A 270,158-nucleotide genomic window follows, 5' to 3' on the forward strand; every position below is an offset into this window, starting at 1 on the left:
TATACACAGTGGAGTACTATACAGCCATAAAAAAATGAGATCTTGTCATCTGCAACAACATGGATGGAACTGGAGATCATTATGTTAAGCAAAATAAGCCAGGCACAGAAAGACAAATTTCACATGTTCTTACTTATTTGTGAGAGCTAAAAATGGAAACAATTGAAGTCATGGAGATAGAGAATAGAAGTACCAGAGGCTAGGAAGTGTGGAGAAGGGGGGGAAGGGGGGAATGGTTAATGGGTACAAAAATATAGTTAGATAGAATGAATAAGATCTAGTATTTAGACAGCACAACAAGGTGACTACAGTCAGCCATAATTTATTGGTACATTTTTAAATAACTCAGAGGGCCGGGCACAGTGGTTCACACCTGTAATCCCAGCACTTTGGGAGGCTTAGGCAGGTGGATCACCTGAGGTCAGAGTTCAAGACCAGCCTGGCCAACATGGTAAAACCCCATCTCTACTAAAAATACAAAAAAATTAGCCGGATGTGGTGGTGTGGGCCTGTAATCCCAGCTACTCAGGAGGCTGAGGCAGGAGAATCACCTGAATCCAGGAGGTGGAGGTTGCAGTGAGCTGAGATCATGCCACTACACTCCAACCTGGGTGACAGAGTGAGAGTCTGTCTCAAAAAAATAAAATAATTCAAAGAGTATAACTGGATTATTTATAACTCAAAGAAAAGATAAATGCTTGAGGTGATGGATATCCTATTTATTCTGATGTGATTATCATACATTATCAAAAGATCTCATGTACATCATAAATACATCCACCTACTCTGTATCCACAAAAATTAAAAATTAAATAAATAAATAAGAACAGGGGGCTTGCTCTGCAGACACTGCATCCACACAAGTCCCCCATCCCACCACATCACACCCCCTTCCAAAGGGATAGCTTCCACTCCCATTTTTGCCTTCTTCATTTATCCCACCCCTGCCTAAGCCCATCCCTGTATCTCAGAAGGCTGCCCCAGTAGGAACCTGGACTCTGACACCTTCTTTGCTGGATGACCTTGGTCAACCAAGGTTTTCTCTCTGCCTTATTCTCAACTTGGTAATAGCAATCATACTACCTGCTTTAAAGAGAGATGGTGACTAAGCCAGAAAATGTAATAAATGACTTGGCGCTAGGTAGGAACTCAATCAATTATTAAAAAAATAAAAATAAATATCAGTGACCATCTTGGGATTTCAGACAAGAAGCCCTCGGCTGACCTGAAAGTGGAAAAGCTCGACTCGAGCGTCTCCTGTGTGCCAGGCTTTCTCACACACACAATCCGTAAGAGAGAGGTTATTCTTCCTATTTGACAGCTGAGGCTCAGGGAGGTTGACTGGCCCAAGGTCACACAGCTGGTCAGGGGTAACGCCAGGACCTAAACTTCCCCATCACAGAGTTTGGGTTTAGGCAAGCTCTGCTCAGGGGATAGGAGCTAAAGTCCCTCTGGGGAGAAGGGAGGAATGTACAGGAAATGGGAAGTTATTGAGCAGTGCCCTCGCATCACTTGGCCTCGGTCTCAGCTCTAGCAGGACCCTCCAGGCCCAGACAGCTGAGGCCATGCTGTGCCAGCCAGAGGCATCTGTCAAGGTCCTGGCTGGGCCAGAGAGCAGAGTCCTCTTTGGCTGAACCCTGAGAGACAGTCTGCAACAGTGTGGCCCTGAGCAGGGAGCGGGTTCAGCCAGCACACCTTATGGGATTCCACAGCATTGGCCAGACCCAGAGCTGTCCCCGTGCTGTTCACACACATTTCCTTCCATCAGCAGTGGCAGCTGTCTCCAAAGCAAATCACTGCAGGGTCATTTGTGTGCCTGCTTCACCCACAGGGGTAAGGCCCCAGGGAGCAGGGCCCCCTCACCCTCGAATCTTCCCATCTGACCCCCGACTGATGCCAGCAACAGAAGTAGGCCTTTCTTTCGGGTTCTAACACAAAGAAAAGGCAAAAGGCACAGATATACAGGTTTCCCCAAAGGTCTGTTCTTTGGACCTTGCACTCCCTCCTCAGGAGCCAAAGTCTCAGAGGCAGAAAAATCCTCGGTACCCCAGGATCCCTTTGGGAAGTGGTTAACAGCACAGGCTTTGAAGCCAGGCCTCACTGAGTTTGGGTCTTTTCTTCACCAACTCCCCCAGCTGTGTTACTAGGGAATGGGGCTTAACCTCTCTGAGCCTCAGTTCTCCCAATAGTTGTAACTACTAGGCAGGGTTACTGTGATATTTAAAACATGTAAAGTGGTTGGCATATACTAAGCACTCAACAACTATTGGTGAAACAAAAAGGAGAAAATCTTATCCTCAATAATCTTCCCAGGAAGAGAGCAGGTTTGGGGATGACCAGCAGCTTGGGAAGGGAACAAGACTTGCTAGAGAAGCCCTAAGTGGGTAAGCAAGCTGAAGGCAAATACTGACTTGCTCTGGGTCACAATGGGCATGTTTTTTAAAAAAGACACTGTGTGGAAGAAAGGAAGAGGAGATATGAGATACACACAAAGGAGAAGACCACTGGGGGTACAGGAGAAATAGGGGGGTTTACTAAGTTTCTGCTGTGAGTTGTGTGAATTACACCTTTTCTAGCTCTCTGTAAAGAGCTCAGTAAAGCTTTCATTTTTTTAAACCAATGGACTGAGAGTTAGCTGTTTTAGAGGATGCAAGGAGATGTTGTGTTTGACCTTAAGTGGCCTCAAGGGTATAGAGCAACCAGGCCATCCGTGGGAGTTACCCTTCTGCATTATGTTACTGTGGTGAGGGTGATCTTGGACCAAAACTTAAGTGGGCAAGAAGAAGAATGTTATTTAATTTCTGTATCAAGCCCCCATCCCACTAGACTGGCAGAAAACATTAGCCTTGGGCCTTCTTGGATTTCCTTCCCCACCTCCCCAGTTATGTGGTGCCAAGAGACTGGGGAGAGTTCGTCTTGCTCCTGCCTTACCCTCGCCATTCAAGTATGGCTGAGGGTCCCCTGCCTCTGATGTCTAGAGGCCCTGCCCTGGGACAAGAAGACCTTTCTTCAAAACAGCCCTTGTATGTGAGCCAGGCACAGTGGCTCACACCTGTAATCCCAACACTTTGAGAGGCCAAGGTGGGGGGGGCGGGGGGGATCCCTTGACGCCAGGAGTTTGAGACCAGCCTGGGCAAAACAGTAATACCCCCATCTCTACAGAAAAAAAAAAAAAAAATCTTAAAAACCTAAAAAGCCCTTGTATGGATTTTCTAACACAGTCTACACACAGCCTGCCCTTTCTGGGTGGCTGTCCCCCAGCCACCCCTACAACAGACAGGCAGGGAGGCTGGGCACAGGCTCCCTCTCAAAAGAACTTCTCTCTCTACTTCCCTCCTCCTGACATGGGGCAGGATGGAGATGAGACAGGAGATCACTTATCCCTCCCAGGTTCCAGTTAAGACATTTTGTCTCTATATCAGTCCTCTCTTTTACTAGTTCTACAGTCTTCCAAGTTCCCCTGTGGATACAGGCTTTGAGCACCTGAAGGAGACAGAAAAGGACACATCTTTCCCAGTCAGTGAGGTTCGCCGGAACTTAGGCTCTGTACTTGTTCTCCACTATTCCATAGTATAGATCACACCATGAGTTTTGCTTTTGTCTGTTTTTAACCAGCCCACTGTTGATTGTGGTTATTGAAAGGGTTTATTTCTTAAACTATAACCCCACTCCATTATGTCACCATTGTCATTGTAATGACCCTCTCTGCCATGGTCACTGGAACACTGGCACTCCTAGTCAGCCAGATAGAGACAAAGGCACTAAGGCCAGAACAACATCAGAGCTGGAAGGGACTTTTTTTTTTTGAGACAGGGTCTCTCTCTGTCGCCCAGGCTGGAGTGCAGTGGCCCGATCACGGCTCACCACAGCCTTAACCTCCCCGGCTCAAGGGATCTGGAAAGGACTTTTCTGAAGCTCTGAGCCAGCCCCTTTACTACACCCTGCCTGAGGCCACACCCACCCAGTAGCCAGTGAGTATGAGAATCCAATCTCGGAAATCCAGCCCTAGTTTTCATTTTGCCAGGAGAATGGCTGGGAATTCTCAGAGCGGGGTACCCTTGCTTGAAGCAAGCTCTCAGAGTCTGACCTTCTTCCAGGCCCTAGCAAGAGAAACAGGAGGCAGCACTTGAGGTGGGGAAGCACCAGACACCCAGCACCTCCCCCACAGAGGCAGACGTAGCCCTGTTACAGACATAAATGATTTTGTATGCCGCACACTGCTCTGCGTCTGTGTCTTGGACATCTTCCCCTGCCAGTAAGCATAACTCTATTCTCTGCGCTTGCTCCACAGTATCCCACAGTACAGATAATATCTGTTTTTTGTCTGTTTGGGTTTTGTCTGTTTGAACCAGCCCCATACTGATGAGCATTTGGGTTGATTCCAGGATTACAATCCATATACTACAAAGGAAGTCCTTTCATGCCTCCGTGCGCACCTGACTCCACACTTTTCAAAGTAATTTTCCCACCCGCATGGTGGGCAGTGTGGTGCATGTCCTCAGTGTAGACCTAGGTGCAGGGAAAGGTGGAATTTGTCCACAGTCACACAGTAGGTTTGTGCTAGAGATGGCAAACACGAGTCCCCAAGACTCCAGACTTAACACTCTCTTAGTCCCAGGTGATGCTCCCTTAATACCAGACTTTTTGTTTGTTTTAAATGACCCAGAATAGGCAAGTGTGAGGGTTGCGCCAGGCAATGTGGGGTGAGGGAGAGACCATTAAATAACCCTGATTGATCAAGGGGCTGCCGTGTGTGGTCACCCAGGGGATGAAGTAGCTTGGACAATCTCCCCAACTTGCAAAGCACATTCATACCCATGATCTCATCTTAATCCTCTGGGTTCCATATTATTATCTTTTCCATTTAGAAATAAGGAAACTGAAGTGCAGAACGGTAACTTGCCCCCAAATCACACAACTAGTAGTGGTAGAGCCAGGACTAGGAACCCTGTTCTTTAAAAGTAAATATATTATTACTGCTAAAAAGAAAGATAGCACTGCTGAAAGTGTGAAAAACTGAAATTGTATCTACAAAACAAAATAACAACATTGCAGAAAATATGAAAAAAACCTTGAAAGCAAGAAAAATAAACTAAAAGAAAAAATCTTACTGGGTGACCATGGACCTGTCATCTCATCTCTCTGAACCTCAGTTGTCTCATTTTCAAAGAAAGGGAATGATGATAAGCACAGCGACGGCAGCTAATACATACCGAGCACCGCCTTACCACATTTCCAAGTCTGAACTTTCCCTGCAGGCTTCATGCAAGCATACATATTTCATACGGCTATAATCATTGGAAGCACAATTTTGTTTGCCGTTTTTCACCTGACACTGTCTTGTAAACTTTTTCTATTGACTACACAGACTCAGCTAGCACCGTTCCCAGCAGTTGCATTTTTCCAGGTTAATTAACCCCTGTCCCTGGTGCTGGATATTTACTGCCACCGAGTTTTCACTATTTTGGCTGATGCTGCAAGAAACATCTTTTGGCTTCAGAGTAATTCTCCAAAGTCAGAGACTGAGGCTTTCAGACCCCGAACTCCTGCTTTCCCAGGACTTTTCACCCAACCCCATCTGCCCTCTGCCTCAGGGCCTGGGCAGAGCCTCGGCCTTGCTGACAGCATGCTGGAGAGGCTCACCAGGCTCAGCAGCCTCAGGGCAGGCTCAGTGAAGCTTGTAGGCAAAGGGGCTGAAGGGATCTTCCCTTTTATGTTTCCCTGACCCTTCCTGAGAACATGTGCATTTATGCTTCATACCCTAACTAGGAAAGTTCTTAAATCTAACCCCCAAATCCCATTTTCTGTTCTTTCTACATACGATATAAACTTCTTTGGGCCACAGTCTTGTGAGACTCTCTCCAGAACGTATAGGAAGGCATAATGTTATCTTTACAATTTCACGGTGTCCTCCAACTGTTAAACCTGTCCCAGGTCAGGTTAAGAATTTCAGTCGCTCTCCACTGCCTCGCATCCGTCTGGCCAGATGCGTTTCTTAAACTCCTCTTTTTCAGCCTGGGGCTATCACCCATTCTACCCATTGGTCTGCCAGTCGCTGTAGGGCTGTCATGTACCAGAGGCATGAGTACAAAAGATGGGGGTGAGGACGGGGGACCTGAGGAGCTGGGTTCAAGCTATGCTTCCCTGCTTGCTGGCACTGAGACCTTGGGGTAGTCATGTTACCGGCCTCCCTTCAGCTCCCTCGCAGCTTGGGTTTCCCCATCAGAAAATTGGAAGCGATTAGAACCTGTACTTAGCAAGAGTGCTGGGAGATCCCTTGTGTGAAAGTGCCAGATACGCTGTAAAGCAGTACCTAGGAGTGACCCACCTGGGACCACTTTTGAAAATGTCCAAGCCCCACCCCCACCCCCCACCACCACCACAAGGTAACGTTCTGCCCCACTTTTCTCATCCATGTTGGGTGGAGACTTGCGCCATCCCTCGGCTCACTACATCCATCCGCACCACGCCCAGGTGAACTCACACTCGGGACCCTGAACCCCCCACTCCAGGCCTTGTGGGCCCTTCTCTCCTCTTCTGCACGCCCCACCCTCCTTTCCCACCCAGACTCCAGTGTGCCCACACCCCACTCCCCATCTCAGCCTGCCTTTCCCCTCGCCCCCAGCGTACGCGTGCATCAGGGCACTCACGAAGCGACCCTGGCAACATCTGGGAGCACGCGCCTCCACATCTGGAAGGTGGGCGCAAGCGTGGCAGGGCCAGTCGGATTCCTCGCCGCCCCCCGGCCCCGCAGGTGGTGGAGCAGGGCGGGGTGAGGGAGGGGGAGGCCGGCGGGGCTGGGCGGGGCCCGGGGGGGCGGGGGCCTGACGGCTGGGCCGGGCGGCGGAGCTGCGAGGGACAGAGGCGCGGCAGGCGCGCGGAGCCAGCGGAGCCAGCTGAGCTCGAGCCCAGCCCGCGCCCGCGCCGCCATGCCCCTGGCCTTCTGCGGCAGCGAGAACCACTCGGCCGCCTACCGGGTGGACCAGGGCGTCCTCAACAACGGCTGCTTTGTGGACGCGCTCAACGTGGTGCCGCACGTCTTCCTACTCTTCATCACCTTCCCCATCCTCTTCATTGGTGAGTGCGCGCAGCGAGCCGCGGAGGAGGGGACGGGAGAGCAGGGAGGGAGGAGGAGGCGCTGCACGCCGCACCGCTCGGCGTCCCCTTCCGGCCCGCGACCGCCGTCCGCCTAGTTCCCGGGGTCCCCTGTCCTGTGTCCTGCCCGCCGGTCCCCGCACTCGCACACCAGCTCATCCCTTCATTCCCCCGGTGCCCCCGATCCCGCGCCAAACACAGCGGACCTTTGTGACCCATGGGATCACCAAGTTTTGCTTCTGCAGGGCCGAGAGCTGGGATGGGGAAAAGGGAAAGAGGAGGTCTCAGCACGCGGTGGGGAAGTGGAGAGGGGTCGGGCCTCACCCTCCGTGGCGCAGCTTAGGGAGCCGGGTCACCCCTCCCCCAAGGCAGCCTCCCTGTCAGCCGCAGCTGGGCCTAGGGATGAGGGAAGCCTGTGCTTTGGAGTCTGGGATGGAGGCCCAGCTAACCCCTATGCTTTCACCGGGCTGAGCCGCGCAGTGGTCCGTGATCTCTGACAGTCCCGGGCCCGCGCCCTGGGCGAGGAGAGGCGAGAGCTAGGGACTTGGATTCCCTTCCCCCGCCACCCCACCCGGGCACGTGTCTCCAGAGCGCAACTTCTCAGGCTCTGCGCAAAGTAGCTCCGACTCGCCGACGCAGCGACCCCGGCGCCCTTGCTTGCAAAGTTGGGCGCCACGGCTGGGACAATCGTGCGTGCCTCTCCACTGAGGTCCCCCCCATCTCTCTCCAAGACCTTGACTCTTCCAGACCAGTCAAGTCTATCAACTCATAGAGTGTCCCCTGCATCCCCAAAACGTGTTCATTCACTTTAAGAAAACAAGCAAATCTTAAAATTCATATACAGCTTTGGGGAAGAAAGGAAAGATTGTCACAAAATTAGATTTACAAGAGGTTGCTGCAGAAGCAGAGTTGCTAGTTATTAACAAAGACAATTAGAAATAGAAATAAAACATACAAAATATGTGCTCATATGTGCGTCAAAAATAAAAAAAGAACAGCATTTACCCCTCTGTTCTCAGCCAAACGGTTTATTAACCTGATGACTTGTCACACAAGAAGTTAGTGTGTATAATGGGGTACCTTGGCAGGGCACAGTGGCTCACGTCTGTAATCTCAGCACTTTGGTGGGCTGTGACAGGGAAGATTGCTTGAGTCCAGGAGTTCAAGACCAGCCTGGGCAACATAGTGAGACCCCCCCCCCCTCTTTCTACAAAAAAATTAAAAATTAGCTGGGCATGGTGATGTGCCCCTGTAGTCCCAGCTACTCAGGAGGCTGAGGCGGCAGGATCACTGGAGCCTAGGAGACCAAGGCTGCAATGAGCCATGATCATGGCACTGCACTCCGGCAGAGGCAACAGAGCAAGACCTTGTCTCAGTAAAAAGGTGTGGTGGGGGAGGTACCAGCATAGGACCAGGCTGAATGAGTTGGACGTTTAGTTTGTGTGTACCAGCCTTGGGGATCCTCATGTGTAGGTGTCACCCTCACCATGGACCCAATGCCCAAGCACCTTTCTGGGGTTCATGCACCCTCCTCCTCCTCCTCCTCCAAGTAGGCAGGCATCCTGCCTCTGACTGTCTCTCCCTGCAGGATGGGGAAGTCAGAGCTCCAAGGTGCACATCCACCACAGCACATGGCTTCATTTCCCTGGGCACAACCTGCGGTGGATCCTGACCTTCATGCTGCTCTTCGTCCTGGTGTGTGAGATTGCGGAGGGCATCCTGTCTGATGGGTGAGTGACTGTCTGAGGACTCAGGAAAGTGAATCTGCTCCAGGGTACTTCCTGAAAGTCCCAAGGAGATCCTAGCTCACCTGCATTCCACAAGCCCATGTCTTTTGTTACTACATCCAGCAGCTCAGTGTCTTCTATCTGCCAACCTCTCTGAGCTGGGCACTGGACACAAGTGAGTCCCAGGCCCTGCCATCAGTCCAGGAGAGTAGAGGGAACACGGATCTGCATGCCAAGTCCCAGTGAAATAATGCTAGAGCCTATTAGAGTGCCACAACTCCAGTGAAAAATGTCAGGCCTCTTCTACAACCTGCCAGAGTTACCTTCTTGGGAAACAAAAAAAAAAATCTAACCATGCCACCCACTCTTGCATAAGACCTTTCCTTGGTTCTCAGCTGTTTCGAAGATGTGGTCTCAGATCCTCAACCCACCATTCAAGGTCTTCACAGTCAGCCCCACCTATCTCTGGCCCCATTCCCCATGCCCAGCTTCCCTTTGGGCCTCACAGCACACTCCTCACACCTCTGCTACAGCACAGATCATACTGTATGTTAAAGTTTATGTCTATTTGCAAAACTGTCTTCAGAGTCAGAAAGGCCTAAGAGTTAGAATCTGAGTCTTGTTCATCTTTGTGTTCACAGTGCAAGGCATGTGATAAACATAAACATTATTCAGTCCATAAACATTTATTGGGTCCTTAGGAGAATGAATGAAACCATGTTACAAATAAGTACTCTGGGAGGCGAGAGGAAGGCAGAGTTGGGCAAGCTCCATGGTTGAGAGGGCTTTGGAGCGGAGTCTGGAAGGGTGACTAGGCTTCTGACACACAGAGGAGGAAGGAGAGAGAGAACTGGTGGTGCCTGAGGGAAGGGAAAAGGCACCAAAGAGAAAAGCAGGCAGGGCTAGGGAGCAGCGCAGGGGCTGGAGCATTAAACACAGGCTGGGGGGCGATGGAGGCTGAGGCTGGGAACCCAGGTTGGGGCATCTCAGGAGGACTGTGAATCCCAGACTGCATGTTTGGGTTGGATTTTGTCAGCAGTTTGGAACAGAAGAGAGATGTCATCAGCACAACACTTTTAGGTGAGAACCTGAGGAGGTGTTCAGCACAGGCTGGAGGCAGGGAGAAGCTAGAGGTATAATAGAAGCAGGACTTAGCATTGACTGCAGTAGTCTAGGTGAGCGATAACTGCAGACAGAAATGGTGTGTCAGCAGTCAGGGACAGAAGAGGAGCTGGAGCAGCCATCTCACTGACGAAGAATCCAGTAACCAGCAAGGATGAGAGACTGCCAGGAGAGGGAGTGGTGGAGGAGAGGGATATTTGGCTTGAGTATCTGAGGTCCAGCGCCCCCTGAGCTGGAATCAGACTATACCCAGACTGCACTCCTGCAGCGCTGCCTGGCTCCTGTAGTTGGATGGCAGGGGATAGGCTCCCTCATCCTCCCTCCCATTCCCCACCTTCCCTTCCCCAATGTCCCTGCATCCTGGCTTCAGCAGTGATCTCTAAAATACCTGCTTGCCTTGGAGGCAGCAGCTCTCTCTGCTTATTAAAGTCCCTAGACCAGCAAGAACACCAGAAGGCATACTGCTACACAAGCAGGTGACAAGTCTGCCTCCACCCCCACCCCTACACCCCATCCAAAGTAGCACAAATGCCACAGCGAGCCCTCAGATGGGAAATACTCACCAGATGGTGACAGAGAAAGACACCCCGCCCTTGGAGAAGGAAGACCTGGGTCTTCAGTGAGCACTGCTGCTGTGTACCAGCTATGGGACTTTGCACAAGTCATTCAGGCTTTCTGGGCCTCATAAGCATTTATAAACATACGATAAAACATTTTAGTTGCCAACTTAAAAATGTGTGAGAAAGTGTAAGGTGTTTCAAAATTATTTCAAGGAGTAAAGAGGCAAGAGTTTTGAAGATCCCTGGGCAGGGTGTTGGCTGCTCCCAGTGTGGCCATTCATGACTGCTCTCTGACCTTGTGAAACGAGCATCATAGTCTCTGGCTTGCCTGCTTCATGGGGCTGTGGAGGATGAAATTCGAGCACGGACAGGGTGCAGAGCCCGGAGTGGCAGAGCACTGGGCAGACTGTGTATTCCCAGAATGTGGGAAACTAACTGGAATCAGTCCAGGGACGCCCTCCTGCTGGCTGTCAGCAGCCCCTCCTGTGTGTGGCTGCACTGCTTCAGCTCAGTGCAAAGGGCCATCTCCTCCCCAGGGCACAGATCAGCTCAAGCTGAGTAATTGTCATCTGCTCTTTGTGAGCTCCTACCCCCAAGCCTGAGTGAGGGGCAAGAAAAGAGCAGACAGGAGAAGTCACAGACCCTTGTGATACCCCCAGTCTAATCCAGCCTGGGTTTTCAGAGCTGTCTGGAAATTTAGGGGGCAGGTGGGAGTGGGGGCTGATTAAGGCAGCCCTGATTTTATTTAGAGTGAGCCTCATTTAGTGACTAATTAAGCCATCTTAAACCTGTAGGGCTTCCCCTCTTCCTTTGGGTATTATTTCTGTGTGTGATGTTCTGAATTCAGAACAATCAAAGCAGGATAAGTTAGTGAAGAAGATATTTTTTAATAACTACAATATTTTCCCAGACCACCATACACTGGATAAAGCCTGTACAAAAACTTTACCTAATTTCTTAACTGAGTGTGTATTATTTAACAAAGCAGCTAAAAACTATTCTATGAAGTCATGTCATGAAATATTTAGTTCAATTATGGTTAATCCTCATCTTATTTCATCTTATAAAATTTTAACATTTCTACCTCCTATTGCAAAAAAAAAGCATTCATATCAGCATATAATAAAACATGTTTAGATGTCAGCTTAAAAACGTGTGAGAGAGTAGAGGGTGTTTCAAAATTATTTCAAGGAGTAAAGAGGCAAGAGTTTTGAAGATCCCCGGGAAGGGTGTTGGCTGTGCCCAGTGTTGCCATTCATGACTGGTCTCTGGCCTTGTCTCTCTTGTACCTTCTATATTAGTTTGAAGACCTTTTTTGGAGAATATCCACTAAAGAATATCAATATTTACCATTTCATTAAGAAAGAAATGTGGAGTTTGCCTTTTCAAGTTGGTTTGGTGCTCATTGATGTTTTCAGGGACCCAGCCTCTTCCCATCTTTCCATACCATCCTCTGTGTGTGTCAGCCTATCTTCCCCATGGTCACAAGGTGGCTGCCTAGCTCCGGGTATTGCTTAGCATGAGCAGAGAGGGCGTCCTCCCGACATGCCTTTCCTTTATGACGGAGATCATTCTTTTCTTGACATCTCACTGGCCAGAATATGTGGACCAACACTGGCAAAGGAGTATGGAATTGCATGGCTGCTTAAACCAATCACCATCCATTCCCTGTGGCTGGGTACATTGCTGCTGGAGCAAACCTGTGGTCCTCCTGGCACAGAATGAGGGGAAGATACTCTTTGATGGACAGCCCACATTGCCTCTACAGTTGCACCTCAGTCCCACCAGACCCACTGAGGTCACAGGATGGCTCTCCTCATGTCCTTCCTCCTTCTCTGTTGAACTCTTTTGTATCCGTCAAAGTCCGGCCTGGTGCCACCTCCTCTGGGAAGCTGTCCTTGGTTGCCCACCCCCTTCTTTGTGCTCTCTCAGTCTCTGTCCATCGGCAGTATCACTTCCCTAGCCTGCTGACTCCAACAGTTAGCTCTGAGCATGGCAGCCCCCTCCATACCATCAGCTTCTCAAGGGCAGGGACCCTTGGCACACTGGATAGAAGTAGCCTGGTGGGCAACAGCAGCACTGAGGCAGCAGGCTGTAGCAGGCCATCTGGGAATGGAGTGGGTACCACAGGACTGGAGCAGAAAGGGCAGGCTGGGCAGCTCTGGTAAAGTGGCTGGAGGCCACATAGCCTGGGCCTTTCGTTCCAGGCTGAGCAGAGTGGGTTTTGCTGTCTGCAGGAGGGAGCTGTGGAAGGGCATGATCACGACCAACTAAGGTGACCCTCCTCACCAGGCCCAGGGAAGACGGAGGCCTGGGAGGAGGCTCTGGCTGCCTCTGGGTCTTACCCCCAGGCCACAGTCCACCCACCTAGAGGCCTCTGTGAGTTAAGGTGAAGAGACTATGAGCTGGTATTGACTGTCCCATTCCCCATCCCGAGAGAGGAGACAAAATCAGTGACCTTGGAAATGCCTCTTCGTGCCTCAGTTTCCTCAACCATAAAATGGGAGACTAAGAGTACCCACTTGATGGGGTTTAATGAAGATTAAATGGGTTAACATATATCGCATGCTTAGAACAGTGCCTGGCACAGAGTAAATGCTCCATAAATATTGACTCTCATCAGTTTGTTATCACAGCCTCTGGGGAGGGTGCCAGTGCTGACTTATGCTGTTCATGTTAAATGGGGCTGTCACTGGGTGAGTTGTGGCATACAGGCCCCTGCACTGTTCAAGAGACCCCAGCAACCCTTGTGCTTAGGGCTCAGCACATAGTAAGGCCTCCAGATCATATACCCAGCTCTACTCCATGTACTGGCAGCTCTGCCCAGCCCATATCCCAAATATGCCCATTAACTAAAGGGCCCTGCAGCCTATAAAGTGATGCTATAAAGGTTCAGTGTTCAGCCTTTGGAATTCAAGGCCTGGGCTGCTCTATTGCAGTACTTAGCACGTCCCCATTCTGTCTGTTTCTCTCTCCCATCTCAGGGTGACCGAATCCCGCCACCTCCACCTGTACATGCCAGCCGGGATGGCGTTCATGGCTGCTGTCACCTCCGTGGTCTACTATCACAACATCGAGACTTCCAACTTCCCCAAGCTGCTAATTGGTAGGTGAGGTGTAGGAGGGAGGGGCAGTACCTTCATTCATTTCTTCAGATAATGTTTACTGAGGACTCACTATGTGCCAGGTATTGCTCTAGACAGTAGAGATTCGGAATAGAAAAAGAAAAAAATCCCTGCCTTCATGGAGCTTACAGTCTGGTGAAGGAGGATAGACAGGCAAAGACAGTGAATAAACAAACAAACAAATAGGTGGTGGGGATGCTATGAAGAAAATCAAGCTGAGTAAGGGGTAGGGGCAATGACAATGTTGCTATCTACACAGGATGGTCAGGGAAGGGCTCTGGTAACTGTGGGCATGCAGATATTTGGGGGAAGGTGTTCCCTGCAAGGGGAGTGACAAGTGCAAAGGCCTCTGATAGGGACAGATTTGGCAAAGATGTCACTGTGGGCAAAGCCAAATGAGCAAGGGGAAAAGTGGGAGGTGAGGGCAGGCGTCAGGAGAGGAGCGAGCAAGAGTCTCAGGCTCTGGGCCTGAGAGCCTGGGTGAACTGTGGCATCAATAACTGATGTGATGGAGGAGGGAGAGGTGGGCTGTGGTGGGGATCAAGTTTTCTACTGGGGGCATATCAAGTTTGAGATGTCACAGAGACAGCCAACTCAAGTGTCAAGTTGGGCTTTCATGGGGAGGTCAGGATAGGAGCTACACTTTCAGGAGGTGGGCCTTGTAGATGACATCTAAAGCTTGAGCCTGGGGCCGGCTGCCGTGGCTCACACCTGTAATCCCAGCACTTTGGGAGGCTGAGGCAGGCGGATCACCCGAGGTCAGGAGTTTGAGGCCAGCCTGGCCAACATGGAGAAACCCCCACCTCTACTAAAAATACAAAAATTAACTGGGCGTGGTGGCACGCACTGGTGGTCCCAGGTACTCAGGAGGCTGAGGCAGGCGAATCGCTTGAACCCAGGAGGCAGAGATTGTAGTGAGCTGAGATCGCGCCACTGCAGTCCAGCCTGGGTGACAGAGCAAGACTCCATCTAGAAGGAAGGAAGGGAGGGAGGAGAAAGCTTGAGCCTGGATGAGGTCACCTGGGGAGAGAAGAGAAAGGCTCTGGGACCAGAGCTTGAGGTTTGCTAACATTTAGAGAGACTTGGGAAGGAGTGCCCACTTAGAGCTTCTGAAATGTTAAATACTGCAGGACTGGGGTCCCAGGCAGAAACAACAGGATGATGGTTGGTGTTTACTGAGCATGTGCCATGGGGCAGGCTCCATGCCATGTTCCTTACATTCATTGTCTCACAGGCTAATTCCCCCAGCCTCCTTATTGGTATTGTTAATATCCCCATTTTCCAGTGTGGACCCTGAAACTGAGAGGTTAAAAATATTAACGGTAAATACTCACTTTGTACTTACTGTATGCCAGACTCCATCCTACCTATGTGATATATATTAACTCATTTAATCCTTGCAACAACTCTATGAGGTAGGTACCATTATTATTTTCCCTTTACATATCAGAAAACTGAGGCTCAGAGGTCAAATAACTGGCACTAGTCTAGCTCACCAAGGGGCACAGCCGGGAGTCTAGCATCCGTGCAATCTCCTAATCATTTCTGCGACTGCGTGTCTAAGGGCCCTCAGACTTCGTCCTTGGGGCAAAGGTATCAATCCGCAGTTCTGCCTCGGTGTTGGGGTTCAGCCTATGTGTCTAAGGCTGGGGCTGTACATCTGGCAGTTAAACTGTGTTCACACTATGTCATTAAGTCAGACTGATTTTTAGGTATCACAGCATCGAATTGACATTTGGAGTCTGGCACACTCTGTGCTAAGCCAGTGACATCGTGGTGTTGTCAGGGAGTACAGGGTGTTTCTTGCACTAATCACAGGTCTGCCTTTCTGTAGAAGGTGGGATCTGAGCTCCATTAGGATTATCCAGGTGATCCCCCTACCCCTAGCCCAGGGGTCCCCACGTGAGTATGAATGGGAGCTGGGGGAAGCAGGTTGAGAGGGGAGATGTTAAATACAGGCTTCAGAGATCCACCTTGCTTCCATTTCTGAAGCAGCTCCTTGTCTGTAGAGAACCCTTCATTAACCACCAGGGCCTGGCTGACCAGTGTCCTCTGGAAACACCCTGTCTGGACATCTGAGGAGTTCATTTTCTCATTCTCCAGCAAACACATAGTGTTCTTTCTTTAAAGCACAAGTTATCACCCATGGATGGATTTGTCCTTTTCTAACTAACAAAGACTAACTCCCTCCATTCCCCTTGTTGGAGTTATCTCCCCTTGAAAGGAGGCTCCACAGAGCCAGAAATTGTAGAACAGGGGAAAGTGGAGGGAACGCGCCTGTGAGCTGCAGGGACACAGGGCAATGGGTATTGGGAGAATGGCCGGCCCTCCGGGGAGGCTGATGTCTGGCCTGGGGATGGAGTCCCACAGAAAGGAGACCTATGATGCAGCTTAGATTGTCCCATGAAGGAACCATGATCCTGGAACCCAGATGAGGCCAAGGAAATGTTCTCTGAAAAAGTCATATTTGAGCTGAGAACTGAAGGAACTAACTGGGAGAAGGGAGCAAAGAGTGCTTCAGGCAGAGGGAACAGCATGTGCAAAGGCCCCAAGGCAGAAGGAACAAAACACATTAGAAAATTCAGAAGAAGAAGAAGAGTGGCGTGGCTGCAAAGTGGAGGGGAGCTGGACTTTGGATTTTGTTTGCTTGTGCCCAGGCTGGAGTGCAGTGGCACCACCTTGGGTCACTACAACCTCCGCCTCCTGGGTTCAAGCGGATTCTCGTGCCTCAGCCTGCTGAGTAGCTGGGAATACAGGCGTGTACCACCACACTCGGATAATTTTTTGTATTTTTAGAAGAGTTGGGATTTCACCCTGTTGACCAGGCTGGTCTTGAACTCCTGGCCTTAAGTGATCAAGTCTCAACTTCCCAAAGTGTTGAGATTACAGCCGTAAGCCACCGCATGCAGCTGGAAGGTCATATCACAGATGTTGGCCTTCATCCCAACAGCAATGGGAAGTTGTGTGTGTGTGTGTGTGTGTGTGTTTGTTTGTGTGTGTGTCGTTTAACATGTTTAACATAAAATTTATCATCTTAACCGTTTTTAAGTATAGTGTTCTGTGGCATTAAGTATATTCACAGCCGGGCATGGTGGCTCATGCCTGAAATCCCAGCACCTTGGGAGGCCAAGGCAGTTGAATTGCTTGAGCTCAGAAGTTCGAGACCAGCCTGGCCAACATGGCAAAACCCCGTCTCTACAAAAAACATAAAAATTAGCTGGGCGTGCTAATGTACACCTGTAGTCCCAGCTACTTGGGTGGCTGAGGTGGGAGGATCATCAAAGGCTGAGGAGAGAGGATCAGTTGAGCCTGGGAAGTGGAGGCTACAGTGAGCCAAGATTGTGCCACTGCACTCCAGCCTGGACAACAGAGTGAGACCCTGTCTCAAAAAAAGAAAAAAAAGTATATTCACAGTGCCGTGTATCCATCACCACTATCCATCTCCAGAACTTTTTCATCTTCTCAAGTTGAAACTCTGTACTCATTAAATGATAACTCCCCATTTCTCCCTCCTTACAGTCCCTGGCAACCACCATTCTACCTTCTGTCTATGAATCTGAGCACTCTAGGTACCTCATCTAAGCAGCATCATACACTATTTGTCTTTTTTTTTTTTTTTTTTTTTTTTTTTGAGATGTAGTCTCACTCTGTTGCACAGGTTGGAGTGCAGTGGCACGATCTCGGCTCACTGAAACCTCTGCTTCTCTGGTTCAAGCGATTCTTCTGCCTCAGCCTCCTGAGTAGCTGGGACTATAGGTGCCTGCCACCATGCCTGGCTAATTTTTGTATTTTTAGTAGAGACGGGGTTTCACCATATTGGCTAGGCTGGTCTCAAACTCCTGATCTTGTGATCCGCCCACCTCGGCCTCCCAAAGTGCTCGGATTACAGGCGAGAGCCACCATGCCCGGCCTATTTGTCTTTTTATGACTTGCTTATTTCACTGAGCATAGTGTCCTCAAGGTTCATCCATGTTGTAGTGTGTATTGAAATTTCCTTCCTTTTTAAGGCTAATATTCCACTGTATGGATATGCCACATTTTGTTTATCTCTTCGTCTGTCAGTGGGTTGCTTCTGCCTCTTGACTCTTGTAAATAGCACTGCTATGAACATGGGTGCATTGAGGGGTTTTCAACATAATCATAATAATTGCTTTATGGAGACCAGCTTGGAGGAGAACAAGATGGGGAGGAAGTGCAGAAACCAATGAGAAAGCTCTCAGGGTATAGCGGGAATACAGAGGACACATGATGATGCCTGGACTTAGGTGGTACCACAGGGATGGAGAGAAGTAGATAGATTCAAGCTATTTAGGAGGTGAAATAGACAGCATTTGTTAATGGGAGAGGTGTGGAGCGAGGGAGAAGAATGGAGGGAGAAGGAGGAGTAATAGGAGCTCACCAGCAGCCCCCATGTTATGCCTCTTTCCTTCCTTTTCCCTCTTCTCTCATCAGGCATTCAGCTTTTGCTGAGTACTTCTGTGTCTGACAATAGGCTGAGCACTCAGCACTGCAGGACAGGACTATGCAAAAAACCTCTGGGCCTAGTCCTGGGTCCACCGCTAATTCCTTGTGTGACCTTGCACAAGACATCTAAGCTCTCTGAGCCTCCGATTCCCCACCTGGGCAGGAAGAGTAAGTCCCTGCCTAAGTCGTAGGGTTGTAATGAAGAGCAAATCAGACCATATCTGTTAAGTGTTAGGGACAAGACAAGCATGAGGCATATTTTCAAGTCTCGGCTCCTGTAGGCAGCTCTCACTAAGGGCTAAAGGGCTTCTGATGCCTGGGATAGAATCTGTCCGGCAGAGTGGAGTGGAGGCAGGGGGACAGCCTTCAGCTGTGGAATTCCTCCAGACCTAGAGACCAGCCTGAGCTGGGGGACATTATTCCAGTCCTGAGGCGTGAGACCAGAAGGCAGATGCTTCTGCCCTCCATCCTAATGTCCTCGTGCAGGGACCCAAGGTGGATGGCATTGATCCCCCTGGGTGAGCTCAGCCCTGGGCGCATGGTGGGGCCCAACATCTCAACCTGTTTCCTAACCCTGAGCCAGGCAGGGCAGATTCCAGATTTGTCCCCAAGAGATGCTCTGGCATCCATGCCCAGGCGCACATAGGGATAGAGGGCAGGGTGAAAGTCTCTCTCCCTCCCTCGGGTCCTCTGGAGAGGGGCTCTGTGGCATGAGGCTGACCTTATCCGCATCTGGTCTAGGAAGGAGGAGGGAAGGAGCTGCCAGTGCTAAAATCTCCCCCACCCTCAAAGGGGGACTTCACAGGTTATTGCTGGTTTTGGTTGTTGGAAGCTGACAGTGATTTATTGGCAGATTGAAGTGGGTGTGTGTGTGAGAATTTAGGATAGAATCTACTGATAGCTTCTGAGGTTTACCTTCCCCAGGTCTTAAATCTGGAGATAACAAAAATATAACAGCTAATGTCCAAAGAGCACCCGCTGTGTGCGAGGCTCACTGCACTAAATGCTTTCCATACGTTTCTCACAAGAACCTTCTAGGTAGCACTATTATGATTCCCACTTAATGGATGAGGAAACTAAGCTCTAGAGGGCTAAGTGACTAATCCAAGGTCACACAGCTATTATGTCACAGGCTCTGAGCCCAGGTGTATCTGGCTGCGGAGCCACCACAACTAACCCCTGTATAACGCTGCCTCACGGAACTGTGGCTGGCTCTTTCTGTATGCCCCATGCCCCTGCTCCATCATCGTGCTGTGGTGGGCTCTGAACTGTGAGGACAGGGACCCGGGCTTTCACCCTCTCTCTGTCCCTAGCTGCCAGTGCACTTGGGCAAGGTCACATCCTATTTCTGGGCCTCAGTTTCCTCATCTGTAAAATGAAAGGCTGGATTGATTGACCTTTAAGATTTCCCTCACTTGGAAATTCCACAAGGAAGTCATTATAGCATGGAGCTTGCATGCATGGGCTCCAGCGTCAGGCCAGCCCAGCTCTGCCAGTTAATGGGTGTGTGGCCTTGGCTCTGTTACCTAACCTTTCTGAGCCTCATTTCCTTTGTCTGAGAAATTGGGGGTGACGGCAGTGTACTTTCTTTGAAAAGTTATGGTGAGGAATAGATGAGATCATGTGTTTAAAGTGCTTACTTGGCACAGTGCCTGTAACTTAGTTAAATTCAATAAATAAATTTCCTGTTCTTCCCATGATCATTTATTTTTAAGGGACATTTGTCTGACCAGTTTGATTTATGAGATTATTGGTGTTTTTCATGAATGTTAAGACGTATGTGCGTCATCTTAGAGTCACGCACTCTGATATATTCACACGTGCAAATCCCCTTACTCAGAAATGTACACACCCAGGCACGCTTATTCTGTCTCCTTCTCTGCCACATACTTGCACACATTATGTGAGTGTACACACATGATGCACACACATCTCTGTGATCTTCCATCTCTCCTCGGCAGCCCTGCTGGTGTATTGGACCCTGGCCTTCATCACCAAGACCATCAAGTTTGTCAAGTTCTTGGACCACGCCATCGGCTTCTCGCAGCTACGCTTCTGCCTCACAGGGCTGCTGGTGATCCTCTATGGGATGCTGCTCCTCGTGGAGGTCAATGTCATCAGGGTGAGGGTAAGCAGGCCACCTGGGCCAGGGTGGGGTGGGGAGCAGAGGCTCTGGCCTCTGTCCTGCCCCAGGTTCAGGCCCCCACCCTGCTTCTCAGCCAAACTGAGAAGGGATCAGCTTGTTTTACCTGCCGCCGTAAAGGGGAGTGGGGCCGTGGGGGAAGTTTCAGGATAGACACTGCATCTGGCCCACATGCACTCTACCCCAGGCTCCCAGAGGGAGAGGGGAGTGACGGGTGTGTTCGCTGAGGTTGGCGGATGACTTTCCATAGAAAGGGAAGATAAGCCTCAGGCACTGGCCTCTCCTACTTTCTTTCTTCGGGGGTGGGGGACTTTGCTTTAATGTATTCATATCGTCACACACGTAAATGAATGAATAAGTGTTTTGTTTTCCTTTCTGTTTGCTCCTGCCTCCCTCTCTCTTCCTCACCTCAGACTCCAACCTTCCCCTTCCCCTGCCCCTACCTCCCCAGGCACCCCAGACTAATGAACTCGTTTGTCTTTCCCATGCTTTGTTTTTATTAGTATAATACCATATGCATCTATCTAAATAAATACCTATTCAGGTTTTTTCCTCTCAGCACAAGTGAATATGTAGGTTTCCCCCTAGGTATTTATCTTGTAAGAATGGGATCATATTATGCACTGTTTTCTGCATTGTGCTTTTCCCACCCAACAAATGTCTCTTGGGACTCCCTCCAAGCCATCCGATATGGCTAATTCCATTTTCTTAATGGCTGCATAATATTCCATCATATGGATGAGCCATAATGTATTCAGCTATTTCTCTATGGATGGGCATTTACTTTGTTGCCAAGTTCTTGCCTTCATGAATAATGGTGTGTTGAGCACACTTATATATTTATGTATTGCTGCTTTTATTTCTATGGGAGAGAGTCCAAGGAATGGCGTTGCTGGGTCAAAGGGTCTGTGTATTTTAAATTTTGATCAATGTTACATATTGCCTTCCAGAAAGACTGTAATCTGGCAGCAATGAGTGAGAAAACCCTTTCCCTGCCTTCCAACCAGCAGTGAGGGCTACAGCCCTTTCAAACTTGGACTGCCTGCATTTCTCTGACTCTTCTGCTTTTAGTTGGTGATCTGCAGGGCACAAAGCTCCTTATGTGTCCCCCGCCTCCAGTGACCCTCACAGGAACCCTGTGATGCAAGCACCATCCCCTTTATAGACGAGGAAACATTTTAGATGAGGCTTGTCCAAAAACACCTTGCTAGTAAGTGGAGGAGGCAGGATTCAAAACCAGATCTGCATGACTTGGAGTTCTGTGAACTGTATATGAAACATGGTGGCATCCTTAGATCTGTGGAGAAGATAGTATATGAGAGATTCCTGCTCCTCCCCAACCCAACCTAAACCCAACCCAGCCTAGCCATGGGGGGTTCAAAGTCGACCTCAATGAGCAGTTACAAAGTCAGGATGCCCTGACATTGGTGGCCAAGAAGTGTTGGGGAATCCTTTTCCTGGTAATAATTACAGGTGAAAGATGGCCCCACATGTTAGAGATCAAGTGTGGAATATCACAACCCCAGATCCTTGCTGGGGCAAGGTAGGGAGTGGTGAGAAGTTGGACTTACCCATCCCCCGTGGCCCATGTACCCCACAGAGATACATCTTCTTCAAGACACCGAGGGAGGTGAAGCCGCCCGAGGACCTGCAAGACCTGGGGGTGCGCTTCCTGCAGCCCTTCGTGAATCTGCTGTCCAAAGGCACCTACTGGTGGATGAACGCCTTCATCAAGACTGCCCACAAGAAGCCCATCGACTTGCGAGCCATCGGGAAGCTGCCCATCGCCATGAGGGCCCTCACCAACTACCAACGGCTCTGCGAGGCCTTTGACGCCCAGGTGGTCAGTGGGGGCACAGCCACACCATCTATTCCCTGCCTTCTGGTTTAGGGTCACAGAGAGGGACCTCAAAGGGCATTAGGTCAAAATCCTGGTGGGACAAGGGGGGAAACTGAGGCTGGCGAGGGGAAGAAGCTTGCCTTAAGTCACACAGTGAACCAGGGACAGGTGCAGGGCTGAGGATTCATAGGACAGGCACAGTTGGAATGACCCTTACTGTTTAGGTCATCTAGTCCAACGTCCTTATCCAGATGAGGAAACTGAGGCTCTGAGAAGGGAAGAGACCCCACTGGACTCTCACATCCCTGTGCTCTTTCCTCTGGAGCTTACTGACTATAAAGGTTGGAGTGTTCACTTGATTTGGAGAGCAGGGATGTTAGTGGCCTGATCCTTATGGTAACTCTATGAGTTGAGCCGGGCAGGAATCTCGCCATACCACTGAGGAGCAAATTGAGGCCCTGAGAAAGGCTGTGACCTGCCCAGAGCTGGCCACAGCTGGCAGGCAGCAGAGCCAGTCTCCTGACTCCCAGTCCAGTGCTCCTTCACTGCCTCTGCCCTCGCACCAGGGCAGTTGCTGAGGCAGGTACAGTGGCAGGTGGTAATGAGTGAGTGTGGCACATGGCCACTTCCTCATTCCAATGCTGTGCTCATCACATAGTCTCTGACCAGCTGTGTGACCTTGAGCAATCATCTGGCCTCAGTTTCCCCATCTAGACCATGTTGGCGTTGATAGGGCCCTCCCAATTGAGCACTTGGTGATTCCATGATCTCTTCCTGGAGTTCACCTATTTGCAGAGGATGTGACCACTGGGTTTCCCCAGACAACAGGAGCTAGGGGCTTCCTGGGAGGCTAGGCCCAGCCGTGAACGAGCCCTCAGCCACTCTGACCTGGCCATGGTCTCTCTGGGCAGCGGAAGGATGTTCAGGGCACTCAAGGTGCCCGGGCCATCTGGCAGGCACTCAGCCATGCCTTCGGGAGGCGCCTGGTCCTCAGCAGCACTTTCCGCATCTTGGCCGACCTGCTAGGCTTCGCTGGGCCACTGTGCATCTTCGGGATTGTGGACCACCTTGGGAAGGAGAACGACGTCTTCCAGCCCAAGGTAGGCAGCCCCAGGGGTAGGGTAAGGCACCCTCTAGATGGTTTTCAGTTGTTTCTGAGAGTGCAACAGGCCAATGTGTGTGAGCCATGGCCACACTGGAGTGGCTCCTCACACATGCGCAAAGCCCATAGCAGTATCCCCACCACAGAATACTCCGCATCTGGTCAACAGAAATGCCAGGGGGCGAGCCTATGCCCCAAGGGTGTCCTACTCTCCTCTCACCATCACTACCATAATACCTCTCCCGGTAGTTAGGTCAGTCCGAAAACTGCAGGGGGTGCTTTTGTTTGTCCAGTGTCTAGAGCTTCTGTGACTTGGATTTGTTTGCTTTCAGTTCATGTCATCTTAGTAAACTCTTTAAAAGTTTTCAAGATATGTCTTCTTCAGTCCTGTAAATGCTGGCACTTGAGCTTTCTGCAGGGGCATCTTGGGAGCTGCTGTCAGAGGAGAGAGAAGTGGGAAACCCTCATGAGTGGAGCTTTGTCTCTCCCCACTCCAAATTTCATTCAAAGCTGCCCGTAGTTTTATTAATATGTTGGACTTTTTCCATTAAAATTTCTTTTATAAGAAAAGTTTCCATGGCTTAAAAAACACTGGAAACTTATTAGACTAGATTATATCCAATGGCCTTTGCAGTTGTAATGATTCTACAAACTGAAATTTGTTGGAGCTAGAAAACCTTTCCCCAGGGTTATTTTCCCTGCGTGGGGCCGTAGCATCCACTTCGGGGGCTGGGCAGACTGTGCTCTGTTGTCTGTTTCCTTGCATCCATTTAGGTTTAAATGGCCACAAAATGAAAACCTCTTCACCCCTAATAAGTTTCAGAGTTTTAGTTTCCAAGTGAGGATGTCATTATAACATTTTAACCACAGACAGTCTGAAAATAATGCAGAGAATGGGGAATTAGGGTTTTTAATAATTTATGACACCCTTTGAGTAACATTTGTTCATCTCATGAGCTCCAAAATCGCAGCTAGCAGTTAATCCTCAGGAGGTTTATGTTCATTTTTCTGGAGATATAATTAATCAGCTGAACAGTTTTGGCCACAGATATGAGATACGTCAAGTCTGATTTATGCAGCAAAATTTTATTGAACACTGCTGTGTGCCAGGCCTGGGTTGGGCTGTGGGAATATGAAAGCAATAGTTACGACGAGGATGATTAACAATTTTAACAGCCACTTATTGACCACATAATACCTACCTGGCTGTGTGCATGAGTTATCCATGTGTTATTTAATCCCTAAAACTATCCTTTGGTGTGAATATATTTTGCAACATCTTTACTGTGATATACCTCAAATACTGTACAGTTTATGAGATGATAGGTATTCTTATCCCCATTTTACAGATGAGAAAGTTGAGGCTCAGAAAGTTCAAGTAATTTTCCCCAGGGTCTCTCAGCTAGTTAGTAACAGAGGCAGAATTTGAATACAAGACTCTCACTCCGCAGTCTGGGCGTTTACAACCAGGAAGCTAAATTGACTATTATTATCAAGCCATCACCTCTGGCTCCAAGGATTATGAAATCCAATGGTGAGGAGAGAAATCAAAATAAAATACTTTTATGCTATGTGTTACATATGACTCTTAGGAGGTATATTCAGGGAATTGTAGGAAAAGATAGTGATTAACTTAGCCAGTGGTCATGAACAGCTTCATAGAGGAAGGGATGTTTGAAAGGGGTCTTGACGGATGAGTGGGAATTTGCCAGGCTGCCATGGGAAGATTTCTTGCTCAACCAAGAATTCAAGGACCACTTTTGCTTATTTAAATTTTGATGGCTTTTGAAGCCATATCTGGCTTTTTGAGCCCCTCTACTTTACCTGGCCCATAAAAGAGAGGGGAAGCGGCTGCTTCTCTTGTCTACAGGAGTGTCACCTTCAGCTCTAGCCTGACCATAGGCTACCCCAGAATACCCCCCATTGGCGATCCTGAAGCAGCATGGAGCCAGTTAATATTAGGGGGAAGTGACACAGGCCAGAGCCTTTATCAGAGTGTCCACACCACTCTCTTCTTCCTGTGTTTCCCAAAACCCTTGTGGGATTCTGCTAAGGAGAGAGCTCTGAGGCAGGACGTGCCAAAGAGATGGCGAGAGCACTTAGAATTTTAGTTCATCTGAACGTTATCATTGCCATTTCTTTCTCTTTGTTTATACACAAACCCTGGGGTTTATTACCATCTCATTGGAATGCTCTTGTCCCAGTTACTTAGCACACAAATCCCTGAGACAGATGGCCCTGCCTCAGTGGCAGTGGGCCTTATCAGATTTAATATTTGTTCCCTGCGGCCCAAACACAATCAGAAAATTTCCGACACAGAAACAAGAGTTGAAAGTAAATATAGTCTCCAGTGTCCGCAACAAAGAACTCTCCATCATGTGGTTGCCTGGGATGTGGCTTAATTCTCATGTGGACTTCTGAACTCAGAAAATGGGGGAAAGGGATCATTTACTGAGATCATTTGGTTCCTCTCCCAGCCCCCAAGCCATTCTAATCCAGAGAGAACCGAGTGCTATTCTGGTCTTTATGAATGGCAAAGAAGGAAGCTCCCTAGCTACATGTTGCAGTGTTTCACAGTCTGGGAGAGGAAGCCCTTTTTTCTGCCCAGCCTGAATCCATCCTGCAGCAGTTGGCACAGCGAGGCACCTATGGTTTATTCATCATCACTCTTCCTTCCTAAGATACTCAGAGTTGGCAAGAAACATATCATCCTTGGTATCCGCAAGGATGAACATTTCTGATGTCCTCTTTAGTTACTGAAAGTGTCTGTGACTTGCCAGATCTTTGATACTCCTGTCACCCTGCTGCCACTCCCCAGGGAAAGCTGGGACCCAGGTTGGGCTCTGCCTATGATCTATAGCTCTTTCCAGCCTCCTCTCCAGCCCAACCCCTACTCCCAATCTGTCACCTGCCATGGATGCCACTGATCTGGCTGAAGGACAAGAGAATTGGATTCATAATGAGCTGCTGGTGTCTGAAACCTGCCAGCTCTGCCCTGGGCTATCAGTTGAGCCAAAGGAAGAAGGAACAGTCTGGGTTTGATCGAAGGGCTAAAGCTTCAAACAGCCTGTAAGTCTCAGTAGGAAAATGTGTAGGTTTGGGAGGGCATATGTGTTTCTGAATGAGTTCCCCTAAGAACTGCTTATGGTTCTATATGTGTGTTCTGTTTGTCCCTATGTCTTTTGATGTGTCTTTTTCTGCGTGTGTGTGTGCATGTGTGTGTGTCTATGCCCCCTTTTTGATGGCCATATTTGTGGCTATCATTATGAGTGACTTAATGAGTGTATATGCCTGGGTGTTTCTGTGACTTTCTGGTTTTGGTGCATGGGCTAGCCTCTTCATAACCATGTCCATGCAGCTGGTCTGGCCTGGAGTACCTGCCTTCAATTCACTAGCTCCTTCTTGGCCATCAAGATTCTGCTCAAATGTCACCTGCTCCAGGGAGCCTTCACCTGGTTGAGTTAGATGCCCCTTATCTGTGCTCACATAACATCCTATCAAAGCGCCCTGTTTCTTTCCCTGACTTGATCCTTTGTCCTCTATTGCCTGACCTCTGTGTGCCCAGCACTCAGCCCCTGCCTGACACCCAGGAGATGCAGGGGAATTGGTTCTGCAAAGAAGGAATAATGCAGCAATTACTATATATTGAGTGCTTACACTTACTTTTCATAACATTGACTTCTCATAACAACTCTCTGAAGTCCCTTCATAGCCTCATCTTACAGATGAGGAAACTGAAGCTAAGAGGTTGAGGAACTTACCTAAGGACACAGTGGCTAATATATGATGAATCAGGACCTCTAAGTCCAGGCTCTTAACCACCATGTCAACAGTCTTGGATGAATGGGTAGGTGTGTTGGTCTCTGGGTGGCCAAAGATAGTTTTATTCTTTACCCAGGGCCTCCCGGGGCTGGGACCTATGGACAACTCACATTTTGGCACCTGCCAAAATAGGAAGCAAGAGCCCAAGTGATCCCCTCTCCTTTAAGCACCAGAGAACATGTGAAGGGGACCTTTCCAGTCACACCTCTGGCCTGGCAGAGACAATGGGGCTCCAAACTGTAGAGTCGGGAGTGCTGGGTTCTAGTCCTACCTCTGCAGCTAACTCTTTATCTTCCTCAGCAGTCACATTCTGCAAGCCTCAACTGCAAAATGTGTAATAACTTCTGTAGAAAGTACATGGGGGCATGAAGATCATTGGCTTGATTACTTTTAAAAAATGGGTATTGAGCACTACTGGGGAAATCCCTGGAAACAAACACAATTCTTCCCTGAGAGCTTGTGAAAATGCAAGACTAGGGCCTATGATTTTCCAAAGCATTTTCTTCCACCGTCAGGTTGTAGGTCCTTGGTCTTTTCTCTCTTGCCATGGTACCTGCAGGATGCTGGCCAGTGCTATCATATCCACTCCCCGTTTCCTAGGACCCTCTTCTCGGTAGACTCCACCAGGGCTTGCCTTCCTTGGGCAGCACGGCAGGCCTCTTGGCTAGTCTAGTACCCACTTCTTTTTTTTTTTGGATGGGTCTCACTGTGTCTCCCAGGTTGGAGTGCATTGGCGCAATCTTAGCTCACTGCAACCTCTGCCTCCTGGGTTCAAGCAATTCTCCTGGCCCAGCCTCCCAAGTAGCTGGGATTACAGGCATGCATCACCATGCCCGGCTATTTTTTTGTATTTTTAGTAGAAACAGGGTTTCAGCATGTTGGCCACGCTGGTCTCAAACTCCTGACCTCAGGTGATCTGCCTACTTCAGCCTCCCAAAGTGCTGGAATTACAGGCATGACCCACCACGCCTAGCCAGGTACCCACTTCTTAACTGAAACTTAGCTATTCCAAGTTCCATCCCTTTTAAACCAACTCTTTGAAGAGAGATCTAATAATGACCCAATGACTTATAGCTGCAGTGAGATTTTTATTTTAACAGGTCACAAAATTCTCAATCCACAAAAGTAGATTTCTGACCCTAGGGTATGTTTGTTGTGGGGGAGAGAGGAAGTAAAAGTTTTGCCTTTAGAGCTGCAAAACCAGAATTTGTTGTTTTGTTAAAAATGCACAAATACTGACGAGTATATTTAAGTAACACCCATAGTCTAATGAACAAACATGATCAGTTGGCTTTTGCAGCCCTCATTCTCCAGCCTGTGTGTTTTCTGCTCATTATAACACAGCGTGTGTGTGGCAGTCCATGTTTCTCCAGAGCTTTCATGAGAATCAGTGGTCTTGGATGCATAGTGTTCCCATGTGTACCTTAATTAGCTAACCATTCCCTGTGGTTGGACATTTATATGGGTTTTTGCATTCTCCTCCTGCTCTGGCCCCAAAATAAATGTCTGTGTTCATACAGCCATTACCTTATGTGAAATTATTTTCTTTGGGATAAATTCTTGTGATGTGTTGTTGCTTTAAAATAGTGGACTCCAGTCTCCAGAGCTGCGTCTCTGCAGAGGACAGTGAGACAGAAGAATCCCAGGGCATGTTAAACAGGACCCGGTCTTCCTAAACCCACATGCCTATATTTCTGACCCAGTACCAGCCAGGGGGGCATGTTTCCATCCCCCACAAGTCACAAGCCTGTAACTGACACTAGGACGCTTAAGGTCAAAGGCCTGGACGAGGCCTAGACAGTGGGTCTGGGGTAGTGTTTTTGACATCACTCAGGTTCATGTTCACATGTTGTCCCCTTACCAGCATGTGACCTTGGGCCAGCCACTAACCCTACTGAAACTCCTTTTTTCATGTATGAAATGGGGCTAATAATGGTACCCTCCTCATTAGGGTATTGTGAGGATAGAGTTTTGTACCTGATAAATATTGTCTCCTGCCCCTTCCTCCCCTGGAAGTTCAGATCTCTCCCTGCAGCCTAATTTTAAGGCCCATTTTTCTGCTTCCAGCCCACCCCTGCCCTTCTACCTTCAACCTCCTCCCTCTGCCTTTCCCTCTGGTACACTGGCAAGTGGGACAGAGAGCCTCGGTAGGGCCTTCCTCTTAGAGTCTTGCATGCATCCCTCAGTGGTCTCCCTGTGGCTGCTTCCTGCTGCCCCCAACAGATACGGACCCGTGTCGCACAGAGCATGGGAGAGACAGTGGTGAGCAGGACCAGACAGCTCCAGGGAGCAGTGAGGGCTGGCTTAGAGAACCTCTGTTAAACTGAGAGGCCACCCTCAGGAAGCTCCGATCCAAGATCCAGGAATCCCTGACTCTAGGGAAAGGCCTTCAGTGAGAGCCTGGGCCCTCTCTGCCTGATTCTGATTGTGGATGTGCCCTCAAACTCCTTCTCATCACTTTGTTCCATCCCTCTTTACCCTGCAGCAGCTCCCACACCCTGCCAAACAGGATGCACAGTCCAGGGCAGTGTCTGAGAAAGAGCAGAGATCTGTCTTCATGGAAATATTGATGTGTCTCTGCTGGGGAACAATGGATTTATCAAGATCAAAGTTTTCCTGGGAGTTATTGATGCTTAATTTGGAAATAGACACATTGTTGTTCCCTGGTATCTTTAGCAACAAAGTTGAAATGTTTGTTTTTCTTCACTGGTTGCCATCTGAGATCTTGCTGGAAGTACACAAGAGAACCTTAAATTTAACAGGAGGCCCTGGGAGCCCATGAGGCTGGCGGGCTTGGGTCTGAAATCTTTTCAGTCTCTTGTAAGTGATGAGCTCTCATTCTCTCCCGAGAGCTCTACGGTGCCATGTTTTCCACTGGCCTTTTCTGCTCAGTAATTGCTACATTACAGGCTGTTGGTGAGTTTGGAACAAGGGAGCTGCTGATTGCATTTCTGTAGCAGAGAACATGCACCGTGAGACTCGTTGTACCAGTTCAGGTTTTAGCAGCTCTATTTATTCTTGCCCCATTCAGAATGCTCTCCCCTGGGTCTGTGGCCACAATGCTAAGGGTCATATTTATTGGCCTGCGGTTGTAATTGGGCCCCATTCTGTTCCCCCAAGTGGAAAGATGAACAGGGTGTAAGCAACCTTCCCTGTAGTTAGAAGAATGTTTAGTTGGATTTATCAGTCTGATTTTTCACTCATAAACAGTTGCACAAGCCTTTGCAAGCCCGGAGGGTCTTGTAATAATCATGGCCGTGGTCCATTATGGCACAGTGATGTGTTCTACGGTGGTCATTTTGCTGGCAATGACAGTCACCTTGGAACTTCTCTTTCCAACAGACACAATTTCTCGGGGTTTACTTTGTCTCATCCCAAGAGTTCCTTGCCAATGCCTACGTCTTAGCCGTGCTTCTGTTCCTTGCCCTCCTACTGCAAAGGACATTTCTGCAAGCATCCTACTATGTGGCCATTGAAACTGGAATTAACTTGAGAGGAGCAATACAGGTACTTGGATGATTATTTTTTCACTTCTCCACAAGAACCATTATTAGGAATAATGTCCACGAGTGTTATTCATCCTCATGGACACTCAAGAATAATTCTGCTGTAAATTTATTTTTTGTTGCCCATTAACGATGTTTTAAAACAGTAACCATTGACAAGGCAGTGTGGGATAGTGGAAAATATCTTGGGCTGAACTTGGGAGACAGAGTAGCTCTGGCTCTGGTTCTGCCTTGGACTAGGTCTGAAAAGCCAGCTGCTCAGCCCTTGGCTTGAAAGTGGTAGACATCACTAATTGATCACAGCACTCTTTCTGACCAAGGGTAAATGCAACCTTGGAATCCTCTCTACATGGCTGTTCCAGAGTTCTGCTACCAGACAGTCTTCTTTGGGTGTGAAAAAAGGAACGTGCTTGACATACAAGGTCTAGATAGCCTCTAAGACAGGGTCCCCTCTAAGATGGGGTATTGGTCCACGGCCTGTTAGAAACTGAGCCACACATCAGGAGGTAAGCAGTGGGAGCAAGCATTACTACCTGAGCTCTGCCTCCTGTCAGATCAGCAGCTACATTAGACTCTCATAGGAGTGCGAACCCTATTGTGAACTGTGCAGGCAAGGGTCTAGGTTGTGTGTTCCTTATGAGAATCTAATGCCTGATGATCTGAAGTGGAACAGTTTCATCCTGAAACCATCCCTCTCCCCCAGGTCCATGGAAAAATTGTCTTCCACGAAACCAGTCGCTGGTGCCAAAAAGGTTGAGGACCACTGCTCTAAGTTCTATTTGAACTCTTAAGTCTTGCTCACTAATGAGGGTGACCTATTTGGTCTGTTGGGTCACTTAAGTCTAGGCTGTTGGTCCTGCCTTCTGTGATTTCCTTCTTAGAGTTTCTTGGAAAGATGATCAAAGCCAGGGAGTATTCAGGGCCCCTTTGAAGAAGGTGATGATGAGAGTTGTCCAAGTCCCAGAGTCTTCACTAGGATTTTGGTTCAGCTATCAGACTAGAGAGACATCCTGTTTGAGAGTAGTTTAAATGGGATAGAAGTTTGTTTATTCTTCAGATACAGTCAGGGCTGACACAGGAGCTACTCAATGATCAGAGACCTGGCTTCTTCTGTCATGTTGCTCTGCCAGCCTTCTTTTGTGACTTTTGTCTCAATAGCCATGGTGGCTATTGAAACTGCCACCATATTTACATTTAAACTAGCCAGAAGAAGGGACAAGAGGAGGGAACGCATTTTCCTCTTAAAATTGTAATACCTAATTTGCACATACCCTCTCACATCTCATTGGTGAGAAATCGGCCAAATGGCCATGTCTAGAGAGTCTAGAAAGAGCTTGGTCTTTATTCTTGACAGCTATATATGCACTGCTAGAAATTCTCTGTGCAAAGAGGAGAATGGGCGTTGGGAATAACTAGATGCAGGTATGCCTAGTGATGTCCATGAAGTTGTGGTAAAATCCTGAAGCTGCCTTGTTCTTCGGAAATGTTCCTCAGAATCACTAACATTGGTCTTGTGGGAGCCAGGATAAGAAGCTCTGCAGAAAACGGACCGAGAGAACAAGGATATAGCTTGGGCTGGGGACGATGTCAGAGTCCATACTCTGGCTATCTTGGAATAGTCTGTGTGAACGGTGCCCTCCCAAGTTGTGCAGTGGACAACCTGTGCAGCTATATATGGCAACCCTGCCCATCCCCAGTGGTTTCTCACTGGGAAAGCAGAGTATTTCCTCAGGGATGTCATTATGTGACAATAGTAGAAAGAGCCCAGGAAAATCTAAGACCTTCTAAGACTCATGGGGGCCCAGAGCTGGGAGGAACCAACCTGTTGCTCAGTTCAGAAAACCTCTCTAGAAATCCTAGCCTCTCCTCAGACCCCTCCAGTGACAGGCAGACTTGCACCACCACAAACAACAGCCACTTTTGTGGTTGGACAGTTTCGTAATTAAATATACTTATTGTGTGTATGTCATAAATTACATTTTCCAATTACACCAAAAGAGCCAAAAATGGTTTTTTAATGTGTTAGCATATAATCGTTTTTATCAAATTGTTTGAATCTTTCTTGTTAATAGGAGAGATTCATTACTATGCCACAAAAAGGAAATACTGGCATTAATTATAGAAACAAATTAGGGGGGCAGAGTGCAATGGCTCATGACTGTAATCCCAGCACTTTGGGAGGCCGAGATGGGTGGATCACAAGGTCAGGAGTTTGAGACCAGCCTGACCAACATAGTGAAACCCCATCTCTACTAAAAATATAAAAATTAGCCAGGCATGTTGGCGTGCACCTGTAGTCCCAGCTACTCAGGAGGCTGAGGCAGGAGAATCGCTTGAACCCAGCAGGTGGAGGTTGCAGTGAGCCAGGATCGTGCCACTGTACTCCAGCTTGGGCGACAGAGTGAGACTTCATCTCAAAAAAAAAAAAGTGGCTCATGCCTGTAATCCCAGCACTTTGGGAGGCTGAGGCGGGCAGATCACGAGGTCAGGAGATCGAGACCATCCTGGCTAACATGGTGAAACCCCGTCTCTACTGAAAATACAAAAAAAAATTAGCCGGGCGTGGTGGCGGGTGCCTGTAGTCCCAGCTACTCGGGAGGCTGAGGCAGGAGAATGGCGTGAACCCAGGAGGAGGAGCTTGCAGTGAGCCGAGATGGTGCCACTGCACTCCAGCCTGGGCGACAGAGCAAGACTGTCAAAAAAAAAAAAAAAAAAGAAAGGAAGGAAGGGGGGAAGGGGAGGGGAGGGGAGGGGGAGGGGGAGGGGGGAGGGGGAGGGGAGGGGAGGGGGAGGGGGAGGGGAGGGGAGGGGGAGGGGGAGGGGAGGGGAGGGGAGGGGAGGGAAGGGAAGGAAAGGAAGGAAGAAAGATGAGTTAGGGAGGAAAAAAAACCTTTCTTTCTTTCTTTTGGAGATTTCCAGAAAATGTACCCTTACAGATGAGAGCCTGTGTCTTCATGGGTTAGAGAATAACACTTTGTGCATAAAAAGTTATTAAGCACAATTCCTGAATTATACACAATTACTAGCTATCAGTCAGTTGTGCATTTCTGTGTATGCTGGTCTTCACTTAATAAGGCTTTATTTCACAGATCACTTGGTGTCCCTACTTCACTGAAACTAGGTGATTATCTTTTAAAGTCTCATTTCACATAACCTAGGAGGTATATAGATTTGTTTAAAAATTTCATTGCCATTATTTTAAACCTTACCCATGGCATATATAAACTCACAGAAAGACAGAATAGTTTCATTATTTTAAACCTTGCCCATGGTGTACATTAGCTCACAGAAAGACATAGAATAGGTTCCTGCCTTAAGAAAACCTGACCCACAAAAAAGCCTGGGTTTACACAAAAGAGGAATTAAGGGCGGGGAGCCCACCTTACAACAGAATGAATAATAGAATTTTATCCAAGAGCAGGCATCCTGAGGATATTTAAGACCCAGATGCATTTTTCCTTGTTCAAGACCACACATCCAAAAATTGCAGTCTTTCTGGGAGTCATGATCACTCTGCACATAAAGCGTTTAGTTTCAGAGCTCAGGGAGGCCGTTACCACGGCTGCTCTCCATCTGCCCTGTGAGGGTCCTTGTGGTGGCTGCACTCTGGGGATGGTGCTGGGGCTGTCTGACTCACGCGGTCGTGTAACACATCAGACCTTCCAAAGTCAAACCCTTGTTTTGTTTCAAGGCTCAATTCTGACAGGACTTGGTCTCAGAGCAGATCCCCTCCCTAGGCTGGAGAAGGCCACTTTAAAACAGATGGCCTGCCCCACTTCATCATTTTTATGGCTCTGATCTGTGTTCTCCACTGGCCTCTGGTATATCAAGAATACAACTGGACATGAAGATCTGCTTTAAAAAATAAAGAACAGACCGGGTGCGGTGGCTCATGCCTGTAATCTCAGCATTTGGGAGGCCGAGGTGGGTGGATCTCCTGAGGTCAGGAGTTTGAGACCAGCCTGGCCAACATGGCAAAACCCCGTCTCTACTAAAAGTATAAAAATTAGCTGGGCATGGTAGGCACGTGCCTATAATTCCAGCTACTCCAGAGGCTGAGGCACGAGAATTGCTTGAACCCGGAAGGTGGAGGCTGCAGTGAGTTGAGATCATGCCATTGCACTCCAGCCTGGGCAGCAGAGCGAGACTCTGTCTCTAAATAAATAAGTAAAAGAATTAAATTAAATAAAAATAAAGAACCAATTAAGTTCTGTCTACAGGAGAAGGCCTTACTTGCTGGAGAAGTAGCTTGCTGTGCTGGAGTAGACTTGTAAGTTGGAATGGTGATACAGTACCACCTTACAGAGCTGCTCTAGGGCACCATGGGGACTGTCTGAGAAGCCCCTGGCACACTGTAACAGGTGGCATCTAGTGTGGTGATGATGATGAGAATGATGATGAATGTGAAACACTCTGCTCTCATTTCTAGACCAAGATTTACAATAAAATTATGCACCTGTCCACCTCCAACCTGTCCATGGGAGAAATGACTGCTGGGCAGATCTGTAATCTGGTTGCCATCGACACCAATCAGCTCATGTGGTTTTTCTTCTTGTGCCCAAACCTCTGGGCTATGCCAGTACAGGTACTAGATGGGCTGAGGGGAAGGGAGGGGGGCAGCATGACACACAACCAGAATCTGCTGGTCCATGGCCAGTGACTAGGAGCACACCGTCTTCCACTCCATGCGTGCCTGTACCTTTCACACACTTGGCTATACCACAGGCTGTACCTCTGGGTCCCTCCTGTCCCATACTCTGCAGGCACTGACCATCTCTCTTAATGGCCAGAGAAGGCAGTATCATTAAGACTTTAAAAATGGAGCCAACTTTATAAACTATAGAAAAATCAAGCCAGGTGCAGTGGCTCACACCTGTAATCCCAGCACTTTGGGGGGCTGAGACAGGAAGATCACATGAGCACAGGAGTTCAAGACTGGCCTGGGCAACACAGTGAGACCCCACCTATGCAGAAAAAAAAAAGAAGAAAGAAAAGAAAATTCGTATGTGGAATGCTCACAGATCTTAAAAGCTATGTTGTAGCAAAATATTTAATTACATCAAAAAGTGTTAGTGATTATTTTTAAGCAAAAAGAGTAAGTTACAAATAGCATATGTTGTAGGCTTACTACTAAACTGGAATATATGTTATGTATACATTTGTACAGATTCACACATGAAAAAGAATTTGAAAACCACATGGTGGGATTATAAGTGATTTTTATTTTCTTTATGTGTTTCTAAATTCTCTAATAAGCATGTATAAGTTTTGGAAATCAACAACATGATATTTTTAGCCTAGGCAACAAAGTGAGACCCTGTCTGTACAAAAAATTAACTGGGGGTGGTGGCTTACAACTATAGCCCCAGCTACTCGGAGGCTGAGGTCGGAAGATTACCTAAAGTCCAGGAGGCAGAGGTTGCAGTGAGCTACAGTCACACCACTACACTCCAGCCTGGGTGACAGAGTGACACCTTGTCTCAAAAACAAACAAAACCTGGTGTTTTTTAGCCAGATGTGGTGGTGTGCCCCTTTAGTCCCAGCTACCTGGGAGTCTGAGATGGAAGGATTGCTTGACCCCAGGAGTTCAAGGCTGCAGTGAGCAATGATCACGCCCCTGCACTTCAGCCTGGACAACAGAGAGACTCCCGTCTCTTAAAAAATAAAAATAAAAACGTTAAAACATGGTATTTTTTTAAAGCAAGACAACCTTTGGTGCTGGCTCAGGAAGAGGTACATTACACCCCAATAATCAGAGGAGAATCGTCAGCGTGGTTGATCTGATCTCGGGCTTCATATGCCCCATGTCCCATCCAGAGCTCTTCCACCACAGAGTCTGATCCTGTCCTATGCCTGGGACTAAATCTTCACCCTGGTGTTCAGGCCAGAAACTGAAATCCCAGACCCATTCCCAGAGGGCGGGAAGATTCCACCGGGAGAGCTTGATGTAGCAGAAAGTGACTTGGGTGAGACAGGCTGATTCAAATACTTAACCTCTCTGAGTCTTTGTTTCTTTATCTATGAAATGGGGAGGATGCCTACCCTTTGGAGTTGCTATGGCAATTCAGTTAGATAGTGTAACACCAGGCAGAGTGCCCCCCAGAGTCTTCACTCCGTAAATATCTGATCCCTCTAACTTGCACGTGTTTGATGTGAGTGAGGTGTTACCAATCCAGAATCCATTGCTTCTTGGGATAAAGATTCCATAAACCTTCATCTCCAGTGATTTGTATTGGTCCTCCTTACTTGTAAAGCTTAGAGTTAAAAAATATTAAAAGAATAAAAGGGGACAGGCTCCCACAGGGACACAGCTAGACAAGATGGGATGCAGGGAATCTGATGTTCTTTTTTATGGGAACAGTCATATATGCCATCCCCCATTACCACCTACCCATGCCCAGACTGCCCCCGCTCCATTCTGCCAAGACAGATCAATGACTATAAAAGCTACAAAAGGGCCTGGAGATCTCATCTAGTTCAGTTACCAACCAACCTTTTATGCACAAGACTTTCTAAGCTGGGTGTGGTGGCTCATGCCTGTAGTCTCAGCTGCTCAAAAGGCTGAGTGAGGTAGGAGGATGGCTTGAGCCCAAGAGTTCTAGTCCAGCCTGGGCAACATAGAGAGACCTCATCTCTAACACAATTTTTTTTTTTTTGAAACATGAAAAATGAAGATTTCTGACCATGCTTCTCTCATTAGTTAACACTTTGGCCTGTGAGGGCCTGGTGCAGAGAGACACAGCCTGGGAGGATCCTAACATGTACACAGCATTCAAAAGGCTACAGGACACTTTCTGTTGTGTCCCCTTGAACAAGCAGTTTGTAAGATTTTGTTGGCCAGGTGCGGTGGCTCACGCCTGTAATCCCAGCACTTTGGGAGGCCAAGGCTGATGGTTCACCTGAGGTCAGGCGTTCAAGACCAGCCTGACGAATATGGTGAAACCCCGTCTCTACTAAAAATACAAAAATTAGCCGGGCACGATGGCGTGTGCCTGTAGTCTCAGCTACTCCGGAGGCTGAGACAGGAGAATTGCTTGAGCCCAGGAGGCGGAGGTTGCGGTGAGCTGAGATCGCGTCACTGCATTCCAGCTTGGGTAACAGAGCGAGACTCAGTCTAAAAAAAAGAAAAGAAATCAGGTTTTGTCTACTAAACCTGCTGCATGGTTACCATTACTAGTACTTACAGTGTTTGTTGCACATGCATCATTGCTAATAGTGCTAACTAATATTAACAGCCCTTGCCCTATGCCTGGCCCTGTCCCAGCCCCTCTCCCTTATATAATTTAACCCTTGCACTGGGGGTAGAGATTTTTATCTCTACTGATTTCTTACCTTTGCTCATTTATCATGAAGTATCCTTTGGTTTTCTGTTTTTGTATATACTTTTACCACTTATAGATTTGACCAGCACTCAAGAACCAGTGTTACTCCTGGGAGTTGATACAATCCCAGCCCCATGGCAAAGAAACTCATGTGGTTAGGATTCTGTGTGCAGCCTGGTTAGCCACAGGGCACACAAGGCTTTTTATAATATTGACATGAGTGCAGAAGCCCCGTTCCCGTGTAAGCGCCGAGGGCTCTTGTTGTTTCGTAATCTTTTTTTGGTCACATGCACACAGCTTTATTGAGATATAACTCACTCATTTAAAGCGTACAGCTCAGTGGGTTTTAGTGTCCTATATTCACAGAGCTGTGCAGCCATCATCACAAATGTGGACGTTTTCATTTCCCCAAAAAGAAACCTGTACCCATTGGCAGTCACTCCTCATCTTCGCCCCCAGCCCTTGGCCACCGTTAATCTACACATACTTTTGAAAGGCTAGTGAAACTTTCTCAGAAAAATAAATGCTTGCTCAAACATTTGGGCTATAATTTCAGGGGCTTCATGGGTGCCCCCCTGACATTCATCAAGAACACCAGGTTAAGGAATTTAGCTATAATGGAGGCCTCTGTGTTTCCCAGGCTCCTGGGTATCAGAGGCCCAGAGAGGGCAGGTGCCTTACCCTGGGCCACGCAGTGAACCAGTGGCAGAACCATACTCACACATCTCCTTTCTGCAGTTCCCCTGTGACAGAGTTCTCATGAAGCTTTTTCATTTATTTTCTGAGAGGAGGGTAAGCCACCTTGTATTGATCTCCAACTATATGCCAGCCACAATTCTAGGTGCTTATCATAAAGGTTCATTTAATCTTCACAATAGTCCTGCAGAGTGGACAGAGTCCTTCAGAGTGGGCATTATAATTACCATTTTAAAGATGAAGAAGCTGAAAACCAGAGAGGTTAAGTAACTCACCCAAGACTGCACAGCAAAGGGCTGGGGCCTTCAAACTCAGGGCCACAGACTCCAAAGACTATGTCCTCCCCACTACACTAGATTGTTTTCCTAACCTGTGAATAGGAGACAAAATAGTCCTTTTATTTCTCACAGTTGCTTTGCACACTCAGAATCCATGATTTCCTCCGCATGAGGGCCATTCAGACCTGTGCAGAAGAGAGGAATGGACCAAGGAGTCTGGGGAGCACCTAGGAGGAGGGGATGGGGAGCATGAGGAAGAGCCAGGGAACAGCAGCAGCTGCAGCACCAGCTCCCACCCCAGCCGCTGCCAGTCCCTTGGAGGTGGTGTGGGTGCAGACACTGGCTCACAAGGTGCCCTGTTAGTGAGCTTGGGGTGCCATGGGAGCCTTCTTGTTGTCAGGCCCAACCCAAGCTGGCTGAAGAACACCCTGATGGCCTCTGTTTGAGCACAACTAATGAAGGACTGGACGCCAGAGATAAGTCCAGGAGGGTGATGCTGCAGGGCAGTCCGGGAAAGAGGGTACTTCATCTCTATCATGGTCCTCTGCCCATCCATGCCAGCATCTAACACCTGTTAAACACTGGGAGGCAGGTGGTGAAGGGGCCACTTCCCAGCCTCTAAGGTACCTGCTAAGCCAGGAGGCATTCTGTGATTAAATTACAGGGCCTCCCACTTACTCCTTTATCCTTGAGGCGGTGCTGGGAGCTTAATGCCAATCTGGTGTAGGGCTCTGGGACTACGGGACCAAGGCAAGCAGTCTTTTCTCTCTCTCTCTCTCTTTGTAGCTAAGGAAGCCAGCACATCTGTTCTTTGAGAAAAAGCCCTGTATTTAGAGGTGTCTGCCTTTGAAGGCAACCTGAGAAACAGTCATCTTGGCGCTTTGGGGACTGGCAATTTACACTTCTCATAAATATTCAGAAGTAGGCAGTCATTTACATAAAGCTAGATGCAGAAGGAATTCTCTTTTCAGAGAATACCTGGCAGATTCATTAAAAAAATTAAAGAAACCAAGAGCATAAGAATGAAAAGCGAATTCTCAGACCCCAGGCTGGTTTTGTCTGGCATGGGTGCAGCAACTTTGCCTCTTTGCTCAGTTATCACTTTTTTCCAATGACAGTAACCATAAGCCCTGAGAGCCAGCAAACATAACAAAAGGTGCTGTCACAAACATTGTGCAATCCCAGCTCTGAGATTTCCATCTGGAAAATAGACTGGAGAGAGTTAAGGCTTCAACCAGCCTTGCAGATAAATGCAGTTAGTTACCAGCCCAGCAACCCTCTGCTTGTGTGAGAGCCCATTATGCTAACCTCCTTTTGAAATTGCTTTGTTTCTCCTCCTTCCCTGCACCCCACTCCCCAAGACAATTTGGAAACCTGGGCACCAAGGCTTGTCCCACTCTAGGGGACTGGGGAAACAGGGATTTTGCCAGCACCCCCTGGCAGGGCAACCATCAGGTCAAAGGGACCTGACCTATGACCCCTTCCTCAGATCATTGTGGGTGTGATTCTCCTCTACTACATCCTCGGAGTCAGTGCCTTAATTGGAGCAGCTGTCATCATTCTACTGGCTCCTGTCCAGTACTTCGTGGCCACCAAGCTGTCTCAGGCTCAGCGGAGCACACTGGTGAGTGCCCAAAGGTGTGTTTTGTCCCTCTTCCCCTCCTTCCCCCGACAGCAGCAGGTCTCCTCCCACACACCCACACTGTCATTGACTTTGACTTTGAGTAGGCCACTTCACCTGTCCAGGCGTCAGCTTCTTTGTCTGGGAAATGGAGTTAATGGGGGAGGAGGCTGCCTCCCGGTGGGGACAGGAGCCGGGCATGGCAGTGACAGTATTGACACTCAGGCCTTCCTCTCGGGTGGGGGACGGAGCAGAAGCCTCTCCCCTCTGACTCGGGGACCCCTGCAGGAGTATTCCAATGAGCGGCTGAAGCAGACCAACGAGATGCTCCGCGGCATCAAGCTGCTGAAGCTGTACGCCTGGGAGAACATCTTCCGCACGCGGGTGGAGACGACCCGCAGGAAGGAGATGACCAGCCTCAGGGCCTTTGCCATCTATACCTCCATCTCAAGTGAGTTCACCCCACGCAGCCAGCCCTGGGTGCTGCTGCCTACATGCAAGGAGAGGGTGTCACAGCTCGGGTGAGAGGGGGTGCAGGGACAGAAGCAAGAGGCCTTGAGATTATCCGACTCAGTAGGGGAGCCTCAAACTGGCTCTGATAGCTAAGCTCCCAGAAATCAAAGTACTCTTCATTCATTTATCCAACAAACATGCATGGAAAGCCTGCTATGTGCTGGACACTGTGCTGGCCCTCAGGATACAGTGATGAGGAAGAGAGATGAAGTCACATTCCTCATGGAACTGATACGTTATTGATAGACATCAGCAAGTAAGTAAATGACCACAGTTTTGAACTCTCCTAAGAATGAAGACTTTTTAGTGAGTCAGACTGAGTTGTCATTGCCCTGGGGAAGCTACAAGAAAGCTTCCATCCACTTGGGGCCATGCAAAAGAAAAAGACTAGTTATCCTTAAATATCAGAAGCCCGAGCTGAAGGTACTCACAGGTGTAGGGACTGAATTTATATTAACCAAGTAGTTTGGGAACCCCAAGCCAAGGAAGAAGAAAAAGACCAAAACTGGTAAAAGTCCTAGAGTCCCATACACTTGAAACCATTTTACTGAGAATGTAAAATTTTTTTTCTTTTTTTGAGATGGAGTCTCGCTCCATCACCCAGGCTGGAGTGCAGTGGCAAAATCTCGGCTCACTGCAACCTCCACATCCCAGGTTCAAGCGATTCTCCTGCCTCAGCCTCCCAAGTAGCTGGGACTACAGGCACACGCCACCACACCCAACTAATTTTTGTATTTTTAGTAGAGACAGGGTTTCACCATATTGGCCAGGCTGGTCTTGAACTCCTGACCTCGTGATCCACCCACCTCAGCCTCCCAAAGTGCTGGAATTACATGCATGAGCCACTGTGCCCAGCCCAAAAGATTTTTTAGAAATTGAAATTTTAGTTATGGAAATTAATTCAGTGAACAATGGTCCCCTGGCCAGAGTGAGGGCTTATGGAGGTCAGGTGACCCATGGAGTCCTGGCCCAAGTTTATCTCGCAGTTGGTCTCGTGGCTCCATGGACCCATCCCATGGTGGTTACTTCCCAAGTGCGTAATTGGGATGTAGATATTTAGCAACCAGCTGACTTCACACTAGTTCCCTGACCTGTCCAGTCTAAGAGTCATTATGGCCAAGTGGAAGCCCCTGGAAAGAAGAAAACAAAAAAGAAACCAAAACTTACTCAGTGCACAGGTTACATGAATGAGTATAGCTGAAGAGAGAATTTTTGAATTAGAAGACAGATGAGTGGGGATTACGCAGAACGTGGCAAGGAAAGTAAGTTGGTAGAACCATTTTACAGATGGGAAATTAAGGCCAGAGGGGAGTGTGTTCCTGAGATCCCTCCTGAGGTTAGTAGCATGGCTCGGACTAGATCCTCCAAAGTCTCTTAACTCCTGGCTTCAGGCTATTTTCCACAAAGAGCTGGGGGCCTCTGTGGGGTGAAGAAGACTTAAGACACCATGGGGCACCATTATGAGGCCATTTTCTCTTAGGAGAAAAAAATCTCTGGGCTCTGAAAGGAGTAGAATTAGGGTAGGAAATTAAGAGAGGCTACTGACCACCTCCTCCAACTAAAATTGGTTCTTTTGGTGCCAGGAGGAGACACACCTGGTGGGGGAGGGAAGGTGGTAATGGAGGGGGTGCTGGTAGTGTCTCCCAGATAGACCCATACAACAAGTCTCATGGAGAATGAGACGGTCACTCAGGTCATCTGCGTATTCTTGGCATTCTTGCTGCCTAGAGAGAGGGTCTGATGGAGCTAGGTGGCCACCAAGCTGTCCCATTCCCCAAGACAATTTGGAAACATGGGCACCAAGGCATGTCCCTGTCTAGGGAACTGGGGAAATATCCCACAGCAGTGTTCTCACGGGATGGGGCTGGCCATGAATACCCCAGGAGTCCAACCTCCCTGTGTCCAGCCAGACCATGGTGTCCTATGCCTCAGGCAAGGAACGTGGTCCAGTCATCAGTGGCTAGGCCCTCTGCCATACATGGCGCAAGCCATGGCGTTTTATGCAGAAAGTCCTGCTAGCATTTGATTTTCTCAGAATGGAGCTGTGAGCATGGCAGGCAACCACTGTTTCCTGGATTCTTCACCAAGACACCCCAAGTTCCTGGTCTCTCCCCGTTATCCTCATCCCTGACCCTGTGGTTCTCAGAGCCTCCAAACACACTCAGGCTAAGCACTCCATAGACAGGGGAAATTTGGAAGGAACATCTAGGGAGCTCAGAAAAGCCAATGTCCCCAGCCCCAGGCCCACTTCAACCTTCTCTCTGTCAGTCCTGCCTGCCCCTGGGGGCTGGTTATATGAAGAGTAACCCCCTGCTTGTGTATAGCCCCCCAGTTTTGTACAGGTTTAGAGATAGTTCCCAGCAGTAGGAACAGCTGCCGAGGTGGGAGAGGGCTTCTCCCGACAGCCGGGGGACTTCCTCTCCCAGCAACAACAGGGTGGGGTAGAGCAGGCTTGTCGTTGCTGAGATAGAGAGAGGGAAGGGAAACAACAAGGAAAGTGGGGGCACTGGGTCCCCAAGGTTCCTGGCACAGCAAGCAGCGAAGTTGGGGCAGCCTCAGGTCATGTAGTGGGGGCAGGTGACATCTGCTTTGACTGCTCCTAAGAGATATGTACTTATTTCCTGGATTCCAAACTGCAGCCTGGGACATGTTTTCTTACATAAACAGCATCAAAAGATGTCTGAGTTCCCAGGCTAGCCCACTGAACCCTACCTAGTGGGTGCTCATCGTCCCCCAGGGCCCCCAGAAGACAAGCCGTGGCTTTGTGATGGGCCTGGGGCCAGGAGGACCTAGGGATATGTTGTCAAGAGCTGAGATGACGCTGGAAAAAAGTAAGGGGCTCTGGAGCCAAGCAGGAGCCTCCCCAAGGACTCCTCACCTGTCCAAGTCACCTAGGGAGAGAAACAGAGCAGCCCAGGTTGGTCCCTGGAAGAGAGCAGCGGAGGAGGGGAAAGGGGAGAGCCCTTGGGGAGAGCTTTGAAAGTCAAGTGCTGTTTGCTCAGTGTGTTTGCCTTTCTGAGGATGTGTTTTTTTTTTCCCTCCGTTAGTCAGCAGTGGGAGGGGGAGAGAGACGGGTAGTAGGGTGCAGGGTACCTCCTGGCTGCAGGCATATGCTTTGAGTGCATGTTCATTTACCTCCTCTGGACTTCCTGCCTTCTGTTACCAGGGATCAAGACACAGGTCATTAGGCGTGAGGTAATGGGGCATCTCTTGTTCTGACCCCTGGCGCCAGTCTTGGAGTCCCGGCGCTGCAGAGGAGCCCCAGAGTCACATTTCCTGTTGGGGCCCATCCTGCTCATATGTGGCACCGTCAGACTTCTGGGCAGGCAAGATTACCTGTGACTCTGTCTGATGGTCTTGCCAATCAATATCACTGAGAGTAGCTGTGTATGGAGTCCCGAACTGGTACAGGATAAAACAGGGGGCTGAAAAGGGAATGAATGGGCACAGTTTCTCTGGCATCAAAAGTCACATCCAGAATTGATATTTCCTGTTGAATAAAAATAGAAATGTAAGTTGCTCAGTGGATGTTGAGTGAGCCCTATTCGTGTGCCCCACTCTGTGCCAAGCACCAGGAAGGAGGGAAGGGAAAAACGATAAGATGTGCTCCCTGTTCTCCAGGAGTTTATGCTCCACTGAGAAGTCAGAGCTAACATGCACAGAACAGTGTGGCAGCGAGAGCAGAACCATGTGGCCAGCTCCATGCTTGCCGCCTAGCAAGCATGATTGCATTTCATCCTCATAACAATTTGGTGAGGTGTGTTGCTCTATTGTCCCATTTTACAGCAAAGAGGACTGAGTCTCAGTGAATTGTAATGTCTCAGTGAGGTCTTCCACAGCAAAAGGCGAAGCACAGAGAAGGAAGTCCATGTGGGCTGGGAGTTCACCCAGAGATTCATGTAGGGGCAATGTGGGCTGTACCTTTCAAGACGGTGGGATTTCAATGAGAAGATGAAGTGGGAGGAAGCTGGAGACAAGGGCTGTGGTCTCTTCCTTTAGAAGTCAGTTCAATCTTTTTTTCCTTGCGGAAGCAGCATAACTCTAGGTGGTTCCTCTGTATCTGAGGACAAGCTTTGTAGAGGTGACAAAGGGGTCCTAGGTCCTGTCAGGCAAGCACTCGATATGCTGCCAGTTCATTCTGTCCATTGTGAGGCACCCATTCCAGAGCCCTTCCTCTGTACCAGGCTCTACAGAGGTCCTGGATGTTAAAGAGGAAGCAGGCATGGCCCTGGCCCTCCCAGTCTTGTGGGAGATTGATCATGCCCATGAATAGTGGCTGTGCATGTGGTCAGAGCCACAGGGTCAGTTCCAAATGCCCCTGTTTCTCTTTTGTGTTACTCACCCGACCCTGGGTCTTTCAATTCTTCCATTCATTTTTTTAAACAAATATTTCCTGCGCACCTTCTATGTGCCAGGCCTGGGGATGCCGTGGGAGAAGCCTCTGACCTCCTCAGTGGAGGTGCTCACTCAGAACAGGCAGCGGAGAAAAACAACATGACCTGGAGACCTGGTGCCCCTTCCTTCTCCAGCATGTCTGAAATTCTTTTGATTGTTGTTGTTTTGAGACCGAGTCTCACTCTGTTGTCAGGCTGGAGTGCAGTGGCGTGATCTCAACTCACTGCAACCTCTGCCTCCCAGGTTCAAGTAATTCTCCCTGCCTCAGCCTCCCAGGTAGCTGGGATTACAGGTGCCCTCTACCATGCCCAGCTAAATTTTTTTGTAGTTTTAGTAGAGACAGGGTTTCGCCATGTTGGCCAGCCTGGTCTCAAACTCCCGACCTCAGGTGATCCACCTGCCTTGGCCTCCCAAAATGCTGGGATTACAAGCATGAGCCACCGTGCCTGGCCTGAAATTCTTCAATATCTACCTGCCCTTCTGCCAGCTGGTGCAGCCACAGTGGGCTGCTTATGCATATCCTGGCCTGGCTTGGTGGGGAGCATGGCTGAGGGAGAGCCGGGGTGCCCATCAATTAAGGAGGTAAAGATCAGTCTGACTGAGATGCCTCCCGCCACACTTCCTCAGCTGCCAGCAACTGACACCATTAACCTGATTTCCTTCCCCCTCTGTTGACTGCACTGACTATTGGACTGAATGGGAAATAGCCCCGTGCACTTCAAAATACATTTCCCCTCCTGCAGATGCGTCTTGCAATTAGGCCCAAGCTGTGAGCCTGCATGCTCCTCCCCTGGCCCTGCACAGGCAACAAAGCTGAAGTTAATCAGAGGTACAAATGGCTGGCTATGCCTCTCTGACACATAACTTCTGGAACATGTATCAATGCTTTGGAAATGAAAAACTCCTGGTATTGCAATGCCAGGCTGGTGCCCATAAGGGCCAGAAAACATTCCTTGGGCAAAGCCAGGGGGAGTGGGTGATCTGATCCCAGCTCTGGTTTGTTGATTTGTTGTTTTGTTCGTTTTGTTTTGTATGGGGCAAGGGTTGAGGGTATGAAAAACTTACACAATTATTTACTACTGTAGCCCCCAGAATCCAGCACAAGGCCTGGAACAGGGAGACCTTTTTTGAATGAATAAGTCTTTTTTTTTTTTTTTTTTTTTGACACAGAGTTTCACTCTTGTTGCCCGGGCTGGAGTGCAGTGGCGCGATCTCGGCTCACTGCAACCTCCGCCTCCTGGGTTCAAGCGATTCTCCTGCCTCAGCCTCCCGAGTAGCTGGGATTACAGGTATGCGCCACCACGCCTGGCTAATATTTTGGTATTTTTAGTAGAGATGTGGTTTCACCATGTTGGCCAGGCTGGTCTCGAACTCCTGACCTCAGGTGATCCACCCGCCTTGGCCTCCCAGAGCGCTGGGATTATAGGCGTGAGCCACTGTGCTCAGCCTTGAATGGATAAGTCTTAAGGGATATTTTTGGAAAGGATATTCTAAAAAATACCCATGTCTCTACACTATTGCAGAAGGGCTTTCAGTTTTGATGGCAGCCTTTCAGGCCAGCCTACACGCAACTAAACTTTTCCATAACAGCATCACACTTACACAAGAAGAAGGTTTTATAATCCTGTTTCACTTGCCATTATTTAACATAGTTCTTCCTCCTTAACATTCAAGATCTGAGCACTATCGTGTTCTTCTTTTTGTTTTTGTTTTTTTCTAAATCAAATTAAGGTGAGTCACCTCACCTTGGGCCTGAGTTGGACAGAAATCTATTCTTGGCTATATTCCCCACCCCTCCACCACCTTGGAACCTTATAGAACTTTATGTGGTTCAGGAAAATGAGGGCAAGGCCTCAGATCTTCAACCCATGACAGCTGTATGCCCAGCTCCCTGCCTTCCTGTCTCACCCTCAGCTAGGGCACAGGACCGACTATTGTGCTCAGAGAGGTGCCAGAGCCCGTAACAACCCCAGACTTCTCAGGTCCAGCCACATCCACCCCAGAGCCCCAAAAGATGATCTTCAGAGAGACCTTTAAAACACAAGCAGCTGGTCACTTCCATCCAGACCGGAACCCAAGATGGCTGCGCTCTTGCTGAGACATGTTGGTTGTCATTGCCTCCGAGCCCACTTTAGCCCTCAGCTCTGTACCAGAAACGCTTGTTCCTTTGGGAATCACAGCCAAAGAAGAGATGGAGCGGTTCTGGAATAAGAACACAGGTTCAAACTCTCCCATTATCTCCCCACATCACTATCTACAGTTGGTCTCTTCCTATGGCCATGTCCATCTGCCACCATGGCACTGCTATTGCTTCGAGTGCAGGGGTCTCTCTTTTTGGCATGTCGGCCTTGTTACTCCCTGGGAACTTTGAGTCTTATTTGGAATGCGTGAAGTCCCTGTGTCTGGGGCCAGCACTGATCCACACAGCTAAGTTTGCACTCATCTTCCCTCTCATGTATCATACCTGGAATGGGGTCTGACACTTGATGTGGGACCTAGGAAAAGGCCTGAAGATTCCCCAGCTATACCAGTCTGGAGTGGTTGTCCTGGTTCTTACTGTATTGTCCTCTGTAGGGCTGGCAGCCATGTGAAGAACAGAGGTTCCCAGCATCATCTTCCTACACATTATTACATTCACCCATCTTTCTGTTTCTCACTCTTATCTCCAGCCTGGGAAAAGTTCTCCTTATTTGTTTAAATCCTGTTGTGCTTTTAGATCCCCTTGGAGCAGTAGAGTGCCTTGTAGACCATAAGAGTGGAAAAGGGTCTAGTTTTCCCCTTGTTTCTAAAGATGGGGTGGCTGAAAAAACTCCCCTTTTTTGCCCACAACTTGCCTACTCTGGGCCTAGAAGCAGTTATTCTCTCTCCATATTGGCCTTTGATTTGTGCTGAGGGTCAGCTTTTGGCTCCTTCTTCCTCAGACAGTGGAAACAATGCCAGCTCTGTGGCTTCTGCCCTGGGGGCTGGGGATGAGGCTTTGGGTGCCACTGCCTGTGGGTTGCTGGCTTAAATGACAATTCTGTTCATTGGTGAGAGCCCAGGCCATTAACACCTACGCAGTGTTATTGAAAGAAGAGAGGTGGGGGTGGAGGGGAATTAGTCTATCCCAGCTAGAGGGAGGTAAAGAAGGCTAGTTAGTTCTTGGAGCAGCTGCTTTGAGGAGAAAATGCATAGCTTTTGACACAAGAGGAAGATCCAGAAAATTATCATTGAACATATTAAAGGTTATTTCTTTTTCTTGTAAACACACACACACACGCATACACACACACACGCGTGTGCGCGCGCACACACACACACACACGCAGCTGATGATTCTACTCTCCCAGCCCCGGCCCTGAAGGGGAACCAGAACTCCCTGCACAAAGGCCGTCCATCAAGGGGAGGGTGAAAGAAGTGGAAAATCACATTTGCATTCTTTAGCGTCTCCATACAACAGCCAGAACTGGGCAGAAGCTAATTATATCAGAAGCATACTCCATGTTGCTACATCAGCTTTGGGATGTTCATTTTTAAATTTATTTATAGCTTGTCTCATTCCTCAAAGGAGTTCAGGCAGCTACAAAAATAAAGACAATAAAATTGAAAAAAATTAAATTAAAAAAACCATGACCAGGGAAAATGTGCAGTAGAATGAAGTGTCAATTATCACATTTTCTGACTGCAAAATCTCCCCCACAGCTGATGCACCATCATTTACTAAAACAGCCCCTCTTGTTGGACGTTTCCAGTGTATTTCGTTTGGGATGGTTTGTTGCTGTTGCTGTGGTTGTGGTTTTGTTTTATTGAATTTTGTGTTAGCTGCAGCTAATACCATCTTGCTGATGGCTTTGTGCTGCTCTTGAATGATTACTCAGGATAAATTCCCTGGAGACGGATTATAGGATCAGAAGGTCTGAACTTCTGTGTGGCTCTAGCTACAAAGCACCAGATTGCTTTCCAAGAGCGTTGTAGCAATTCATAATCCAACACTCAGCCTATTTTTTGGCTGGGAGTCAAGCCCCAGAATGTGAACGAGAGGTCTTGGCCTGGAGCGGGGGCTGAGGGATGGGTGCACAGGACCCCTCCTTATTGGTTATTTATGGGGATGGGCCAGGAGGAGCAGAAGAGAGGCCCCTGCCCTCCCAGTTGCTCCTTGGAGTGACTGGCCCCATAGGGGAGGGGCAAGGCTACCTCACATTTAGAACTATGTAGTTGGTGATGGTCAAGGTCCTAGGTCTGATGGGCATCCTCCTGCCTCTCCTCCTCAGCCAGTAATGGCTGCACTATGTCCTGTGTCCCAGATCTGGGTCCCTCATGCTGTGGGAACACCAATAATATGCTGTTTCCTGCTGGAAACGGTGCGAGAGGGCTGTGGCATGGTAGTGGGCCCTGGAAACCATCCAGCCTTCATGAGGAAGAGCAGTTAAAGCACAGGCATGTATGATGTTGGTATTCATTAAAAGCCTCATGGGCAGAGAAATTCGCCATCTGCCAGGGCCCAGCCATACAAGGGCTCCAGCCATACATCCTCCAGGAGACTGGGACCTCTCCAACTGCAGGAGCCTTACCTTCCCCATCAGATTAGGAATTCCCCAAGGATGGGGACAATGTCCTTCCCATCTGCTTGAGAACTTCTAAGGGGCATGTACTCTGTCTCCCCATTGTATCTGGAACTTCCTGGGAGCATAGCTCCTGTCTCCATCCTCAGACTGGGAATCCCCTAAGGGCAGAGGCCATATCCTTCCACCCACTTGGGATTCCCTGAAGTTGGGGACCACATCTCTGATGTACAAGGCTTTGTATGTACTGACTGCTGCAGGATTCTTGGAGTAAATGGGCAGTCAACTTCTTGGAATGGTATTGACCATCTGGACTTCATCAGAGTGTCCAAGACTTCGCCATTCATTAGACAGGGGCCATGTGCACAGGCAGAGCCCTGGCCTCTGGCTTCTGGCTCCTGACTCCTGGTCCCTCTGCTTTAATTTGTCTAATGGCAGAACCAGACTCCTTTCTGGGCTGCCCTGGAAGAGGATCCTTGAATGAAAGAGGATAGGATGAGAAGGTGGCAGCTGGCATGGTTACCTCTTATGCCATGGGGGGGCTGCTCTCTCTGGAAGTTTAGGCCTAGGGTCAGGGCACTGTTGAGCATTTTATACCCTAGGCCAGAGGAGGGGTGACGAGTGGAGCAGGGCTAAGCTAGTAGCCCATGAGGTATGATGTGTAGGCAGCACCTGGGGCTCATGGAGCCTGTTACCCATGTTATCTCCTCTGACCTTGGAAGGAGCTGGGGTGTATGAACAAGTATTTATAAGTTTACAAAAATCAGATGAGGAAACTGAGGCACAGGGAAGGTAAATGACATGCCCTAGGTTACACAGCTTATAAGTAACAGGGATTCTGCCCTTCTGTCACACCAAGTCCCACTCTCTTTTCTTCCTGAAGTCCCTGTGACTTATCTAAAGGCCACACATTTAACAGAATAAGGAGGAGGCCTCTGTTGCAGCAAACCAGCTACCCCACCTGCACACAGACTCTAAGGGACATCCTGCTTTAAGCTGTCCTTAGTTACTAATACCTCAGTGAGAATGAGTTTGAAATTTTCTCAAGAGCCATCGGAGATTAGGAAGCCTCTAAGCTTCATAGAGAGCCTGGCTTGGGGGGACACAGGAGCCAAAGGCAGAGGAAGAAGTGGCAGCTTGATGCCCCCAGAAACACGTGTTCCTGGCCTCACAGTTGGCCACAGACAGCCAACTCTCCCATCCTTCTCCCACCACTTTCCCGTGGGGCTAACTTCACCCTGTCCACACGGAGTGACTTAACAGCTTAAGCCCCAGAGTCGGGGGCCAGGGTACCTGGGACAAGAGTCCTGAGGGAAATGGGGTGAGGAACTGGAGGTGCCACAGGGCTAGAGTTCTGCCCCTAGCCTACTGGAGCTGTGCCCCACAAGCTGGCCCCACTGGGCTGCACTGCCTCCAGCCACCCTGGGCATCTCCATGTGTAGCTGTCACGCTCCTCCCACTAAACTCCTCCCTGTGCTTCCTCTGCAGTTTTCATGAACACGGCCATCCCCATTGCAGCTGTCCTCATAGTAAGTGGATCCTTTCTCCATCTCTTGGGGGTAGGGTGGAGGGGGAGGGCGTCTGCAGTGACAGGCTGCCCAGGTTTGGCCTTTCTGCACAGGGGCCTCAGAAGACAGGCTCCACAGCCAGACTGAAAATAGGATCGAAAGTTTATAGAAGGTGCGGCCCCTCCCCAACTCCAGCCGAACAGGGGCCTCTGCCTCCAGGCCTGGAAGATCGGAGGCTTAGTATTTAGAGAAATTAAACTTTCTTTTAAAAAATAGCTACCAAATTTTTAATTTTTAAAGTGAAACATGTGTATTGTAGAAGTGATAGGAAATCCAGAACAGAAAGCGCAAAGAGAATTAAAATCACCCATAATCCCACTGGTAACATTTTTAATGTGTTTCTTTCCAGTCTTTTTTAAGGCCTATGATATGTCATTTTCTACAAAAATAGGAATGTGCTGTGCATGCAGTTTTGCAACCTGCTCTTTTAAATTTAAGAATATGCCACACACAATTCTCCATGCCATTAAATATTACGATGGTGGCTTTCTAAAGCAATTTTGATAAAAGCTGTGTGTGAGCTGAGCCATGGGGTCAGGCAGCGTGCTCCTACAGAAAGGCCTGGGCCCCTAAGAGCCTGCAGCCCCCTCACCCAGCCTCCCATCCCCGTCTTCTGTGATGGCTGCAGTTCCTTAAAAAGATCTACTTATTTCCCCCGGGGCCAGTGTCCCTGAGCTGTGTAGAGTTCACAGCCTGTCGGATACGCTTGGGAATTCACTTCCAATGTGATTTATTGAGCTGGTTCCTGGCCTGGCTCCTGGGGGAACTGTGGGTAACAGAGGCCACTGAGCCAGCCAGGTGGCTGGGGCAAAGCACTGCGCAGCTTCGTAATCACTCTGTTTACGTTATCCCAATGAGGACTGGGGAGATGAGCACCCCGCCTGCTGTCTGCGGAGGGGGCCGTGCTGACCTAACCCGAGGTCTCCTCCCTGCTTATTCCCAGCCAAGGCTGGGCAGGACAGGGAGTCTTGGCCAGGACAGGGAGGGAGCAGCCCCTGCTCTCCAGCTTGAAGTCCTGAACTCGTTGGGGACGTTTCCATGAGATGACTGTGGGGATGATGAAGGTGTCTCCAACTGAAAGATCCTCTTAGGAGCCCGCTCCCTGCCAGCCCTCTCATTTCCCTTCCAGTGCTGAGCGTTTCCAGTGTGGGAGGGACCCACACCCTGGGCCACCCTGGCCTCACTTGTGCCTCTGTCCACAGACCTTCGTGGGCCATGTCAGCTTCTTCAAAGAGGCCGACTTCTCGCCCTCCGTGGCCTTTGCCTCCCTCTCCCTCTTCCATATCTTGGTCACACCGCTGTTCCTGCTGTCCAGTGTGGTCCGATCTACCGTCAAAGCTCTAGTGAGGTGAGGGGAGGGTCCGGGCGAGGGCACTGGGCAGGCAGGTCCTGTGTCAGCCTCAGGGCTTGCTCGAGTGACAGCCAAACCACAGCCGTTTGGTCCCGGAACACACCCCCATTGCTGGGCCTCGCTGTAGCTGGTCCTGGTTGGTCAGAGGGACATTGGCCTGTATGGTTTCCCAGCTCGCCATCCCTGAGCAAAGACTTGCTTACATACCTCCCAGGAGAGGGGACTCACTGTCACTTTCACGACAACTTAAGAAAAAAAATCAGTGTTGAGCCCAATGTGGAATCCTCCTAAATTCTACCCACTGGTCCTAACTTCACCCTCCAGAGCCACCAAGAATGAGGCCATCCCTTCCCCACGTGGCAGCCCCACAGATATCAGAAGGCATCCACTGTGTCTATCTTTCCCAGGCCAAGTATCCCCTACCCTTTCCACAGCCCCTGAGCCCTCACAGCCTCAGCCAGTGAAACAGCTTCCCCCAAGCACTGGGTCCTGCTCTGATTGGCCCACAGCTCTTGGAGGCTCCCGCTTCCAGGCTCTAGAGCCTCATGGGGACTCTGCCACTGTCCCAGAGGCATTGCCCTCTTGGGAATGAAAGCCTGAAGGTAGAAGGCTGAGGCTTTGGCTGGGAAATGCCCTATCCGGAGTGAGAAGATGTCCTCGGGCCTCTGAAGTAGCTCTGGCTCCTTGAAAGCAAGAGCCTGTCATGCCTCTATGGAGGGCTGGCTTGTCCTTACCCATGGCCAGAGAACCAGTCAGTAACAAATGTCCTCTGTGTCTTCAGCCTTGAGGAAGGTGACACCCCTGTCTTATGGGACCCTGGCAGGTCCTGGGAAGCTGGAAGGAAGGAGTAGCTGTTGGAGTGAAGTAGCTGATAGAGAGGGTAGCTTGCAAGGGGAGGCTCTAGCATGGGTTCAAAGATGGAATGGGGCATAACTCAGCAAAATTATGCTCTAAGGAGTATCTGACCGGGGAGTAGCTGGTTAAACAGGGATTAGCTCCCATTTCCACAGTCAGCTGTGCTGACTCAGTTTCTTGGCCAGGGTGTTGTGGGGTGTGATGATCACCCCTCTTCCCACCACCCACTCTCCAGCCCTATGATTCTGTGTAGAAACCACAGATTTAAGAACGCTGCACCTGCCTGAAAACTGTTGCACTGATCCCAAAGCATTCATATTTTCAAACACTCTGGATCCCACTGTTTCCAGGAATGGAACACCAGAGTAGCAGAGGCCTTTTCAGTGAGGCAACTCAGGCTCTGGCTGAAGGTGGGCGCAGGACACTACCTGAAGCTTCACCCCAAGAGATGAGGGCCAGCTCCACTCTTCCCAGTCACCGCCTGCAGGGGAGAGAGGCTGGACAGGGGATGAAGGCAGAGCCTGGCGGTCTGCCCCTCCCATCTAGGAGGTGGCACACAGAAAGGGTGACTCCAGGCCACAGCTCACTTACACCCCAGAATAACCTTGCCTTGAGGGTGGGATGGCTTGTCTGCCCCAGGCCTGTTGGACATTTAGCAAAAGAGAAGAAAGGGGAATACAAACAATCCTGAGCTTCCCAGAAAGCTTTCACACCTCCAGGATGGGAGAGAATGAACTGGAAGAGTGAAGCTTCCAGTGCTTCCACAGGGAAGTCTGGACAGGGGAGAGGGTAGGAATAGCCGCCTCCCCCATGAGTAATGACACCTCCCCCAGCAGGCTGTTATGGGGATCCGATTACATAATGCTACAAAACAGTTAACACGGTGTCTGGCATATAGTGTATGCTCACAAAATACTAGCTATTCTTTACCAATCCTAGTCCTAACTAACCTTAACCCCGACCAATCCAACACCAACCATCCTTCAGTCTAATAACCCAGACTAACTAACTTCAACATTAACCCTAAAACTAACCAATCTCACCTCCAATCCAGACCCCAGCCTATTCCAGCTGACTGGTCAACCCTAGCAAACCCTGGTAACACCAATTGCCTGCCCCCATGCCCACTGGTCTGCCCCCTTCAGTGTGGGCTTTGTGGGACTATACTTCAGCCCTGAGATCCTTCTCAGAGCTCTCTATCAGGCTGCGCCCTCTCCCCTCCCCTCTGCCCCTGGCAGGGGTGAGGGGTGTCTCTGTGCTTCCCAAGCAGCGTGCAAAAGCTGAGCGAGTTCCTGTCCAGTGCAGAAATCCGTGAGGAACAGTGTGCCCCCCATGAGCCCACACCTCAGGGCCCAGCCAGCAAGTACCAGGCGGTGGTGAGTGCCCGGCATCCCCTTGCTACTCCCAGCATGGTCCTCTAAGGCCCAAAACTTGGGCCTGCTGTGTCGGACTTCTGCCTTTTTTCCCAGGAAGAGGGGCTCCCTTCCCTACACAGCTCCCAGCCCAGTGGGTCCTCACCTCCAAACCACCCCCAGCCCCTCAAGGTGGTAAACCGCAAGCGTCCAGCCCGGGAGGATTGTCGGGGCCTCACCAGCCCACTGCAGAGCCTGGTCCCCAGTGCAGATGGCGATGCTGACAACTGCTGTGTCCAGGTGAGTCCTGCTGCCCCATGCCCGGCCACCCAGCACCAACTCCCAGAGGAAGCTCAGCAACTGGAAAGCCAGAAAGCTGCATGCTTAGTCCTCTGCAGAGGTCACCCTGCCCACCTATATGGTCCATAGGAGTCCAGAAACCAGGGACCACCAAGTGGGGGGACCCCCAGCCTTAGGCAGGGGTCAGCATGAGAAGGCCAGTCTCCCACTCCCCTGCTCTGGAAGTGATCCAGGGGCTGGAATCAGTGTCTTTTGGCTTTCATGGAGGAGGGGAAGCCGGAGACTATTCACACCGGGAAAGGGCTGCCTTTCTGTTCTCTCTTGGGCGGTGGGACGCACCTAATGAAGATTGTGGGAGGCTACTTCACGTGGACCCCGGATGGAATCCCCACACTGTCCAACATCACCATTCGTATCCCCCGAGGTATGGCCCAGTCCACCCCTCCAGCATGCCCCTCCCCATGTCCCACTGAATAACACGGAGATAAAAAGACAAAGCTGCATTTATTGAGTACCTACTCTCTGCTCATTCTTGGTGGATGCCCTGGGTATATTAGAGAAGGGGAAGGCTACATTCTAGAGGCTTCTGTGTGCTGGGTGGGAGTGAAGCACTAAGGACAGGGTAAAATTGCCAGCCTTAGTGTCAAACCATCCATTGCAGACAGTATAGGTAATGCACAAAAAGATCAGAAGTGGGTAGCCAAGGAACGCAAGTGGAAGAGGTGGGGTTTCTGAGAATGGACAAAGTCCCTGAGGCCATGAGGCAGGAGGATTTTCTGGCAGAGGCAGCCTTGAGCAAAGTATGGAGGTGGGTTGGAGGTGGGACCCAGGATGGCGTTTCTTGGGACCACAAGGAGCCTGGGCTCATACTAGGAGCATGGGAAAGGAGAAGCGAGTGCTTAGGAAGGGTGGCGGGGCAGGAAATCAGAGAGGGGGAAGGACCTGGGGAGCCAGAGGAGGATGTTGATTTCCAGAAGGAAAGGATTAAAGAGGGAGAGGACTTGTTGGGGATTCAAGGTAGGAAGAAAGAAAACAGGGGCCCCAGGGTTGGGTGCATCTGTCTGTCTGTCTTTCTGGGTAATGGTTGTTCAGACTCCCCCGGCCCCACTCACATCTGCCACCCTCCCTCCCTGCAGGCCAGCTGACTATGATCGTGGGGCAGGTGGGCTGTGGCAAGTCCTCGCTCCTTCTAGCCGCACTGGGGGAGATGCAGAAGGTCTCAGGGTCTGTCTTCTGGAGCAGGTAATACATGTATCCTCAGGGCTCAGTGGAGGGGAAATCTTTCGACCATCCTCCTCAGTTGAGGATGCACACACATTTATTGGAGGGCCCACTCTGTTCAGTGAGGACTCAATAAATGCTGCTAATTGATATTCTCATCATCATTGCTAGTACGTATTCAACGCTTACTATGTGCAGGTTCTTTGCTAAGTCCTTTGCATGCATTATTTCATTTAATTTTTATGATAACTAGCAAGGTCCATACTGTTCTCAATTCTCATTTATAGAGGAAGGTTAAACTATTTGTCCTAATTCACACAGCTAATAAGTGGCAGAGCTGGAATTGAAACTCAGTTCTGTCAGACTCTGAATCCCATGGTTACTCAGATGCACGGCAGTAATTTCCCAGTGCGGGAAATTGCAACACCAACATTCGTTTCCAGCTTGGTCCTGAGCTGCACTGACATACACACCATAAGTGGGTGTTCTGAAGAGCCAGATGTAACCAATAAATGTTGGTTTCTGGGCAAAGATCACTGTCTTAATTAAAGAGCCAGAACCCCAGGCTGAGTCAATCATGAATCTATTATTTATACCCACCTACTTCCAAGAAGCACTTGAAACTAGTTGATAAAAGATTCATGTAAAAATCAAAACCACAATGAGATACCATCTCACACCAGTTAGAATGGTGATCATTAAAAAGTCAGGAAACAACAGATGCTGGAGAGGATGTGGAGAAATAGGAACACTTTTACACTGTTGGTGGGAGTGTAAATTAGTTCAACCATTGTGGAAGACAGTGCGGTGATTCCTCAAGGATCTAGAACCAGAAATACCATTTGACCCAGCAATCCCATTACTGGGTATATACCCAAAGGATTATAAATCATTCTACTATAAAGACACATGCAGACATATGTTTATTGCAGCACTATTCACAATAGCAAAGACTTGGAACCAACCCAAATGCCCATCAATGATAGACTGGATAAAGAAAATGTGGCACATATACACCATGGACTACTATGCAGACATAAAAAAGGTTGAGTTCGTGTCCTTTGCAGGGACATGGATGAAGCTGGAAACTATCATCCTCAGCAAACTCACACAGGAACAGAAAAGCAAATACTGCATGTTCTCACTCATAAGTGGGAGTTGAAAAATGAGAACACATGGACACAGGGAGGGGAACATCACACACTGGGGCCTGTCTGGGGGTGGGGGGCAAGGGGAGGGATAGCATTAGGAGAAATACCTAATGTAGATGAAGGGTTGGGTGATGGGTGCAGCAAACCACCATGGCACGTGTATACCTATGTAACAAACCTGCACGTTCTGCACATATATCCCAGAACTTAAAAGTATAATAAAAGAAAGATGCATGTAAAATAAAACCCTTTAAAAAGGTAAGAAAATAGGAGCTGAGAAATGAAGAGGGTAAAAAGATGTTCAGCAACCCGGGCAGAGGACAACTACAGCCATCAACATAAAACCTGGCTCTGTGCCTTCTGGTAGCCAAGGGAAAAAGGGATCTCTGGGCTTTGGAGTACTCATTTAGGAATAAAAGTTGCAGCCAGTCAGCAGAAGGGCAAGCTTTCCCTACCAATCATTTCTAGGGGAAAATTATTCAAGGTGTCAGGTTTTTCATAAGCATGAGTACAGAACTGAGCAGGGAGAAAGACTTTAGGCCCAATGTCTGAATATCAACATGCACCCCTGTTTCCTGCATTTCCAAGATGTCCCTGAATGGTGTATCCAAAAGATGGCAAATTTCCCTCCTCAGTGGGGTCCTGGGCTAGCAGATGAGCCCCTTGGGTTTCCCATCACCTTCCATCAGGGACTGTGATGTCTTTGGGGGTGGAGGGGTCTTTGCCTCCATTCGCCATTTTATTTGGGAGATTTTTCAACATAGCCTGACTGGGAAGGCCCAGGTATTCGGTTTGAGATCATATTGCCTTATTCCGACTGCCTCTCCAGCCTTTGGAGGGAGGAGCCCTTTTCTGCTGTCCAGCTGCATGTCTGCAGCAAGAAGACAAGAGTCCCCAGTGCACTGTGAGCTGAAGAAAGTAACCAATATTTATTGGGCACCTCCTATGGGCCATGCCCTTTGCTAGGTGCATTGTCAACATGATCTCATCAAGCCTCCTACTAAGTTTAGGAGGGGAGTGTTGTTACCCCATTTCACAGAAGTAGAAACTGAGGCTCAGAGAAGTTGGGTGACTTACTAGTCAGTGTGTGGAGCAGAGACTCTGCCCATGTTCTTTCCCTCAAACCTAGTCACTGCTGGGGCCCCCAGGGCCTAGTCCTAAGGGTTATTGTCCAAGCCCCATGTAGTGGTCAGGCTGGATCTGGGCCCTCCTCCAAGGCAGGGCTTTTCCAGAAGGATTGCAGGGCTCAGACAATGGAGCTGCCCGTGCCTTGACCTGCTCAGCATGGATGTCAAAACCCACTCTGAACTTGGTCCCTTTGCCCTGCTTTCTTCTCCTCCCCCACCCTCATGCCCTCATGTGGCATCGTGCCTGCCTCGGGAGCTTTCCTTGTCCTATGCAGATGAAGCAGGCATGATTGGCAGGGGTCAGCTCTGCCCTGCCTCGGTCCCCACCTCTTCTCCAAGCTGTGCCAACCCTCAGGGTCTGACTGCTGCCCCTCTCTCTTAGGAAACCTCTGCCCCAGCCCAGGGAACACAAGGAGCCTCTCCAAGGCAAAGGACCCTAAGCACTTCTTTTTTTATTATTTTTTATTTTATTTTAGGTTCTGGGATACATGTGCAGAGTGTGCAGGTTTGTTACATAGCTATACATGTGCCATGGTGCTTTGCTGCACCTATCAACTTCTCATCTAGGTTTTAAGCTCCACGTGCATTAGGTATTTGTCCTAATGCTCTCCCTCCTCTTGCCTCCCACCCTCCGACAGGCTCGGTGTGTGTTGTTCCCCTCCCTGTGTCCACGTGTTCTCATTGTTCAACTCCCACTTATAGTGAGCACATGTGGTGGTTGGTTTTCTGCTCCTGCCTAAGCACTTGTTATAGGCCAGGCACTGTGCAGGCACCTCATCATCTCAGTCAGTCTGCACCAAACTCTGTGCAGTAGATATTATTATATCCTCATTTATCAGATTGGGAAACTGAGGTGAAGCAAGTTGCCCAAGGCCACCCAGCTGTTAAATGGCAGAAGTGGGATTTGCATCTGGGTGCTCAAGTGCATTGGTTTGCCACCATGTGCTCAAAGAGAAGGGGCACAAGAGCATGATGAAGAAAGCATAGCTAGCCTGACAGTCCAAAGGCCAGCAGCCGCTGTGGCCATGACTCACACACACCTGCCTCCTCCCAGAGCTGCCACATGGGTCCTCACAGCTCTGTCCTTATCAACACTTACTCTCCTTAACAGGTAGCCTAGGCCCCAGCTCCCAGCTCTGTTCGAGGCTCGCAGAGGCGCGGTAGTGAAGGGGTCTCATTTCTCCGGATCCTCTTTGCTCTCCCACCCAGTCCTGGTCCAGTTTCCCTTTCAAGCATAGTGAAGTACATTTGTTAGCTTGCAGCCAACTCTGGGAAATCATGAGAATTTGTTCCCAAGTCAACTCATTCTCCAGCGTCCACAGTGACGTATTCACTCACCCAGTTGAGCGCCTAGTGTGTACTAGACCCTGTGACAGCAACAGGAGTGCAAAGGTGACTAAGACACGGCCCCTGCTTTTTTTTTTTTTTTTTGAGACGGAGTCTCGCTGTGTTGCCCAGGCTGGAGTGCAGTGGTACAATCTCAGCTCATCACAAGCTCTGCCTCCTAGGTTCAAGCGATTCTCCTGCATCAGCCTCCTGAGTAGCTGGGACTACAGGTGTACACCACCATGCTGGCTAATTTTTTATATTTTTAGTAGAGACGGGGTTTCACTATGTTGGCCAGGCTAATCTCAAACTCCTGACCTCATGATCCGCCCGCCTCAGCCTCCCAAAGTGCTGGGATTACAGGCATGAGCCACTGCCCCTGGCCGGCCCTGCTTTTAAGGGAGGGGAGAGGAGACCTGGGCCTTAGAAGAGCACAGAGGAACCACAATTGACTCTGCAGTCAAGGAGAGGAGGCTCACTGCGGATGTGGTATTTGAGCCTTGAAGGATGAGTGTGGTTTCATCAAGTAGAAAAGGCAGGGATGGGAGAAGGAGGTGGTCCAGGCAGGGATGATGGTGTGGGCAAAGGCTTGTTGATATTAAAGAACATAGTTCTGTGCACCTGGAGTACTAGATGCGTGGGGTGCATTATGAAAGATGGGACTGAAGAAGTGAACTTGGCTTAGATCCCATGTAGTAGGTCTGAGAAGTAAGATTTAACCCAAAGGTTGCAAAAGAACCATGCTTGTGATAAAGGATGATGGATTGGGGAAACAGAGAAAAAGACAGACAGACAGACTGCAGGAAGGGAGGTGTTAGCAAATTATCATAACATAGTGTGAGGTGTGCATTAATATTCGCTCATTCCAAGTATTGATCGAGAAGAGCGGCAGGTACTGGGTTAGGAAACAGCTTGGGCAAATGCATGTGGAAATGAGAGAGATGTCAAGATGCATTGTAATGGCAGCCTCTTGAAGATCTTAAGTTGTTTCTGGTTCACTGATTTCGCAAATGAATTCATTTAGCAAAAGCACTATGGATACAGTGCTTACCTCTAGGAAGTAAGTTTTAGCCCAAATGCTGCAGAAGAATCATGCTTATGACAAAGGATGATGGACTGGGGAGAGAGAAAAAGAAAAGACAGACAGACTCTAGGAAGGAAGGTCAGTCTGGAGCTCCTTATAGTGGCTAGGAGGAGGAGTCTAGGCAGATATGACTCAATTAGCTTCATCTGCTGTTTGTCTCTCAAAATCTAGACATGTGCACTGCTCTGGCTGGCCCACCTATCCTGGGCATCGAGTTAAGTGTGGGGGCTGTGTTTTGAGAGTCCCCCTCCATTACTGGCAGGAACTCCACACCTCAGACATTGAGCCCCAGGTCTGCAGGGAGAAGACGTGCTTGCAAAGTGAGCTAAAAGCAAAACAGCCTTTGACCTAGCAAGCCTTCCCAAGTCTGCGTGCCTGCAGCCAGAAGTGAAGGTGATGCCAGGCTGCTTGCTGCTCAGATGCTTTTCAGCCATACCCAGGCCAAGACCTGGTAACCAGGCAGCCAGAAGGAGTTCCAGGAGGCACAAGGCAGGAAGTTTGGGGATTAGGAAGCACAGAATAGAGAATGCTCTGGGGAGATGGGTGCTTTGCTGGTACAACTGTTCATTTATTCCTCCAGTGACCACGTGAGCAGTATGGCTGCACACACAGGCTCTGCAGCCAAGCTGCCTGGGTTCACATGTGGTCTCTGTGCTTTGGAAAATTTCATAAGCTTTCTCTACCAGTTTCCGTTATTACCCATGAGATTCATGTGAGGATTAACCTAGCACGTAGTAAATATCCTATAAATATTATTATTCAACAGTGTACTTCTTTGCCAGGAACAAAATTCCCCTGTTCCTCTTTAAATGTCCTGAAGTCTGTCTTCTGGGAAAGATTCTTGTGAGCTCCCTGGGGACAGGGACCATATTTTATTTGTCTCACTGTATCCGTAGTGCTTTTTGCTAAACGAATTCACTTGCTAAATTAATGAACCAGGAACAACTTAAGACCTTCGAGAGGCTGCCATTATAATGCATCTTGACATCTCTCTCCTTTCCACCTGCCTTTGTCCGAGCTGTTTCCTAACCCAGTATTTCACTACTCCTCTTCTCCATCAATATTTGGAATGAGCAAATACCATTAGTGCATACCTCACATGGTATTATAATTATTTGCTAATGCGTCTGTCTCCTCCATGACTCTGAACTCCTTGAGGGATTATTCCATGTTGTACCCCAGGTGCCCCATGCAGATGTGTATTTTGTGCACTGTTCTGTGTAGGCTACAAAGGAAAAGGCCTAGCACCTGCCCTTGGGGAGCTCACCCACCCAGAGTGGACAGAGGTGTGCAGACAGAGCTGCAGGGTGGGCACGAACGGTCCATCTGCTGAAGTCCTGCAGATGCAGCCCCGAGCTGGTCCCTCACGTCAGCAGCCTGGCTCCTGGTCTCAGAGAGAACTGTGTGGTTCCCAAGCATTCGCTTTAGGAAGAATCACCTGCCCCTCCCTGGCTGTCTGCTTCAAGGAACTGTCAACCTGGGAATTTGCAAACTCTCTCTTTAATCCTTAAGAGGAAAATGTTTTGGTAAAAAGTCAATATTAGCAGATACACTCGGGTGAAATTCTTTCCCTGGAAATAAAGAATAGAGCCATTAATATCCACAGTAGAGTGATTTTAAATGCCCCCAGGGGGTCAGCAGGAACCAGGGCCCTGAGGAAAGGATCAGCGTGGGGAAGAGGCTCCCACTTCCCTGTGAGGAGCTGCACATGCAGTCTCACTGGAGCTCCCTGCTGCAATGCTGTTGCCTGTGGTGGTTGGTGTGGATGCTGCCTGCCAAGAACCCTGATTCCCCAGGAAGAGAGAAAAAGGCTTCTCTCAGGACGGCCCTGGTCCCATCTGCCTGTACAATTCCTGGAGCCTTTGGGGAGCTGAAGTCAGGGGCTCAAGTGCCCCTGGGTTTCCTGGAGGAGGCAGGTGTGGTGAGACAGCTGACAGACAGGAGAAGGGATGCTCTGAGGAGGTGACCGTCCAGGCATGGGAAGCAGATGGCCCCTGGCTATAGTCCTGATGCTGCCACTTGCTAGCTCTGTGACCTTGAGCAGGTTACTTCAGCTCTCTGAGACAGACTCACTGTCTGGACAATGAGTAAAACCCTACCTTTCCTCTCTCAGAGATTTGGCGATGGGACCCAATGAAATCAATTGGAAAGGACGCTGTGGGTGAAAGGTAACCTTTCAGAACAGCGACAAGCCTGTCTGGGCAGGATGAATGGGCTGTGGAGCCCTGTATATCCTAGCTCACTCTTTGAACTTCAGTTTCCACTTCTTCCCTTTTTATTTATTGCTGGGGTCTTAAATGAGTGTTGGGGGTATTCGATTCTCCCTCTGCCTGTACTTTTGGGGCCAAGCACTGAGCTGAAAAGACAATTCCTCCTAGTTCTCCAAGCCTACAACCTGCCCCCTAACCAGCCGTGAGCTGTAATACATTCTCCAGTGTCACTGTGAGGTTTGTGCCTTCACCCCCATTTTATAGATCAGGAAACAGAGGCTCCTCCAAGTAAAGGAGCTTGCCTCAGATTTCACAGCCAGTGAGTGGAAAAGCCTCTGGGATTCAAATGTCAGAGCCCATATTTTTCCTACTTCTCGCACCTGTTATCATATGCTGCCTCTTCCTTTAACCTACAGTTCCCTCCCTTCACCTTCACCATCTCAATCCTTCCCACTCTTTAAGGTTCAGTTCAGCTATGACTTCTTCTATGAGGCTCTACTCATTTTCTCAGATTTCTTCCTCCTCCAAATTTCTTTTAAAAATTATGTTTTTTCTCTGATTCTAAAAGAATGCACATTACGTTAGAAAAGATACACAAGCATACAGAAGATAAAAACCACCTAATATCCCATCACCCAGAAGCTTCCAGTTTTTCTTTATGCATTTGCATATGCATTTGTGTATACTTTTCCCCAAAAGTTCTCTGATACTTTGTCCTACTTTTCTTTTAACCCTTGTAACTTCCTGACTTTGGTACCTTTCTGATTTGCCCTACCAGATTGTGAGCCCCTGGAAGGCAGCCTCTGCGCCCTGATTCAGGTTGCCACACATATGCCAGCTCCTAGTGGGCTGGAGGGAAGGACATGCGGTTGGGGAACTGGAAGACTCATGCTTTCAGCTGTGTGCTTCCTCCCTAGAGTGCAGGCAGAGGAGGAATCAAATGCCCTCAGCACTCTTGTAAAGACCAGAGCAATCAGTGAGAGATGGTGCCTGCCAGACATACCATTTTTTACTTTTCAGCTTAAAACAGATACAAAGTTGGGAGAGGCTCATTGGAGGAGGCTTGGGGCTACACTGGAAAGAGAAGAACTTGGATTCACACCCCAGCTTCCCCTCTTCCCAGCTCCATCACATTTGCAAACTCTGAGTCTCAGTATCCTCATGTGTAAAATGGGGATAGGGTTTATAGGGTTGTAAGGATGAGATGATGAGTTGTTTGCAAACTACTTCTCACAGTGCACAGGGAAGGCCAGCAATGAGAGCCAGCCCCTCCCTTTCTTCTTTCCAAATGATTAATATATCTGTTACCAACCTCCACTCATTATATAGCTCTGTCATGTGCTAAGCACCATGGGGTCTGAAAAAGATGTTCTTCCTGCCTTAAAATTCCACTGGGGATGAACGAATTACACAGGAGCTGATTAGAGAGGAAGGTAGTCCATTATGGGGCTAATTGTGCAGTGCAGACAATGTTGCAAACTGAGTTAGGGCCCGGAGAGCTTATTGTGTGCTGGGGTCCTCAGGGATGCCACAGATGCATCAATAACCACCTCTGCTACTCTGGAAGTAGTCACATCAGGAAGACTCCAGAGATAAGCTTATCCGGGCTGTGGCCGCAGAGCTGGAATTTGTAAGCTTTAGGTTTTTATGTCTCATGTTACCAGCTTGTCTGTAAATTGTAAATTACAGCAATCTGATGGTTAGGGAATGTGAAGTTTGGTTGGGTTAAGAGAATGAAATGAGACCACAAAGATTAGAGAACAGGAAAAGAGGGGACTGGGGACTACATACCCATCAGAATCTCCATTCAGTCCTGACCCTCAGCAGGAGGGGGATTTCATCAGGCTCATTTCCATCCTTGATTTTGTCCATCCTGGTTCTCCTGACAAGGGGCATTTATCAGAGTTATGGCATGGGAAATCACAGGGGAATAATGTACCATGACATTTAAGAGTATGAACTTTGGAGTCAGAGCTATTTTCTCCACTACTTACTAGCTGTGTGACTTTGGGCAAGTTACTTAGCCTTTCTCTGAGCCTCACTTTCTTTATCTGTAAAGTCAGGGCAATCAAAATAAACCTCCTTCATATGGTTATTTTGAGCTTTATAAAGAGGCAATACTGGCTGAGCATGGTGGCTCACTGCCTGTAATCCCAGCACTTTAGGAGGCCAAAGCTGGAGGATCGCTTGAGCCCAGGAGTTCAAGACCAGCCTGGGCAACATAGGGAATGAGACTCCTGTCTCTACAAAAAATATACAAAAATTAGTCAGGCATGGTGGTGCGTGCCTGTAATCCCATCTACTCAGGAGCTTAAGGCAGGAGGATCGCTTGATCCCAGGAGGTGGAGGTTGCGGTGAGCCAAGATCATGCCATCGTACTCCAGCCTGGGCAACAGCAGTGAAACCCTGTCTGAGACAGAGAGAGAGAGAGAGAAAAAATACTACTATGGTGCTTATAAAAGTTCAATAAATTTTAGCTGTTTTTAGTATTACTAAAGTAAGATCTGTGTGAAAATAAAGCAGATTTTTTCCCCCAAACGTTCATGTCAGAAGTATATATTTCATTGGCAAGGGGCTGCTTCTGGAAGGTTGAGAGGTGTCCTGGGGGAGGGGATACAGCACTGGCAAAATTGGCATCACAATTCAAGTCACCTCACTCAGTGTTTTTTAAGTTATCATAATCCACAGTATGAAAAGCATTTGCCATTACAGGCCACTATATCTGTGCATTTATAAACAAGAGAAAAAATCACGAAAAATACAGTACCACCTGCAGTACACAACTGATTTCATCTATTCTTTTCTTTTTTCTTTTTCCTCAAATGCACTTGCCGCCTACTTATTCCATACCCAATGATTGGGTCCCTATCCACAGTTTGGAAAACACTATAAGAAATGATTGTGTCCTCTCACTTTCCCTCTCTGAGATTTAGTTTTCCAACTATAAAATTCTCCTGATGCCCAGCCAGCCTTACTGCTGCTCTGAGTCAATGCCAGGAACGCTGATTTAGCACATGCTATTTGGAGGGTACCCATCCAGGTGCTGTGGGAGGGACAGAGATTGAGAAGAGTGGTTTCTGACCCCACAGAGGCCATTTGGAAACCCTGGGAATGGGTGGGAGGGTGGCGGGGACGGGGGAGGGATTGCTTCTCCCCTAAGACTCAGCGTGATGGAAGGGTAATGGAGTGGAAACTAACTGATGTTGGTCTGTCCCATTTGTGTCCCAGCATCCTTCCTGACAGCGAGACAGGAGAGGACCCCAGGTACAGCCTTGGGACTGGGTCAGAAGTGGGTCCCAACAAAGGGAAGGGGCAGGTTGGGGGTGGGGGACTTGTGGGTGGGTAATGCTGAGTATGGATTCAGGGGTGTGTAGCCTACATATTTTCAGAGACATGGGGCTAAGGCCTGCATTCTCAATGAGGGCAAAATTTGGTTCTTGGGGGCAGAAAACACTTAGACATTGCAATGCTTTGTGGCTGTCCAAAGTACCAAACAAATGCCGGTGTATCTGTGGTGCTGAAATTTCGTGGTTGATGGAGTCAGAAAATAGATTAGTGATTGCCAGGGGCTGGTGGGAGAGAGAGGGAAGGGACTGCCAATGTGTATCGGATTTGTTTTGAGGAAGATAAAAATGTTTTGGAATTAGATAGTGGTGATAGTTGCACAACCTTGTGAATGTACTTTTAGTTTCAGAGGTTTTCTAAACCTCTGATTTTTTTAAGTGACAGGAAAGACAGAAAAAAGTGTATCTAAAAAGGCTCTAGGGGTGATAATGGAAAAGAAAGTTAAGAAATATTACTGTAAGAAAAAGAGATGGGTGTCCCTCAGGCCAGGCAGAAAATTCAGTCTTGTTGCTTTATGTTCATGTGCAAATCTAAAAAATCCAAGTGATATAGATTAATGACACTCTGAGTCCCTCAAAACCTTCCCTCCCCTTACCTCTCCCAAAAACATTTGAGATACCCTAGAGGTGGTATGAAGTCAGGATGGGAAGGTTGGCTTAGCTTTGTAAATAAGTTTAAACCTCTGGCCTTCGCTCTCCAACACCAAAGAGGCTTCACTTTGCTATATTTTCTCTGCCCTTTTTCCCTCCTTGTCCCCAAGTGTCAGTATGTGATGACAGGCTCAGCCTCTGTAATGGTAGTGATCGTATTTCTTGAGCCAAAAATCAGACCTCATTGGCATGTGACAAGTTCGCATGTGTGGATGAGAACAGAGTGGCAGAATATTTGACATGGGAGCAGCTTGGGCAGTCCAGGGCACATGGCACTGCACCTGACATCTTCCCTGGCAGATCCCCCACATTCCGTGGTTGTCTTCTGATGGGGCCATATGGGGCTGCAGATAGTGCCTGGAGCCCTCGCAGCTCCAGGGCTGTGGGTTCCCACCCCCAGAGGGCAGGTGCTGGTGTCAGCCTGCCTAGCCTGGCCTGGCTCTGTCCAGAGCACTCCCTGCCCCAGCTGTTTGTGCAGCTGTATCAGCCTCAGACCTCACCCTATTCATTCCAACCTGAATGCAGAGGCTGGGTCTGGAGGAGCCACACTGTGGGCTTCATACTCCCTGACCTGACAAGTTTTCCCCCCAGAGCCTGCACCAATGGCACCTCTCCCCATTCACCCTCTTAACTGGGTCTTCCAGGGCCCTCCTCACACACCCACGTGGTCAGGCAGCAGAGGCTTCCCCAAGATGGGCACACCCCACTCTCCACACCTCTCTATGCAGCATTTGTGGCTACAGACTGGGTGCCGGGGATTGTAAAGGCATGCTCATATTGGGTTGGAGGGAGCTCAGAATCTTCCTGGAGGACATAGTTCACTCCCATGAGAGCTCAGTGTGCCTTTCCTCCCCTGCTGCAGCCCAGAGCGGGAGACAGCGACCGACTTGGATATCAGGTACCGCGTCCTGGGAACATTGCCCTCCAGGTTCAGCTCCCTCCAGGGTGCTCTCAGGCCCAAGGGAGCCACATCACCCTGCCGGGCAGCCCCCAGGCCCCAGCCCCAGTGTTGGGGGAGGCCAGGGAGGGCCCCTGTGCTCCACCAGGTGGCTTGGGAGCTGCTGCTGTTTCTGTGCATCCATTTACTCCCTTCACGTAAGATCATTTTTATCTGGGATCTCTTTTTTTTTTCTCTTTTCTTCAAAAACCACATCACTCAAAATGTGGCTTCCTTGGCTCTGCTATAAAAAATAAATAAATAAATAAAAGTTCTTCCATTTGGAGAATTACCTGCTGACCTCAAAGTCCAGTGGCTTGAGGGCTACCCGAAGAGGGAGGAAGTCAGAAGTTGAGTGTTCCCTTGGTTTGGTCACACTTTTGGGCTTCTCCCTGACTAAGGAACAACAGACTGCAGGGCTGGGGCAGTCTGGGTGTAGGGCAGGGAGGGGATGAGGTCCTGCTGCCCCAGTCAGCTGAGACCCAGACCTCTCAAACCTGCCTGGGGGAAGGCAAGGCCACCAGAGGCCACACTAAGCAGATTTCTACCAACTGCACCTCCCCATCCCCTTGCCTCCGTCTGAGCCATCAGCTTGACAACTGCCTCTGAGAATGAGCCCCTGAGAATGCCTCCTGCACCCCCTACTCCCGCCCTGCTTTTTCCAGGAAGAGAGGCCCCGTGGCCTATGCTTCGCAGAAACCGTGGCTGCTAAATGCCACTGTGGAGGAGAACATCATCTTTGAGAGTCCCTTCAACAAACAACGGTAAAAGCCTGTCGGAGGGAGGCAGGATGGGGGAGGGGAGGAACTGTCTCTGGCCAGCCTGCCCCAGTTCCAGGCCCCCTCCATCGATCACCCACATCCAGCCATCTCACTCCCCAGGCGCTTATCTGCACTCCAGCCTCTCCATATGGTGCACCTGGAGAGGGGCCAGGTGTGCCTGAGCATCGGGGCAATCCACCTCCCATAGGGGAGAGGGCAGGAGCGGAGGGAAGGGAGAGAGCCCTGCCGCCTTTTCTCTAGCTGGTGGGAGGGCTAGCCAGCTCTCTCTGTGAGTCTCCATTCGCCTGGCTCCTGCACTATTTTCCCTCCAATGATAATAGTTAGGGCTAGCATCTACTGAGCTCTTACTACATACCAGGCACAGTGCCGAGCTCCTTGTACACGGAATTTCCTCTCATGCTTACAACACCCTCAGTAGGTAGGTATTATTATTATTCCCACTCTACAGATGAAGAATCAAGTCTCAGAAAGGTTAGGTAACTTACCCAAGGCCACCCAGCCAGTAAGTGACAAAGATGGGTCTCAAATCCAAAGCTGCCTAGCACCTAAGTACATGTTTGTCACCAACATATTCTGATGCCTCCATGAACTCTGGCTGGCACCTGCCCAGGCTAAGGGCTGGCTGGGGAAGTATGAGAGGAACAGGCTGGGCAAATATTTGACCAGCCATCATCATTACTGCCTAAACCAATCAGCAGTGGTTTTCCCTAGCAGTGCCCCAAGCACGGGCTCCGGCTGCAGCTTTTCCCACTGCACAGAGATCATGAGCGCCCTTTCATCACTTACTCTGCATATTTGCTCCCAACCAATTCCATCCTTCCAGTATTTAGCCTGCCGAAACGCTGTGTGAAGTGCTGACCTCAGCTCTTTTCAAGCTCACACGGTGTTTGCTTGTACCCAAGCGGGAGGCCTATTAAAGCCATTGCTCACCCTGGGCACAGCTACCCAGAGACTAATGACCCTCTGCAAGTGCTTGGGCCAACTCTGACCAGGCTGACCAGCTGCATCCCCTGCCTCTACCCACGCCAGGTACAAGATGGTCATTGAAGCCTGCTCTCTGCAGCCAGACATCGACATCCTGCCCCATGGAGACCAGACCCAGATTGGGGAACGGGTTAGTAGCAGCCTCTGAGGGGTTTTTTCAAAGCCAGGACCCCCAACCTACCATGCCCTGAGACACTACTCAGGACAGTGGGTAACTAGGAAATAGGAGACGTTGAAGGCTGAAGAGTTGCCTGCAGTAAGGTCAAACATGATGTCCTTGATGATGTCCTTTGACAGGTTTTCAGTCCTGCTTGGAGGGCAAGGTCAGCTTAGTGCCCTCCCAGGCTGGGGATCTTCTTCATTTGTGCTCCAGGTATACACTGAGAGCCCACACAGCACTGTGCTCAGCCTGGGGTTGTATTGTTCCTGTTCATCCTCCAGATGGGGTCCCCTCCACAAGCTTAGACAAATAGGATTCTCCTACGACTGTCCTCCTTTTGTGTGATTTAAACCCCTGCTGCCTCTGTCTTTGTTTGTACTGGTCAGATGGTCCCTAGCACTTACACAATGAATCTTTAAAGACCTGGGGCTCATGCTCCCCTCTTCTGAATGAATTCAGTAAACATGTGCAAGTTCCTTCTCTATGCAAGGTGAGAAGCAGGCAAAGAAGTGGATAGAGCCAGGCCTCCATCCCAAAGAGCTCACAGTCCAGTAGGGGCCAGGACAGTGTCCCCTGAATGGCTGAGGGCATGATCTGTTCCTCCTCTTTGGTGACAGGGCATCAACCTGTCTGGTGGTCAACGCCAGCGAATCAGTGTGGCCCGAGCCCTCTACCAGCATGCCAATGTCGTCTTCTTGGTGAGTGCACCAGCTGGCAGTCCCCTTGGGGTCCTGGTCTCTGGCTGCCTCCCAGGCCTAACTGCCCACCTCCACCTCCCCGCAACCCCACCATCATCCAACAGTCTCCCTCTCCAGGAATAAATCCCTCCTGCCAGAGATATTGCCTAATCATCCTAGTGATAGGGAAACTGAGGCAGGCAAGGATAGCACAAATGACCCATTGCAGACTTCAGATTGAGCTCTGCAGTAGCCAATAAGGAGAGGCAAGCTGTAGTTATAGGCTGCCTGTCTGTGGGACAGCCGAACCCCTCAACACTTACGCAGCCCGACTATAAGAATGGCTGATAACAGAATGTGTGCTGCCACTTCCCATCTTATGCCCAGGGCAGACATTGCTAATTGTTCACAGCATTATTTCCTATGGAACTTAACTCATCCTCAGAATCCCTCTCAACACAGCACTCCAGGTAACCACTAGCCGTCAAACATGAGATAAAACTAGGCCGGGCACGGTGGCTCACGCCTGTTATCCCAGCACTTTGGGAGGCCGAAGCGGGAGGATCACGAAGGCAGGAGATCGAGACCATCCTGGCTAACAGGGTGAAACCCCATCTCTACTAAACATACTAAAAATTAGCTGGGCGTGGTGGCAGGTGCCTGTAGTCCCAGCTACTCGGGAGGCAGAGGCAGGAGAATGGCGTGAGCCTGGGAGGCAGAGCTTGCAGCGAGCTGAGATCGCGCCACTGCACTCCAGCCTGGGCGACAGAGTGAGACTCCGTCTCAAAAAAAAAAAACTTATTCGCAATCCTTACGCTACTTCATGTCAAGCTCTGTTGTGTCAGGTGCCTTGACTGACACTGAAGAATTCTAAGACCCAGTCCTTGGCCTCAAAGATTTAGAATCTGATTAGGGAGACAGAGCTCACCCAGTTCAAGAGGCCCAGCCCAGTTCAAATCCAAACTGTGCGGCATAAACTATGAGGGGGCCTTGTCCAGGGAGACAAATGTGAGGGCTGGAGTAATCAGGGAGGACTTCCTGGAGGACAGCCTCAAAGGGAGAGTCAATTAAACAGAAGGAAAGAGGGAGTCCAGTTGCACAGGGAGTTGGAAGAAGGAAGCTCAAGTCTCTGATTCCAGCTTTATTCCCTCCCCTCTCCCTACACCACACGCACAAGCACTCCTTTACTAAAGACACTTCATAGTGGGGAGATTCATAGTCTCCGTTACCGTCTGACACACGCACAGCATTTTACAAAGCATTGGTGCATTCGCGATCTCTCATGAGATTTAAACAACCCTGCTAGAGAAAAGTGAGGTGGACATTTTATTTCAGCAAATGTTTATGAAGCATCTACTCTGTGCCAGGCATACGCACAAGAAGTCTCAGTTCTTGGGAGTGCCATAATCAGGAATGGACAAACGATCAGATCTGGCTTTGCGCCAGTGTCACGGGAATAGGGAGGAAGGAAGGGTAGGCGTGGGGGTCAGGACAGAACGCTGAAGGAACTGGTGCTTAGGTGAGCGAAGGATGGGTAGGAGTTCACAAGGCAGACAAAAGGCAGAACAGCGCTCCAGGCAGGGGAACAGCTCAGGAGAAGGCCCAGATGGCAGGCTTCCTGGGAACCTGGAATGCAGAGTGCTGGGAAAGCACAGATGAAGCATGAGTCTAGAAGGGAAAGCGAGAGGTTATAAAGCACCTGGAACACCAGCCCACAGGGTTTGACTTTAGAGATGATGGGGAGCCGTTGAAGGTCCAGGAGTCAGGCAGTGAAGCGATTAGATCTGTTTGAGAGTGATATCTGACAACTGCCCCATTTTAAGATGAGGTAACCAAGGCCCAGAGAGGTTGGGTGAGTTGTCCAAAGCCACACAGCTAACTAACTTCAGTCCCTAGACCAGAGTTGATAGAACTCTAATGGGTTTTATACTCATTGTCACCCCTCCCCCCCATGTCTTTCCCTACCCTCTACTCTCCTCCTCTCCCTTCTGCCCAGGATGACCCCTTCTCAGCTCTGGATATCCATCTGAGTGACCACTTAATGCAGGCCGGCATCCTTGAGCTGCTCCGGGACGACAAGAGGACAGTGGTCCTAGTGACCCACAAGCTACAGTACCTGCCCCATGCAGACTGGGTGAGGGGGAACAAGGGGGTGAGGCTGTAGGGGGCAGGGCTGGGGAGGCTGTCAGGCATCTTGGCAGGAACCAATCCGTTGTCTTGGTAGCAACTGCTGAGGGCCACAAAGTGTAAGAGACCAGCACTGGATGGCTTTATGCATGCTGGGCATTTCAGGGAGACCCTGTACAGGCCAGGGGTTTGGTATCACCTAGACCCACAGACACTCCCCATCCTGGCCTGAGCCCTCCCATGGTACACTCAAGGCTGGCACCAAGAAGTCTCAGGAATAATCAAGTGCTCACTTCTCACCTTCTGATTCCTGCCCTTTTGATGACCCATCCCCCCAGTCACGGGGAGTGCCCATTTGGATGGAAAAGCCATCTTCCCACCCTATGACCTTCGTGGTGTGGATGGATGCACCACCCCGGGAATCATATGGGAAATATGGAACCAAACAATACAGTAGTAATAGAAACTTCAGGCTGGGCGCAGTGGCTCACACCTGTAATCCCAGCACTTTGGGAGGCCAAGACAAGAGGATCACTTGAGCCCAGAAGTTTAAGGCTGCTGTGAACCATGATCACGCCACTGCACTCCGCTGCAGCCTGGGCAACAGAGCCTTGTCTCTGAAAATTTGAAAAAGGAAAGAAAGAAAGAAACTTCAATGTTATCAGTAGAGTCCAATGTTGTGAAACCCCTCATTAACTAAATTCCCATACTCTTCAGTAGGTAGAAAATAATTACTTTTTGATTTATTAGAAAGCACTTAATTTTTAAGATGGAGATCACGTAACTTTTGACCTCTAGGTCTTGCCTACTCCTATATAAATTCTCCTCTAAACAACAGCCAAAATTGAGGCTCTCTCTGAGCTTCAGGCCGGTGCCAAATGGCTCTGCTTATTTTCCCTAAAATAAATCTTCCTTCCATGTATGATGAGACCCCCTCCAGTATAAAAAAGACCCAAAGAAAATCACCCAAAGAAAAAAGGCCCAAAGATAAGACCCAAAGACCCAAAGATTTAAATATATATACAGATACAAAAGGTTTGTTTCTGAGTTTCTGTAGTGACCTTGGCAATACCTTGTAGTTCAGGACAATCCTGAGGAACACAGAAGTTCTGGGTTCCTTGAGGAATCAGTGACCAGGTCTCTCGAGCCCCTTGAACACCAGCATAGGGTGGGAGAGGGTGAGTGCAGCAGGGGTGGGTGTCTGAATTAATGGCAGGTCTATGTGATGGTGTCATCAAGTGTTCCAGATAAAAAGTTTTATTGAGCCAGGCGCGGTGGCTCACGCCTGTAATCCCAGCACCTTGGGAGGCCAAGGCGGGTGGATTGCTTGAGCGGAGCCCAGGAGTTCGAGACCAGCTTGGGGTAACATGGTGAAACCCTATCTCTATAAAAAAAAAAAAAAATCAAAAAATTAGCCAGGTATGGTGGCGTGCACCTGTGGTCCCAGCTACTCAGGAGGCTGGGGCAGGAGGATGGCTTGAGCCAGGAAGCAGAGATTGCAGTGAGCTGAGATGGTGCCATTGTACCCCAGCCTAGGCAACAGAGTGAGACCCTGTCTCAAAAAAAAAAAAAAAATTTATTGATTCCAAAGAGGCATGGCCACACACACTTAGACCAGCAGGTGCTTTGCTAAGCCCTGATGGAGGCTGCCAGACCCGCCGTCAAGAGGAGCTAAGGGTAGTGTACAATGAGCCCAGTTAGTGTATGACAGCTGCTGCCATGGGTGGAGTCCTTGTGAATAACCAGCCAGCTTGAGCAGGATGCACTAATTTGCTCTGCAAACCCAGCCATTGAGAATTACCCCTCAGATGTACTGAACTCTAGGTCCTAGGAGTATGTTGGTGGGGGTAGATTATCAATACCAGCCCACTTGCAGTGGATGAGCTGGAGGCCATTTGTGGTGAGGAAAGGGTTGTGTCCACCTCCGTCTCAGACTCCACAATTGAGGGATGTGACCACCATTCCTCCCCAGCCAGCCCCCAAACTAGGTTTGTTGCTGCCTTTTCAGATCATTGCCATGAAGGATGGCACCATCCAGAGGGAGGGTACCCTCAAGGACTTCCAGAGGTCTGAGTGCCAGCTCTTTGAGCACTGGAAGACCCTCATGAACCGACAGGACCAAGAGCTGGAGAAGGTGGGTATATCCAGGGGTGGCCAAGCAGCCACCCCTGGATGCAAAGGTTCTGCTAGAACCTGAACTCATAAAGGTCTTGCTGTCCTTACTGCCCCAGGAAGCCCCCTAAAGGGCAGATGTGGGAGCTGGGCATGAACTGGCTCCTACCAGAGGAGAGACAGTACCTGCGCCAGGTGCCCAGGGCAGAATCAGGTGGGCACCTTCGCCTTATCCTGAGGTAGTCAGATACTATTTAGTTGCAAAGTTTCAGAAAATCAACTCAAACTGGCAAAGAAAACTAAGCAAAGAAAACAAGAGGGAGTTAAGGATTTATTGACCCATGAAACCAAAAAGTCCAGGTGTGTCATAACTTTAAGTGTGCTGGATCCAGGTAGTCAGTGTCATCAGAAATCTGTTTCTTCCATCTCTTGGCTCTGCTCCCCTCAAATTAGCTCAGCTCCCCTCAAATTGGCTCCATTCTCATGGTATCAGTGAGGGCCACCAGCAGTCTTAGGTTTACATTCTCCCAGCTCAACAACTCTGCCAGAAAAAAAAGTGCCTCTTTCGCCATAGTTCAGCAAAAGTCCCAGGGCTGAGTCTCATTGGTCCAGTTTGGTCATGTGCCCACCCCTGAACAAATCACTGTGGCCAGGGATGTGGAATGTGAGGATTGGCCTGTCCTGGGTCATATGCCACTTTGGGAGCCAGATCTACCTGAATCACAGAGACTAAAAATAGGGGAAGAGTGGTTCCCCACAGGGATATGGGGGTGCTATTATCTGATGAAGGGAAAGGACTCAATGCTGGCAAGATGAATGTGTGTCTGTCTGCCCCTCCCTCAGGCAGGGACAACGTGGAAATCTGACATTGGTCATCACCAGAGTAGTTACCCCTTAACTTCCCCTTCCCCCACCAACCATATACCCTGAAGACATTGCCCAGGCCACATCTGTCTTTTAGGAGACTGTCACAGAGAGAAAAGCCACAGAGCCACCCCAGGGCCTATCTCGTGCCATGTCCTCGAGGGATGGCCTTCTGCAGGATGAGGAAGAGGAGGAAGGTACAGGCAATGGGACTGGGAGTGAAATTATGGCCTGAGGTCTGATCAGCCACAGAGAGACTAAGGTTTGGGGTTCTGGGTGTGGTGCAGTAGTGTGCCTTTGATTAAATGACTTCCCTCTATGTGCCCCCGTTGTCCCCTCAGTAAGTGGGGATAAAATGCCCCCTGATTCACCCTCAGAGGGATGGAAATGTGTAGCCACAGAGTGGGTTCTTGCGGCCTGCAGAGGAGGCAGCTGAGAGCGAGGAGGATGACAACCTGTCGTCCGTGCTGCACCAGCGTGCTGAGATCCCATGGCGAGCCTGCGCCAAGTACCTGTCCTCCGCTGGCATCCTGCTTCTGTCACTGCTGGTCTTCTCACAGCTGCTCAAGCACATGGTCCTGGTGGCCATCGACTACTGGCTGGCCAAGTGGACCGACAGCGCCCTGACCCTGACCCCTGCAGCCAGGAACTGCTCCCTCAGCCAGGTGTGACCGGAGGCCCGTGGCAGAGGCTGGGAGTGGGGGTGGGGGAAGGGCTGAGCCCATGGGCACCTCGGAACTCAGGCTCACTCTCTGCCTGTGAAGGAGTGCACCCTCGACCAGACTGTCTACGCCATGGTGTTCACGGTGCTCTGCAGCCTGGGCATTGTGCTGTGCCTCGTCACGTCTGTCACTGTGGAGTGGACAGGGCTGAAGGTGGCCAAGAGACTGCACCGCAGCCTGCTAAACCGGATCATCCTAGCCCCCATGAGGTATGCCTCTCCCCTGGCCAGGCTGGGGCTGTGAGCAAGTCACTGTTCTCTGAGCCTTAGTCTTCCCATCTATAAAATGGGGATATACAACCTGTCACAAGCTTGTGGGGGTGACTGAAGGAGACAGTGTGTGTAAAAGTGCCCTCCTTGTGCAAGAAGCAGGGAGAAACTGGCATTTACCCAGCCAGATACTGTGATAGGCATTGTGTGTGGTTAGCTCATCTAATTGTCACCATGGCCCTTTAAAGTGAGCGTCTGCACGTCCAAGTAAAGATTGGTTTCTCCTCCCTAAGCAGGTGTAATTTGCCCATCCTCACCCATGAGTTCAGCTCCCTGCCCTCCCCTCCCTCCATCTCCCTCAGCCAGCCTCAGGTTTTGACATTGGGGGAACAGGTAGCTGTTCTACTAATAATTTCCTGTAATGGGATGGATAAAAATCTCAAAGGCCACTTGATGTCAAAGAGGTTTAAAGTTGTCCCTGCCCAATTGGTTGGCCAACTTGGTTTAAAAACACAACAGGCAAACAGGTTTTCTGGCCCCTTGTCGAGGCTAGACCTCACTATCTAACTGCACTTTTTACTTTCCAGCCTCATGAGTTTTCTGTGGCCCACAGATATGGCCTCCAAGTTTATCTACTCTCTATTTGCCCCAGCTCTGTAGTTCTGAAACTCCCTGGTTGGGGTTGGGCTGACTCTGGGTCAGCCAGCCGGCAGGCTGTCCCCAGGGCCCTGTTCCTCTTGGCAGGTTGTCCCTCTGGAGAGAACTCTGTGTCCCAGGAGGACAGCTGCTGAGTCAGGCCGAACCGGCAGCTGAGAAAGGCGGCAGTGGTCGGATGGGCTTGAGAAACTGAAAGGCTTACGAAAGACCAGCGCCCCTTTGGGCAGCTGCAGGAATTCACAGGGATACAGGCCAGATGTCTACAAATTGGCAGAGGATGCCAGACCCATGAATGACTCCAGAGACACTTACATGAAATAAGTAACTATCTCATTCAGTAAACAGGAAGTAAATCAATGGACAAATGAGTAACTCTTCCTCTGGCTGCCTCTTAGGTTTTTTGAGACCACGCCCCTTGGGAGCATCCTGAACAGATTTTCATCCGACTGTAACACCATCGACCAGGTACAGAGGACCGTGCCACACTTTCCCCCCTTCCAGAGACACCTCGGACCCCTGGGGGCTTCTCCTGTCTGAGGCTGGGTTCCCCAGATCGGGTGATCACAGCCCTCTGGGAGGAAGCCAGTGTCTCCGATCCGATTATAATGCTGCCTCAGGGCTGGGGACTCCCTTGTGGGAGCCTCACAGTAAGGCTGAAGGAAACCAGATCCCTTTAGCTTCCACCTGAGATCCCACTGGCTTTCTCTAGTAAAGTTCCAGCATATTCTGAACCAAGGTGGCTGATTGTATGGAGAATATTCATTTTGATTCAGCCTGTGTTCTTTATTTACCATCGTACTAGATGGTGTGAAAACAAAATCTTGATTCCTACCTCAGGGAGTTTACCTTGTAGCTGGAGAGATGAGATATGTGCCTATAATAAAGGGAGAGCAAGGCCGGGCTCAGTGGCTCACTCCTGTAACCCCAGCACTTTGGGAGGCGGAGGCAGGAGTATCACTTGAGGCCAGGAGTTCAAGACCAGCCTGATGGCCAACATGATGAAACCCCTTCTCTATTAAAAATACAAAAATTAGCCAGGTGTGGTGGCAGGTGCCTGTAATCCCAACTATTTGGGAAGCTGAGGCAGGAGAATCATTTGAACCCAAGAGGCAGAGGCTGCCGTGAGCCAAGATTACGCTGCTGCACTCTAGTCTGGGCAACAGTGAGACTCAGTCTCAAAAAAATAAAGGATCAAAAAATAAAGTGAGAGCAAAATATGGCAGCCAGTAGCACTCTAAACACAGTCAATACCAAAATTCACCTCACTTTCTCCCCCTCGTCTCCCTCAGCACATCCCATCCACGCTGGAGTGCCTGAGCCGCTCCACCCTGCTCTGTGTCTCAGCCCTGGCCGTCATCTCCTATGTCACACCTGTGTTCCTCGTGGCTCTCTTGCCCCTGGCCATCGTGTGCTACTTCATCCAGAAGTACTTCCGGGTGGCGTCCAGGTGATGGCCTCAGGGGTGAGGGGTGGGAGGTGCTTTGCAATGTGCAGTTTGGTGTACTTGCTAGGCTCATCGTTATAAAAGTAGTAGGGTCATGTTCCCTCCAAAAAATAAAAACAAAAAAACAGAAATGAAGGAAATAGAAATATCCACATCTTATTCCACCACCCTAATATAATAGTCTGCCAACACATGCACACACTGAGGTTGACATCTGAATTATTTCCTTGGGAGATATGGTCAGGACTGGAATTGCTAGGTCACGATAAATGCACATTTTGTGCCCTTCATTCATTTTGCCAACATGCTTCCCAGGAGGGTTGCATCATTCTAGTGGTCAGGCTGATTGCTGATGCATGAAATCGGAGGGCACCTGATTCAAGCAGTGTTACGATAACACCTCCCAGCCCACGTGAGTCCAGAGTGTAGCTGTAAGCCTTGACTTGAGAGAGCCTCTCACAGCCATTCTCATGGATCACATTTGCCCTCATGAGCTTTGGATCTGTGCATGCCTCTTTCCTCCTCAAAATTTTCTAAGAATGTTCTCTAGAGAGTTCTTTCTGGGAGTGATTCTGCTAAACTCATAGATTCAAAGAATTGTAGGAAAAAATTTAAAGAACGTCCAGGCCAGTGTTTCTCAAACTGCCCATCAGTGGGTCATGAAATCAATATCATGGATCACAACCAGCATTTTTTAAAAAATGAAATAGAACAGAAAACATCAGACTGTATTCATAGAGTAAAGCAAGCTTTGCTTCATGAAACCTTTGTTTTGGTCATGTAGGTGTGTGAGTACTAATTTGTGAGATAAAATATATTTCTGACTGCAGGTTGTGGTCAGAAAGGTTAAGTACTTTTCCCAAGTGCACATAGTTGGCTAGAAACTAGAGTCGAGATACTTATTAGCAATAATAAAATTTAGATGCATTTTGGCCACAATTACCTGCCCCAAAGGATCAACATTTGTATAAATGGCTTTCTGCTTGGATGATCCAGAATGGCCCAACACCCACACGAGGAACATAGCTTTTTGACACTCACAAAATTCAAAGTGCTACACAAGCTGTTCTACAAAGTTCATTTCTTCTGCCAGAGAAACAGCCCAGTCTCTCTGGCACCCAGTCTGACCCTGGAGATGGTTTATCAGGGAAATCAATTTCCTGCATCCCAAACTGGCCTCCCTGGCACTGATGTGCTTGTCAAGGTGCAGCTTTGGGGAGCAGGAGGCAATTCTGTTGCCACAGAAACCTCTGGCCTTACCCTGAGCTGAAACCTATCATTTCAGCACATCACTGGCCAGGGTCTAAAGAGCTCCTTGATGGGGTAAGCGGAAGATGGGGTTGAACGCTTTGAGTTTGGTCTTCTGTTCCTTTGGCCAGCTGTCTCAAGGTTCAGATTGTTCACCTATAAAATGGAACTAACACTGCCTGCCCAGCCTTAGCTCAGCTCCAGGCTGTGCAGCAGAAGTACAGGGACAGATGGCAACCTGGGGTGGACAATGCCCAGGACAGCAGTAACTGTGCCCCACGTCAGGCTGTGTCTAAGCATTGTACATAAACGATCTCATTCAGTGCTCACAAAAGCTCAATGGGCTGGTGGCATCGTCTTCTCCCTTCACGGGGTAAGAAGCTGAGGCCTAGAGAAGTGAGGCCATTCACCCACACAGCAGTAGCAGGTGGAGCTAGGCTTCAGGCCCAGGCTGAGCCCTGAGCCTGCCCTCTTAACTATTCCACTCTGTTCCCCGCCACAGGGACCTGCAGCAGCTGGATGACACCACCCAGCTTCCACTTCTCTCACACTTTGCCGAAACCGTGGAAGGGCTCACCACCATCCGGGCCTTCAGGTACGAGTCCACATTCCCCCAAGGTAGGAGTGGAACAGGGGTGGGGCCAGGGGCCACAGGCCATGAGATTTGATTCTCAGGACTCCACTTGAGAAGGCCAAGGACACCTTCTCTCTCAAGCTGCCTCAGGCCCCAAGGCCCAAGGGATATCCACCAGCAGGGACAGGCCAGGTGGGCTCCCACTGAATGTTCTAGAGAGGAAAATTCCAGCTCTGTAGACAAGCCCAGGGCCTCTGTGAGGCAGAGCATGAAAAGAAACAAAGCTGGGACAAGTCTTCATGTATCAATGCTAGAAAGGGCCTTAGGTACGGGCCACCCTGAGCCCTTCTTTTATTAAGGAGCCCCTGTGTGTCAGATACTATGCTGAGTACTGTACAGGTCAATCCCACTCATTCTGCACTGCAACCCTCGGTGCTGAGAATGGTCATTTCCATTGCACAGATAAGGAAACTGAGGCACAGAGACGTTCTATACTCTCTCTGTGTAAGGTGCCACAAAGCCAAGACTTGAACCTATTTGTTCATGCAACAAACATTTACTAAGCCCCGACCATGTGCTAAGCCCCATGCCAGGCACTAAAAAGATGAGTCAAATAAGCCGCTGCCCTGCAGGCGTTTACAGCCCAGACTTTGAGCAGGCCAGGATAAACCCATGTGACAAGTACTCTGAAAAAAGCGGATTCAAGGGCTGTGGGAGCATAGCAGAGAGACAGTCAGGGAAGGTTTTTGTACTGGAGGTGTCATCAGAACTAGGACTCAAAGGAGGGGCAGGAGTTCACCAGGCTGAGGAATTCCTGAAAACTTCAGTGCCTCTGCCATCATCTCACTACCCTGAGTGATGATCTTGGGGTGGACAGGAGCATCTGAGACTGCCTGGGGAGTGAAGGAAGCTGTTGTTCCCCAATCCCCAAGAGTCTGTCTGATCTCCAGAGGCATCTCTCTTCCAGTCAGGCAGGCCATAGACCCCTGACACACATAGTTGGGCTCTTTTCTCATCTTCACCCAGAGAGTGATAATGGGTTATTTTTAGGGTGGCACAGCTGCACGAAGTGTGACAGTAACCATGAGACACCAAGCACTGTGTCCAGGAGTAACCATAGGGCACAAGGACCAGCCAAGGGCCCAGAGTGTCTTACATCTCCTCCCCCAACCCCTGAAGTCCAGCTTCAGCCCTGGAGAGGTACCCAGGCCCCTCTGCCCACTCCCTGGAGCACCTAGGGCCAGTGGAAAGCCACCTCTTAGGGATCTTGTCTAAGTAAAGAAGAGCAGAGCAAAGCTCTTCCCTGGCCTTGGCACTGCTCCCTAGACATCCCTTGCCCCTGGACAAGCCTGTGCTGTGTCTTCCACAAAGAAGCTTGCTGGGGACTGGATTATGACTCTAGAGTCTCCTCCTAGCCTCCTCTTCTCAAGCCTGAACTTCTCCCGTTCCTTCAACTTCCAGGTCCCTCGACATTACTGAGCCTAGCCTTTGCTCTAAGTTTTGGTGATTTCCCTCTCTCAATTGGTGTCTCAGAGGGCCCTGGGGTAGAGAGATGGTGACTCTTCTAGAGTGGGCCAGAGCCCCTTGTGTTGCAGATCCCAGCTTCCTGTAAGCAGCCTCAGATCAGGCCAAACCTGTGGTCAGCCAGAGCCACTGCTACCCAGTGAGGTCTTCCATACCCTACTGACACGGTGAATGATTTTTAAATTTGAATGAAAGGCTTTTTAATCAACCCTGTACACATTTAATGCATTGGCTTTAACCCAGCAGCCTGTTGAGAGCTATTAGCATTTATTGATTGCCCACTTACTACATGCCAGGCACCGTGCTAAGTGTTGTATGTGCATTATTACGTTTAATCCTCACAAGAACCGCATAACATAGGTACGAGTCGCCACATTCTCCAGATGCAGAAGCGAGACCCAGAGAGGCTGGGTAATCAATCCAAGGTCACACAGACTGCGGGGGCTGGTGCTGAGCTTGGAACCCAGGTTTGCCTGACCTTCTGGGCTTTCCTAAGAGATCTTATTTTTTCCCAAAAGAGTTTCAAGAGCGCCCAGTACTGGGCTCAGTGGCGGGCTCAGAGGTTGTTTTTGTTCATGTAGGAACTATCACTTCCCCATTTTTTTCATGAGAAAACTGTCTCAATCCTGATACACAGCCAGGAAGTTGTGATGTTCAGGCTCCAACCTGGGTTTACATGGTTCTGAGGCTGGGGCTCTTTTCTAGTCCTCAGACACACTGTCGCACGCCTGTGGCAGAAGCTCCCATCTCACACTTGCCGGCCCTCAACTCACACAGTCCTGAGACCCACATACGCTGAGCGCCTCACACTCCTATAACGCGCACATGCCCTGACGCACACACATCTTCAACACACACTTACTCAAACCCTTCAGGCATGGTTTCACACTCACCGCAGACACGTCACCCTCCCACACATCTCCACCCTGGGGGTGTGCAGTAGCATGCTCTCTCCCACCTCAGAGCCTCCCTTCAGTCCCCTCAGACACATGCCGTCTTTCTACCCAGAGACAATCAAAGCTGAACTAACACCTTCCAGGGTGAAATGCAAATGCCCAGTAAGGTACGTCTTGGGTGCCTCCGTGTCCCCTGAGTTTGGTCCTATCAAACCAGTGATGATGAGGCATCTTTTCTTTCGTTCCTTCCTCCATCATCAAACAAGCGCTCCTGCATCTCCTCTGGGCCAGGCCTACGTCAGCAAGGTCTGAGGGAAGCCGCCAAGGAGAGTGATGACGACAGCCCAGGCTGATCAGAGAGAGGAGGCAGGTCCATGCGCAGTAACTCAGGGAAAACATGATGAGGACCTAAGGATGAGAAAGAAGCCTCCAGAGTTCCCTGTACAGAGAGATTCCATCCATTTCAGAGGGTCAGGGGAGTGCCATGCATTCATCCAACAAATATTTATTGATAGTGCCAGGTGCTGGGGTACATTGGTGAATAAAACATCTTCATGGAATTTGCAGTTTATTGAGGGAGATGATTATAAATAGCTAGAGAAATGCATGTACAGCAGATACTGTGGAGCAAACAGGTTGCAGACAATAATAGGGGAAACCTACTTTATAGTAAGGTAGTAGCCAGGAAGAGGCTCTCTGAGGAGGCAGCATTTAAGGTAAGGCCTGAAGGTTGAGTTGAGCCAGGCTTATGAAGAGCAAGGGCAAAAGCCTTCCAGGAAAAGGGAATAGTGTGTGCAAAGGCCCTGGGGTAGGGAAGACTTTAGTATTGTCACAGAGCCTTTAAAAGGCTGAGTGGCTGCAGCATAGTGTGTGGGGTGTTTGTAGCAGGAATCAGGTTGGCAGGAGGGGGTTCTTCATCCTATAGGCAGTGGAAGGTCATTAATATTCTTTTTTTTTTTTTTTTTGTGAGGCAGAGTCTCACTCTGTCACCCAGGCTGGAGTGCAGTGGGGTGATCTTGGCTCACTGCAACCTCCACCTCCCGGGTTCAAGCGATTCTCCTGCCTCCCTCAGCCTCCCAAGTAGCTGGCATTACAGGTGTGCACCACGACGCCCAGCTAATTTTTGTATTATTAGTAGAGACAGAGTTTCACCATGTTGGCCAGGCTGGTCTTGAACTCTTGACCTCAGGTGATCCGCCCGCCTCAGCCTCCCAAAGTGCTGGGATTACAGGGGTGAGTCACTGCATCTGGCCAGAGATCATTAATATTCTAAACAGTGGGGGAGAGGACACAGTTTGCGATTTAGATAGATTAAGCCAGCCACTGTGTGGAGTGTGGACTGTAGGGAGACAGAAGGTAGACGTATTCAGGAAGCTGATGCAGTAGTCCAGGTGAGAGTTTGTGGTGGGCAGGAAGCAGGATAGAGGGGGAGGGAGGCAAGGACTCTTTTGGAGATAGACATAAGAGGGGCCAAGGGGCTGAATGTGAATCCAGGTGATTCCTGGGTGAGAAACTGGGTAAAGGGAGGCGGCCCTTATTATAATGGGTAAGACCTAGAGAAAATGGGTCTTGGGGTAAAAACAAGAGTTTGGAGGAGGTGGGAATTCTGGACAGGTTTGAATAAGCAGAAAGGAGTGGGGTGGACATTCCAGAAAGGGATAGCTTACATGAAGTGGCCACGGTGGCATGTCTGGGGACTGGAGAGGCCCTGGAGGCTCCCTCTGCAGGTAGGGAGACTCCTAGGAGCTATGTGGACCAACACTGTTCCCTTAGGAACTTCTCATCCTCCCTCCAGGTACGAGGCCCGGTTCCAGCAGAAGCTTCTCGAATACACAGACTCCAACAACATTGCTTCCCTCTTCCTCACAGCTGCCAACAGATGGCTGGAAGTCCGAATGGCAAGTGCTATTCCCCCCTACCCTGGCCCCTGCAGAGGGCTTCTGATAGGAGGGTGGGGCCAGAGCAAGAGCACACAGGAAGCTGGGGATGAAAGAGAGGATAGGATACCAGATCGTGTGGACACCAAGCCTTCCTGCTTCCCCCAGCCCTGGTGGTCCTCCTAGTGTCTAGCCTGCGCTCCTTTTCCCCATATCACTGCCTGGAGGCTTGTGTATCTGAGGTGTGTGCCAGTGGCAAGAATAGTTGTGAATGTGTATCTGCAGTGGGTCATATGACACCCACGTTGTGTGTGTTTGTGGGCCAGCTGAGGCATGCGTGTTAAAGGGTGTGCAGGGGCTAGGGGGTGGGGGAACATGAGCTTGTGGGACATGTTGGCTCCTGGGGCTCCAGCCTTTGCAGCCCTTGTGTGTGTCTGGTGATGTGTGCGTGAGTTGCAGGGCTGGAGTGGAGGCCTCGCTGAACTGCTCTCTGCCCCGAAAGGGAGTGAGGTGGAACAGGGGCCTGTGGCTCTAACCCCTGAGCTCCCAGGCCAGCTCCTCTCCCTCCCCAGGAGTACATCGGTGCATGTGTGGTGCTCATCGCGGCGGTGACCTCCATCTCCAACTCCCTGCACAGGGAGCTCTCTGCTGGCCTGGTGGGCCTGGGCCTCACCTACGCCCTAATGGTGAGCGGCAGTGGGCTAGGGCAGAGGAGGGGTCAGACACCAGCACTCCCGGAGCACCTTCCTCACTGGAGGCATGAGATGCCCCCAGGCCTTACCCCAAGTTCATTTGCATCTGATGCCAGAGGGACGGTGTGGGCAGGAAGGCTGACTGGCAGGCCCCAGGGCCCAGGCCCCAGACAGGCGGAGGTTGGGGAGCCACACGACTAACCCTCCCTGTGCCTCCAGGGAGGGCTGCTCTGAGCAGGCAGTGGATGGCAGCAAAAGGAATCTGGGGCCCTGGCCCCTCTCCAGCCTTAAGAAGAGCCATTCTGGTGGCTGAGGACAGAACTAACCGACCACGGAGTGTGCGCCACTGGCTTGCTCCCCACAGGTCTCCAACTACCTCAACTGGATGGTGAGGAACCTGGCAGACATGGAGCTCCAGCTGGGGGCTGTGAAGCGCATCCATGGGCTCCTGAAAACCGAGGCAGAGAGCTATGAGGGGCTCCTGGGTGAGAGGCTCAGGGAGAGGGGTGGGGAAGAGTCCAAGGAGGAGTGTGTCTGGGTTGGGGGCCACAAGGGAGCCTGGGGATGGGGTGGCACTTTCGGATACTAGCTGTGGCCCATGCCTGGTTGGCTGAGCCCAGCCCGGCCCCCAGCACCATCGCTGATCCCAAAGAACTGGCCAGACCAAGGGAAGATCCAGATCCAGAACCTGAGCGTGCGCTACGACAGCTCCCTGAAGCCAGTGCTGAAGCATGTCAACGCCCTCATCTCCCCTGGACAGAAGGTCAGAGCACAGGCCCAACCCAATGCTGCAGGACAGGCGTGAGCAGGGGATGGGGCATGCACGGAGTTGGATGGCTTCGCAGTCACCTCGTGGCCCTCCAGGGCCGAGGCCTCTCACTATTCAGACATCGCAGTCTCCTGCCCTGGGCCTGTGGGGCCCCATCTTTCCTCTCCCTCTATTCCCTTTCCCCAGTGCTGCCCTCAGGCCTTGTCTTCTCACTCATCCACCAAGGAGACCGACACTCTGGACTCCCCCAGCTCACATGGGCTTTGTCAGGGTCTCCCTCTCTGCGAATGGTCAGGGGCTTTCCCTAGGGCACTGCCCCGAGCTTCAGGGCAGGGACCTGGGGGCAGACAGCGAGGCCACCCTTGTACAGGGGGTGAGCCCCTGCCTTTGGCCCTGGCCCAACTCTCCTCTCATTTCCCCCTCTGTCTCTTTGTCTCTGTCTCACTTTGCTGTGGCTGTCCATGTCATTCTCTGACCTTGGGATGTACCTCTGTCCTTGCCTCTCTCATCCTTCTATGTCACTATCTCTGTCTCTGTATTGTAATTTCTGTTGGTACTCAAGTGCCAGGAAGCAACGGGATCAGAGGTGGCTCCATTGTAAGGCAGGGCACACAGACACATCCCTGCATACCACTCTCAGCTGCCCCTGTGTCCTCCTGCCACACCCATGCCCATAAAGATACACCAGTGCCCCCCAGCTCTCCTTCAGCCAAGTACCCGGCACACCCAGACCCACACCAAGGCCCAGGCAAATGGACATCCATGCCCGCACTTGCATGCCGGTCCCTGTGTGAGCCTTCTCTGGACCCACTGCAGGAAACAAGCCCAAACCTGTGGTGTCCAAGAGAAGCTGGTCAGAAAACCAGGCCAAAAAGAAACCCTGTGACCTCCCACACCTGCACACACACCCAGAGCTAGCATAGAGGCTACTCCCAGCAGCCCCAGAGCCCCAGTGGCAGTGCCTGCTTCTCTTTCCAGATCGGGATCTGCGGCCGCACAGGCAGTGGGAAGTCCTCCTTCTCTCTTGCCTTCTTCCGCATGGTGGACACGTTCGAAGGTGAGTTGTAAGGCGGGCACCCCATGTGTACCCACAGCCACCAGATGAGGCCTCAGCCCTGGCATGTGGTCAGACATGACAGGAGGCCCAGCAGTCACCACCTTCCCCTGCACCCTCATTGGGACCCATGCAGGGCACATCATCATTGATGGCATTGACATCGCCAAACTGCCGCTGCACACCCTGCGCTCACGCCTCTCCATCATCCTGCAGGACCCCGTCCTCTTCAGCGGCACCATCCGGTGAGCCCCACCACCCCTCAGGCCCACCCAGCCCCAGGCCGGCTCAGTTCCATCAGATCTGGAGCACAAAGAGGAGGGGGTTGGGGGAGACCAGGATCCCAGAGGTGTTTCCTGCTCATGCCCTTCTCCATCCCATCAGGCCCAGGCAGGCTCTGGAAGGGGATCCCCCACCCATGGGTCTAAGATGCTGTCCCCCACCCACTGCCACCACCTCGGTGCTTCTCCCAGCCAGACCTCCAACTCAGTCCACTCTCGCTCACTGCCCTCTTTGCCCCCTGGGGATGCAGGCAGGACCCTGCTCCCTCCCTACTGGGGCTTTCTGTGCCACTTCCAGATTTAACCTGGATCCCGAGAGGAAGTGCTCAGATAGCACGCTGTGGGAGGCCCTGGAAATCGCCCAGCTGAAGCTGGTGGTGAAGGCACTGCCAGGAGGCCTTGGTAACTACTCCTGGCTATGCAGCTGGGTTGGTTGGGCACTCAAGGACCCTGTAAGGATGGCAGACAGAAGCCTGTTTCTCAGGTTTGCCCCAAGTTTGGAGTCTGAAGCCCGGCAGGACCATTTAGTCCTACTTCTCACTATACGGGGGCCCAGAGAGGTCAGGTGTCTTGCCCCGGGTCACACAACTGGTCAGTTCAGGGTCTGGCTCCTCCTGCAGGGTACAGCGGGTACAGTCAGGGATCCTTGTGAGACAGAGGTTGCAAGTCCCCCATGCCACAGGGGCATCTTCAGCCCTGCCCTGCCCCATCCACCTGCATGCCTAGTTCTGCCTTAGGGGAGGAGAAGATGGACTGGGCAATCATAGACACAGGTCACTCATCAAGGCCACTGGTGATTGGCAAAGCCCTGGTATATTTGCTGCAGCTCCTGGAGCATTGGGGGTGGCCAAGCCTTGGTTTCAATGAATCACCCTACCAAGGCCCACACTACACACTACACACACACTCAGTGCACCACTCAGGGCGCACGCGCCCTCCCAGAACTGCGCAGGGCCACAGCAGCACACACCTCCAGGGGTGCCCTTCTCGTTGCAGTCCCTGCAGACGGCCTCCACATTGTCGTGTCAGGTGCACCAGCCCTGCACACGCCTGTGCTCTTGGACACACACCCACCTATTTGCCCCATACACACATTTTCCAACAGCTCCCCAAGCCTTCCCATCTGCTCCACTCACAGCACAAGATTAACTCAGTCCTACTTCATCTCCCCGGGCTGTTTTCAGATGCCATCATCACAGAAGGCGGGGAGAATTTCAGCCAGGGACAGAGGCAGCTGTTCTGCCTGGCTCGGGCCTTCGTGAGGAAGACCAGCATCTTCATCATGGACGAGGCCACGGCTTCCATTGACATGGCCACGGTTGGTCCTGGGCACCTCCATGGGACCGTGGTCTTGGAAAGGGTTTAGTGGGATGCTAGGAAGAAATTTGCACGAAATAGTCCTGAGGCTCAAGTTGCCTTTAACATCAAATGCTATGTGTTGCAGAAAATGAAAAGAGCTGGGGGGACCCTGACTCTGTCTAGTCTTAGGGAATGTTACACACACACACACACAAAAAAAACACTACGCAAACACACACATAAGCTGCACACACAGACCCACACAGACTTCACACTGTCACCTATCACAACAGCACACACACAGCCACAACCACAACCTACATACACACACAGAGCTGAGCTCCCAACAGGCTGAGTCCAGTCCCTGAGTGCTGGGAACCTGTTCAGTCCTGTGGGGTGGGGGTGGGACTAGGATCGGGGTCAGATGGGAGCTGAGCCACAAACCTGGGCTCCACATCCCCCAAGCCAGGCTAGACGCCATCCATTGGGCAGGTGAGCCAACAGCTGTTGCCCCCACTTGGCAGGAAAACATCCTCCAAAAGGTGGTGATGACAGCCTTCGCAGACCGCACTGTGGTCACCATCGCGGTAAGGGGCCCATTGATGGGGTGCAGAGGGACACCCAGGGACAGGACCGGCCTCTTGTGGCTGTCATCAGTGCATAGCCCCTGGGCTTGCCTGGTCCCAGTAATCAAGAAAGAACCCTGAAGCAGTCAGTTCAGGGCAAGGGGTCTGGAGGGCATGCAGGGAGCCTAGGTTGCAGGATTTGGGGTGGGGGGTTTTGCCTCTGTACTTCCCTCAGATCTCCCCTCTCCTTCTCCAGGTTCCAAGGTCTGCCCCTGTCCCAAGGCCTTGTATGTTAGGCTGTGGTTACTTCTCCATAGGAAGTGGGGGAGGGGTTGTGGAGGGTCTCTGAGCCTTGAAGCCTGGAGGTGGGGTAGGGTTGGGACTTGGAGAGGAGAGAAGGGTGGTATTAGCAGATGGAGAGCTTGTAGTCACATCCACCCCAGGAAAGTGCAGTCCCCACAGTGACAGGACATTCCGGCCACATGCCTCATCCTCCTCCTCCAAGCTGCAGGAGGGCCGTCCTCAGCTGTGGCCCCCACTGCGGGTGGTGTTCCCACCATCCTGACCCGCCCCCTCCTGCCCTGCCCAGCATCGAGTGCACACCATCCTGAGTGCAGACCTGGTGATTGTCCTGAAGCGGGGTGCCATCCTTGAGTTTGATAAGCCAGAGAAGCTGCTCAGCCGGAAGGACAGCGTCTTCGCCTCCTTCGTCCGTGCAGACAAGTGACCTGCCAGAGCCCAAGTGCCATCCCACACTCGGACCCTGCCCATACCCCTGCCTGGGTTTTCTAATTGTAAATCACTTGTAAATAAATAGATTTGATTATTTCCTACTAGAGGCCCTGAGTCTGGTGGGCAGGGGCTGGCGGTGGATGGTGGGTTCAGTAGAACCAGCCTGGCTTTGGCATCAGGCAGAAGCTGTGTGAGCAAAAGCCTGCTTCCTTACCTGTGAAATGCCTCTATTAGTCAGCCAGGCTGCCACAACAACATATCACAGACTGGGTGGCTTTAAAACAGACTTTTTTTCTCACAGTTCTGGAGGCTGACGTCTGGGATCAAGGTGTTGGCAGGTTTGGTTTCTCCTGAGGCCTCTCTCCTTGGCTTGCAGAGGGCTGCCTTCTGGCTGTGTGCTCACATGGCCTTTGCTCTGTGCACATGCATCGCTGCTTTCTCTCTCTGTCTTAAAAGGACACCAGTCACATTGGATTAGGGCCCCACCCCTATGACCTCATTAAACCTTCATTATCTCCTCACAGGCCCTATTTCCAAATACAGTTACATTGTAGGATTAGGCTTCAACCTGTGAATTTGGCAGGACACAATTATGTCCATAGCAAGGGCGATAGCATTTCTGCAATGAGCTTATCAGATAAGGTAACAGATCTCCATACAGCTTGGTCTCCTTTCTTCCTACTTTCATTCTTGAATTAAAATCTGGATTAACACTATTTCAGTTGCAAATGACAGGAACCCAATTCAAAGTAACATAAGCAGAAACTGAATTTATTGCAGTATGTGACTGACAAAGCTAAGAGGTATACTACTTCAAGCATGGCTGGATCCAGGTGTTTGACATCCATCCGGGATATGTCTTCCTTTCTGGGTTCCATTTTCCTCTCCTTTCCTTATGACAGATGGCCACTAGCAGGTCCAGCTTACATCCTGCCCCAAGGCAACCCAAGAGGCAAAACAGATACTCCTTCCCAATAGTTCCAGCAAAAGTTTGGGAGCAAATCTCAATGGATCAATTTGGATCACATTCCCATCCCCACCCCACTGTGATCAGAGGGGTGGCATACACTGGCTGGCTAGGCCTGGATCATGTCTCCATCTCCATCCCCCAAGCACGGGCATTCAGAAACGGAAGGGTGGTCCTTCAGAGGGAAAGCACAGTGCATGAGCCACAGGTCAGCCAGGTGGTGTCTGGGAGACGCTGGAGCCCAGACACCAGGGAGACTAAAACAGCAGCTGGCCTGACTTCCTCTGCATCATGAAACAAGAGTGCACACCTGCCCTCGGCCAAGAAATGGCACGTGCTCATTTACATATCATTTTACGATCATTTGCATATCATCTGCAGTACTGGCTGCACCAAGCCCTGGGGTGCAGACCTAAGAGTCTTGAACCTGCATCCTCTTGGCTGCAAGGGGACCATAGAGGCACAACATAAGAAAAGCCCACCAGTGACTGTAAACTAGTTCAACCATTGTGGAAGTCAGTGTGGCGATTCCTCAGGGATCTAGAACTAGAAATACCATTTGACCCAGCAATCCCATTACTGGGTATATACCCAAAGGATTATAAATCATGCTGCTATAAAGACACATGCACACATATGTTTATTGCGGCACTATTCACAATAGCAAAGACTTGGAACCAACCCAAATGTCCAACAACGATAGACTGGATTAAGAAAATGTGGCACATATACACCATGGAATACTATGCAGCCATAAAAAATGAAGAGTTCATGTCCTTTGTAGGGACATGGATGAAACTGGAAACCATCATTCTCAGCAAACTATCGCAAGGACAAAAAACCAAACACCGCATGTTCTCACTCATAAGTGGGAATTGAACAATGAGAACACATGGACACAGGAAGGAGAACATCACACTCTGGGGACTGTTGTGGGGTGGGGGGAGGGGGGAGGGATAGCATTAGGAGACATACCTAATGCTAAATGACGAGTTAATGGGTGCAGCACACCAACATGGCACATGTATACATATGTAACAAACCTGCACATTGTGCACATGTACCCTAAAACTTAAAGTATAATAATAATAATTTAAAAAAAAAAAGAAAGAAAAGCCCATCAGTTATTGGAGGCAGGTCCAGTGCAGACCCCTGTGGATGTTCCAGGAGCCAGAGAAGCTCGGAAAGGAAGAGCTCTGTAAAGCCTGGCAGCCTGCCTGGAAAAGACAAAATTTGAATTAAACATTGTGGGGGATAGGGATTGGATAGGCAGAAAGTCAGAGAAAGGGCTGGGGTGGCAGGTAGGGACAGCAGGAGCTAAGGAGTGATGGTGGAAGTGTGTTAAGAGTGTTGGTTGATCAGGGAGGTGGGAGAGAGATTAGAGCAGTAGGGAGGGCATCATATCAGAGAGCCCTGAATGCCAGGGCAAGGAGTGTGGGGTATGCCCATGGACAAAAAGGGAGAAGGGTTTTGAGCAAGAAAGGGACTTGACAAGTTCAGTGTTTGGTGGAGATGACTATAAGCAAGTGCAGGATGCAGCAAAAGGGGAGGCTGAGCCTTTCAGGTGGGAGACTCACCCTTTCAGAAGGGTGAGCAGCAGGGAGGTGAGGCCTCAAGGCCGCACTGGGAGGCACAACCCAGCCTTTCCAGCTCTGAGATTTCCCCAGGGGCCCAGCAGCTTCCTCCACTGTGAGATCTTCCAAGAGCAGAGCCGGGGAACTGAAAGAGGACTCCACATGCCTACCACTGCTCCAAAGCCACCCCACCTCGACAGATTGAAGGGAAGTAGCAGGGGCAGGGCTGGGCCCACAGTGAGGTGTTGCAGGGATGCCCAAGGTCATCCTGGCCCAAAATCCCTGTATAACATCCCTCATGGCCCACCGACTTGATTTGGGTACCCCACAGATGTGGCTCATCTCTGGTTATTGTTATTAGAACTGACTCTTGCATATGTGAAACCAAAGCCTGCCTCTGTTCCACTTAAGTGTCCTGGTTCTACCCTTTGGGCCACGAAAAACTACTAGTTCATCCTCTTTCAAGGCCAGGTGTTTCTGCAATAGTGCCCAAATCCCTGGGGGACTTTCCTTTTCTGATGGCTGGACAGTTGTAGTTGCCTCAGAGATTTCCCCATGTAACCCTGTCTCCTTGAGCTTGCCACTCTGCTCATCTCATTTTACCCCCGCCTTCCTAGACACTGCATCTTTGTTAATATAGCCCATGATCACACCCATCCTTTGTAGCGGTGTTCGCTCTGCCTGCCGGTGGGCAGGCAGAGAAAGGAAAATCCAATATAAAATGCATATCTTGCCCCCACTGTGGCCCACAGCCACACTGCCCTTTCCAGACCCTGTCTCAAGCCCCCACTCCAACAAAATGGCCACAGATGGTCAGGGGTTCTTCCATAAGGATCTGAGCCACAGAGAGGGGTAAAGCCGTTACTGTTCCAACAACAGAGATCTAGCAGGCTTTCCCTCCCAGCTGAGAACCGGGGTCCATGCCACAGGGCAGCCTCAGGCTGATGCCTGAACAGAAACACCACCATGCCGGGACCAAGAGCCTGGGTCCCCCAGTGCCCGAGGCAGCCCTAACACACTGTTCAGGCCTAAATACCACCCATGACCTAACGTGGAAGAAGTCAGGTGACAGGTGTGAGAAAGTGTAAAGCAAGTGGCCTTGGCTCAAACCTTCTTTAAAGTTGGGCCGGAATGGTTGAGAAGATGGAGCCGCCCAGGCTGCCCCACAGCAGTAGCAGGTGTTAAACTGTGCTCCTTTCCTGCCGAGGCCTTTTTTTTTCTTTTTTTTATGAGACGGAGTCTGAGCTTCCATCAGATTGTCAAAGGATTCAAGACTAAGATTAAGAGCATCCCCCAAAGAGAAGCAGCTGCAGGTTGAGAAGTCCTCGGACCGCCTAATTTCCCCCAGCCCTGGGATTGGTGGCGCCGCCTCTCAGCGCCTCCTTTCCCGAGGAACCCGCAAACCTGGCGCGGCCGAGAGGCGGATTACTGACCCAAATACGGATGGGGATATTGGGAGAGGGGAGGCCAGGGCGACAGGGCGGCGGCCCCAGACTGGGAGGGCGGGTCACAGATCCTTCCCAGCCCCCCACTTTCGTAGAGCGTGGGCAGGAGGAACCTTTGGGTTCCGCGGATCAGAAAAACTCCGAAGGCCAGGTTATGAGTCCCGGGAGGGGAGGTGGAGGGCGGGGGCGGGGAGGGGCGGGGGCTTGCTCCGGCCCCGCCCCCTACGCTCCGGTGCAGGTCGGGCTCCCCCTGGCGGTCCCCGGCCCCTTTCCTCTCCTCGTGCGCCCCCCTCCCGCCGTCCTAGACCCCTGCCTAGCCCAGGTCGGTCTCCGCGGATCCACGGACGGACAGACAGACGGGAGAACGGCCAGCCGTGAGCGCCCGGGCGGCGGGAGGGGGCGGGGAGGCGACGGCCGTGGCGTGAGGAGCAGGAGCAGGTGCAGCGGCGGCGGCGGCGGGCGGGGCCGGGACCCGGCGCGGAGCGGGGGCTGCGGCGCGGGCGGGCGGCAGGGACCGGGAGGCCGCGACTCGGAGTCAGCCCCGCCGGGTCGCGCGCGGGGCCGGGGAGCCGGAGTTGAGCCGGGTGGGGTGGTGACTCCAGAGAACGCAGGATCCCAAGGAGACAGAGAGGACGAGAGCTGGAGGGGGATCCGGAGAGCGGCGGGGGCGCTCCGGGAGGGGTGGAGTAGGACATAGGGGGCGCACCTGGAGGGGAGACGGGGCGGGGGTGGCCAGGACCTGAGCTGGAGCTTGGGAGCCCGAAGGCCAGACAGGTGAGGCGGGAGACCCGGAGGTGGGGGTGAGGTCCGGTTAGTGGGAGAGATCCGGAGGTGTTAAGTTCTGAGCTGGGCTGAGAAGGCAGGCTGGGCTGGGATAAGGGCTCTCAGCGGGAGGCCCAGGGGTGGTCAGCTGGTGGGGGAAGCTGGGGGAGGACCCAGGGCCAGCTGGAGAGCCGGCAGGGTTGGGGGCTCCCTAGGCGACAGGCAGGTGGGCTCAAGGGTGAGGCTGTTTTTTTGTTTTGTTTTTTGTTTTTGAGACAGAGTCTCGCTCTGTCGCCCAGGCTGGAGTGCAGTGGCGTGATCTCGGCTCACTGCAACCTCCGCCTCCTGGGTTCAAGCGATTCTCCTGCCTCAGCCTCCTGAGTAGCTGGGATTACAGGTGCGCACCACCATGCCCGTCTAACTTTTGTATTTTTAGTAGAGATGGGGTTTCACCATGTTGGTCAGGCTGATCTCGAACTCCTGACCTAGTGATCTGCCCTCCTCAGCCTCCCAAAGTACTGGGATTACAGGCACCAGCCACCGCGCCCGGCCTGAGGCTGGTATTAAGAAGTGAAGTGGGACCCAGGTGGAGGTAAAGAAGAGTCTGGTGGGGAGTTATCTCAGAAGTGAGGCCAGCACAGGCTGAGTGCAGCCCCAGGGTGAGAAGGTGCCCACCAAGAAGACGCCGCAGTGAGGCCCTAGGCCACGTCCGAGGGGTGCCTCCGATGGGGGAAGCCCCTCCCTGGGGGTCACCGGAGCCATGCTGTCCCGCAAGGGCATCATCCCCGAGGAGTACGTGCTGACACGCCTAGCAGAGGACCCTACCGAGCCCAGGTACCGTGCCCGCCAGCGGAGGGCCCGCTTTGTGTCCAAGAAAGGCAACTGCAACGTGGCCCACAAGAACATCCGGGAGCAGGGCCGATTCCTGCAGGACGTGTTCACCACGCTGGTGGACCTCAAGTGGCCACACACGTTGCTCATCTTCACCATGTCCTTCCTGTGCAGCTGGCTGCTCTTCGCCATGGCCTGGTGGCTCATCGCCTTCGCCCACGGCGACCTGGCCCCCAGCGAGGGCACTGCTGAGCCCTGCGTCACCAGCATCCACTCCTTTTCGTCTGCCTTCCTTTTCTCCATTGAGGTCCAAGTGACTATTGGCTTTGGGGGGCGCATGGTGACTGAGGAGTGCCCGCTGGCCATCCTGATCCTCATCGTGCAGAACATCGTGGGGCTCATGATCAACGCCATCATGCTTGGCTGCATCTTCATGAAGACTGCCCAAGCCCACCGCAGGGCCGAGACCCTCATCTTCAGCAAGCACGCGGTGATCGCCCTGCGCCACGGCCGCCTCTGCTTCATGCTGCGTGTGGGTGACCTCCGCAAGAGCATGATCATCAGCGCCACCATCCACATGCAGGTGGTACGCAAGACCACCAGCCCCGAGGGCGAGGTGGTGCCCCTCCACCAGGTGGACATCCCCATGGAGAACGGCGTGGGCGGCAACAGCATCTTCCTGGTGGCCCCGCTGATCATCTACCATGTCATCGATGCCAACAGCCCACTCTATGATCTGGCACCCAGCGACCTGCACCACCACCAGGACCTTGAGATCATCGTCATCCTGGAAGGCGTGGTGGAAACCACGGGCATCACCACCCAGGCCCGCACCTCCTACCTGGCCGATGAGATCCTGTGGGGCCAGCGCTTTGTGCCCATTGTAGCTGAGGAGGATGGACGTTACTCTGTGGACTACTCCAAGTTTGGCAACACCATCAAAGTGCCCACACCACTCTGCACGGCCCGCCAGCTTGATGAGGACCGCAGCCTACTGGAAGCTCTGACCCTCGCCTCAGCCCGCGGGCCCCTGCGCAAGCGCAGCGTGCCCATGGCCAAGGCCAAGCCCAAGTTCAGCATCTCTCCAGATTCCCTGTCCTGAGCCATGGTCTCTCGGGCCCCCCACACGCGTGTGTACACACGGACCGTGTGGTATGGTATGTAGCCCAGCTAGGGCCTGGTGTGAGGCTGGGCCAGCCTCAGCTCAGCCTCCCCCTGCTGCTCCTCCAGGGTGTTACAAGGCACTTGGCACTATGCTATTTCTGGCCTCAGCAGGAACCTGTACTGGGTTATTTTTGTCCCTGCTCCTCCCAACCCAATTCAGGACTGGCTCACCCCTCTCCCCCACCCAAGGCTGCAGAGGCTGTGGGAGGTGCTGGGCCCTAGAGCTGTGTGTCCAGCCAGTCCTGGGTCCCCAAGATTGACCAGCCACACACTGGGCTGGTGGCTGGGGAAGAACAATCCCCTGAGGGCTGCTGCTTTGCTTCTGTGGCTCCAAGAAGTGCCTGTGGTCAGGCCCCAGCTCTCCTTGGTCCCTGAAAAAGCACCTGGCTAAGGGCTGGGCCTGGCCAGCAGGGAGGGCAGTTGATGAGAGAGCGTGTTCCCGCTGGAGGGTTGGTGCTGTGGAGCCTACACCGGCAGGGACAGCCTGGGGCTGACAGGGCTCCCCTCCGAGGGCCAGTTTCAGGGCTGGAAGGGGAGGAAGCAGGGGAAGGTGACCTGAGGAGGCTCGGCTTTGTAGAGCCCCGCTCAGGCACAGGGAGGAGAGGCCAGGGCTCCTGCCTTTTGCCACATTGGCCTCCTGCAGTGAGGGCTCCGTGGGCTGGGGCTGCTGCCCCTGCCTACTTCCTGCCTGTCCCCAGAGGCTGAGGAGAGGGGGTACTGTGCCCACCACACGATTAGGCCTCAGACCCAACTGTGGTCCTGGCTCCACGACAGTGGCTGCCACTCACTTTGTCCAGAGGGTGGCTTGGGGGTGGGTGTCTTTGGCTTGCTGGAAAAGGTGTGGGAACGTTCAGGATGGTGGGAGGGAGTGAGGTCCCTGAGGTGAAGAGGCCCTTGGTCCTGATGGGTTTGACCCGCGCCTGGACCCTTGGAGCAGTGTTGTGTGAACTTGCCTAGAACTCTGCCTTCTCCATTGTCAATAAAGCCTCCCCCTCATGACCTAAACTCTGGGCTTTTCTTGCTGGGGAGGCAGCAAGCATGCTGGTGGGAAGGGAGGCAGGGACTGGCAGCTGCCACCCCCTTCAAGAGGCACCATAGACCCTAGCAGGGAGGCCAGGGGAGGGACGGAAGGCTGGCACCTCTTCCACCAGTTCAGGGGGACCTTCCCCCCTCCTGCCTCAGGTGGCCCAGCCCTGTCAGCCTGTCTGGCCAACTCAGCCTTTGGGCACTCACCAGGCTTTGCAACCCTGGGCTCTGTCTCTACTCCCAGGGACCTGCTGGAAGGCTGGAGTGCCCAGGGAGAGGGGTAGAGGTGTCACAGGCATTAGTGTAGTAATTGGAGCACTAACTCTCTGAACCAGCCAACTGCCTGGGTTCGAATCCTGGCTCTAGCTGTATGACTTTTGTCAAGTAACTTAACCTCTCTGTGTCTCAGTTGCCTCATCTATAACATGGATGCTAATAGTACCTACCTCATAGAATTGTTTTGGAAGTAAATGAAAAATATGTAAAATGCTGAAGTGCCTGGTCTACAGTAAGTGCTCAATAAATGTTAACTATTGTGACTGCTGCTGAATCAGCTACATGATGAGGAAACGGCCAAACAAGTGTTAAAGAGAGACGGTGCTTTTATTTTGCCCTTGGTCTTGTTTCTTTGCCAGGTCTTTCTTTCCACATGGTGCCCCCTCCTAGCTGAGACCATGATTTTAGGGGCTGTGGCAATGCCTGTGACCGGGTCTCCTTGTCTCTATCTCACCCACTGCAGTACATCTGCCACACCGCCTCCAGGGTGGTCTTAGAAGGGTGGGTCACCCCCCACCCCCACCATGAAATACCTTCGGTAGTTTCCCATCAGCTCTGGGTCAAGGCTAGCTTCTTAGCCAGCCATTTCAGGCTGTGACTGCCTCTCCAGCCTTATGGCCCACTGTTTTCTTGCCAGGAGTCTGCACTTGCCCACCCACTTCCCTGGGTACGTCGCTGTTCTATCCCTCCTGGCACATAATGTTGAGCTTCCTACCTCCCAGACCTTGCTTATGTTATTCCCTTGGCCTGGACTGCCCAGGCCTCCCCTCTGTCTGTTGAAATCCATAAAAATCCAGGCCGAGTGATGCCTCCTTGAAACCTTCCCTGATTTCTCTGGAAAAGGAAGGTCCCTTCCCTCTGCTGTGCTATGGGCATTCTCCTTTTGCCTACGTTTAGGGGTCTGTCTCCCCATCCCCAAGTCCATGGCTTCCTGAGGTCAGGGACTGTGACTCAGCACTGTGGCTGGCTTACATGGAGTAGGTGCTACATGAATGAACAAGTGAATGAATGAATTAATGAATGGATGGCATACAGGACAAAAAACCAGGGTTATTGCTACAGTGTGAGGCCTGCATACAGGGCATCAGTGAGGGTCTGTCTCAGGCGGCTCCAGAGGCAGGGCCAAGGGGCCAGGAAGTTGCCGCTGCTGGTCTGAGCTCTAAGCTGCTCTCTCCCGGCACCCATGCAGTCCCCAGCGCCAATTCCCTTCCTTGCAGAGCTGACCCATTTCTGGTTTTGAGGGTGAAGGGGTGAAAGCTACTCAGAGTCAGCCCAGCATTCTAGGAGGCTGGCTCTTGCGACTCAGCTTGGCTGCCATTAAGGCCAAGGTGAAGGAACAGACTCACTAATAAGGACCTGCTGGCAGTACCATCCTTGGAGCCCCAACCAGAGTAACCTTCCTCCACCCCTCAGGGACCTTAAGCTGCTGGTGAGTGTGAAGCCCACAGAACTGAGGGCTTAGCGCCACCTGCTGGCCACAGAGAAGACTTACTTCAGCAGAGAAAATCAGGACCACTGGTCCTAGGTTTTCCACCAACTCTGAGGGAGACCCCAGCCTTAAGGCATAACCCAGGGAGGGGCTGGAAAGCTCCAGGCATAGAGAGGCAGTTCGACCAAGCCTCCCTCCTCCGCGAAGGTGTTCTTGCCCACTGATGGTGCTACCTCCATCTGGGGGGCACCCTTTCTCTATGGCACTGGCCTCAACTGGACAAAGAAGTTCACCTGAGCGCTACTCAGCCCAGCAGGAACTTCTGTGATAATTTTGTTTGTGATATTCTGCCTCCAGGATTGCATCCATTAGTCATCATGTGACAGCAGAGGAAGCAGTCCAGCTCGTCCACACGCTATGTGCAGAGCTGTCTCAACTCCAGGGCCCCTGAAAAGGAGAAGGGAAGTACCGTGTGTCACTGTGGCCCAGCAGGACTATGAGAGAAGCACCGTTCTTCTTTGAGTTTGTAGATGAGGAAACAGGGTCAGAAAGGGTGTCTCAGACCATTCAGGCGTCTATAACAAAATACCATAGACTGGGTGGCTTATAAACAACAGACGTTTACTACTCACAGTCTGGAAGCTGGGAAGTCCAAGATCAAGGTGCCAGTGGATTCAGTGTCTGCTGAAGGGCCTTTCTTTCCCCTGTAACCTTACATGGTGGAAGGTGTGAGGGAGCCCTCTGGGGCCTTGTTACATAAGGGCACTAATCCCATTCATGAGGATTCCACCCTCATCACCTCCCAAAGGCCCCACTTCCAAATACCTCACCTTGGGCATTAGGATTTAACATGTGCATTTTAAGGGGACACAGACATTTAGCCTATAGCAGGAAGTAATTTGCTAAGATCTCACAGCTAGTAGGAGGCAGGTCCAAGATTTCAGCCAAAGTCTGTCTAATGCCACAGCCCTGCTCTTCCCTCCCCCTCTTTCCCCTAGCACACAGTCCCAGTGACCTAAGCTCCAGCTTTTAGTAGGGCTGCACCTTGTTGTAAGTGTCACATTCACCACAGGGAGAAAGTTGTCTCCCAACCAAGGGAAAGAGGGAAGGTGGAACTCAGCAAGCCCCTGGGCCTCCCTGAGATCCCAGATTGGAAACTGGCAGCAGGCTTGGCTGTTCTGTGGCAGCCTAGATTATGTCCAGAACACCTATGAAGTCAGAACAACCTCACTGGCACTTTTTCTGGCCCACGTGCATGGTGAGCCCTCCATCTTCTTCCTTCTTACAGGAAGACTGGGCTCTTTGCCTTCCAGGCTCTTCTTCCAGCCAGTCAGGTGTCAATGCAGCCTGATTGGGCACATCTGCCGCCCATCTGTCCCCAACTCATATCAATGGTGTGAGATATGTCCTGGGCCTCAGTCCTGAGCTTCAGAGGGAAGGCAAGCCAGGCCACCCTCTTCCTGTGTGCTAGTCTAGAAAAACTAGCCCACTCGCACACTAGAACCTGCCCAGGCCTAACACCTATGGATTCGGCATCTCCAGCCAATGTCACCATGAGACCCATCCGAGCCCCACTAATGTGCACCTCTGGCCCTTCTGCTGGAGAGGACTCACGCAGCTTCTCCAGGGCCCACTTTCTCTCCACGGGCAGGAGGCTCTGTCCTTCACCTGAGCTCCTCCCCCACATCTTTTTCTAGGTAGAACTTTCCAGGGAGCTTGCATTCACAGCAGGAGAGCTGCCCTGACACTCCACAAGTCTCTGGGCTCCCCAGGGCCTCTGAGGTCTCCCAGGCCCAGATATCAGACCCTCTGTGTTGTACCAAGTGTCCAGATAACTTTAGAAAGAAGACATGAATTCTGTTCATCAAAGTCATGTTGACCTCAGGTCCGAAGAACAACAGATTGATTCCAGCTTGAAAGAAGCTGGGGAAAGGAAGAACAGTGGGGTTAGTCAGAGCTGGGCCAGAAGTGCCTTTTGTTGTGCTGGATTCTGGGTTATTGGCAGCCCCTCTGCCAGATCTACCCACCTAGGGCACTGACTCTATGGGAGTGGAAGCAGTTGCTACCCACACCCTATTCTAGTTCCACTCTGGGCAGGTCCAACTCTGGAGTGATGTGAAGAGCAGGCTGCCTGGACTGGCCAAACTGGGTCCAGGAGTGTGAACTTCTGCCTTTCCCCAGACCTCAATTTCTGGTAGGCACCAAGGCCAATGAGTGAAACGAGTAATACAAAATGCCTGTGCAGCTCCACAGCTTATTACCTTCAGTGGGGGAAGCAACAATGTTCAGGTATGCAGCACAGGTTGGCACTACCTAGAAGCTGTCTATAGCTTATAGGATGCAGTTGACTCTTTTGTTAGTCATGCACCTCCCCTTCATGAAATGATATTGTTCCTTGCAGCACAAATATGTCCCAACCTCCTCCTCCCCAGATCATCAGCCCCCAACTGAAGCAAAATAGACTTTGGGTAGTCTTTCCTCTGTTTACTCTTTACTTCATTTGATCAATTCCAATTTTTTTCATAATGCCATTATTATTGAGGGAAGGGGAGTAACTTCAAGGTAATCCAGAGAGAAGCAAATGCAATACAGTTCTGACTGAGATGCAGATTCCTTTTTGTTAAATGCCGACTGTGTCCTTGGTTTCCCATTCACCTGGGAAGTAGAAGAATAAAAATCATTCCATAGTTCCATCCAAGGAGGGCAGCTGCAACAGTGTGCTCTTGAGCAGGCAGTCTGGGTCATCAGGAAAAGCCATTCCAGTTACTCACGCATTCTCTGAGAAACCTTGTCATCTCTGCCATCTGTCTCTGTGTAGGAACTGCCAAAGTCCTTCGGTTCCCCATCTCAAATAAGCAGTGAATGGGTTACTTCCCTCATTCTAATCCTTCAGTCCCTCCTTGTGTCCGTTTGGATCTTCCAGGAAGCAGCTTTCAAGATGGAGTTAGAAGTACAAGTAAGTAATTAGGGGTGGTTCCCGTGAAAGATAAAGGGGAGAGGCTGTAGGGGGGAAAGCCTCAGACCACAGTGCAGGCTGACTGTGAAGGAGAGGCAGGGGGAATGAGGGAGGACTAAGATGAGCCTCAGGCTACAGTACAGTAAGTCCTCACTTAATGGAGTTGATAGGATCTTGGAAATTATGACTTTAAATAAAATAATGTAGAACAAAACCAATTTTCCCATAGGCTAATTGCTGTAAGAAAGAATTAAGTTCACAGCATATTTCTGATCATAAAACACAACATCAAACTTCTAAATAAAGACCAAACACTTCAATATTTAACACTGAAATAAATGTTTACATATACATTGAGGAATGATTACTAATACTAATGACCAATACTAGGCCAGGCACGGTGGTTCATGCCTGTAATCCTAGCACTTTGGGAGCCCAAGGCAGGAGGATAGCTTGAGCTCAGGAGTTTGAGACCAGCCTGGACAACATAGCGAGACCTTATCTCTACAAAAAATACAAACAAATTAGCCAGGCATGGTGACATGCGCCTGTAGTCCCAGCTACTCAGGAAACTGAGGTGGGAGTATCGGTTGAGCCCAGGAGGTGGAGGTTGCAGTAAGCCAAGATTGTGCCACTGCACTCTGGCCTAGGTGACAGAGTGAGACTTTGTCTCAAAAAAAAATTACTAAAAACAAATAGTAATTACTCACCCAATGATTCCAGTTCAGAGTTGTGGGTGGCCAGAGCCTATCCCAGTGGCTCAGAGCACTAAGTGGGCATCAACCCTGGAGAGGATGGTATCCGGCTGTAGGGCATGCTCACACCCACACCCTCACTCACTCTGGCACCATTTAGACACCCCAATTTACTGAAAGTGCTCATCTTTGCGATGTGGGAGGAAACCAGAGTACCTGATGAAAACCCATGCAGAACATGCAAACTCCACACAGACAGTGGCTCAGGTTGGGAACTGAATTTTTTTTTCATCAATGTGATAACAAAATGACATCAAATAAAATGATGTTATTCTAGCACCTAATATACACTCTGAGAAAGTCTTGGCCACCCCAGATCCCCAAGATCAGCAGCTGGAGATCTCGGGATATAGTTCAGTATTCCAGCATCAGCTCCCAACACGGAGCTTCTGCCTTGCTCAGTCAGTGGCAGAAGCAGTCTGGGGAGAGCATGGCACCAGCTGGAATACTGAAGCAGATCCCTGAGATCTGTAGCTGGAGCCCGTCAGCTGACTGCACTCCTCACACAGGCTCTCTCTCGAAGGGGGTCTCAGAGGCACATCTCTGTGGCTACCACACTTCTTTTGGTCAAAGCTCAGCTTCCTGAGGAGTTGTAGCACTTAGCTTATGCTGTGTAACAAAGCCAGTATAAAACAGTGGCTTTAAAAAACATTTTAAATATTAATGTAATATTTAAAATGTTTTACATATTAAAAGTATTTTCCAAGTATTTGAGAGTTGGCTCTGCCAGCTCTGCTGATCTCAGATTTGCTCACATGGAGTCAGGTGGCTGTCATCTAATCTAGCCTGGCCTCCACTGGAGCAACAAGGATGTGGTAGCCAACATCTCTCATCCTCCAGCAGGCTAGTCTGGACCTGTTCTTCTCTCAGCACCATTAGAAGCACACGAGGAAGCAAATGACACACAAGGCCTCTTGGGGCTTACACTTAGAACTGGCATGTCTTCACTGCTGTCTTCTTAAGTTGGCTGAAAGAGGTCACATGGTTGGAGGCACTGCAAAGTTACACAGCAATGGACATGGATGCAGGGAAGCGTGTAGGATTGGAGTCATCTTTGCAAACAACTACAGGATCCAGCTGATCATAAAGGATTTGTTTTCTTTTTCCATAAGCATCATTGCTGATGTTGGGGTTATCAGCAATAAACTCATAGTTTTACAGTCTCACCAATGCACCACAATGTAGCAGTCTCTCATTGCCCAAGGTATCACCTGAAGTTCTTTGTCTCACAACCAAGAAAATTAAGGAGTATGGACCCCAAAGGTGAGGTTGGAGCAAAAGTTTAAAAAGTGAAAAAAGAAAGCTCCCCACTGCCAAGAGGGGGCCCAAAAGAGTGTTGCCATTTCACAGTTGAATACAGAGGCTTTTGTAAGAAATTGATGAGTGCTGCACATCTCATTTGCATAAAGTATGAATTTCTGGTAGTTCTACCCTATCCTCCCAGTGTGCATGCAGGCCCTTAGCTTGAGTTACTCCATATGGCTTTGTTCCCCTTACTGCACATGTCTCAGGGGATGGAATTTTCCATTGTGGGCATCTCTGGGCAAGTCTCCTGTGTAGTCTTTCTTACCTAGGCAGCTGTGGACATGTCTAAGGCAAGCCTCCCTGTACAAGTTCTCTTGTCTGTGCCTGCAGTTTGATTTTTCAAGCTGTTCTTTTGTTTGGAAGAATTTTACCGAGGACCCACCCTAACTGCCTGTCTGACTGGTTTCTTCCTTCCTCCTCTCTCATTCCCTGCTTCAGGAGTGGAGACCCCAACTGCTGTTGGAGAAAGTGGACGATGACCACTCCTGGCTGCTTCCTGCTGGAAGGGGGCGTCGTTGGGATTACAGCAGTTAGGGCTCCTCCTGAGATTGGTCTAAGGGTCCCCGGAAGAATGGCGTGTCTATGTGTGGTTCTATCTGCAGCATCATTTGGAGTTTAATAGCCTCTAAGTGAGAGGAAACAATTTGAGTTACAGTATTGAATATACAAAGTCCAAACATTAGTACAAAACACACGAGCAAAAGGGGGCCTAATAAAGGAGCTAACCAGTTCCACAAAGAAGACTGGAATCCATTTAGGAGGGATTGTAGCCAACTGGGACTGGAGCCCACATTCTCTCTTAATCTGTCAATGTTCTAATTTGATCTTTAAGCACCTGTACATTCTCTTCTACTTGACTAGAGGTGTTGATCTAGAAGTGACATGCTTCTTTTTAAAAGTGCACAGGTACCCCCTACTTTGGCCATAAGGATATCTAGGGCCTATTTTGCATAACTACTGAGGCTAAAGAGTTTATGAATTGTTGTTGTGCTTCTATGGCTCCTACTGTTGGCTTCTACCCTTGTTGCAACATAATAGAAATATTAAGTACTGATCTTTCAAGGAGAGGAATACCAGCAAACCAGAATAGGCCTCTGGCTATAGAATCCCCTATCCATGGTTTTTCTAAGATAGGATTTGTCATGTGCAGGTCCTACCCAATCTTCTCTTTCAGTTAAGTCTCCATACGAGGGCATGGAAATGATAGACCTCTTTGTTCAGCACATCTGAGATAGCACACTCGCTAGAAAAGAGGCTAGGCTAGGGATGTCCCCAGATGATGCTGCCATATCAGTGAAATTTAAAGATAACAGGTCAGGAACCACTGCCACGATAGCGCAGGTTCCCTTCCAGTGCCTAGGGAAGATTAAGGGTAGCCAGGAGCCACAAAGGAAATAAAGCCCTGTCCCCTGAAGGGCCGGTTCTAAGTTGTAGCTTGTGAGAGACACAGGCAGATCTTTCTCATATCTTAGAAGCTTCCCCCTCTTGCATATAATAGGAACATCTTTGGGATGGGGATATCCATACTCAGGATAGTCACTCATGATGCCATTTGGAATTTTACATGCTAAATGAGAAGGGTCCACCTGATAAATTGAGTTTTTTGTTTGTTTGTTTGTTTTTTTTTTTGAGACGGAGACTTACTCTGTCGCCCAGGCTGGAGTGCAGTGGCACAATCTCAGCTCTCTGCAACCTCTGCTTCCCGGGTTCAAGCAATTCTCCTGCCTCAGCCTCCCGAGTAGCTGGGACTACAGGCATGCACCACCACGCCTGGCTATTTTTTTTTTTTTTTTGTATTATTAGTACAGACGGGGTTTCACCATGTTGTCCAGGTTAGTCTTGAACTCCTGACCTCATCATCTACCTGCCTCAGCCTCCCAAAGTGCTGGGATTACAGGTGTAAGCCACCACACCTGGCCGACAAATGGAGTTTCAAAAGACCAGGAACACAATATGTCCTGGCCAATATCTCAGATAATGCCCCCTTGTGACAGGGGCTGTCAGTCCAGAAGTCTCCTGTTCTGTTCACCCACAGATTTGTAGGCCATTACTACTAAGCATCATACAGGGGGTCTGGAATTCCATGAGGGTGCATGTCTGGGAAGGCCTATGTGTTGTTTTTTACATTATAGTGCCGTGTGTCAGGGTGGTTACCCAGAGCCTGCCATTGCCAGCAGGACTTCCAACCAGGAGGAGAGGCTGAATTCTGAAAGCCTCCCCTCCATATGGCTTCCAGTTTTCTTAGATCATCCTTCTTATGTCTTTTTCTCCAAACCTCCAAGCTTTCAGCAATTACAAGTATGGTGTTATAATATTTGAGATCTCCCAGGTATGGTCCTTTTCCTCTGCTTTTAAAACAGGAGGAGGCATTTGCTATTACCCAGCCAACTTTTCCTAGCCTGAGGGTGTGAGGCTTATCTTTGGGGAAAGTGTTTTCTGGCACCAGGGAGGAAATGCTTTCCTGGGAGGAGTTAGTTACTCAGTTGAAAGTGTTCCCATACCATGCTCCACTTATGCCTGACAAGTCTTTAATGGCTAAAGGTAAAGCTAACAAAGAGAATCCTAAGACAGTAAATACCAAGTCATCAAGAGGTTCCTTAGTGTTACTGAACTGAGCAAACCGCTCAGGACAGACCCAGCAATTAGTCTTGTATAAATGGGAGATGGCTGATACCATAGAGGCTAAAGGGTGTGATGTATTACCAAACCCAATAAAAAGTCCTAGCAGACTCGGCCCCACTGGGTAGAGGCTGCTTTAAATGAGGGACCATTGTTGCTTTGGAAGTACTTAGGGAGCCCAAAGCGAGGAATTATTTAACTGATTAGTATTCTCACCACCTCAGAGGCCTTTTCTGTTCGGCATGGGAATGCCTCTACCCAGTTAATGAAGGTATGCACTCACACCAAAAGATATTGAATGCCATTTATTTTTGGCATATGGGTGAAGTCTATCTGCCAGTCCTCCCCTGAGTAACTTCCCATCCTTTGAGTGTGGTGGGGAAGAAGTCATCTGTTAAAGGGATTATTTTTAAGAGGGTTTCACGAGTATTAACAACCTATTTGACCATTTTTAGTAGATTTTCTCCTGAGAACAATCTTTGGACACATTGATGTCTTATGCTTTCCTAAGTGAAAGGCTCAGTGGAGGATTTTAAGAATCTTCCATTGGCTGGAGGCTAGCAAGCGTACTTTGCTATCTTCTGATTGTAACCATCCTGAGGGTTGAAAAGTATACCTTGAGAGGTGGCCCATTCTATCTCTGTAGGGGAATACTGAGGCTTTATTTCCTTTATGTAGCCCTCCCAAATCAGAGGGGTCTCAAGTGTATTGGGACCTTGGGGCCTTCTTACTGCTGACTTAGCTCTTTGGTCTGCTAGCCTGTTTCCTTTGGCTATTTCATCTACCCCTTTCTGATGCCCTCTGCAACGTCTGACCGCTAATTCTCATAGGAGGAACACTGAGGATAATAGCCTGTTGATGTCTTGATGGTATTTAATGCAAGACCCATTAGTGGTGAGGAAGTGCCTTTCCTTTCAGATGGCAGCATGGGCAAGGAGAACTAGAAAGGTACACTTGGAGTCAGTATAAATGTTAGCTGTCTTTCCTTTGCTTAGTTCAAGTGCTCTTGTGAGAGGGATCAGCTCAGCTGATTGAGTGCATGTGCCTGGTGAGAGAGGCACATTTTCAATGTTATTTAGGGTGACTACTGCATATCCCACTTTACAGACTCCCTGTCCTACAAAAGAGCTCCCATCCATAAAGTGGGTCCAGTCTGGATTTTCTAGGGGAATTTCTTGAGATCCTCCCTAGCGGCATAGTTGTACTACAGTCTGTTCACAATTATGTTCAGTTTCTCCAGTTTCCTCTGGGAGGAAAGTGTCTGGGATCAGGCAAGGACAGGTTTTTAACTGGACTGCAGATTCCTCTGGCAGCAAAGCCTGATACTTGAGGAGGCAGCTGTCTGTTAGCCAAAGACTCACTTTAGAGGACAGCAAGTCTGCCACATTATTTATGTGAGGTATAAAAGGTTATTCCCCAGGGTTAACTTGGTGGCCTCTGGGACTAGCAGGGCCACTACTGTAACTGCTCAGAGGCAAGTTGGCCATCCTTTAGCCTCCAAGTCAAGCTCTCTACTTAAGTAACCTACTGGCTGTTGAGATGGGCCTTGAACTTGAATTAAAACTCCCAGGGCCATTCCTTTCCTTTATGATACATGAAGATTAAAGGACTTCCCTACGGAAAGACTGGGGGCTGGTGCTTTAAGCAAGGCTTGTTTTAACTGATTAACGGCCTTTTGACCTTCAGGTTCCCAGGTCAGGAAGTGAGTTTTAGCCACTTGAATTTCTTTTATAAGGTGATATAAAGGGCAACCTATTTTATCATACCTGGGTATCTGTAACCTACAAAAACCCGTAACGCCCAAGCATCCCTCAGCTGTTTGAGGGTTCTGGGGAGAGGAAAGGAGGAAATGGGATTAATCCTCTCCTCGCCTAGTGCTCTTGTTCCCTTCTGACAAGACCAGACCTAGGTACTTTACCAAAGTCTGATAGAACTAAGCCTTAGATTTTGAAGCCTTATATCCCTTTCCAGCTAGGAAATTAAGGAGAGCCTCAGTGCCATCTCAAGAAACTTCCTCAGTTGGGGCACAGAGGAGAATGTCATCTACATATTGTAAAACTTTAACCTGAGAATGGAAGAATTTGAAGAGATCTCTTGACAATACTTGCCCAAATAGGTGGGGGCTATCTCTAAATCCCTGAGGCAGTACAGTCCATGTTAACTGGCTGGTTTGATTGGAGGGGTCTTCAAAGGTAAACAAGTATTGGGAGTAAGGGTGTAAAGGTATACAGAAAAAGGCATCCTTTAGGCCCAGAACCGTGAACGATTTAGTTCCCTCGGGTATTTGAGTTAGCGAAGTATAGGGATTGGGATCTACTGGATGAATCGTAATCACAGCCTCATGAATAAGGCAGAGGTCCTGAACTAGTCTCCGTTCCCCATTGGATTTTTGCACCCCTAATATTGGGGTGTTTCAAGGGCTACTGCAAGGCCTAAGGAGGCCTTGTGCCTTTAGGTTATCAATGCTGGCTTCTAGCCCTTTTCTACTTTCTGGCTTCAGGGGGTATTGTCTCTGGTTAGGAAAAAAAGTGGGATCCTTGAGGTGGATCCAGACTGGTATAGTGGTTATAGTCCGGCCACTTCTTCCCTGAGTTGCCCAAACCTCTGGGTTAATACTGGTTTCCACTAAGGGGAGGCAGAGTTTGTCCTGGAGCCATAAGGATGGTGGCCCCCATACGTGCTGGAGTATCTCTACCTAATAAAGGAGTGGAACTTTCAGGCATGACTAAAAAGCCCTGTGTAAACAGTAGGTTTATCTGACTGCAGCTAATAGGTTGAGAAAAATATCAAGTTAAAAGTCTTTCCTGAGATGCCCATCATGGTTGTGCTATGGGAGGAACGAAGGCCAGAATTGGAGAGGAAAACAGAAGACTGGCTCCAGTGTCCAGAAAGAAGTCTACCTTCCTCCCTTCGAATTCCAAAATCATCTGGGGCTCCTGGGTAGTAACAGCAGTCTGAGCCACTGGAGCCAGGGAGTTGAGCCCCAGGACCCATCAGTCCTGCTGGACCATTTGTGAGACTGGCTCTGGACTCAGTGACCTATGCTTCCCAGGACAGTCTGCCTTCCAGTGGTCCCCATTGTATACTGGACAGGGTTGAGGTGGCTTCTTCTTGCTGCCTAGGCAGTCCCTTTTGAAGTGCCCTGGTTTGCCACATTGGTAGCAACTAGCAGGTGCACCTTGGGGATACTGGGTTTTATACAAAGTGGCCACCAGAGTCTCTGCCTTTTTCTTGTGTTTCCTCTCCTTCCCCTGGGCCTCCTCCTGGTCCCTATTATAAAAGACCGAGGTGGCTACCTTCAGGAGGTTTTGTAAGGTGCTATCTGGTCCCATGGCCTGTTTCTCCAGCTTCCTTCTGATATCAGGGGCTGACTGAGTAATAAACTTGTCTTTCAAAATTAGCTGTCCCTCAATTGAATTATTTATGTGAGGTACAAACACACCTCACAGGAGACAGGGAAGTGTGTTTCACTACAGCCTCTCTCAGCCTTTCCAAAAAGGCTGAGGGACTTTCATCTAGTTTTTGATCTATCATGGAGAGTTTGGGGTAATTAAGAGGCTTGGCTCTGGTCCTCTGTAGGCCCTCTAATAAGCACATTTGAAAATGTTTTCTTTGCCACTCATCTAAGGTACCACTGGGGTCCCAATTATGTTGTTCAAGGGGCACTGCCTCGCTTCCTATTAGGTATGTGAATGCTGGTTCTTTCTCACCTTCTTTCCTTATTGAGTGGCTATAGAAGACATGTTGTTCATCTCTGAATTTTTCTGCTGCCTGCAGGGCTACCTGTTTCTCTGAAGTAGTTAAGAGTTTAAAAGCAACCTAACATCACTCCAAGTAAGGTCAAACACCTGAGTTAGGTTTTGGAAAGCCTCTATATATCTATCAGGTCAACAGAGAACTTGCCCAGGTCCCCCTTTATTTGCCCAAGGTCCTGTAATGAAAAGGGAACTTCAACCCTAGTGGCACCATGTCCATCAGGCATTTACTGTAGGGGTAACAGTAAAGTTGGGGGTTGGGAGGGTAGAACTGGAGTTGTTGATGTTGTGGCTGGAGGAGATTCCCAGATAGGGGAAACAGGAAGGATTGGAGCATCCGGAACTGCATCCGAGTGTTCCCTAGGGGTTTGTTTCTCAGACTTTGGGGAATTATCATCTATGGACTTGCCTGATGTAACTGTTAGGAGAGCAGGGTCAATTCTACAACACTGACAAAGATCTGGGTTGTCTCTCAAGGCAAAGAAGGCTTGCACATAAGGAACCTCGGACCATTTGCCCTCCTGTCTGCAGAAAACATCTAGTTGTTGAATGGTATTAATATTAACACTTCCCTCAGGAGGCCAGGCCTCCCCATCCTGCAGCTGGTAAGATGGCCATGCCCAAGTACAAAAGAATACGAGGTGCTCTTTCTTCAGAGTCTGAGTGTCAAAGGAGTTCCAGTGTTTCATAATGCACTTGAGAGGAGTATAGGCTGAAGATGATTTGTTACACATCTAGAAAAAGAGGAGAGAAAAGGCATCCCTTAGTCTCCTTTGTCCTTCTGGAGTGACCAACAGCAGAGAGAAAAATAGAAGGGGCGTCCCCCTTCTCCTCTTCCCTCCCATTTCCTCAGGTTCCTGGTGACCATTATAGGTGCTGCCCATGGATCCAAGCATGACCTTCACCCACGAATCCGGAGGAGCTAGCTTGTGCTCACCTGCACAAGGCCCTAGCTCTCCACCCTGCTGGTTTCCTAGACCTACTTGGCCCATAAGGCTCCTGAGATTCCCTAGAACCCTGGGAGAGATTGTGCAGTAGTTGGATTTGGGCAAGACCCTTTAAGGAAGGGAACATCTTAACTCTATCCTTACATCCTCTTACTACCACCCAGGCAAAGTTATGAATTCCTAGAGAATGAGACCGATTGATTTCTAAACACAAGATCCCTTTCTCACTTAGATGCCAGTGTAGCTGTGTACAGAACAGATGCCTCAAAATAATGTAAAAATTGAATGGCTGTTCTCCCTCCAATGGGGATAACACTGAGGCTAAAATCTGTCTTCCCAGGGTGGCTTCCTCCTGGCTGTTGAAAGGGGAGTTTTTCTGCTTACAAATAGGGCATGGGGCCTGATCACTGAAAGAGGGACATAAGAGAGAAAGGAATCAGGGAACTAGAGGTTTTGGGCAAAGGGCTGACAAGGCTTCTCACAGAGAAAAATCCCATCCCACTAGGTAGCACTATAGGGTTTGAAATGTTAGGAAAAAACTCTGACTACAAATTCCTTCCAAGAAGAGGTCAGAAAGGGAGGTTTGGGGCTTAATAGGCTGTCCCCATAATATGCTGTCCAGTAGAAAAAACTAGTTTGTCTCATAGAGGGAATGCTTAAATTCATTGGGCAATGCTGAGCTCTTACATGAATGAAAAACAACCCGATGGAGAAAAGGGTATTCACTTGGGGTGAAACATCCCCCTATACAGTGCCATGAATGTCTATCACTGGGGGACAAAAAGGCCCTAAGTGAAAGTTTGGGCTGAAATCTTGAAGTCCCCCTGTCTCAAGGAAATCACAAAAACAACAATTATTTGAGTTACATTCCTCGTTACTAAGGTACTTGCTGACTTTGCTTAACAGGATTATCTCCCCAGGCTATAAAAACACCCACAACATTGCATACAAAGAAGGAATAGGAGACATAGTAGCCGCAAAAAGCAAGGAAGAAAATGCAATAGAAAAGTCTGGAAGTCCTGGTGCCAACACTCTGATGGGCTGTCGGGGGCTGGAGTTAGTCCAGGGACCTTCAGGTAACACTGAGGAGTAGCCTCAAACAAAAACCTTCAGTTGCCCCAGGACCTCCTTCTAGCCCATGTGACAGCTAAGTCCTCTGTGAAAGGAAACTGGATTAGAACAGAGCCAACATTCCCAACACCTGAGGGTGAAGGGGGACTGACAAAGTCCTCTCCAGCAAGCCTGTATCTTAAGTCTCATAAGGTTGGCAGCCACTCTAAAAGCTTTTAACTGGCCCAGTGTTTTGTTCAGTCTTCAGGAAAAAATCTGAGGACAAGAAGCCTCTGAAATGAAAGTAAAGAGTTTGGAGGTCCGCTCCTACTCACCCTTCCAGTGTTTCTTGGCCAATGCACCAAAATGTTAGTCTCGTCAATGCACCACAATGTAGCGGTCTCTCGTTGCCCGAGGTATCACCTGAAGTTCTTTGTCTCACGACCAAGAAAATTAAGGAGCATGGACCCCAAGGATGAAGTTGAAGTGAAAGGTTAAGAAGCGAGAAGAAAGCACTCCACTGCAGAAAGGGGGCCCAAAAGAGGGTTGCCATTTCACAGCTGAATACAAAGGCATAAGGCACACATTTCTGGTAGCTCCACCATCCTCGTAGTGTGCATGCAAGCCCTTAGCTTGAATTACTCCATGTGGCTTTGTTCCCCTTACTGTGCATGTGTCAGGGGATGGAATTTTCTATTGTGGGCATGTCTAGGCAAGTTTCCTGTGTAGCCTTGTTTTAATCTATGTGGCTGTGGGCATGTTTTAGGCAAGCCCCCCTGTACAAGTTCCCTTATCTGCAGTTTGATTTTTCAGGCTGCTCTTTTGTTTGAAGGAATTTGACTGAGGGCCCACCCTAACTGCCTGCCTGACTAGTTTCTTCCTTCCTCCTCTCTCAATAGCACCTGAATATCACAACGAGAGAAAGCCAAGAAATATGACATCAGTCACAAATACCACAAGAAACATTTGAAAACCACTTTTTATCCAGTTTTCTCATTGGCCTAGATCCAACAGGAATAAGTCCTGTGAATCTAAATGGCCAACTTTAGATAAAGAGCCATTTTTCTTAATTGATTATTCCACTTCTCCTAAAGTATTTATAATGAGATGTACTAGCTGTTGTGCAGATTTTGCCTTGACAGGCCCATAAATAATTGAGGGCCCTTTTATTATCTAAAACTATTTTAACTAACACATTTAAATAGGTCTCTTGGGCCTCTAAAGCTTGAGCTGTTTTATTTACTATTTGGGCCATAGTCAGGGATAAAAATGTTTAGAAACATGTTTTAGTTTAGAAATACCTACTGAGGGTTAGAAATTCTTAGTCAAACTAGTGAAATCTGGTGGTAAGTTATTGATCAGATAAAATATGAGCAATTCCCCTCTCTAAGCCATAGTTTCTAAATGTGTGAGAAAAACAAGCAGCCCACACATAGTTCAGGGCCTGGTCTGAACACTAAAGTCTGGTTCATTCACAGAGATATAATACTTGTTTAGTATGGAGAAACAGAGGGAGGCTTTAAAACACATCATCCCAGAGTCACAAACCATCATACAGAGGTCAGATGGCATGTGACAGCTAGGTCCTCTGTGATAGGAAACTGGATTGGAACACAGCCAACATTCCCAACACCTGAGATGGTGAAGGGGGACTGACAAAGTCCTTTCCAGCAGGCCTGTCCCTTGAGGCTTGTAAGGTTGGCAGCAGCTGCTCTAAAAGGTTTTTACTAGCCCAAGACACAGGGCTGAACTTTGCTTTGGAGCCCCTTACCTTTTTCCAAGGAATCAAAACAATTAATAAAACCAGTCCAACACCAATGAATGAAATAGGCCACCAATGAATGGAAAAGATATCTGTCTTCTCAGTTTCTGCAGAGACAGAAGGAAAACATTAGCAGGACACCTACTGGCAAGGGCCAGAGAAACCACACAACTGCTGCTGGGATCTGTGTGGTTGTGTCATCCTCCTTGTCAGAGATTTAACCACCAGCCCTCTGCCACATGTCTCAGCATCTCCATTCCTATCACATACACCTCCACACATCGAACAGTGTATGTAGCGCTTGCCAAAAATATGGAAGATGAACACCACATACCACATAATTGTGCTACCCTCATCTGCAAACCTTGTGTAATACGACACCATCTTCTAACCCTATGTGCATACCACATAGACAACCCCTCGTACCATACATGCAAGGTATATTTCCGTTTCATACTCCCCATGGACACACATACCCTCCCTGCATCCCTGCACATGCCACCCACACACACACCTAGTCCTAACTTCCAAGAATAATTCCTCTCTCCCCAGGATCATCCTGGGCCCCATCTGACATTGCCTGACCACAGTCCTCAGTGCCCCCAGTCACTCCCTGCCTTCCTTACTCTTCTCAGCCCCTGGGAGATGCATTTTACCAGCAGAGCCACCCATACCCAAGACCAGAGCTATGACCAAGGCATATGAGCTCAAAAAGCCCCAGCCCACTAGCAGGAGTGGGTCTGCTGTGAACTGTGTTTTAAGGATCCAGTGTGCCTGGGGAAGGCACTGAGCATTTGCAGAACCACTCTACTGTAGCCCTCCCCATCTTGGGACACAGCCCATAAAACAAGACTACTGGCTGGGTGCTGTGGCTCATGCCTGTAATCCCAGCACTTTCGGAGGCCGAGACGGACGGATCACCTGAGGTCAGGAGTTTGAGACCAGTCTGACCAACATAGAGAAACCCCGTCTCTACTAAAAATACAAAATTAGCCGTGCGTGGTGGTGCATGCCTGTAGTCCCAGCTACACAGGAGGCTGAGGCAGGAGAATCGCTTGAACACGGGAGGCAGAGGTTGTGGTGAGCTGAGATCACGCCATTACACTCCAGCCTGGGCAACAAGAGCGAAACTCCATCTCAAAAAAAAAAAAGACAAGACTACTGATTCAGCCTCTACCAGCCAGTTTACAGTGGACCTAGAGCCTGATTAGAAGGGCTGCTAGCAGGACTGGTCCCTGGCCCCTGATAGCCCCTTATCCTCAGGGAACATGGGTAGGATACTGTCCCCATTCCCCTAGCAACTGGCAGGTTTCCTATTTCAAGCCATATGGACCATCCAAAACCCTGAAGCTGCCATGAGCTGACAAATAGCCCTGCTCCACCTGATGACTACGGTCACCACTCTCCACCTACTAGACCATCATCTGCCCAGGTGTAGGGACCTAGGCTGGACTACTGACTCTGGGGCTGAGCTAGGCCAGACTCCAGCTTGGTCCTTCCAGTCCAAGCTTTCTCTGTTTTCCCTTCAGTCCCCAGCTAAGACCCTAGGCTGTGTGGGAATAAGTCTTATGTTATAGTCCCTCAAGGCAAGGAAGAGAAGAAATGTCCAGAAAGACCCTTACCAGAAAGACTGTGCCGAGCAGCAGTCAGGGTAAAGTTGTTCCTCAAGGGGGTATGCAAGGACTCATGCCATACCACACACTGGTAGACAGTCCCAGGGTCTTCCTGAGAGGAGTTCAGCTTCAAGCAGCTAGTGACATTAAATGTACCATCCATATTCTTGATGGTGGGACCAGTGATGACGTCCTCAGAAATCTCTATGGGATGGGGAAACTTCAGGGTCTGCTTCTTCCATATTATATTAATAGCCTCTGGGTAGAACCCACTTGACTCACACATATATTTGCCTTCATTCTCCTTCACCCCCACTTGATCCAGAAACAATCTGCTGGCTGGGGAAGCTGCCAGAGAAAAAAAAAACCATACAGAGTTGGGCCCAGCACCCTTTTATCCCCGCCACACCTTACGCTAACTGGCTTCTACCATACCCTCACAGCTATGCATCACTGCTCCTGTAGCCAGATAAGACAAAAAACACAGGATGCCTACTCTTTAAAGACTGGGACTCTGAGGCACAGGTAATGCTGCAACCATGTCCAGCAATGAGCTGGAGATTTACAATACCAGACTGGGCACTCCTTAAGGGTAGGGAGGGATTAGCTTATTATCAGCCTGACATCTGAGCCATGGAAAGCCTTCAGGACATGTGAGTGACTGAATGCAAGTCAGCTTGGGCTAAATATTCTGGGTATGTTGGTGCCAGTGCCAACCAGGTACTGACATGCTGTGACCACAACTCTCACAGAAATTTTGTAAAGCAGAGTTTTCTTAAGCTGTGTTGTGCCACAGACACCCTTCATAATCTGAGGAAAACCTTGGAACACTGTTGTGGTAGAGACTGCTAATTGCTCTTCAATTTTCATTCTGTGCATTTTTAGCTGGCCATGACATATCCAGATTAAACCTGTATCACCCAACCTCCACTGCAGGTATGTCTGACCATGCAAACTCAGGGGTCTAGTAGGCCTGGATTTAAGCAAAAGTAGCAAGAGCAACTTCTAGGAAGTATCCTTAAACTAAAAGGATGTCTTAAAAGACTGTCTCTTTCTCTCTCTCTCTCTCTCCTTCGTATTTCCTGCAGAATGTTTGGAATACTATGTGATGACTGGAGATGGATAAGCCATTTCCAAACACAAGGTGGACGATACATACTGAAGATGGCAGAGTGACAAGATAAAAGGATCATGGGTCCCAGATGATCACAGAGCTAGCTGCCATATCTGCCCTGGGCTGGCTACATTAGTGTGAAAGAAAAATAAACTGCCATTTCCAAAGCCACTATTGACTTCCAGGTTTCCCTCTCACATGAGAGGTCACCACTTCCACCCTATAATAAGAACAAAAGCTGAACAAATTGAAAATCAACAACTTTTCTTAGATTCCTCAGAGAATTGAAGTGACAGGGCAAACTGCCACTCAGAAAACTGGAGAAAGAAGGAGATTAAGAAAATTACAGCTAAGATCAAATTACCTCATGCAGAAGATGCTGGAGTCATAAACTGGTAGAAGTACTTGAGCAGTAACTCCGACAAACTGCTAAAGGATGAGTGTGGACTAGCTTGAGAATAAAAACCTCCTCAGGTCCTGGTCTTAGGGATGCTTACCACACTTTCATGGGTTTTCATCCTCGGGACACAGCCTTGGGGATGCTATCACACTGTCATGAGTTTTACTTCCAGGAACCCCACCAGATTCTCACAGTAAAGAGCCAGGAAAAAATCTCCTCCTCTTTCTGGGGGATGGAAAGAAGTAATCATTTTAAAATACACCTAGGTTATTCCCTCCATCTCAAGGGAAGATGTCAGAGCCTTATCTGACCTGAGAGAAGAAAATTAACCAACTCCAGCTGTCTATAGCCTTTCTGTATTACTTAAGAAGAGAGAAAGAGAAAAGGCTAAGAAACACTTCTGAAGGCCACAGTCCAGAGGCTCAGGCCACTAAAAGAATAAGATTTAATCATAAAACTATAAACAGATTCTCCTCCAACACTTTAGTACCACATCAACAGGGCTCCAGTATAATAACAGAAGATTACAAGTGAGAGAGCTACAAGGCACAGAACCTATTTAAGGAGTTCATAAGGAAACTCAAAGACAATAGGAAAGGAGAGAAAAAAACACTAGAGAAACTGAAGTCTCTGGCACCTATAGCTACAATAAGCATTAAACACAACCCAGCTCCTAGCCAAATTAACATAAAGCCGCATAATAAAAGCCTATTACCTGATACATAATATCTCTCTTTCAACTGAAAAATTACAAGACATGCTAAAAAATACATAGAAACAAAGCAAACACCAGACCCAGACTCAGGTGTGACACAGATTTTAGAATTATCATATAGGGAATTTTAAAAAACTATAATTAAAATGTTAAGAGCACTAACAGAAAGAGCAGATAACATGTACAAACAGATGGGTAATATAAGCAGAGTGATGGAAATGCTAAGAACGAACCAAAAGTGGATGCTAGAGCTCAAAATACCATTAAAGAACTGAAGAATGCCTTCAGTGGGTTCAACAGTAGACTTGAAACTGACAAGCAGCCTGGGCGCAACGGCTCACACCTATAATCCCAGCACTTTGGGAGGCCGAGGTGGGTGGATCACCTGAGGTCAGGAGTTCGAGACCAACCTGACCAGCATGGAGAAACCCCATTTCTACTAAAAATACAAAATAAGCCGGGGGTGGTGGCGCATGCCTGTAATCCCAGCTACTTGGGAGGCTGAGGCAGGAGAATCACTTGAACCCGGGAGGCGGAGGTTGCAGTGACCTGAGATCGTGCCACTGCACTCCAGACTGGGCAACAAGAGCAAAACTCCGTCTCAAAAAAAAAAAAAAAAAAAAAAAACTGACAAGGAAAGAATCAGTGAGCTTGAAGATGTTAATAGAAACTTCCCAAACTGGGCACGGTGTGGTGGCTCACACCTATAATCCGAGCACTTTGGGAGGCCAAGGTGGGCAGATTGCTTGAGGTCAGGAGTTCGCGACCACCCTGTCCAACATGGCAAAACCCCGTCTCTACTTAAAAAACAAAAATTAGCCGGCATGGTTGTGCACACCTGTAGTCCCAGCTACTCAGGAGGCTGAGGCACAAGAATCGCTTGAACCTGGGAAGTAGAGGTTGCAGTGAGCCGAGATCCCGCCATTGCACTCCAGCCTGGGAGACAGAGCGAGACCCTGTCACAAAAAAATTTTAAAAAAAGAAACTTCCCAAACTGAAATACAAGGAGAAAAAAGAATTTAAAAAAAAACAGAATATCCAAGAACTGTGGGATACTGCAAAAGGTGTAACAGATATATAATGGGAATACAAGAAGAAGAAAAAAGAAAGGAGCAGAAGAAATACTTTGAAGAAATAATGGCTGAGAATTTTCCAAAATTAATGATAGACACCAAACTAAAGACCCAGGAAGCTTAGAGAATACCAGGCAGGATAAATATCCAAATATGCCTATCCACGTCTAGCCATATCATATTTCAACTTCAGAAAGACAAAGATGGCCAAGCATGGTAGCTCACTCCTATAATCCCAGCACTTTCAGAGACCAAGGCAGGTGGATCACTTGAGCTCAGGAGTTCGAGGCCAGCCTGGGCAACATGATGAAATGCCATCTCTACAAAAAATACAAAAATTAGCCATGCTTAGTGGCACCCGTGTGTGGCCCCAGCTACTTGGAAGGTGGAGGTGGGAGGATCAATTGGGCTTGAGCCCAGTAGGACGAAGCTGCAATGAGCCGTGATCACACCACTACGCTCCAACCTGGGAAACAGAGTGGGACCCCATCTCAAAAGAAGAAAGAAAAGAAAAGAAAGAGAGAGAGAGAAAGGGAGGGAGGCAGGGAGGGAGGGAAAAGAAAAACAGAAAAAAGTCACAGGAAAAAAAACACACCTTACATATAAAAGAACAAGAACAACACTGGACTCTTGTCAGAAACAATGCAAGCAAGGAGAGAGTGAAGTGAAATATTTAAAGCGCTGAAACTTAAAAAAGAGAAAAACACCAACATGGAATCTTATATCCAGAAAGATTTTCCTTCAAAGGTGAAGTATAAATAAAGACTTTCTCAGACAAACCTTTCACCAAGAGACCTGCTGTGCGAGAAACATAAAAAAAAGTGCTTTAGCGGGCCAGGCATGGTGGCTCATGCCTGTAATCCCAGCACTTTGTGAGACCAAGATGGGAGGATCACTTGAGCCCAGGGAGTTCAAGACCAGTCTGGGCAACATAGACTCCATCTCTTTAAAAAAAAAAAAAATTAAATTAGCAGGGCATGGTGGTGCATGCCTGTGGTCCCAACTATTCCAGAGGCCGAGGTGGGAGTATCGCTAGTGCCCAGGAGATCAAGGCTGCAGTGAGCCATGACCGCACCACTGCACTCCAGCCTGGACAACAAAGCGAGACGTTGCAGGAAGACAGGGAAGAGAAGGGAAGAGAAGGGGAGGGGAGGGGAGAGGAGAAAGAAAGGAAGGAAATGAAGAAAGGAAGAGAGAGAGAGAGAAAGAAAGAAAGAAAGACAGAGAGAAAGAAAGAAGGAAGGAAGGAGGGAGGGAAGGAAGGAAGGAAGGAAGGAAAGAAAGAAAAGAAAGAAAGAAAGGGAAATTGAGTCAATAACTAATAAAAAAAGAAGAAGAAGAAAAAAATCACCTTCCAAAAAGGAAAGCACCAGGTTCGGATGGTTTCACTGATTAATCCTACTAAACATTTAAGGAATAAATAATGCCCAGTATTTTACAATTTTTTCCAGAAAGCAGAAGTAGACAGAGGGAACACATTCTACCTTATTCTACAAGCCCAATATTACCCTACTGCCAAAACCACATAAAGACATTACCAGAAAAGATAACTACAGATCAATATCACTCATTAAAATAGATACAAAATCCTCAAGAAAATATTAGCAAATCTAATCCAACAATACAGAAAAAATTACATACCATAACCAAGAGAGGCATATTACACATATGCAAGGCTGGCTTATCATTCAAAAATTGGTTAATGTAAGTCATCATATCAACAGGCTAAAGAAAAAATTATATGATCATACCAATAATGCAGAAAAAGTATTTGACAAAACCCAACACTGATTCATATGAAAAACTCTTAGCAAACTAGGAATAAAAGGGAAACTTCCTCAACTTGCTAAAGAATATCTACCAAAAAATAGCTAATATCATATTTCATGGTTAGAAAGTAAAATCAGAAATGGGCAAGATGTCCCTTCTAACCACTCCTATGCAACATTGTAATGGAAGTCTAAGCTAGCATAACAGGACAAGAAAAGGAAATAAAAGGTATAAAGTGAGAATGGAAAAAATATGAGGCCTGGTACAGTGGCTCACACAATGTAATCCCAGCACTTTGGGAGGCCAAGGCGGGGGGATCACTTGAGCTCAGGAGTTCAAAACCAGCCTGGGCAACATAGTGAGACCTCACCTCTATATAAAATAAAATAAAATAATGGAAGAAATAAAACTGTATTTTTAACAGACAGCCTGATTTATGAAGAAAAATCTCAAGACTTGGCCAAAAACAAAAACAAAAACAAAAACAAAAACAAAACCCTAGAATGAATAAGTGATTAAAGCAAGTTGCAGGATACAAAGTTAATAAGCAAAAATCAATTACTTAACAGGAATGAACAATTGAGCAACTGGAATTTGAAATTAAAAATATAATACAATTGGCCAGGTGTGGTGGCTCACATCTGTAATCCCAGCACTTTGGGAGGTCGAAGCTGGTGGATCATTTGAGGTCAGGAGTTTGAGACCAGCCTGGCCAACTTGGTGACCCCTGTCTCTACTAAAAATACAAAAATTAGCCAGGCATGGTGGCACATGCCCGTAATCCCAGCTACTCAGGAGGCTGAGGCAGGAGAATTGCTTGAACCCGGGAGGCAGAGGTTGCAGTGAGCTGAGATTGTACCACTGCACTCCAGCCTGGGCAACACAGCGAGACTGTCTCAAAAAAAAAAATGTCAATTTTTCCCAACTTGATCTCTAGATTCAATGCAATCCCAGTCAAAATCCCAGAAAGCCATTTTGCAGATATCAACAGATTCTCAAATTTATATGGAAAGAAAAAACCCAGATAGCTAACACTATACTGAAGAAAGGCAACAAAAATGAAGGACTAACACTACCTGACTTCCAGACTTACTACTAAAATACAATAATCAAGATAGTGTAGTACTGGGGAAAGAAGAGAGAAATCAATGAAACTGAATAGGGCAGGGTGTGGTGGCTCACGCCTATAATCCCAACACTTTGGGAGGCTGAGGCGGGGGAGATCACTTGAGCTCAGAAGTTCCAGACCAGCCTGGGCTACACGGCGAAACTCTACCTCTACAAAAATACAAAAATTGGCTGGGAGTGGTGGCACGAGCCTGTAGTACAAGCTACTCGGAAAGCTGAGATGGTAGGATTGCCAGGGCCCGGGAGGCAGAGGCTGCAGTGAGCCAAGATTGTGCCACTGTACTCCAGCCTGTATTAAAAGAAAAAAAGAAAAAAGAAACTGAATAGAAAGCCCAGAAATGGACCCATAGAAATATATTCAACTGATCTTTGACAAAGAAGCAAAGGCAATTCAATGGAGAAAAGACAGTCTTTTCAACAAATGATGCTGGAACAATTAGGTGTTCATATGCAAAAAAAAAAAAAAAAAAAATACATATAGAATATAGACACAAACCTTACACTTTTCACAAAAATTAAAGTAAACTGCATCATAGACCTAAATATCAATGGTAAAACTATAAAACTTCTAGACGATAACATAGGAGAAAATCTAGGTAGTCTTGGGTTTGGTGATGAGCTTTAGCACACAATGTTAAGAGCATGATCCATGAAAGAAAAATGTAGTAAGTTCGACTTTTTAAAATTAAGAACTTCTGCTCTACAAAAGACATTGTTAAGAGAATGAAAAGACAAGCCACAGACTGTGAGAAAATATCTGTGAGACATCTATCTGATAAAGGCTTGTATCCAGAGTGTACAAAGGACTCTTAAAACAACAATTTAAAAAATGAGCCCAGTTAAAAAATAGGCAAACAATCTGAACAAACATCTCATCAAAGAAGACATACAATTCCCAGTACTTTGGGAGGCCAAGACATGCAGATCATTTGAGCCCAGGAGTTCAAGACCAGCCTGGGCAACACGGCAAAACCCTATCTCTATAAAAAATACAAAAATTAGCCAGGCATGGTGATGTGTGCCTGTAGTCCTAGCTACTTGGGAGGCTGAAGCCTGGGAGAATCACCTGAACCTGGGAAGTGAGCTGTAATCACACCACTGCACTCCAGCCTGGACAACCAATGAACACACAAAAAAAGAAGACATACGAATGGCAAGTAAGAATATGAAAAGATGTCCAACATTATGTCATTAGGGAACTGCTAATTAAAACAACAAATGAGATACCACTATATACTTATTAGAATGGCTGAAATCTGGGCTGGGTATGGTGGTTCATGCCTGTAATCCCAGTACTTTGGGAAGCTGAGGTGGGCAGATCATCTGAGGTCAGGAGTTCAAGACCAGCCTGGCCAACATGGTGAGACCCCATCTCTACTAAAAATACAAAAATTAGCCAGGCGTGGTGGCGGGCACCTGTAATCCTAGTTACCTGGGAGGCTGAGGCAGGAGAATTGCTTAAACCTGGGAGGTGGAGGTTGCAGTGAGCCAAGGTCACACCACTGCACTCCAGCCTGGGCAACAGAGCAAGACTGTCTCAAAAAAAAATCTCAAAAAAAAAAAAAAAAGGAATTGCCAAAAAGCACTGTACTCTAGTAGATAAAGTTGTTTTTTATTGGAGTACAGGTTAATAATTAATTCAATAAACAGAGGATGGTGGGTACAGGTTTCTCACTGTTGGAGTGGGAGTTTACAGATGAGCAAAAGAAGGAAACTAGAATGATCTATGTGGTAATGGACTAAAGTTGGAGACATCAGTAAGAACAAATGTTTAATTTAATATAGGTACAGATGGTTACACATAGAAATATTTATAGATATGTGTATATGCAGAGGTTAGTACGCATACATGTATTTCTTTGCTCTGTTGGCTGAGAGGGTCTAGAATCAATGATACCTCAGTAGCAAAAAGTACACTTAGTGTCCAGGTCTTGGTTTCTAATATCATTTTCCAATAAAAGGAACCAAGGTTTCTTGGAGTATTGGTTGGTTCTAGGACTAGAACCAGGAAATATACAAGAGAGGAAATACACAAGATGAGTCTGGAGCATCTTATAGTGCCAAAAAGTAAAAAGTGCTTAAAATCAAACAAAATTCTTGATATGGATTTGCCAAAAATTAAATAAAACCAAAAATAAAATAATACAACAAAATCTTACAATGATTGGGATATGTCAATGTGACACAAGAGCCAAGTGAATGAGCTCTCCATGGCCAAAGCTGGAAAAATTTGAGAAAAAATAAAGTAGTATTGCATTATAACACAAAGTATAAAATAAATATCCTTGAGTCCTTATTGATATCAATGATTGAATAAAGTCATAAATGGGAGAAAAGAGATAAAGCTCCCATGCAGAAGAATTCTTAAAAAAATTATGTAGATACTCCACCTCCAAGAAGGAAGAACATAAGTAACCCCCAACCTTAAGTGTGGGCTGCACAGAGTGACTTCCTTTCAAAGAGTACAGTATGAAAATAGGAGGAAGAGTAACTTTTCAGTAGAGAAACCAGACAAACACTACTTCAACTAGATGGTCAAGGTCAACATCAACAGTCATAAGTCATGTGATTTGATGTGATGAAAATGGCAGTTTACCTCTGCGATGTTCCTCCAAAAACCCATAACCCCAAGTCCAATTATGAGGAAAACAGCAGACAAATCCTAACTGAGTGACATCCTGCAATATACCTGACCAATACCCTCACCAAACTGTCAAGGACATCAAAAATAAGGTCTAAGAAATTGTCACAGCAAAAAGGAGCCTAAGAACATATAACAATTAAATGCAATGTGGTATTCTGACGGGATCCTGGAGCAGAAAAAGGACATTAGGTAAAAACTAAGGAAATATGAATAAATTACAGACTTTCATTATAGTAAAATGTCAATATGGCTTCATTAATTATATCAAGGTACCATATGAATACAAGATGTTAATAACAGGGGAAATGGTATGCAGGGTGAGAGTGATATGAGAACTCTCATACTATTTTTGCAATGTTTCTGTAAATCTAAAACTGTCCTAAAAAAAGTCTATTAATGTCTTTAAAAGCCACTGTTGGCCAGGCATGGTAGCTCATCCCTGTAATGCCAGCACATTGAGAGGCCAGGGCAGGAGGATCTCTTGAGGCCAGAAGTTGGAGACCAGCCTGGGCAACACAAGGCCCCATCTCTACAAAAGTGTAAAAATTAGCCAGGCATGGTGGCATGCAACCGAGGTCCTAGCTACTCAGGAGGCTGAGGCAGGAGGATCACTTGAGCCCTGGAGTTTGAGGTTACAATGAGCTATGATTGTGCCATGCCCTCCAGCCTGGGCAAGACAGCGAGACCCTGTCTCCTATGTAGACCCTTTATATAGATATATAAAGCCTGGAAGAACAGTGGCTATATATACGGCCACTGTCAGTTGGCTGTATATATAGCCACTGTCGCTGTTATTCCTCTGTCAGTTGCAGAGGAAGTGAATCCTAATTAATATGCCTCTCACTCCCAAAATTACTATGGACAAAACATTCAGTCTTATGTACAATCATGGAGGGCCCATGCTGGGCTGAATTACGTCCTCCTAAAATTCTTATGTCCTCCCAGAATTCCCAGTATCTCTGAATGTGACTGTATTTAGAGATAGGTTCTTTAAAGAGGTAATTAAGTTAAAAATGGGGTTATTAGGGTGGGCTCTGATCCAATATGATTGGCATCCTTATAAGAAGAGGAAATTAGGACACAGATATAGGCACAAAGGAAAGACCATGTGAAGACACAGGGAGAAGATGGCCAGAGAAGAGAGGCCTCAGAAGAAACCAATCCTGCTGACGTCTTCATCTCAGACTTCTAGCCTCCAGAAGTGTGAAAAATAAACATCTGTTGTTTAAAGGCACCCAGTCAATGGTATTTTGTTATGGCAGCCTTAGCAAACTAATACAGCCACCAAGCTCATCCATGTACTATCAGACCATTTTATAATACAGGAAAGTGGAGCTCAAAGAGGTGTGTGGGTTTTGTTGTTGTTAATCCCAACACCATGGGAACTGTAGGGCACTGCCCCGAGACACTCACCCACAACTCTAAGCTGGACGGTTCCCTGTGCCTTCAGAGGGGTGACCACCACCTCACATCGGTACTCTCCTGCTTCCTCCAGCTGGATTCCAGGCAGCTGCAGTGAGGCGTCCCCACTCTTCAGCCTCCATGGAGACACAATGGCTCCAGGTCGGAATGCCTCTTGGTGATCTCCAAAAAATTCAAAGACCTTGACTTCTTTGTCAAACGTCAGACTCTTCCGAAACCAGGTGATACCCATAGACGTGATGTTGAGGGGTTGGGAATAAAAGACATTGCAGAATATGGTGACATTGTCATTCAGGGGTGTGATCTGAGTCCCCCCTGCCATCATCTCTACTTTCAGATCACCTGTGGCAATAAGAGAATACAATGTTCAGTTTCCCAATTTATGAACATGTTTTTGAGATGTGCTATGGACTGAATGCTTGAGTCCTCCAAAATTCATATGGAGGCCTGACCCCCAATGTGATGGTATCTGGAGGCAGGGCCTTTGGGAAGCGATTAGGTCATAAGAGGAGAGTCCTCATGAATGGGATTAGTGCCCTTACAAGAAAAGACATGAGGCTGGGCGCAGTGGCTCACGCCTGTAATCCCAGCACTTTGGGAGGCTGAGGCAGGCAGATCATGAGGTCAGGAGACTGAGACCATCCTGGCTAACATGGTGAAGCCCCATCTCTACTAAAAATACAAAAAATTAGCCGGACATGGTGGTGCACACCTGTAATCCCAGCTACTCAGGAGGCTAAGGCAGGAGAATTGCTTGAACCCAGGAGGCAGAGGTTGCAGTGAGCCGAGATTGTGCCACTGCACTCCAGCCTGGGTGAAGAGCAACACTCTGTCTCAAAAAAAAAAAAAGAAAAAAAAAAGAAAAGAAGAAGACAAGACATGAGGCTGGGCCTGGTGGTTCACACCTATAATCCCAGCACTTTGGGAGTCTGAGGCCAGAGGATTGCTTGAGCCCAGGTGTTCCAGACCAGACTAGGCAATATAATGGGACCTTGTCTCTACAAAAAAATAAAAATAAATTAGCCCAGCATGGTGGTTAGGACCTGTAGTCCCAGCTACTTGGGAGGCTGAGGTAAGAGGATCTCTTGTGCCCAGAAGTTCAAGGCTGCAGTCAGCCGTGATAATGCCATTGCACTCTAGCCTGGGTGACAGAGTGAGACTCTGTCTCAAAAACAAACAAATAAATAAATAAATAAGAAAAGACATGACAGAGAGATAAGTCTCTCTCCACCATGTAAAGATACAGCAAGAAGGTATCCTTCTATAAACCAGAAATGAGGCTCTCACCAGAAACCAGATCATCCACACTTTCCTCTTGGACTTCCAGCCTCCAGAATCATGAGAAATAAATTTCTGTTTAAGCCACACAGTATATATCTGTTATGGTAGCCTGGCAAGACTAAGACAGGACATTTTTCCATTTCATTTATTTAGATCTTAAATTTCTTTCAGCAATATTTTACAGTTTCCAGAGTATATATTTTCTGTTTCTTTTGTTAAATTTCCTCGTATTTTACTCTTTTTGATGCTATTGTAAAGAGAATTTTCTCTTTTTTTTTTATGTTTTCCTATTTATTTATTTAGAGATAGGGTCTCGCTGTGTCACCCAGGCTGGAGTGCAGTGGTGCTACCACTGCTCACTGCAGCCTCCACCTCCTGGGCTCAAGTGATCCTCCTGCCTCAGCCTCCCAGGTAGTTGGGACTACAGGCACATGCTACCATGCTCAGCTAATTTTTTCATTTTTTATAGAGATGGAATCTTACTAAGTTGCCCAGACTGGTCTCTAACTCCTGGGCTCAAGCAATCCTCTCATTGCCTCCTCAAGTGTTGGGATTACAGGTATGAGCCACTGTGACTGGTTAGATGTTTTCCATTTTAGAACAGTAGATTGCTAGCAAGTTTACGCTTATACCTATTCCAACAAAAAGTGCAAGACAGTTCAAAATATTACATTTGCTATTTCAAAGAAGAGTGCAACTCCAAAGAAGTCAGACTCATTACTAACAATGCAGAGCTAGACATCTATATTTAGATAAATGTCAGAAACCGAATTCCCCTTGTTGCCATCAAACATGTCCTTTCGTTAGTCACATCCAACATATCTACATAAACTTTTCAAAATTAATGTTAACAAAAATGTATCCAAAAACCTGCCAACTTACTCAAAGATTTGTGCAAGTCAATTTTTTTAAATAATACATTAGGGAAACACGGTGACAAGCTTTCTGTTCTATGTATCAAAGCAAAAACAGACTTGACCTACAAAATGAAGATAGGGTCAACTGTAACCAAAAAACAGTATGCTTCCCCTGGTGGCCAACCAAGAAATGGAGGAGCCAAGGATACGAAACAGCCAGGCCACCTAGTTCTATTGTCACTCTTATAAACGAAAAGTGACTACCGAAAAAAAAAAAGAAGAATTCGGGGGTCGGAGGGAGAGGGGAAAATATCAAAAACACTAACATGTGCTTAAAAGGAATACAAACCTGAGTGCCACACTACATAAATTTAAAAGATTTAAATCAACAAATCAAAATTTAGAAGGCAAATTTGGGAAAAGTCGTCTATTTTCAGAGCACCCAAGCGCTCACCCAGGACCTCCATGTATTTTCATTTAAAGGTACAGAGTTTAATACCTTAACAGCTTAAGAGCATTGGCCTTTTTCAAGGACTAGATCCTTGGAATTTTCTGCAGTCTTGTTTCCAAGGAAAAGCATTTATGCATTTATCTTTTCAAATCAACTAGTGGTATAATCTACATAGACAACCTCCAGTTCTAGAGCTCTCCAACCAGGGAGGACTGTTAACTACAGCTTTACAAATTGCTCTTTTGAACTTCATTTCTGAAATAAAACCTAACGTTCTTTAAAACATTTTCTATATCAACAACCTTTAAAGACAGTCTCATACAAAGACGGGCTAGAATCTCTTGCATTAAAATCTGATGAATTCCTTTGTATGATTGGATTTTTTTTTCTTGTACCACTTTAAATTTGCTTCCACACAGAATAGCAGCCAGGGAAATAGATGCTCCATCCTAAGGTGTAGGGATTTCTTGTAGGCGGAAATGATTTGTTAGACGAAAGCTTCCGAAATGGTTTTCAATTTCACAGTCTCTTCCGGTGCCAAAGTCCAGCACCAACGCCTGGTTCTGGGGTCCGACCCTCTTGCAGCCGCCACCGCGCTCCTCGTGGCTGGACGAGCCGGAACTAGGTTCCTCCAGGAGCTGCTGCTGCCGCCGCCACTGGGCGCCGCCGCACAGCCAAACGGCGTTCCTCCGTCTCCGCTTCCCTGGGACCTCGCGGCCCTTCTCCACCACCACCAGCATCCGCGGGGACGGGGACCGGACGAAAGTGGCGGGGACCCGAGGCCCTTGAGGAGGGGGCGCCGGGCCCGGGAGGGGGCGCGGCGGGAGCCCCTGGGCGCCACTTCGGGCTCGGGGAGACCCAGACTGATAGAGCGCGGAGGCGCTTCCAGTCCCCAGCGCGGAGACAAGCGCAATTTTGGCTTTCGTCGCCGCCCACACTTCACTCGGAACTGTCTTATTTTCACATTGCTTATTGCAAATGTATAGAAATACTATTCACTCGTTTTTATTTCCACTTCCCTCTCCCATCGGGCAGCCATTCTAAGGTGTTTAACATGTACATTTTTGTTCTCTTTAAGGCTGTATCTTCTGTTTCTCAAACTGTGGAAATGGTATTGCAATGTATGTCCACTGTTTGCTTGGCTCTATGCCTTCAACATCCGTTCACGCTGCTCGGCAAGCAGCAAGGGCGTGGTGTAAAGCTGCCGCCCAGGTCTCCACGGTGAGGTCCACAGGCGGCTCGCCTCCACCTGCAGTGACTCGGGGCGCCCAGAGCGCGCCTCCAGGATTCCTACATTCCCCCTCCACCACCTGGCACCCAGGAGCGTATTTTGGCCAGCCTAGTAAGGGTCAAGCAGCATCTTGTTGTTTAATTGCCATTCTTCTAGTTAGAGATGAGTTTAAATATCTCTACATACGCGTTTCAGCCTTTTAGTCTCCTATTTAAGTTAACGCAGAACACGCCCATACGAGTTCCCAAAAAAGCAAGAGAACTTTTGAAGGTCACAAGATCAAAACACTCCCCTCCCTCTCTCAGTAAAGACCTCACTTAGCAAAGCCAGGAGGACCCACTGATACGCGGATGAATCATTTTCCTATTTTGCCGATTCTCTGATTTTCTTCTCTGCTCCGGCCCCTCGGATGATGCAAGAGAGGCGCCAAATACCGAGGCACCGAACGCGCGACATCCAAGGGAAGCATCGTTTCCGCTCTCACAGGTGTCGACCCTGCACAGGGCAGGCCTTCAATGTAAACCTGTTGCATCGGGGACCCCGCATCTCACAAAGGAGGAACGCTTGAAAATAGAGCCCCCAGGCCGGGCGCGGGGGCTCACGCCTGTAATCCCAGCACTTTGGGAGGCCGAGGCGGGTGGATCACGAGGTCAAGGAGACCATCTTGGCTAACACTGTGAAACCCCGTCTCTACTAAAAGTACAAAAAATTAGCCAGGCGTGGTGGCGGGCGCCTGTGGTCCCAGCTACTCGGGAGTCTGAGGCAGGAAAATGGCGTGAACCCGGGAGGCGGAGCTTGCAGTGAGCCGAGATCGCGCCACTTCACTCCAGCCTGGGAGACAGAGCGAGACTCCCTCTCAAAAAAAAAAAAAAAAAGAAGAAGAAATAGAAAATAGAGCCCCCAGCCCCCAGGAAGTTGCGGTCCCCTGGCGGGACGCTAGGCAGCCGACCCGCAAGGACCCTCTGGCGCTAGGAGCCCCCGCCCCCCCCAGCCGCCCCAGCCCCCCCCAGCCGCCCCAGCACCCCCCAGCCGCCCCCTACCTGCGGTCGTCAGCGCCCACCGCAGAATCAGGAGCGCGGCGCACGTGGAGGCGGCAGCCCTCCACGCCATCGCCGCGGCCGCTATTCTGGAATTTTTTTCGCCGAGTGGGAGCAGACGGCCCGGTAGAAACCAAGAGCAGGGGGAGCCCTCTGTTGCGTAAAGAGTTGACGGAGACACAGCCGGGATTTCCAGCCAGCGCTTTTGCACATCCCACTTCTTCAGATCCCTTCGAACTGCGAAGTCGCCTGGATTTCCCAGGTTCGCACTGCAGGAAACCAGGCGCGTGACCAGCCCCGCCCGCGCCGCACTTTAGCCCGGGGGCGGGCACCGGCCGGGGAATCCTCCCTCGCCCCCGCCCGCGGCACGAGGTGGCGCGGTTACAGCCCCGGTGCCTCTCGCGAGCGGCTCTGCAGTCCAGGACTCGGGGCATCCTCTGGGTTCGCTTAGTAAATTGAGACCGGGATCCAAGTGGCCCGGGGCGCTGCTCTAAGGAAGATGCTGACCGCAGTCAGTGATTGGAAGAGCAGGTGCACGCGTCCAGAGCGACATCTTACCGTTGGCACGATAAACTTACATTACTTTAAAAACCAAAAACAACAAAAACTTAGCATTACTTAAGTCGAAAGCCAAATGAAATCCCCAGGACAATTCAGTTAAACGCCTGAAGGTGGCCCTTAATTTCCCATTTCTACTAACCAAGAAGTGGTTTGCGACCTCCTGAACCAAACCCAAATATTGTCATTCGGTGATTAAGTTTTACCACCTCTAGACCAGTTTTTAAATCAATTTAACCGCAAAGTTCAGAACCCAAGTGGGCACAGTAAATGTGTGTGCATTTATAACGCACAACCTGCATTCTTTCTCCAGCAACCTGCATTCCATTTGTCTCATTGACCCTACTGCATTTTTCCTTCGCATCATTAAAAAGGATGTAATGTGCAGAAAAGCACAGACAGACCTAAACTCCAATGCCAGCCATGCCATCTGGTGATTATAGCACAGTGGGTAAGTGACCTCATATCCCCAGCCTGTTTACATGTCTCTAAAACTGAGAGAGTAAAAGCTTCCTTTGCAGGGTTAGAGACACTGTCACTGACTAAGCAAATAGTCACATTCTCACTCAACTGCAGAACAGAGTGCATGCATAAGGAGCTCAGAAGTGAGAGATGCGCAGAGTGCCCACAGTGGCAGCAACTAGCTGAGGGGCCTTCAGATCGCAGCCTTCTGGACCACCGTTGTAACAGGTAGAGATGTGCAAGGTTAAGTCCAGCTATTGAATTTTAAAAACCTAAATTACACCTCTTCTCAACCTCTACCTCCTCCAAGGAGCCTTACCTGAGGAGACATCCTTGTCTGGTATTAGTGACATCATTAAATAACATTCCCAATGGAGGTATATTATGACTCCTTATACATGCCCAGAATAGTGATTCACAAAGTTGTGACACATACACATCACCCTGTAGAAATTATCAAATTACTCTTTTGGTAGTTTTTACTGTTTTGGTAATTTTGTGGTACCCTTTTTATTCTAAAGGGTAAAACTGGCAGGTTTCTCTATTTATATTTCATTAGAATGAAAAGTCATTACCTGTGTTTTCGTTTTTACCAATATCACTTCTATTTGAACATTTGTGTGTGTGTGTGTGTGTGTGTGTGTATGACAGAGTCTCATTCTGTTGCCCAGGCTGGAGTGCAGTGGCGCGATCTCAGCTCACTGCAACCTCTGCCTCCCGGGTTCAAGAGATTATTGTGCCTCAGCCTCATCCTCCCAAGTAGCTGGGATTACAGGTGCCCGCCACCACACCCGGCTAATTTTTGTATTTTCAGTAGAGATGGGGTTTCACCATGTTGGCCAGGCTGGTCTTAAACTCCTGACCTCAAGTGATCCGCCCACCTCGGCCTCCCAAAGTGCTGGGATCACAGGCATGAGCCACCATGCCCAGCCTGAACATGTCTTTTAATATTTTTGCCAACTTTTCATCCAACCCTAAAGCACACAGCAGATGCCTCACAATGCTTCTCAAACAAAATAAGCATATATTCTCAGGAATTATTTATGGAAAACTCTGACTTTCTGTGTTCTTTATTGGTACACAGCATTGAGACACAGTATTCAAATGCTGGTTGACACTGAGGTCATTTATATTACACATTGCATCCAACTTGCTGTTGGAATATCACATACAATTTTGGAACCATATTGTAACACATATTGAAAATATCCAACAAGTAATCAGAATGGTAAATAAGGGACATTCACTCAAAGACATGTATCCAGGGACAGTATGGCAGAGACTGCTATTTGTCAACCAATATCTATTTTCCCCTTTTTCCTTGAAAAAAGCCTCCAGTTTTTTCCTGGGCACAGGGATCAATAAAAGACTGCATTTCCTAATCACTCTGGAGCTAAATGTGGCCATATGACCAAATTCTGACCAAAGTAATATAAATGGAAATGTTCTGTGTGACTTCTGGGAAATATCCTTAAAGGGAAGGAAATGATCTTTTCCCCTTCCTTCTTTCTGACAGCAGGATAGCAGATGTAATGCCTAGAGCTTGAGCAGACATCTTGCACCAAAGTGTGGAAACCATGCACTAGTGACAAGTGTAAGACTCTGTCTCAACAAAAAAAAAAAGAAAAGGAAAGGAAAGCTTTTCCAGTAAAGGAATGGGACATTTCAAGTTGCCCCTCAGCAACCATTTATTGAACTCTGCCAGGCACAGTCTAGGAGTGACGAATTCAGAGATGGCTAAAGCACAGTCCTTAGCTTCAAAAATCTGTCTAGGCCAGGGGTAGTGGCTCATGCCTGTAATCCCAGCACTTTGGGAAGCCAAGACAGGAGGATCACTTGAGCTCAGGAGTTTGGAATCAGCTTAGGCAACACAGCGAGACCCCATCTCCATAAAAAAAATCAAGATATTAGCTGGGTGTGATGCTGTCACCTGTAGTCCCAGCTATTTGAGAGGCTGAGGTGGGAGGGAGGATGGCTTGAGGCCAGGAGGTCGTGGCTGCAGTGAGCCATGATTGCACCACTGCACTCCAGCCTGGGTGACAGAGTGAGACTCTGTCTCCAAAAAAAAAAAAAAAAAAAACCACCTCATTCTAGACCAGTGTTGTTCCAAAGTAGCTGTGCTGAAGGACTCTTTTTAAGTGTCCAACCTGGCCAGGCATGGTGGCTCATCCACTTTGGGAAGCAGAGGCAGGAGGACTGCTTGAGGGCAACAGTTCAAGACCAACTGGCCAACATAGCAAGATCCTGCGTCTATTATTTTTTTAAAAATTCTAAAAAATAAAAATAAATAAAAATAAAAAATAAGTGTCCAACCCACAAAGAACTGTCATTTTGTGAAATAAAAATGAATTACTAGAGAAATGAAATAAAAAGACATAAAAATCCAAGCCCTCAATTTTTATTCTTAGATTCAACCAACATAAAATTATTTTTGAATTGCTATAAAAGTTTCCGATAGCATGAGTAATGTTGGTTGGCCTTCTCACCATTAGGTAACAGCCAGGCATAGACCAGCACCAGTCACAGACCACACTGTGAGAAAGACCAGTCTAGACAAATGCAGATTGAGAGCCATTCTATAAAACAAATGACCTGTACTCTTAAAAAACGTAAATGTCGTGAAAGACAAAATACGACTGAGGAGCTATTCCAGATCAAAGGAAATTAAAGAGACCTTACAACAAAATCCAACACACAAATCCTGGATCATGAAAAAATTATTATAAAGGACAGTATTGAGACAATTGGTGAAATTTGAATATGGACTATATGTTAGATTAATAGTATTATAACAATGTTAAATTTCCCAAATTTGATAATTATATGATGGTTATGATAAAAAAATCTTCGTTCATAAGAGATTTTTAAATAAGGTAATAAGAGATTACCTTAAATATGTGCTCACTCACATATTTAAGGTAAGGGATCACAATGTTTGCAGCTTAATTCTGAAATGTTTCAGTCAAACAAAGAATTGGACAGAAAGAGTGAAAGCAAGGTATACTAGAATTTCTGAAAGGAAAATATTTTGGGCCCCCAAAATCGCTAAGGAAAACTCAAGATGAAAAACTGCTTAGGGCAAACCTGCCTCCTGTTCTATTCAGTCACTACTCTGCTCACTGAGATAGATGCATATCTGACTTAAACTCAAAAGAATGTAACCCTTTGCGTATCACCTGTGACCTAGAAGCTCCCACCACACTTAGAGCCTTCCTGCCTTTGCTTCAAGTTGTCCTGCCTTTCCAGGCCAAACCAATGTACTTCTTATATATATTGATTGATGTCTTATGTCTCCCTAAATGTATAAAACCAAGCTGTGCCCCGACCACCTTGGGCACATGTCGTCAGGACTTTCTGAGGCTGTGTCATGGCTGTGTCCTCAATCTTGGCAAAATAAACTTCTAAATTAACTGAGACCTGTCTCAAATTTTCAGGGTTCACAAATTCATTATACTATTGTTGCAATGATTTAATTTTTTTTCAAAATAACAAACACATACAAAACTAAATGCAATGTGTGATCCCAGATTGGATCTTAGCGCAGAAAAAATTTATAGTAGGATAACTGGCAAAATTTGCAGATTAGTTTATAGACTTGTATCAATGTTAATTTCCTGATTGTAATACTTTTATTGTAGTTATATAACATGTTAATATTTGAGGAAGCTAGATGAAGGGCATATGGGAATTCTTTATACTATTTTTGCAAATTTTTTGTAAAGCTAAAATTATTTAAAGTTGGGCAGCTAGAAGTCCTAACATCCAGTCCAGCACTTTCCACTATACCAACATCATGGACTCTGTCACTGTGCTATCTTATTAAATGGTTCTTGAATTTAAATGGAAATATTTATTTATCATACAACACTGAAGGGTGGGGAGTATGACTATAAATGCTCTCAATGACATCTAAATGCTTATTAGACTCTTCATAACATCAGCCAGATTTCCTTTGCATTATGGATTCTCTAATGATGAAAAAGAGTGAGGTGCTTTTCCACATTATTTACCACTGGTTCCCAAACTTGTCTGCATATTAGAATCACCTGGAGATGGGACCCAGGTACCAGTATTTTTTGTATCTCTTAGGTGATTCCAATATGCAGACAAGCCTGGAAACCACTGTGATTTCCACTTCAATGCTATCGCTGGAAGACTTGAAGCAGAAGGTAGATAACCACTTACTAGCCATGCTGGAGAAGGGGTTCCTTCATTGGAAAATAGTATCTAAGGCCCTTACTCAGGCTCTATGACTCTCTAATGTTGGTGTTTTACAAATAATCCATTCTATTAACATTGTCAAATCTTTTTTCTCAGAAAATTACAACAAATATTACATATTTTTCTAATTTTACTTTTAATATAATTAGAAATAAACCTATACAAACAATGACTAGAACAATATTTTCCAAAAAATAGTGCACTGGAAGAATTTTTACAACATATATTTATAAAATGAATTCAAATGTAACAAAAATTATATAAAGTCTCTGTTTTTCTGATTCTCTATCAAATTAAAATCCAATTATTTATTTATAGTTTTAAAAATAGGCCAAATATCTAAATAAGCCAAGAAAAAATAAATCTAAGTAATCTTCAAGCTAGTAGAAGTTTTTCCAAAATTTAAAAATAACGTTTTCAGCCCCATATTTATAAAAGGTTACTTTTTTTTTTTTTTGAGACGGAGTCTCGCTCTGCCACCCAGGCTGTAGTGCAGTGGTACGATATCCGCTCACTGCAACCTCCGCCTCCCAGCCTCAAGTGATTCTCCTGCCTCAGCCTCCTGAGTAGCTGGGATTACAGGCACCCACCACCACGCCCGGCTAATTTTTGTATTTTTAGTAGAGATGGGGTTTCACCATCTTGGCCAGGCTGGTCTTGAACACCTGACCTCGTGATCCACCCTCCTTGGCCTCCCAAAGTGCTGGGATTACAGGCATGAGCCACTGCACCCGGCCAAAAAGGTTACATTTTTAATTCAACATTTAAATTGAAAATTTTTCAATATTCTCCCAATAATTAGTAATAACAAATAAAAGCTCTTTAAAATCCTGACTTTAAAATAGGATATGTAAACCATCATTCTTAAATGGTTTTAAGACATAATTAATATTGGTAAAATATGGATTATGCAGCACTGGTTTTCTTTATTTAAAAAAAAAAAAAGCAATAATGGATAGGTTTTTTTTTTTTTCATGTTTTAGTTCCGGAAGACAATTTTTTTCAGAAGATACTGAATGGTCTTCCATCCAGAACTATTTTAGTCACAAGCTTACACATATTTTCCATCCAAAAATAAGATCTTTCTATTAAAAGCTATACAAATTGATACACAGACAGCATTTACTACACGGATACTATTTCTAAAGTTGCAAGGTTTCTAATTCTCATGTGTGCTAATAGATACCAGACTAACAGCTTCAAGAAAGATTAACCCTCCTTTCACTGTCCCTGAAAGGGGGCTCCATCTTCCACCTTCAGCCTCCAGAGCTCTTCCATTCTTGGGTCCTGGAACTGTACACAGGGGCTCGGACAAAATTATCAGGAAGCTACCAGAGCCATAGCAGAAGAATGAAACAGTCACTCTAGGCATTAACTGACTTCAAATTGCTGTCCTTACAAAAATAGTTAGCCTCTGTTTTATCATTTATATAAATCTTTTAGAAGATAACCCTGTTTTAATATAATCACCTAGTCTTAATTAGTAATACAAAAGGCTCCCTTAGAGAAAAGATGAATAGCTTGGGATTGTGAGGGAAGGGAAGAATTTGTTTGAAAGGCCTAATAATAGAGTCCCATAAAGCTGGTGGCTATGAAACTTTAAGACTGAAAATGTTGCTAGGACCTCTTACATGCCTCAAAGCTTTCTCCAGTGATTAAGAAGGTGCATTAGAAATACAATAGTGGGAAAGTCTATACAAAAGTGGGAAAATGGGGGAGTGCATATAGAGAGGAAAGAACTTCTTGATTAAAACTCAGGTCATCCAGGCAAAACTAGTGAAGAAGTAATAAACTAGGCTACTTTTCTCCTAACCAGAGATTGCGGAATTCACACCCTAGTCTTTCCATATCAAAGATGTTTCTTCCTGTATTAACTGTAAGATGAATAATGCCTGCTGAGATCTATAAAGTACTATAGATAGGCTTCTGCTTATCTTTAAAACCATTATTATTTAAGGAGGATACAAAAAAGTCAAAGAACTGAACAGGACATTCATCAGAGCATCTGACTGCTACGTATTTGCCCCAGATGCTGGTTCACTGTATCAGAGAGGAGTAAGGAGTCAGGGACCCACCCCATGAGCCAGAAATTCCCCTGCAGAAATACAAGAACTCTCTGCAGTTGAAACCAAACCAGGAATGAGGGCCTGCCTAACTAGCTCTAGAAAAACTGATTTTTCTGCAAAGGTGCTTTTTTTTCCCCCAAAAAATCAACCTTGAACCTCAATGAAACATACTGTGAACATCAAAGAGAATAAATACACACACATATCAAAAGAAATAAAAAATGATATGAGATTAGGATGGAGATTTAGTTAGAAAAAAATTAAGATGCAAATTCTAAGATATATTACTAAGTGTCATAGAACAAGAAAGAATCACTATACAAAGTTGATAGGGATTTTAAATGGTCATGTTTGATAAAAATGCTTCAATAAATACCTCCATAAAACTGTTTAAAACATTAAAGGACATAGTAAATATGCTTTAAAAAGGAATCATCTATATATCACTACTTTAATAAGGAAATATTTAGAAAGTTGTCACACCAAGAACAGAAAGGGTAAAATTCAAAAGTAAAACAACTCCAAATCACCTTAACAATGGAGGACAGCATGGAAGCAAAATAGGCCAAGCAACATGGTATAAAACAAATACAACATGGCACAGACTGCATATGTGCCTCACACCCCATGCAAAGAAAATCTAAAGCAAGGGTGGGGATTTAATTAAATGACACATACTGTGACATCACTAAAAATGCACATTGAAAATGAACTAAAATTGAACAGAAATAACATGTTAAATGCAATGATTCATGGGAGATAGCAAAGAGAACTAGATGCAATTTTATTTTTTTTCTCTCTCACTGTTAAATCAATTAAAAGACACAGACTGGCAAATTGGATAAAGAGTCAAGACCCATCAGTGTGCTGTATTCAGGAAACCCATCTCATATGCAGAGACACACATAGGCTCAAAATAAAGGATGGAGGAAGATCTACCAAGCAAATGGAAAACAAAAAAAGGCAGGGGTTGCAATCCTAGTCTCTGATAAAACAGACTTTAAACCAGCAAAGATCAAAAGAGACAAAGAAGGCCATTACATAATGATAAAGGGATCAATTCAACAAGAAGAGCTAACTATCCTAAATATATATGCACCCAATACAGGAGCACCCAGATTCATAAAGCAAATCCTCAGAGACCTACAAAGAGACTTAGACTCCCACACAATAATAATGGGAGAATTTAACACCCCACTGTCAACATTAGACAGATCAACGAGACAGAAAGTTAACAAGGATATCCAGGAATTGAACTCAGCTCTGCACCAAGCGGACCTAATAGACATCTACAGAACTCTCCACCCCAAATCAACAGAATATACATTCTTCTCAGCACCACACCACACCTATTCCAAAATTGACCACATAATTGGAAGTAAAGCACTCCTCAACAAATGTAAAAGAACAGAAATTATAACAAACTGTCTCTCAGACCGCAGTGCAATCAAACTAGAACTCAGGATTAAGAAATTCACTCAAAACCGCTCAACTACATGGAAACTGAACAACGTGCTCCTGAATGACTACTGGGTACATAACGAAATGAAGGCAGAAATAAAGGTGTTCTTTGAAACGAATGAGAACAAAGACACAACATACCAGAATCTCTGGGACACATTTAAAGCAGTGTGTAGAGGGAAATTTATAGCACTAAATGCCCACAAGAGAAAGCAGGAAAGATCTAAAATTGACACCCTAACATCACAATTAAAAGAACTAGAGAAGCAAGAGCAAACACATTCAAAAGCTAGCAGAAGGCAAGAAATAACTAAGATCAGAGCAGAACTGAAGGAGATAGAGACACAAAAAACCCTTCAAAAAAATCAAAGAATCCAGGAGCTGGTTTTTTGAAAAGATCAACAAAATTGATAGACCGCTAGCAAGACTAATAAAGAAGAAAACAGAGAAGAATCAAATAGACGCAATAAAAAATGATAAAGGGGATATCATCATCAATCCCACAGAAATACAAACTACCATCAGAGAATACTATGAACACCTCTATGCAAATAAACTAGAAAATCTAGAAGAAATGGATAAATTCCTCGACGCATACACCCTCCCAAGACTAAACCCAGAAGAACTTGAATCTCTGAATAGACCAATAACAGGCTCTGAAATTGAGGCAATAATAGCGTACCAACCAAAAAAAGTTGAGGACCAGAAGGATTCACAGCCGAATTCTATTAGAGGTACAAGGAGGAGCTGGTACCATTCCTTCTGAAACTATTCCAATCAATAGAAAAAGAGGGAATCCTCCCTAACTCATTTTATGAGGCCAGCATCATCCTGATACCAAAGCTTGGCAGAGACACAACAAAAAAAGAGAATTTTAGACCAATATCCCTGATGAACATCGATGCAAAAATCCTCAATAAAATACTGGCAAACTGAATCCAGCAGCACATCAAAAAGCTTATCCACCATGATCAAGTGGGCTTCATCCCTGGGATGCAAGGCTGGTTCAACATACGCAAATCAATAAACATAATCCAGCATATAAACAGAACCAATGACAAAAACAACCATTATCTCAATAGATGCAGAAAAGGCCTTTGACAAAATTCAACAACCCTTCATGCTAAAAACTCTCAATAAGTTAGGTATTGATGGGACGTATCTCAAAATAATAACAGCTATCTATGACAAACCCACAGCCAATATCATATTGAATGGGCAAAAACTGGAAGCATTCCCTTTGAAAACTGGCACAAGACAGGGATGCCCTCTCTCACCACTCCTATTCAACATAGTGTTGGAAGTTCTGGCCAGGGCAATCAGGCAGAAGAAGGAAATAAAGGGCATTCAATTAGGAAAAGAGGAAGTCAAATTGTCCGTGTTTGCAGATGACATGATTGTATATCTAGAAAACCTGTCTCAGCCCAAAATCTCCTTAAGCTGATAGGCAACTTCAGCAAAGTCTCAGGATACAAAATCAATGTGCAAAAATCACAAGCATTCTTATACACCAATCACAGACAAACAGAGAGCCAAATCATGAGTGAACTCCCATTCACAATTGCTTCAAAGAGAATAAAATACCTAGGAATCCAACTTACAAGGGACGTGAAGGACCTCTTCAAGGAGAACTACAAACCACTGCTCAATGAAATAAAAGAGGATACAAACAAACAGAAGAACATTCCATGCTCATGGGTAGGAAGAATCAATATTGTGAAAATGGTCATACTGCCCAAGGTAATTTATAGATTCAATGCCATCCCCATGAAGCTACCAATGACTTTCTTCACAGAATTGGAAAAAACTACTTTTAAGTTCATATGGAACCAAAAAAGAGCCCGCATCGCCAAGTCAATCCTAAGCCAAAAGAACAAAGCTGGAAGCATCAGCCTACAGTAACCAAAACAGCATGGTACTGGTACCAAAACAGAGATATAGACCAATGGAAAAGTACAGAGCCCTCAGAAATAATGCCTCATATCTACAACTATCTGATCTTTGACAAACCTGACAAAAACAAGAAATGGGGAAAGGATTCTCTATTTAATAAATGGTGCTGGGAAAACTGGCTAGCCATATGTAGAAAGCTGAAACTGGATCCATTCGTTACACCTTATACAAAAATTAATTCAAGATGGATTAAAGACTTAAATGTTAGACCTAAAACCATAAAAACCCTAGAAGAAAACCTAGGCAATACCATTCAGGACATAGGCATGGGCAAGGACTTCATGTCTAAAACACCAAAAGCAATAGCAACAAAAGCCAAAATTGACAAATGGGATCTAATTAAACTAAAGAGCTTCTGCACAGCAAAAGAAACTACCATCAGAGTGAACAGGCAACCTACAGAATGGGAGAAAATTTTCGCAATCTACTCATCTGACAAAGGGCTAATATCCAGAATCTACAATGAACTCAAACAAATTTGCAAGAAAAAAACAAACCCCATCAAAAAGTGGGTGAAGGATATGAACAGATACTTCTCAAAAGAAGACATTTATGCAGCCAAAAGACACATGAACAAATGCTCATCATCACTGGCCATCAGAGAAATGCAAATCAAAACCACAATGAGATACCATCTCACACCAGTTAGAATGGCAATCATTAAAAAGTCAGGAAACAACAGGTGCTGGGGAGGATGTGGAGAAATAGGAACACTTTTACACTGTTGGTGGGACTGTAAACTAGTTCAACCATTGTGGAAGTCTGTGTGGCGATTCCTCAGGGATCTAGAACTAGAAATACCATTTGACCCAGCCATCCCATTACTGGGTATATACCCAAAGGATTATAAAACATGCTGCTATAAGGACACATGCACACGTATGTTTATTGTGGCACTATTCACAATAGCAAAGACTTGGAACCAACCCAAATGTCCATCAATGATTGACTGGATTAAGAAAATGTGGCACATATACACCATGGAATACTATGCAGCCATAAAAAATGAAGAGTTCATGTCCTTTGTAGGGACATAGATGAAGCTGGAAACCATCATTCTCAGCAAACTATTGCAAGGACAAAAAACCAAACACCGCATGTTCTCACTCATAGGTGGGAATTGAACAATGAGAATACATGGACACAGGAAGGGGAACATCACACACCGGGGCCTGTTGTGGGGTGGGGGGAGGGGAGAGGGATAGCATTAGGAGATATACCTAATGTTAAATGACGAGTTAATGGGTGCAGCACACCAACATGGCACATGTATACATCTGTAACAAACCTGCACGTTGTGCACTTGTACCCTAAAACTTAAAGTATAATAAAAAAAAATCACTTGGACTAGTCATAACTTTGAGATCATGTGGAAAATAAATCATTACTCATTTGAAAATTCCATTAGCCAGGCACAGTGGCTCACACCTGTAATCCCAGCACTTTGAGAGGCTAAGGCAGGTGGATTGCCTGAGGTCAGGAGTTTAAGACCAGCCTGACCAACATGGCAAAACCCCGTCTCTACTGAAAAAACAAAAATTAGCTGGGCATGGTGGCACACGCCTGGAGTCCCAGCTACTCAGGAGACTGAGGCAGGAGAATCACTTGAACCCGGGAGGCAGAGGCTGTAGTGAGGCAAGATTGCGCCACTGCACTCCAGCCTGGGCAACAGAATGAGGCTCTGTCTCAAAAATAAATAAATAAATAAACTATAATAAAAAATAAAAATAGGCCAGGCACAGTGGCTCACACCTGTAATCCCAACACTTTGGGAGGCCGAGGCAGGTGGATCACCTGAGGTCAGGAGTTCAAGACCAGCCTGGCCACCATGGTGAAACCTCATCTCTACTAAAAACACAAAAATTAGCCAGGCGTGGTGGCATGTGCCTGTAGTCCCAGCTACTTGGGAGACTGAGGCAGGAGAATTGCTTGAGCCTGGGAGGCGGAGGTTACAGTGAGCCGAGATCATGCCACTGCATTCCAACCTGAGTGACAGGGCAAGACTCTGTCTCAAAAAAATGAAATAAAATAAAAATAAAAATTCTACAGAGTAGCCAAAATTATAAGAATTGTAAAATAAATATTGTAACACTTTAATTCTGAGGTATATATTCATAAATCTGGAAAGGCTTGGGAAATATATTTATTACTAATTATAAAATAATAAAAGGAGGTAAGCAGATTTTCCCAACAAAACTTAAACTATTAACTGCAATTGATTATAAACAATTAGTAAAACAAAACTTGTTGACACAGGCATGCAAAGCTTTGATGGTAACCAGAGGGTGGAGCAGAGAGAGAGAAGTGTACTGTCAAGGGCTGGCTGACAATCAAACTGCTACATGGCATTCAGGATCACCAAGAGCATGGCTGACATCAATTAAAATATAAATTAAAAGCTCTGCTGTGAAAATTATATATATCTATAAACATGAAATATAATTGTTTTTCTACATAATTTGATGAGCAATATTTGAAAAAAATCTAAATTCCTAAAACTAAACCAAAAGTTTGATTGGTTTTGATTTGCTTTTGTCTCAATAAACAGGTTGGCAATGCTAGAAACAATACATGCACATTTTTCAATTTGGTGTCTTCACCACTTGCTGATGCTGCTTTTTCTGGCTGAGTTCTTAGACTTTTAAAGAAATGGTTACTAATGCATAGCTAACAACTTATTTTTTAAATAAATTAAAAAGTAGGTGGAGAAAGATTAGAATTCTACTAATGATATTATGTCTTTTTAAAAATCAAGGAAAAGGCCGGGCGCAGTGGCTCATGCCTGTAATCCCAGCACTTTGGGAGGCTGAGGCGGGCAGATCACCTGGGGTCAAGAGTTTGAGAACAGATTAGCCAACATAGTGAAACCCCGTCTCTACTAAAAATACAAAAAATTAGCCAGGTGTGGTGGCAGGCACCTGTAATCTCAGCTACTTGGAGGCTGAGGCAGGAGAATCGCTTGAAATATAGGAGGTGGAGGTTACAGTGTGCCATTACACTCTAGCCTGGGCAACAAGAGTGAAACTCTGTATCAAAAATAAAAAATAAATAAATAAAGGAAAGGTCTGATTTCCTTCAAATCCCACACCTGGAAAGCAGACATTTTGTCACTCATAAGGAATGAGAAAGTAAATATTGTATTTTACTTAACACACCTTAGTATCCCAATTCCAACAGAAACAAATGAATTTTAAAAGTATTAAGTTGAGGCACCAGTGGTTAAGGGTGAAGGTGGACTTCTCTAGCAGGTTCTTCAGGGGATAAAAATCCTGCATGACAAACGATGAAGCTCATCATCTAACTCTGGCTCTTTTTCAATTTCTTCTTGATTGTACTTCACGGCTATAAAACAAAGATGAAAACTTATGCACTAACCAGAACCAGGATTGTCAAAACTTTATTCTAAGTTAACAGATTTTTTTAACCCCTCTCTTAAAAATCACATTAACAGCCAGTAACAATGGTTCATGTTTCTAATCCCAGCAATTTAGGGGGCTGAGGCAGGAGGATTGCTTGAGGCCAGGAATTTGAAGCCAGCCTGGGCAACATAGCAAGACCTCATCTCTACAACAAATTTAAAAATTAGCCGGGCATGGAAGCACACACCTGGAGTCCCAGCTATTTAGGAAGCTGAGACAGGAGGATTGCTTGAGCCCAGAAGTTCGAGACTATAGTGAGTTATGATGGCACCACTGTACTCCATCCTGGATGACAGAGACAGACCCCATCTCTAAAAGAAAAAAAAAATCATGTTATCAAAAAAATTTTATAATTTTCTTCATATTTTTCCTGAGAAAGATTTGCATTTAATCTTATTATAATACAAATCTGTTCAATTGTACATAAAATAATGCTGTTCTAAACAAATCTTGGCATAAAAAACATATATCTATGTCTCAGAGTATTTTTTAATTATAGTTCTAAATTGTAATTGTCTTTAGTGAGAGTTAAATATTCTAGAATATTTACCTTCAAAATCTAATTTTAATTATATATACAGTTTGAGATTCTCAAATTCAAAATTCTGAAGCCCAAAATGCTCCAAAATCCAAAACTTTTTGAGTGCCAACATGATGCTCAAAGAAAATGCTCATTTCAGATGTCTAATTTTTAGATTTGGGATTATACCTGCATTATACCAATCAAAGTGTAATGCAGGCTGGGCGTGGTGGCTCACGCCTGTAATCCCAGCACTTTAGGAGGCCAAGGCGGGGGGATCACTTGAGGTTAGGAGTTTGAGACCAGCCTGGCCAACATAGTGAAACCCTGACTCTACTAAAAATACAAAAATTAGCTGGGTGTGGTGACTCACGCCTGTTAATTCCAGCTACAAAAAAATCCGAAATCCAGAACACTTCAGGTCCCAAGCACTGTGGATAAGGAATGCTCAACCTCTACTTAAGTATATTATAAAATGTACATGCTTCATGAAAATTCATATGCGAAACAAAACTTCAAATTAGTAATAAATTTCACTAAGCCAGCTAAACCAAAGACATTTAATAACTAAAGAAATATGAAGAAGAATGGTATAAACACAAGACCAATACTTTCTAACAGAACTGAAAAGAATACTGTTTGCAACTTTCTTAGAAATAATAGGCTGGGTGCCGTGGCTCACGCCTGTAATCCCAGCACTTTGGGAGGCCAAGGCGGGTGGATCACGAGGTCAGGAGTTCAAGGCCAGCCTGACCAATATGGGGAAACCCCGTCTCTACTAAAAATACAAAAAGTAGCCAGGCATGGTGGCAGGTGCCTGTAATCCCAGCTACTCAGGAGGCTAAGGCCAGAGAATCGCTTGAACCTGGGCGGCACATGTTGCAGTGAGCCGAGATCGCACTACTGCACTCTAGCCTGGGTGACAGAGTGAGACTCTGTCTCAAAAAAAAAAAAAAAAAAGAAATAATATTCATTCATAAATGCCCAGTACTCAAAAAAAATTATAATTCCTTAATCCATAATTTCAGGCTTAGTCATTGTTTTCTGAATAATATAAATTACATTAGTTTGCTGGAAACTGTGAAATATTTCTACATTAATATCCATCATTTACTTGAGCCAAAAAAGCATTTCAAGAAATTACTCTATGTCTTCCAATTAATTCCTGATTTAACCACAGTTTACCATCTAAAAACGTTTACCCAAAAGAATGTCTTATCAGTTTCATGTCACAGATAGTAGTCATCAACAAAAGGATATTCCAAACCATTTTTCCATATTGCTTATAATTTAAGCAATAGAGATAGAGATTCTATTGCTTATAATTTAAGCAATAGAGATAGAGATTCTATTGCTTATAATTTAAGCAATAGAGATAGAGATTCTATTGCTTATAATTTAAGCAATAGAGATAGAGATTCTATTGCTTATAATTTAAGCAATAGAGATAGAGATTCTATTGCTTATAATTTAAGCAATAGAGATTCTATTCCATTTCTTAAAAAAAATGGCAAGCACTATTACTACATTGAGTGGTTTTTGTAGATTTTTTAAAACTGTATATAAGAATAACTTTTCTAAACTGCTATATTTAATTTTGGGATCCATTATTTAAGTATGTTTGGAGGAATATGCAATGATTATCTAAAAATTTATAAAATAAGGACTAAGAGTTTAAAAATTATTAAATGAAACAATGTAAACTTGTGAGGTGCTAGGGTAGCCTTTTTTTTTTTTTTTTTTTTGAGATAGAGCCTTGCTCTGTGGCTGAGGCTGGATTGCAGTGGCATGATTTCAGTTCACTGCAACCTCCACCTCCCAGGCTCAAGCAATTCTCCTGCCTCAGCCTCTTGAGTAGCTGGGACTACAGGTGTGCACCACCACACCCAGGTAATTTTTGTATTTTTAGTAGAGATGGGGTTTCACCATGTTGGCCAGCCTGGTCTTGAACTCCTAACCTCAGATGATCCACTCACCTTGGCTTCCCAAAGTGCTGGGATTATAGGCGTGAGCCACCATGCCCAGCCTAGGGTAGCTTTTAACATCATTCCTATCACACAGAGGTAGGGAAGTTGAACATTGTATTTCCCAACCTCCCTTGCAGCTAGGGTTTCAGATATGATTGGTCCAGTCCATCAGATTCACTCACTTGAGACTTTTACTCAGAGCCAAGTAACGTGGGGACAGAGGCAGGAGAGATGTATCTATTTTTGCTGGCATAAAGCATGGCAGAGGTGGTGTGGCTCTGGAACTGGCGACTGTTCAGCAGGCAGCTTCCTAATCCAGCAGGCAGCTTCTTGATTGTTCTAAAAGCAGCAGCTCCTTCAGCAGCCTACTCTTGTGACATAATTCCTAGAAGCTCAGCCTAGATCTGTTTCTTCAACCCTCCCATTGATTCTGTGATCTATATATACTCATTCATCAATTCCCTTCTGTTTAATAGCTAAAGAAGATTTCATTGCCTGTAGCCAAGAATCTTGACCTATACAGAATTTGGCAGCTAGAAGTAAGGCGCAGCAAGTCAAAGGCCCTAAATCTGGGGTTGGCTTAGTTGAGGAGGTAGGGCTTTGCGCAGTGAGACTTCTTGCCAACAGAAGTCAAGGTGAGGTTGAGACTTCCTGCCAGAGACGAAGGTGGTAGAACTTCAGAGTGCTAGCATGTGTTGGCTGCTTCTTGCCTCTTTTCAGCAAAGCCCTACAAGAGATATGTGACTTGGACTGAGATCAACAAGTCTGCAGTGATGCAAGGGAAAAATAGCTTTGCTGAGAGAATTGCTCTTTGTCTACCATATAAATTGACCAAGTCCCAAATCTGTAGCCCTGAAGAATTGAAAAAGTCAAGTAGTGCTGTACTCCAAACTGAAACATTTATAAGTAAAGGCTCTGAGGGAGCTACTAAAACTTTCTCAACCTTTTTTAAGAACCTTCCCTTAAGAATTTTCTGCCAAATAATAGGAGCCATCCTAGGGGAAGAGATCAGATTAAGACTGTTGCCATTCCACGTAAGCCTACAGTCTCAAAGGATCTCAAGGAGGTACCATTCCTGTAAGAACAAAGGGGATGAAGAGCACACAGAGGCCAGCAAGTAAATGATGATGTTCTTTGTTAAAAACAATGTATTTTACCTTGGTTAAAACTGTCCATGGAAATGACTGAAGACAACAGATCAGAAACTTACTAAATTTTTAGGAATCCACTTGGCCAAGAAACAGAACAAAACAACAACAAAAACCCAAACCTGGCCTGCAATAGCCTGTAGCTGTTACGGATCTATACTCTAATTCCCAAGCCTGCCCCTAGACTCACAATTATAGGAAGTAAACTGCTAAGGCTGCACAGCCTCCAAGAAGGGTATACTTTCCAATGCCCATTCGGATTGTGTCTGAAAATTAATGTACAATAAAAACCTCCCAGAAAGTAAAACCAAGGCCCCCTGAGGACATTAGATAAAGGAATTCCTCTCAGAAAGGTGAATCAGGGGTTGCCTGATGGGCAAACCAAGGAATATATTCATGAACTATAGCAGAGAGATTTAATTATTTTTGCCAAGTGGTACTTTCAAATTGCTATGGATCAGTGCCCACTATATTCTATTTCTCCCTCTTTCTAAAAGGTCAATTTTAGGGATCTTGGGCATGGTGGCTCACACCAGTGATCCCAGTGCTTTGGGAGGCTGAGGTGAGAAGATTGCTTGAGACCAGGAGTTTAAGACCAGCCTGAGCAACATAGCAATACTCCATCTCTACAAAAAAAATGTTTAGCCAGGCGTTCGTGGCATGTGCCTGTAGTTCTAGTTACTAGGGGGACTGAGGTGGAAGGATCACTTGAGCCCAGGAGTTCAAGGCTGCAGTAAGCTATGATCACACCACTGTACTCTAGACTGGACAACAGAGTAAGACCCTGTCTCTAAAAAATTTAAAAGGTCAGTTTTCCTGCACCTTTGCATTATGCATCTGGTGCTCTCGGGGCAGAAAACTTGTCTTTCAGTTTTTAGGTGGCCAGAACACAAGGAGCCACACCCTAACATGATGGAGGGGACTGTCTCCAGATAGCACGGTCTTTCATCTAATATGCAATAATGGGCTGGATTTCTGGTGGTTTCTCTTCAGAGAGAGAGGGGTGAGTGTTTTCTATCTTGGAAGAAGAAGGTGCACAGAATTTAGGTAGCCAACAAGGCTGGCTGAGGTTAAAATTGAAAGTTGCCTACCAAACATTCCCTCTTCCCTTCTTCCTTAGTAAAAGAATCCAACTTTTAGCTGATCACATTGCCACATGGACTTCTTAGCCTCCCTAGCAGCTAGGTGTGGCCATCAGTGTGACCCAGTTCTGGTCGAGACATAAGTTCAGGTGCTGCTGGTTCTGGAAAATGGCCTCAGGGAAGCTAACTCAAGCAGAGAAAGTCCAGTTTTCTTGCCTTCCCCACTGCCTCCAGGAGCAAACTTGAACAGTGAGAGTAAGGTAATCTGAGGATAAAAATCATGCACTGAGGATAGCAGAGCAGAAAGATAGGAACCTGGACACCACCTACTTCTAGACTTATTTTATGTAAGAAGAAAAACTCCTATTTAGTTTAAACCACTGTTATCTTTGGTTTTTCTGTTATATGTAACAGAACCTAATCTTAAATGATAAAGTATAGAGCGAAATAAAAAAGAATGAAAAATGACTTGAAGTGGTAGCAAAAGTGATTCAGGTGAAGAATTTCTAGCAGTTGAGGTTGCCAAAAATAGAAAAAAGTTACCAGGAAACATAGGGAAACACTATGGCCTTTTCAGAATTGTTAATATCAAAGAGACATTTATTGAAAGAAGGAATGATAAGCACCCATAAAAGAATATCTATGTTTACGAGTAAGTGAGAGCAATCTAATTTAAAAGCAAGAAGCAGAGTTTTCTCACTTAAATAGTTCCTAATAGTTTCACTAAATTCTGGCATAAAGCCACTTAATTAAATCATTAAAGGAGAACAAAAAAAAATAGAAGAGCCGTGTGACTGTGAGAGCAGGGAGCAGACAGTGAGTTTGTTTTCTTCCTGGTTCTGATAGACTTCAATCCTTTAATATCTGTGTCCCAAAAAAAGTGTTTTCATTTAAAAAGTATCTCCCTTTATTTCAAATATGCTTTTAAAATATTTATTGAGCAGAGAAAAAGGAAGGGAGCTAAAAAGATGAAATAGATGTTAACAGCTTTCTTCCGAGTTCTGGTGGACTTCAGACTTTAAATGTCTGTTGGAAAAAAGAAAAAAGTTCTTATTTTAAAAGTATCTTCCTTTATTCTAAATGTTCCTTCATATACAAATATACTTGTTTTAAAAAATATGCTTAGCTAATCATAGATTACAATTTTTAAAAACATATTCTCTGGTAAGATTAATATAATTAGAAGGAATTACAAATAATGTTGAAATAAATCATTTTACCATAAATATGGTTATTAAATTATACAAATGATACAGCACTTAAAATTTGCTGCTACATAAAACTTTTGGAGGTATTTTCATTTTTCTATAATCTAAATTGCTCTAATACCACAAAAAATACACAAAAAATAACATACCATCTTAATGATTTGAAATTATATTTGTAATAAATGTGGACTTCAACTGATACAATAATTTATTTTCCTAAATAATCAAACAAAATTACACACGTGGCTCAAACTTCAATTCTCCAGCTGGCCCTGATGGAGGAATTCCTTGTTGTAATTTTTTTTGTTCCATCTGCTGTATGACCTGGTGAATGGAAAATGAAAGTTAAAAGTATAACTTGATTTTCTATCATATATGTGACCTTTGACAAAGCACAACAAAGTAAATGAAAATTGTTTTCTAAAACAAAGATATTCAAACTATAAGATTTAGATTTGACCAGGTGCAGTGGCTCACGCCTATAGTCCCAACAATTTCAGAGGCCGAGGTGGGAGGATCACTTAAGGCCAGGAGTTTGAGACCAGCCTCGGCAACACAGTGAGACCTGGTCTCTACAAAAAATATTAACATTAGCCAGGAGCACTGGCATGCACCTGTAGTCCTAGCTACTGGGGAGGCTGAGATGGGAGGATCACTTGAGCCCAGGAGTTTGAGGCTGCAGTGAGCTATGATCACAGCACTATACTCCAGCCTGGGAGACAGGCTGTCTCAAAATAAAATAAAATGAAATAAAATAAAATTTAGATTAATATTCCACAAAACAGTTTTAAAGTATTAAAATTTAAAATACTATAGTACAGCTATAGCAGTGTACTACAGTACAATGAAATATGTTACAAAAACACAGGCTTTTAACAAAGCACCTAATATCTTTTTTAATGCCATAATCTTTTGACAAAATGCCACCTGATGATATTCCAGCTTCTGAGCCTCCAGTTGATCATGCTGACGTTGTAGCTCTTCTTTTTGTTTCTGAAGCTCATCTGCCTTCTTCTTAAGTTCATTTTCTTGTAAAGCAATAATATTTTCATATTCTTTTAGTTCTTCCTCTGTGAAGAACTGTTGCTGATCTAATGTCTAAAAGAAAAAAAATGAGGAAAGAATAATCTCAAAACTACAACAATAAAGTCTGATTTAGCTTTAAAATTCTATGGTTAGCAAAGTATAAAAGAGTATCTATAGGATTATGCCTTTGGAGGTAAGAAGGAAGGGGAAATAAGTAATATATATTTATGTACTCATTTGAACAAAAGGAAAAACAAGAAGAGAAACTCAGAGATTCTCTTCTGGGATTGACGACTAAAGGCAAAGAGTGAGAACTGGGTAGAAGAGGCAAAGAGAACGTGGGAAGAGAAATAAAATTTGTCATTCCCCCCAACCCTCACTGAAACACGAAATTTTAACAGCTGTCTGCACACAGAAAAGCACAAGAAGCAAACATCAGGTGAGCACTCACAGTACCTGGTTTCAACTTCATATCACCTACAAAGACATTGAGAAGGGCAAAAGAGACAGTCTTGAATCACCTATGCCACCTCTCCCCCATCCCCTCGCAGCAGACCTGCAGCACAGAGAGTCTGTGCCCTCTGGGGAGGGAGCATAGCGACTGGGGGACTTTACATTGAACTCAGTGCTGCCCTGTCACAGCAGAGAATAAAGCTGTGCTGGGCTCCACCACTGCCCATGCACAGGAGCATTTGAACCAGCCCTAGCCAGGGAGAATCACCCATCCCAGCAATGGGTACTGAATTTCCTGGCAAGCCTCACCATGCGGGCTGAAGTGCTCTGGGGTCCTAGGTAAACCTGAAAGGCAGTCTAGGAAAGGAGGACTGTAATTCCCAGGCAACTCCTAGTGCTAGGCTGGGCTTAGAGCCAGTGAACTAGGGTAGCAGGTGACCAGGGGAGATACCAGCTGGTGAGGCTAAGGGAATGCTTGTGCTACCCCTCCCCCAACCTCAGGCAGTGCAGCTTGTGGCTATGAAAGTGACTCCTTTCTTGAGGAAAGGAGAGGAAAAAGTCAAGAGGGCTTTGTTTTGCATCTTGGATACCAGCTAAGCCATAGTAGGATAGGGCACCAGGCAGAGTTGTGAGGCCCTGATTCCAGGCCCTAGCTCCCAGGTGACATTTCTAGACATACCCTGGCCCAAAAGGAAAACTGCTGCCTTAAGGGAGCAGTCCTGGCAGGCTTCATCACTTGCTGAGTAAAGAGCCCTTGGGCCCTGAATAACCAGCGGCAAGACCCAGGGAGTACGCTGTGGGTCTTGGACTCTGAGACGTGCTGGCTTCGGGGTGACCCAGCACATTCCCAGCTGTAGTGGCTATGGTGAGAGACCCCTGTTTGAGGAAAGCAAAGGTGATTTTGTCTTGCACCCTAGGTACCAGCTCGGCCACAATGGGGTAGAGCAACAAGCAGGCTTTTGGGGTCCCCGAGTCCAGGCCTTCGCTCTTGGACAGCATTTCTGGACTCGCCTTGGGCCAGAGGGGAGCCCACTTCCCTGAAGGGTAAAGGCCTGGCAGCATTTACCGCAAAGTGACAGAAAAGCCCTTGGGCTTTCAGTAAATATCAGCAGTGGCTGGCAGAACCCCATGTGGACCAGAGGTGGTGGTGGTAATTGCCACAGGGACAGGGTCCTCTGCCTGTGGAAAGAGGAGTGAAGAGCAGGAAGGCTTTTGTATCGTGGTTTGAGTGTCAGCTTAGCCGCAGTAAAATTGAACATCAGGTAAACTGCTAGGGTTTTTTACTCCATTCCCTGGCCTCCAGACACTATCTCTGGACACACCCAGGATCTGGGGGAACTCGCCACCATGAAGGAAAGGGCCTTGGGCAAGGCCCAGTACCATGTTGGCTTCAGGCCTGACCCAGCACAGTTCCATCGTGATGGCCATAACAGTACTTTGCATCACCACACCTCCAGTTCCAGGTGGCCACACCTCCAGTTCCAGGTGGCTCAGCACAGAGAGAGAGACCATTTGTTTGGAAGAAAGTAAGGGAAAAGAACAAGAGTCTCTGCCTGGTAATCTAGAGAATTCTTCCGGATCTTAACCAAGACCACCAAGGTGGTACTTTTAAGAGTCTGCAAAAATCACAGAATTACTGGACTTTGGGCCCAAGTCCCGTGGAATACCTGGAAAGCTTTCCAAAGAAGGACATGCACAAACAAGCCCAGAGTGTGAAGATTACAATAAGTATCTAACTCTTCAATGCTCCGATACCAACAAACATCTACACACATCACCACCACCCAGGAAAACATGACCTAACCAAATGAATTAAATAAGGCACCAGGTTCCAATCCTGGAGAACCAGAGATATATGTCCTGGAGAACCAGAGATATATGACCTTTCAGATACAGAATTCAAAATAGCTGTGTTGAGGAAACTCGAAGAAATTCGAGATAACACAGAGAAGGAATTCAGAATTCTATCAGATAAATTTAACAAAGAGATCAAAATAATTAGAAAGAATCAAGCAGAAATTCTAGAGTTAAAAAAATGCAACGGACATGCTGAAGAATACATCAGAGTCTCTTAAGAGCAGAACTGATCAAGCAGAAGAAAGAATTACTGAGCTTGAAGACAGGCTATTTGAAAATACAGAGGACACAAAGGAGAGAGAATGAAAAACAAAGCATGCTTACAAGATCTAGAAAACAGCCTCAAAAGGGCAAATATAGGAGTTTTATTGGCCTTAAAGAGGAGGCAGAGAAAGAGATAAGGGTAGAAAGTTTATTCAAAGGAATAATATCAAAAATATTTCAACATTCAAGTGCAAAAAGGTTATAGAACACCAAGCAGATTTAACTCACGTCACACTACCTCAAGGCATTTAATATTCAAAATACCAAAGGTCAAGTACAAAGAAAGGATCCTGGCCAGGTGTAGTGGCTCACACCTGTAATCTCAGCACTTTGGGAGGCAGAGGTGGGCAGATCACTTGAGACCAGGATTTCAAGACCAGCCTGGCCAACAAAGAAAAACCTCATCTCACCTAAAAATATAAAAATTAGCCAGATGTGGTGGCACACACCTGTAATCCCAGCTGCTCGGGAGCCTAAACCACAAGAATCACTTGAACCTGAGAGGCAGAAGTTGCAGTGAGCCAAGATCACGCCACTGCACTCCAGCCTGGGTAACAGAGCAAGACTCTGTCTCAGGTGGCAGATTTTTCAGTGGAAATCTTATAGGCCAAGAGAGACTGATATGAAATATTTGCAGTACTGACAGGAAAAAAAATTTTTACCCTAGAATAGTACATTCACTGAAAATATCCTTTAAGCATGAAGGAGAAATAAAGACCTTCTCAGATAAACAAAAACTGAGGGATTGCATCAACACCAGACCTGTCCTATAAGAAATGTGAAAGGTAGTTCTTCAATCTGAAAGAAAAGGATGTTAACGAGAACAAAGAAATCATCTGAAGGTACAAAACTCACTGGTAACAGTCACAGAAAAACAAAGAATAGTATAACACTGTAATTGTCATATATAAACTTCTCTTGACTTAAGTAAAAGACCAAACAAGGAACCGATCAAAAATAACTAAAAATAAATAAAATAATAACTACAACTTTTCAAGACAGGTAATAAAATAAGATATAAAAAGTACAGCCGGGTGCGGTGGCTCATGCCTGTAATCCCAGCACTTTGGGAGGCCGAGGCAGGCAGATCACTTGAGGTTGGGAGTTCGAGACCAGCCTGACCAACATGGAGAAACCTTGTCTCTATTAAAAATACAAAAAATTAGCCGGGTGTGGTGGCACATGCCTGTAATCCCAGCTACTCGGGAGGCTGAGGCAGGAGGATCACTTGAACCCAGGAGGTAGAGGTTGCGGTGAGCTGAGATTGCACCATTACACTCCAGCCTGGGCAACAAGAGCAAAACTCCATCTCAAAAAAAAAAAAACAAAACAGTAACAATGAGGCCGGGCACAGAGGCTCACACCTGTAATCCCAGAACTTTGGGAGGCTGAGGCGGGCGGATCACCTTAGGTTGGGAGTTCGAGACCAGCCTGACCAACATGGAGAAATCCTGTCTCTATTATAAATACAAAATTAGCTGGGCATGGTGGTGCATGACTATAATCCCAGCTATTTGGGAGGCTGAGGCATGAGAATCACTTGAACCCAGGAGGCAGAGGTTGTGGTGAGCCGAGGTTTTGCCATTGCACTCTAGCCTGGGCAACAGAGTGAAGCTCTGTCTCAAAAATAAATAAATAAATAAATAAATAAATAAATAAATAGACAAATAGACAACATGCTAGGTCACAAAACAAGTCTTATAACATTCAGCTGAGCATGGTGGCTCATGCCAGTAATCCCAGCACTTTGGGAAGCCAAGGTGGGCGGATTACTTGAGGTTGGGAGTTCAAGACTAGCCTGGCCAACATGGTGAAACCCCATCTCTACTAAAAATACAAAAGTTAGCTGGGCGTGGTGGCATGCACCTGTAATTCTAGCTACTTGGGAGGCTGAGGCACAAGAACTGCTTGAACCTGAGAGGCGAAGTTGCAGTGAGCTGACATAGTGCCACTGCCCTCTAGCCTGGGCAACAGAACAAGACTTTGTCTCAAAAAAAAAAAATTCAAAAAATAGAAATAATATCAAGCATCTTCTCTGACCACAATGGAATAAAACAACAAATAAATAATAAGAGGAATTTTGGAAACTATACAAACGTGGAAATTAAACAATATGCTCCTGAATAACCAGTGGGTCAATGAAAAAATTAAGAAGGAAATTGAAACATTTTTTGAAACAAATGATAATGGAAATACAACATACCAAAACCTGTGGGATAAAGCAAATGCAGTACTAAGAGGGAAATTTATAGTTATAATTGTCTATATCAAAAAAAGAAGAAAAATCTCAAAATAAATAACCTAATAGTGCATCTTAACTAGAAAAGCAAGAGCAAACTGAATCCAAAATTAGTAGAAGAAATGAAAAAATAAAGATCAGAGCAGAAATAAATGAATATAAAATGAAGAAAACAATACAAAAGATCAATGAAACAAAAAGTTGGTTTTTTGAAGTTAAACAAAATTGACAAACCTTTAGCCATACTAAGAGACAAAGAGTGAAAACCCAAATAAATGAAATCAGAGATGAAAAAGGAGACATTACAACTGGTACTGCAGAAATTCAATGGATCCTTAATGGCTACTATGAGCAACTATATGCCAATAAATTGGAAAATCTACAAGAAATGGACAAATTCCTAGACACATACAAACTACCAAGATTGAATTCGGAAGAAATCCAAAACCTGAACAGACCAGTAACAAGTAATGAGATCAAGGCCATAATAAAAAGTCACCCTGCAAAAAAATGCCCAGGACCCAATGGCTTCACTGCTGAATTCTACCAAACCTTTAAAGAAAAACTAATGCCAATCCTACTCAAACTATTCCAAAAACTAAAGGAGGAAGGAATACTTCCAAACTCATTTGACAAGGCTTGTACTGCCCTGATACCAAAACCAGACAAAGTCACATCAAAAAAAGAAAATTACAAGCCAATAGCTCTGGTGGATATTAATGCAAAAATACTCAACAAAATAATAGCAAACTGAGTTCAACAATACATTAAAAAGATCATACATCATGGCCAACTGGGATTTATCCCTGTGATGCAAGGATGGGTCAACATACACAAATCAATATGATATCTCATATCAACAGAATGAAGAACAAAAACCATATGATCATTTCGATTGATGCTGAAAAAGCATTTGAAAAATTCAACATCCCTTCATGATAAAAACCCTCAAAAAATGGGTATAGAAGGAACATACCTTGATATAATAAAAGGCATATATGACAGACTCACAGCTAATATCATACCGAATGGGAAAAACTGAAAGTCTTTCCTCTTAGATCTGGAACACAACAAGGATGCCGGCTTTCACCACTGTTATTCAATGTAGTACTGGAAGTCCTAGCTAGATCAATAAGACAAGAGAAAGATATAAAGGGCATCCAAACTGGAATGGAAGAAGTCAAACTATCCTTGTTTGCAGATGATATGATCTTATATTTGGGAAAAACCTAAAGACTCCACACACAAAAAAACTATTAGAACTGATAAATTTAGTAAATTTGCAGGATACAAAATCAACATACAAAAATCAGCAGCATTTCTATATGCCAACAATAAGCAATCTGAAAAAGAAATTTAAAAAGTAATCCCATTTATAATAGCCACAAATAAAATTAAATACCTAGGAATTAACCAAAGAAGTTAAGATCTCTATAATGAAAACTATAAAACACAGATGAAAGAAATTGAAGAAGACATCAAAAAATGGAAAGATATTCCATGTTCAAGGATTGAAATAATCTATGTTGTGAAAATCTCCATACTCCCCAAAGCAATCTACAAATTCAATGCAGTCCGTTATCAAAATACCCAATGACATTTTTCACAGAAATAGATAAAACAATCCTAAAATGTATGTGAAACTACAAAAGACCTAGAATAACCAAAGCAAAAAGAACAAAACTGAAGGAATCACATCATTTGACTTCAAATTATCCTACAGAACTATAGTCACCAAAACACAATCGTACTGGCATAAAAACAGACATACAGGCCCAGTGGAACAGAATAGAGAACCCAGAAACAAATCCACACACCTACCGTAAACTCGTTATTGAAAAAGGTGCCAAGAACATACATTGGGGAAAATACAATCTCTTCAATAAATGATGCTGGAAAACTGAACATCCATATGCAGAAGAATGAAGCTTCATACCTATATCTTGCCTTACACAAAAATCAAATCAAAATGGATTAAAGACTTAACTCTAAGACCTCAAACTATCAAACTACTATAAGAAAACATTGAGGAAACTCTCCAGAACATTGACCTGGACAAAAAATTCTTCAGTAATACCCATAAGCACAGACAACCAAAGCAAAAATAGACAAATTAGGTCACATCAAGTAAAAAAGCTTCTGCAGAGCAAAGCAAAAAATCAACAAAGTGAAGGGATAACCCACAGAATGAGAGAAAATATTTGCAAACCATGCGTCTGACAAGGGATAAATAACTAGAATATATAAGAGGTTCAGACAACTCTATAGGGAATTATCTAATAATCTGACAAAAATGGTCAAAAGATTTGAGTAGACATATCTCAGAAGAAGACATAAAATGGCAAACAGGCATATGAAAAAGTTCTCAACATCACTGATCATCAGAGAAACACAAATCAAAACTACAATGAGATACCATCTCACCCCAGTTAAAATGGCTTTTATCCAAAAGACAGGCAATAACAAATGTTGGCAAGGATGTGGAAAAAAGAGAACCCTCGTACACTGTTGGTAGGAATGTAAATTAATACAACCGCTATGGAGAACAGTGTGGAAGTTCCTCAAAAAATTAAAATAGAGTTAACATATGACCCAGCAATCTTAATGCAATCTTAACCCAAAAGAAAGGAAATTGGTATATCAAAGAGATATCTGTGTTTCCATGTTTGTTGTAGTACTGTTCACAATAGCTAAGATTTGGAAGCAAGCTAAGCACCCATCAACAGATGAATGGATGAAGAAAATGTGGTACTTATACACAATGGAGTATTATTTCAGCCATAAAAAAAGAATGAGATTGTCATTTGCAACACCATGGGTAGAACTGGAGGTCATTATGTTAAGTGAAATAAGCCAGGCACAGAAAGACAAATATCACGTGTTCCTACTTATCTGTGGGATCTAAAAATCAAAACAATTGAACTCATGGAGATAAAGAATAGAAGGATGGTTACCAGAGGCTAGGAAAGGTGTGGAGCTGGGGAGTGGTGGGGATAGTTAATGGGTACCAAAAAAAAAATAGAATGAATAAAACCCAGTATTTCATAGTACAACAGGGGGACTATAGTCAATAATAATTTAATTGTACATTTGAAAATAACTAAAAGAGTATAATTGGATTGTTTGTAACACAAAGGATAAACGGTTGAGGGGATGGATACCCAATTTTCCATTATGTGATTATTACACATCACATGCCGCTACCAAAATATCTAAGTACCCCATAAGTATATATACATACTATGTATGCACACACAACAAATTTCACTTATTAAAAAAATAAAGAAAAAACTTGTCTGAATACACCTTCTTTGTATAGATTCAATTTGTGGAAACGTGTTAATGTTTCACATACTCAAGAAAAGAAAATTAAAATCCACAAGACAGGAAAATCCTAAAACTTGAATAGAAAAACAGAAGTAAATAAATAGTACTTTTATTTTAAATGAATAAGATAACCCACAGAACGGGGAGGGAAAAAATGAACTAACCCAAGTAATTTTTGATCATAGTATTTGTACAATATGCCCTCACGTTAAAAATAACAACAACAAAATCTTTTTTATTTTTTTGAGGCGGAGTCTTGCTCTGTCATCCAGGCTGGAGTGCTGGGGTGCAATCTCAACTCACTGCAACCTCCGTCTCCCAGGTTCAAGTGATTCTCCTGCCTCAGCCTCCCGAGTAGCTGGGATTACAGGAGTGCACCACTACTCCCGGCTAATTTTTGTATTTTTAATAGAGACAGCATTTCACCATGTTGGCCAGGTCTGATATCAGGTGATCCTCCCACCTCGGCCTCCCAAAGTGCTGAGATTACAGGCATGAGCTACTGTACTGGCCCCAACAACAACAAAATCTAAACAAAATTTAAACTCTTATTTTACAGAGGCATGGATTAGTATTCTGAAACTTCTTGTACATTCTAGGATTGAGTGAATAAATGAAATATTTTTAAGGAAAAGGGAGTTAGGTTTTGCATAAAGTATGGCAAAAGATAGAATGCTAAGTTGAAATCAAAGTTGTGGCACATATGTTCATTGCAGCACTACTCTCAATAGCAAAGACATAGAATCAACCTAAATGCCCAACCTAAGTGAGTAGATAAAGAAATGTGGTACATATACACCATGGAATACTATGCAGCCATAAAAAAGAATGAGATCATGTCCCCTGCAGGAGCATGGATGAAGCTGGAGGCCAGTATCTTTAGCAAACTAATGCAGAAACAGAAAACCAAATACTGCATGTTCTCACTTATAAGTGGGAGGTAAATGATGAGAACACATGGACATATAGCGAGGAACAACACAAACTGGGGCCTATAGGAGGATAGAGGACAGGAGGAGGAGGATCAGGAAAAATAACTAATGGGTATGATGGCTTAATACCTGGGTAATAAAATAATCTGTAAAACAAAACCCCATGACACAAGTTTATATATATAAACTATATAATAAACCTGCAAATGTACCCCTGAACTTTAAAAAATTAAAATGAAACAAAAAGAAATCAAGAGTTGTTGGATTGCAACTGGAGATATCAGTGTAAATTCATGAGTTTTAATATATATTGATAGATACGTAGAAATGAATATTAATGTGTATAGGTGTGTATATGTGTGTATGTGTGCACGTATGTGTGTACACATCTATATTATATACATATTCTTTTAATTCCCCAGCTCTGTCATCTGACAAGACATTGGAAGCAATGACACTACAGTAGCAAGGGGAACATCCAGGGCCCAGATCTTGGTCTGCAGGGCTCCTCAGAAAAATGGGTCATTCTGGGTTGGGTCAGGGAAAGGATAAGGTAAGCCTTGAACATCCTGATTGACACTAAAAGTAAGGAAGTCCCCCAAAGAATGATTCGGACATGTCAGAAGGACACAAAAGCCAGTCTGAAGAAACTCTCACCGGCCAAGTCTGGGACAATTTGAGTATGGAAATATGATGGTAAAGATTAGAGCTTATTGAATAAAAGAAGCCACGAGTCTACACTGATATAAGTAGAAGGTCAAGGGGAAGGAACAGTTTTTCATTACAGTAGAAAGCCAGCTAACAAATGTAGAAGGGATGATCAAGTTAGAAAATCTCCATTTGTCAACCATCACAGTAATAACTCTAGCTAGAATCATCAATGGACATGAATAATAATACATTCACATATTCTCGAAGTATTAAAAAATTTTTTTTTTTTTACTTTTAGAGACAGGGTCTCATTACATTGCCCAGACTGGTCTCAAACTCCTGGGCTCAAGTGGTCCTCCTGCCTCCTAAGTAGCTGGGCCTACAGGTAGGCACCACCATGCCCAGCTCTGATATGTTTAAAGAGTGAACACGTTTTTAATGGTGGAAATATAAATTGGTGTAAGTCTTTTGAAAAGCAATTTTGCAAAAGAATTCGCCCTTCTCTCTCCCTCTACTTATATCAGTGTAGACTCGTGGCTTCTTGTTTTATTCAATAAGCTCTAATCCTTATCATCATTATTTCCACGCTCAAATTGTCCCAGATTTGGCCAGTGAGATTTTCTTCAAACTGGCTTTTGTGTCTTTGTGACATATCTGTATCATTCTTTAGGGACTTCCTTACTTTCAGTATATCAAGATGTTCAAGCCTTAAAAACAGCCTTAAAAGATATTCCCTGGGTCCTGGTAATGCTACATTGAGAATCTACCCTATAAAACCACTCTAATCCCATAAAAAGCTTTATATAAAAATGTATTTGTAGCAGCATTTTCTTTTTAAAATAGCAGTAAAAAATGAAATAATCTAAATGTCAAACCCTAAAAAAATGTTTATATACCTCCATAGCTTTTAAAATAAGGCTTACAAATATTATGTGAAAATACTTTTGATATAATGTTGAATGAATTTTTTTTTTTTAAAGCTGACTTCTGTCTGGGCACGGTGACTCACATATGTAATCCCAGTACTTTGGGAGGCCAAGGCAGGCAGATTGCTTGAGCTCAGGAGTTCAAGACCAGCCTGGGCAACATGACAAGATCCTGCCTCTACTAAAAATACAAAAAAAAGATCCAGGCATGGTGGTGCATGCCTGTGGTCTCAGCTACTCAGGAGGCTGAGGTGGGAGGATCACTTGAGCCCGGGCAGGTTGAGGGGGATGGGGGCAGAGGTTGCACTGAGCCGAGATCACGTCACTATACTCCAGCCTGGGTAACAGAGCAAGACCCTGTCTTTATGTTTCTTAAAATTATTTAAAAAAAAAAAAAAAAAAAAAAAAAAGCTGACTTCTTTCCAGGCACAGTGGCTCACACATTTTGGGAGGCTGAGGCAGGAGGATTCCTTGAGCCCAGGAGTTCGGGACCAGCCTGGGCAATACAGTGAGACCTGGTCTGTATTTATAAAATAAAAAAACAAAAACTGACTTCTGATTCTCTCACTATGGTGGGCTAGACAAGATACTTTTTAAAATGCAAAAGGTAAAATAATAACTTTACATCAAAAAATCTGGTAGACACCAACCTTAACAAAATGATCAAAGCTACCATTACCAGTTATGGAGATCATCAACATGTGCCTTCTAATAGGATACACTGAGCATCTCTTCTGTGGTATTCAAGGGACATTGTATAACATAATAGTCTATAGTCTGTCCTCTTGATTGTTTCAGATTGAAGGAGACTAGAAAGACATTACAACTGAATTCAATGTATCATCTTGGATTTTCTTTTGTTATAAAGGATATTATTGGGAAAATTGACAAAATCTCACTAAGTCTAGAGATTGGAGAAGAGTATCATATGTGTAGTATTGATAATTTTACTATGATTATATAAGGTAAATCCTTGTTTGCAAGAAATATACACTCAAGTATTTTAGATTAAAGTGGCATGATGTGTAATTTACTCTTAAGCAATTCAAAACTTTATATATATGTACACATACACATATGTTTATATATACATACATATACATACGTATATACATTACAACATAATTATATGTTTTATATACACACACATAGAGACTAAAAATAGGAGAGAAAAAGAAAGATAAAGCAAATGTAGTTAAATCTGGTTGAAATGTATTCAGGGATTTCCTGTCTATTCCTGCAACTCTTGTAAATCTGAAATTATGTCAAAATTTTAAAAGTATATAATTATCTATTGATCTTCTAGTCTACCAGATGCACTAAAGGGAATGTAGATTCAAATAATCTTAGCATTCTTCTTCTTCACCAAAGTCAAGAAACATTTCAAATGTTAGACAAAAACCCAATACAAAAAGAGGCTGACTTTTCTGATGTCAAACTAAAGGGGCCAACTGTCCCAATTTGCCCAGAAATGTCTGGCTTTAGCAATGAAAAGTTCCACATCCTTGGAAATTCCTTAGTCCTGGGTAAACTAGAATAGCTGTTCACCCTTTCTCAAACTATTTTCTGGACAATTAAAATTTTAATTTAAATGGTAATATTTTCAGTTTTTATGTAGAAAAAGACTATGTTCTTTCTTCCATCCATTTTGGTTGGTGCCTCTCAACTATTCTTATCAAGTTGTCTACGCATTCATTTATACACAGTTGACTGTGTTACAAGTTGATATACTTTTCTGGAGCAGTTTGCCAAGATATACTGAGAAATTTTAAAAATTGTTCATAAATCTTAAGAACAGTTCCATTCCTGGGAGTTAATCCCAGGGAAATCATTATAGATTGCCCAAAAATGTGTGAAGAAACGAATAGTCATCATAGTGTCATTACAGTAAAATACTGGAATTTACCCAAAATGTCTAAATCTGGAGAAATGGATATATAAATTATGCTACAGCCATATAACTGCATGTTAGGTAGTCATTTTAAAAATCACGTTTTTGAAGAATGACATTAAAAGATGTTTGTGAAATATTGTTAAATTTTTAAAAAGTATTTCATCAACATACAAAGTCATTTATACAGTATGAAGCCATTTTAAAAAATACATAAATATGACTGGCCTGGCATGGTGGCTCATGCCTATAATCCCAGCACTTTGGGAGGCCGAGGTGGGTGAATCACGAGGTCAGGAGTTCAAGACCAGGCTGGCCAACATGGTGAAACCCCATCTCTACTAAAAATACAAAAATTAGCCGGGCGTGGTGGTGGGCACCTGTAATCCCAGCTACTCAGGAGGCTGAGGCAGAGAATTGCTTGAATCTGGGAGGCGGAGGTTGCAGTGAGCCAAGGTCATGCCACTGCACTCCAGCTTGGGCAACACAGCAAGACTCTGTCTCAAAAAAACAAAAAAAACAAAAACCAAAAAGCAAACAAACAACAATAAAAAAACACATAAATATGAATATATGTATATACGTGAATTTAAAATGAGACAATACATTGTTTACATACTGTATGCTGTATGTGCATATACTATATATACAAACTGCATACTATTCCAAATTAACATAATACGATGCATAATTCAAGAATCTACCTCTGAGTAGTAAAATTATAGGTGAATTCTAATTTATTCTTTCAATATATCTATATTTCTAATTTTCAATAACTAATCCTATTTTATACTTTGAAAAAAAGCATAATTTTTAAAAGACTTCTAATTTTATGCAGTATGATTATAAACAAGAAATAAATTGCTACAAGCTTTCCAAGAAATCAAGTTCATTATTTTATAGTGACATTTATATAAAAATCCCAAGATAGTAAGACTATACATGCAAACATAATGGGGAATAAAAGTTAAAAGTAGAATAGACTGATGTAGAATTTGTTGAACCATACATCTCATTTAGAGTAGGTTCTATTACCTCCCAGCTATCTGGCTCCAAGAATTCTTTTTTTTCTGTGGCTTTCAAAAACTCCTCCAGAGTCACCAATCTGTCTTTGTTAGTATCAACCTGATTAAAACAAAATGTATACAGAATATAAAGTAAATCTTTCTCATATTATTTAGACACTGTCAACTGTCTTGTAATAGATGCCACTACACAAACATACAGCAATTAGGACTCACCTAACTTCCACAGCAACTGGAGGAAAAAAATAAAAAACAGAGCACTCAACATTATACTAGAATTACAAAATAAATATCTTTCTCTTCTATATAATTCAAATTGGAAAATATGAGATATCTATATACCTAATGACCACAAAACCATTAAGTTTCAGTCAGCTGATCTGAGTGGTTAGGTGACTGGTACTGTCTTCCTCCTTTACCGTAATATGTATAACCCCTCTTGAAGCCAAGTTCTTGGGTAAGAAAAAGAACCATTCCAGGAAGAGGATGGTTTTAGCCAAGAGTAAAGGAGGTTAAATTAAAATGCTCTCAACATTGTTTCTTAAAAAAAACACAATTACCAAAATCAGAACTAAAGCTGGCAACCTCTCCAAATCCTCTTGTACAGCTGTTACAGCCTGTGGCAAATTTCGTTACAAAGGTGTACTCTATAATGGTCAAAGAAATTCACTTGATAGTTGGGATGTCAGCAGTCAACAGAGATCCCAATTTAGCATTTACAGCTCAAAAATTCAGATGAAAGTTACTGAAGCAAAATAGTGGGATTCAGTTACCCTGCATATGATGCCTACATCAGAGTTTTTGGCTTAGAGGGAGGAGAGGCAGAGCAAGAACTGCAGAGAAAGGCAAATATTTAAATGAGGGTAGTCATTAGATGGACCATGGACATTTGAGCACAGACTCAGTGGAAGTAAAACCTTGTGATGATCTAGAAAAGGGGTATTCCAGAAAAAAGAAATATTAAGTTCAAATGCCCTAAAATGCGAACAAGCTTGATGAGAGGTAAACATCAGAAGGCCAGAGGAGAGAGTCACAGAGAGTAAGGCAAGGATGAAGTCACAAATCTTTTGGAAATAGGAGGGATTTGGGATCATATTACAAGGGAAATTGCAAGCCACTGAAGTATTTCCGTGCAAGAGAGCACATGACCTGATTTATGCTTTTAAGAGCTTACTCTGCCGACTTATGAAGAAGTGTCTGCAGTGGGGTAAGGAATAGAAGCAGAGATGCCAGTTAGGAGACTTGCTTGGACTTGATTGGTATTAAATAGTAGTGGAAGTGGGGGGAAGTGGTCAAATTCTGGGTCTGTTTGAAAGATAGATCAAATAGAACTTATAGAGGAAATGCAGGATGTGAGGAAAGAAGGATGACAGCCTGAGCAACTAGATGAATTATGATTCATTTGTTGAAATGAAAAAGGCTGAGGAAGGAACAGATCTGGGTTTGAAGAAGAAGTGAGTTAAACACAAGGAGAACTGTCAAGCAGATACAACCCTAGAACTCAGAGAAAGGAGACAGCTGAAGATAAAAATGTTGAACTCACCAGCATACATGCAGATATAGAGCATATATAGAGACATGGGGCTCCACACTATCACTTAAGGAGAGAACGAAGCCAGAAAGGAGAACACGGCCAAGGCATAGGCCCAGGGCAATGCAACATGTAGAACTTGGAAAGAGAAGGAAGAGCCAGCAAAGAAGAGAGAGTGAGGTATGAGGAAATTGAGGAGGGGTGGTTTCCTAAAAGCCAAGTGAAGAAAGCATTTCGAGAAAGAGGGAGGCATCAACTGTATCAGCACAGATTAAGGCGAAAAGCAAAAGTGAAGAATTAACAGGAAGAGGAAGAATAGACAACTCTTTGAAGAGAAACAAAGAAATGAGGCAGTAACCAGAGGTTGTTTTTTGTTTTTGTTTTTCAGTACTGAAAAAAGGGTTTGCTTTGGTTTGGTTTTGAGATGGAATCTTACTGTGTCACCCAGGCTGGAGTACAGTGGTGTAATCTTGGCTCACCGCAAACTCTGCCTCCTGGGTTCAAGCGATTCTCATGCCTCAGCCTCCTGAGTAGCTGGGATTGTAGGTATGCACTACCACACCCAGCTAATCTTTGTATTTTTAGTAGACACGGGGTTTCACCATGTTTACCAGGCTGGTCTCAAACTTCTGACCTCAAGAGATCCACCTGCCACGGCCTCCCCAAGTGCTGGGATTATAGGCATGAGCTACCGTGCCCAGCCCAAAAAAAAAAGTTTTATACCTGATATGCAGTAGCATCTTTATCTTTTAGAATATTTTAAAGTAGTTACAAATTATTTTATTCATACTAAAGGCATCTAGTATAATAATCCGGATCAAAAATGCAAACTTCAGCCTGGGCAACATAGCAAGACCTTGTGTCTCCAAAAATTAAAAAGTTAGCTGGCAGCCTGGGCAACGTGGCAAAGACATGCTGTCTCTTAAAAAAAAAAAAAAAAAAATCGGCCTCGTGCGGTGGCTCATGCCTGTAATCCCAGCCAGCTCTTTGGGAGGCTGAGGTGGGTGGATCACTTGAGGTCAGGAGTTTAAGACCAGCCTGGCAAACATGGTGAAACCCCATCTCTACTAAAAATACAAAAATCAGCCAGGCGTGGTGGTGCATGCCTGTAATCCCAGCTACTCAGGAGGCTGAGGCAAGAGAATCACTTGAACCCAGGAGGCGGAGGTTGCAGTGAGCCAAGATTGCACCACTGCACTCCAGCCTGGGTGACAGAGTGAGTCTGTGTCTCAAAAACAAACAAAAAAGGCCAGTGGCTCACGCCTGTAATCCCACCTATAATCCCAGCACTTTGGGAGGCCAAGGCGGATGGATCACCTGAGGTCAGGAGTTCAAGACCAGCCTGGCCAACATGCTGAAACCCTGTCTCTACTAAAAATAAAAAATTGGCTAGGTGTAGTGGTGGGTGCCTGTAATCCCTGCTACTCAGGAGGCTGAGGCAGGAGAATCACTTGAACCTGGGAGGCGGAGGTTGCAGTGAGCCGAGATTGTGCCATTGCACTCCAATGTGGGTGACAAGAGTGAGACTCCATCTCAAAAAAAAAAAAAAAAAATTAGCTAGGCATGGTGGCTCCAGCTTGTGGTCCCTCCTCAGTCTCAGGAGGCTGAGACCAAAGGACTGCTTGAGCCCAGGAGGTTGAGGCTGCAGGGAGCCATGATTGCACCACTGCACTCCAGCCTGGGCAACAGAGTAAGACCCTGTCTCAAAAAAAAAAAAAAAAAAAAAAACGCAAACTCCATTTAAATACAAATTCTGTATATTTTCCATCTTAAAGTAAGATTTATTGCAAGAATTAAATAATACATAGAAATAATATATTATCTTAAACTTTTAAAACATACCTCATTCATTACATGTTCCCTCATTCTAAGCCTTTCTTCTTCCATTTCTACCATATCATCCTCTTCATTTTTAGGGTCATATACTTTCTCCAACTACAAAGAAAAATTTTAAATGAACATGAAAGGAAAAAAAGTAACAAGAAAAAAAGAGAGAGAACAAGAATACTGAATACTTAATAAACTCCTTTACCTCTTTAGTAAATAGGGCTTCTAATTCTTGTTCATCCAGGAATCCATCACTATTAACATCTAAAGTTTAAAAGTTACAAATGCAAAAATAGATTTTAATACCTTATAAAATAATTAAAATACAATGATTTATAAAGGGTTTCCAAAAATAGTACTGATGTGAAGCATCAATAGACTGCAGAAAAGCATTTATTCTTTTTCATGAAGCTTTAGATCAGCTGAACTGATAAATATGCTATATTTATTTGTAATTCGTAATCATTTGTGAGGAAAGCATATCTTTACCATTTTTTTCCAAAAATATAAAGTATAGCAATATTCTATAAGAGTAGAAGTAAAATGTAATATTATAGTATAAAGCCTATTAGATATAACCTAGCTAGTCACAGTTTAGTTTTCACTTAACAGAGAACTTTGCAGTAATTCATAGACTCAACAGTAAAAGCCAGTATAAAGACAGAGCTACTGATGTAAAACATTTTATACTGCAGGTAAGCAATAAAGACTATCGTATTACCCTAGAAAAACTCTAACCATTTACTCTCACTAGAACTCAATAGCAGACCTTGGCAGAAATCAATTAAGAGGAAAGCAAATATTTTTTCAAACAGCAGATATAAATATTAATGTTTGTATCAAATCATTACCATGTAACTTGAAAAATGTCTTGGGGTCAAAGTCATTAGGATCCAATCCATCAGTCTCTTCCCATACCTCTTTTAGTTGATCTTTGCTTCCCTGTGAACGAATTTTAAAAAATTGCTCAAAACAAAATATAATCTATCTGTACAGACGCAAAATATAAATTTGAGGAACTTGGCAGAAGAATCAAGATTTAAGTACTAATAACACAATAAAAATCCACTGATACAAAGAAGTATCTTTATCTAAAAATGGTTTCATAAAGTCACAATCCTTACTGGGTGATTAACTTTAGGGTGATTTTCATGCTTTTTCTTCATTTCTTCAAATTTAGACTCTTCTTCTTTTCTCTTTTCTTCATTCAATGTTTTTAAATATTCTCTCCTTTCATGTTCCTTCATCATTTCATATTTTTTAAATTCTTCATGTCGAGTCTTGTCATAGTGTTCCAGATCACTTGTTGCCTGAAATGCAATAATGCATTCAAGTTAAATAAAAACATTCATTTGAAAAATGTAAATAAAGCCATTCTTGAATATAGCATACTCTTGAACAGAAGTGGTACAGGAGGGCAAAAACATACTGGACTCCTCTTTTTAAATTCTACCATTTAATTTTAGTCAAGTTTTTTCTTTTTTTTTTTTTGAGACGGAGTTTCACCCATCACCCAGGCTGGAGTGCAGTGGCACGATTTTGGCTCACTGCCACCTCTGCCTCTTGGTTCATGCGATTATCCCATCTCAGCCTCCTGAGGCCTCTCGAGTAGCTGGGATTACAGGTGCTCACCACCACCCCCGGCTAATATTTGTATTTTAAGTAGAGACAGGGTTTCACCATGTTGGCCAGGCTGGTCTTGAACTGCTGACCTTGGGTGATCCACCCACCTCGGCCTCCCAAAGTGCTGGGATTACAGGCATGAGCCACCATGCCCAGCAATTTTAGTCATTATTATTACCAGAGAGTATTCAAAGAAACTAAAAGTTCAAAGCTAGCCCCAACTTTAGGAAACTCCTCATAAGCAAGTAATATATAAGTTGATTTAAAAAAAAAAAAGAAGAAGAAAGGAACTACATCAAATCTAGACAGTACAGAAAACTAAAATGGCTTCTAACCATTTAACTAATCGAATACCTGCCAGGTTAGAACTAGTTCCATTCACACATAATGTGAGAGGTCCATAAACTCTTATCTAAAATCCCTGAGGCCAGATGTGCTTCAGAATTTTCTACCTTAAAGAAAGGGAATATGGTACATATGCCATATTATGGAATATCCCTGTAGTATCTGTAATCAAACAGACTAGTATTTCTTAAGCAAAATCTATAAATATCACACTAAGTAGGTTAAATAAAAACTGTAAATGGTTTTACTATAATTGGTTCATTCAGGCCAGGTTTCAGTTTTTACAGCTTTTGGATTTAGGAATTGTGGATAAGGGATTTTAGACCTGTATGTACATATTAATATCTGTATTAATAAGGGTTAAGCTACCTCCCTTTAAAGATCTTCTACAGAATATATAAAAGTTATATTTCCATTTCATTGGGTTTACTTGTCAAATTACAAAACCTCAAAGGCACAATAAAGACAAAACTTTTTGGAATTATTCTCACCGCTTTGATTAGCATATCTAAATCTGTGGATTCAAACTTGTCAGGATTCAGGTGGTTTAGGTGATCAAATTGTTTTAGAAGAGCTTGGTGGTCCATGCCTATATCTGAAAGAAAATGAGAAAACTGTAAATGATCAATTTCTAGAAGCTAGAAACATTATAATAATTATACATAAGAAAAAGATTTCATATTTATTCCTATAGGATTTTATAAGGAAATCCAAAGTTTTAGCATAAAGACATATTTACTTTACGAATACTGCATGTGTTATTCTAGATAAAGGTAGTGTCCTTGAACCTAGAGTGGAATGCAATTTAACATGTATATTTTTAAAAATTCTCTCTCATTTTTTTTTTGAGACATGGTCTGCTCTGTCACCCAAGCCGGAGAGCAATGGTGCAATCATGGATCACTGCATCCTTGACCTCCTGGGCTCAAGCAATCCTCCCACCTCAGCTTCCTAAGTAGCTAGGACAACAGGTGTGCACCACTATGCCTGGCTAATTTCTTTTTTTTTAATTTTTGGTAGAGACAGGGTCTCACCATATTGCCCAGGCTGGTGTTGAATTTCTGGCCTCAAATGATCCTCCCACCTCAGCCTCTCAAAGTGCTGGCATTACAGGCATTGAGCCACTATGCCTGGCCTTATGCATATTTTAATGTTGTATCTAAAACGACTAGACGACTATCAGCACAATAACAAACCCTTTTTAATTATCTTAAAACTACTAAATATCCTGCTTTTAATTAAACTCTAATACAGTATCCTTATCAAAGGTTTAAGTAGAATTTCTAAAAATAATTGCTCTAAAGCTTACGTGAAAGAATTCCTTGTATATTGCTCCAATGGATCACTTATGAAACAATAAAAATCTAACTTAGGTAAATTCCTTTTAATTATGACATATTTTTAAGGAAATATCAATTTTTTTAACTTTTAAAAAACAAGTTACAATTTACTATAGTGAAATGGGTGAAGTGATACTGGATTGTTTCAGTTGTATTACATAGTGGACACATGTAATAGGTACACAGTGGATATACATACAAGACAGCTCACCAGAAACAACCCAATAGGAGCCCTTATAGAATTGAGCAAAATGGGTACATTGTCGAAGTTGTTGGAAATCAGCTCTCATTTAGGAAGAAGGAATATACAAATATGGAATGGTGAAAGGCAAGAAAGAAATTGCTAGAGATGAATGGGAATTAGCGCTATCTGTGTGAACTCAGCATTTCTAAAATATGTACATTTAACATGTATATGCACGTTTCACATGTATATGATATATATGTGTGTATATATGTGTCTATGTGTATAGACATGCATATTTCCTAGATCCATGCAATTAAGGTGCCAAGAAAATACACTCCAGTAGCAAGGAGCATACCTAGTGCCAGCTCTTGATCTAAAATATAGTTGCCCCTTAAGAAAAACCAGTGCTCCTCAGAGAAATGGCTCATTCCAGAGCTGGGGCAAGGTAGGTACAAGTTGATCCTGGAACATATTGTTATGCCAGAAAGTGAAGAACTGCTAAATCTGGTTCAAACAAGTTTTCGCTGAATTCTAAGTATGGCACTGTACTAACAGTTCTATTTATGAAGAAAATACTTGTTTTAAGACTTAGCCCTAAAAAAAATGACCAGACAGTGAAATATATAAAAAGACCCTTAACCTCACTCAAAATAAGAGAAATACATATTAAAACTGCACTGCTATACTATCTAACAGAATGGAAAACTCCTAAAGTTTGATGACACATGCCATTAGTAAGCCTGTGAGGAATTATTGCTGGTGGGTATGTGTATTGATACAACCTCTATGGAGGCAAATGTGGCAATATCTATCAAAATTACAAATATATATAATTTGATTTGGCAATTCCACTGTGGGGAAATTATCCTAAAGATAATCTTATAGGGATACACAGTGACATATGTAAAAGATAGTTCACTAGAAATAACCTAAATGTCAATTGACAGGGGCCTGGCTAAATAAATTATAGTATATCCATATAATGGAGTTCTATGCAGCTGTAAAAAACAAAAAAAAAAGAGAGATGGTCTCTATGTACTAATACAGAAAGATATTCAAAATATATTATTAATTGAAAAACAATGCACAAAAATGTGTATTTCCTTTTGCATAAAAAGAAACGGACAATAAAAACATTGTATTTGTATTTGCTTATATATAAAGAAACTCAAGAGTCAGGCATAGTGGCTCATGCCTATAATCCCAGCACTTTGGGAGGCTGAGGCAGGAGGACCACTTGAGGCCAGGAACAGGAGTTCAAGACCAGCCTGGACAACATAGCAAAACGTCATCTCAATTTAACTTAAAAAAAAACAAATAGATAAACCCAAGGAGGATGGTGTTAGGGGACATTGGGAACTGACAGGATACAAAAATATCAGGTAGATTTTTGTTCTATATTTTCTACATTTGTACCACGTGAATGGGCCAGGCACGGGCTCATGCCTGTAAACCCAGCACTTTGGGAGCCTGAGGCAGGTGGATCACTTGAGCTCAGGAGTTCAAGACCAGCCTGGGCAACATAGCCAGACTCCATTTCAATTAAAAAAAAAAAAAAACTGCCTACTTTAAAAATTACCCCCCTCCCTAAAATTAAGACTGTTTAAGCCCTTCCTCAAATTATCAGATATTTCAATTCATACTGAACCAATGAGAAAATAATATTCCTTAGTTTCTAAGTTACATCAGACTGTTTCCTTTTTTTTTTTTGAGACGGAGTCTCACTCTGTCACCCAGGCTGGGGCACAGTGGCGTGATCTCGGCTCACTGCAACCTCCGCCTCCCGTGTTCAAGCGATTCTCCTTCTTCGGCCTCCCAAGTAGCTACCAGCACATGCCACCACATCTGGCTATTTTTTTGTATTTTTAGTAGAGACAGGGTTTCGCCATGTTGGCCAGGCTGGTCTCGAACTCCTGACCTCAGGTGATCCACCCACCTTGGCCTCCCAAAGTGCTGGGATTACAGGAGTGAGCCACCACGCCCAGCCTAGACTGTTTTCTTTATGCAATGAAATTCAGTACCCATCTTGGAATGAAGAGGATACTGTTAAGACTGAGGGGATGGAAGTTGTCCCAGGGAGAGAAATCTCCACACATCTCAGGCCTGGCTTCAAGTATGGAATTACCTTGCATGCCTGACTACCCCAAGTAGCATGGCATGACTCAATTTACTTCTCATTGATATCCTTAATTTCAGGATGATGAGTATTTGGTATTTGTTTTCTAAGACTATATGTTTAAAATGTAGATTATTATACTCTTTCCCAGAGCCAGAATCTCTGGAGGTGAGATCTAGTAATCTACATTTCTAACAAGATTTCTAGGAGATTCTCATGCAATCTGAAGTTTTAGAACCACTATTCCAAGAGTTAAATGTTCAGATGTTTATTAATGACAACAAACCACCCAGATAACCAACCTATGGGAGGATATCACAAGGACACATGAACCAGCTTGAAAGATCTTCCACTGGCTAAATCTACTCCTTGATTTTGACTCATAATTAGAAAGCTCATTCCAAGATAATACAGGAAATTCACCTGTACTGTCACATAGTACTTTTATGATTTTATTTTCTACATTTAAATCTTTAATTTATTTACAATTATTCTGATAAAGGATATAAGAAATATGGTTTTAACTATATCTTGTCCAAATGGCTAGCAAGTTATACCAACACTACTTAGTTAAAAATTTGTTGGGTGTGGTGGCATACACCTATAATCCCTGCACTTTAGGAAGCCAAGGCAGAAGGATCATTTGAGGCCAGGAGTTCCCTCAAACCAGCCTGGGGAACACAGTGAGACTTTGTCTCTCCAAAAAAAAAGAAAATTAGCCAGGCATGGTGGCACACTCCTGTAGTCCTAGCTACTCAGGAGGCTGAAGTGTGAGAATCTCTTGAGCCCAGGAGTCTGAGGCTGCAATGAGCTATGATTGCATCACTGCACTCCAACCTGGGCAGTGATGACCTGTCTAAAAAAAATAAATTAATAATAAAAAAAATAAAAACCTATCTTTATCCCACTAATAATGAGATACCAGCTTTATATTAAACTAAATTATGTTGTGTATTTAACTCTACTTCTGGAATGTCTGTTGTGTTTCACTGGTCTTTCTACTTTTCTGCCTAAGCCATACAGTTTTAATGACTGAGGCTTAGTGACATAATTTAAGATTTAATATTAAAGATTTAATAGATATTAAAGATTCAATTTCTAATATCTAGTCCTTTATTGTTCTTTTTCAGAGGTATCTAAGTTTTCTTACTTGTGTTCTTTTTCTTTTCTTTTCTTTTGAGACACAGTCTCACTCTGTCACCCAGGCTGGAGTGCAATAGTGTGATCTCAGCTCACTGCAACCTCTGCCTCCCGGGTTCAAGTGATTCTCCTGCCTCAGCCTCCTGTGTAGCTGGGATTACAGGCATGTGCTACCATGCCCAGCTAATTTTTGTATTTTTAGTAGAGACAGGGTTCTGCCATGTTGGCGAAACTGGTCTTGAACTCCTGACCTCAGGTGATCCGCCCACCTTAGCTTCCCAAAGGGCTGGGATTACAGGCGTGAGCCACCATGCCTGGCCTACTCGTGTCCTTTTTCATATGCACTTTAAAAAATTCACTTGGCTAGTGCCAGAAAAATAAAAGTATATATTTTTATTTGGATTATGTTTAAATTATATATTAATCTAGAGAAAACTGACGTGTTTATAACACTGAGCCTTTGTATCAAAAAGTTATTGTGTCTTCCCACTTATTCAAGTATACTTTTGCATCCTTCATGAGTATTTTAAAGTTTTTGTCTGTCAGTTTTGCACATTTCTGAGTCGGTTTATTCTGGACATTTTATCTTTGTTGCTATTGTAAATGGAGTCCTTTTCTTCCATTCTGTCTTCTAACGGGCTGTTACGTACATATGGAAAATATTGATTTCTACGGATTAAGTTTACCATACTTTTCCTATTGAGGGGCTCTATTTTCCTATTGTTTATAGTAAATTTTTCCATTAATTATTTTGGGTGTTCCATATATATATAAACATCACATCATCTGTGAAAAAAGATGGTTTTATCACCTCCTTTCCAATTACTTTACCTCCAAATTTTTTTTATTTGTATAAATGTTTTGGCTAGGTCAGGCACGGTGGCTAATGCCTGTAATCCCAGCATTTTGGGAGGCCAAGGCAGGTGGATCATCTGAGGTCAGGAGTTCGAGACCAGCCTGACCAACATGGTGAAACACTGTCTCTACTGAAAATTAAAAATTAGCCGGGAGTGGTGGCAGGCACCTGTAATCCCAATTACTCAGGAGGCTGAGGCAGGAGAAGCCCTTGAACCCAGGAGGCAGAGGTTGCAGTGGGCTGAGACTGCACCACTGCATGCTCCAGCATGGGTGACTCAGTGAGACTCAGTCTCAAAAAAAAAAAAAAATTAAAATTAAAAAATAAAAAATAAATAAATGTTTTGGCTTGTACCTCCAAAGCGATGTTATTTAGTGGTGGTTACAGTGGGCAACACTGTCTTGTTTCTAATTTCAGTCAGGATACATACTTGTGCTTCCCCACTAAGTATGATGTAACTGAGTTGGATATAGCTTATCGTGTTACAGAAGTTATCTATTAATTAGTATTTTATTACTTTAAATTATGAATTGGTGTTTAATTTTGTCAAATGGATTTTCTGCATACATGGAGAAAGCCATATGACTTATAACTTTTTTTCTTTTTTTTTTGAGATGGAGTCTCGCTCTGTCACCCAGGCTGGAGTGCGGTGATGTGATCTCAGTTCACTGCAACCTCTGCCTCCTGGGCTCAAGCGATTCTCCTGCCTCAGCCTTCTGAGTAGCTGGGATTACAGGCACATGCCACCACACCCAGCTGATTTTTGTACATTTAGTAGAGATGAGGTTTCACCACGTGGGCCAGGCTGGTCTCAATCTCCTGACCTCAGGTGACCCACTCGCCTCGGCCTCCCAAAGTGCTGGGATTACAGGCGTGAGCCATCATGCCCAGCAAGATAACTTTAAGATATCTTTGCATTTCGGAAATTCTATTACATAGCTATTTGATCTTCTCATAGCCTAAAATTAAAAGAATAAGGATTCTAATATTTATTCCAATTTATCATTTGTCCTTTGACTTTATGACTTTTTGTGATACATCAAAATTTTAAAGATTTTTTTCTCCTTAGGACTATTTATATGATGATTTATAATATTAGATTTCCTAATATTAAGTCCATCTTGTATTCCTGAAATAAATCCAACTGTCATGAGATAGTATTCTTTGGAGACATAATAATTTTGATTTTGGCATCAATATATAGCAAGAATGTGGAAGCTTTCCTTCTTTTTCTATGCTCTGGAATAGATTAAATAGAACTGACAATCTGCTCTTTAATGCTTTGATAGAATCACTCAAATCATTAAAGAGTAGACAGATAGTTTCCCTTTATGAAACTTATTCTTATGCATATGTAATCCTAGCAACTCAGGATTACTTGTGGCCAGAAGTTTGAGACCAGCCTGGGCAACACAGCAAGACCATATCTCTAAAACACATAATTAAAAAAACAACTAGGCCAGGTGCGGTGGCTCACGCCTGTAATCCCCGCACTTTGGGAGGCCGAGGCAGGTGGATCACGAGGTCAGAAGACCGAGACCATCCTGGCTAACATGGTGAAACTCCGTCTCTACTAAAAATACAAAAAATTAGCCGGGTGTGGTTGCGGGCGCCTGTAGTCCCAGCTACTGGGAGGCTGAGGCAGGAGAATGGCGTGAACCCGGGAGGCGGAGCTTGCAGTGAGCCAAGATCATGCCACTGCACTCCAGCCTGGGCGACAGAGCGAGACTCCGTCTCAAGAAAAAAAAAAAAATTAGCAGGGCATGGTGGTGCATGCCTGTACTCCTAGCTACTTGGGAGGCTGAGGTGGGAGGACTACCTGAGCCCTAGGAGTTCAAGGCTGCAGTGAGCTATGACCATGCCACAGCACTCCAGCCTGGGTGACAGAGGAAGATCTCATCTCCTAAAAGATTTTCTTTAAACAAAAGAAAGAAAAGAAATGGTCTGGATCTTGTGTTTTTTTCTGGGGCTAGATCTCTGAAAAATTTTCTATTCCATGTATGAAAATTCTTCTGATTAGATTTTCTTTCTCTGCTTCCTTTTGGTTTCCTTTAATATTATTTTTCCTCCTTTAAACCAGTTGTTTAATTGATTACTTTTCATTCCTCCTTTTCATTGCTATAATTATGGCTGATTATACTGATTTTTGAATGATATAAAATGTATTATCTATTTAAAACATTAAATTCTAAAAATTAAGAGAAGCCAAATCAATACTAACATAAAATTTTGACTAGAAGAACATAGATGGCACGTACTAATATAAACTGACCTCAACAACCAAATATTAAAATTTTCTAGCCAGGCCTGCCGGCTCATGCCTGTAATCCCAGCTCTTTGGTCAAGATAGGAAGATTGCTTGAGCCCAGGAGTTCAAGACCAGCTTGGGCAACACAGCAAAACCCTGTCTCTCTAACTAACAAAAAAAATTAGCCAGGCATGGTGGCACACACACCTGTGGTCTCAGCTACTCAGGAGGTTGAGATGGGAGGATCACTTGAGCCCAGGTAGTCAAGGCTGTAGTGAACTGTGATTGTGCCACTGTACTCCAGCCTGAACCACAGGGTAAAACGCTGTTTCAAAAGGAAAAAAGAAAAAAAAAATCCTACCTTTTGTTTAGCACTTACCTTGAAGGGAATCCAACTTAGCTTTAATTAACATTCTTAACCTTCCTACTTCTTGCCTTTTCAGTTCATCAAGTTTTGTCCTCACATGGTGACTTACTAAATCCAGTTCTTTGCTTAGCCTCCCACTCTGTTAACAAAATTAATAAGTTAGTTTTATCTATTAAATTCCATTTTCAGACAAATGCAACAGCTTAAAAACAGGGTTACAATACACTAGTGATAAATACTTTTGACTAATTTAGATAAATTTAATATTATAAAAAGAATTTCCTTCAAAAGATATTAGCTTTAGGGCTGGGTGTGGTGGCTCACGCCTGTAATCCCAGCACTTTGGGAGGCTAAGGTGGGCAATCACCTGAGGTCAGGAGCTCGAGACCAGCCTGGCCAACCTGGCGAAATACCGTCTCTACTAAAAATACAAAAATTAGCTGGGTGTGGTGACACACGCCTGTCAATCCTAGCTGCCTGGGAGGCTGGGGCAGAAGAATCACTTGAACCCAGGAGACAGAGGTTGCAGTGAGCCAAGATTGCACCACTGCACTCCAGCCTGGACAACAAGAGCGAGACTCTGTCTCAAAAAAAAAAAAAAAAAAAAAAAAAAAGGCCAGGCACGGTGGCTCACGCCTGTAATCCCAGCACTTTGGGAGACCAAGGTGGGCGGATCACTTGAGGTCAGGAGTTCGAGACCAGCCCGGCCAACGTGGTGAAACCCCATCTTTACTGAAAATACAAAAATTAGCCAGGTGTGGTGGCCCATGCCTGTAATCTCAGCTACTCGGGAGGCTGAGGCAGGAGAATTGCTTGAACCCAGGAGGCGGAGGTTGCAGTGAGCCAAGATCATGCCATTGCACTCCAGCCTGGGCAACAAGAGTGAAACTCTGTCTCAAAAAAAAAAAAAAAAAAAAAGATTAGCTTTAACTCTAAAATCAAGATGTCTGAAAAATCATGTAATTTAGAAAAGCATCATTAAAGCACAAAGCAGAAACTCAAAAGGTTAAATTGTAAAATGGTGTAGCCACTTCAGAAAACAATTTGGCAGTTCCTCAAAAAGTTAAACATAGGGCTACCATGACCCAACAATTCCATTCCTAGATATATAACTAAAACAACAGAAAACATGTTAACACAATAACTTAAACATAATATTCATAGCTGCATATTCATACTAGCCAAAAAACCAGAAACCTAAACGTCCATCAACTAATGAATGGATAAACAAAATATAGTATACCAATACAATGGTATATTGTTTGGCCATAAAAAAGTATAAAATCCTGACACATGCTGCAACATGAATGAACCTGTAAAACATTATGCTAAGTGAGAGAAACCAGACACAACAAACCACTTATTGTATGAGTCCACGTATATGCAATGTCCAGAACAGGCAAATCCACAGAGATGAAAAGTAGATTTGTTGTGGTCGGGGAAAGGGGCGCAATTAGGAGTTACAGCTTAATGGGCACACAGTTTCTTTTGGCGGACAATGAAAATATTCTAAAATTAGATAGTGGTGATGATTGCATGACTCTGTGGGTATATTTTAAAAAACTACTGAAATGGCAGGGTGCAGTGGCTCCCACCTGTTATCCCAGAACTTTGGGAGGCTGAGGTGGATAGATCGTTTGAGCGCTGGAGTTTTGAGACCAGCCTGGCCAACATGGCGAAAACCCATCTCTACTAAAAATACAAAAATTAGCCAGGTGTGGTGGCACATGCCTGCAGTCCCAGCTACTCAGGAGGCTGAGACAGGAGAATCGTTTCAGCCGGGAAGGTGGAGGTTGTAGTGAGCTGAGATCATGCCACTGCACTGCAGCCTGGGTGACAGAGCAAGACTCCATCTCAAAACAAAACAAAATAAAACAAAACAAAAACAGACAAATAGACACTGAATTTTATCCTTTAAAAAGATAGATTTTATGGTATATGAATTATATGTCAACAAAGTATTTAATTATTTATTTATTTATTTATTTTATTCTATGACACGGGGTCCAGTCTGTCACCCAGGCTGAAGTGCAGTAGCATGATCATGGCTCACTGCAGCCTCAATCTCCCAGGCTCAAACAGTCCTCCCACCTCAACATCCCGAGTAGCTAGGACTACAGATGCATGCCACCATGCCTGGTTAATTTTTGTATTTTTTGTAGAGACAGGATTTTGCCATGTTGCCCAGGCTAGTCTCGAACTTCTGAGCTCAAGCAATCCACCCACCTCAGCCTCCCAAAGTGCTGGGATTACAGGTGTGAGCTACCGCGCCTGGCTTGTTATTTTTTAAAAAGTTAAGTTGGTCAGCACCATTAGGGCAAAAAAGAACATTTAAATTAAGTTAAAATTCAGTGGGCCTCTATAAGCATTAGTCATTCCATATATAAAGGTTTTTCAAAATTTATCTTTTTTAGGTCTCCTTTGATTACTTTCTTCATAGATGAGTAATTAGTAGGAAAATTAGGAGAATATACTGTTACAGAATCAAAAAGAGCAGTATATTTCAAGGAGAGAATAGTCATTATTATTAGATAAAACAATGGTTTTCAAAATGTAGTCCCCAACTGGAAGCATCAGCATCACCAGGGAACTTCAGAAATGCAGGCTCTAGAGTTACTGAATTGGACATCCTGAAGGTAGGAACCAGAAATATGTTTTAACAAACCCTGAAATCTAAAAACTATTGAGATAAATAAAGGAGCCCAGTAGAATGAGGAATCAAAGATGTTAGGATGTTGACTAGATTTGGCAATTAAGAAGTCATAGATGCCCTCCATGAAGGTATATTCAGTGGAACAGTGAGGGCAGTACCATAACCTTTCCAGTTAGGGAATGTTTGGGAAGTGAAGAAATGTAATATGATTCTCCTTTCAAAATGCTTAGCTGAAAAGGAAAGAGAGGCCGGGCACGGTGGCTCACGCCTATAATCCCAGCACTTTGGGAGGCCAAGGCAGGGGGATTATTTGAGGTCAGGAGTTTGAGACCAGCCTGGACAACATGGCAAAACCCCATCTCTACTAAAAATACAAAAATTAGCCAGACAAGGTGGCCCACACCTGTAATCCCAGCTACTTGGGAGGCTGAGGTGGGAGGATCACTTGAGCCTGGGAGGCAGAGGTAGCAGTGAGCCAAGATTGCGTCACTGTACTCCAGCCTGGGTGACAGAGTGAGACCTTGTCCCAAAACAAAAAAAAAAAAGGAAAGAGAAAATTCTAACTTTTTTTTTTCAGTTTTTTATGAAAAAAAAGTCTTTGCTTGGCTATTTGTGATGATTCTATTGGTTTGCATTTTATTGTCTAGTTTTACTCGTTTTTTTTTTTCTTTTTTAAGAGATGAGGTCTCGTTCTGTGTCATGCGGGCTAGAGTACAGTCATATAATCATGGCTCACTGCAACCTCAAACCCCTGGGCTCGAGCGATCCTCCCACCTCAGCTTTCTGAGCAGCTGGGACTACAGGCACACACCACCACATCCAGCTAATTTTTTCTATTTTTGGTAGAGATAGGGGTTTCACTATGTTGCCTAGGCTGTTCTTGAATTCCTGGGACCAAGTGATCCTCCCGCCTTGACTTCTCAAACTGCTGGGATTACAAGTGTGAGCCACTGTGCCTGGCCTCAGATGATTTTTTTTTTTAATTTGAAGGATAATTTTTAATTTAATTTTTAATTAAATTAATTTTAAATTTTAATTTTTTGTAGTGACAGGGTCTCGCTATGTTGCTCAAGCTGGTCTCAAACTACTGGCTAGAAGCCATCCTCCTGCTTTAGTCTCCCAAAGTTACAGGTGTGAATTACTGCCCCTGGCCCCCCCTTTTTTTTTTTTTTTTTTTTTTTTTTTGAGACAAAGTCTCACTGTTGCCCAGGCTGGAGTGCAGTGGAACAATCTCGGCTCACTGCAACCTCTGCCACCCAGGTTCAAGCAATTCTCCTGCCTCAGCCTCCCAAGTGGCTGGGATTACAGGTGCCTGCCACCACACCCGGCTAATTTTTGTATTTTTAGTAGAGACAGGGTTTCACCATCTTGGCCAGGCTAGTCTTGAACTCCTGACCTCATGATCCACCTGCCTCAGCCTCCCAAAGTGCTGAGATTACAGGCGTGAGCCACCACACCTGGCCCCTCATTTCTTTTTTATTGTGTAACTGTTTAACTTCATTTTGGTTCCCCCTAAACTTTCATAGAAACAGGAATTGAATGTGAAAGGAAGATAGTTATAAAAGTATTCCCTGCACCAATCCAGGAAGCTTATTTTCTTCTTTTGCCTGAATATCTCCATGTAGTATCTCCCATGATCCACATTTTCTATGTTACCCCAAATAACGCTCTTACTCCTGATACAAGACATTAAGAGTTCTACATCAGATATATTCACCATAGGAAACTTGTTCCACAGATCGAATTAATCCTTCAGAAGAAGAGTAAGATTATCCTCAAAGACAATTCTGGGGAATTATTAGCATAACACTATTACCTTTTCCCCAGAAAAGTTCACAACTTCCAAGAGGAGAGCTGCAAACTAAATGCCACACCTGAGCGCTGACAGACACCACAACCTAATGGGAGTCAGTCTTTCAAAGAAGTTCACACCAAGAACAGAAACTAAAATAAAAGATTTGTTTGACCCAGAATGAGTCTTTCAAACACAGTTCTCTTATTCTGATTCTAGAAAAAAGGCAACGTAATTTTTTAAGAAAGTAAAACTTAAATAAATAAAGGTAACATAAGCAAACAAAATTATCTTAGGAGACATTATTGGAATTTTAAAATTAACTGGATTTTTTTTTTTACTCACTGAGTCTAAGATAAACCCAGCTAAACTGATTCATTTCCTTTTAAGTTAAGACTTTACAAGAATCTCGCATGTCAGATCTTTGCAACCCCCTTTCTTATTATGAGTACTAAAGAGCTAACTATGGCTGGAATTATGTCAAATAGGGTTCTTAGGACAGAGTCAAATGGTTAAACCTCTCTGATTGATATAATACATAGCCCATTATCTCTTCTGTTAATCTGGACCTGATTAAAACACCAGAACCTCGCCTATTCCAAACTTTTGAATAACTTCCTACTGTTCTCAGATAATGACCCAAACCCCTTAACATGATATACAGGCCCTCTGTCATCGAGGTTGTGATTCTTTCCAAACCTCATCTTTTGGCCACTCAGGCCTCCATTTCCCATTCTGGGGTCTAGCTACAGTTACTGCTTCCAGTTTCCCATATACCTCTTGCCTCTGTACCATTGCACCTTTGTCTAGGATGCCTCCCAGTCCCTATCCTTTTCTCACTACATCTTTAAGCTCTGGCATAATCTCTATTAGGAAGAATAACTTCCCACCTTGCCACACTGCTTCATATTAGATTATGTGTCTGTCTTCTGTATTTCTAAATTAAATACTCATCATATAATCCATCCTATAATCTATTTCTGGATATGATTTTCCCTTGAGGGTTCCTTAAGGGCCGGGAATAAATCTCGTCTTTGTATTTCTAGTACTTAGCTCAGTGCCTGGCATGCACAAATGTTTGTTAAATATTTAAGCCGAGCGTGGTGCACGCACCCGTAGTCCCAACTACTGGAGAGACTGAGGTGGGAGGATCACTAGAGCCCAGGAGCTCAAGACCAGCCTGGGTTATATGGTGAGGCCTCAACTCTAAAAAAATTTTAAGTTAAGATACATAAATGTATATATTATTGAACTGCATTTACCTTTATTTCCTCTATGTCTGCTTTCTGGAGCTTTTCTCTGAAGTGTTTATCTGTTTCCAGCACATCAATCACTTGCTTGAGATATTCATCATAATAAAGTCCAGTATCCTTCAAATTAAGAAACCAACAGTAATGCTTCTGCAGGTTTTTCCTTGTTTGAATCTAAAGAGGTCAATCCTGAGAAACAATTTCTAGCAAAATGGCATTAAGACATATTTATTTTGATAGTTTCAACAAAGTGAAAAGCTATATTTCTGAAATAAATAGTTTTATATCAGAACCAATATCATCTTTTATTGTTACATAAAGGTAGATTTTTCTTTTTTATGACACTCTCTAGTCCAGTAGATTTTCTATATAGTTCAGACAACGAAGATTTTACCATTTTGGTTTCTCCCCATTGTTATCTGCCTCTGCTTTGAATATAATACAGTGTTTTCTTGGCTAGTTAGGTCTGTGTTGGAATTGTATTATGATTAATTCTTCTATCTAATATACTAATATATTAAATAAATATTGTCTAATGGTAAACAGCATATGCTTGGCCAATACTCTTTTCACTATTTCAGAAATAGTTCCCAAGTGTACAATTTTATAAGTAATAAATATTAGCAATATTTTTGTTATAATTCCTCCCATTTCATTTAGTTATAGTTTCACCTCATTTTGCCTCATTTAGTTATAATTCATTTAGTTTAGTTATAATTCCTCCCATTTCACTTCATTTCACTTACTGGTGGTTCTATCTTTGCACTTTCCACAGGGTGAATATTTTGTACTTTTGTCTTGTCTATGTCTATAGGCACAGCTTCAAGAGCGGTAAGTAAACATGTAATCAAGAGAAAGCAATACTGTAGCAGGATGTTCCTCCACCTCATCTGAAATAAAGGAATAATTATGGTAAAGTCATGAATAGATGTTTTAACTCTATATACATACATTCCAAATGCCACATTAATCATATATTTAATCTCAAGAGGTTTAATAAAACAAAAAAATATATAGGAAAGGGAAAAAATAGATTATAACTTACCAAAAATAATGCTTAAAATAGATCACTAAAGAAAATCAAGGGAGAAATGTTTTTGTAGCCAAAATTAAAAAGACAGAATACAATATTTTAAACTGTTTTTGTTTGTTTGTTTTTTTGAGACAGAGTTTCACTCTTATTGCCCAGGCTGGAGTGCAATGGTACAATCACTGCTCCCCGCAACCTCCGCCTCTTGGGTTCAAGCAATTCTCCTGCCTCAGCCTCCCAAGCAGCTCGGATTACAGGCATGTGTCATCACGCCTGGCTAATTTTGTATTTTTAGTAGAGATGGGGATTTCTCCCTGTTGGTCAAGCTGGTCTCAAACTCCCGACCTCAGGTGATCCGCCCGCCTCGGCCTCCCAAAGTGCAAAGATTACAGGCGTGAGCCACCGCGCCCGGCCTATATTGTTTTTATAGTATAAGAAAACATTTGGTTAATTACAAAAGCTTCAATCTAGCCATGGCTTTTTTTTTTTTTAAGGCAACGCGTTTTACCCACAGAACACCATTTGGAAAAGAACACATAACCCCATTTTCACCACAACCCTAGGTGATACATACACAGGAGATTGACACATTTTACAAATGAAGAAATTAATAATTAAACCAATTCCCTTACAGAGCATTGTCTTGCCATTAACAAACCACTAAAACTCACATTTTACTATCTTTATACCAATTTTTTTAGCATCTTTATTGAGATATACTTCACATGTCATAACATTCACCCACTTAAGTACAGGATATGTCTAATCTATAAAGATGCTACCCAAAGTTTAGTTCTCAATCTTACAAAATCTGATAATCTGAAAGCAGATCAGAAATGCAAATTCTCAGGCTGTACCCAAAACCTCTGGGGTGGGGGCCAGGAACCTGTTTTAACAAACAGGGGGTTCCAGGGGGTTCCTATGTATACTAAAACCTGAGATCCACTCATCTCTAGGATACTAGAATCTCTAATAGGGTAGTATACTTCACAGAATGTCTTCTCACTATGAATCACCTCCTCTTCCCCACAATTACTTTTAATAACAAAAAAGGTTTATTATTCATTCATGCTTCTTGTCCACACATACGTAGGTGTGCATTTTGGGTTTTTTGAGATATAACTCATAAGGCATAAAATGTTTTAAGTTATACTATTCAGGGTTTTCTAGAATATTCACAAGGCTGTGCAACCATCTCTACTATCTAATTTTAAAACATTTTTATCATCTCAAAAAGAAACCCCATACCCATTAGCAGTCACTCACTGTTACCCTTTTTTCCCACCCCCTGGCAACCACTAATCTACTTTCTATCTGTATAGATTTGCCTATTCTGGGCATTTCATATAAATGGAATTATACAATATGTAGCCTTTTGTGTCTGCCTTTTATCACTTAGCAGTATGTTTCCAGGTCCAACAACATTGTAACAAGTATCAGGACTTTATTTCTTTTTTATAGCTGAATAGATAGTCTATAGTATAGTTATGCCATATTTGTTTACCCATTCATGAATTGATGGACATTTGGATTGTTTCTTTCAGGAAGTTTTGAATAATACTTCAGTAAACATTTGTGTTCAAGTTACTTTGTTAACAGGTTTTCAATTCTTTTGGTTATATAACTAGGAGTAGAATTGCTGAGTCAGTTTGGTAACTCTAAGTTTAACTTTTTGAGGAACTGCCAAACTGTTTTCTAAAGCAGCTATACCATTTTACATTCTCACCACCTATAAATGAGGGTTCTAATTTTTCCATATTCTTCCACGTGTTTTTGTCCCTTCTGCTGCTCTCTTCCTCTCCTGCCAAGACTACCATAAATAAGAAGGAAAGTCAAGAGAATGTGTTTGTATACATGAGTGTGTGTGTATGTCCTAACAACACCTGACAACATCTTTTTTTTTTTGAGACAGAGTCTTGCTCTATCGCCCAGGCTGGAGTGCAATGGCCCTTTCTCAGCTCACTGCAACCTCCGCCTCCCACGTTCAAGCGATTCTCCTGCCTCAGCCTCCCGAGTAGCTGGGACTACAGGTACCCACCACCACGCCCAGCTAATTTTTGTATTTTTGGTAAAGATGGGGTTTCACCATGTTGGCCAGGCTAGTCTCGAACTCCTGACCTCAGATGATCCACCCAGCTCGGCCTCTCAAAGTGCTAAAATTATAGGCATGAGCCACTGCACCTAGCCGCTGACAACATCTTGAAGTGACAAAATCACAAAAAGTTTCTGAGAAACTGCTTTAAAACACTAACTGAATTTATGATTCCTAAAGATTTAATTGATCCCCATGCTTATTATAAATAACAACAGAAACCATCTATTGAATGTTTACTATGTACCAAGCAGTATGCTAAACTTTTAAAATATATTAACGCATCAACTCTTACAATGACTCTGTGAAGTCAATATTATTATCCCCATTTCAAAGTACAAGAAACTGAGACATATCACTTCTAGTTCACACAGCAGTTAGTCATACAGCCAGAGTACAGACCTGGGAGTGACTGACTCCAAAGCCTTTGTTGGCTTTTCAGGAGTGGTTCTTAAAGTATGGTCCCTGGGCCAGCAGCATTGGCATCACCTGGGAATTTGTTAGAAATGCGAATTCTCAAGGCCTACTCCATATTTTCTAAATCAGAGACTCTGGGTGTAGGAGGCCTCACAATCTGTGTTTTAACAAGCCCTATAGGTGATTCTGATACATGCCAACATTTGAAAACCACTGCCCTAGAACATACTGCCTCCCTTTGCTCTATTATTTACCAACCTCACCTACAATGAGACACAAAGAGAATGCCCATCTCAAAGGTAAACTTGGATCTTTAAAAAATAGATAGTGGGAAAAAAGGAGAAACAGAAAGTGGGTTTTATACCAAGCAGTAAGGCAGAACTAAATTTAGATCTATATTCTAGTTCCAGCTGCACCACTTACTTGCTATATGATCACAGGTTAGCCAATTAACTTTTCCCACTTCAGTTCCCTCATTTATAAAAATAAAACAAATTTTAAATAAGAGAATTTAACTTGAACTCAGTATTACTTAAGTACTTAAATTTTATTATCTATTTATTCTTTTGAGTACAGATATTTCCTGTTACCTAATCAGAAATACTAAACAGAAATAAAATTTTTTAAAAAAAGAAAAAAAGCTGCTTGTACTCACACCATTCATTTAAAATGATTAAGTTATATGACTTGTAAATGCCTTTAAACTAAATATTGCTTATTCAGCCAGCTTAAAATTATATTGGTAAAGCAAGTAGCAGGCCTGGTTGCTGAGATACAAAGATTAACAACAAGGAAAATGAACTAGCAAAGAAAGTTCATATCTAGACACAATAAAAATGATGTAAAGCCAGGAAAGTTTCACACTTTGGAAACAAAATATGGAACATTATCCTCTCTGATCAAACTGAGAATTTGCTTCTGTGGAAGCAGAAACAAAACTCCTCCTTGATTTCAGGTTTAGAGATTGTCAGACTTACATTTCATTCAAGATGGATTTATTTTTAACTTTTGCAAGAGGACAATGAATTTTGACTGCCATTTCAAAGCCAAAAACTTTCACTTTTTGATAATTTTAAAGGACAAAAGACTGATCTGATTTTTTTTTTTTTTTTTTTGATGCAGAGTCTTACTCTGCCACCCAGGTTGGAGTGCAGTGGCATGACCTTGGCTCACTGCAACCTCTGCCTCCTGGGTTCAAGTGATTCCCCTGCCTCAGCCTACAGAGTAGCTGGGATTACAGCTGTAGGCCACCACGCCCAGCTAGTTTTATATTTTTAGTAGAGACAGGATTTTACCATGTTGGCCAGGCTGGTCTTGAACTCCTGACCTCAGGTGATCTGCCCGCCTCAGCCTCCCAAAGTGCTGGGATTATAGGCCTGAGCCACCGTGCCCGGCCAAGACTGATATTTTTAAGGAGAAATCTGTTTAAAAATAAAATACAACAGAACTGATTAATAGTAAATACAGCCAGAAGCAAGAGGACACATATTATATGATTCAATTTATATAAATGTGGAAAATAGGCAAATCCACAGAGAAAGAAAGCAGTTACAGGTTACTGAGGGCTGCTGGTGGAGGGAGGGGAAAATGAGAAATAAGTGCTAAATGGGTATAGGGTTCCTTTTGGGGTGATGAAAATATTCTAAAATTAGATCGTTGAGATGGTTGCATAACCTTATGAATATACTAAAAACCAGTGAGTTGTATACTATAAAAGAATTGTATGATATGTAAATCATATTTCAATTTTTTTAAAAGGATTAAAAATAGAGCAAAAAAATCCAAGTTTATAAAATGTGAAAATTTTAAAAAATACAATTCATGAACCACTATTAACCTTCTACACTAGTCATGCTTACAATTTTTCAAAATTATCCCATTTCTATGTTCTCAATGATTTTTGTTTGCTTGTTCTACAATCACTAGAAAAGCACGTGAAAATTTTACATCATGATTTTGTCTGTTTTTCCTTATAATTCTGTTAAGTTTTATTCAAATATTAGGTATATATATATAAACAAGATTTTCTAGCTTTACAGTAAATTTAATCTTTTATCTCATGACTGACCTTTATATCCCAACCATATTCGTATTTTTTTTTTATTGTTTTTTGAGACAGGTTCTCAACATGTTGCCCAGGCCAGTCTCAAACTCTTGGGCTCAAGGAATCCTCTTGCCTCAGCCTCCCAAAGTGCTGGGATTAGAGGCATCAGCTACTACACCCAGCCTCAATGGAATATGAAAATTGTAATTAGCCACATAGCAACAGCAACATAGTCTTTGTTATGCGTACATGCATGAACTTTATTATAGTTATTATTATTGTCATAACTTCAGATTAAGTTTTTGCATTGTTGGTGCTTGTCATTGTAAATATCTTCATAAAGATTAAGCTGTGATTTGGCATTAAAATGAAAAGTTATTTTGTAAGCACAGAAACAAAGCAGCTGATGTTAGTGAAGCAAATACTTGATATTAGGGGAATAACAGCAATTTTACTCTTTCTTATAAAGGAACAACTAAGTGCTTTACCTGACTTTAGACAGGAAGATACCTGCACGTAGACAAAGCCATGTTACGTTTTGTTAGTAAAACACAACAGGATTACCTATCAGCAGCCAAACAATGCAAATGAAAATAGCAGAAACCAACTATGCCTCCAATAAATAAAAAAACTCAAGGAACATGAGGCTGAATTGATGGACTCATGCAAATGTCAATTTGTCAGGAACTTCCTGAAAATACTGAACAGAAGCTGCACAACTTCCAGCAAAGTATAGTTTAAGGAAAAAATAAAGCTGAGTTTAGTCAACAGGAAATTCTGACAAAATCTTGATGTTCTTTTACATGCCTCAAAATCTACATTAATGCTAAAGGTGGTAAAGAGATTGATACGAGAATGGTCAGAAAATAAATCACTGTAACATTGCTATAAATGCCTACAGCCAAAAGTTGTTGCCATATTAAACATTAAATTATAAAATGATTTCCCCCAAGATGTTATATTAAGCATTTTTAAGAAGTGGGGGGTTGATGGATGGTGGCTGAGCTAAAGGAAGAGTAGCTAAATCTGATTTGAATGTTGAAGAGCACCACATAACCTGACAAGTGTGTTTATTAGTTTAGTTCTTGATACATTCTGAGAGTGTGTATCTGAATAAAGAATAGGTTGCCTGAAAAGTAATACAAGTTGGTGTGATTCATGAAGGCCAGCCCTCCAGGTCTTCATCAACAAATCATTTAAGAAGAGTTTGAGGAAAGAATATGAATCTGAAAACTTCCTGTCATCATCTTCTGATAAGATGAAGAAAGCACCAGCACCAAGCGTGTAAAGCTTGTAAAATTGATATAGGGGTCTTGGAAGAAAATCTCTAGCAAAAGGGTATGAAGAGACTGGGCGTGGTGGCTCACGCCTGTAATGCCAGCACTTTGGGAGGCCAAAGCAGGCAGATTGGTTGAGGTTAGGAGTTCAAGACCAACCTGGCCAACATGATGAAACCCTGTCTCTACCAAAAATACAAAAAATTAGCCAGGCATGGTGGCGCACGCCTGTAGTCTTAGCTACTCAGGAGGCTGAGGCAGGAGAATCGCCTGAACCTGGGAGGCGAAGATTGCAGTGAGCGAGATTGCACCACTGTATTCCAACCTGGGCAACAGAGCAAAACTCCATCTCAAAAAAAAAAAAAAAAAAAAAAAAATATATATATATATATATATATGTTATTAAATAGACTTTAAGGGCCAGGCACGGTGGCTTATGCCTGTAATACCAACACTTTGGGAGGCTGAGGTGGGTGGATCACCTTAGGTCAGGAGTTTGCAACCAGCCTGGCCAACATGGCGAAACCCCGTCTCTACTAAAAATATGAAAATTAGCCCGGAAAGGTGGCGCATGCCTGTAGTCCCAGCTACCTGGGAGGCTGAGGCAGGAGAATGGCTTGAACCTAGGAGGGAGAGGTTCCAGTGAGCCAAGATTGTGCCACTGCACTCCAGTCTGGGCAACAGAGTGAGACTGTCTCAAAAAAAAAAAAAAGAGAAGAAGAAGAAAAAGATAAAATAAAATAAATAGGCTTTAAGATTCCATTGGGCTGGGTGCAGTGGCTTGCACCTATAATCCCAGCTATTCAGGAAGCTGAGGTGAGAAGACTGCTTGAACCCAGGAGTTCTAGGCTGCAGGGAGCTATGACTGTGCCACCTTACTCCAGCCTGAGTGACAGAGACCTCAGGGTGGGATAAAAGATTCCATTGATATTAAGACACACCATTGTATACCATATAGAAAAAAAATGCTGCCAATTAAATTACACCACCGTGCTTTATCACTTACAATTCTATTTTATGTTTGCTGAAAGTATTTTTAGGCATATCATAGATTTTTCTCACATCGTTTTTATGCACACATAAAGAAATTAAACGAAATAAATTGATAAAGGTATTCTAAGGACTTCTTCACCTTTTTAGTCCAAGTATTTTTAAACACTTTCTTGAATTGTTACCTTTTGTGTTTTCCCATACAACACTGTTCTCTCTACCAGGGAGAGGAATGCTGATTTCTTCAAGCCATTTTTGTTTTTTGTTTTTTGAGACAGAGTCTCACTCTATTGCCCGTGCTGGAGTGCAGTGCTGCGATCTCTGATCACTGCAACCTCCACCTCCTGGATTCAAGCGATTCCTGCCTCAGCCTCCCAAGTAGCTGGGATTACAGGTGTGTACCATCATACCCAGCTAATTTTTGTATTTTTTGTAGAGATTGGGTTTCACCATGTTGGCCAGGGTGGTCTCAAACTCCTGACCTCAAGTGATCCACCCAACTTGGCCTCCCAAAGTGCTGGGATTACAGGAGTGAGCCACCGCATCCAGCCCTTAAAGTTGATTTAATAACGTATCTTTTTTTTTTTTTTTTTTTTTTTGAGATGGAGTTTCGCTCTGTAGCCCAGGCTAGAATGCAGTGGTGCAATCTTGGCTCACTGCAACTTTCACCTCCCAGGTTCAAGCGATTCTCCTGCCTCAGCCTCCTGAGTAGCTAGGACTACAAGTGTATGCCACCATGCCCGGCTAATTTTTTGTATTTTTAGTAGAGACAGGGTTTTGTCATGTTGGCCAGGCTGGTCTCAAATTCCTAACCTCAACCAATCTGCCCACTTCAGCCTCCCAAAGTGCTGGGATTACAGGTGTGAGTCACCACGCCCGGCTTTAATACCATATCTTGATTTTTAAATCTACAACCTTCTATAGGGCTTTTTTGTTTTTTTGTTTTTTGAGACAGGTTCTCATTCTGCCACCCAGGCTGAAGTGCAGTTGTGAGCTCACAGCTCACTGCAAGTTTGATTTCCTGGGCTCAAGAGATCCTCTTGCCTCAGCTTCTCAAGTAGCTGGGACCACAAGCAAGCCACCATGCGTGGTGATTTTTTTTGGTAGAGTTGTGGTTTCATTATGTTGCTCAGGCTGGTAGGGCTTTCTATTTATCCTACCTCTTTAACATTTATTTCCTCTCCTTTCTTGCCTTTTAAATTTATTTTTGATTGATGGAGAATGTTTTCTACTAGTTTCTAATCTGTTAGTGCTTATTCTAGACATAACTAGGACAATTAATTTAAACACTGACTCTAATTCTTAATAAGGGCTCTATAAACATCAACTGTATTTAAAAAAAAAAAAAAAGAAATGGTAAGTATTCCAGCACATTAGGCAGAAAAATAATGACACAAAAGTCTCTTTAAATGCCAAGATGTCAAATGTGTCTGCATTAAAGGAATAACAGCAAATTTACTAGGTTTACAGATTTTCATGAATGAGAAAATATACAAATATCCACATAGAAGAAAGAGAGATGAGTGATAAGGACAGGCAATAGGAAGAAGGGAAACTAACCTACTTTTCTTCCACTATCAGGTCAGTAAGAATGGCCTTCTCCTTTCTTTATCACCCTCTTCTTTCATAAGAGAGATATGGACCTAAAGAGGAGACACCGGGCTGAACCAGGCTGAAACAGTAGACTCATCCAAACCAGGACAGGCTGATAATTTACTCTCTAAAGTAGGATGGTGTGAAATTCTAAATTATGTAGTCATCTCACGACAGAATGGGAGGCACTGACCCCAAAGGCATCAGAGCCTCAGGTAAAATTACAAAGTAAGCAGAGTTCTTAAGCTTTTCTTAGTATTCAGTAGATATAATTTCCTTAAATTTTAAAGTCCTCTCTCTTCCCCTGTCTCAACCAAGTCAAAATTTCTATTCTGCTGGGCACGGAGGTTCCTGCCTATAATCCCAGCACTTTGTGAGGACAAGGAGGGTGGATTCCTTGAGCCCAGGAGTTCAAGACCAGCCTGAGCAATATGGTGAAACCTCTGTCTCTACAAAAAATACAAAAATTAGTTGGGCATGGTGGCACATGCTTGTAACCCAGCTACTTGGTGGGGGATGAGGTGGGAGGATCACTTGAGCCCAGCAGGTTGAGGCTGCAGTGAGCCATGGTCACGCCACAGCACTCTAGCCAGGGTGACAGAGTGAGAACATGTCTCAAAAAATGAAATTTCCATTCATACACAGAGGCAGATTTCTTAGCTACTGATTTATACCAGTAGTTACACAGATTAAGTTTGCTTGTTTTGTGTGTGTGTGTGTGTGTGTGTGTGTACACATGCGTGTATGTGTGATGGTTTCTGGTTAGATTGTTGGCCAAGATATCCTGGAAGTGGTTAAAAAAAATTACCATAGATAACCGGGGTGAAAAGTACAGAAAACTGAAAATTTTCTCTTTCCTTGGAAGTAGTCTCTGTTCCTCCTTTATATACATTTTTTTTTTTTTTTTTTTTTTTTTTTTTTGAGACAGAGTCTCACTCTGTCACCCAGGCTGGAGTGCAGTGGCGCGATCTTGGCTCACTGCAAACTCCACCTCCCGGGTTCACACCATTCTCCTGCCTCAGCCTCCTGAGTAGCTGGGACTACAGGCGCCCGCCACCACGCCCAGATAATTTTTTTTTTTTTTTTTTTTGAGACAGTGTCTCGCTCTGTTGCCCAGGCTGGAGTGCAGTGGTGCAATCTCGGCTCACTGCAACCTCTGCCTCCTGGGTTTAAGCAATTCTCCTGCCTCAGCCTCCTAAGTAGCTGGGACTACAGGCGCATGCCACCATGCCTGGCTAATTTTTTTGTATGTTTTTAGTAGAGATGGGGTTTCACCATGTTAGCCAGGATGGTCTTGATCTCCTGACCTTGTGATCCGCCTGCCTTGGCCTCCCAAAGTGCTGGGATTACAGGCATGAGCCACCACGCCCAGCCTCCTTTATGTATCTTTTTCCACCTTCCTCAACCCTCTTCTTTTGCCCCTCTTCCTTTTCAATTAATGGCTGAATTGAAGCATGTTTCCTTTAACCTATTATAAGTATGTATGTATGTATTTATGTATGTATTGAGACTTTGTTTCTAAAAACAAAACTAAACTAATATTTATGTATTAAGTAATGACTATGGTACCAGATACTATGCTAGAAGACAAAGGTAAGCGAGATCGACATAGTCCTTACCCTCACAGGGCTTCAATCTAGTGAGGAAGGTAAGCTATTAAATACAATTGCAATTTTTAAAATGCTGCTTACAAAATAATGCATAGCATGATACTTTTCTGTTAATTAAAAAAAATTAAAAGTCATGAAAATGGTATTCACCAAACAGACATTCTCAGTCAGGTGATTTATAACGTTAAATGCCTCTTAAAAACAAAACCGGGTTGTTTTTATGGTCACAGGTCTCCTGATTATTTTGTTTGAGGTCAACAAGTCTAGATCAGAAAAAAGGAAACTGCAGTACTAGCAGCAAAAGAACTACTGTACTTTGTGCCTACCTAATACAACCAAAAAATGTAAAAACTTTCAAAAATACAAATATACTGTGTAGAAATAAAATCTTAACTTACTGTCTCCCTTCTAAAAACTCTAAAAACTCTAAAAGATTGACTGAATCTTTAGAATCTTTCTCACTCCAATTTCCATTCCCTGAATTTTTCTCAAAGCTATTTATTTCAGTTTACTCTTGAAATAGAAACAATGACAATTGAACCATTTTGCATGACAAGTATAGGGTATATTTATATAATATTCACAAAGAAAAGTCTGGAAGGGGCCGGGCGTGGTGGCTCACTCCTGTAATCCCAGCACTGTGGGGGGCCGAGGCAGGCAGATCACCTGAGGTCAGGAGTTCAAGGCCACCCTGGCCAACATGGTGAGACCCCATTTTTACTAAAAATACAAAAATCAGTTGGGTGTGGTGGTGAATGCCTGTAGTCCCAGCTACTCAGGAGGCTGAGGCAGGAGAATCGCTTGAACATAGGAGGTGGAGGTTGCACTAAGCCATTGCACTCCAGCCTGGGTAAACAGTGAGACTCCGTCTCAACAAAAAAAAAAAAAAGAAAAGTCTGGAAGGAAATAAAATATTGGTGTGGCTAAATAAGTTAAGCAAGAACTAGTAATAAGAGAAAATTTCAAGACAACTAACAGTTAAGTGGTTAAAAAAAGAAGAAAGGAAAGAAAAAGAACAAACTACTTTTAGCTAGCAAGAAAGGCAAGTGTTCCTCATGTGACCATAGTGAAATGTATCTTGAGATGAATTATATTTACTTTCAATATAAATGTACTCCTTGATGATTAGTTATGTGATACCCTTGGGATAACTTATCTCTGTCATTTTAGTGCCTTGCTTACAGCAAGTAGCTCAATAAATGTTAGCTCTTTTTAACACAACCATAAAATGTACAATAAACATCTATTGAGCATTTATGGGTAATTTTAAAAAATAACCAGAACAAATCCACAAATAAGACAGAAAAGTTTCTACAATGAATTAAGGGCTAAAAGTAAAAACAGAAACACAACTTATTACGTGAAGATTATTTCCTTCTGTAGTTAATAGTCAGACTTAAATCTCTGCCATGGCAAATTATAGAAGCTTCTATGAGTGGTTATCATAGCTTACAGATTTCAGAGCTGAAAGATAAAAAGATTCATATCATGGCAGACACTTCTATTTGCTTGCCAATATCCAAATCTTTCCTTCCTTCTCAGTAACAAAAGCCCAATTTTATAGAGGGCAGCCATGCATTCAGCTACATTTCCCTGCTTTCTTATAGCCTCAGCCTTGGTTCAGGAATTCTCCTTAAAGGAAGAGGATGCATCTTTCTTCGCCTGTGCTTCGCTGCCTGGAACATGACAGTGACGGTTAGAGCTCTGGCAGCTATCTTGGACTTACATGAACCAATGCTACAAGAACATCTTAGGGATCACTGATAAAAGAACTGAAAGAAGCTTAAGTCTCTGATGACTTTATAAAGCCACTATACCCATCCTAGAGTGCTATTTCAATGATTATTTTATATAAAAAATAAATATTGCATGTTTAAGCCATCTGTGAGTTCGTTTTTGGTTTTTCCTTTTTTGTATTTTGGTGGTGGTGGTAGTGGTAGTCATTTTTCTCTGCAACCAAATGCAATTATTGAGTACTTACGTTCAGGCAGGTAAATAATTTTTATCTCCTTTTTACAGATGAGACAACTGAGATCCAGAGAGATAAGATGACTTGCACAATACCAAAATAGTGAAGAGATGGGTCTTGGCTCCTAGCTCAATGTTTTTTCACTAAAAACTGACTCGTAACACGTTCTAAATGTAAAAAAAAATAAATAAATAAATAAATAAAAAGACACAAAATCACAAAATTTAGACTTTTTACAGTGGTAATGGTACATGATAGTGTATGCATTTGTCACATAATGTGAAAAGTGCCAAATTTTTATGATGTGGAAGGAGACTAAATTATATCATATTCCAGTAAGGAGGGGAGAAAGATACATGAAATAAACAGAATCGAAAACCAGAATAAACAAAGATGTTGGCCGGGCACCGTGGCTCCTGCTTGTAATCCCAGCACTTTGGGAGGCCGAGGTGGAGAGATCACCTGAGGTCAGGAGTTCAAGATCAACCTGCCCAATGTGGTGAAACCCCATCTCTACTAAACAAATACAAAAATTAGCCGGGCATAGTGGCAGGTGCCTGTAGTTCCAGCTATTCAAGAGGCTTAGGCACAAGAATCACTTAAACCTGGGAAGCGGAGGTTGCAGTGAACAGAAATGATGCCACTGCACTCCAGCCTGGGTGACAGAGCAAGACTCTGTCTTGGGAAAAAAAAAAATCTCTCTCTCTCTCTATATATAGATTTATTATGCCCAAATTTTCCTGTATTCCTCCACTCTTGAATAACTAGGAGGAATTCAGATTAAAAGCTTATTTTCTTCAGCAATGAGACTTCAAGATATAGGGCAACTTTTTCTGTTAAATCCTTAACTGGAATTTTTCTTTACTCTTACCACCACTTTAAAAAAATTAACTTTGTTCCTAGTTTGTCACAGAGATCAGTAATAAGATGAAATATTTCAAATTCTTTTTTGAAACCCCACCAAATAACATGTAAAACACAAAGCAGCTCATGTGCAAACTCAGTAGTAAACATAAGCAGTTATTTCTAAGTAGTCTGTTAAAAAAAAGCAAATAAAATATTTTCAAATTTTAAGGACACATGTATTTCTTTTTTTATATATGGTATATTTAACATAAAATAATCTATGCAGGACAGTAATCACATGCATGTTGTATTTTGGAAAGTTATATGACTTTTATTGACACAACATGGTAAAAAATAAACACACAAACAGCAGATTAAATCCTAACTTCCCCCATTTACTCGCAAGCTACTTGCCTCTGAGTCTTGATTTTCCTACCTAGAAAATTGAGCTCATACCTCTTCACAGGTTTGTTGATGCGAGGAAAATAAGAATGAATACAAAGTAACCAGCACAGTGCATGGCAATGGTAATTGCTCAATAAATATTAATGCCCTTCTTGTCTTGAAAAGGAAACATAAAGAAATATGAAAATCTGTTCTGTAAACACCCAAAGTGGTAGAACTTAAAAAGCAAGACCAGGTTGGGCATGGTGGCTCATACCTATAATCCCAGCACTTTGAAAGGCTGAGGCCGGTGGATCACTTGAGCCCAGAAGTTCAAAACAAGCCTGGGCAACATGGTGAAACTCCGCCTCCACAAAAAAAAATCAAAAAATTAGCTAGGTGTAGTGGTGTGCACCTGTAATCCCAGCTGCTCAGGAAGCTGAGGTGGGAAGATTGCTTGAGCCCAGGAGGTCGAGCCATTCATACCACTGTACTCCAGCCTGGATGACAGAGAAAGGCCCTGTCTAAAAAAAATAAATAAATAAAAATTAACAACACAAAAAGCAAGCAAGACCAGTTTGACATACAAATTTAAAAGTCGTTTTTGTTTTTGTTTTTGTTTTTTGAGACAGGGTCTGACTCTACCACCCAGGCTGGAGTGCAGTGGCACTATCTCGGCTCATTAAAACCTCCACCTCCCAGGCTCAAGCCATCCTTCCGCCTCAGCCTCCAGAGTAGCTGGGACTACAGGCACGCACCACCACGCCCAGCTAGTTTTTAATATTTTTAGTAGAGATGGGATTACACCATGTTGCCCAGGCTGGTTTCAAACCTGTGAGCTCAAGTGATCTGCTCACCTTGGCCTCCCAAAGTGCTAGGATTACAGGCCTGAGCCATCATGCCCAGTCTTACGGTCATTTTTGAAAGGCCACATTAGAGCTCTTCTCTGAACATTGCCAGAACCAAAGTCCTGATGCAATTATAGACCAATGAAAGTAATGCATCCAACATAATCTCTTCCTTCCAACTTTAAATCAGAACTGTAGCAAGAGACTCAGGTTTCCTTCTCTAAGACACTGCCTTGAGCTAGGAAACGTGGATTGCTTCTTCTTACTATCAATGTCACAAATCTAATGATGAAACAGGGTAGGGTGAAGAAAAATAAACGGCTTTTGAGTTTCTCCATGGCACCAGTTTCAAAGGCCACAGATAACCTGGTGCTCACCTCCATTTTCCCTTTGAAAATGAAAGTCAACAGGAAAGTGAGGTTCAAATAAAATATCAAGTGTATGACCAGCTGAGTTGGACTCCAGCTTTTCCCTGATCAAGACATTAGCATAGATCTTAGAGCCTCTGTTGTCTACATCTGTAGAAAAGGACACTCATCAATGAAACTATTATATCTCCTTTTTTTCCAGTCTTAACAATGGGTTGGAGTATCCTAGATTATAGGCTTACGAAAAACAGATCTGTATCACTCAATAAACATATTATTAAAATTATAATCTCTTTATTATTTACATATACTGTACTTCAGATAATTAAAATACACTGCCAAAAAAAACTCTGCCAAGGCCAGGTGTAGTGGCTCATGCCTGTAATTCCAGCACTTCGGGAGGCCAAGACGGGCAGATCGCTTGAGCCTGGAAGTTTGAGACCAGCCTGGACAACATGGTGAGGCCTTCTCTCTACAAAAAAATACTTAAAAATTAGCAGGGTGTGGTGGCATGCTCCTTTAGTCCTAGCTACTGAGGAGGCTGAGGTAGGAGGATCACTTGAGCCTGACAGTTCCAGGCTGCAGTGAGCCATGATCACACCACTGTACTCCAGTCAGCCTGGGCAACAGAGCGAGGCCTTGTCTCAAATAAAAAAAAAATGCTCTGCCAAAAATAAAATCAAGTAACTACTATCTGAACTTCTATTAGGCTACTTTAGGATTTTAGAATCAGAGAATTCTAAGATCAGAAATAATCTTGGAGGTACAGTAGTCCTCCCTAATCTGCGATTTCACTTTCTGCAGTTTCAATTACCTGAGGTAAAACAAGATATTTTGAAAGATCACATTCATATAACTTTCATTTCAGTGTATTACTGTTATTTATTCATTTTATTATTATGTATGTATAGCAAAAAACATAGCGTATATAAGGGTTGGTACTACCTGTACTTTCAGGCATCCATTGGGACCCTTGGAACATATCCCTCTAGGATAAAGGAGGACTACTGTAATCTAATTCAGCCCTACTTTTATAAAAGGTTATAAATACAGAAGGAAGTTAACTGACTTGGCCAAGTTCGTTTGGCAGAGCCAATACTGGAATCTGGCCATGAAATTCTAACTAAGTATACTTTTCACCACATCATGGTTGTAAAAAAAATTTTGGTTGAAAATAATGAAAGTGATTGAAGTTTTTCCTTGAATAAATTATTTGAAATTGTTAGTAGCCTGTTTTTTGTTTTGTTTTTGAGACGTAGTTTCACTCTAGTTGCCCAGGCTGGAGTGCAATAGCGCGATCTCGGCTCACTGCAACCTCCGCCCCCCCGGTTCAAGCGATTCCCCTGCTTCAGCCTCCTGAGTAGTTGAGATTACAGATGCCTGCCACCATGTCTGGCTAATTTTTGTATTTTTAGTAGAGATGGGGTTTCACCATGTTGGCCAGGCTGGTCTTGAACTCCTGGACTCAAGTGATACACCCGCCTCAGCCTCCCAAAGTGCTGGGATTACAGGCATTAGCCACCATGCCCGGCCTAAAGGATTATTTTCAATACATTTTTTAAATCCTGCACTTGATTCTGCCAGCTACTCAGTACTCAAAAGGGTATTTTGTAGACCCCAGCCTTCAAAAAGGTCGTTAGAAAGTGGAAAGCAATTTAAATATTATTCTAAGTAATGCAAAATTAGTTTAGTATGTGTTCAGAGACTCATAACATATCCCAAAACAAAAAAGACATCTGAATTGATGTTGATATTAGTGCCCATAATTAACAGTGTCTTGAAAAGTACCTTAATTGTCTTAATTGTGCATTTTATCTCAACTGTTACAGAGCACAAACCAACTTGGCAAAAAGCATGCTGAAAGGATATATACAAAATACGTGATATGAACAATATGTACCTTGGGAGAGCAAAGAAAGGTAAACACAACACAGACAGATTCGACTCTTAGAACATGGGTCGTCCAGGCACGGTGGCTCACACCTGTAATCTCAGCACTTTGGGAGGCCAAGGCAGGTGGATCACCTGAGGTCAGGAGTTCGAGACCAGCCTGGCCAACATGGTGAAACCCCGTCTCTAATAAAAATACAAAAAATTAGCTGGCTGTGGTGGTGGGTCCCTGTAATCCCAGCTACTCGATGGGCTGAGGCAGGAGAATCCCTTGAACCCGGGAGGCGGAGGCTGCAGTGAGCCGAGATCGGGCCATTGCACTCCAGCCTGGGTGACAGAGTGAGACTCCTTCTCAAAAAAAAAAAAAAAAAAAAAAAAGATGGGTAAAATTTGGATAGACAGAGAAGAGCATGAGTAAACATATGGAGACAGAAATAAATTTTTGACTCCTTTAAATTTCTAAAATTGTCTAGTTAAAAAAAAAAAAATTTGACCCCCTACTACAAAGGTAGATGAAATCATGGAGAGCTTGAAGACCACGATGAGAAATGGAAGTTTCCATGTTCATCCTAATTATGAGAGTGACATTATTTGAGATTTCATTTCTAATTCTAAATTTCCAGAATTTTAATTTTTGACCCTATTAGCTGAGGAAGATTTGTTGAAATATTTGTTCAACATTTGTTGAACTTATTCAAGTTTCAAAAAACAAGAACATTCCTTAAAGCACCTATCTCATCAATTCTTTAAACTTTCCCATAGGGAAAGTCCACAATCTCCCTCAAACAACATTCACTATCAGAAATACTTGCATTTAACCTCTCCTATTTTTAAACCAAGGTAATATCTTTTAGTGTTCATATTCGCCCATGGATTTAACAGAGCCTTAGTAGCAGGCTTAGATGGTAGCACTAGCTTATTCAATTGCATAAAATGTACATTATTCAATTTAGAAGTTTAGTGGACACAGAATTTCAAGAGGTTCTGTCTCTCAAAAATCATAATGGTTCCCGTTCATTCTCATTCCCTCATATTCTCTCTCCCTCTCTCTCCCTCTTTCCCTCTCTCTCCCAGTCATTTGATACTGTAAAATAATTGTCATCTAAGACCGTTGCAAACACCAACCACAATAACCATATTTGCTCACAGAGTTACCACTTAGCAGGTGCAACAAGGAAGTACTGTTTCTCATCTCCTAAAACCAAAAGAGTTCATCTCGTAGCTAATTTGTCACTTAAGGGAAAAGGATCTCACGACTGACACTAACTTTCTCCTAAGTGTCAGAGGTTGCCGGCTTAACCAGACCGGAGAAGAGCAGGATCACCGGGCCTAGCGTTGCTGAGCAGCGCAGGGGAGCATCGCCTGGAATTGGTGGGTGTCCCTCCTCACTAGTGGGCACCCCCTCGCCCATCGACCTGCCCAAACCCGACGGGACCCCGCCATGGTCTCGGTTCGGCACCTACCCTCTCCTGCTCCCCGCCAAGAGCCAGCCACCCTCCTCGACCCCGAAGAAAGCTCGGGTGCCCAGCTGCGAGTGGAGCAGAGGGAACCTCCCCGCGGGTGACCAGCCCACTGCACGGCCCCCGCCATCCTCTCTGCTCTGGCAAGGCAGGCGAAGACCTGAGCCTTATCTCCGGACCCCCTCACCCCCAATCTCCCGCCGCGCTGCTCCGCACCTACCGCGCGGCCACCGGCCTTACCTGGCCGGGTCTCGGCGAGCGAGGCTGCGCCTGGTGCTTGCGTCCAGCGAACAAACCTGTCCTCCAGCCCCCAGCCCACAGCTCCGCTCTGCCCCTCCTCCCGCCGCGCGTGCCCGCCTCCTGGCTGCCATGGCGACAGTTCCCACACCCTGCGGCCGCTGATTGGTCCGGTTCGCGATTGCTGACGACGCCGATTGGCGGGAGCAGGGACAAGGCCGCGCCGGGGAGCCTGGAGGCGGGCGGTGGGGAGCGCCGAAGCTATGGAGCCTTGGGGGAGGCTGAGCCAGGAGGGACGTGGCGCTCTGAGATGCGGGCTCGGGAGGCCGCGCCTCTTCCTTCCCTAGCTTTCCCGGGGAAGCCTGTGGAGCAGGACTTGCGCGGGTGAGGTGCCGTCCCGAGACCCGGGCAGAGCCCCAGGGATCGCCTCTCCCTTGGCCGCTGGCCTGCGCCTGCAGCGCCCACGCGGGTCGGAGAATGGCTGTCAGGCCTATTCTCGCCCACAGGCCTCGCTCGGCTCTGACACCCCCATCCTCCGCCTTGGCGGGAATTTTACCGGCATTTGTAACCGCACCCACCCCCGTTGTGCTGGGCCCTCGGTCACTGTGGTTTAACTGTATTTACCCACCTTCTCTCTCGCCCATTCGCAGACAGCTCTTTCCTCTGCATCCTGCCCCAGAGAACAGACATCTATTCCAAGCCCCTCATTTTAAAGATGCGGAAACTGAGGCTCAAAGATGCACATGGGTAGCTTGAGCCTTCCAGAAGCTTTTGGAGCCACAGGCTGTTTACGAAGTTTTATTCTGCCGATTAGTTTTTTTCACCTGAAAAATTGGTATCATATCTACCTTAGGGTTATTCACGAAGATTGAATGAGATAACATTGCCAGGAAAACAGTACAGACCAGGCACGGTGACTCACCCTGTAATGCCAGCACTTTGGGAGGCCAAGGCAGGAGGATGGCTTGAGCTCAAAAATTTGAGACCAATCTGGACAACAGTGAGATCCTATCTCTACAAGAATATTTTTTTCTTTTTTATCTTTAACACAATGATGTTTCAGTCTGAAGAAAATATTTAAAAATTTGCCAGGTGCTGTGTCGCACATCTGTAGTCCCAGCTACTCAGGAGGCAGAGGCGGGAGGATCACTTGAGCTCAGAAGGCTGAGGCTGCAGCGAACCATGATCATTGTGCCACAAAAAAACAAACAAACAAAAACACACAGTACAGAATCTGCCACATAGTGTGTTAGCAATGAAAGCTTCTGTTATCAGGAAGTACTACAAGCCAATTGCCTCTGTTGCACAACTGGACTCTGTGTGCCCCTAACTGTATAATTTGCCAGTTATTTAAGTGCTCTCTGCCTCCATGTCCTTGTCTGTAAAATGAACATAATAATAGTACCCTCCTACTTACAGCATAGCAAATTAATTTAAAAAGTGACTGGCACATTGTAAATTTTAAATAAATGTTAACCGTGCTCAGATTAGTGGCTGAACTGGGACTATAACTTAGATCTCTAGATTTCAACCCAATCGTATTTATTTATTTATTTAGAGATAGGGTCTCCCTCTGTTGCCCAGGCTGGAGTGCAGTGGCGCAATCTCAGCTCACTGCAGCCTCAACCTCGCAGGATCAAGCAATCCTCCCACCTCAGCCTCCCAAGTAGCTGGGACTACAAGCACACACTACCACGCCTGGCTAATTTTTTGGCATTTTTTTGTAGAGACGAATTTTTGCCATGTTATCCAGGCTGGTCTCGAAGTCCTGGACTCAAGCAATCTGCCTTCCTTAGCCTCTCAAAGATTAGAAGCGTGAACTACCACACCTGGCCTCAATTATCTTTACTAACACTTCTCATCCACATACATAGATCAGTGCCTCAAGGTTAAGCTCCTTTTTGAGGTTCAGGAGAAGAGGACCCTCCAGCCTGGGCGACAAGAGCGAAACTCCGCCTCAAAACAAACAAACAAACAAAAAAGGGTGAACTCCTAGGAGCGGGAGACTGATGCAGGACAGGAAAGCGCCAAAATTGAGAATTCTTGGCTTCACCCAGTAAAGAATTCAAGGGTGAGCTGGTGGTGTTAAACAGCAACTTTTATTGAAGCCGCAGTACACGGCAGCAGCAGAGCTACTGCTCCTTGTAGAGCAGGGCTACCCTGTAGGCAATGTGCCCAGAGCAGCAACTCAGAGGCAGTTCTGCATTCCTGTTTATACTGATTTTATTTTATTTTTATTTTTATTTATTTATTTTGAGACAGAGTCTCGCTTTGTCACCCAGGCTGGAGTACAGTGGTGTAGTCTCAGCTCACTACAATCTCCATCTCCTGGGTTCAAGTGATTCTCCTGCTTCAGCCTCCTGAGTAGCTGGGATTACAGGCACCCGCCACCACTCCTGGCTAATTTTTGTATTTTTAGTAGAGACGGGGTTTCACCATGTTGGTCAGGCTGGTCTCGAACTCCTGACCTCAAGCAATCCACCCACTTCGGCCTCCTAAAGTGCTGGGATTCTAGGCATGAGCCACTGTGTCTGGCCCTATACCCACTTTTAAGTATATGCAAATTAATGGGCAGTTTATGCAGAAATTTCTAGAATGAGGGTGGTATCCTCCAAGTTGTCAGGTCATTGCCACAGAAAGGGGCCATAACTTCAGGGTGTTGTCATGGCAATGGTAAACTGACATGGCACACTGGTGGGCGTGTCTTATGGGGAGGTGCTTCTGCTCCAAACCTGTTTCAGCTCGTTCTCAATTTGGTCCGGTGACAAAGCCCTGCCTGCAGAGTTGAGTTCTGCCTCCCGTCTCAGTACCACCAGGTTGCCTAAGGAGGCATGAACTGGTCCAGGTTGGAAACAGAGCAGGTCAAAAACTCCTTTCCTGATCAGTAGTAGGATCACACCTGTGAAGAGCCACTGTATTTCAGCCTGGGCAATATAGCAAGACCCTGTCTTGCCTAAAACAGTTCATTTGTGTGCACAATTGGAAAAAGCTGCTTTTAGAACCAGATAAATTGAATGGGAGACCTTCTTTATGTTTGTCCTGGTTTCAGTCAACTAAAACCGTCTTTTCCCCGCTTTTCTTTTAGAGATAGGGTCTCACTATGTTGCCCAGTTAGTCTTGAACTCCTGGCATCAAGCAATCCTCCCACCTCAGCCTCTCAAAATGCTGGGATTACAGGCATGAGTCACTGCACCTGGCCTACGCCTGTCTCTACAAAAAGAGCTTTTTAAAAATTAGCTGGGAAAGAATCCACAGACCCTTTGAAAGATGCAGCAGGCTGCAGCCTACTCTGTGAGACAGGTGAAAAACTGTAAGTTCCCAGAGTGTGAGAGGGGGAGAGTGTTCCTCCAAGCACTCATTCCTACCAGGGAATCTGAACATCTAGTCCACAGGAGAAGGCTTTAACCCTCCTCAGAGCCAGAATGGATTTAGGGAGTGGCGTGAAATAAATAAACGTAGAAGGAGTAGTGGGAAGTGCCTTGTAGGCATTCCCAGTCTCTATCGTGAATGGAGGGAAGCCATTCCTGACTGTATCTTACAGGGGCCCTCAGGGAAGTCAGCCAACAAACTCAGGGAGGGGTCCCAGGGTGAAAGAAGCTCCCAACTGAATTTTATGATATAATCTGGAGTGGGGATGAACTCCCTTGAGCAGAAACCAGTGGGCAAGCGAGAAGTGTGCAGGAGACACAAGCATACATGCTGGGTGCTCAGCCTTACCAGCAGATAGGGAAGGGCATGACCTGAAAGCTGTGGTTTCAGGACACAGTGTGCACAGACTGCCTGGATCTAAACTCAGTGCTGTTAACAGGGCACTGAGGGAGCAAGACCAGCCTTGCCAACTGCATGGGAGCTGGGTGAGGCTTGCTGCTGCCTGCTACTCCCCACTCCCTTTGTGAAGTCATGTGCAGCAGAGGCAGTTATACTCCCTTCTGGAACAAATGGAAACACATGCCACAACACTGCCAAAAGCAATCTACAGATTCCATACAATTCCCATCAAGATACCACCATCATTCTTCACAGAACTGGAGAAAAAAATCCTAAAATTCATATGGAACAAGAAAAGAGCCGCATAGCCAAAGCAAGACTAAGCAAAAAGAACAAATCTGGAGGCATAACATTACCCAACTTCAAACTATACTACAAGACTACAGTTACTGCCGGGCATGGTGGCTCACGCCTGTAATCCCAGCACTTTGGGAGGCCAAGGCGGGTGGATCACCTGAGGTCAGGAGTTCGAGACCAGCCTGGCCAACATGGTGAAACCCCGTCTCTACTAAAAATACAAAAATTAGCCGGGTGTGGTGGCAGGCGCCTGTAATCCCAGCTACTCAGGAGGCTAAGGCAGGAGAATCACTTGAACCCAGGAGGCGGAGGTTGCAGTGAGTCGAGATTGTGCCATTGCACTCTAGCCTGGGGGACAAGAGCAAGACTTCGTTTCAAAAAAAAAAAAAAAAAAAGCCTATAGTTACCAAAACAGCATGGCACTGACATAAAAACAGGAACATAGACCAGTGGAATAGAATAGAGAAAAATGGCCAGCCACGATGGCTCACACCTGTAATCCCAGCACTTTGGGAGGCTGAGGCTGGTCATCACTTGAGGCCAGGAGGTCAAGACCAGCCTGGCCAACATGGTGAAACCCTATCTCTCCTAAAAATACAAAAATTAGCTGGGCGTGGTGGTGGATGCCTGTACTCCCAGCTACTGGGGAGGTTGTGGTAGGAGAATTGCTTGAACCCGAGTGGCGGAGGTTGCAGTGAGCTGAGATCACGCCACTGCACTCCAGCCTGGGTGACAGAGTGAGATCCTGCCTCAAAACAAAACAAAACAAAAAAGTCAGAAAACAATAGATGTTGGCATGGATGTGGTGAAAAGGGAACACTTTTACACTGCTGTTGGGAATGTAAATTAGTACAACCTCTATGGAAAACAGTATGGAGATTCCTTAAATAACTGAAAGTAGAACTACCATTCAATTCAGCAATCCCTCTATTGGGTATCTACCTGAAGGGAAAGAAGTCATCATATGAAAAAGATACTTGCACATGCATGTTTATAGCAGCACAATTCTCAAGTGCAAAGACATGGAACGAACCTAAGTGCCCAGCAACCAACAAGTGCACAAAGAAAATGTGTTATATATACACTATGGAACACTACTGATTCATAAAAAGGAACAAAATAATGTATTTTGCACCAACTTGGATGGAGCTGGAGGCCATTATTCGAAGTAAAGTAGCTCAGGAATGGAAAACCAATTATCATATGTTCTCACTTATAAGTGGGAGCTAAGCTATGAGGACACAAAGGTAGAATGATATAATAGACTTTGGGGACTCAGAAGGCAAGGTTGGGAGAAGGGTGAGGAATATAAGACTACATATTGGGTACAGTGTATACTGCTGGGGGACCGGGTACACTAAAATCTCAGAAATGACCACTGAAGAACTTATCCATGTAACCAAAACCTACCCGTACCCCAAAAACTATTGAAATAAAACACTTTCAAAGATAAAAAGTGGCCAGGCACAGTGACTCATGCCTGTAATCCCAGCACTTTGGGAGGCCAAGGCGGGCAGATCACCTGAGGTCAGGATTCAAGACCAGCCTGGCCAACATGGTGAAACCCTGTCTCTACTTCAAATACAAAAAAATTAGCTGGGCGTGGTAGTGCACGCCTGTAGTCCCAGCTACTTGGGAGGCTGAGGCAGGAGAATTGCTTGAACCTGGGAGGCTGAGGTTGCAGTGAGCCGAGATCATGCCACTGCACACTCCAGCCTGGGCAACAGAGTGAGACTCTGTCTCAGAAAAAAAAAAAAAAAGAAAAGAAAGAAAGAAAAGAAAAAGAATAAATAAAACCCCAGCATTGAAAGTCTTGCTGCTAGGAACAACAGATGCTTTCGGAGCATCACCCTTTGTGCTTTGTTGGGGGAAACCAGTTATGTGGAAGCACTTGTGGATACTCAAGAGAGTGCATGGGAACGAATAAGTGTAACATGGGCAGGGCAGCTTTTTTTTTTGTAAGCTTTCAGCTCAATAAAATGAACCTATGTGGTGAAATAATAACAGTAAGTAAAACTAAAACTTGAAGGTTTAGCACTGACAGAGAATCTCCTGGTGGGAAAGACATCTAAAGAACATGGGCCGGGTGCAGTGGCTCACACCTGTAATCCCAGCACTTTGGGAGGCCTAGGCAGGTGGATCACTTGAGGTCAGGAGTCTGAAAGCAGCCTAACCAACATGGTGAAACCCCATTCTACTAAAAATACAAAAAAATTAGTGGGACGTGGTGGTGCATGTCTGTAACCCCAGCTACTTAGGAGGCTAAGGCAGGAGAATCGCTTGAACCCAGGACACGGAGGTTGCAGTGAGCCAAGATCATGCCATTGCACTCCAGCCTGGACAACAGAGTGAGATTCTGTCTCAAAAAAAACAAAAAGCAATAACAACAACAACAACAACAAAAACCATAGTCACTACCTTGTGTATTCCAACTGTTCTATAATACTAATTAAGACAAAAAAAAAAAAAAAGAACATAGTCACTACCTTGGACAAGGGAAAATACACAAGCTTTAGCATCAGAATTGGACCCCAACCCTGGCTCTACTGCTTATTACATGTGCCTGGTTTTGAGTTAGTTCCCTAACTCTAGGCCTGGTGCATTTTCTAGAGAGTAGTTGTTCAAGTCTGGAAAGAGTGAATCTGGGAGGTATAGTGGTTAAGAGCGTGAACAATGAAACCTGTCCACCTGGATTAAAAACCCAACTCCATCCATATTAGCTAATGTCCTCCAGCAAGTCACTTAACCCCTCTCTTCAAAGCGCAGCTTTCCCACTTGTAAAATGCAGGCAACAATAGTTCAAGCCTCATATAGCTGTGGTAAGGATTAAATAAGTTTATATTTGTAAAGCAGAGGGTGCCTGGCGCAAAGTGCTTTATTAGTGTCTAATAATATATTGGTCTCCGTTTCTCCACCTGTAACCTGGGGATAATAATGCCGAACTAACTTTAAGGATTCCAATGATACATGTAAAGTACTAGAAAGGTGGCCAGATGCGGTGGCTTATGCCTGTAATTCCAGCACTTTGGGAAGCTGAGGCGGGCAGATCACCTGAGGTCAGGAGTTGGAGATCAGCCTGGCCAACATGGTGAAACCCGGTCTCTACTAAAAACACAAAAATTAGCCAGGCGTGGTGGTGAGCACTTGTAGTCCCAGCTATTCAGGAGGGTAAGACAGGAGAATCACTTGAACTCGGGAGGCAGAGGTTGCAGTGAGCTGAGATCGCCCTACTACACTCCAGCCTGGGCAACAAGAGCGAGACTCCATCTCAAAAAACAAAACAAAACAAAGAAACACCAAAAATAAAAAATAAAAAACCCATAATAAATAAATAAATAAATAAAAATAAAGTCCTAGTGAGGAGATGTCCAATAGCTTTTATTTCTGTTCCCCACCTCGCCCCTACTTCTGCCCTGTTACCTTGGTAACCCTGTCTGATTACTGCTACCTCTGCCTTCAAGTTGTCTCTTGCTCAGCTTGGTGTAAGTAATTGATTCCTTGATTTCCATGATTTCAGGAGATTTCTTGATTTCCTTTGGCTCAGCTGAGAAACTCAAAATGTGTTTGCTGGAAGACAGAAGAAAATAAAAGTGAAACAACCCCAGAGAACCAGCTGACACGAACTCTGCCCCATATTGCATCTCTTGGTACTTCTAGGGGAAAAAAAATGGTTTGGAGGACATTCTGGCTTTCTAAGACTTCAGTTCCCTTCTTACTTCCTCTTTTAGGATCCTGCAGAACATCAACTGGCCAATTAGTTACAAAATCAAATTCTTCATTGTGTTAAGAAAAGGGAAGAAGGGCTGAGTGCAGTGGCTCACGCCTGTAATCCCAGCACTTTGGAAGTCCGAGGCGGGCAGATCAGGAGTTCAAGACCAGCCTGGCCAACATGGTGAAACCGCATCTCTACTAAAAATACAAAAATTAGCCAGACGTGGTGGCATATGCCTGTAATCCCAGCCACTCAGGAGGCTGAGGCAGGAGAATCACTTGAATGCAGAAGGCAGAAGTTGCAGTGAGCTGAAATCACACCACTGCACTCCAGCTTGGGTGACAGAGTGAGAGTCCATCTCAAAAAAAAAAAGGGAAGAGAGAGAATACTTACTCCCAAGAGATAGTAAGTAGTCAGAACTAGAAAACTCAGGGTAAACTTTTCCTGGGAGCTAAGACTTACTGTTGTTGTTGTTGTGTTGTTGTTTTTATCAAGGTCAAGATCAGGGATCAGCAAACAATGGCCCTTGGGTCAAATCAACCCATTACTTGCCATTACTTGTTTTTATTGACAGTCTTATTAGAACACAGCAACTTTCAACATCTGTCCGTCTTGTGTATGTGTTATCTATCTTCTCAGGCTGTTTTTGTACTACAATGGAAGAGTTAAATAGTCGTGACAGAAACTGTATGGCTCTTGGCCCCCTACAGAAAAAAAAAAATTACATCTGGACTAGATAATTCACCCAGGATCATATTTTCAGTATTCTCAGTGCAGAAATTCTTTACCTTCATCAAATCCTGTAATGCATGGCTTCTCAATCTTTAATGTGCATATAAGTCACTTCGGCAACTTATTAAAATATAAATCCTAGCCAGAGGTCTGGTGTTGAACACCTGTATTCCCAGCTACCTGGGAGGCTGAGGCAGGATGATCACTTGCTTGAGCCCAGAATTTCAAGGTTACAGTGAGTTATGATCACACCAGTGCACTCCAGCCTGAGTGACAGAGACCGAGTGAGACACTGTCTCTAAAAAACAAAACAAAACAAAATGTTTTAAAATGTAACCGGGCATGGTGGCTCAGGCATGTAATCCCAGAATTTTGGGAGGCTGAGGTAAGTGGATCTCTTGAGCCCAGGAGTTTGACACCAGCCTGAGCAATATGGCAAAACCTGTCCCTACTGAAAGTACAAAAAATTAGCCAGGTGTGGTGGCAGACATCTGTAGTCCCAGCTACTTGGGGGGCTAAGGTGGGAGAATCACCTGAGCCTGGGAAGGCGAGGCTGCAGTGAGCTGTGATGGCACCACTGCACTCCAGCCTGGGTGACAGGAGTGAGACCCTGTCTCCAAAAAATAAAATAAATCCAAAGTCTGACTCAGTAGCTCTACAAGGAAGCCTGAAATTCTGTTTTCTGACAACCTCTGAGGGGTACCAATAAGGCTGTTTCCTGGATCCACTTGATCCCATCAATTATCTCATCATTCCTGCCCCCCTCCCCATTATCCAACTTAATTACTCTGGTTCATCAGTAAAATCACTCCCATACAAATATCAACTTCCTTGCCCTTCTTTCCCTCTGCTGCTCTCACCTGACAGAAACCCAACCTTGGATGAACCCAACATATACCTTCTTCTTGTCTACATTGCAGGAGAAAAATCACTGGACTTATGTCTCCAAATTCACGGTCATCAATCTCAGACCCTAAGTACCACCCAGCAACTTTCCACTTTTCTCTTTCCCACACCCATAATGACCATTCCATACCTTTCCTTGCTCCTCAAACCTCCCATTCTTCCTTCACACTCATTTCAGAGGGGACCCTGAGTCAGCTTTGTTGAGAACCTCTTTGTATCAGTTAAGGAACTCTTGTTTTAAAGCAGGATTTCTCAACACTATTGACATTTGAGGCCGAGTAAGTCTTTGCTGTGGGGAATTGTTCTGTGCATTACAGGATGTTAGCAGAATCCCTGGTCTCTACTCACTAGATGCCACTAACACCCACTGCCAGTTGTCAACCAAAAATATCTCCAGACATTGCCAGATATCCATTGAAGAGTACAATCTTCCCTGGCTGAGAACCACTGGTTTAAATCAACAGAAACCAGCTCCAGCTGGAGATTTATTGAGAGGCTAATGGAGTAACTCGTAGATAGATCTTGAGTAGGATACAAATCCTAGGGGCTGGAGATCTTCGGCCTTCTTTCTGGAAGTTGTCATTACGTTAGTTCCTTCTGTCTTTGGGTATTCCCAATTAAGTTTCAAATTCTCAGTAGGAAGAATCTAAGTCCTGTTTGGGTCAGGTATTCACTCCTATAGCCTGGAGAATAGAGTCTGTGACTAGAATAAAGCTGGGAAGAGGTATTCAACAGGAAAAAAGTAATAGCCACCATACTTCCTTTGTATTCTGTATCTATATTCTGCTAAAGTGACATAAAACTGGCTACAAAGACTTCAATAAATTGGAGTTTATTTTTCTATGATAAAGAAATACACCTGGCCGGGCGCAGTGGCTCACGCCTGTAATCCCAGCACTTTGGGAGGCCGAGGCAGGCGGATCACGACGTCAGGAGATCGAGACCATCCTGGCTAACACGGTGAAACCTCGTCTCTACTAAAAATACAGAAAAATTAGCTGGGCGTGGTGGTGGGCATCTGTAGTCCCAGCTACTGGGGAGGCTGAGGCGGGAGAATGGCGTGAACCTGGGAGGCGGAGCTTGCAGTGAGCCAAATCGTGCCACTCCAGCCTGGGCGACGGAGCGAGACTCCGTTTCAAAAAAAAAAAAAAAAAGAAATACACCTGTAGGAGGCAGTTTTTGCCCTGTATTCAGCTGCTAAGTAATATCATCATAGCCTCTCTGCATCCCTCAGCTCTGACTTTTCATCTTCAAGCTTATTGCCTCAGGTTGAAAGACAGCTAGCATACTTCCTGACATCATGAGTCATGACCACATTCAGAAATAGGAAACAGGCTGGGCATGGTGGCCTACACCTGCATTCCTGTGTTTTGAGAGGCCAAGGCAGGAAAATCACTTGAGGCCAAGGGTTCGAAACCAGCCTGAGCAACATAGCAAGACCCCATCTCTACAAAAAGAAAAAGAAAAAAATTAGCTGGGCATAACAGCACATTGAGACCCCCATCTCTACCAAAAAAATAAATTAAATGCAGAAATTAGCCGGGTGTGGTGGTGTGCACTTGTAGTCCTAGCTACTAAGGAAACTGAGGTGGGAAGATCGCTTGAGCCCAGGGGCTCGAGGTTACAGTGAGCTATGATTGGCCACTTCCCTCTGGACTGAGAAAGTGAGACCCCATCTGTATAAGAAAAAAAAAAAAAGTGGGGCGGGGCCAGGCACAGTGTCTCACACCTGTAATCCTAGCACTTTGGGAGGCCAAACTGGGCAGATCACCTGAGGTCAGGAGTTCGAGACCAGCCTGGCCAACATGGTGAAATGTGTCTCTACTAAAAATACAAAATTAGCTGGGCATGGTGTTGGGCGCCTGTGATCCCAGCTACTCGAGAGGCTGAGGCAGGAGGATCACTTGACTCCGTCTCAAAAAAAAAGAAAAAAAGAAAAGAAATTGAAACACATGGTACAGGGGATGGGGGGATGTGCGGAGGCAGCAAAAGAACCTTTTATGTAAGAAGTTCCCTCTCCTTTTGTTAGCAAAGGAAAAACTGTCACAGAGCCACCCCACACACCACCCCACTCCCGCCCACCAGCTCCAGCAAACAAGCCTTAAAGTTCCATTGACTAGAAATAGGTTATATGACCATTCTCCTGGTACAAGGTATGATAAGAAAGTTAGTGTCTGGCAAAGAAAGAGGAATGCAGTCATCATGACTGGCTTACACAAACTACAACTAATCTCCTAAGTATGGACACACTGCTACCCCCACACCAAATTTTGGGTTCTATTAACGAGGAAGAAGACGGTCTGGCTGTTAGGCAATAGTGCAGTGTTTGCCACGTCTTCCTGATATCAAATCCACAAACACTCATGATTCTGTACCCAGGTCCTCTTTCTTTTCTTCTGTAACAACAAAAGGCAGTCCCTTTACTCTGAATTCCATTCCCCTCACTTCTCAAGGACTTCATTCCTTTATTTGGCTATTGCCTTTCCTTCCTATGTGATGAATCTTCCCCTGGCTACAGAATCACATTCTAGGCATACAAACATGCTATACGACTGTCTTCCATCTTTTAAAAATCCCCTTCCTTATGGATAAAGAAATGTGATAATGCAAGCCAAGTAAAATGTTAAGTAGAAAATTTAGTGATTTTACTGCAAAATTCTTTCAACTTTTCTATATGTAATTACATACTTTATATAATGTAATGTTGGAAATAAAATCTCTTCCTTGACCCCAAATCCCCCTCCAAAGTATTTCCCTGCTTATTGTTCAAATTCATTGAAAAAGTTCCTTCCCCTGGTTGCTCACCTCTCTTTTTCTCTTATTTATACTAGTCTGGCTTCCATTTTCTCCAACAGTACACTGAAGTTGCTTTTTTTTTTTTTTTTTTTTTTTTTTGAGATGGTGTCTTGCTCTGTCGCCCAGGCTGGAGTGTAGTGGCACAATCTCGGCTCACTGCAACCTCCGCCTCCTGGGTTCAAGCAATTCACCTCAGCCTCCCAAGTAGCTGGGATTACAGCCACCCACCACCACTCCTGGCTAATTTTTGTATTTTTAGTAGAGACGGTGTTTCACCATCTTGGCCAGGCTGATCTTGAACTCCTGACCTTGTGATATACCCGCCTCGGCCTCCCAAAGTGCTGGGATTACAGGCGTGAGCCACTGCGCCCGGCCTATTATTTTTATTAAATTTTTTGTTTATTTTGTTTTGTTTGAGACACAGTCTTGCTCTGTCACCCAGGTTGGAGTGCAGTGGCACAGTCTCGGCTCACTGCAACCTCTACCTCCCAGGTTCAGGTGATTCTAGTGCCTCAGTCTCCTAAGTAGTTGGGATTACAGGCATGAGCCACTGTTCCTGGCAGATTTTTTTTTTTCTTCAAGAAAGTAGTTGGGATTACAGGCATGAGCCACTGTTCCTGGCAGATTTTTTTTTTCCTCGAGACAGAGTCTTGCTCTGTCATCTGGGCTGGAGTGCAGTGGCTGACTGCAACCTCTATCTCCTGGGTTCAAGCAATTCTCCTGCCTTACGCTCCCAAGTACCTGGGATTACAGGTGCCTGCCACATGCCTGGCTAATGAGATTGCTTTTATTAAGGTCACCTTTCAGTGGACACTTTTCTTTCCTCATCTTACTCAATTGCCCAGCAGCACTGTTTGCTTCTGACTCCCCTCTCGAAACACTTTCCTCTCTTAGCATCTGACACCACTCTCTTCTGGTTTTCTTTCTACCTTTCTAGATAATCCTTTTCAGGCTCTTTGCTATCTTCTTCTCCATTACCCAACTTCTAAAAGATAGAATGTTCCAGGGTTGGTTCTGGGACCTCTTCTCTGTCCACAGCAAATTTTTTTCACAGAAGCATTATTGGTATTTTATGTGAGACATTTCTTCATTGAGCAGGATTTCCCGTGCATTGCACAATGTTTTATATTCCTAGATTCTACTCACTAAGTGCCAGTAGTGTCTCCTTTGTCCCTGCAGTCAGTGTGACAACCCAAATTGCCTCCAAACAATCTCTAGAGAAGTAACACTTCTCCAAGTGAAGAACAATCTCCTCTTTCATTTGGTGGTGCAAGCCAGTCCATAAACCATATACGTACCATGTACAGTATATGCAAAATTCTCAAATATCTCCAGTCCAAACTTCTCTTAGGAAATTTAGACTATCTTTAACCATCTACATTTTTATTTGGATGGCCTGTTGTGGAAGGTCAATACATATTTGATGAATTAATGATCTAATTAACTATCTTAGTCCCTCTTTTTTTGGGGGGGGGACAGAATCTCACTCTGTCGCCCAAGCTGGAGTGCAGTGGCGCGATCTTGGCTCACTGCAACCTCTGCCTCCCGGGTTCAAGTGATTCTCCTGCCTCAGCCTCCCGAGTAGCCGAGATTACAGGCATCTGCCACCACGTCCATCTAATTTTTGTATTTTCAGTACAGACAGAGTTTCACCATGTTGGCCAGGCTGGTCTTGAACTCCTGACCTCAAGTGATCCACCCATCTCGGCCTCCCAAAGCACTGGGATTACAAGCGTGAGCCACCGCACCCAGCCTGTCCCTCTTTTGTCTAACATTAAATTGCTGATCTTCTCATGCCTGTTGTTCACTCTGGGAGACCGGGAGATGTGCTGTTCAGATCCGCTTTCAAGAAAGGACCTGCTGCCCAGCTGTAGGAGTGTGGTTGGCTGAGAGTCTCTAGCTGTTACTGGCTTTAGGGTCTACCTCAGCTCTAGAGCCAAAGTCACACTCTTTTTGGCATGTAGTTAAGTCATACTCTTCTTGGGTAGGTTTCCAGCCAATGAATGAGCAAGGTGGTAGTTCATGGGTCTAGTCTAACACAGAACCCCTTCAACCGGCATTTTTTGCTCCAGAACCCCTCCATTGAGCTGGCAGAGTCTTTGTCAGGTTTACATCATTATCTGCAAACTCCCCCTGCACAATTCTGCTTCTGTCCCTTTTCCTACACAGGTATTATTCCCCTGATAAACCTTTGGCACACCTAACTCTGTCATGGCATATGCTTCCCAAACAACCTGCTCTGCATTTTCTCTATCCTTCTCATTTTAATAATTGGTATGCATTCAGTTGCTCAAGCTAAACCCCTGAGTCATCTCTGATTCTTTGTTTTCCTTCATACCACATGTCTGCTTCATCAGCATCAGCAGGTTCTGTTGATTCTACCTCTAAGGTACATAATCCTCTCTCTCCCTCCCTCCCTCCCTCTCCCTCTCTCTAATAAGCCAGTCTCAGTTATCATCATATCCCAATGGAATACTGCAAATAGCCTCCAAATTACTGTCCTACTGTCAATTTGGCATCCATTCTTCACACAGCAGTTGGAGGAATGCTTTAAAACATAGCACTACTCGCCGTGCATGGTGGCTCACGACTGTAATCCCAGCACTTTGGAAGGCTGAGGCGGGTGGATCACAAGGTTAGGCAGTTCAAGACCAGCCTGGCCAACATGGTAAAACCCTGTCTCTACTAAAAATGCAAAAATTAGCCAGGCGTGGTGGCATGTGCCTGTAGTCCCAGCTGCTTGGGAGGCTGAGGCAGAAGAATCGCTTGAACCCGGGAGGTGGAGGTTGCAGTGAGCGAAGATCGCACCACTGCACTCCAGCCTGGGCAACAGAGTGAAACTCTGTCTCAAAAAAAAAAAAAAAAAAGGCACTACTCTACTTGAAAATAATGCGTTCTCACCTAAACCTCTTACCATGTCTGTCAAGCCTCTGCATGATGTCTCCTTCATCTTTCTGTCCAGCCTCATTCCTCACTATTCTTCTCTGTCACTATACTTTAACCATGTTGGTTTTTCTGATCTTTGAAACTATTTCCACCTGAGGCCTTTGCCGAAGCTGTGCCCCTTTCAGCAGACCACTATTCCCCCAACAGTTTGCATGGCTGGATTCTTTTCATTCATTGGAAGTCAAATGCCACTGCTTCAAAAAAAGCTACTTGGACTGTTTAATCTAAAGTAATTTTCCTCTCCTCCCTCCTATTACCCTCTCTAATTGTGTGTGTGTGTATGTGTGTATACTTTTTTCCTTAATTGCTTTTTGTCTGTGTCTTTCACTAGATCATAAAATCGATGAGGGCATAAACCATATTTGATTTGTTTATACCCGGAGCCTAGCACAGTGTCTGATGCATATAGTAGGGCAATCCATACATATTTGTTGATTTGTTGAATGCATGAAAGTCATCTAATTTTTTTTTTTTTTTTTTTTTTTTTTTTTTTGAGATGGAGTTTCACTCTTGTTGCCCAGGCTGGAGTGCAATGGCGTGATTTCGGCTCACCGCAACCTCTGCCTCCCAGGTTTAAGCGATTCTCCTGCCTCAGCCTCCCGAGTAGCTGGGATTATAGGGATGCACCACCACGCCCAGCTAATTTTTTTGTATTTTAGTAGAGACGGGGTTTCTCTGTGTTGGTCAGGCTGGTCTCGAACTTCTGACCTCAGGTGATCTGCCTGCCTTGGCCTCCCAAAGTGCTAGGATTACAAGCGTGAGCCACCGCGCCCAGCAAAAGTCATCTAATTATCTTAGGTACTCATATTGTTGGGTTGTTTTCCTCATAGTGTTTTGACAAAGGGATTTACTTTTTGTTTCTATTTTTTTCCTTTAGAAAGAGAATGGGGCCTGATGCGGTGGCTGATGCCTGTAATCCCAGCACTTTGGGAGGCTGAGGCGGGTGGATCATCTGAGGTCAGGAGTTTGAGATCAGCCTGGCTAACATAGTGAAACCCCACTTCTACTAAAAATACTAAAATTAGCCAGCCATGATGGTGCGTGCCTGTAATTCCAGCTACTCAGGAGGCTAAGGCAGGACAATCTCTTGAACCTGGGAGGCAGATGTTGCAGTGAGCAGAGATCGTGCCACTGCACTCCAGCCTGGGCAACAGAGCAAGACTCCATCTCAAAAAAAAAAGAAAGGTTTATAATATTCTAAGGACAATAATCCTACTTCCTTTTAGCAATCTTACCAAACAAATTTTAAAAATAAATAAATAAAAAGAGCAATACATTAGAAACATAGCAGGAGGAATCCTGAAGCATATATCCCATGGATTATAAAAATGTAGTGAGAATAAATAAGTTATGGCTGGGCACGGTGGCCCACGCCTGTAATCTCAGCACTTTGGGAGGCCGAGGCAGGTGGATCACCTGAGGTCAGGAGTTCAAGACCAGCCTGGCCAACATGGCAAAACCCTGTCTCTACAAAAATACAAAAATTAGCCAGGCATGATGATGGGTGCCTGTAAACCCAGCTGGTCATGAGCCTGAGGCAGGAGAATCTCTTGAACCTGGGAGGCGGAGGTTGCAGAGCCAAGATCACATCATTGCACTACAGCCTTGGCAATAGAGCGAGACTCCGTCTCAAAAAAAAAACAAACCAAAAAAAACACAAATAATTTATAAGTTCAGTCATACTGCAATGAGGAACATTATCAAATAAATGTTGAGTGCTACATTTATAATTTATTTTCATCCAAGAAAAGACCTTAGAGAGACTTTGCAATGATCAGATCAATTACATAAATCTTGTTTCCTAACCTCTGGATTTTCATTCCATAAACCAAAAAAAAAAAAAAAAAAAAAAAAACTCTTACCACCCCCAAGGAATATATACAGTGAGCAGTCTCTTCAGATAATTCCTATAATTCTTCACTATGATAAAAGTTGGGCCGGGCGCAGCTGCTCAGGCCTGTAATTCTAACACTTTGGGAGGCCGAGGCAGGAGGATTGCTTGAGCCCAGGAGTTTGAGACCAGCCTGGACAACAAAGTGAGGCCTCGGCTAATCAAAAAATTAGCTGGACGTGGTGGTGTATGCCTATAGTCCCAGCTACCCAGGAGGTTGAAGTGGAAGGATCACTTGAGCCCAGGTTTAGGCTGCAGTGAGCTGTGATTATGCCATTGCACTCCAGCCTGGGGGACAGAGTGAGACCCTGTCTCAAAAAAAAAAAAAATGCCCTGAAATACTTGGAAAACTGAGTTTACATTTTTTATTCACTCTAAAACAATCTAAATCACATATAATCATCCATTTTTGGCTGGGCGCAGTGGTTCACCCCTGTAATCCCAGCACTTTGAGAGGCTGAGGCAGGTGAATCATGACCTCAGGAGTTCGAGACAAGCCTGGCCAACATGGCGAAACCCTGTCTCTACTAATAACACAAAAATTAGCCAGGCATGGTGGCGCACACCTGTAGTCCCAGCTACTCGGGAGCCTGAGGCAGAAGAATTGCTTGAACCCGGGAGGCGGAGGTTGCAGTGAGCCAAGATCACGCCACTGCACTCCAGCCTGGGCAACAGAGTGAGACTCCGTCTCAAAAAAAAAAAAATCAACTTTTATGACTTTCTTTTTTCTTTTTTTGAGAGAGAGAATCTCACTATATTGCCCAGGTTGGAATACAATGGCAATTCACAGATGTGATTATTGTGCACTATAGCCTCAAACTTCTAGGATCAAGGGATCCTCCTGCCTCAGCCTTCCAAGTAGCTGGGACTAAGGGCACACACTACCATGCCCAGCTGTGATTCTTTTTGAAAGCTCTACTGATGCAGACATTCTCTTATGACATCATGAACTTACCCAAATAACCTTATCCTTTTTGGTGATGCTGTAAAAATTGTATCTTCCCACTCACTGCAATCTTGGGTTGCAGTCCTGAGATGAGATTAACACATGATGTCATAGAGGGATGATACAAAGAGATATGCAAAGGCTTGCAATAGTATGGAGGAATGAGTTGTTATTCCAAGGTGTTAGAGCAATTCATGATGTCATAGAGGGTGTGGCCAAGCAACCCTCAAGAGTGGAGGGGAAGACTGTTCATATAGTTTATGACATCACAAAGACAGGGCTCAGGACATTACAAAAACTTGACATCTTAAAGGGATAGTCAAACTCTGAAATCACCAGTGGGAGGTGCACAACAGGAAAAGGGTTGGGCCCATATTTGGGAAGTCAGTTATCAGTGATGTCATAAGGGAATGGAGCAATCATTCATTCCTTCAAGCATGATAACATAGAAAAGTTTGAAAGTTTTAGGACAAAGATCACAGACTGCTGCCCAGGGGTGGGATCTGGCCCATAGACATGTTTTGTTGGCCTGCACACAGGATTTTGTGTGTTTCTTCCCCAGTTAGTTGCCAAATTTGGAATTTCTATAATAAAAATCAGGATTTCTGGCTTCATTTTAAAAATGTTGGCGTTCTGACAACCTTTGGTTTCCATTCCTACCTGGCAACAGCTGGCTGGAGCACACTAACAGCTTCCTTTTTTTGGACGAGACAGGTATTCTTAGTTTACCACAGTCCTCATTTAGTTAGTTTTACTCATATTATCCACCTAGCACTTGTGGGCATTCAAGTTTGTGACACTGGTTTGGGGGAATTCCATATAACAAAGAGGTGAGGTAATGTTGGGAAATATGTTGTAGGAGGGGAAGGTAATCTATGACATGAGAAGCTATGTAGACCTTAGGAAATTCATTGTGACAAGGATGGAAGCAGTGGGATATTGATACACTGCTATTTTAACCCCAAGAATATTCTGATCCTGCCACTCTTGACTTCTGAGAGTATTTTTCCCCCATTGTGTTGAAAGCATTAAGAATATGCCACCCCAAAATATGCTGCTCTGGCATATTGACTATTTTGAATTTTATATATATATATTTTTTTTCTTTTTCTTTTTGAGACAGAGTCTCACACTGTTGCTGGGGCTAGAGTGCAGTGGTGCGATCTCAGCTCACTGCAATCTCCACCTCCCAGGTTCAAACGATTCTCCTGCCTCAGCCTCCCAAGCAGCTGGGATTACAGGCGCCCGCAACCACCCCCAGCTAATTTTTTGTATTTTTAATAGAGACGGGGTTTCACTATGTTGGCCAGGCTGGTCTCAAACTCCTGATCTCATGATCCATCTGCCTCGGCCTCCGAAAGTGCTGGGATTACAGGCATGAGCCACACCTGGCCTGAATTAAAGATTAAAAAAAGAAAACAGCAAATACAAGAAGATCACTCTGACCTTCATTTTGTTTCTTAAAAGCAAGAGATGAAGTTCCTATGTGAAAGATGCCCTCCCTATAAACCAACAAACATTCTTATTATCAAGGACAGGAAGAAAATTCTGTACAAACAAACCTTTTAAAACTAACCCTTATCTTCCTAGTCACTTCTCTATCCAATGAGCTACCCTAGTCCAAGCTCTTTTGCCTTATCACATTTTCACAGTTACTACTCTTTGTCCAAAGTTCAATTCAGTATATAAGTGACTCTCACTGCTTCTTTGTATCTTCATTTCTTTATGAGGGCTCTGGTGCCATGTAAAACTTGTATTTCTATGATTTTCTCCTGTTAATTTGTCTTATGTCAATGTGATTCCCAGGCCCAGCCAGGACCCTAAGAGGACGGAGGTAGAGTTTTGCTGCCCCACAGTGTATTCAAGAGCTTTATAGTGCATGCATTAATCATGGAATTAAACTGAATCAATAAAATTTGACTCATAAAATACTTTCCAAGAAAATTCACTGATATTGAAATAATTGTTATTATATGTTTGTTGTTAAATATCCTTGGTGTTGGCTGGACATGGTGAATCACACCTGTAATCCCAACAATTTGAGAGGCCAAAGCAGGAGGATGGCTTGAGGCCAGTAGTTCAAGACCAGCCTGGGCAGCATAGTGAGACCTCAACTCTACAGAAAAAAATAAATACATAAAAAGTACAAAAAACCCACACAAATCCCTGGTGTCAAATATCCTTGGGTCAGGTTTAGAAGAAATCTTATTACTCCTCAAGTGGTATAAACCATATCTTCAAAAGATCCATAACATCATCAACAACTGTCCTTGAAACATCCCACTCTCTTTACTGCCTGCATGCCTCAGCTCAAACTGTTCCTTTTCTTAGAAGGCGCTTCTCTTTCACTGAACTCAGAATTATTCTTCAAATAACAGTGGAGAAATTACTTCCCCAAGCCACACTCTCCTAGCATTAAGAAACAACTCCTGGCCGGGCGCGGTGGCTCATGCCTGTAATCCCAACATTTTGGGAGGCAGAAGCAGGCAGATCACGAAGTCAGGAGTTCGAGACCAGCCTGGCCAACATGGCAAAAGCCCGTCTCTACTAAAAATACAAAAATTAGCTGGGCTTGATGGTGGGTGACTGTAATCCCAGCTACTCAGAAGGCTGAGGCAGGAGAATGGCTTGAACCTGGGAGGCAGAGGTTGCAGTGAGCCAAGATTGCACCATTGCACTCCAGCCTGGGCAACACAGTGAGACTCCATCTCAAAAAAAAAAAAAAAAAGAAACAACTCCTCCTACAGAACTTTGAAGACATCTTTATTATAAAATTTATCACAGTGGAGTAGCTTTTTAAACAATTTTATCAATTTCCTTTGGTAGAATTAAAGATTGTGAATTACTTAAAGGCAGTATTTTCTGGCAATCTAAAGTCATTTAATAAATATTTGTATAGTGAATGGTCATAAGCCAGTATAGAAATCTACTAGGTCAAAAGGTTATGGGGTGGGGCCATGATGAGACATGCTATTATATGACAAAATTTGCCATATGAAAATGAAGCAGAATATGATGTCATGGGGAAAATCTATGCAAGCTTTTCTGATGACACTAGTCTGGATGTGCTGACTACAACAGGAAGAGGAGCTGAGCCCTACATTTGATCACTAGGGTGGCACAAGCTTCTAGGAAATCCTCCCATGTCCAGATCATCCTAAGCACTTACCACAGTGCTTGGAACAGAGTAGACCTACAGTAAATACCTACTTGATGAATAAATTAATGAGTGAGTGAATATGGGAATAAGCTAGCATATTCTGGGCTCTAAGCCATCCTAAATCAGGTTTTTCCCCACCCCACCAAGACAGTCTCTCTCTCTCTGTCACCCAGGCTGGAGTGCAGTAGCACAATCAAGGCACACTACAGCCTTGACCTCCCAGGCTCAAGCCATCCTCCCATCTTAGCCTTTGGAGTATCCGGGACTGTAGGTGTGCACCACCATGCCTGCCTAATTTTATTTTTTGTACAGATGGGGTCTCTCTGTATTGCCTAGGCTGGTCTTGAACTCCTGGGCTTAAGTGCTCCTCCTGCCTCAACCTCCCACAGGCTTTTGTTCTGAATTAGGTTAGTCTGGAGTGGTTTAGCTCTGTTGCAAGCTGTTCTTTGTTGAGCCAATGTCTTAGTTGAGGTCAAGCATAGCTGTCTACGTCAACACATTAGTCCCCCGCTTATATGCAGTTTCACTTTCCTGGGTTTCAGTTACCAGCAGTCAACTATAGTCCAAAAAGATTAAATGGAAAATTCCAGAAATAAATAATTCATAAGTCTTAAATTGCATGTCGTTCTGAGTAGTATGTAGTATGATGAAATCTCAGCCATCCTGCTCTGTCCCACTCCAGATGTGAATCATTGCTTTGTTCATTATATCCATGCTATATACACTACCCATTTATTAGTCACTCAGCAGTCATCTCAGTTATCAAATCGACTGTCACAGTATCACAGTGCTTGTGTTCAGTAAGTCTTATTTTTCTTAATAATGACCCCAAAGCCCAAGATTAGTGATGCTCAAATATTGTTATAATTGTTCTTTTTTTTTTTTTTTTTTGAGACGGAGTTTCACTCTTGTTGCCCAGGCTGGAGTGCAGTGGCCTGATTTCAGCTCACTGCAACCTTCACCTCCTGGGTTCAAGCGATTCTCCTGCCTCAGCCTCCCAAGTAGCTGGGATTACAGGCATGCGCCGCCACACCCCATGTTTTTGTTTTTGTTTTTGTTTGAGATGGAGTTTCGTTCTTGTTGCCCGGGCCAGAGTGCAGTGGCCTAATCTTGGCTCACTGCAACCTCCGCCTCCCGGGTTCAAGCGATTCTCATGAACATGTACAGTGATGGTCCCATGATTTAAAAATGGAGCTGAAAAATTCCTATTGCCTAGTATTTACCACACTATACATTTGAGTGTGTATGTGTGTCTGTGTGTGTGTTTGTGGGTGTGTGACAGGGTCTCACTTTGTTACCTAGGCTGGAGTGCAATGGTGCAATCACAGCTCACTGCAACCTTAATTTCCCAGGTTCAAGTGATCCTCCCACCTCAGCCTCCTAAGTAGCTAGGACCACAAGCTAATTTTTGTATATATATTTTTCTTTTTTAAGATGAAGTCTCACTCTGTCACCTAAGATGGAGTGCAGTGGCGCCATCTTGGCTCACTGCAACCTCCACCTCCTGGGTTCAAGTGATTCTCCTGCCTCAGCCTCCAGAGTAGTTGGGACTACAGGCATGCGCCACCATGTCCAGCTAATTTTTGTATTTTGTTTTTTTTCCGAGATGGAGTCTCACTTAGTCACCCAGCCTGGAGTGCAATGGCATGATCTCGGCTCACTGCAACCTCCACCTCCCAAGTTCAAGTAATTCTCCTGCCTCAGCCTCCAGAGTAGTTGGGACTACAAGTGTGCACCACCATGCCAGGCTAATTTTTGTATTTTTAGTAGAGTCGGGGTTTCACTATGTTGGCCAGGCTGGTCGTGAACTCCTGACCTTGTGATCCACCTGTCTCAGCCTCCCAAAGTGTTGGAATTACAGGCGTGAGCCACAGCACCCAGCCTGTACTGTATCTTTTATCATTACTTTAGAGTGTACAAAGTTGGGTGCAAAAGTGACTGCGGTTTTTGCAATTAAAATAATGGCAAAAAATTCAGGCATAGTGGCTCATGCCTGTAATCCCAGCACTTTGGGAGGCCAAGGTGGATGGATCACCTGAGGTCAGGAGTTCAAGACCAGCCTAACCAACACAGTGAAACCCCATCTCTACTAAAAATGCAAAATTAGCTGGGCGCGGTGGCACAAGCCTGTAATCCCAGCTACTTGGGAAGCTAAGGCAGGAGAATGGCTTGAACCTGGGGAGGCAGAGGTTGCAGTGAGCTGAGATCGTGCCATTGCACTCTAGCCTGGGCGGCAAGAGTGAAACTCTGTCTAAAAAAAAAAAAAGGTAATGGCAAAAACCACCATCACTTTTGCACCAACCTAATACTTCTACTTATAAAATAAAAAAGTAAAACAGCCTCAGACATGCCCTTCAGGAGATATTCTAAAAGACAGTCTAGAATATGACATCCAGAAGATGATGCTCTGTGCATGTTATTGCCCCTGAAGACCTTCCAGGGTGACAAGATGTAGAGTGATATTGATGATCTTGACCCTACGTAGGCATAGGCTAATGTGTGTGTTTGTGTCTTAATTTTTAAAATGAAAAAGTTTACAAAATGAAAAAAAAATTGTTTTAGCAGGAAAAAGGATTATAGAATAAGAATATAAATAAAATAATTTTGTGTAGATGTACAATGTGTTTGTGTTTTAAGCTAAGTGTTATTACAAAACAGTCAAAAAGTTTTTAAAAAAATTTTAAAGCTGGCCGGGTGTAGTGGCTCACGCCCATAATCCCAGCACTTTGGGAGGCTGAGGTGGGAGGATCACCTGAGGTCAGGAGTTTGAAACCAGCCTGGCCAACATGGTGAAACCCCGTCTCTACTAAAATACAAAAATTAGCCGGGTGTGGTGGCAGGCGCCTGTAATCCCAGCTACTCCCAAGGCTGAGGCACAAGAATTGCTTGAACCTGGGAGGCAGAGGTTGCAGTGAGCTGAGATCATGCCACTGTACGCCAGCCTGAGAAACAGAGTGAGACTCTATCTCAATAAAATAAAATAAGATAAAATAAAATTTAAGTTTATAAAGTAAAAAAGTACACTTAGGTAAGGTTAATTTTTTATTGAAGAAAGAAAATTTTTTTTATACATTTAGTGTGATCTGAGTGTACAGTGTTTATAAAGTCTACAGTATTGTACAGTAATGTCCTAGGCCTTCACATTCACTCACCACTCATTCTAGTCCTGCAAGCTCCATTCATGGTAAGTACCCTATGCAGGTATATAATTTTTTATCCTTCATATTTTTACTGTGCCTTTCTATGTTTAAATACACAAATACTTATCATTGTGTTACAATTGCTTATAGTATACAGTAACATTCCATACAGGTTTGTAGCCTAGGAGCAATAGGCTATACCACATAGCCTAGGTGTGCAGTAAGCTAACAATCTAGGTTTGTATACTCTACGGTGAGTACATCTAAGTAAGTACATTCTATGATGTTCATACAATGATGTACAACAAATTTCTCAGAATATATTCCTGTCATTAAGTGACACATTAAAACCACCTTTGCAAAATTATGACTGAGACAGTGAAAAAGATCTAACTTTATCAACTCCATCTTGCTTTGAACCTCCAAGCCATCCTTGTTCATTCCTGGGCGTAGGCTTAAATAACTTTGGCAGAAACTCAGTTTGTAGTTTATAGTTTAAACAAAGACGGTAACAGCCCTTTCCCAAAGCAGACCTCCTTCTTGCCTGGGGACTAGATTGCTTTTGTAGGACTAACATTAGCCACAAGATTTGAAATTATGGTTTAGGAGTCATGTAGCTGGAGGCTACAAGGTTCTGACCCTCCCTAAAATGCTCCTAAAATCAGTGTTTGAGATATTTTGCAGACCCTGCACTTGATGGATCAGCTGGCACCAACCAGATCAATAAACTGGCTCAGTTGATATTGTGGCCCCATGACCTAGGAATTGACTCAGCACAAGAAGACAGCTTGGACTCCCAATGATTTCATCCCTGACCAGTCAGCAGTTCTGGCTCACTGGCTTCCCCCGACCCGCCAAGTTATCCTTAAAAACTCTGCTCTTCTGCCCGGCGTGGTGGCTCATGCCTGTAATCCCAGCACTTTGGGAGACTGAGGCGGGCGGATTGCCCGAGGTCAGGAGTTCGAGACCAGTCTGGCCAACATGGTGAAACCCCGTCTCTACTAAAAATACAAAAAAATTAGCCGGGTGTGGTGGGGGTGCCTGTAATCCCAGCTGCTCAGGAGGCTGACGCAGGGGAATTGCTTGACCAGGGAGGTGGAGGTTGTAGTGTGCCGAGATAGTGCCACTGCACTCCAGCCTGGGCAACAGAGTGAGACTCCGTCTCAAAAAACAACAACAAAACAAAACAAATAACCAAAAAAAAAAAAAAAAAAAAAAAACCACGATGCTCTCCAAATGCCCAGGAGACTGAGTTGAGTAATAATAAAACTCCGGTCTCCCATACAGCCGGCTCTGCATGAATTACTCTTTCTCTATTGCAATTTCCCTGTGTTGATGAATCGGCTCTGTCTAGGCAGCGGGCAAGGTGAACCCCTTGGGTGGTTACAACATGACTGTCTATATAGGGTTTAGTACTAGCCAAGGTTTCATTCATCCACTGGGGGTGTGGGAACTTATCCACCACAGATAACTAGGGACTACCCTAGTTATTTCATCCCCAGAATTAGAAACCCAAAAGAGTTCTATAGTGACTTCAACATACCTACACATCAGAACAAACTCTTTATGAGAGCCTTGAAGATTTCTTTTCTTTTTTTTTTAAACAGAGTCTCACTTACTTTGTTGCCCACACCAGAGTGCAGTGGTGCAGTCTCGGCTCACTGCAACCTCTGCCTCCCAGGTTTCAAGCTATTCTCGTACCTCAGCCTTCTGAGTAGCTGGGACTCCAGATGGGCGCCACCATGCCCAGCTGACTTTTTAGTAGAGATGGGGTTTCACCATCTTGGCCAGGATGGTCTCCTCCTGACCTCGTGATCCGCCCACCTCGGCCTCCCTAAATGCTGGGGTTACAAGAGTGAGCCACCACGCCCAGCTTCCCTTCCCAATCTCACCAGCTCCACTGTTTTTCTTATTGTTCCCAATACTTTCCATTGCAGTAAAATCTAGTGCTTATATGCCATGTTTGCTCAGTCTTCCTTTTCTTTCCCTAAACTTATCCTTTTGCCTAAGATCCTCTCACTTTTCTCACTCTTCTCTCAATGTATATTCTTTACATTTGTCAAGGCTGAATTCAAAATTATTCCTCTGTAGGAAGTCTTCCTTGACTGACCTATCCCAAAGCCTTCCTCTGAATAGGAAGGTAATCTTGGTAATTTCTCACTTAATCAAACCCAGCCCTTGTGCAATCCTTATCCTTCTCGGGTCCTTGGCAGCATTTGATGCTGTTAGACAGCCTCTCCTTGGCACTCTCTACTCCCTTGTCTTCCCTCATAGGGTTTTCTCAATTTTTTTTTGAGACACGGGGTTTCACTATATGTTGGCCAGGCTGATCTTGAACTCCTGATCTCAGGTGATACGCCCGCTTTGGCCTCCCAAAGTGCTGGAATTACAGGTGTGAGCCACAACGCTCGGCCATTTTTTTTTTTTTTTTTTTTTTTAAAGACAGTCTCACTTTGTCACGAAGGCTGGAGTGCAGTGGCGTGATCTCAGTTCACTGCAAACTCCACCTCTCAGGTTCAAGTGATTCTCATGCCTCAGCCTCCTGAGTAGCCTGGATTACAGGTGCCTGTCACCACGCCAGACTAATTTTTGTACTTTTAGTAGAGATGGGGTTTCACCATGTTGGCCAGGCTGGTCTCGAACTCCTGACCTCAGGTGATCCTCCCACCTTGGCCTCCCAAAGTGCTGGGATTACAGGCGTGAGCCACCGCACCCAGCCCAGGTTGTCTCAACTTCTTCCTTCCTCCCTGACCTGTCTTGTTCTCCACCTCCTGTCACCTAAACATAGGGAATCTTCAATGATCTCTTTGGGTTGAGCAGACTTATTTATCAGCAATGACTTGTATGTTCCTTACCTCCCCTTCACATCGCAGAGTACTAACCACTATAAGATCACGGCTTTATCTCCCCTTCAGTATTTGCACTATTTCTAGTGTTCGCCACACTCATCTGACAAGGAAAGAGGCAAGCTAAGAGCACACATGGACTTCTACAGGGTCCCTGAGGCCCACAGGTATTGAGGTCTGCCCTGGAAGATGCCTAATGAGCCCTAGTGGCCAAAGCCTCAGCATGGAGTGCATTGGCCAGTGAGGAGTGTATAGCCTTCAAAGGACCACTTGGAGGCTGCCATAGCTTCCTAGAAGTCCAATGACTCAGATCTCCAAAGACTCAGCAGTCACTCAGCCAGAGGGAATGGGCCAAAGCCACTCCTGGCACTCAGACTTGGAAGCTGTTCTGGGAGTCAGGTAAGTTGGAAGGCAGCACGATTGTGTCAGCCCAGAAAACTTAGTTCCTTAAAATTATGAAAGTTCTATAGTAGCTGACTTTGCCTTTTCCCTGTGTTAGTAAGAGAATCCATAGGCTTTTGGTTAATATGAGATACTATGATCAAGAAAGGCAGCAGCTGGAGTACAGGCCTAGGCCCTCAGAACATTCCTTTATCTTTGGAGGAAGGACAAGGCTCCATTTGTGAGCCTTCTTTACAAGAATGAGTGGACCTTGTTGCTCCTGCCAAGAACTGGGAAAACTCTTAATTGGAAAGACACCAAGCTGTGGCTTTCTATGAGAGCAGATCCTGACTTGGACTTCAAAGGCATGATCCCCAGAAGGATTAGTTAAATATATGTGTTGAGGATTTCAAAAAGATATGAATGCTTACTATGTATTAAGCCCTGTGCTAGTCACTCCATGTATGTGTGAGAAAAGTAAGTTAGGACCAATTAATTTTTTTCATCCTCCCAGAGATGAGCACACCCATATACTCTACAACCAGTAAAAAGTATAAGATAGCTCTGATATGTAATAATCTTTAATATGTGCCAGGCGCGGTGGTTCACACCTGTAATCCCAACACTTTGGGAGGCCAAAGTGGGTGAATCACCTGAGGTCAGGAGTTCAAGACCAGCCTGACCAACATGGAGAAACCCTGTCTCTACTAAAAATACAAAAAATTAGCTGAGTGTGGTGGCACATGCCTGTAATCCCAGAAACTCGAGAGGCGGAGGCAGGAGAATCACTTGAACCTAGGCGGTGGAGGTTGTGGTGAGCTAAGATCACGCCATAGCAGTCCAGCTTGGGCAACAAGAGCAAAACTCCGTCTCAAAAAAAAAAAAAAAATCTTTAATATATATTGTTAAATGAAGAAAGAAAGAAGTAGAAACATTACATATATATATGTTCCTATTTGTGAATACAAATACACATACACATGGATGATCCATCCAGCACCTTAGTTTCTCAGTTCCTTAATATCTTGAATTATTGCCTTATATGAACATGACGAGAAAAATAGACAATCATGCTAACTGATCTAATTTTAAATGTATGACAAGCTGAGTGCAGTGGCTCATGCCTGTAATTCCAGAACTTTAGACGGTCTAGGCAGGAGGACTGCTTGAGGTCAGGAGTTCAAGACCAGCCTGGTTAACATAGTGAGATCTCATCTCTACAAGAAATTTTTAAAAATTAGATAGGCATGTTGGTGCACATCTGTAGTCCCAGCTATTCAGGAGGTTGAGGCAGGGAGGATAGCTTGAGCCCAGGGGCTGGAGATTACAGTGAGCTATGATTGTACCACTGTACTCCAGCCTGGGCAACAGAGTGATACCTTGTCTCAAAAAAATAAATTAAAAAAATGAATAAATGTATGGCCAGAATCCTCAAGTGGACCCTCAGTGTTACACAGCCACCCTAATTTCCCTAATCCAATTCACTCTCCCACTCTCCTTAGTATACCATTTCACTCCTTCTCCTTCTCAACCTCGAATACTCCCCCTCACTCTCAGCTGATAACATTGCTCTTCATTTCACTGAGAAAATGTTAGGAACCAAACAGAATTTCCACATCCTCTCATCAATAAAATCTACTCATTGACCTACATGTCTCTCTACCTGTACACTGTGTCTTCCCATTAACAGTGGATACTTCATTCAAGTGCCCACCTAAGGCCAACTCCCCCATTTGTGTGGTAACTGTTACCACCTCTCCCCTAACTGGTTGGATTTTAGATTCATTAAATGGAATTTGAGATCCCATAAATTCAAGAAACCAAGAATTAAAGGCAAGCATACGCGACAAGTTAAGGAAACTGAGTTGACTCCCAAGTGCAAGGCCGGGGTAGAGGTCCCCAGGATTTTTCACAAGGAGATCAACTGGGCTAAGAATTAGGAGGTCTGTTGGAGGGGTGTTGGAGGTTTTATAATGGCTGTGCCACCTGCTGTGTGAACTTGGCCAAGTTACTTAGATCCATGGATTTGGGCAGGTGGTGAGGAGGCCACAGACAAGACCAGCAAAATTACCTTTTGATGCATGGAAGCCCTCTGTAACATATTCCCTAAATCAGTCAATGTTCTCACAAACAACAGAAATCAACTGAGCTAAGCAGAAAATAACATGATTAAAAGAATATTGGTGGTTCACAGAATTTCAATAAGGACGGGAGAATCAGGATCAAAGGTTTTTGCAGCTAGGGACCAAGCTCAAAATCACATCCTAGAGCAATCTGATGAACACGGTCCAGCTGCTACTGGGCCTACTGGACATCACAGCTTACACTGGGCATCCCCCAAAACTAGACACTGGGTGCCTGCCTCTGAACCTGCTGCCACTGCTACTTCTGAGAACGGATGGAGCTGTGATTCTTGGAGCCACCTCTCTAGAAGAGATTCCACACAGCCCTTGCTAAGCAAGGAATCTCTTGCATCCCCAGCTTCATACCCACTGTCTTTTTCTAAGGAAGCTGCCTCACCCATAACCCTCTGCTAAGAGAAGGTGTGGGAGCCAAGGATATTGCATAGAGACTGCTACACTTGAGCAAACCATAGGACCCGATTTAAGAACTACAATCCGTCTGGCACAGTGGCTGATGCCTGTAGTCCCAGCACTTTGCGACGTTGAGGCAGGAGAATTGCTTGAGCCCAGGAGTTCAAGACCAGCCTTGTCAATATAGCAAGATCCCATCTCTATTAAAAAAAGGAAATAAAAATTTTAAAAAATTAGGCCAGGCGCAGTGGCTGACCGCTATAATCCCAGCACTTTGGGAGGCCGAGGCGGGTGGATCACTTGAGGTCAGGAGTTTGAGACCAGCCTGGCTAACATGGTGAAACCCTGTCTCTACCAAAACATACAAAAATTTACAGGGCATGGTGGCATGTATCTGTAGTTCTAGCTACTTAGGAGGCTGAGGTGGGAGAATTGCTTGAACCCAGGAAGCGGAGGTTGCAGGAAGCCAAGATCACACCACTGCACTCCAGCCTGGGTGACAGAGTGAGACTCTATCTCAAAAATTTTTTAAAATTAAATTAAATTTAAAAAGAACTACAAACCCATAGACTGGCCTGTGACCTATGAGATGGGCATAATAAAAGTTACATAAAGCAATCTGGCTCTCTGTGTCTCAAATTTGAAATTTGGGAATTTTTTTTTTTTTGAGACGCAGTCTCGCTCTGTCACCTTGGCTCATTGCAATCTCCACCTTCTGGGTTCCAGCCATTCTCCTGCCTCAGACTCCTGAGTAGCTGGGACTACAGGCGTGTGCCACCATGCCTAGCTATTTTTTTAAATTATTATTTAGTACAAACGGGGTTTCACCATGTTGGCCAGGCTGGTCTTGAACTCCGGACCTCAGGTGATCCACCGGCCTCAGCCTCCCAAAGTGCTGGGATTACATGTGTGAGCCACCATGCTTGGCCAATTTGGGAAAATGTTAAGAGATTCACCAGTTGGCAGCAGGGGGAAATATAAAAAGACACAGAGAAACAAAGAGAGCTGCAGAAATCTCATGAATGGGGTAATAAGTAAAAAGGGATGATAAAATAACCTTGCATTCTGAAGGATGGTTGGTATTAGATTTCTGTGAAACTCTCTCTCCCTTAGTGCTGCATATATCCTCCATTCGAGAACTACAAACAAGGCCGGGCGTGGTGGCTCATGCCTGTAATCCCAGAACTTTGGGAGGCCGAGGCGGGTGGATCACTTGAGGTCAGGAGTTCGAGAGCAGCCTAGCCAACATGGCAAAACCCCATCTCTACTAAAAATACAAAAATTAGCTGGGCGTGGTGGCTTGCAACTGTAGTCCTAGCTACTCAGGAGGCTGAGGTAGGAGAATCGCTTGAACCTGGGAGGTGGAGGTTGCAGTGAGCAGAGATGGCACCACTGCACTCCAGCCTGGGTGACAAAGCGAGACTCTGTCTCCAAAAAAAAAAGAACTACAAACAGCTGGGCACAGTGGCTCATGCCTTTAGTCCCAGCCTGCCTGGGTGATGACTACAAAAATTATTAATGTATTAATATTTGAACCTTCACATTAATACATTATATGTTCAAACCTTTTACATTAATACATTAACTCTCAAACCCTCTAATGAGAGTCCGGTTTTTTCAGGTTGGTTCCTAGACTTTTTTTTTTTTTTTTTGAGGTGGAGTCTTGCTCTGTCACTCAGGCTGGAGGGCAGTGGCACGATCTTGGCTCACTGCAACCTCTGCCTCCTGGGTTCAAGTGATTCTTGTGCTTCAGCCTCCCACGTAGCTGGAATTACAGGCGTGAGTCACCACACCCAGCTAATTTTTGTATTTTTAGTAGAGACAGGGTTTCACTGTGTTGGCCAGGCTAGTCTCCAACTCCTGACCTCACATGACCCACCCGCCTTGGCCTCCCAAAGTGCTGGGATTACAGGTGAGAGCCACCGCGCCCAGATGGTTCCTAGACTTTTATGTTGCAGAATCAAGGAAAAGAGTAAAGAGAATCAGATGGAGAATGAGGAATCTGTTTCTCTAAGTCTGAAATTTTCTTGCTGGAGAAAATGTTGAACGGAGACTGAAGGAAAGGCTGGGGCAGAGGGTTCTTCAGCTACTTAAGCTAGTTGAGTTCAAAGTTGAGAGTGAGGGAAAAATTGAGTGAGAGAACAGTTGCTCTAACAGTGAAGAGTACTGAGTGAGGCAGAGATATGAAGGAAACTTAGATTTTTTTTCTGTATCCTTTCCATTTCTTTTTTTTTTTTTTGGAGATGGAGTCTTGCTTTGTGGCCCAGGCTGGGGTGCAGTGGTACGATCTCAGCTCACTGAAACCTCTGCCTCCAGGATTCAAGCAATTCTCCCGCCTCAGGCTCCCAAGTAGCTGGGATTACAGGCATGTGCCACCATGCCCGGTTAATTTTTTTGTATTTTTAGTAGAGATGGGGTTTCACTATATTGGCCAGGCTGGTCTCAAACTCCTGACCTTGTGATCCGCCCGCCTCAGCCTCCCAAAGTGCTGGGATTACAGGCGTGAACCACCGCACCCGGCCGTGAACATGTTTTAGATGGTTTTTATTAATTAATTGAAATTGTGCCTATTTATACTCCCTCACTTTATGGTGACATGTTCTTGTACAGGTTACCTTCTCTGTGCATCAATTTCCTCCTATGTAAAATGAGAGTAAGAAAAATACCCATACTATTGCTCAGATTGTTGTGACAATTATCCAGTAGGACAGAGGTAAAATGTGGCACCCGGAAGAGGGTCATCTCCCAACAAAGGTCTGCAATTATCATCTCCTTAAGGACCCTCATTTTACAGATTAGACATTTGAAGCAAAGAGAGGTTAGGCATCCTGCTCAAGGGTCAGAGCCAGGACTTAAAGCCAGGCTTCTGCCTCCAACCCACCCTCTTAACTATTCTCTCTGTGCTGCCTAAACCAGTTCTGGAACCAAGGCCTCTGCAGCTTCCACTGCCTCCACAGAGGATTTTTTGGGCCCTCCTTTTATCATTAGCTTCGGATTTAAGCTGTTTAGTGCATCAGAGTGGCTGAGGCTGGCATGTGCTTGGAATATGAATATCTGCCATTTTCAGCTTGTAGAGTGGGAAGTGACTCTGCCTCTTTCAAGTCTCACCAAGATTCTCCTAACCTAAGAAGTGAGCTTAGAAGCTGAGCAGCCAATGGCCAGGTGCAGTGGCTCACACCTGTAATCCCAACTTTTGGGATGCCAAGGCGGGCCGATCACCTGAGGTCAGGAGTTCGAGACCAGCCTGGACAACATGATGAAACCCATCTCTACTAAAAAAAAAAAAAAAAAAATGCCGGATGTGGTGGCCCGCACTTGTAGTCCCAGCTTCTCAGGAGGATGAGGCTGGAGAATCACTTGAACCCAGGAGCCGCAGGTTGCAGTGAGCTGAGATTGTACCACTGCACTCCAGCCTGGGTGACAGAGCGAGACTCCTGTCTCAAAAAAAAAAAAAAAAAAAAAAAAAAGCTGAACAGCAAAGGGAGAAATGCCCACTCTTACCACTTCCTTTGTAGTCCTTTCTCAAGGAGAAAGTGAAGCTTGGTGGTTAGGAGCAGAGAATCAGGAGCAAACTGCCTGGGCTCTGCTCCTTACTAGCCATATGTCCTTGGGCAAGTTACTTATCTCTCTGTGCCTCAGTTTCCTCCTTTGTAAAATAGAGATAATAAGTTACTTACCATAGAGTTCTTAAAATGATTAAATGACTTAATATTTATTTGCAAGTACTTATAACAGTGCCTGGCACTACTAAGCATTATATAAATATTACATAAATATAGAAATCATAGAAATTTTTAAATGAGTCATTTTGTCATGCAGTTTATCCCTTTTCAAGTAATATGTTCAGATACACTAATGTTAAATATATAATAACTAAAACTTTCTCAAAGGAAGAAGGGTGGGGAGGGATATGATATATTTAGAAAACACAGATGGGGTTTCTTTTCTCTACAGTTCCCTTCCACATCCCCGAGTTGTGTGGAACTACGGTTGAGGATACCTGACATTTCTACTCATATGCCTATGCACATGACTGATTTATGTTTGGCTACTATTATAAGATCTCCTTCCATACCTGCCTTGTCCTCCGGAGATGCCCCTCCCTAATGCTTGAGCCAACTCCTTTGCCTCAGTCCTGCTCCCAGGCCTTACACTCATGGGATGATCTCCAAGGTGCAGAATACCTGCCTTGCTAACTACACAGATGGGCCAGGCATGGTCTCTGCTCACAGGTCACTCGTATACCAAGAGGATCAGTACTCCTTGGTCTTGAAAACAGGCATTTTTGCTGTGTATGAGAACTTGACCTGCTTTCATGTGGTTCCCTAGAAATAATTACATCCACACTTCTGACCACAATCAGTTACTTATGACTTATATTAAGCCACCCAGGGAAATAATCATTTCCTTAGAAGAAGTTATGTTATGACCAGCCTGGCCAACATGGTGAAACCCTGTCTCTACTAAAAGTAAAAAAATTAGCTGGGCATGGTGGTGCATGCCTGTAATACCAGCTACGCGGGAGGCTGAGGCAGGAGAATCACTTGAACCCAGGAGGCAGAGGTTGCAGTGAGCTGAGATCGTGCCACTGCACTCCAGCCTGGGTGACAGAATGAGAACCTGTCTCAAAAAAAAAAAAAAAAGAAAAGAAAAAGAAAGAAGAAGTTATGTTAGCTTAATGTTTTATGTAGTTTATTTTGGTTATAATTTCATACATATAGCAGGAAAGCTCATCTCTAGAAAGAATTTCAAGCCACATGACATTATGGAAAATGCTCCTGTCCTGGAAGTCAGACATCTTGGAGTTTAATCCTAGCTCTGCTTCTGTGTAACCAGGGGAGAGTTGCTTCACCTCTTGGGTCCCCTCTTATTTTTCGATGCTGTTTTTGATTGTAAATAGTTTTTGATGCTCTCAAAATCAAAAGCAGGCTTTTACTGAATCAATGAAACGTGGAGACTAGGTACCAGCTGGTCCAATCCCTCATTTTTTTTTTAAACTTAATGTTTTGTTTTGTTTGTTTATTGGTTTGTTATTATTATTATACTTTAAGTTTTAGGGTACATATGCACAACGTGCAGATTTATTACATATGTATACATGTGCCATGTTGGTGTGCTGCACCCATTAACTCGTCATTTAGTATTAGGTATATCTCCTAATGCTATCCCTCCCCCCTCCCCCTGCCCCACAACCATCCCCGGTGTGTGATGTTCCCCTTCCTGTGTCCATGTGTTCTCATTGTTCAATTCCCACCTATGAGTGAGAACATGTGGTGTTTGGTTTTTTGTCCTTGCGATAGTTTGCTGAGAATGATGGTTTCCAGCTTCATCCATGTCCCTACAAAGGACATGAACTCATCATTTTTTATGGCTGCATAGTATTCCATGGTGTATATGTGCCACATTTTCTTAATCCAGTCTATCATTGTGGCACTATTCACAATAGCAAAGACTTGGAACCAATCCCTCATTTTACAGAGAAGGAAAGGGAGGCTAATGTTGATAAAGTGGTTCACCATGGTCAGACATCTAGCTGAAATCAAAGTGAAGACTATGTGATGAAGAATTATTCTTTGTTGCTTGCTAGACCCCAAGCCATTGTGTGCCTGTTGGTTATTATGAAGCAGCCAACAATATTGTGCTTAGCTTATTACACAGTTTTCCCCCTTTATTTAGACAGTTCCCTTTGAAGAAAAGAAAGCCCTTGGATTTGCTGTGATTTGCTTTGAGGGATTACAAGCTTTTATCTTAAGTGTTTTGTAATAATTAAAACTTTGAACAGCTTTAAACATTATTTGGGGGATACAAAAAATTGAGTAAAACTTTCTGAGATGAAAATTTTCTGTTTTATAATTCAATAAGACATTTAGCTTGCAGGAAAAGGGAATATTAAAATGCCTTCATTTGGATTTAAGAATTATAACAGGATTTCCTTTGTGAGAAGAAAAACCACAGCGGAAAGTTTGAGGACTTGAAGGATTTTATTTTTGTAATTAAGTGATAGTTTATTAGCACAGTGGTAATTGTTTCTTCTGACACATTGTACTTTATTCTCATATAACACCATTCATCTAAAGATTACAGATGAATTTTAATCTTGTCTATAACTTTCACATAATCCATTGATTTTCTTTCTTTCTTTAAATTATTTTTTATTTTTTAGACACTGTTGCTTTGTTGCCCCAGGCTGGAGTGCAGTGGCATGATCTCGGCCTACTGCAACCTCTCCCTCCAGGTTCAAGCAATTCTCCTGCCTCAGCCTCCCAAGTAGCTGGGATTAAAAGCATTTGCCATGACACCTGGCTAATTTTTGAATTTTTAGTAGAGACAGAGTTTCACTATGTCAGCCAGGCTGGTCTCGAACTCCTAACCTCAAGTGATCTGCCCGCCTTGGCCTCCCAAAGTGCTGGGATTACAGGCATAAGAAACCGCACCTGGCCAATCCATTCATTTTCATTTATCTCTCTCATTTTTTCAGATGAGCAAATATAAATTTTGAAAAATAAGACACTCTCGAATGCCCTGAATTGCCTGTCCCTTATTTCAGCAAATTCAAGTCTGAATATAGCTTGTAAATGTTATCTATTCAAATTCAGCCTCACCTGTAACAGCAGTGATGATACCATTATGCTAGCTGCCAGTTCAGGGTCTATCAGACTCTGCCTCTCTAAACCAAATAGTTTGAAGCCACCTGGTGCTAAAGCAATCACTCACCCTCCTCTCAGGCTATTTTCCCACTTATCCAGCTCCTGCCCAGTAAGTTCACCAACCAGTTTCTTTTCTTTTCTTTTCTTTTTTTTTTTTTAAGAGTTGGAGTCTCACTCTGTCTCCCAGACTGGAGTGCAGTGGCTCAATCATAGCTCACTGCAGCCTCAAACTCCTGGGCTCAAGAGGTCCTCTGGCCTCAGCCTCCCAAGTAGCTGGGAACAGAGGTGCATGCCGCCATGCCCATCTACACTGACCAGATTCAATTCAGCTGTCTCTGTTTTTGCCTTTGAGCCTCCCTGAGGTTCTCTCTCAGCTTCAGTCTACCTCAGGCAAGACACCTGACTTAAGCAGCCATTTAGCCAGTGCTGGTCCTGCCCTGGCCCAGAGAGAGGGAGATTTGGACACGTATTACTGCCCTATCCTGACCCATATCTAGGTATAAAGGGACAAAGACAAACAAAACAAGTCAAAGGCTTGCTCTAAGTCTCTAGATATAGAGGGCCTAAACAGCAAGCATTAGGTTCTGAATTGGACATTTATGACCTTCAAAATAGAGGGGATTATAAATATTATGGATGAATCCTTGTTGAAAACAGAAGTATGGCCAGGCACAATGGCTCATGCCTGTAATCCTCGCACTTCGGGAGGCCAAGGCCAGAGGATTGCTTTAGCCCAAGAGTTCAAGGTTGTGATAAGCTATGATTGGGCCATAATGCATTCCATCCTGGGTGACAGGAAGGAAGGAAGGAAGGAAGGAAAGAAGGAAGGAAGGAAGGGAGTGAAGGAGGGAGGGGATGGGAGGGGAGGGAAGAGGGGAGAGAGAGAGGGAAGGAAGGAAGGGGAGGAAGAGAGAGAGAGAGAAAGAAGGAAGAAACGATGGAAAGGAAGGAGGGAAGGAAGGAGAAAGAGGAAGGAAGAGGAAGGAAGGAGAGAAAGGAAGGGAAGGAAGGAAGGAAAGAAAGAAAGAAAAGTAGAAGTGTAACTGGAAGTGTTGATGGTTGTTTGCAGCTTTGCTGCTCAAAGTGTGACCCAGCAGCATCAGTATCAATTGAGAGCTAGTTAGAAATTTGGCATCTCAGGCTGGGAGCAGTGGCTCTTGCCTGTAGTCCCAGCACTTTGGGAGGCCGAGGTGGGTGGATCACTTGAGGTCAAGAGTTCGAGACCAGCCTGGGCAACATAGTGAAACCCTGTCTCTACCAAAAATACAAAAATTAGCTGGCTGTGGTAGTCCATGCCTGTAATCCCAGCTACTCGGGAGGCTGAGGCAGGAGAATCACTTGAACCTGGGAGGCAGAGGTTGCAGTGAGCCGTGATCTCACCACTGCACTCCAGCCTGGGCAACAGGGCAAGACTCCTTCTCAAAAAAAAAAAAAAGGCATCTCATGCTCCCTCCTAGACCTAATGAATCCAAATCTACATCGTAATAAGACCCTTCAGGTGATTTTTCTTGGCACTGTCTATATTAGTCTGGTAGGGTTGCCATAACAAAATTCCACAACTTGAGTGGCTTAAACAACAGAAATTTATTTTCCTGAAGTTCTGGAGACTGGAAGCCAAGATCAAGTTGTCAGCAGGTTTGGTTTCTTCTGAGGCCCCTCTCCTTGCCTTGTAGATGGCTGCTTTCTTTCTTTTTCTTTTTTTTTTTTTTTTTTTTGAGACAAAGTCTCACTTCCATGCCCAGGCTGGAGTGCAGTGGCATGATCTCAGCTCACTGCAGCCTTGACTTCCTGGGCTCAAGTGATCCTCCCACCTCTGCTTCTGGGGTAGCTGGGACCACAGACATGCACCACCATGCCTAACTAATTTTTTGTATTTTTTTGTAGAGACAGGGTTTCACCATGTTGCCCAGGCTGGTCTTGAACTCCTGGGCTCAAGTGATCGACCCGCCTCAGCCTCCCAAAATGCTGAGATTCCAGGTGTAAGCTTTCACGCCTTGCTAAGATGACTGTTTTCTTGCTGTTTCCTCATATGGTCCTTTCTCTGTGTGTGCATCCCTAGTGTCTCTCTGTGTGTCCTAATCTCCTCTTCTTATGAGGACATCAGTCAGATTGAATTAGGGCCCCCTAACCATCTCATTTAACTTAATCATCTCTTTAAAGGTACTATCTCCAAATACAGTCACTTTCTGAGGTACTGAGGGTTAGGACTTCAAAATATGATATGTCAGTGGGGATATAATTCTGCCCATAACAGTGTCTAAAGCAAGTCTGGCTTGATCTGTCCTTTCCTTTGAAAGTCCCCAGCATGACCAGAGCCTCAGAGATAGACTTGGGCTGCCTAAAATACACAAGAGCCAAATGCCAAATGCGAATCCAGTCATCAACAGAGAGACATCACTGTCATAGGATTGACGTATTTGAAAGCTGCATGCCCTCATTTCTCTCTGTTGACCTCCCTAGGAGGCTAGATCCTCCTCAGGTTACCAAGTAAACCTGGCATGTTTACCCCTTCTCAATGACACTGTATTTCTCTAGATACCTTAATGCAATCCATAGTGTCAGCATATTACCAACCTGGGAAACTTTTAGTCTCCTTCATCCACTTCTTAAAAGCAATCCTATGTCTCTCATTTTCTCAAGTTGGGGTGCATATCCTGGTAACCCCCAAACAATGTGATATAACTATACACCACTCACCTGATCTTATTTTTATTTATTTATTTATGTTTTTTGTGAGATGGAGTCTTGTTCTGTTGCCCAAGCTGGAGTGCATTGGCGCAATCTCGGCTCACTGCAACCTCCGCCTCCCAGGTTCAAGTGATTCTCCTGCCTCAGCCTCCCTAGTAGCTGGGATTACATGCACATGCCACCATGCCAGGCTAATTTTTGTATTTTTGTTAGAGATGAGGTTTCGTCATGTTGGCCAGGCTGGTCTTGAACTCCTGACCTCAAGTGATCTGCCCACCTCTGCCTCCCAAAGTGCTGGGATTACAGACGTGAGCCACCTCGCCTGGTCTCCATAATCTTATTTAATCTTATTTATGTTGTGAGACAACAACACTATGCAATAGATACTATTATCCCCATTTTACAAGTGAGGAAAGTGAGGCTCAGGGATGTTAAGGAACTTATTTAATGTTACACATTTGGTAGTAGGCGGTCAGAATTTAAGCCAGCTCCAAAGCCTGTGGTTTTATGTCCTGCAATATACACACCACCTCTTTGGCCTTTTCCTCAGGCAAGCTCCAAACCTGCTTTGCAAGCTATTATGTACAGACTTGTGACTGACTTGTTTTCCTGCTCCTGCACGTGGTTCATATGTCATGTGTCAACCTCATCATTATGATCACTATCATCTTCATCATTATTAACATTTGCTGAAAGCTGTCATGTTGCTAGGCAATTTAAGTTTAATTCCCCATGTGCAGCTTCTATCTGCATGCTTTTCCTTTAAATAATCACACTGCTAGGAATATAGTACTTCTTTTTGAAAGTATGACACCACAAGCAACTGTTAAGGTATTTGTTTTAGTGCTGGAAGCTGGAGAGAACAACCATTTTGCTCAGTTATTCACCATGCACAATTGGTCCTCTGGTTTCACCCTTCATGCTTGATGCCTTCAAAGATCAAGATAAATCCTTTTAGCCAAAATAAAAATAAATCCAAAGGAACTTAATCTGTGGGCCTATTACTGCTCAGTGTTGAATGACTGTGCTTTTATTCTAGTCAGATTTCTTTTAAAATTTTAAAATGTGGCTGGGCGCGATGGCTCACTCCTGTAGTCCCAGCACTTTGGGAGGCTGAGACGAGCAGATCACCTGAGGTCAGGAGTTTGAGACCAGCCTGGCCAACATAGTGAAACCCTGTCTCTACTAAAAATACAAAAATTAGCCATGCGTGGTGGTGCATGCCTGTAATCCCAGCTACTCAGGAGGCCGAGGCTAAAGAATTGCTTGAACCCAGGAGGCGGAGGTTGCAGTTAGCCAAGATCATGCCACTGCACTCCAGCCTGGGTGACAAAGCAAGACTCTATCTCAAATAAATAAATAAAATTAATTAATTAATTTAATTAAATTTTAGAATGCTAAGATTTGTTATTGGAATTTACAGTTTTGCTGCCTAATCTTCAGATCATGGATTTTTATATCAGTCAGTAAATGAATGTAAAGGAAGACAGATTGTTTTGTATTTGAAGTGTGGTTAATATACTTACCAGTTTTGGTCACTTTGGGAATGTTATTTAACTTCAGAGTCTCAGTTAATCTCCCTATTACAATGGGTTACTCAACTTTTTGTTTGTTTGTTTTTTGGGTTTTGTTTTTTTTTTTTTTTGAGATGGAGTCTTGCTCTGTCGCCCAGGCTGGAGTGCAGTGGTGAGATCTCAGCTCAATGAAACCTCTGCCCCACAGGTTCAAGTGATTCTCCTGCCTCAGCCTCCTGAGTAGCTGGGATTACAGGTGGGCACCATCACAGCTGGCTAATTTTTGTATTTTTAGTAGAGACAGGGTTTCACCATGTTAGCTGGGCTGGTCTCAACTCTTGACTTCAGGTGATCCACCCTCCTTGGCCTCCCAAAGTGTTGGGATTACAGGCGTGAGCCACTGTGCCTGGCCAATGGGTTAATCAACTCTTAAAAGACTTTTTATTTTTTAGAGATAAATACTGAATAAAATGATATGATGGCCAGGAGTTTCTTCAAGTCATCCAAGTGTAGGGGAAAGTGGGTGGGTATACAGTTGAAACAAGACAATATACTGATCATGATCATGGCTGAAGTTGGGTGATGGGTACAAAGAGATTCTTATACTATTCTCCCTACTTTTCTATATGTTTGAAATTTTTCTATTTTTTCTTTTCTGTAAGAGATGGAGTCTTGCTCTGTCTCCCAGGCTGGAGTACAATGGCGCAATCTCAGCTCACTGTAACCTCCGCCTCTGGGGTTCAAGCGATTATTCTGCCTCAGCCTCCCAAGTAGCTGAGACTACAGGCACGTGCCACCATGCCTAGGTAATTTTTCGTATTTTTAGTAGAGACAGGGTTTCACCGTGTTAGCCAGGATGGTCTCAATCTCCTGACCTCGTGATCTGCCCACCTCGGCCTCCCAAAGTGCTGGGATTACAGGTGTGAGCCACCGCGCCCAGCTGCGCTTTCTCTAAATTAGCAGAGACAAATTTGGAGTCAGGCTGACTGAAGCTCTTACTTTTCAGTTGAGTAACTTGTTTGGTCTGCTCTATAACTAATGTGTCAACAATGCATGGAGTACTAGTTCAGGGTTAAGAACTGACTCTCTGGGAGGAGGAGGGGGGAAAGGTCTGATTTGTAATATTTGCAGGAGTAAATACTTCCACCATTGCCAATCTTGCCATGTCACTGAGTACAGAATTGGGAGATGTGCAGTTACTGCATACCATTACATACGATTTCTACCGTACAGATGCAGTAGATATAAGTAACCTCAAAACATAGATCACAGTGAAATGTAGCAAAAATAATTAAGAAGTGACGAGTTTTGATAATGTTTTTGCCTTTGTTCTTAATTTTTTTTTTTTTTTTTAAGACAAGGTCTGGCTCTGTCTCCCAGGCTGGAGTGCAGTGGCATGATCTCAGCTCACTGTAACCTCTGGGGCCCAGGCTCAAGCAATCCTCCTACCTCAGCCTCCTCAGTAGCTGGGACTACAGGCATGCACCACTATGCCTGACTAATTTTTGTATTTTTTGTACAGATGGGGTTTTGCCATGTTGCCCAGGCTGGTCTTGAACCCCTGGGCTGAAGCAATCTGCCCGCCTCAGCCTCCCAAAGTTCCGGGATAGCAGGCATGAGCCACTGTGCCTGCCACATAAGTTAATTCTTTTTTTAATTTTAATTTTAATTAATTTATTTTTGAGATAGGGTCTTGCTTGGTTGCCCAGACTGGAAAGGAGTGGTGCCATCATAGCTCACTGCAGCCTTGAACTCCTGGGCTCAAGAAATCCTCTTGTCTCAGCTTCCCGAATAGCTGGGACTACAGGTGCACACCACCTCGCCCAGCTAATTTTATTTTAATTTATTTTTACAGTAGAGACAGGGTCTTGCTATGTTGCCCAGGTTGGTGTTGAACTCCTGGGCTCAAGTAACCCTCCTGACTCGGCCTCCCAAAATGCTGGGAATCTAGCCATGAGCCGAGAAGCTTACTGTTAAAGAGATCCACTGTTCACTTTGTTGAGGGCAATCAAGAGGGAAAGTTTTTTACACAAGGAGGATTCCAGCCCTTTGTTAGAGCCAGCAATACAGCCTGAGAGGTGAAGGTTTAATATCCAAGGAAATGACTGAATCAGGATTCGATCAAGAACATCTTAGCACATCCTCAAGGTCCTATAGGTATTGAAAGTTCCAGTGTGCTGTGTGATAATGTGCTATTGAGAGAGAGAGAATAAAGACATGCCCAGAGCATAGGCTGTTTTCTTTGTGGTATGTCAGAGGACACAGCACTTCTTACATAAGAGGGCTAATAAACATATTTCAGATCCTACTTGTAGCATTTCTGAGCCATTCTGTCCTGGGCATCTTCTAAGATTTTACAGCTTGGAGAAACAGAGACAGTTCACTTAAGAGGTTTATCTTTCTGTCATGAACTATACATATTAAATCTGGATGGGTAGCAATTTAATCATTTCCCATCAAAGATGGCTGCATTCAAATGAAGCCTCTAAAGAGTATAAAATATATCATGATCATTTAAGAGTTTAAGAGTTTCAGTCTCTGAGTATGCATCCTTGAAGTAGCATTATATTTCAGCCTTAAAAATGTTCATATCCTTTGACTTTGTAAAATTCTGTATAAAGGAAAGAATCCCAAATATGTAAAAAGTTTTATGACAGCCGGACGCAGTGGCTCATGCCTGTAATCCCAGCACTTTGGGAGGCCAAGGTGGGTGGATAATTTAAGGTCAGGAGTTCAAGACCAGCCTGGTCAACATGATGAAACCCCATCTCCACTAAAGATACAAAAATTAGCTGGGCATGGTGGCAGGTGCCTGCAATCCCAGCTACTCGGGAGGTTGAGGCACAAGAATCACTTGAACCTGGGAGGCAGAGGTTGCTGTGAGCCAAGATCAAGCCATTGCACTCCAGCCTGAGCGACAGAGTGACACTACTCTGTCTCAAAAAAAGAAAAAAAAAAAAGAGTTGGCCGGGTGCAGTGGCTCACGCCTGTAATCCCAGCACTTTGGGAGGCCGAGGCGGGCAGATCACGAGGTCAGGAGTTCAAGAACAGCCTGGCCAAAATAGTGAAACCCCATCTCTACTAAAAATACAAAAAATTAGCTGGGCGTGGTGGCAGGTGCCTGTAATCCTAGCTGTTCAGGAGGCTGAGGCAGGAGAATCTCTTGAACCTGGGAGGCGGAGGTTGCAGTGAGCTGAGATCGCACCAGTGCACACCAGCTGGGGTGACAGTGCGAGATTCCGTCTCAAAAAAATAAATAAATAAAAAATAAAAATAAAAAAATAAAAAAAATGTTTTATGACAAAGTATTTACCAAAACATTATTTGTAACAGTAGAAAATTGGTAAAAACCTAAAGGTACAATAATAGAAGATATATTAATTATGGTATTTCAACCAGATGGGCTATTATGCAGGCATTTAAAAGGATGTTTCTGAATAATTTATAAACCCCTAGAAAAACACTTAATAATATAACATTGTTATTAAAAATTAAGACATAGGCTGGGTGCAGTGGCTCACATCTGTAATCCTAGCACTTTGGGAGGCTGAGGTGGGCAGATCACGTGAAGCCAAGGGTTTAAAACCAGCCTGATCAACATAGCAAGACCCTATCTCTATAAAAAATAAAAAATAAAATTAGCCAGGTGCAGTGGCGCATGCCTATAATCTCAGCTACCTGGGAGGCTGAGGCAGGAGGCTCACTTGAGTCAAGGAGGTCGAAGCTGCAGTGAGCTATGATGACACCATGGCACTCCAGCCTGGGCAACAGAGCAAGACATTGTCTCCTAAAACAAAACAAGGCTGAGTGCGGTGGCTTACGCCTGTAATCCCAACATTTTGGGAGCCAAGGCGGGTGGATCACCTGAGGTCAGGAGTTCAAGACCAGTCTGGCCAACATGGTGAAACTTCATCTCTACTAAAAATACAAAAATTAGCCAGGTGTAGTGGTGGGCACCTGTAATTCCAGCTACTCGGGAGGCTGAGGCAGGAGACTCCCTCAAAACGGGGAGGTGGAGGTTGCACTGCACTCTAGCCTAGGCGACAGAGCGAGACTCTGTCTCAAACAAAACAAAACAAAAAAACCTACAAAACATAAAATTGGATATACAATATGATTACAACACACACACACACACACATACGCCTAGGCTTAATTTTTTAAAAGCCAGGGGGAGGAAATAAACAAAAATGTTAACAGAGGTTACCTTTGATTATGAGAGAATACAAGAGGATTAGAATTATTTTCCCTCATTCTTTCCACATGTATTTTTCCAACTTTTTTTTAAAGAGCCTACTATGTATTTTCCTGTTGTTTCTTCCCCTGTTTTATTGCCCTATGTAACTCTTAGAGCCCCAGGCAGCAGTGGCACAGCAGCTGTGCTGTGGAAGGATTAGTATAATACCAAAGGAATGGAGGCTGGAACTCACCATCTTAAGAACCCAAAGAGGACTCATCCAAAGCTAATGTCAGACAATGTTTCTCATGTGAACTTTTAATTTGCTTAGAATTTGTAAAAGTTACAGAAGTCCCTAAATGACAACTAAGTAGCAGGCTTAGAAAACAACCTATCCACATTAAAGGAGCCTAAGGACAGAGCTCCAAGATCAGAGCATCTCCAGGAAAACATGAACTGTCTGATATGTTTGACTCCAAAAGCCTGCAATGAGAAGCTGTTGGAGTTTATGGGAAGAATTAACAACAGATATACAGAAAATTAAGCCAGGCGTGGTGGCTCACGCCTGTAATCCCAACACTCTGGGAGACTGAGGCGGGTGGATTGCCTGAGGTCAGGAGTTCAAGACCAGCCTGGCCAACATAGTGAAACCCTGTCTCTACTAAAAATACAAAAAATTAGCTGAGCGTGGTTGCGGGTGCCTGTAATCCCAGCTACTCGGGACGCTGAGACAGGAGAATCGCTTGATCCCGAGGGGCAGAGGTTGCAGTGAGCCGAGATTGTGGCACTGCACTCCAGCCTGGGCGACAAGAGCGAAACTCCATCTCCAAAAAAAAAGAAAAAAAAAGAAAAAGAAAAGGAAAGAAAATTAAGCAAATTTTAAAATGAAGCAATTATTAAATCTGGAGAAAAACAAAAGTTAAGGAAACATAATTTATGTACGATACATGGCTCAGTAGTAAATGATACTTAGTCATATTGAATTAAGTACACATGTTTACATAACTATATTGGAAAAAAGGGAGGAGTGGAACAGAGTGATTGAAGGATGCTAAATCTTTTCCTGCCATAATTACAAAGTAATTATAATTCTAGAAGATAAATTAAGAAATGACACTACTAGGCCGGGCGCAGTGGCTCACACCTGTAATCCCAGCACTTTGGGAGGTCGTGGCAGGTGGAAACCCCGTTTCTACTAAAAATGCAAAAAGTAGCTGGGTGTGGTGGTGCATGCCTGTAGTCCCAGCTACTCGGGAGGCTGAAGCATGAGTATCACTTGAACCCTGAAGGCAAAGGTTGCAATGAGCCAAGATCACACCACTGCACACCAGCCTAGGTGACAGAGTGAGACTTTGTCTCAAAAAATAAAAAATAAAATAGGCTGGACGCAGTGGCTCATGCCTGTAATCCCAAAAGTTTGGGAGGCCAAGGCTGGTGGATCACTTGAGGCCGGGAGTTCCAGACCAGCCTGGCCAACATGGTGAAACTCTGTCTCTACTAAAAACACAACAATTAGTTAGGCATGGTGGCGCATGCTTGTGATCCCAGCTACTTGGGAGGCTGAGCCAGGAGAATTGCTTGAACCTGAGAAGTGGAGGTGGCAGTGAGCCGAGATCATACCACTGCACTCTAGCCTGGGCGACAGAGCGGGACTCTGTCTCAAAACATATATATATAAAATAAAATAATATGATTAGCATATTACTTAAGAATGTGGGTTCATGGACCAGAAGAACTAAAAGTGTTGAAAATGGCTGTCTGTAGGGAGCAGGACTGAAGGACAAAGAGGATAGGATAGGGCTGAGGACATTACAAACCTTGTAGAAATGCATTATTTGACTTTTTAACCTTATGCAGATTTCATGTTGATTAAAAAAGAAACCACAAAACCACAATGAGATACCACCTGACACCCATTAGTATGGCTACTATAAAAAGAAAGAAAATAGAAAATAGTAAGTTTTGATTAGGATGTGGAAAAATTGGAACCCTTATTTTTGGCTGGTGGAAATGTAAAATGGTGCAGCCACTATGGAACACAGTATAGTGGTTCCTCAAAATATTAAAAATAGAATTACTATACAATCTAGCAATTCCACTTCTGGGTATATACCCAAAAGAACTGAAAACAAGGTCTCAAAAAAAAAGTTTTTATATATCCATGTTCATAGCAGCATTATTCATAATAGCCAAAAGATGGAAGACAACCAAGTGTCCACCAATAGGTAAATGGATAAACAAAGTGTGGTATACATATGCAATGGAATATTATTTAGCCTTAAAAAAGAAAGAAATTCTGACACATGCTACAACATGGATGAACCTTGAGGACATAATGCTAAGTGAAATAAGCCAGTCACAAAAAGGCAAATACTGTATGATTCCACTTATGTGAAGTACCTAGAGTAGTCAAATCAATAGAGACAGAAAGTAGAATTGTGGTTGCCAGGGACTAGGTGGGAGGGGAAAGTGGGAGTTATTTAAAGGGTACAGACTTTCAGTTTCACAAGATGAAAAGAGTTCTGGAGATGGATGGTGGTGATGGTTGTGCAATGATATGAATGTCCTTAATATCACTGAACTGTATACTTAAAAACGATCAAGATGGTAATTTTTATGTTATGTTTTATCACCTTTTTTTTTTTTGTTTTTTGAGACAGTCTCATTCTGTTGCCTAGGCTGGAGTGGAGTGGCATGATCTCTGCTCACTGCAACCTCCTCCTCCCAGGTTTAAGTGATTCTCCTGCCTCAGCCTCCTGAGTAGCTGTGATTACAGGCACGTGCCACCACGCCCAGCTAATTTTTGTATTTTTAGTAGAGATGGGGTTTTGCCATGTTGGCCAGGCTGGTCTCGAACTCCTGACCTCTGGTGATCTGCTCATCTCAACCTCCCAAAGTGCTGAGATTAACAGGCATGAGCCACCATGCCTGGCCCATAAATGGGTAAATTTAAGCTGAGTCTTCAGCCTCAATAATGTTTACACAAATTGACATTCTGTGCCTTGAAAAGGACTCAGAAAAGTGAAAGTTTTCTACTGTGACCTGTCTCAACTTCAGATTTATGCCCTAAAGTCTCAGAGAGGAAACAGCTGCTCAGGGATTCCAAAGGAAGGCGGAAATACAATACTTCGGAAATTAGACGGCATTTTCTTTGAAAAAGGAATCTCTTTGCCTGAACCTCCCATTTTTGTTTGTTATTTTTCTTTCTTTTGTTTTGTTTTGAATTTTTTGTTTTGCCTTTAATCAACATGGACCTGGCTCCCTCTGCTGGAGCTAAAGTAAAATGCTGCTTTAAAAATCAATTCGGGGCCAGATGCCTTGGCTCAGGCCTGTAGTCCCAGCACTTTGGGAGGCCGAGGGGGGCGGATCACTTGAGCCCTGGGACCAACGTGGGCAACATGGCAAAACCCTGTCTTTGCAAAATACAAAAATTCACCAGATGTGGTGGTGCGTGTCTGTAGTCTCGGCTACTCGGGAGGCTAAGGCAGGAGGATTTCCTGAACCGGGGAGGCAGAGGCTGCAGTGAGCAGAGACGGCATCATTGCACTCCAGCCTGGGAGACAGGAGTGAAACCCTGTCTCAAAGAAAAAAAAAATTAGCTGTACACGTGAGTCCTATCTACTTGGGAGGCTGTGGTAGGAGGATTGCTTGAGCCCAGGAGATTGAGACCAGCCTGGGCAAGATGAAGAGACCCCCATCTCTACAAAAAAAGTTTTTAAAAAATAGCTGTGTGTGGTGGCAACTGCCTATGGTCCCAGTTACTCAGGAAGCTGAGGCAAGAAGATCCCTTGAGCCCAGGAGTTGAGGCTGCAGTGAGCTATGATCTGGCCACTGCACTCCAGCCTGGGCGAGAGAGCGAGACACCATCTTGCTCTGGTGATTCATTACCATTGAATCTCTTGAATTATATCAATAATCACTTCGGTACTGAATGTCTCCTGTGTATATAGCAATACTCAGGGCCCCGGAGGAGGCCAAGAACTGCCATGTTTCTCCCCTCAAGATCTGTGGGTTTTTTGTTTTGTGTTGTTTTTGAGTCAGAGTCTTGCTCTGTCACCCAGGCTGGAGTGCAGTGGCACGATCTCGGCTCACTGCAACCTCCGCCTCCCAGGTTCAAGTGATCTTCCCGCCTCAGCCTCCCAAGCAGCTGGGATTACAAGCATGCACCACCACACCTGGCTAATTTTTGTATTTTTTTAGTAGATACTGGGTTTCACCATGTTGGCCAGGCTGGTCTCGAACTCCTGACCTCAGGTGATCCACCTGCCTCAGCCTCCCAAGCAGCTGGGATTACAAGCATGCACCACCACACCTGGCTAATTTTTGTATTTTTTTAGTAGATACTGGGTTTCACCATGTTGGCCAGGCTGGTCTCGAACTCCTGACCTCAGGTGATCCACCTGCCTCAGCCTCCCAAAGTGCTGGGATTACAGGTGTAAGCCACCATGCCCAGCCATGGATCTGGGTTTTTTTTGTTTTGTTTTTTTCACGCTTAATTCACTTTATTTTTCTTGTATAAAAACCCTATGTTGTAGCCACAGCTGGAGCCTGAGTCCGCTGCACGGAGACTGGTGTGGGTCTTGACGAGGTGGTCAGTGAATTCCTGATAGGGAGACTTGGTAAATACAGTCTCCTTCCAGAGGTCGGGGGTCAGGTAGCTGTAGGTCTTAGAAACGGCATCAAAGGTGGCCTTGGCGAAGTTGTCCAGGGTGACAGTGCAGCCCCGGGCTGAGGTGTAGCAGTCATCGATACCAGCCATCATGAGCAGCTTCTTGGGCACAGGTGCGGAGACGATGCCAGTGCCCCTGGGTACAGGGATGAGGCGCACCAGCACAGAGCCGCAGCGGCCTGTCACCTTGCAAGGTACGGTGTGGGGCTTGCCGATCTTGTTCCCCCAGTAGCCTCTGCGCACCGGGACAATGGAGAGCTTGGCCAGGATGATGGCCCCACGGATGGCGGTGGCCACCTCCTTGGAGCACTTAACACCCAGACCGACGTGGCCTATGTAGTCTCCGACAGCAGCAAATGCCTTGAACCTGGTGCGCTGGCCGGCACGGGTCTGCTTCTGCACTGGCATAATCTTCAAAACCTCATCCTTGAGAGAAGCCCCCAGGAAAAAGTCAATGATCTCTGATTCCTTAATGGGCAGGGAGAAGAGATAGATCTCCTCCAGGGACTTGATCTTCATGTCCTTGACCAAGCGGCCCAACTTGGTGACAGGCATCCACTCCTTATCCTTGGCCTTGCCTCTGCGAGCTCCGCGGCCCCGGCCCCGGCCCCGGCCCCGGCCCCGTCCACGGCAGCTACACCGGCCCCGGATGCCACTGCCGAAACCTCCGCGGAAGCCACCGCAGTTCCCCATTCCAGGGCCACCAGGGCCTCCGGGCCCCCGCGCTGCACCGGCGTCATGCCATTTCGTGTTTTCTCGGAGAAGATGCGGACCTGGGGTTTTTAAGGGAACATGGATGCTGTATACAGTGATTAGCATGGTGTCTAACATATAGTAAATCCTCTGTAAATGTTCACTTACTCTACTGAGTGCGGCTTCTGTTCAGGGCTAGAATCTCTTATCTAGGCCTGCCGGAACATTTTTTTTTCAGATAGATTCCTCCTGGCCTCTGCTAAATTCTCAATACCATGAGAACAGGAACAAAGTCTTATTCATGCTCCATCCCTAGTTCTTAGGATACCTGGCACATGAAACACACTCAAACATTTTGTTGAGTTAATGATGTCTCAAGGAAACTCACTCTACCCTTTGCTTGCTCCCATTGTTTAAAAAAGGGAGGTGACTGGCCAGGTGCGGTGGCTCACGCCTGTAATCCCAGAACTTTGGGAAGCCGGGGCGGGCAGATCACCTGAGGTCAGGAGTTCGAGACCAGCCTGACCAACATGGAGAAACCCCGTCTCTACTAAAAACACAAAAAATTAACCAGGTGTGGGGGCGGGTGCCTGTAGTCCCAGCTACTTGGGAGGCTGAGGCAGGAGAATGGTGTGAACCCAGGAGGCGGAGCTTGCAGTGAGCTGAGATTGTGTCACTGCACTCCAGCCTGGGTGACAGAGCAAGACTCCATCTGAGAAAAAAAAAAAAAAAAAAGGGAGGTGACGCCAGGTATAGTGGCTCATGCCTGTAATTCTAGCACTTTGGGAGACTGAGCTGTGATCGTGCCGCTATACTCCAGCCTGGGTGACAGAGTGAGACCCTATCTCAACAACAACAACAACAAAAAGGAGGTGAAATACATCTTCCTATGATGTATTTTGCCTAATCTTAGTGGTTCTCAATAAATGTAAGTTCCCTTTCTACCTCCCCTTCTTGTCCTTCTATCATTGCCCTTTTCTTCTACCTTTTTCTTCTTCTTCTTCATTTTTTTTTCTTTTTTTTTTTGAGACAGAGTCTTGCTCTGTCGCCCAGGCTGGAGTGCAGTGGTGCGATCTAGGCTTACTGCAACCTCTGCTTCCCGGGTTCAAGTGATTCTCCTGCCTCAGCCTCCTGAGTAGCTGGGACTCCAGGCATGCACCACCACGCTCAGCTAATTTTCGTATTTTTAGTAGAGATGAGGTTTCGCCATGTTGCCCAGGCTGGTCTCGAACTCCTGGCCTCAAGTGATCAGCCCACTTTGGCCTCCAAAAGTGCTGGAATTACAGGCCTGAGCCACCGCACCTGGCCTCTTCTACCCTCCTCTATTCAATTACTGGAGGCCTGCAAATTAAACTGACAAAAGAAAAATTAATAAGAGTTCATGCATGCAATGCATGTATGTGTGGGAATGCTCAGTGATGAGTAACTCAAAAAGGTGGCTAGAATTTGTGGCTTATGGCTGGGCACGGTGGCACATGCCTGTAATCCCAGAACTTTGGGAGGCCGAGATGAGTGGATCACTTGAGGTCAGGAGTTCGAGAGCAGTCTGGCCAACATGGTGAAACCCCTCTACTAAAAATACAAAAATTTGCCAGGCATGGTGGCACATGCCTGTAGTCCCAGCTACTCGGGAGGTTGAGGTTGGAGAATTGCTTCAACCCAGGAGGTGGAAGTCGAAGTGAGCCGAGATCACACCATTGCACTCCAGCCTGGGTGACAGAGCAAGACTCTGTCTCAAAAAAAAAAAAAAAAAAAAAAATTTGTGGCTGTATCTAACAGTAGGGGAAGGAGGAGGAAGAAAAGAGTCCCATGGGAAGGACAAATAGGTTTTAGGTTTTTAAAGGAAATACAAGTGGGTTTTTTTTTTTTTTTTTTGAGACAGAGTCTTGCTCTGTCGCTCAGGCTGGAGTGCAGTGGTGCGATCTCAACTCACTGCAAGCTCCACCTCCCAGGTTCAAGCGATTCTCCTGCCTCAGCCTCCTGAGTAGCTGGGATTACAGGCACACGCCACCATGCCTGGCTAATTTTTGTATTTTTAGTAGAGACTGGGTTTCACCATGTTGGTCAGGCTAGTCTCGAACTCCTGAACTTGTGATCCGCCCGCCTAGGGCTCCCAAAGTGCTGGGATTACAGGTGTGAGCCACCACACCCAGCCACAAGTGGGTTTTTAAGAGAACAAATGAGAGCTAAAGTTTGTGATAATATTTGGCCACATAACTATGAGTGGTCTTTCTGCCTTCTTCAAGGCCGTAAAACTTCCCTGGAGGGAGAATTCATGATACCTCATTTCTCAGAAGTTGCTGCTTTTGGTCACATAAGGGAAGCTCCAAGAAGGATTCTTTATGAATCTATTGAATCTCAAATGTGTTCTGCTTACAATAATCTTTATACTAACTCTGGAGTTCTGAGTTAGCATAACGGTTCTTGCACCCTCATGAATATGAGACTATTTAAATCCCCTGCTGATATCCAGATTCTACTGCCTGTACCTTCAGTGTTCCTCTAATAATCTATTAGCCAAATAATTTAAAACTTAAAAGTAATTGGGGAAATCCATCTTGAAACACGAAACAAAGAGGTATTGAGGGCTTTAAATGTGCTGAGTGACTAGGTTCAGACCAGATAGGAGTAAATTCAGGAGTTTTGAAAAGGGAATATTCCTGAGAGTACAGAAGAGTTAGAAGAGGTTTTCTGTAGTTCATAGGCTCAACAATTTATTCACGCATCTGAAGACCTGGATTGCTGGGAACAGTGGCTCATGCCTTAATCCCAGCTACTCAAGAGGTTAAGGCAAGAGGATGGTTGAGGCCAGGAGATAAAGACCAGCCTGAGGCTGGGTATGGTGGCTCACACCTGTAATCCCAGCACTTTGTGAGGCCGAGGCAGGTGGATCACGAGGTCAGGAGTTTGAGACGAGCCTGGCCAACATGGTGAAACCCCTTCTCTACTAAAAATATAAAAATTAGCTGGGCATGGTGGCAGGTGCCTGTAGTCCCAGCTACTCATGAGGCTGAAGCAGGAGAATCACTTGAACCTGGGAGGTGGAGCATGAAGTGAGCTGAGGTCATGCCACTGCACTCCAGGCTGGGCAACAGAGCAAGACTCTGTCTTGGGGGAAAAAAAAAAAAAAACCAGCCTGAGCCGCACAGTGAGACCCTGTCTCTTAACAACAACAAAAAAGCAAACAACATGGTACTTACCCTCATGGAGTTCACCCTCTAGTTGAGTAGACATATAACTACCAAAGGAATTAATAAGAAAACGATGACAGAATATAGCGAAGAAAGTAAGCAAGGTGCTGTTTATATATGAGGTAGGGCGGGCAGGGGACAAGAGTCAGCTTTAGAGAGGATGAGGGTCAGGAAGTCTCTCTGTGTAGTTGGCAAGGAACTGATAAGAAGTCTGTCAGGAAAGAACATTCCATTCTGACAGAGCAGCTAGGGCTGAGGCCCTTGGAGGAAGATTTGGCAACGAGGAGAGGAAGGAACAGGGAATAGCTTAAGAAAAAGCAAGGGTGGGAGCAGTCTGCAGCATGGGTTGGAGGAGAGAAGCAGTGGAGTATAAAGAAAGAAACAAGGCTGGGTGCAGTGGCTCATGCCTGTAATCCCAGCACTTTGGGAGGCCGAGGCGGGAAAATCACCTGAGGTCGGGAGTTCGGCACCAGCCTAACCAACATGGAGAAACCCCATCTCTAATAAAAATACAAAATTAGCCAGGCACGGTGGCGCGTGCCTGTAATCCCAGCTACTCGGGAGGTTGAGGCAGGAGAATCACTTGAACCCAGGAGGTGGAGGTTGCAGTGAGCCGAGATTACACCATTGCACTCCAGCCTGGGCAACAAGAGCAAAATTCTGTCTCCAAAAAAAAAAAAAAAAAAGCCAGGCACGGTGGCTCACACCTGTAATCCCTGTAATCCCAACACTTTGGGAGGCTGAGGCAGGCAGATCATGAGGTCAGGAATTGGAGAGCAGCCTGACCAACATGGCAAAACCCCGTCTCTACCAAAAATACAAAAATTAGCCAGGCATGGTGGTGCATGCCTGTAATCTCAGCTACTCAAGAGGCTGAGGCAGGAGAATTGCTTGAACCTGGGAGGCGGAGGTTGCAGTGAGCCGAGATTGTGCCACTGCACTCCAGCCTGGCAACAGAGTGAGACTCCATTTCAAAAAAAAAAAAAAAAAATTAGCTGGGCGTGGTGGCACATGCCTGTAGTCCCAGCTACTTGGGAGACTGAGGCAGGAGAATCGCTTGAACCTGGGAGGTGGAGGTTGCAGTGAGCCGAGATTGCGCCACTGCACTCGAGCCTGGCAACAGAGCAAGACTCTGTCTCAAAAAGAAAAAAAAAAAGAAAAGAAACATGAATTCCAATGCAAAACTTTTCATGAAAAATATACAATAATAGTGTTTAAGGGAACATGTATTTCAACATCTTTTGTTATTCGAAATATTTGAGCATTACTTTAAGCATATATATGTAAGTACATGCTCAAACATAATTCCTATGTTTCTAAAGTCTTTGAAGCAATTTATAGAAATATAACATGAAATAATGGGTTAAGTAATTGGTGTGGAGGAAAGAAGTAAAGGCAAGGAGAAGGAAAATAAGCTAAAACCAACTGTTATGATGACACACAAAAGTGCATATTATATAGTTCTAGACAACAGCTAGACCTGGGCCGTAAATTTGATTCTGAGCTTCCAGGGTCAAAGCCCATAGGGAAATCTGAACAATGATGAAATTTACTTTCCCTTTGATAAAAATAAAGGAGCTCATTTTTTTTTTTTTTTTTTTTTTGGGACAGAGTCTTGCTCTGTCACCCAGGATGGAGTGCAGTGGCACGATCTTGGCTCACTGCAAGCTCTGCCTCTCAGGTTCACGCCATTCTCCTGCCTCGGCCTCCCGAGTAGCTGGGACTACAGGTGCCCACCACCACACCCAGCTAATTTTTTGTATTTTTAGTAGAGATGGTGTTTTACCGCGTTAGCCAGGATGGTCTCAATCTCCTGACCTCATGCTCTGCCCGCCTCGGCCTCCCAAAGTGCTGGGATTATAGGTGTGAGCCACTGCACCCAACCAAAATGAAGTCGCTCTTAAGAGAAATATAGCTTCCTGGTAATAAGATCCAAGAGAAATTTTCCCTAATTATGAGTCACTCTATAACATAGTGGTCAAAGTCCTCAACAATATCCTTACAATAACTACAACAGCAAGATTCCTAGGGCCATCTCTTACAACCAGCTTTGGTGTGTAAAACCAAAATGCAATTCAGCACAAGCAATTCTACAAGAGACAGGGGCAATCCAGCTACATAGCTTATTCTAATAGTCATAAATAAGGGATAACATTTAGATTGTTTAGAGAAGTGGATAGATTACTTATCCTTCAAGTAACCCCCAATGAGTATTATTTTTTTTCACTTGAGTTTTTGATAAAGTGCAGAGAAAGTTTGAAGTTATTTTTCTGGTAAGAAACTAGAATGGAAATGATTTTGCTGCTGAGTAATAGTTGATTTAGCACTCAATGGGGCTGAAGGTAGGACTGACATTCTTTCAGAGCAATGAGGCATCTAACAGTGCAATAGCCCAAAAAGAAGGCCATCCCACTGCCATTTGGAAATAGGCCTAAGAAGGTACATGTGCAAAGACAAGACTTTCTTCAGAAAGTAGATCTGGACTCACTTAAACACATGGACAAGTGATGTCTCAGGCCCCAAAGTTCTTCCACATAAATGTAGTCAAGATCATTCCAGCTCCCAGAAGTCAAGAGAATATCTTAATAAATTAGCTAAGAAATTTACTTACCAGATAAGTGCATTATTTGTATGCTATATAAATTTTTTGACAATAAATCAAAATACTGGAGAACAGTTACCAAAAACAGTATTTGAATATAAAAAGAGTTGTTCTCAAGCCATGTTTTCTGACAATAATTATACAGAAGGACTGGATGGTAATAATACCATATCTACAACATAAAAATAAAGGACTTCTCCTTCTTAACAAAAGACCATGAACTAAGCTCATTTAAAAGTTGTTTCAGTTTGTTAAGGAGCACCTTTTGAAAAAAAAAGGGAAGCTCTCTGCTTGAACCAATAAAGTTGTCTGATCTGCTGGCATGACAAATACTGGCTAGCTGGTTACCAAACCATTTTTTTCCCCTGTTGGACCACAGTTCAGCTACATTTCCCAGCTTCCCTTTTAGTTAGTCATGGGCAAGTAGTTCTGACCAGTGGAATCTGATGCATTTAACCTTCAAATGAAGGTGCAAGAAACCTCAGAGTGATGCTGATATACTGAAGACAGCAGACTTTCATCATTCTGAGTTTCTCAACACCCAACCTCATATTGGGCTTATGTGGAGAGAAATACACTCCTATTGTGTTAAGCCATTGAGGTTTCAAAGTTTATTTTTACAGCAGCTAGCATAAAGTCAATATAGCATTTAACTAATACAGTCAAGAATTATACTTCTAGGACAGGTGCAGTGGCTCATGCCTGTAATCCCAGTACTTAGGGAGGCCGAGGCGGGTTGATCACCTGAGGTCAGGAGCTCGAGACCAGCCTGGCCAACATGGCAAAAAAAAAAAAAAAAAAAAAAATTGGCTGGGCGTGCTGGTGGGCACCTGTAATCCCAGCTACTGGGGAGGCTGAGGCTGAGGCAGGGAGAATTGCTTGAACCCGGGAGGCGGAGGTTGCAGTGAGTTGAGATTGTGCCACTGTACTCCAGCTTAGGTGACAGACTGAGACTCTGTCTCGAAAAACAAAACAAAAGAATATACTTCTTACATTTCAACTGCTCTGTACAAAAAAAGTATTTTAAAAAAGAAAAAAAGAATATACTTCTACTCTATCTTAGAATAAATGTCTTTTTTTTTTTTTCCCTGGCTGCTGGGTGACATGTAGGCCCAAATAAGTGTCATTTTTTAAAAAATAATATACTTCTACCTCTCTGCACTTCGGTTTCCTTGCTTGTAAAATGAAAATATTAACAGCACTTACTTCATAAGTTTGCTCTAGGAATTAAATATGTTAATGCATGTAAAGTACTGTACTTCTAACAGTGCCTGACAAATAGTAACCATTCCATTCATGTTAACTACCATTGTTATTATTACAAATCTTCCTAGTGGTATTAAGATTTAGCTTCCATGTAAGAATATCCCAATTTTTTTCTAACTCATTCAGACTGCAATTACAAATGATGTCACATTTATGTTTCTATTTGCATAGTGCTGATCCATGCCTCCATCACTGTAGAGCTTCAGTACATTTCTCAGCACCTTGGGTTGTCTCAGACATGCTCTGAAATTGTTCTTCTTCTCCGACCTCCATATTGTTGTCAGCCCACCATGTTTGAAGCTGTGGGGGCAGAACTGGGGGCAGAATGAGGAGAGCTTGCTACCATGAGTGTGCTGATCCCGCCCAGGGATCCTGCCCGGGGATCCTGCCTCTCATTTGTCCCAAAGCTGCAGACACTCAGGATGCCAAAATAGACTTCTATCCACTTGTAACTGTTTTTTTTTTCTCCAAATTTGCTTTAACTTCGGAATTTTGTGTAATAATTTACTTCATTTGGGGAAATGTTAGAAACACATCTAAAAGATTATCTCAGATATCACAGAAACAAATTTTACTTCATTTATTTTTTCATTGTCCTTTTTTTTTTTTTTTTGAGACAGAGTTTCTCTCTTGTTGCCCAGGCTGGAGTGCAGTGGCGTGATCTCAGCTCACTGCAACCTCTGCCTTCTTTTTGTGCTATCACACTGCATTCTCCTGCCTCAGCCTCCTAAGTAGCTGGATTACAGGCATGTGCCACCACGCCAGGCTAATTTTGTATTTTTAGTAGAGGTGGGGTTTTACCATGTTAGTCAGGCTGGTCTCAAACTCCTGACCCACTCAGAGGCCGAGGTGATCCACTCGCCTCAGCCTCCCAAAGTGCTGGGATTACAGGCGTGAGCCACCGCACCTGGTCACTCATTGTCCTTTTTCAATCATCAGGCTTATGGGAAGGGGTGACCAGTTCACACCACTGAATCCCTCTTACCAGTAATTCCTGGTCAATTCCCTGCGTCTACTTCTTGTCCATACACTGGGTCACTACCGTATACCCAGAAACTGCTCCCAGGCTTGGTAGCAGGGAATAATAACCTGGGGGTATATAGATCTATAGATCTGTCTCCACCAAAACTCCCTTCCCCAAAGAAATCCATGGATGGAATTCAAGAGGCCTATGAATTTGAATGGGAAGGAAAATATATCATGTCTTTATTTTCCCTAATCTCAAATAGAAACTTAGCAATTCCTTCCCTTACTAATGTACGCCACAAGTCATAGCAGTACTAGCTGTATCTGTGACTTTGTCCCTAACGGATATCCCAGATATTTCTTTTCTTTTTCTTTTTTTTAAATGGAGTCTCGCTCTGTGGCCCAGGCTGGAGTGCAGTGTTATGATCTCAGCTCACTGCAACCTCCCCCTCCTGGGTTCAAGCGATTCTCCTGCCTCAGCCTCCTGAGTAGCTGGGATTACAGGCATGCACCACCACACCTGGCTAATTTTTTATATTTTTGGTAGAGATGGGGTTTCACCATGTTGGCCAGGCTGGTCTCGAACTCCTGACCTCAAATGATCTGCCTGCCTTGGTCTCTCAAAGTGCTGGGATTACAGGCATGAGCCACTGTGCCCGACCACATCCCAGATATTTCTATGTCACATTATTGCAGTTAAAAGTATCTTGAAATATCATTTGTGTTCATACTGCTATGAAATTATGGTAGTCATTAGACTGCCATTAGATCTTTTTAATATATCAACAAAAAGCATGTATATTATATCCCACATGGTGATTTAATATTTTGAGAACTGTATTTCACTATAATAGGTTTCCAATTCTATTTTAGCTTTGTATGTAAAAACATTATTCTGAGTAGGGGGTCTACAGACTCCCTGACTACCAAAACGGTACATGGCATAAAAAAGGAAAACCACTGGAATTTGGACTCGATTGGATTTGACAGTTAGCTCCACAGCCCCATGTATTTTTCCTTATTTACTCTCCTTTGTAGTCCCAAAGGACTAAAGTGGTGACAAACATTCAGACCCACTGACATGCATTCCCCAAGGAAGCATGGTAAGATGATTAAAAGCTCAGACATTGGAGTCAGCCTGCCCGGCTCTACAACTCATTAACCATGTGACCCAGGCAAGTTACTTAACTTCTCTGTACCTCATATCTGTTAAGTGGGAATTAGAATTGTCTCTCATAAGGTTGTTCTGAAGGTTAAATGAGTTAATCTATTAAATGTTGGTTGGGCACAGTGGCTCATGCCTATAATCCCAGCACTTTGGGAGGCTGAGGCGGGCAGATCACTTGAGTCCAGGAGTTCAGGACCAGCCTGGGCAACATGGCAAAACTCCGTCTCTATAAAAAATACAAATATTAGCTGGGTGTGCTGGTGCGTACCTGTAGTCACAGATACTTGGGAGGCTAAGGTGGGAGGATCACTTGAGCCTGGGGAGGTCAAGGCTGCAGTAAGCCGTGATCATGCCACTGCACTTTAGCCTGGGGAAAAGAGTGAGACCTTGTCTTAAAATAACATAACATAACATAACATAACATAACATAACATAACATAACATAACATAACATAAAAAATAAAATAAAATAAAGTAAAATAAAATAAAATAATAAAGTAAAATAAAATAAAACAAAATAAAGTGACATAAAATATAAAATAAAATAAAATAAAATAAAATATCTAGCACATAGCAAGCTCTCAGCAAATGTTAGCTGCTCTTCCAAGTACCTATCACCTGTTTCTTTATGATATTTCTGGGGAGGGGAAGAGGAGGAGAGAAAAGAGTAGGTTGGCTATTCCTCTTGTGAGTCACAGCCTACACATCATACTTTAATGATGCACAAAATGGACATCCTTTTTAAAAGCACATCAAAGCAACAGTTGATAGTTCTTTGAAATTTTTCTAACTTAATTTTAGGTTTTATATAGTAACTCACAACTGAATTAAAAAAAATGATTCAGTGCAATACAAATGCTCCTCAGCACTGGTTTACAAAGCAGGGCTTCCACTGAAATAATATTAGTCTTTCATAATTCATGCTCAGGCCAGGTGCAGTGGCTCATGCCTCTAATCCCAACACTTTGGGAGGCCAAGCGGGGAGGATTGCTTGAGCCCAGAGGTTCGAGACCAACCTGGGCAATATGGTGAGACCTTGTCTCTAAAAAAATTATTTTAATTAGCCCAGTGTGGTGGAGTGCACCCGTAGTCCCAGCTACTCAAGAGGCTGAGATGGGAGGATTCCTTGAGCCCAGGAAGTTGAGGCTGCAGTGAGATGTGATAATACCACTATACTCCAGCCTAGGTGACAGAGTCAGATCCTGTCTCAAAAAAAAAAAAAAAAATGTGACTTTCTATACAAGAGGAGATTCTTGGCTATGTTGTTTTAACTGAAGGGGAAAAGGTATTAAATATAAACGGAAGTAATTTCATTCATTCACTTAACAATTATTAGGCTCTCTGAGCCAAGCACTGCTCTAGATGCAAAGGAATTAATGGTGAACAAGACACTGTCATTGAGCTTACATTCTAGTGTGGGAAAAGAAATACCTAAAATAAATAAATAAGAAAAGTATCAGGAGGTAGTCAGTGCTTCACAGAGCATTAAAATAAAGTCATGCTATATATATAGGGACCAGGTGAGTATTTTAGACTGGGTGGTCAGCGAAATTCTCAGGAGGTAACATTTAACCAGAGATATGAAGGACAAAAAGGAGCCAGTCACATTCAAAGGGACAGCATTTCAGACAAGGGAATAGCTAGTGCAAAGTCATTAGAGCAGGAGTGAGCTTGCATATTCTTGGCTGTTTAGGAATAGAAAGAAGGCTGCTGTTGCTGGAACACAGTGGTCAAGGGGCAGAGCGATACAGGAGAGGTAAACTGGATCAGGTTTGTAAGGCTTTGGAAGCAAAGGGAAGGTTTATTCTAAGTGCAATGTAAAGCTACTAGTGAGTTCAACCGGTTGGTGAGGTGATGTGATTTACCTTTTATTATTTTTTTAAGAGACATGGTTTCCCTTTGTTGCCCAGGCTGGAGTGCAGTGGTCCAATCATAGCTCACTGCAGCCTCAAACTCATGAGTGCAATGAATCCTCCTTCCTCAGCCTTCTGTGTAGCTGGGAATATGGGAGTGCATCACCATGCCCAGCTATTTAAAAAAATTTTTTTTAGAGATGAGAGTCACTATGTTGCCCAGGCTAGTCTCAAACTTGGGCTCAGGTAATTCTCCCATCTCAGCCTTCTTGGCAGCTGTGATTTACAGCTGATTTATCATTTCATTTTATTTATTACATTAGAGACAGGGTCTCCTTCTTGTCGCCCAGGCTGAAGTGCAGTGGTGTGATCATCGCTCACTGCTGGTTCGAACTCCTGGGCTCAAGTGATCCTTCTGCCTCACCCTTCTGAGTAGCTGGGACTACAGGCATGCACCACCACACCTGGATAATTATTTTATTTTTTGTAGAGATGGGGTCTTGTTATGTTGCCGAAGCTGGTCTCAAACTCCTGGCCTCAAGTGATCATCCTGCCTCTGCCTCCCAAAGTGTTGGAGTTGCAGGCATGAGCCACCCACTCAGTGATTTACCATTTCAAATCATGCCAAAAATTGCATGGGGTACAAACTTAAGGGGTTAAGACTGGATGCAGGAAGACCAGTTAGATGGTGGCTTAGACTAGGATTACAGCAGTGAGATGGCAAGAAGGGTCAGGTTTGGCTTTAGGATGTATTTTGGAGATAGAGCCAGTAGGAACTATTGACTGGGATATGGGAGAATGAGAGGAATCAAGGATGACTCATGACCTTCTGGCCTATGTAACTGGGCTGATGGTGCCAATTATTTAGGTGGGTAAATATTGGGGGCGATGAGGGGATGGGAAAGTGGGGAACAGATATAGGGTGATAAATTGAGAGTTCTCAATTTGTGCTCATTTTGAGTTGCTTATCAAACATCCAAATGAGGCAGACAGTTGCACAAATCTAGAGTTCTGCAGAGGACAAGTCAGGGGCTGGAGATATAAATTTCAGAATGATTGACCTAGGAATGGTACTTAAAACCATGGATCTTGGTGAACTCACCTAGCTGAACCATAAAAATCAAAGAAAAAAAAAGAGGCTGGGTGCAGTGGCTCATGCCTCTAATCCTAGCACTTTGGGAGGCAAGGCGGGTGGATCACCTGAGGTCAGGAGATCAAAACGACCCTGGCCAACATGGCGAAACCCTGTCTCTACTAAAAATACAAAAATTAGCCAGGTATAGTGGCGCACGCCTGTAATCCCACCTGCTCGGGAGGCTGAGGAAAGAGAATCGTTTGAACCTGGGAGGTGGAGGTTGCGGTGAGCTGAGATCACGCCACTGCACTCCAGCCTGCGCGATGGGAGCGAGACTCTATCTCAAAAAAAAAAAAAAAGCTGAAGATGAAGTCTTAGAGCTCTCCTACCTTTGGAGGTCTGACAGAAGGGAAGGAACTGATAAGAGACTAAGTGGTACACAGGGAGGTAGAAGGAAAACTAGGGGGATCTGGTGTCATAAAAGCCTACAGAACAAAGTGCTTCCAGGAAGGAATGGTCACTACAGTCAAACACTGCTGAGTGGTCTGGAAAGACGGGAACAGAGACTTGACTGGACTTGGGCAAAATGTGGGTCATTAGCAACTTGATGAGAGACATTTCAGTATACAGAGGATATAAAATCCCAATAGAGTAAGACGGTAGGGTCAGCAAGTACAGGTAGTTCTTCTGAGTTTCATTATAATAGGAAGCAGGGAAGAAGGCAGAAGCTGGAGAAGGTGTAAGATTAAGGGAGAGAGGGAAGTTACGTGTGTAAGGGTTAAACGGAGAGAGACTGGGTGGGGAAGCTTCGAGAAGAGAAAACACAGACATCAACTTTTTTTTTTTAAAGATTTATTTTAAGTGATATTTTCACTGTGTACAGAATTTCAAGGTTGGCATTTGTTTACTTTTAGTACACTTGATCCTTGAACAATGAAGGCATTAGGAGAACTGACTCCTACACAGTTGAAAAATCTGTGTGTACCTTTTGGCTCCCTTAAAAAAAATTTTTTTTTTTTTTTTTTGAGACGTAGTCTCCTCTGTCACCCAGGCTGGAAGGCAATGGTGCGATCTTGGCTCACTGCAACCTCCACCTCCCGGGTTCAAGCGATTCTCCTGCCTCAGCCTCCTGAGTAGCTGGGACTATAGGCATGCACCACCACACCCAGCTAATTTTTGTATTTTTAGTAGAGACGGGGTTTCACTATGTTGGTCAGGCTGGTCTCGAATTCCTGACCTTGTGATCCGCCTCGGCCCCCCAAAGTACTGTGATTACAGGCGTGAGCCACTGGCGCCCAGCCAACATCAACTTTAAAAACATAGACATAAACTTCATTTTTGTGCAGACTAAATATACTTCATACCAAAATTACCAAGCTCTCTTATGCTTCTTTTTTTATTTTACTTTAAGTTCTGGGATACAGATGCAGAACGTGCAGGTTTGTTACACAGGTATACATTTGCCATGGTGGTTTGCTGCACCTACTTCTTTCTTTTTTAATTTGAAAGTAATACATGCCCATGGTAACAAAGTCAACCTGTACAACAGGAGTATATAGTAAAAAGGCTCCCTCCTATTGCTGACCCTCAGGCTCCCAGTTCCTCTTTATATACGTAGCCACTATTACCAGTTTCTTGTGTATATTTCCAGAGATATCCTATGCTATTACAACACATTCCATTTATTAACATAAATCTGGCATGCCATAGATTACTTGGCAACTTGCCCTTTTCCCTTAATAAAATATATTGGAGATTATTCCACATTGGAAAATATTCTTATCAGTACATCTTTTTAACAACTGCATAGTATTCCATTTTATGATATACCATAACCTATTTACCCATTCCCTATTGATGAGCATTTAGTTGTTTTCACTCTTTTCCCATCACATGATTTTTATGGTGTGGGGACAAGAGTGACTGTATTTTAGATGCTAATCTGCCATGTGACTCCTGACTAACCCCCGTCCAGGAATACCTCCAAGATGTCTAGTTATTACTCTTTATGTAGAAACACCTATTCACTGTAAATTTTGTCTTTCCTTCAAAACCACCCCTGATGTCATTGCATAAATCACAGGCTGTGAGGTCCATAACCATCTACACATTTCTCCCAGAGCACGTACGATTCAAAATATAAGCCCTGGATCAGGGGGTTTGTGGTGTGAAGATCTACCTGTCTTGTGGCCACCGAAGACCATACTTTTGTCTGTAAGCTCCCTAATAAAACACTCTATACCAACAAACCAGATTTGTCTTCCTTATTCTTTGGTTTCTTGGTTCCTTTTGTGTCTGCGGGTTGCTTTGCATATATAGCCCTTTCATGGAACATATGGGTGGAATTGTGTACCCTCCCCCCAAACTCATATGATTAATTTCTAACCCTTAATATCTCAGAATGTGACCTCATTTAGAGGCAGGGTCTTTACAAAGTAATTAAGATAAAATGACATCATTAGTGGGGGCCCTAATCCAATATGACTGGTCTCCTTAAAGAAGCAGAAATTTGGATAGAGACATTTAAGGAGGGAAGACGATATGAAGACAGGAGACAACGACCATCTACATGTCAAGGAGAGAGACCTGGAACAAATTATTTCCCTGGCAACCCTCAGAAGTTGGGTGCTCCGAAAGAACCAATCTTAGG

General features: G+C 45.1%; 4 protein-coding genes and 2 pseudogenes across 45 annotated transcripts; 3 read left to right on the forward strand and 3 right to left on the reverse strand.

Moving 5' to 3' along the window:
• The first annotated feature begins 6,860 nt into the window (after nucleotides 1-6,860).
• Nucleotides 6,861-92,473, forward strand: ABCC8 (ATP binding cassette subfamily C member 8). 13 transcript variants are annotated; one of them, XM_054525863.2, is made up of 40 exons: nucleotides 6,868-7,077; nucleotides 8,684-8,825; nucleotides 13,489-13,610; nucleotides 20,055-20,221; nucleotides 21,837-22,079; nucleotides 22,988-23,176; nucleotides 30,343-30,507; nucleotides 34,936-35,091; nucleotides 39,203-39,322; nucleotides 40,292-40,426; nucleotides 40,712-40,874; nucleotides 51,361-51,401; nucleotides 52,643-52,788; nucleotides 54,917-55,022; nucleotides 55,116-55,298; nucleotides 55,566-55,722; nucleotides 56,435-56,540; nucleotides 66,646-66,681; nucleotides 68,275-68,310; nucleotides 69,015-69,113; nucleotides 70,161-70,245; nucleotides 70,893-70,973; nucleotides 72,949-73,086; nucleotides 75,088-75,213; nucleotides 76,153-76,252; nucleotides 76,479-76,720; nucleotides 76,820-76,986; nucleotides 78,039-78,108; nucleotides 78,933-79,090; nucleotides 80,838-80,930; nucleotides 85,125-85,227; nucleotides 85,779-85,892; nucleotides 86,263-86,383; nucleotides 86,519-86,661; nucleotides 87,646-87,724; nucleotides 87,858-87,966; nucleotides 88,301-88,404; nucleotides 89,187-89,320; nucleotides 89,826-89,888; nucleotides 90,457-90,704. In XM_054525863.2, the coding sequence occupies exons 1-40, from the start codon at nucleotides 6,930-6,932 to the stop codon at nucleotides 90,592-90,594; spliced, it is 5,028 nt and encodes a 1,675-aa protein (XP_054381838.1). In that variant the 5' UTR covers nucleotides 6,868-6,929; the 3' UTR covers nucleotides 90,595-90,704. The 13 variants fall into 13 exon arrangements, with proteins under 13 accessions (XP_024111466.1, XP_024111465.1, XP_054381838.1 ...); XM_054525865.2 differs by having other exon boundaries at nucleotides 21,837-22,076; XM_054525866.2 differs by having other exon boundaries at nucleotides 86,531-86,661; nucleotides 90,457-90,702.
• LOC112135489 (succinate dehydrogenase cytochrome b560 subunit, mitochondrial-like) lies at nucleotides 46,696-47,922 on the forward strand (annotated as a pseudogene).
• A 2,360-nt stretch (nucleotides 92,474-94,833) lies between the features above and the next one.
• Nucleotides 94,834-106,605, forward strand: KCNJ11 (potassium inwardly rectifying channel subfamily J member 11). 2 transcript variants are annotated; one of them, XM_003777802.5, is made up of 2 exons: nucleotides 94,834-95,023; nucleotides 96,353-106,605. In XM_003777802.5, exon 2 carries the CDS (start codon nucleotides 96,369-96,371, stop codon nucleotides 97,278-97,280), a length of 912 nt encoding a protein of 303 aa, XP_003777850.1. In that variant the 5' UTR covers nucleotides 94,834-95,023; nucleotides 96,353-96,368; the 3' UTR covers nucleotides 97,281-106,605. The 2 variants fall into 2 exon arrangements, with proteins under 2 accessions (XP_003777850.1, XP_054381851.1); XM_054525876.2 differs by lacking the exon at nucleotides 94,834-95,023 and having other exon boundaries at nucleotides 95,324-106,605.
• On the reverse strand, nucleotides 102,543-132,289 carry NCR3LG1 (natural killer cell cytotoxicity receptor 3 ligand 1). 5 transcript variants are annotated; one of them, XR_008510911.2, is made up of 6 exons: nucleotides 131,962-132,210; nucleotides 127,093-127,443; nucleotides 116,845-117,183; nucleotides 115,232-115,329; nucleotides 102,845-112,197; nucleotides 102,543-102,728 (listed from the first exon to the last, which is right to left on the reverse strand). XR_008510911.2 is itself a non-coding variant. In XM_054523538.2 (6 exons), the coding sequence occupies exons 1-6, from the start codon at nucleotides 132,029-132,031 to the stop codon at nucleotides 112,149-112,151; spliced, it is 1,092 nt and encodes a 363-aa protein (XP_054379513.1). In that variant the 5' UTR covers nucleotides 132,032-132,289; the 3' UTR covers nucleotides 102,543-112,148.
• Nucleotides 132,290-151,734: 19,445 nt separating this feature from the next.
• Nucleotides 151,735-208,833, reverse strand: NUCB2 (nucleobindin 2). 25 transcript variants are annotated; one of them, XM_054525904.2, is made up of 18 exons: nucleotides 208,662-208,833; nucleotides 207,677-207,843; nucleotides 205,573-205,768; nucleotides 200,557-200,665; nucleotides 198,924-199,078; nucleotides 195,300-195,382; nucleotides 186,636-186,779; nucleotides 185,902-186,009; nucleotides 180,207-180,333; nucleotides 172,432-172,535; nucleotides 171,097-171,282; nucleotides 170,824-170,914; nucleotides 170,178-170,236; nucleotides 169,988-170,080; nucleotides 166,625-166,714; nucleotides 152,951-153,121; nucleotides 152,266-152,347; nucleotides 151,735-151,841 (listed from the first exon to the last, which is right to left on the reverse strand). In XM_054525904.2, exons 7-18 carry the CDS (start codon nucleotides 186,777-186,779, stop codon nucleotides 151,834-151,836), a joined length of 1,263 nt encoding a protein of 420 aa, XP_054381879.1. In that variant the 5' UTR covers nucleotides 195,300-195,382; nucleotides 198,924-199,078; nucleotides 200,557-200,665; nucleotides 205,573-205,768; nucleotides 207,677-207,843; nucleotides 208,662-208,833; the 3' UTR covers nucleotides 151,735-151,833. The 25 variants fall into 25 exon arrangements, with proteins under 25 accessions (XP_054381879.1, XP_054381869.1, XP_063584211.1 ...); XM_054525894.2 differs by lacking the exon at nucleotides 195,300-195,382; XM_063728141.1 differs by lacking the exons at nucleotides 200,557-200,665; nucleotides 205,573-205,768; nucleotides 207,677-207,843; nucleotides 208,662-208,833 and adding exons at nucleotides 190,724-190,849; nucleotides 204,948-205,081 and having other exon boundaries at nucleotides 195,304-195,382.
• A 45,701-nt stretch (nucleotides 208,834-254,534) lies between these two features.
• LOC100433560 (small ribosomal subunit protein uS5-like) lies at nucleotides 254,535-255,528 on the reverse strand (annotated as a pseudogene).
• Between the last annotated feature and the right edge of the window lie 14,630 nt (nucleotides 255,529-270,158).

The sequence above is a fragment of the Pongo abelii genome, chromosome 9 (genome assembly GCF_028885655.2).
Source record: "Pongo abelii isolate AG06213 chromosome 9, NHGRI_mPonAbe1-v2.0_pri, whole genome shotgun sequence".
In the NCBI taxonomy this organism is placed as follows: Eukaryota; Metazoa; Chordata; class Mammalia; order Primates; family Hominidae; genus Pongo; species Pongo abelii.

Bases quoted from the DNA above. Each gene is read 5' to 3' on its own strand.
- KCNJ11 (XM_054525876.2), top strand. From the start codon at position 96,108: ATGCTGTCCCGCAAGGGCATCATCCCCGAGGAGTACGTGCTGACACGC.
- NCR3LG1 (XM_054523537.1), bottom strand. From the start codon at position 127,426: ATGATGGCAGGGGGGACTCAGATCACACCCCTGAATGACAATGTCACC. The intron at 117,184-127,092 runs GTGAGTGTCTCG...TTTCTCTGGCAG, and splicing joins CGTCCAGCTTAGAGTTGTGG to CTTCCCCAGCCAGCAGATTG. The intron at 112,198-115,231 runs GTAAGGGGCTCC...CTCTTTTTCTAG, and splicing joins TTTTGATTCCTTGGAAAAAG to ATGTGTAACAAATCATCTTC.
- ABCC8 (XM_054525863.2), top strand. From the start codon at position 6,930: ATGCCCCTGGCCTTCTGCGGCAGCGAGAACCACTCGGCCGCCTACCGG. The intron at 68,311-69,014 runs GTACCGCGTCCT...TGCTTTTTCCAG, and splicing joins GCGACCGACTTGGATATCAG to GAAGAGAGGCCCCGTGGCCT. The intron at 75,214-76,152 runs GTGGGTATATCC...TCTGTCTTTTAG, and splicing joins AGGACCAAGAGCTGGAGAAG to GAGACTGTCACAGAGAGAAA.
- NUCB2 (XM_054525879.2), bottom strand. The intron at 186,010-186,635 runs GTAAGTGAAATG...CTTAATTTGAAG, and splicing joins GTGCAAAGATAGAACCACCA to GATACTGGACTTTATTATGA. The intron at 170,915-171,096 runs GTAAGGATTGTG...ATTCGTTCACAG, and splicing joins ACCCTAAAGTTAATCACCCA to GGAAGCAAAGATCAACTAAA.